General features: G+C 49.1%; 1 protein-coding gene and 1 pseudogene across 19 annotated transcripts; both read left to right on the top strand.

Annotated features, from left to right (window-relative positions):
* The first annotated feature begins 19,756 nt into the window (after window positions 1–19,756).
* Window positions 19,757–38,226, top strand: LOC127053876 (zona pellucida sperm-binding protein 4-like; annotated as a pseudogene).
* Window positions 38,227–115,896: 77,670 nt separating this feature from the next.
* On the top strand, window positions 115,897–278,554 carry CAMK2G (calcium/calmodulin dependent protein kinase II gamma). 19 transcript variants are annotated; one of them, XM_050960141.1, is made up of 23 exons: window positions 115,897–116,131; window positions 117,955–118,049; window positions 179,945–180,004; window positions 197,497–197,551; window positions 199,483–199,548; window positions 202,584–202,656; window positions 205,991–206,093; window positions 206,994–207,077; window positions 208,000–208,094; window positions 211,003–211,125; window positions 213,527–213,610; window positions 214,201–214,243; window positions 227,008–227,048; window positions 240,245–240,388; window positions 259,028–259,096; window positions 260,574–260,618; window positions 261,294–261,342; window positions 263,965–264,078; window positions 265,591–265,716; window positions 268,345–268,420; window positions 269,476–269,570; window positions 270,701–270,946; window positions 276,213–278,554. In XM_050960141.1, exons 1-22 carry the CDS (start codon window positions 116,067–116,069, stop codon window positions 270,931–270,933), a joined length of 1,938 nt encoding a protein of 645 aa, XP_050816098.1. In that variant the 5' UTR covers window positions 115,897–116,066; the 3' UTR covers window positions 270,934–270,946; window positions 276,213–278,554. The 19 variants fall into 19 exon arrangements, with proteins under 19 accessions (XP_050816098.1, XP_050816097.1, XP_050816096.1 ...); XM_050960140.1 differs by having other exon boundaries at window positions 275,886–278,554; XM_050960139.1 differs by having other exon boundaries at window positions 275,883–278,554.
* The last annotated feature ends 8,459 nt before the right edge of the window (window positions 278,555–287,013 follow it).

Genomic DNA, 287,013 nt, shown 5'->3' with positions numbered 1-287,013 from the left:
CGGGACAGGAGATGGTGCAGGGCTCCAAACTGGAGGGCCAGCACATGGATGTGCCACAGTGCAGGTACACCTAGAGGAGAGGGCATGGGTTAGAGCCTGGAGCTCTTGAAGTTCAGAAGCAACGACCTTGGAGCAAGTGTAACAGGGTTGGAGGCTGCCTTTGTATCCATGTGCCAGGAGCCCCTATGGTGTAGGCACCAATGTGTGTGCTCAGGAGTTGGGGGAGCCCTATTACAGCTATGCTGAGTGCTTTGGGGGTCAGAGCAGCGAGGTCAGTGCATTGCAGGGTCCTCCTCCCTTGTAGGCAAGGAGGCAGCACAGAGTTGGCGTCTCACCCAAGCAGGACTTGGCCACATGGCAGAACTGGAGGAATCTCACCCTGCAGATAAATGAGACCTAAACCCATTCAGAGGGAGGGAGACCCTGGGCACAAGCAATACTGGGGGCTGGGCTGAAACAGCAGGTTAGGCTGGGAGTGTCAGAGCTAGCCCAGAGCAGCACTGAGGACAAGAAGGGCAATTCCTGCAAAATTGGAGATTTGTGCTGGAAAAGTTTATCAAGAGATTCCTTAGATTCAGACAGAAACTGTATTTTCCTGTGGTGCTGCATTGCCTCATGGGAGTTGTAGCTCAGACACCTTCCTCCTGTGGTCTGAGCAATCCTGCATCTCCCATTGCTACCCGGGGTTCTTTCAACCCAAAGCTCTTGGTAACTTTTACTCTGTGCAAGGTGGTGTCAGGAAATAAATCAGGGGAGACACGGACATCTGGCCAATAGTTGGCTGGCACAGACAGGATGACACAAGCGTGCTTTCACTTAAAGCTAAACTTTAGTCTCAAGCACTTACACACTCTGCAACAGGTTAGTAAAACACCCCCAACCCTCGATAACACTGCTCTACAGCCAAAATGCTTCTGAAATAAATGTAGTCCAACTTTACTAATTCTGGGTCACTGAGAACAAAAATGATGCTTAAAATTGTTGATTGGCTCTAGTTTTCAAGATATGCTATTGGGTCAGTATATACGACCCTTGACTTGGGAATGGCGGAGGATAAGTGAGTTATAAAGGGAAGGGATCTCAATTTAAAGCAGAAATGACTAAAATACATCTGTGACTGGATCTATGAATAAATCTATGACTGGGTTTGGACAGTACTTGCTTTTTAGGCAAAACAATGAATGATGCAATCTGAAGCTGGTATTGCATCATACATGATATGAATTGCATCATGTTATTCCTAGAAGTCATGGATGATGCACTCATAACGAAGCTTACATCACTCTGCTGAACAAATTGCCCTATATCAGCTCTAGAAATCATACAGTGTCGTGCTCTCTTATTTGTCAGCATTTGATTTTGCAAAGGGACACATTTCTGTTTAGCCAAAGTGAGCAGAGATGCCTCATACTTGTGTGAACAGTGCAGATAACTTCTGTTATGTTTGTGGTGAAGTGACTTTTGCATCACAAAAGCGCAGTATAACCACTATGGTTAAGAAAGCCTATCACCTTTATTTTGGCTGCAAAATTGGAGATCAGGACAAGAGGTGGGCCCCACACATATGCTGCAACACTTGTGCAACAAATCTTCGCCAGTGGTTGAACAGGAAAAGGAAATCTATGCCTTTTGCAGTGTCAATGATTTGGAGAGAGCCAACAGATCATACCAGCAATTGTTACTTCTGCATGGTGCCTCCAGTTGGGAAAGGTGTGTCAAAGAAGAAAAAGTGGACTGTGCATTATCCAAACATTCCATCAGCTATACGCCCAGTACCCCATGGAGAAGGACTGCCGGTTCCTGATGCACCAGAATCATTCTCACTTGAGTCAGACAAGGAAGAGGAAGAGGATGAAACTTCTGGTCCTGAACCATCAATGTCACAGGACCCACATTTTCTCCCATCCTCCTCCTCTGAACCACACCTCATAACACAAGGTGAACTGAATGACCTTGTCAGGGATTTGGAACTACTCAAGAGTAAGGCAGAGCTGTTGGGCTCCAGACTACAGCAGTGGAATCTCCTGGCAGGCTATCAGGGCAAATGGAGCCCATCAATGCTTGCAGACTATTGCTGGACAGTGACAAGAGATGCTCCATTTAATGAATACAAGAGACAAGCCAAGAAGCGCCGAATAGACACTGAATAGGACTAAACTATGTACATAATAGTTTTTTGCCTTTTGTTTCCTAATAAATTTTATTTCTATAACCCTTTTGCTGATTTTTAAAGTGTTACATAAACAGGACAGGTGAAATGTTATCATGTAAAGCAACCATAAACACATGAAAAGACCTAGGTTTACAATTTCTGATTAAAACTCTACTATCTACACAATATACATAGACATAAAATGTAAAAGCTTAAATATCTTAGAAACAGTAGCCAATCAGTTGTTTTAGTTGTCATATTTGAATTCAGCACATCAAAATACATAATAAATAGCACATTTTATCTCTGAAGCAGATGACTTCTCAAAAATTGTAGACCAGTGTAATAACTGAAGCTGAGCTTGGCTTTCGAGTGGCACCATAACAGGCTTCTGCTGGCCACGCTTCTGTCTGCCAGTGGGGACCTCAAGATGTGTCCAGCGGGAGCGTTCCTAAAGAGCCCCTTCTGAGTAGTCCAGTTACCTCAAACTTTCCCCCTTATTTATACATTAGTAACATAATGACATATCCCTTAAAGAAAATTTTCTAAGCAAGCAGTTTTTAAAGAGATTTCCCTATGGTCATCAATTTATCAGATATGGTTTTTTCCCAGAATGTCCATTCCTTGGGTTCCTGACAAACATTCCTGGAGGCACATATAGACAGACTTCCTGTTTTTCTAAAATACATAGATCAGCAATTTCAACATTTTCAGCAGGAAGGAGTGATAGCTCAGAGGTTTGAGCATTGGCCTGCTAAACCCAGTGTTGTGAGTTAAATCCTTGAGGGGGCCATTGAGGGATTTGGGGATTGGTTCTGCTTTGAGCAGGGGGTTGGACTAGATGAGGTCCCTTCCAACTTTAATAATCAATGATGTGGGTTAAGCTGCCCTGTCTGTGGCACCCAAAACATCCTCCCCTTCTGTCTTGGTTACACCAAGGCCACTGCGTGACCAATTTACAACCTGCTGAGTTGGCTACTTTTAGCAATAACCAAGAATGGCTCAGTTCAGCCTGCTATCTGGACTACTGTTAGCAACACTCAATAGTGGTTCAGGCACTTTACTGGTTTGCCAAAATCTCCCTGTACACCATGATGCACTGCAGTCTCCCCTCTGTCCAAGAGGGATGGTGCATCATGGAACTCCCATGGCATGCTGTGTGCCTGAGGTCTTAGAACAGAGACAGGCACAATGCTGGATGTGCAGGGCTCTCTCAAAGTTAGAGCCCATCCTATTAGTTTCTGAGAGATACCCAGGTGTCCACTGCTGCACTCAAGAGAATGGTTCTCTCTCTAGTTGCTGGCAGTCAAGCTTGGCTTTTTAGAGCCAGTGTCCCTCCCTAGCCCAGGGGCTGGAGGGAATGGGTGGAAGACCCTGTATTGTTCAGAAGCCATACTGGCCCTCTGAGCAGCTGCTGGGAGGCAGACTCCATGAAGGTAAAGTTTTTGACAATGAAGCGATGGTGGCGAGAGGGGAACTGCAGCCCCGAGGTGGCTCCCACAGGCACCAGCTGGGTGCAGTATTTGTCTCCTGCATACAGGCACCTGGGAATGGGGGGAAGCAGCTGTGAGAAGGTGCCCTGCATGCCCCAGGCCCAAATCAAGACCCTCACCAGGACCCCCAGTCACTTATCTGTCCACCAGGATCAGTCACTGCGGCTGGGGGTGGCCCAGCAGTTCTTTGGGTCAGTTTTCTGCAGGATCCAGACCTCCACCTGATTATCTGAAGGTGCTGTCCCAGGTGACAGAGTCCCAACTCCAGATTCTCACATCCTTGTCTGCCACCAGCTCGTTCTCATACACATCCTGGTCTCCAGCCATCTTTGAGGAGAAGTCAGATACTGGCAGATTGACCAAACCAATAAGGGTCAGTTCTGGCTCAGGTCCAAAAGCCTGTTAAGTATTCAGCCCACACAGCAGCTGAGCACTGACAAGCAGGCACCTTGGCTCCCATCCTGGAACCCAGACCAGTAAGTAGCATTTGCCACTTCCCTGGAAAGTGCTGCCTCAGGCAGAGAATGGGAACTGGAACAGGACAAAGGCATTGTTCTGCCCCACAGGGATGCAGCCAGCACCGCACCCACTGGCCAGACACACCAAGTCCAGGATCAGGGTGGCAGAGTCACAGCTCAAGAGACTGCAATGGCGAACTGGGCATCTGGAGTGCACTACAAGGGAGCAAAGGAGAAGGTGACCTTGACCTGTCATCTGGGCTAACCAGTCTCAGGACACAGGAGAAGAGACTCAAGTTCTAGTACCCGTCTGAATGGGACAGTACTCCCTCTTCACTGCCCAGGTATGAGAACCCCTCACTGGAGAGGGATACCTTCCAGTCTCTGCACCTCATCTAGAGTCCCCTCATTTCCATCTAGGTCACTGGGAAAGCCAGGCTGAGCCCCTAGCTGGATCAGGCTCCCCAGATAGGAACCCCATTGCATTAGGAACCCAGACCAGAGGCTAAGGAGCCAGGATAATTCATTCTCCCAACCCTGGGGACTCAGAAGAGAGACAGAGTCCCAGTTAGGCCATCACAGCAATTCTTCACATAGCTGGGAGAGGGTCATGGCCTCTGCATTGAGTGGCAGTCAGCCCTTGCCATTTCAGGCAGGGTGGAGTGTGAAGCTGGTTTTTGCAGTCACCCAGTCCTTATGCGTGGGAAGTCCCATGCAGCACTCGGGGCACCCAAGTGCCAGCAAGATCTTCATAGCCACCATCTGAATAAGGGGTTGCACACCAGCTCACTTGTGTTGCCATAGTAATAGGGATTCATCCAGTCACTGGGGTTGTAGCAGCAGCCTAGCCCTTTGCAGTCTCCTTGACTGATAGGTGGAGAGGCACAGGCCACTCTGTCTAAGCTCTGGCCAGCACTATGGAGACTGGGGCTTGGAGCCTCCAGAGCTGGATGGAGACAAGCTGGAATTATTGCAGTCACAGAGAGAATGAGGCTGAGACCTCCATCTGATTCTGCTGACCCCTCTGAGAAAGGGTAAGGTGATGCAGCACTAACTTCTGCTCCAGACATCCCTGCTCAATTCCAACCCCTGTCTATGTATTTAAAGAAATAGTCTGCAGACTTTAGCCCAGGGACACTACATGCTATAGAAACACACAAGTGGCTTCCCTCCCTAGCTGTAGGTTTGCACATCTCCTCCCAACTGGCCTGGTGGTTTTCTGGACACTCATCAGGCCCAGCCCGAGCTGAAGAGGAAGGCGTTTCCTCAGCTGGTGTGGGTGGGGGGCTGCAGAAGCCACAAATCGATCAACTTGGCCAAGTCTATTTGGCGTCTCCAGTCACCCAACGGAAGGGCAGAGACCCAGACCAGAGAGTAGGCGGAGAAAGGAGGAGAACATCAGACCCCCGTTTAGTGTACTAAGGGTCTGTGTAGGGAGGTGCCCTGGCTCCCCGCTGCGCCTGAGAGGGATGAGCCAGAGCAGGTGCCTCAGTGGGCGGAGTCACCGCCACCTGTCCCTTTAACATAAGCAGATAGCTAAGGGTTAATGTCTCTTTCACCTGTAAAGGGTTAACTAACAGTGACCTGAAACACCTGACCAGAGGACCAATCAGGAGACAAGATACTTTCAAGTTTGGGTGTGGGTCCTTTGTTCTTGGGCTGTTCTCTCTCTGGGCTCTGAGAGGGGCCACAAGAATCTCCAGGCTCTCTAATCTTCTGTTTCCAATTTGTAAGTACAACGGTAGAAGGACAATATAGGCTTTTACATTGTTTTTCTGTATTTACAAATGTGTAGTCTGCTGGAAATAGTTTAAATTGTATTTTTTCTGGATAAGGCTGTTTATCCATTTTCTATAAGCTAAAAGACCCTGTAACTGTTTACCATCTAAATTGCAGAGATAAACCGTTTACCTTTTTTCTTTCTTTTTTTATTAAAAGTTTTGCTTTTAAGACCTGTCTGATTTTTTTCTCCTAGCTAAGGCTCGAAGGAAGGGAGTCTGCACTCACCAGGGAATTGGTGGGGGGAAGGGAAAGAGAGCAGGGAGGGAAAGGTAAATTTCCTCTTTGTGTCACATTCACGGAACTTGAATCTGTATTGCCTCTGGGAGAAGAGGGAAGAAAAATCTGCTCTCGGCGTTTATCTGTGTATCTCTCTCCGGGGAAGAAGGGAGGGGGGAGTGGTGATTCAAGGATTTGAATTACGGTGATCTCTTAGGGTACCCAGGGTGGGAAAGATCTGGGAGGAGGTAAAGAGGGGGAAGGGAATGGTTTATTTCCCTTTGTGGTGAGACTCAAGGAATCTGGGTCTTGGAGGTCCCCAGGGAAGGGTTTGGGGACACCAGAGTCTATCAGGCGCTCTACTTAAGTCCTGATTGGTGGCAGCCTATCAGATCTAAGCTGGTAATTAAGCTTAGGGGAATTCATGCTAGTACCCATAGTTTGGACGCTAAGGTCCAGATTTGAGAATTATACTATGACATGTTGGCAGCGTGTGGGATAGTAGAATCCAAAAGCCAGTAAAATTATTAATTTTCTTTTCTCTGTTAGCTGCTTGTAAGCAGAGAGAAGAGTTGTTGTTTTTTTAAACCTACAGCCAGAGAATTTTTTTCTCCTTGCTCCTTTTTGGCTGTGCATAGAAATTGCCTCAGGCAGGGCCATTAAGTTTAACGAGGGTCATTTGTTAAACAATAGAACTCCAGCTGTGAGTCAACTACACCAGCAGAACACATATGCAAATTAAAAGGGTTTTTTTGTTTCTAAGTTATCAAGAAAGGACTTAAAAAAGACTTGGTTGCTAAGCCAACCCCAGGAAACAACAGAGAGCCAGCAGTTCAGACAATAAACACCGGAGGGCACCCCAACACAAGAAAACAGGAACCATGACTTCCAGGACAAAACTGAATGCAGAGAAACAAATCAAAGAAGCAGACCACAGGCGACAAATGGAAAAAAAGAGAAAAAGAGGTGGAGCTGAAAGAAAGGGAAGAAAACATCAAACTGGCAGCCTACAAAAGAGAACAAGCAGCCAAAGATGCAGCCCACCCACGAGAGAGGGAGAAACACCAACAAGAAATGGAAAAACAACAAAAACAGAGTGAAGAGAGGGAAAAAGAGAGAAAGCATGAAATGGACTTGGCGCGGGCCAGGCAGGATGCTCCAGCCAGTCCTAACAACCCTGGGCCAATGATTGTTCCACATCACAAGAAATTTCCCACATACAAGGCAGGGGATGACACTGAGGCCTTCTTAGAAAATTTTGAAAGGGCCTGCCTTGGGTACAGCATCTCTAAAGACCAGTACATGGTAGAACTGAGGCCACAGCTCAGTGTACCCTTAGCAGAGGTGGCAGCTGAAATGCCTAAGGAGAACATGAATGATTATAAACTTTTTCAAACCAAGGCCAGACACAGAATGGGGATAACACCTGAACATGCCCGTCAGCGGTTCAGAACCCTAAAATGGAAACCAGATGTGTCATTCCCCCGACACGCCTACCACATTGCAAAGAATTATGAGGCCTGGATATCAGGAACAAAGGTTAACAATCTGGACGAGCTGCACCTCCTGATACAAATGGAGCAGTTCTTAGATGGTGTTTCTGAGGAAATAGAAAGGTACATCCTAGATGGAAAACCCAAAACGGTAATCGAGGCGGGGGAGATTGGAGCCAAATGGATGGAAGTGGCAGAAAAGAAAAAAGCTACTGTCAAGGGGAACGAATACCCCAGAGGGCACACCGACAATAAACCCTACAACCGAGGGCAACCAAAGACCCCACCTACAATCCAAGGAAAGCCACAGACGCCCTATTCTTCCACCTCACCAGTCTCCAGTAACCCACCTCGACCCAGTGACCAGTCAGCTGGAAGATGCTTTAAGTGTAATGAACTGGGACATAGAAAGGCCAACTGCCCAAAGAACCCCAACCGAGTGCAGTTCATTACACCATCATCACACCAAAGATCCCCAGGCCCAGATGCCTCTCAAATACCCTTGGAGCGAAGGGAAATTTTGAGAGTGGGCGGAAAGAAGGTTACTGCGTGGAGAGACACGGGGGCACAAGTGTCAGCTATCCACCAATCCTTCGTCGACCCCAAATTCATCAATCCAAAGGCCCAAGTGACAATTTACCCCTTCATGTCACAAGCTGTAGACTTGCCTACAGCTGAACTGCCTGTCCAGTACAAAGGCTGGTCAGGAATGTGGACTTTTGCAGTCTATGACAATTATTCCATCCCCATGCTACTGGGGGAAGATTTGGCCAACCAGGTGAAGCGGGCCAAGAGAGTGGGAATGGTTACCCGTAGCCAAACCAGGCAAGCTTCCAGACCCATTCCTGTTCCTGAGCCGTCCACGGAGGCCTCGTCTGTGTTACCAGAGACCCAGACAGAGGTAGTGGACCCGGATCCCCTGCCAACAACTGAAACAGCCACAGTGACTCCAGTCCCAGACCAGGAACTGGAAAAGCAGCCAGCACCAGAACTGTTGCCAGCACTGACGCCAGCGCTTGCAAACCCATCTTCAACCCCTACGCCAGAGGGCGCCAGCGAGCCTGAACTGGCAGAAGCAGCAGATAACCACACCCAAGAGGCTCAGCCAGAGCCTGAAATACCCCCTGGTGCACCAGCGGAAAGCAGCTCACCAGCAACGGAAACAACCCCATCACCTACATCGCTTCCAGAGGGACCAAGCCCAAGTCCCCAGTCTAAGGAAGAACTGGTGTCTCCAGCTTCAAGGGAACAGTTCCAGACTGAGCAGGAAGCAGATGACAGCCTTCAGAAAGCTTGGGCGGCGGCACAGAGCACCCCACCACCTCTCAGCTCTTCTAATCGATCCCGGTTTGTTGTAGAACAAGGACTTTTATACAAGGAGACTCTTTCTGGTGGACACCAGGAAGACTGGCATCCACAAAAACAGTTAGTGGTTCCAGCTAAGTACCAGGAAAAGCTCTTAAGCTTAGCCCATGATCATCCTAGTGGCCATGCTGGGGTGAACAGAACCAAAGACTGGTTGGGGAAGTTCTTCCACTGGGAGAGGATGGGCAAGGACATTGCCAAGTATGTCCGGTCTTGTGGGGTTTGCCAAAGAGTGGGAAAACCCCAAGACCAGGTCAAGGCCCCTCTCCAGCCACTCCCCATAATTGAGGTTCCATTTCAGCGAGTAGCTGTGGATATTCTGGGTCCTTTCCCAAAAAAGACACCCAGAGGAAAGCAGTACATACTGACTTTCGTGGACTTTGCTACCCGATGGCCGGAAGCAGTAGCTCTAGGCAACACCAGGGCTAACGCTGCGTGCCAGGCCCTAACAGACATTTTTGCCAGGGTAGGTTGGCCCTCCGACATCCTTACAGATTCAGGATCTAATTTCCTGGCAGGGACCATGAAAGAACTGTGGGAAACTCATGGGGTGAGCCACTTGGTTGCCATCCCGTACCACCATCAAACCAATGGCCTAGTGGAAAGGTTTAATGGAACTTTGGGGGCCATAATACGTAAATTCATCAATGAACACTCCAATAACTGGGACCTAGTGTCGCAACAGTTGCTTTTTGCCTACAGAGCTGTACCACATCCCAGTTTAGGGTTTTCACCGTTTGAACTTGTGTATGGTCACGAGGTTAAGGGGCCATTACAGTTGGTGAAGCAGCAATGGGAGGGGTTTACACCCTCTCCAGGAACTAACATTCTGGACTTTGTAAGCAACCTACAAAACACCCTCCGACACTCTTTAGCCCTTGCTAAAGAAAACCTAAAGGATGCTCAAAAAGAGCAAAAGGCCTGGTATGACAAACATACCAGAAAGCGTTCCTTCAAGGTAGGAGATCAAGTTATGGTCTTGAAGGCGCAACAGGCCCATAAAATGGAAACATCTTGGGAAGGGCCATTCACGGTCCAAGAGCGGCTGGGAGCTGTTAACTACCTCATAGCATTTCCCAATTCCTCCCTAAAGCCCAGAGTTTACCATGTTAATTCTCTCAAGCCTTTTTATTCCAGAGACTTACAGGTTTGTCAGTTTACAGTCCAGGGAGGAGATGACGCTGAGTGGCCTGATGGTGTCTACTACGAAGGGAAAAAAGATGGTGGCGTGGAAGAGGTGAACCTCTCCACAATCCTGGAACGTCTGCAGCGGCAACAAATCAAGGAGCTGTGCACTAGCTTCGCCCCATTGTTTTCAGACACCCCAGGATGGACTGAACGGGCATACTACTCCATTGACACAGGTAATGCTCACCCAATTAGAACACCACCCTATCAGGTGTCTCCTCACACCCAAGCTGCTATAGAATGGGAGATCCAGAACATGCTACAGATGGGTATAATACGCTCATCTACCAGCGCATGGGCATCTCCAGTGGTTCTGGTACCCAAACCAGATGGGGAAATACGCTTTTGCGTGGACTACCGTAAGCTAAATGCGGTAACTCGTCCAGACAACTATCCAATTCAATGCACCGATGAGCTATTGGAAAAGTTGGGACGTGCCCAATTCATATCTACAATAGACTTAACCAAGGGGTACTGGCAAGTACCACTAGATGAACTTGCCAAGGAAAGGTCCGCATTCATCACCCATGCGGGGGTGTATGAATTTAATGTACTTCCTTTTGGGCTGCGAAATGCACCCGCCACCTTCCAGAGGCTGGTAGATGGTCTACTAGCAGGACTGGGCGAATATGCAGTTGCCTACCTCGATGATGTGGCCATTTTTTCTGACTCCTGGCCCGAACACCTAAAACACCTGGAAAAGGTCTTTGAGCGCATCAGGCAGGCTGGACTAACTGTTAAGGCCAAAAAGCGTCAAATAGGCCAAAACAGAGTAACTTACTTGGGACACCAGGTGGGTCGAGGAACCATAAACCCCCTACAGGCCAAGGTGGATGGTATCCAAAAGTGGCCTGTCCCAAAGTCAAAGAAACAGGTCCAATCCTTCTTAGGCTTGGCCGGGTATTACAGGCGATTTGTACCACACTACAGCCAAATCGCTGCCCCACTGACCGACCTGACCAAAAAGACCCAGCCGAATGCAGTTAAGTGGACTGATGAGTGTCAAAAGGCCTTTACCCAACTTAAGACAACGCTCATGTCTGACCCTGTGCTAATGGCCCAGGACTTTGACAAGCCATTCCTAGTAACCACAGATGCATCTGAGCGTGGTATAGGAGCAGTTCTCATGCAGGAAGGACCGGATCACAACTTCCATCCTGTCGTGTTTCTCAGCAAGAAACTGTCTGAGAGGGAAAGTCACTGGTCAGTCAGTGAAAAGGAATGCTACGCCATTGTGTACGCCCTGGAAAAGCTACGCCCATACGTTTGGGGACGGCGGTTCCAGCTACAAACTGACCATGCTGCGCTAAAGTGGCTTCATACTGCCAAAGGGAACAACAAAAAACTTCTTCGATGGAGTTTAGCTCTCCAAGATTTTGATTTTGAAATTCAACACATTTCAGGAGCTTCTAACAAAGTAGCTGATGCACTCTCCCGTGACAGTTTCCCAGAATCCACTAGTTAAAAATTGTTCTTAAAATGTAGAAAGTCTTGTAGTTTACATACTTAGTAGTATATGTAAAGGTGCATGTATTGTATTAATCTGTTTATTCTAAAGTTCTAGGAAGAAATCGCCGCCAGTAACGTTCCCCACTGTCTGCAATTGGGGGGGCGTGTCATAAGCAGATAGCTAAGGGTTAAAGTCTCTTTCACCTGTAAAGGGTTAACTAACAGTGACCTGAAACACCTGACCAGAGGACCAATCAGGAGACAAGATACTTTCAAGTTTGGGTGTGGGTCCTTTGTTCTTGGGCTGTTCTCTCTCTAGGCTCTGAGAGGGACCACAAGAACCTCCAGGCTCTCTAATCTTCTGTTTCCAATTTGTAAGTACAACGGTAGAAGGACAATATAGGCTTTTACATTGTTTTTCTGTATTTACAAATGTGTAGTCTGCTGGAAATAGTTTAAATTGTATTTTTTCTGGATAAGGCTGTTTATCCATTTTCTATAAGCTAAAAGACCCTGTAACTGTTTACCATCTAAATTGCAGAGATAAACCTTTTACCTTTTTTCTTTCTTTTTTTATTAAAAGTTTTGCTTTTAAGACCTGTCTGATTTTTTTCTCCTAGTTAAGGCTCGAAGGAAGGGAGTCTGCACTCACCAGGGAATTGGTGGGGGGAAGGGAAAGAGAGCAGGGAGGGAAAGGTAAATTTCCTCTTTGTGTCACATTCACGGAACTTGAATCTGTATTGCCTCTGGGAGAAGAGGGAAGAAAAATCTGCTCTCGGCATTTATCTGTGTATCTCTCTCCGGGGAAGAAGGGAGGGGGGAGTGTGATTCAAGGATTTGAATTACGGTGATCTCCTAGGGTACCCAGGGTGGGAAAGATCTGGGAGGAGGTAAAGAGGGGGAAGGGAATGGTTTATTTCCCTTTGTGGTGAGACTCAAGGAATCTGGGTCTTGGAGGTCCCCAAGGAAGGGTTTGGGGACACCAGGGTCTATCAGGCGCTCTACTTAAGTCCTGATTGGTGGCAGCCTATCAGATCTAAGCTGGTAATTAAGTTTAGGGGAATTCATGCTAGTACCCATATTTTGGACGCTAAGGTCCAGATTTGGGAATTATACTATGACACCCCGTCCCCCGGAAGTCAAGGGGCAGGACAGGAAGCATAAAGGCCCAGCCTCAGTGCCCAGTTGACTGCAGGCTGCTGGAGAGGACAGACGCTGGTGCCCGAGCTCCCGCCGGGCCCAGCCTGCCCCATGCTCACTACCCGGAGGAGCGCTGGCCTGACTTGCCTCGGGCCCGGTATCCGGAGGAGCGCTGGTCCGACCTGCCTCGGGCCCGGTATCCGGAGGAGCGCTGCTCCGACTTGCCTCGTGCCCAGTATCCCGAGGAGCTGCCGGAGCTTCCCGCCGCCCAGTATCCAGAGGAACCCATGGTCTGGGACCCGCCGGAGAACGCCAGCGGAGGACAGGTACCTAGAGAGGGGGAAACTGGAAGTGGCCCGGGGGTAGCCGACCCCAGTCTGGCTCCAGGGGACCCTGAACCGATGTCAGTGTGTTGCGGCCAGGATTCCCCACTGACTGCAGCGAACCCTTGCCACTGCTAGGGCCCCGGGCTGGGACGCAGTGGAGTGGGAGGGCCTGCGTCCCCCCTGCCACCCTTCCAAGGGTGGCAGACTTCCCCGTCTCCCTGGCCTGAGGAGGCCTCTGTATGGACTTACAGTTTAACTGCTGCTCAGCCCCTGCCTAAGAGTCTGAGCTTGAACTGCTTACTGCCCCACCCTGCCCCAGGGCCGGGCTTATAGACTCTGTGTTTGCTCAGCCTTCTGACAGGCCTGAGCCTGAACTGCTTACTGCCTCACCCTGCCCCAGGGCCGGGCTTATAGACTTTGTGGTTGCTCAGCCTGCTGAAAGGCCTGAGCCTGACTGCCTCCTGCCCACCCTGCCTAAGGGTCTGGGCTTATAAACTTTGTGTGTACCCGCCCCTGCTGAAGGGCCGGGATTCTGCCTTGTTTACAGACCCTCTATTCCTTCAGCCCCTGCTGAGGGGTTCGGCCTACACGGACTGCTGCCTGTAGGGAGGCACCCTGGCTCCCCGCCGCTCCTGAGAGGGACGAGCCCCAGCACCGGACCCTTACAGTCTGTCTGGAGCCACTGCTAGCATTTGACTTTTACCTGTCAGAGCACCTGAGCACCTTACCCTCCCACAGAGTCTGCCCTGTGGCATCCATCCCCTCACTCCCAACCACCATCATGTAATTGCTGTTCTGAGGAAGAGCCAGCGCATTCAGGCCTGTTAGAACAGCATAAGGAGAGGTTACGGGCTCTCAGCATTACCCACGACTAGCAAGGATGCCCCAGCAGCTGTCTTCATTATGCTATTTGTAGAGTTAGACAGGAGACGTGACTGAAAAAGAACCAGTTTCTTCACTGCAGTTGAAACAGAGTCCAGCTCTGCTCTTGCACACCAGAGAGCTTTTCAGGCTCTTAGTAGCTGAACTCTGGAGAGGCTGCATGGAGTCCCTAGTCCTACCAGACTTAGTTACAGACACCCCAGACATGGGCATGTTTGACAGACTACGACTTGTGAACTCTCACCTTCTTCTAAATTGGAAAGAGAACTCCACTCCCCTTTATGGCTGGGGGAGCCCAGGAAGAGAGAGCAAGACACTCAAGCCATGCTCTGCATTGCAGCTCTGCAGGTGGTACCACCTTCACCAGCACTGGAGCCACCCTCTCATTGAAGCCTGTGAGAGGATCTCACTGCTCAGAGCAGTGACATCATTGGCCACTAGCACTGCCTACACTAGAGCGCCCCCTGTTGGAGCTGCACCAGTTGGCAGTGGAGTTGCATTAGCAGGGAATAAGCCTACTGTAGATCAACCCTCAGATACAAGCAGCCTTAGTGAAGATCTCTGTATTACAGGAGAGGCAGCAGGAACTGGAGCATTTCAATGAGAGCACATTGTGAAGCCAGTTTTCTACCTTCTTGCCTCCCTCATAAGAAAAAGGGGATTTCCTTTGCTAGTGGAAAGCCACTCACCAGATCAGGAAGCACCGTAAGAGGCACCAACATCATGTGAGGGGCAGTGTGAGCCACTCAGAGATCAGGAGGGTCAATGCAGAGCACTGCATCACATAGGACCCATTGTTGGGTGAGTGGCAATTAAGACAGGTCTGTCTGGTTTTGATACCGGAATCGACACGGAGAGCCGCGGATATCGATCCCGCGCCGTCTGGACGGGTGAGTAACTCGATCTTAGAAATTCGACTTCAGCTACGTTATTCACGTAGCTGAAGTTGCGTATTTAAGATTGATTTTCCTCCTCTAGTCTGGACGTGCGCTTAGTCACAACCCTTTGGTTCAGGCACTGCTACCCCAGGCCTTTTGCCCAAGGGAGGGAAGCGGCAGCCAATGCCATCCTGGCCACCAGCCTGGGATTCACTGACAGTTCCAGGAGACCAACGGGAGAAAAGCTATGCCAGTCCCAGCACACTCACTCCATGACATAGCAGACAGTGTAGGAGGCATTGACTCTCACAGAGCCACCAGGGGCATGGGAGAGCCAGGTCTCACAGGCACAGTTGTTCTGTAAAGCATGCAGCTTCCCCTGGGCATCTGGTGAGAGAGCAAAGGAAAGACTGGAGGAGGCTCATGTCCAGTGCTAGAGAAGTTAGGTTCTGGAGCCTTTCCTGGGACTCTTCCAGCCAGCCAGTGCCTAACCTGCTACAGGAGACAGAGGCAGCACCAGCATTTAGCTCAGTGGTTCTCAAACTGGGGGTTGAGACCCCTCAGGGGTCACAAGATTATTAAATGGGGGGGGCCATGAGCTGTCAGCCTCCACCCTAAACCCTGTTTTGCCTCCAGCATTTCTAATGGTGGTAAATATAAAAGTGTTTTTAATTGTGGAGGGAGGTCACACTCAGAAGCTTGCTGTGTGAAAGGGGTCACCAGTACAAAAATTTGAGAACCACTAGTTTAGGTGGACCCCTCCCTGTCCAGTGAATGCCTTTTACCCTCCTGTGAATATCCCAGCCCTTAAAGCCACGCCACTGACCAGACTGGCTCCCCTGCTATCACTGGGACAGACAGACAAGGTCTCAAGAGCAGCATAACTGAGTCAGTCCATCTCATTCAGCCCTTCCTGCTATGGACAGCCAGGTAAGACAGTCAGTACAAGGAAACTCCTCCCCTCAGCTCAGCAGCAGGGTGACCTGCAGGCTTCTCTGGCCACACACCAGCTGACTGGGGTCCTGCCAATAGTCCCCCTCTCTCCCAGCCCCCTGAACCCCTGCAATCAGACAGCAGTGCAATCACCCCCTGAGGCCAACACCCACAGTAGCCCCCATTCTGCTTCTCTGCTAGAGAACCCTTGAGCCCTTGTTTGCATTTCCTTCCAGTGCAATTGCTACTGTGAGAAAGTGCTGAGCTGGCACAGCCTGGGGCTGAAATCCTCTATCCATGCAGCAAGGATGCTATGGGCTGGCAGCAGCATCCCCATCACCAGTGGCCTCCCTCTGGAGCTGGAGGGCCTCTGAGTGAGTGGGTGCCAGCAGTTCTAGTTCATGCCCAATCTGCCCTTCCCCTTCTACCAAACATCCACCAATAAGGTGCACCTGGGTTGCGGGCAGGTTGTGACATGGTTGCTGACAATCACATGACTTGGCTGGGGCCCTGCAGCTCATGTGAGATCACATTTGTTGGCATCTGTCCTCCGGGAGGCCATTAAGCAGTGATGTTGGAATGACACCAAATTTGGCTCTCCCTAGTGCCTGAAACCAGCAGGTGGCCAACAGGAGATATACTGGCTGAAGCACCAGGGAGTGGCCACTGCCTTGGTGAACATAACCAACATTCTGCCCCTATTCGTCCACTCTGAGAGCACGTGCTGGCCTGGGGCTGAGCACTGCCACCACTCCGCTCAGCCAGCAGGAAGGAACAAAGCCAAGGAAGAGCTTAGGGACAGAGAACAGAGACAATCTGCTTCAGCAAAGGAGATTCCCTGAAATGGAGTTGGCAGCAATGGCATTAGTGACCTGCCTTAGCTGCCGAGCTCTTCAGAGTAACCATTGCTCCACACTGGCACCTTTATCTAAAGGTCCCCACTACCCAGTGGGAATAATGACAGGGCCACATCCTCTCCTCACTGATGTGAGGGCATTGCACTCACACAGGGTCCGTCTGCACCTCCCAGCTGCTCTGTGATTCCCAGCCTGAGGAGACATCCACCTGCTTGCTCTACTCCACCTAGTGGCCTCGGCAGCACAGGCGGCTCAGCGTAGCAGCCTGATGACATCCCCAGAAGGCCAGGTGGGACTGCACTCTTTAATCAAAACTAATCCAGCTCTGTGTTTAAACGGAACTGTTTGGTAACTCTAATTAAAGTAGCAAACGCTTGTATATTGGCCAGTCACAGGGACAACAGACAGCTACTGTCTGAACTGCCCAGGAGAGAGCTGGATAGTGCAAAACACATGTTTGAGGGAAATCCTGGACTTGGGGGGGGGTCACCCTGCAGGTAGTAACCAAGGCTGGTGGAAGCCAGAGTGTGACTGTAGCATTGCTAACAGGTTGCTGGGGGTCAGAGCTGCTGGACCAGGGCCATAGCTATACACAGACACGCAGGGTGTGACCTGTATGCTGGCAGACTGATTGTGAGTGACCCAAGTTGGGCGCTACAACAGCAAAGCATGGTAAGGCACTCCCAGTTGCAGGGCAAGGATGACACAGCCCCTCGCTATGCACCCTGAAATGTGATAGGAGCAAAATGCAGAATGTATTTGCCAGAGTTCAGCTCTCATTTTAGGTGTGCATTTAATGATCATGGTTACACTGAGCAGGTGTGGACAGAGACTCCATGAGGGTTTGTTTCACTACAGCTGGACTGCCCAGGGGGATAAGCAGTAGCCTTTGATCCTATTCCCTGTCCCATACCAGGCAAGTGTCAGTTTGTATCCCAGCTAGGGTGGAAATCTGGAAAAGCTCTGAAGGCATGTTGCTAAAATTTGTCTGTCGGGGTGGTTTTTATTTGAGGGGAACGTAATCAATGTATTTTTGAAAAAGAAAATAGATGTGGGTATCTTGTTGGGAGGGGAGGGGGATTAGGGAGTGGGGGAATAGGGGAGATGGGTTTGGGATCAGTGGGAGTAGATAGCAGGGAAGGGAAGAGGGGTTGGGATCTAGGGGGAGTGGAAAAGACTGGAAGGGTTAGATAATGTGAGGGGTGACATGGGGAGGGTGGCAGAGGAAGTTGGGGATTTAGGAGAAGAGGGGAGCCTGTCAGTCTTGAATTTTTCCCTTCCATGTGTGTTCTTGGAGAGCTCTGCCCCTCTGTAGGGATTTGAGCCTCCCCTCTGCTCCCTGTGTAACCTGGGATTTGGGGGACCCTGGCCCTCTCCTTACCTCCAATGTGGGCCAGGCTCTGGCAGAGGGGTGGGGTGGAATGGTGTGGCTGAAGAAACACAGACCAAAACAACTGAAATTCAGGAAATTAATAGCTAAGGTGCATGTCACCAGAGTGTGTGGAGGAGATGCAAACTGAGTGGACCTGGGGCATGGCTGGGAAAAGCCTGGCTGAAGCAGGGGAAGGGGGCCCAGCTGGGGTAGGTAGTGGGGGTGAGGGGCCCAGCTCAGTATGCAGCTTGTGTTACATTACCAAGGTAGCGTGTGAGCGTCCAGTAAGCCATTGCCTATGATATGTGCAAACAGGAGCAGAGGGCATGAGCCAGCAAGGAGCAACTTCTTTATGCGTTAATGGCATCTGTAGTGCTAACTAACAGTTTAGTGGGTTGGGAAGGGGAGGGGAACTGGAAATGTTGGCAAGGGGGTGTTGGTGCAGGGAATGGTGGGTAAGGGCTGGAGGAGGAAGGAGGCACACCAGTCTATTCTTATATACTTCAAGTTACTGTAATCACCGTGTAATAAAATTGCTGAGATTTTGGGATATAGACCATGGATGAGGATTCTCTCACTAGCCCGGTTAGGAACCACACATTGTAAGCATTACAAAACATGACCATTATCCCATGTCCACTACAGCAAAATGTACAGGAGTGGGGAGGTACATTGAGGTATCACATAGCAACTGTGTGGCCTAGTGGAAAGACCACTGGCCTGGGACTATTCCTAACTCTGCCACTGGCCTGCTGGGTGACCTTGGGTAAATCACATAACCTCTCTGTAAATCAGTTTCTCATCTGTAAAATGAGGATAATGTTACAAAGGATCTACTGATGCAAACACTACATAAAAACTAGGTCTTTTTTGGTATTACTTAACCATAATAGTGCATCTACTGCAACCCTAAGGGAGAACTACAACTGCCTAAACAACCACTAACTCCTTCAACAAACAATTTTCTTTCTTTTTAAATAATAAGGAAACTCACTGACAAAAAAAACTTTATTAGCATAGACTTAAGGTTGCCTGGAGGTATCTTGTGTTCTTCCAGAACATGAGTTCAGTAAAACTCAAAAATCTGAAAACCAGGAAAAACATAGTTAAGGTACATGCCAGTTCACCCAGATCCACCTAGAAGTTTGAGGATAACAGCCAACTGCTGCTTCCAGTTACTCTGTTAGCTCAAGTAGTAGTGGACTACACTGTAGCTCTAAAGGGCCACACCCTGTGGATGATTCAAGATCAAGGCAATATGGTCCCATGTGGTGATTTTTTTAAACATTTGGACTATGAAGTTTGGGCACATCCGATGTCTCATGCACCCCTCCCTTGGCCCAAGCTGTCATAGCAGGTCCAGGCCCTACATTTGTTTAAAGGAAATAGATATGAGCTTGGGGTCACCAAGACTCAATAGAGTCAGGCAGTCCTGGGTCCCTGCTGGGCTGGGAGGCAACGGTGCAAAGAGGAACCAAACCTAGCTTCCCACTAGAACTGGATTCTCTATGCCTGACTGTCCACTAGCCTGCACCTCATGGAGCCATTTACAGAAGAGAGAGTAAAACACTTCCCTTCTGCTTTAATAACTATGGCAACGGAGCCTCAGGCCCACTCCCTCTGCAGGGACTGATGCATGAACCTGGCCATGCTCCAGCCTCTGCCAGCCCAGGGTGTGAACTGAGCAGTGGACGGCCAGGGCCAGCCCCAAGGAGCCTCCCTGCACCAGGGGGAGTCTGGTGCTATGGCAGCCCTGGAGAATAAGTCCAGAGATGGCTGGTGACAGAGGCCCCTGTCATGCAACAGGGGGCCCTTAACAAAGGGCCAGGCTGATCCCTCAGCAGGGCGAGGCCCAGTACCAGCATTTGGAGAGGGAGAAAGATCTGAACCCTCCCTGGGTTCCAATGCGAAGGAACAGACCATGAACACAGACCTATCTTCTGTTTCCTCCTGAGAAAGGCCAAGCAGCAATATCCTGCCCCCAAAGACGCTTCTTGCTGAGGCAAGGTGTGGCCAAACCTCAGGGGAGGAGCTGGGCTCTTCTCCTCTGGCTCTGCTGAAATGGCCACCTAGGCTCTGGCCAATCCCAGCTGCCTGCAGAGTACAAAGGGGGCAGGCTGAGGGAGGTGCCTTATGGGTCACTGGCAGAAGAACAGTATGGCTGGGGTGTGGTGGGGGCAGCTTCCTGGGGGAGTGGTGTGCTTCTGATTGCTGTATTGCCCCTTTGCCCTAGCAGCCCTGGGGGATCCTAGGGGGCTGGTTTGTGGCCAGAGAAGCCTGCAGTTCATGCTGCCTCCTGGCCAGGCTGGGGCAGGTTCACTGGCACTGACTGCTTGGGGTAAGTGAGGCCAGACCTGTGTGCCCCTCCCTGGTGTCTGGAGGGAGTCTAGGGTGTGGCTCCAGAGAGAGGGGAAGGGACTGGCTCTGTCCCAGGGATCCCTCAACCTGTCCAAGCCCTGTCCAGTAGCTGGCTGAGTCCTAGGGAGCCTGAGCAATGGCTGACCTGAGCTGGAGTTTAGGAGTCTGGGAGTGAGCCTGGCCTGGGTAGCCCCCTGCCAGCCAAGAGCCTGACCCCTCTGTGCAGAGGGGGCAGTAGCTTCTTAGATTACTCTTGTGCCCTCTTCCCCTGCACTGGCTGCTGATCTCCTTGTTCCTCCCTAGATACGGCTGGGAGGCTGCATGCTCTGCAGAATGACTCCAGTTGTGGGGTCTGGTTCTCCTGGGCTGCAGATGGCTCCAGGACAGTTGGTGCCTCCTATGCCAGCTGTTTTGTCTCTGAATGGGTGAGTGACCTTCTGGAACCTGCCTTTGTTTCTGGGCTTGCTGCTCTGCCAGGCCTGACATCTGTGGGTCTCTCTTCCCAGGATGGTGGTTACCTGATGGTGGTTGGCATTGAGGGGATAGCTACTGCTGAGGAAAAGGTTCTCAGGTGTCCCAGGAGCCTGCCAGGTGAGGGCCTAATGTCTTATGTTGAATTCCCTAGCCTGTGGCTGTGAATGATCTCATAGAGATGGGTGCTCTCCTCCAGTTAGACAGAGGGAGGCCTCGGTCTGCATCCATGGGGAAGGCCTGTGTCTCCCTCTTCTCCTCCCTGGGGTCAGGTGGCCACTGTGGGGTCAGTGACTGCCCTTCTCCTCAGGCAGAGGAAGACAATGCCCTTGGCAGAGAGCACACCCTCCTGCTTGGCTGCTCTTCTCACATAGGAGAGCCTGGCATTAATGGTCTTTGTATTGCATTGGTGCTTAAGGGCTCCAGGCAGGGCCTGGGGAATGGTGACAGGTGCTGGAGGCTCTTCTAGAGGCCATGCCTCCTTCACTACCCCATTGCTCAAACAGGTATGGATTAATTGGTTAGTCTTGGGGCTGAGAATGCACAGACGGAGTCTTTCCCCCCTACCGCCCTTGGTGCTGGATGGTTCAGACTGAAGCACCTCAGTAGAGTGTTTCTCAAAGGCCCCAGCCTAGCCAGGAGGGAGCATACTCTATAGCCTAGCGTCTTACCCCACCTAGTCTGTTCCTTCCTCTTGCTCTGAGTTCCATACTGCTTCCCATCTGTTTCACCCCAGCCCTGGATGCTCCAAGCCCCAGTGTCTGTGCTGCCATCCAGAACCAGGACAGGCTGCCCTGTGCCTCCCCACCCATCAAGACTGAGGAACAAGGTTGTTGCTACAACCCCAGTGATAGGGTGAAGCCTTGTTACTATGGCAATACAGGTGAGTTTCTGTGCACAGAATTATCCAGAGCTGACTGTAATGGTCCCACATGTGAGGGGCAGTGTCTGAGATGCCTGGCATCAAAGCAGAGTGGGGTTTCCACGTACCCAGTCCTGCAGACAGCTGGGTGCTGGGCTAGTTAGTGTGATATATCAAGGCCATGTGCAACACTTTCCATCCAGCTCAGTCTGAGGGCTGAGTGCTTCAGCCATGTCAATAACAGCCCCAGCCAATGGCCTGGAATCCACAGCACATGCCTCATGGCCATTGCAGCTCCACCATGAGCTGTATGCTGCCAGGGTGCCTGTGCTCTTTGGGGTGCCTGGAGGGGTGCAATAGAACATGGTGGGTTCTTAACCAGCTCCAGGGTCAGTTGCTGGTTTCCTCTCCAGTGTCCTGAGACTGGCTGGCCCAGGTGGTAGGGTGACCCTGACCTATCCCTGGCTCCCTTCCAGTGACAGCGCAGTGCACTCCAGACAGCCAGTTCTCCCTCAGTCTCTTGGGCTGTGACTCTGCCTCCCCTTGATCCTGGACTCAGTGCATCTGGCCAGTGGGTGCGGAGCTGGCTGTGTCCCTGTGGGGCAGAACAACGCCTTTGTCCTGTTCTGGTTCCCACTTTCTGCCTGTGGCACCACTTTCCAGGTAAGAGTTGAGCTGGGGGAGGCCAGGATGGGGTCACTAAGCTGGAATAGAAGAGGGTTTTGGTCAGAACAAGGTGCACTGGCAGGTCCCTTTCTGAGGTGGATGCAGCGACAAACCCTGCTGGACAAACAGTGGCTCCTCTGGGGCAAATCTCTGGCTTCCCCTAGTCTGAAGCCTGGCCCTGCAAGAATCAAAGCTAGAGGTCAGTGACTGCTCTTTCCTTGCAGATGGCTGGAGACCAGGGTGTGTATGAGAATTAGCTGATGGCATCCAGGGATGTGAGAACCTGGAGTCTGGGCTCCATCACCTGGGACAGCACTTTCAGGTAACTCCTGGGGCAGGTACCTCCATCCCTTCTGCTCTGCATCTCCAGAGCTGCCTCTGTCATGTGAGCCCTGCTCAGCTCATGGCAATGGCATGGCAGTGGTTCAGGGCCAGCTGTTCCTCCAGAAAGCTGTTGCATGGCAGGCAGGTGCCAGGCACTGCATAGTGATTCTCCCCAGAACCCTGGGTCCTATCTGTTCCTGACATCTAAGGGAGATGATTAAAAACACAGCAAGTCAATAGAAGGGTAATACTGGGGTGTCCTAGAATATCAGGCTTGGAAGGGACCTCAGGAGTTAACCTAGTCCAACCCCTTGCTCAAAGCAGGACCAATCTCCAGGCAGATTTTTGCCCCTATCCCTACATGGCCCCCTCAAGCATTGAACTCATAACTTGGGTTTAGCAGGCCAATGCTCAAACCACTGAGCTATCCCTCCCCCTCTTTGCTTATGGGCTTGGGCTTCTGGGCAGCTGGAATTCACAGGTTCTGACTGATTCCCACTTCTACCCCTCAACTGAGTCTCTGCAGTGCATGTCTGGCCGTGCCCCACTCAGGCTTGTTGGCTCTCTGCTAGGTTACACATCCGCTGCAGCTACTCTTTCAGTGGGAACTTCCTTCCCCTGAGTGTCCAGGTCTTCACTCTGCCTCCACCCTCTGCTGTGTCCCAGCCTGGGCCCCTGGTGCTGGAGCTATGCATTGCCACAGGTAGGAAAGCTCTGTGCAGGGTTCATGCAGATCTCTTGGAGCAGGATTTGGGTCTCAGTTGGAGGGGAGCTAAATACTGTGTGGGATGGGAGGGTTGGGGACATGAGATTCTAGCTTGGCAGTGGAGACATGGGACAAGGCTGTGACTGATCTATTCAGGCTGATCAATGATGTGTTTAGATTTAAACTAACCTCTCTCTCTCTCTCAGCTGGAAGTGACCTGTATATGTCCTCATGTATGGAAAGGCAGCCCTGCTCCTGCATTTGGGCTAGATCTAGCACAGTGGGAACACTGCCCCCTGAGCTGGGAGTCCAGGCCCCCCTGAACAGCCTGTGGATGTTGGCCCTGTATGATGCACTATGCTTCTCTACCTGCATCTCATGCTGACCTGCAGTGATCCCTCTGTGCTTATCTCTGTTCCAGAGCAGAGTTATGGCTCCTACTACACAGACAGAGATTACCCAGTGGTGAAAGTTCTGTGGGATCCCATCTATGTGGAGGTCCGGATCCTGCAGAGAATTGACCCAGATCTGGTTCTGGTCCTGCACCACCCCCAGCACCAACCCCCAACAGCAGCTGCAATGGCCTATCCTGGTGGATGGGTGAGTGACTGGGGGTCTGGGGAAAAGGGATCTCTATTTGGGCCTGGGGAGTGCAGGACACCATCTCTCAGCTGCTCCCCTTATTCCCAGGTGCCCATACACAGGAGATAATTACCGCACCCAGCTGGTGCCTATGGGAGCTGCCTCGGGACTGCCGTTCCCATCTCACCACCAGCGCTTCATCATCAGCACCTTCACCTTCGTGGCATCTGCCTCCCAGCGGGCACTCACAGGCCCAGTATGACCTCTCTTCTATTCCAGTAGGGCTGATCAGTCTCTGTGATCAGTACTCTCTAGCACTCTGCATGCTTGCACCATGTCTGTCACATTGGGCCTGCTCCACAAGTCTCTTCACCCTTCTGTGTTGCTAGTCTCCCTGCCTATCATCAGGGAATAGGTGTAGGGCAAACCTTAGGCTGACTAAGATTCTTCATCTTCCTGACCTCCATGATGCTCCTCACTGCCCAGCCCCTCCAGTGCTCTTACACTAACAGGCCACTCACCCCACAGGTTCAGGTCCTGAGTTCTTGGACCCTGAAATCGGGAGTGTAGCTTCACTCCCCTGTAAGCAACGGCAGGGGGCATGTCAAGGGCCTGTCCAACCTGAGCTGTGATCTCCAGCTCTGCACCCTCTCTCTCTCCTAGGTGTACCTGCACTGCAGCGCCTCAGTGTGCCGGCCCTCCAGGCTGGAGCCCTGCACCCTCTCCTGCTCTGCTGTAGCCCGTGAGTATCACCACAGCCCAAGCAAGGGCATGGCAAGAAGAGAGAGCAGGTGGGGTGGCTGCCAGGAGTCATGCTCATACCTGATCAGCCATGAGCATAAATCCATCCAGCTGGGTGACAACTAGGCTTCCTGCTCAACAAAGGGGAGTAGCTTCCAACTCACCCTGCTGCTTGCACAGCACAGTCACCTCTCTGAACAAACCAATGTGGAGTTCTCCACTCCATCTGGAATAGGGGCTCACTTCCCCTCTCCCTTCAGCAGTAGTGGCTGATAATGCAGCTCTCTTTCTCTGGCTTTGCCCTGAAGTGGCACTAGATGCTGAAGGGAGCTGGGCTGATGCTCTGCTACAGCAGATGCCCCACTGACTGGCTTTCCTCAGACATGGGGTGATGGAAGCATGGATGCTCCTTGGTTAACAGGACTTCCAGACTTGTCTGCTCTGTAGATAAACAGCTGTTGTCTATTGTAGGGGGCAGGAGAAGCTCTGAGCAGCACCTTCAAGATGGGCTTTCCCACGTCACCAGCCAGGGGTCTGTGCTTCTTCTCCAGGCCAGGCTGAAGAGGGAAGTGTTTCCAGAACTTGGTGAGTCCAGCCTAGTATCCTTTGTAAAAGCCTTACAGCTTAGCTGTGAGGGAGTTCCCTATGGCAGGGACCTCTTGTTCCAAGAGACCTTCCAGTCAAGGCCACCCTGGAGTGACCCTACAGTGGTAGGGCACCAAGCCGGTGTGAGGCTAGTTCAGTCATTGACCTGCCCATGGCCAGTTGTAAGGATAACCAGGGAATTCACTCCTATCTCCTTGACTACCTCTCCAACCTGGCTGGCTTGCTTGGATTTACAACCCTATGGCATCGGCTAGTAGTAATATTTAATTTCTGATCCTCATCCTGCTGTGGCCAAATGGACTTGGAGGGAAGGCAGCCTCTAAACCCATCACTGGGCATTCATCCTTCTGACTCTCCTAGCCTGAATAACTGCTCTAGAGGCATCCCAGTTAGAAGCCTGTGGGAAATGCCCAACCCTGTGTTCTGAGCACACTGGTGTCACATTGCCACCAGAGAAGGCTGGGGCCCATGACAGCATGGCCTAGAGAGGCAGGACAGTAGCAGCTCTGCATGCCCCCACAGACTCTTCTACTGGAGGAACCACTGGCTGCACTAACACTTCCAATCTGCAGTGAACACTTCCAATCTGTTGTCAAGGAGCTAAGACAATAACCTACTCTCAGTTCTCAAGCTGGGAAGGACTCTGGATTTATGAGAGAGAGAACTGGTCTCGGTACAGCATAGTGCTGGTAACTACTGTATAATAGGTGGAGTCTGACTGGGAAAGCTGGAGGAGGAAATGATGGTTGGACAAATAGTGGAGCAGGATGGGAGTCTGATCAGGACTCTAAAGGGACTTGCTTGCTCTTTCTACAAGGTCACAAAGGAACAGTGGAGCAGCCTGGATCTTGACCTTAGCTGGCGTGATGCTGATGGGGACGTTGTGTGTGACACTCATGGCAGTCATGTGGGGGAGATAGAGAAATGCAGCCTGTGAGATCAGTATGATACAATAAACACTATTGCAAGCATGCTTCCTTTGGGCTTCCTGGGCTGGGGCTGTGTGGCCAGGGACAGCTCCAGGCCCTAGCACTCCAAGCACATGCTTGGGGCGGCATGCCACGGGGGGGCACTCTGCCGGTCGCCGGCAGGGCGGCAGGCAGCTCCAGTGGACCTCCTGCAGGCGTGCCTGCAGAGGGTCCGCTGGTCCCACGGCTCCGGTGGACCTCCCGCAGGCACACCTGCAGGAGGTCCACCAAAGCTGGGGGACCAGTGGACCCTCCGCAGGTGTGCCTGCGGGAGGTCCACCGGAGCAGCCTGCCACCCTCCTGGTGACAGGCAGAGCACCCCCCGTGGCATGCCACTGTGCTTGGGGCAGCAAAATGTCCAGAGCTGTCCCTGTGTGTGGCCTGGCCCTGGGGGAAGCAGGGGAAACCACTTCTGGGCTTGGTACAAGCAGAGTGATGGTACTAGAATGCAGAGTCCATCTATGTCCCCTGGCCAGAGCTACCATCCTGTCCATTTACCACCTGCATCTCTAGTGGGTGCTAGCTGGGAGCAGGACACTAGCTTTCCTCACCAGCTGTCTTGCTAGTCAGTATTTAGTGCTTCTCTTTAGCTGCGCCCTCTGAGCACGCAGGCATATGTGACCTGGGTGTCTCAAGCCAAACAGCAGCTGAGCACCAATAGACTCAAGACTGCTGAGGAGGGGAAAAGCCCTCTAACTGCTCAGCTGACTGATCTTAGTAATAGGAAGAGTACTGCTGCTCGTGTCTTTTTGCTGCAGCAGGGTAGCATATAAGAACAGCCATACAGAGTCAGACCAGAGGTTCATCTAGTCCAGTATCCTGTCTTCCAACAGGGGCCAATGCCAGGTGCCCCAGAGAGAATGAAAAAAACAGGTAATCATCAAGTTATCCGTCCCCTGTCACTCATTCCCAGCTTCTAGCAAACGGGCGAGGGACCACTCTTGCCCATTCTGGTTATTAGCCACTGATGGCTAATAACCATGAACGTATCTAGTTGTGTTTGGAGGGGGATTTTTTTATTTTATTTTTTTTTTTTGAACCATGTTAGTCTTGGCCTTCACAACATCCCCCTGGCAAAGAGTTCCACAAGTTGACTGTACTGTGTGAAGAAATACTTCCTTTTGGTTTTAAACCTGCTGCCAATTAATTTCATTTCGTGACTACTAGTTCTTGTGTTATAAGAAGGAGTAAATAACATTTCCTTATTCCCTTTCTCCATACCAGTCATGATTTTATAGACATCATATTCTCACCCTTAGCAGTCTGTTGTTTTGTTTTTTTTCCAAGCTGTAAAAGCCCAGTCTTACTATTGTCTCCTCACCTGGAAGCTGTTCCATACCCCTAATCATTTTTGTTGTCTTTCTCTGCACCTTTTTCAAATTCCTATCTTCTTTGAGATAGGGCAACAATATCTGTGCATCTTCTTCATAGAAGAGGAGGTAATCTAGCTCAAAGCAGGACCAATACCAACTCAATCATCCCAGCCAGGGCTTTGTCAAGCTAGGCCTCAAACCTCTAAAGATGGAGATTCCACCACCTCACTAAGTAACTGTAATAACCTTAGTCCCAGATTTGGACCTTAGCGTCCAAAATATGGGGGTTAGCATGAAAACCTCCAAGCTTAGTTACCAGCTTGGACCTGGTACCTGCTGCCACCACCCAAAAAATTAGAGTGTTTTGGGGCACTCTGGTCCCTCTGAAAAACCTTCCCTGGGGACCCCAAGACCCAAATCCCTTGAGTCTCACAACCAAGGGAAATAATCCTTTTTCCCTTCCCCCCTCCAGGTGCTCCTGGAGAGATACACAGACACAAGCTCTGTGAAACTACACAGAGGGACTCCCCCTCTCTGTTCCCAATCCTGGAAACAAAAAGTACTTTCCTATTCCCCCCAGAGGGAATGCAAAAATCAGGCTAGCAATCCAACACACAGATCTCCCCGATTCCTTCCTCCCACCAATTCCCTGGTGAGTACAGACTCAATTTCCCTGAAGTAAAGAAAAACTCCAACAGGTCTTAAAAGAAAGCTTTATATAAAAAGAAAGAAAAATAAGTACAAATGTTCTCTCTGTATTAAGATGATACAACACAGGGTCAATTGCTTAAAAGAATATTGAATAAACAGCCTTATTCAAAAAGAATACAAATCAAAGCACTCCAGCACTTATATTCATGCAAATACCAAAGAAAAGAAACCATATAACTTACTATCTGATCTCTTTGTCCTTACACTTGGAAACAGAAGACTAGAAAAAAGAAACTACTTCTCCAAAGCTCAGAGAAAGCAGGCAGGCAGAAAACAAAGACAAAGACACTCAATTCCCTCCACCCAAAGTTGAAAAAATCCGGTTTCCTGATTGGTCCTCTGGTCAGGTGCTTCAGGTGAAAGAGACATTAACCCTTAGCTATCTGTTTATGACACGCCCCCCAAATTGCAGACAGTGGGGAAGCTCACTGGCGGCGATTTCCTTCTAGAACTTGAAAATAAACAGATTAATACAACACATAGGCCTTTACATATACTCCTAAGTATATAACTAACAGACTTCTACATTTTAAGAACACTTTTTTTAACTACTGAATTCTGGGAAACTCTCACGGGAGAGTGCATCAGCTACTTTGTTAGAAGCTCCTGTGATGTGTTGAATTTCAAAATCAAAATCTTGGAGAGCTAAACTCCAACGAAGAAGTTTCTTGTTGTTCCCCTTGGCAGTATGAAGCCACTTTAGTGCAGCATGGTCAGTTTGTAGTTGGAACCGCCGTCCCCAAACATATGGGCGTAGCTTTTCCAGGGCGTACACAATGCCATAGCATTCCTTTTTACTGACTGACCAGTGACTTTCCCTCTCAGACAGTTTCTTGCTGAGAAACACGACAGGATGGAAGTTGTGATCTGTTGCTTCCTGCATGAGCACCGCTCCTATACCACGCTCAGATGCATCTGTGGTTACTAGGAATGGCTTGTCAAAATCCGGGGCCCTGAGCACGGGGTCAGACATGAGCATCGCCTTAAGCTGGGTAAAGGCCTTTTGACACTCATTAGTCCACTTAACGGCATTTGGCTGGGTCTTTTTGGTTAGGTCGGTCAATGGGGCAGCGATTTGGCTGTAGTGTGGTACAAATCGCCTGTAGTATCCGGCCAAGCCTAAGAAGGATTGGACCTGCTTCTTGGACCGTGGGACAGGCCACTTTTGGATAGCATCCACCTTGGCCTGTAGGGGGTTAATGGTTCCTCGACCCACCTGGTGCCCCAGGTAAGTCACTCTGTTTTGGCCTATTTGACACTTTTTGGCCTTAACAGTTAGTCCTGCCTGCCTGATGCGCTCAAAGACCTTTTCCAGGTGTAGTAGGTGTTCGGGCCAGGAGTCTGAAAAAATGGCCACATCATCGAGGTAGGCAACTGCAAATTCTCCCAGTCCAGCTAGTAGACCATCTACCAGCCTCTGGAAGGTGGCGGGTGCATTTCGAAGGCCGAAAGGAAGGACATTGAATTCATACACCCCCGCATGGGTGACGAATGCTGACCTCTCCTTGGCAGGTTCATCTAGCGGTACTTGCCAGTACCCCTTGGTTAAGTCTATTGTAGAGATGAACTGGGCACGTCCCAACTTTTCCAATAGCTCATCGGTGCGTGGCATTGGATAGTTGTCCGGACGAGTTACCGCATTTAGCTTACGGTAGTCCACGCAAAAGCGTATTTCCCCATCTGGTTTGGGTACCAGAACCACTGGAGATGCCCATGCACTGGTAGATGGGCGGATTATACCCATCTGTAGCATGTTCTGGATCTCCCGTTCTATAGCAGCTTGGGCATGAGGAGACACTCGGTAGGGTGGGGTTCTGATTGGGTGAGCATTACCTGTATTAATGGAGTGGTATGCCCATTCAGTCCGTCCTGGGGTGGCTGAGAACAATGGGGCGAAGCTAGTGCACAGCTCCTTGATTTGTTGCCGCTGCAGACGTTCCAGGGTGGTTGAGAGGTTCACCTCTTCCACGCCACCGTCTTTTTTCCCGTCATAGTAGACACCGTCAGGCCACTCAGCATCATCTCCCTGGACTGTAAACTGACAAACCTGTAAATCTCTGGAATAGAAAGGCTTGAGAGAATTAACATGGTACACTTTAGGCTTTAGTGAGGAATTGGGAAATGCTATGAGGTAGTTTACAGCTCCCAGGCGCTCTTGGACCGTGAATGGCCCTTCCCATGATGCTTCCATCTTATGGGCCTGTTGCGCCTTCAAGACCATAACCTGGTCTCCTACCTTGAAGGACCGATCTCTGGCATGTCTGTCATACCAGGCCTTTTGCTCTTCCTGAGCATCCTTTAGATTCTCTCTAGCAAGGGCTAAAGAGTGTCGGAGGGTGCTTTGTAGGTTGCTTACAAAGTCCAGAATGTTAGTTCCTGGAGAAGGCGTAAACCCCTCCCATTGCTGCTTCACCAACTGTAATGGCCCCTTAACCTCGTGACCATACACAAGTTCAAATGGTGAAAACCCTAAACTGGGATGTGGTACAGCCCTGTAGGCAAACAGCAACTGCTGCAACACTAGGTCCCAATTATTGGAGAATTCGTTGATGAATTTTCGTATCATGGCCCCCAAAGTTCCATTGAACCTTTCCACCAGGCCATTGGTTTGATAGTGGTATGGGGTGGCAACCAAGTGATTCACCCCATGAGTTTCCCACAGTTTTTCCATGGTCCCTGCCAGGAAATTAGACCCTGAATCTGTAAGGATGTCGCAGGGCCAACCTACCCTGGCAAAGATGTCTGTTAGGGCCAGGCACACAGTGTTAGCCCTGGTGTTGCCTAGAGCGACTGCTTCTGGCCATCGGGTAGCAAAGTCCACTAAAGTCAGTACGTACTGCTTTCCTCTGGGCGTCTTTTTTGGGAAAGGGCCCAGAATATCCACAGCTACTCGCTGAAATGGGACCTCAATTATGGGGAGTGGCTGGAGAGGGGCCTTGACCTGGTCTTGAGGCTTACCCACTCTTTGGCATACCTCACAAGACCGGACATACTTGGCAACGTCCTTGCCCATCCCCTCCCAGTGGAAGGACTTCCCCAACCGGTCCTTGGTTCGGTTCACCCCAGCATGGCCACTGGGATGATCATGGGCTAAGCTTAAGAGCTTCCCCCGGTACTTAGTTGGAACCACCAACTGTTTTTGCGGCTGCCATTCTTCCCGGTGTCCACCAGAAAGAATTTCCTTGTATAAAAGTCCTTGGTCTATAACAAACCGGGATCGATTAGAAGAGCTGAGAGGCGGTGGGGTGCTCCGTGCCGCCGCCCAAGCTTTCTGAAGGCTGTCATCCGCTTCCTGCTCAGTCTGGAACTGTTCCCTTGAGTCTGGGGTCACCAGTTCTTCCTCAGACTGTGGACTTGGGCTTGGTCCCTCTGGAAGCGATGTAGGTGATGGGGTTGTTTCTGTTGCTGGTGAACCGCTCTCCGCTGGTGCACCTGAGGGTATTTCAGGCTCTGGCTGAGCCTTTTGGGTATGGCTGTCTGTTGCTTCTGCCAGTTTTGGCTCGCTGGCGCCCTCTGGCGTTGAGTTTGAAGATGTAGTTGCACTTGCTGGTGCTGGTTGCTGTTCCAGTTCCGGGCCCGGGACTGGAGATGCTGTGGCTGTTTCAGTGGTAGGCATGGAATCCGGGTCCACTACCTCTGTCTGGGTCTCTGGTAACACAGACGGGGCCTCTGTGGACGGTTCAGGAACAGGAATGGGTCTGGAAGCTTGCCTGGTTTGGCTACGTGTAACCATTCCCACTCTCTTGGCCCGCCTCACCTGGTTGGCCAAGTCTTCCCCCAGTAGCATGGGGATAGGATAATTGTCATAGACTGCAAAAGTCCACATTCCTGACCAGCCTTTGTACTGGACAGGCAGTTGAGCTGTAGGCAAGTCTACAGCTTGTGACATGAAGGGGTAAATTGTAACTTTGGCCTTTGGGTTGATGAATTTGGGGTCAACGAAGGATTGGTGGATAGCTGACACTTGTGCCCCCGTGTCTCTCCACGCAGTAACCTTTCCGCCCACTCTCAAATTTTCCCTTCGCTCCAAGGGTATTTGAGAGGCATCCGGGCCTGGGGATCTTTGGTGTGATCGTGGTGTAATGAATTGCACTCGCATGGTGTTCTTGGGACACTTGGCCTTGATATGTCCCAGTTCATTACACTTAAAGCATCTTCCATCTGATGGGTCACTGGGCCGAGGTGAGTTACTGGAGACTGGTGAGGTTGAAGGGTAGGGTATCTGTGGCTTTACTTGGGTGGTATGTGGGGTCTTTGGCTGTCCTCGGTTGTAGGGTTTATGGTCTGTGTGCCCCCTGGGGTAATCGTTCCCCTTGACAGTAGCTTTCTTGCTTTCTGCCAGTTCCATCCATTTGGCTCCAATCTCCCCCGCCTCAGCGATATTCTTGGGGTTTCCATCTTGTATGTACCGTGTGATGTTTTCAGGAACACCATCCAAGAACTGCTCCATTTGTATGAGGAGGTTCAGTTCTTCCAAGGTTTGAATGTTGTTTCCTGTTAGCCAGGCCTCATAGTTTTTTGCAATGTAGTAGGCGTGTTTGGGAAATGACACCTCTGGTTTCCACTTTTGGGTTCTGAAGCGCCGATGGGCATGATCTGGGGTTATCCCCATCCTGTATCTGGCCTTGGTTTGAAAAAGTTTATAGTCATTCATTTGCTGCTTAGGCATTTCAGCTGCCACCTCTGCTAAAGGTCCACTGAGGTGTGGCCTTAATTCTACCATGTACTGGTCTTCGGGGATGCTGTACCCAAGACAGGCTCTTTCAAAGTTTTCCAAGAAGGCCTCGGTGTCATCACCTGCCTTGTAGGTGGGAAATTTCCTGTGCTGTGGAGCAATATTTGGCGCCGGGTTGTTAGGGTTGGCTGGCACATGCAGCCCAGCTTTTGCCATCTCCAGTTCATGTTTTCTCTGTTTTTCCTTCTCTTCATTCTCTTTGTTGTTTTTCCATTTCTTTTTGGTGTTTTTCCATGTCTCGGCGGTGGGCCGCCTCCTCTTCTTCTTGCTTCCTTCTGTGGGCCAACTCATCTTCTGCTTGTTTCCTTCGGTAGGCCATCTCTTCTTCTTCTAGTTTTCTTTTGTGTGCTGCTTTTTTGGCTGCCTCTTTGGCTGCCTGTTCTCTTTGGTAGGCTGCCTCTTTGGCTGCCTGTTCTCTTTCTTTCATCTCCATCTCTTTTTGTTTTATTTTCAGTTGTCGCCTGTGTTCAGCTTTTTGACTTGTTCTTCCGCGTCAATTTTTGCCTTAGAAGTCATGGTTCCTGTTTTCTTGTGTTGGGGTGCCCTCCGGTGTTTATCTTCTGAACTTCAGGTTCTCTGTTGCCTCCTGAAGTCTGCCTAGCAACAGTGCCTTTAGCTAATTTTCCTTTTCTCTCTCTAGCTAATGTTCAATGAAGGGAAACCAGAAAAACCACTTTATTTGCATGCCTATAAGTGCTGGTACTTGCCTCCTAATGGGAGGGCTATTGCATGACAAAAGACCCTTAACATGCAAGCCACAAACTGCGAGAGAGAGCAGAAAAAAAAATTCTCTCTGGTTCCCTTTTAAAACCAACTGCTTCTCTCTGCTAAAAAGCCCTTAGCAGAGAAAAGAAAAATATAATATTTCTACTGGCTTCTGGATTCTGTCTATCTCCCACCAGCTGCCACTCATGTAATAACCTTAGTCCCAGATTTGGACCTTAGCGTCCAAAATATGGGGGTTAGCATGAAAACCTCCAAGCTTAGTTACCAGCTTGGACCTGGTACCTGCTGCCACCACCCAAAAAATTAGAGTGTTTTGGGGCACTCTGGTCCCTCTGAAAAACCTTCCCTGGGGACCCCAAGACCCAAATCCCTTGAGTCTCACAACAAAGGGAAATAATCCTTTTTCCCTTCCCCCCTCCAGGTGCTCCTGGAGAGATACACAGACACAAGCTCTGTGAAACTACACAGAGGGACTCCCCCTCTCTGTTCCCAATCCTGGAAACAAAAAGTACTTTCCTATTCCCCCCAGAGGGAATGCAAAAATCAGGCTAGCAATCCAACACACAGATCTCCCCGATTCCTTCCTCCCACCAATTCCCTGGTGAGTACAGACTCAATTTCCCTGAAGTAAAGAAAAACTCCAACAGGTCTTAAAAGAAAGCTTTATATAAAAAGAAAGAAAAATAAGTACAAATGTTCTCTCTGTATTAAGATGATACAACACAGGGTCAATTGCTTAAAAGAATATTGAATAAACAGCCTTATTCAAAAAGAATACAAATCAAAGCACTCCAGCACTTATATTCATGCAAATACCAAAGAAAAGAAACCATATAACTTACTATCTGATCTCTTTGTCCTTACACTTGGAAACAGAAGACTAGAAAAAAGAAACTACTTCTCCAAAGCTCAGAGAAAGCAGGCAGGCAGAAAACAAAGACAAAGACACTCAATTCCCTCCACCCAAAGTTGAAAAAATCCGGTTTCCTGATTGGTCCTCTGGTCAGGTGCTTCAGGTGAAAGAGACATTAACCCTTAGCTATCTGTTTATGACAGTAACCCATTCCAGTGCTTCACCACCTCCACCATCCCAGTGAAATAGTTTTCTTCTAATATCCAACCTAGACCTCCCCACTGCAACTTGAGACCATTGCTCCTAGTTCTGTCATCTGCCACCACTGAGAAGAGCTGAGCTCCATCTTTTTTGGAACCACCCCCTTCAGGTAATTGAAGGCTGCTATCAAATGCCCCCTCACTCTTCTCTTCTGTAGACTAAAGTCCAGTTCCCTCAGCCTCTCAATGTAAGGACAGGACAAACCCACAGGGCCCATATATTCTGTCTTTCTCCCTCCCACATCTATAGAACATCTGTTTCAAATGAAGTCTCTCTAAGGCAGGAGGAGATCAAGGTATGCAATACAAGCCCTTCCCAGCTGCCTCTGGAGGGAGGGGGGATAGAGAGGCAGGGTGGTGCTAGTGGAGATTGCATCCAGTGATTATTCTGAGGGATTTGCTTTGTCTTTCTCTATTTTCCTCCTCCTTATCTTTTTTTTGTGGTGTAATTTGTCTTCCAGGAAACTTGAGCTGATCAACAGAATATCCAATCTCTCTCTGGCACTTGTTCTGATTGGCTGAAGGACTTGGGAAATCTTTAAGTAGATCTCTTCTTAGGCAATCCTGTGGCTACATTTCACCACCCCCTTTTTAGCTCTCAGTTTAGGGATTTAGGAGGATGCAGCTCCACATTCACTGGGAGCAAAATAACTCCCCTCCCTAATTCTGTCATTGGCACTGGGCAATCAAAACAGTGTTTTTAAAATTCTCTTTATATGGGTCCTGCTGTTTGCCCTCTGTGTATACACAGTTAAAGTGCCAGCAGATGGCACTCAAGACTAAGTAGCACAGCTTCTCCTTTAATAGGACCGCTGAAACTTGTTGCACGCTTCAAGGCAGAGCTGTGAAAATTAGGTTTGGGGTATTTTGGTTCAGTGTCCGAATGGAAGAATCAGGGCAGGTGGGCTGAACCATAGTGAGAATTTTTCACCAAAACGAAGTAAAATTCTGTTCTAGGTTCAGCAGTGTTTTGTTTAACTGGAAATGGAATCCCTTTAGCTGTTGAGGCTTCTTACCTTTTGCGGGAGGGGGCACTTAGTTCAAAGTGAAATGTCATTTTAAAATGCTGTAACCTAACCCTTGTACTACTTGGAATTGCTTTTTTTTCTGGCTACCCTCACTTGAGGAATTCAGCTTGAAGTTGCAAGATATTTCAGTCAACCTAGACATGCAATTGGGGGTGGGGGGGGGGGGAGATTTGTCCAGCTTTGCAGCTGAGAGCTGCTAGAGGAAGCTATTCACAGTGGCTCTATGTGTGGGATGAAAGTAGGATCTGCCCTGCAGTGAAGGGCAGATGCATATACACAAAGCCTAGGGCCAAGGCCACCCCTGGCAGAAGTACAGGGACAGCTCAGTGCTGCAGCCATCTTTCAGCAGCAAAGGAACAGCTATCCTCGAGGGATGCCCACGTGAGCTCCTAGCAGGGGCATTCCTCTATCTGCATGCTCTGCTTATTTTGTGTGCCCCCAACTATGAGCATTGCTAAACAGAGGTTGGGTTACACAGAAAGAGGGGAGTAACTGAGTAGCTAGCTTCAAAAACAGACTTCAACGAGAAACTGCAGAACTGGATTTAATTTACAGACTGGACACCATCAAATTAGGCCAGAATAAAGATTGGGAGTGTCTGGATCACTACAAAAAGTACTGATACTCACACCTTCTTGTCAGCTATTAGGAATGGTTGACATCCATCTTGATTGAATTGGCTTCCTTAGCACTGACACCCCCCCACACACACACATACACACTTGATAAGGCAACTCCCACCTTTTCATGTGCTGTAATAATACTGCTTACTGTATGTTCCACTCCATGCATCTGAGGAAGTGGGTTTTAGCCCACGAAAGCTTATGCCCAAATAAATGTTAATCTCTAAGGTGCAACAAGGCCTCTTTGTTGTTTTTGCTGACTATCTAGCTGTGTTCCTGCTCCCCTGTAAGCATCCCTGCTAGTGCCCTCCCCGTCCAGACATCTGCTACCCTGCCCTTGCTCGTTTCAGAAACGGCTGTGCTCCTGCTGATGCCAACGTGCTCACTGCTGAAAATCCAGCATGGGTGGGCATCCAGAATCAGTAGCATTGCTGCAAAGTCGGGGTGTAGCTTCCCTGTGCAAATCTGTGCTGTAGGGTGTGGTTTGTGAAGTGCTGGGGGTACTCTGGCTGAAAGGTGCTACCCATGTGCAAGTTTACTCTAATCTGTCCTTCCGTCACCAGTTCCTGGGCCACTGGCTCTTTCTCAATCACTTTGAGTGTCTCTTTAAAGGCCTGCACCTGAGGTGTGGTGCAGGTACCTAAGCACAGGCCTGGAAGCCAGGAACCCCTACAGTGTAATAGTGGCTGTGATAGTGATTTTTCCCTACAGCTCTGGGCAAGTCACTTTGTTGCTCTCTACCTCATTTGAACACTACAAAATGGGGAGGATAATCCTGAGCTCACTCCCAGGTACTGGGGATGATCCATGAGGGAATGGGTGGAGTGCTATAAAACACAATGCATGATGCTGCTGACACCATGGGATTGTGTTGGGTTACAGGGAGATCCCATAGCCAACAGCTCTCTAGCTAAGTAATGATCTGCACAGAGACTTTCAGGGGCTGAAAAAACTTAATAGTGGCTGTAGAACAGCTTCCCTAAAGAATGAACAATGAGCCCAGCATTTCTCCAAGATCTAACTGCCTACACACTCAGTCCAGCAGAATTTGTAAACCCTGCCGGAACAGTTCCAATAGGTGACTGGATAAATTATACTTCGTAAGCTGTGTTATTCTCTCTGAGTTCACTTCTTCCCTTCCCACTTGCCACCCATGCTGTGCTGGGACTTGTTCTCCCAGGGAGCTCTTCTCAAGGATGCTGGAGGGAGGTGTGGATGCCTGACACTGAGCAGGATCCCACTAGAACACGTCTGGTCAGGCTGGAGTTAGAAACACCTCAATTCCCCCATGTCAGCCCAGCAGCCTTGAGATGGCATAGCAGGATGTGTGGCTTGGTGTCAGCCAGGGCCGCTGCTACAGCCAGCGCTCAGTGAAGCATCTCTAGGGCTGGGGAAGGCCCCTTTCTCTTCCTCTGTACCAGCCTCTTTCTCTCCTCCCCTCACTTCCACCTCTCCCCCCGACTCCAGCTGGGACGGGGGTAGGGTATTGCTTTACCAGAGTGGAAAAGAGAATCCAAGTACAATTGCATAAGAGCATAACCTGTGAAATAGACCTGTCATTAATTTCATGCTCCTTCCTCCGGTGCCCAACTGGGGCAGGTGGCAGCTTCATGGGCACCACCCTGGCAGTTAGCCGGAATCCGGATGTCCTGGAGACTGTGACTCACTGCGTGGAGGATGTGCTGGTGCTGCAGGTGCAAATGCAATGATGGCCAAAATCGCCTTTGCAAGTTGACCCCCTGTGAGACCCAACTCACCCCAAGGGGCTTCAGCCAATGCTCCCCCACAGCTCTGAGCACCATCACCGGGCTGTCAGGGGAAAGGCCGCTCCAATCTCAGAGCGGAGAGAGAACCGGGGGTTGGGACGGGGCTGGTGGAAATGTGCTCAGGCACCATCCCTGGAAGCAGATTGCCCCATAACTGGGCTCTACAGGGGGTCTTGCCCCTTCCTCTAGAACAGCTGGCACTGGTCACTCGTGGTGGCAGGACACTGGATGAGCTGGACCCTGGCTCCGATCCACCCAGGGAGCTCCTGTGCTCCTAGTCACTTGGAGCCCCCTTCTGCTTACCCCTTCCTGGAATTGTGTTTAGCCCCCTTGAAATCTATGGGCCCACATGGAGGGACGTGCTGCTCAGCCAGACAGCAGGGGCAGACCCCGTTCTAAGAGATAGTCTGGGTGTGTGTGGGGCTGCTCCCTGCCCCGCCTGGCCACCAGCTGGGGGGGCCGATCTCCGCCCCCTGAGCATCTTCACAGAGCTCCAGGACCCTGCCCTAGAGCAGTCAATGCAATGCTGGTTCCCAGCGAAGGCCAAAGGCGGCTGCTGGGGGTTGCCCAGCACGCTGGGCCCTTGTCAGCATCCTGATGTGCGTGCTGGGGGTAGAAAGACACCGGACAGAGGGACAGAGCCAGGCTCTACAATGAGCGCACTGTTCCCTTTTGGATTCATGGGCCCAAGTCAAAAGACAGCAGGGCTGGGCAAAGCGGCCAAGGGTGGGTTGTGAGGTCATCCTTAATGAGAGCAGAAATGCAGTGTCAACAATGCCACCCATTGTAGAGCTGTGCTTGCCCACCTTGGCTGGATTATTTCTGCTCCCAGAATGGGGCTGGGAGCGGGGCCAGTGAGGGCGGGAGGCTTGGAAGTGAGTCAGGCATCGGGGACTGGAATGAGCCAGGGGAAAGCAGAGAGATAAAGGTCCTTTCTGATAACCTGCCTGTTAGTGCTGCACATTATAGGTGCTGATAAGATAACAGGGTAGATCGTGGGGACTTTTGCCACATCAGGCACATTGGCTAGGGACAGCCTGGCACCTGGGTCAGAGCTACTCCCCCAGGGCCCTGCAAGGTGAGACTGATGATTTCATCTGCTCTAAGTCATCCCTTATCTAGCTGCAAACCTGGCAGCTCTCCGCCAGAGAACTGTAGAGCCTTGGGCTGCATCCCAAGCCAGTCTATGGCCTTGGGATCCTGCAGAGGAGTGGGCAGGCTGGGGGAGATGGGAACCAGCTCCTTCCCCTGCACCAGCTCTGCAAAACCCCTCACAGGCAGCATCTGCTCAGGGAGCTTCCACTAAGGGTGGTCCCTGGGACAGCATCTGCAGAGGAAGCCATGGTAACACAACTCCCGTGTAGCCACCCTACCAGAGAGATGCTGGCTCATGGGAGCCCAGTGGCTCTGTGGGACCCAGGGCATTAATAGGGCAGCTGTTTGTTCAGTCTAGTGAGGAAGCACATGTGATATGGGAGAGAGCGGCAGGAGCCGTGTTGCCAACTCCTGCAATTTGATAGGAAATCTCATGATATTTGGTGTTTCTCTTAAAGCCCCAGCCCCTGGAGTCAGGAGATCCGGGAGAATCTCAGCTCTCATTAAAAAGTCAGTTTCTAGCTCTCGTGGCTGCAGATAAAATCTGGAAAATGGGACCCAAGTCCACCCCAAAGACTCAAAACCCAGAAAGCCCATGAAAAGCCCCCAGCATTGTATTGTGTTTAATAAGCTCATGATTTTGTGGGATCTGGCTCATGATGTGTGAATGGCTGGGTTGGCCATACTAGTGGATGTGCATCTATGTCCATGGAGATACATCCATGGTGAGTGCATAGGTATCTATTGCTCATGGAATGGACAGTTTATTGAGTGACAGTATTGAATAGTGCATGAAACATCAGACAGGGAGCCAGGAACTTCTGGGGTCTGAGGCCAGTTCTGCCACTGTGCAGCCTCGGGCAAATCACTTTAACCTCTCTGTGCCTCAGTTTCCCCACCTTCTAGGCTATATACAGTGCATAACTGTGCAAAGAAATCAACCCCTAAAAACCAGATAGCCAATAAACTCTAAACTGCCTGTAAGTGGCAATGGTGAGAGGAGCAAAGGGCATTAAAATGCCGTGGAAATGGCTGGGCATAGCATGGATAGATAGGATAGAACAGAAGGCATTTCCTTCTTATTTTTACCTTAAAAATACCAGAAAGGTCAAGTCTGATCTCCTTGCTTTTCCTGGAGGACTTCTGAGAGTTTTTAGATGTTTGTTGTGAGTGCTGACACCTTACAAGGTGTGAGCCTGTTGAATCTTTAACCAAGACTTCTTTTCTTCCCAGTGTTTATTAGCCACCAAAGTTGCTAACAAAAAATTAACAGAGCTTTAAAGACTCTGATTAAAATTCTCTTCCCCTCCCCCTAGTTCAGCTTTTGCTCTCTTGCCGCCTGGGATGTCACAATTTCACTAGCTCTCTGTGCACCACAGGGTGTTCCAGGCTAGATGAAATCAGAAATTCTCATTAAAAAACCAAAACACTCTTCTCTCAGGTCTTGTCCCCCATCACAATGAAAGGAAGAAGGACACAGGCCCAATTCCTTCCCCCTTTGCTGGTCGCTTTTCAATGTAAAACCAGAAGAGCAAAAAAAATCTGCTTTCTGAGGACAAGTATGAGATTTCTTTGAGAAAAATGAAAAGTTTTCACCCAATAAATTTCAAACGTTTTTTGGGGGGGCAGGGGTTGACAAAAAGTTGACATTTTTCAGTAGAACCCCCTCCCCCCACATTTTCCGACTCTTTCTATTCTGCACCCAACATTCCCCACCCTCCCCTCGAAGAAAGGTAGCTGCTGGGTGCTGAGCACATTTGAAAATCTGGTGCTGTGAGCCCCAGCACCCTGGAAGGGTTAGCAGTAATGTTATCACATTTCAGTGATCGCTGTTTCCTCTGCATAACACCAGGAGATCACACAGGGCAGGGAGAGTCCCCTCGTGTTGGCGACACGGCTGAGATGGAAGCTGCAGCCGCAGCCAGACTTGCGTAACTGAACCTAGGCCAAGCCAAGAATCAGTGGCACAGAGGGGCTTAAGTGGCACCACATGTCCTCCAGCCAGAAGGCTGCCTCAGCACTTTTTATAATTGCATCTGAATAAGAGAAAGAATTCCAACTTTTGTCCATGTTAAGCAAATAATCCAGGTTTAATATCTCATTGCTCAACCATATGTCATGAACTCATATGGAACTTGTGACCCAAATTCATTTCAGCCATGACAAAAATCAATAGGGCTGTACAGGGCCGTCCTTAGGATTTATGGTGCCCTAGGCGGGATTATTAAGCTGGTTCCCTTGTGCCTGTTTTGCTCTTAGCAACACAAACATAAGCTTACACTATTGGAAAACTTTCCACATGCATGTTATTAAAACCAGTTTAACTTAATTAAGCACACTGTAATGCTGATGGACTAGCACTAAAGAGGTAGCACTACAGAAAAAATTCTGATTTGACAGAATGATGCAAATAATATAATTTTTTTAATTTGTCAACATTTTATTGGAAATTGATATGAAGATGTATTGAAACAAGGATTTGTTTTTAATTAAAAGCAATCTTTCTGGCTTGTTTGGCTGCAAAATCAGTAATAATATCATTGTATGATAAAGACAAAGTGATGTCTTGTTTGATTGCAAGAATAGCAAGACCAATCACGTGTTCCTGACTCCTTGTAGAGTGGAGATAGTTTTTAATGAGCTTTAGTTTTGAGAAACTCCATTCTCCTGATGCTGCTGTTACAGGAATTGTCAGTAGAATACGAGTGGCAATATACACATTAGGATATATGTCAACAAGTTTGCTGGTATGAGTAAACTGTACAATGTCCATCATCGATTTTACATGTGGCACTATTGATGACAGTGTACTCAATTCTTCATACAGTTCAAGTCCATTTAAATCAAAACAATCGCCGTGCTTCAGGAGGCTCTCTAGGTCAGGGGTACCCAACACGGTGCCTGAGGGTGCCATGGCGCCCGCTGGGGCCTCTCAGTGCACCCACGTACTGGCCGGCGGATGAGCATCCGCCGAAATGCCACCAAAATTCGGCGGCATTTCGGCAGCAACGCCTCTGGATGACGCCGCTTGCTGCCAACGAGCAGCGTCATTCAGAGGTGTTGCCGCTGAAATGCCACTGAATTTTGGCGGCATTTCAGCAGATGCTCGTCCACCCCCACGGTCCTTCATCTGGCGCCCGCCAGAAGAAAAAGGTTGGGGACTACTGCTCTAGGTTCTTGCACTTTGTCATTAGTTGCTCTTGTTTTCCTATTTCGTTGAATTTAGTCCTGCTCAGCCCACCTACCATCTGAGTGAATGGAACCCCAGGCCGACCGCGGGTTGAGTGGCTCAGCCAGGGTATCAGCCGTCGGCCTGCTCAGCCCGCTGCCAGCCTGGGGTTCCTTGGGGGTCCCCAGGACAGCAGTGGCTGCTGAGTGGGGCCGGTGGCCGGGACCCCGGGTGGCAATGGGGCAGCAGCTGGAACGCCAGAGCAGTGGCGGGCTGAGCCACTCAGCCCACCGCTGCATGCCACCAAAAATCAGCTCGCGTGCCACCTTTGACACATGTGCCATAGGTTGCTGATCCCTGCTCTATACATTAGTACGGAGATGAGCATATTACAGTTGTTGGAGGGCTCTATTTAGCAGTAGCAGGGCTATAGGAAAGTCAGTCAACATTTTTTGTTTCTCTGATGAAAACTGGCCCACTCCCTTCCCCATACCAAACACAAATAAGTTGTCACACATAATTGTCAACAACTTAATTTTCAGTTTTTGGCTAAGATGTTGATTTAAAAAAAAATATTGAAATTGAATTCAGGATTGTTAGCAAGCATTTTTGGTGAACAAATTTGTTAAATGACAATCTAAATGGCAACACAGTACTGCTTTCATGCTTGGCTCACCCCCCCCCAGCCTGCTGGTCCAACAGCTGCAGTAGAGGAGGAGATAGGTGGAAAACTGCAGGACCCCAAAATCCACCTCTTTGGGTGCAGAGTGGCAACAGCAGCAGCAAACCCTCAGGTCTGATCACATGCCAATGGGCACCACCGCCAGCCCAACAGACCATGGTGAAGTTAGCACAGAATCTGATCTCAGAGACGGGGCACCCATGAAACCACAGCAGCTCATCCTGCCCTGTGCAGCTCCCCCCCCACCCCGGATGAGATGGATTGCTGCCAGCCCGGGGGAGAGACGCGCTCCCTAGCTAGGGTGACCAGATCCAGATATCCTGATTTTATAGGGCCAGCCCTGATATTTGGGGCTTTGTCTCATATAGGTACCAATTACCCCCACCTAGGGTGACCAGACAGCAAGTGTGAAAAATCAGGATGGGGGTGGGGGGTATAGGAGCCTATATAAGAAAAAAACTCAAAAATCAGGACTGTCCCTATAAAATCGGGACATCTGGTCACCCTACAGATGAGTTCCTTTCCCCACCCCTTCCCAGAGACCACAGCAGCCAATCCCTTCCCTCAGACTGTGCTGCATTCGGCTCTCTCTAGGACCCAGCAGCCTTGCTCTTACATGCTCCACTGCTTCCCGTCTGTCCAGGCTCCCAGCAGAGCAGTGCCCCCAGACCTAGTGGTGCCCTAGGTGGCTGCCTATTCTGCCTATGGCTAAGGACGGCCCTGGCTGGGGTGGAGGAATGATGCTGAGATGCTCCTTCCCCTGCCTGAGCCATGCTGCGTATTCTCAAGGGCAGGCTCCAGCCTTCCCATGCAGGCCAAGGTGAGTATAGCACGGCTGATGTCTTGCGGCAGTCGCAGAGCTCTTGCTGGCAGCCAAGAAGTCGTCCCTCGCCTTGTTCCTGTGCATTGCCGTGGCCAGAACTGTCCAGCTTTGCAGCCCAGCAGAGCAGCCTGCCCTCTGACTGAGCTAGCGAGATGAACAGGCTCAGGAGTGGTCCACCAGCAGATAAGCCAGTCTGGAAGCTTTTAATTCCTGGGCTCTAAACCCGGGAGGTGGATGGCTGGGTGGGATTCCTCACCACTGAGATTTATACCTGTGGATAGTTTTATCCAACTGAATACAAAGAAACTTGCATGTCATAATCCTGGGCCAGAGCCATCCCTGGTCCAAACCCCACTGACTGGAGTCTACACCCTGGGTGAATTTGACCTCCCCCAATAGTTCTTCCCTCACCTCATGATCTGGACATGTTGTGTCATGTATCTGAACGGTAGGTGGCATCGCACAACATGCTACGGCATCCACCATCCTCTCAGGAGAAAAGCAAGGGGTTGATTCGGGCATTGCCTCTAAATCCCAAGAGTATTGATCACATCCAAAAATCCTGACGCAGTGGGGAAGCAGAGTGGAAGTAACCAAACAGCGCCGGTGTTTGCCCAGTCACTTTGTTAGTAGATTGGCATACATCTCTGGGTGCCTTAAGTCTATAATACACATAAGAGTATTGACAGCTATTTGCAGGATGTTTTTCTTTCTATGATGAATTATGGAAATTTGATTTAATTAATTACCACCATCAAATTGTGGGTGCAGGTGATATTGAATGTATTGAGTTAGAAATTGTTAGATTACGGAACAGATGCATCACTTTAAATAGAACCTTGTTTGCTTTATATTTCTTTTTTTGGCACAGCAAACCTCAAGCAGACCACACAATGACCACAAGATCCATTAACGTACGAAGGCACCCAGCCAGGTTTATTGTCAACGAAGCACAGTACTAGCACCTGGCAGACTCTACGAGGTTACTAAAATGTATGCTGTCATGGTATAATTCCCCTCTCTAAACCTTAGCGTCCAAAAGATGGGGTACCAGCATGAATTCCTCTAAGCTCAATTACCAGCTTAGTACTTGTAGTGCTGCCACCAACCAGGAATTCCAGTGCCTGGTACACTCTGGTCCCCCCAAAACCTTGCCCAGGGACCCCCAAGACCCAGTTCCTCTGGATCTTAACACAAGGAAAGTAAACCCTTTCCCTCACTGTTGCCTCTCCCAGGCTTACCCTCCCTGGGTTACCCTGGAAGATCACTGTGATTCAAACTCCTTGAATCTTAAAACAGAGAGGAAAATTCACCTTCCCCCCTCCTTCTCTCTCCCTCTCCCAGACTCTCCCTGAGAGAGAAAGTAATTCTAACACAGAGAGAAATTAACCTTTCTCTCCCCCTTCCCTCCTTTCTCCTCACCAATTCCCTGGTGAATCCAGACCCCGTCCCCTGGGGTCTCACTAGAATAAAAAAAAATCAGGTTCTTAAACAAGAAAAGCTTTTAATTAAAGAAAGAAAAAACAGTAAAAGTTATCTTTGTAAATTTAAGATGGAATATGTTACAGGGTCTTTCAGCTATAAACACTGGGAATACCCTCCCAGCCTAAGTATACAAGTACAAACTAAAATCCTTTCAGCAAAATACAAATTTGAACTCCTCCCAGCCAAATACACATTTGCAAATAAAGAAAACAAATATAAGCCTAACTCGCCTTATCTACCTAGTACTCACTATTCTGAGTACATAAGAGCCTGTATCAGAGAGATTGGAGAGAAACCTGGTTGCACATCTGGTCACTCTCAGAACCCAGAGAGAACAACAACCAAAAACTAACAGCACACACACAAACTTCCCTCCCTCAGGATTTGAAAGTATCCTGTCCCCTGATTGGTCCTCTGGTCAGGTGACAGCCAGGCTCACTGAACTTGTTAACCCTTTACAGGCAAAAGAGACATGAAGTACTCCTGTTCTATTAACCCTTAACTATCTGTTTATGACATATGCCCATGACAATGGATGCAGCTCAGTGAATGGTGGGACTTTCCATTTCCCTCCCATCCCCCTCAGCTGGACCAAGACAGTCTGAGATACATCTTTATACACTGATACAAACAAGTTACGTACCCTGCTCACAGAAACTGGCAAGGAAAGGGCTGATGCTGCAAGAAGATACGTACCTAAAAGGTACTGAACACTAGAGATCAGAACATTCATATACTTGCACATTCCACACAGATAACAAGGAACAGACTGACCCATCCCAATGACAGGGGCAAAAGGGTAATATGATGGATAGAGTTGTTTTGTTCCAACCAGCATGTACAAGGTGAGAGGCGGCACCTTACTACGTAGAGGGGTTGTACTTGGTTACGTAGAAGGGTTGCACCTCAATACATCAGGAGTGACGTGGAACTTGTTTGTACCTGTTTATAAGAATGCATCCCTGGGGCGGTGTCTTTGTCCAGCCGAGGGGGCAGTGGAAAGTCCCGCCACTGACTGTGCTGAGTCCATTGCCAAGAGGCACTTTCTCATAGTATGCCCTGAATTAGGCTAAGAAACCTACAGGGAACTGCCATTGTGTCCAAGATCGCAATAAATCTAGCAGACGTGACTTTGCACCTTACTAGAGTCTGTGGTCATTGGGGGTTCTCGATGGGTCTGCTGCATCAGCTATCCACAAAGCTGGGGCAGCACACGGGGTGAGCACACGCACGCAGCCGAGTGATACCAACCAGGAGAGAGCAGAGCTCCACACCGGTAGCATCTGACACCACCTCTGACAACACTGGTGACCCCGACCACCGATCTGGTGAGTAAGCGAACCTGCCGTGGCAAGAATCGCAATCTAACATGGCAGCAAAACTCGAGCTAGGGAACCCCTGATCCCCTCCCTTTTGATCCCCACGGAGTTTGATAACTCATGGACCCGCTGGATTGCCAGTAAGGAGGGTCCATATGAATTTAAAAAAGAAAGTGGGGAAACATGGACTGGCATATGTAGAGCGATGGTAGAATCCGAGGCTCTGAGAAATAGTAATAAAAGTAAAAAAGCAAAAATTTTGCAACTACTGTCTATGGCAGTGAGATGGCTGAAACAGCATGCTGGCATGCTGGCCAAACAAGTGACGGAAAAAGCAGGGCAAGTAACAGTAACAAAGAAACAGTTAAAAGAATCAAAAGAAGCTACACAGCCCTGGAATGCTCCCACCGCCCTTGCAGGGTGGCAAGCAGCCCAGAGACAACCAGTACAGGAACAGAGTGAAACACTGGAAACAACTATAAGGAACCTACAAAAATACATGTGCCGTCCCCTGTTATAAATATTGGTGGTAAACAGCAGGCTTCAGGTAGCTACCCTGTGCCTGAAGAATGTGGACAGAAGTGGGAAAAGGTGGTCCTAGTAAAATTAAAAGATGAAACTGGGTCCACTGCATTGCAACCACCACCTTGTGATAAAAGCCAGGTTCCACTTAAACTTAAACCGGAACCTAGACTGGTGCCTGTCAGAACGGGACAAGTAAGTGCACAGAAGGAAAGAGTAGCAAACAGTACTCTCATTGAATTGGTAAATCAAGTGAAGGAAAAAATGAAACAGTTCACAGAGCACATTAGGAGACAGGAGCTGCGACTCGATCGCAGGGGAGTGAATAAAAAAGAATTTCAAAGTAAAAAACTGAAGTTAAGCGGGTTAACACCTAGAATTGATGCATTAACACATGGAACTGCCCAAAAACAGTTAACTGCAGCAAAAAAGGGCACTCCCATTATCCATTTGGCATGCACACAAAAGCAACAGATACTGGGAGAACAAATTCAGGTTTTACAAGAGCAAGTAACTACCCCCAATCTCCTCTCAGAGCCAGGATAAAAACCAGGGGCACAATTCCCAACTGTGCAGGTTCCCAATTGCTTTAACCCATGGAACCACATTTCACGCTCATATCCGAAAATAGAACCTTCTTTCTCAAATATTTTTACATACCAGTTAAGTTTTGTCTTTTATATGTTTTCTCAGTTTGCTAAACTTGCTGCTGCTGCCTGTACTTTCAAATACCCTGACAGAGTTAATCTCTCTTGGCTCAGGTCTCGCTACCTTTCTAGGCTGCTCTTCACCCCCACCCCGCCGTTTTCCCCTGCCTCTCCTTACTTCTGTCTTCTCTCTTTGTTTTGAAAGTTAAAAGTTATAGTTTTTACAGAAACCTCCAAAAGATAAAGCAATTGAAAACAGAACAAAATAAGAAACAAAAAGAAAACAAGGTAAAAACTTTAAATCCAGTAAATTAATTATTTTAATCCTTCAGGAATGCAACAGCTGGAATCATTCCTAACTTTCTTGAAGATATGGTTGCCAAGCAACAGAAATGCACTCTCTGCTTCTAATCCTAACCACTAACTAATATTTGAAACATGGGCTTTTCTTATTTCCATACAGCAGAGTTTTAAAATGATGTTAAATATAAAATAATGCAAAATTCCTTGTTACCAAATTAATACAATATATTTGGCAAATATTAATATATTTTTATCAAATTCATGCTACAAGTTTTAAATAAGATAATAACTTGTTTATTCAAATGTTTAACCCTTTTTACTTTTTATTTTTGGTGGTGTTATTTTGTATAGTTATGAATAGAATTCTGGCACCATTTGTTTAATTGTAAGTTTGTCCTGTATGTTATGTGTGTGTCTTGTGTCTATGTTGTGTGTGTCACGTTTATTTTTCAAAAATTTATTTTTATTTTGTTGCAACAAAAGTCAATGTTATACCCTTTTAAAAAATATATGAGATATGGTACCACACTATTTTAAAATCATGGTTGAGGTATAATCATAGTATTATTAACACCAATTTTTTGTGCAAAGTTCAAAAAGGTTTCAGTTACAAATATATGTAAATATATTTCTGCCTCAACAAATAATGCAATTGCAAACAAAAAGAATTCTCTTTTATCAATCACAGTTTTGTTTTTAAAGTTTTTTTTTTAAATTGTTATTCAAAGAAAAAATGTAAGGGGAAACATTAAGGTAAAGATAATATTAAGAAAATGTCAATTTCTTGTTTGGGCTTTTTATAAACTTGTTTGCACTTTTAAATATAGTTATAAGACTGTCATAACCAAAATGTTTTAAAATAACAATTTATGCATTAAGCTAACCAAACAATTTCAACAGGTTTCCACATTTTCAACAGGTTTCTGCCTTTGGCTCCCAAACATAGCAAAGCATCATGAAAGTATACCCTCAAAGTATTTGCATGTATCTGTATTTAAAATTTGTTTTGGTTTAATTTTATAATTGGTTTAATTGTATATGCTTTTCTTTTATGTTATGTTATGTTAATGGGAAGCAGTGGTTGTTAAGGTTTGTGCTTCTAAACAGTTAACAAAAGTAAAGTTGGTATCACAAGCAAATTAACTCTGAAAAGCTTGTTAAAATTATGTTACTCTTTTGCTGAAACAAAGTGTTCAGCAAGGGAAAGCAATACACCTTCTCATGGGAGATTGTGAGCATTTATTTTAGCCCTTACGCATTACATTTAGTATGAAATATTAGTAATGCACTGTCACGGAGTCACCGGGTGATGCTCTGGAACTGCTCCCCACCAAGCCAGTCAGGACTTTGGGGAGCCTCCTCTCCCTTGGAGCAGACTTGTTCAGGGCAAGAAGCTCACACGTCTTCACCTCCTGGGTCTCTCCTTGGAGCATTCAGCATCCTCTGCCCCTCCGTGCGCTTCCCACAGCGAGTCCACCCCAGCGGGGTCCTGGGGAAGCCACCGGGTCCTGCACCCCCACTTTGCAGTCAGACGTGACTCTCAGCCAGCCAGTAACACAGAGGTTTATTAGATGACAGGAACAGGGTCTAAAACAGAGCTTGTAGATACAGCGAACCGGACCCCTCGGCTGGGTCCATTCTGGGGGGCAGTGAGCCAGACCCCCAGGTCTGCCCTCCACCCTTGACCCCAGCCAGCTCCAGACTAACAACCCCCCCAGCCCCTCCTCTCTGCTCAGCCCCTTTCCGGGGCCAGGAGGTCACCTGATCCCTTTGTCTCCAACACCTTCAGCTGGCACCTTTGCAGAGGAGGGGCCCAGGCCATCAGTTGCTAAGAGACAGAGTGTCAGGCATTTAGGTGCACTGGCCCTTTGCTCTGCCAGATACTTAAGAACTGCCATGGGGACACTGAGGCACCAACACAGTACTCAGAAAAAACATTAAGAACATTTCTAGTTCGTCACATCTCTCCCCCCTTTGAGACCGAACTGAGCCAGGTCACACCAGCCAGTGACCTGGGGAAGTTCGAACCCACCAATGTTCCCATGGATGCCCCAGCATCTCTCCCATTCCTCGGTGTGAGTTACACCAGGACAGTCCAGTCTCACGCCCTCCCTTAGGTCGGGTGTGCTTGATGGCACTCGCAGGCCGCATGTGGGAAGGTTTATGCGGCTTGAACCCTTTTGCTACCCCAATACCCCTGGGGTTCAAACTGGGACGGGGTCTTCTCCCAGCACTCTGGGCTGCAATTCAGGCTCTCTTGGTTAAGAGCCCCCATCTTGGCCTTTGCCAGCTCTGGGCTTGGGCAGCCGCTTCCCACTTTGTGGCCCAGACACAACACCTCTGCCGTCCCCCCTTACACTTTCCAGCTTTTACCGTCAGTCCCACCTCCTTGAGGCAGCCCAGCCCCCTCTTCACCTGGGACACCTGTTCCTCCCAGGTCTGGCTAAAGATGCACATGTTATCAGTGTCTGCCAGGACCAAGTTCTCCATCCCTCTCAGCTTGTCTAGAATCTCCCCAGGCCTAGGCACGGGGTCGGCATCGGACACTGTGATGGCTTTAAGCTTCTGATAGCCCCCATAAAACCAGATCATCCTGTCTCCCTTGGGGATCAGCCCCACGGGTGAGGCCCATGGGCTGTAAAATGGCTGGATCCCATCTAAAGCCAGCATGTTCCTGACCTCTCTCTCCAGGTTCTGGGCTGCTTTCCCAGTGACTCTGAACGGGGAACACCTGAGGGGGAGATTGTCTCCCACCTCAGGGAAGAGATCCCCCAGGGGGTCTTCCCCCTTCTCCTCCCAATCCTTCCTTTCCGGGTCCAGGGGTCCCCTCACTCTCCTCCCATCCAGCAGCTCAAATGGGAAGAGCCCTGTGGATTCCTGGAGCACCACCAGCTGCCTCCCTATTCCCCCCAGTTCTACTTACCCTTGGGGAGCCCATTCCCAGTACAGGAATCCCTTCTCCAGCAGGACTCTGTCCCTGCAGCCTTCCCCAAGGAGGTTTGCAGCACTGTGGCCAGCAAGTTCCCTCAGCTTCTCCAAGGAGGGATCCCTCTGCCGCTCGGTCTGGGATTCAGCAGCTGGGGCAGGGAGTGGGACCTGCTCCCTCTCGCTGGCTGGGCCTGGGGTCACAGCCCCCCTGAGCCCTGTCCCTGGTAGCTCCCTCCCTGCTGTGTAATCACTTCCCAGCAGCACATCTGGACCAGGCAAACCTGTTTGGCAGCTGACCTGCCCTGCCCGGGTGTCCCCCCAATCAGCTGGGGTCTCAGCTCCCCCCCCCCCCGTGCTCAGCACTGCCCTTGCTGTCCCAGTGGGGGCAGGCAGCGAGCTCTCTGCTCTGGTCACAGCATCAGAGCCAGCGTGAGCCCCCTCTCCAGTGTGCAGGGGGGCGGGGAGCATCTCTCCCTCCCACTCAGCCCCAGGGGGCTGGTTACAGGCAGGCAGGTATCCTGAGCCCAGCAGCCCCTCCCCCCTGCCAGCCAGATTATTTGCATTTTCACTGACCATTTCCATCCTAGCCAATTGGTTCCCTGGATTAGAATTCAAACCCTCGGCCGTTACAGGAGCGGGGCCTGGATCCTGTCCCAAGGGGAGACAGTCACCCCCCAACAGGGCCTCCCAGCCGATATCCTGGAGAACCCCAACTACCAGCCAGCCGGACCCCTTCTGGGTCTGCACAGGGATCTGGGCCATAGGCAGGGCGAGGGGCTTCACCCCAGGGAACTTCACCCAGGTCCCACAGTCCCTCAGCATCTGGGGCTGCACCACCACAGTTCTCCCTGTGCCAGGGCCTCGCCCCCGCAGGCGTGTTTCCCCACTGACCCCTGGGCAGCCCCCTATGTCTCTGCTCCACCATCACCAGTCCACGCTGCTGCTGCTTCTCCTGCAGCTTTTCCTCGGGCTCTTGCTCTCTCTCACGGTCCTCTCGCTCTCTCGGGCTCTGCTCCCATCCCATCCATCTCCAATCTCCTGATGGGGAACCCAATCGTGAAGACCCTCATCTGACTGGGGACCAGACTCCCGGGGATGCCTGGCTGATGCTCCAGCTGCTCTCAGATCCTCTTGTAGCCCCATCTGGGCCAGGAATCTGCTCCTCAGAGCGGTGATTCTACTCCAACTGCATGATTAACTGTGCCTTGGTGAATTTCCTCATGCGTAACCCTCTCTTTGTGCACAGGATCACAATGTCCTTCTCAAGGAGATGGTGATAGGCCATCACTTCACCGTTCCCAAGTGGCTCTGGACTTACAGGCCTGTGTGCTCTTGGCTCCTCCATGGTTTCCAGGAAGAACCCCTGGTGTGCCAGCCCTTCTCGTGATCACCACCTCTTTGCCAGGGTCGAGCTGCAGACTCCTCCGCCCCTGGGACTGCTCCTGCCATCCCCAGGGGAACCCTGCTACTGCAAAAATCCTTCTCTCTCCCAGGGTCGAGCGGCAAGCTCCTCCGCCTCTGAGACTGCTCGCTGCAGTCCTCAGGGAGACCCCGTTACTCCAACAGTCCTTCTCGCTGGTCACACACTGCCAGAGGTTAACTGCCCCCTGAAACCCTCCCTCTCTGAGCCTTCAGCACGCCTGGTCCTCATTATCCCTCCTTTGTTTTACTGCTCCCCAGTCACTTACTGCAAGCAGCGCCATTCACGGGGTGCAGTACGTCCCGCCGCTGCCACCAGTTGTCACGGAGTCACCGGGTGATGCTCTGGAACTGCTCCCCACCAAGCCAGTCAGGACTTTGGGGAGCCTCCTCTCCCTTGGAGCAGACTTGTTCAGGGCAAGAAGCTCACACGTCTTCACCTCCTGGGTCTCTCCTTGGAGCATTCAGCATCCTCTGCCCCTCCGTGCGCTTCCCACAGCGAGTCCACCCCAGCGGGGTCCTGGGGAAGCCACCGGGTCCTGCACCCCCACTTTGCAGTCAGACGTGACTCTCAGCCAGCCAGTAACACAGAGGTTTATTAGATGACAGGAACAGGGTCTAAAACAGAGCTTGTAGATACAGCGAACCGGACCCCTCGGCTGGGTCCATTCTGGGGGGCAGTGAGCCAGACCCCCAGGTCTGCCCTCCACCCTTGACCCCAGCCAGCTCCAGACTAACAACCCCCCCAGCCCCTCCTCTCTGCTCAGCCCCTTTCCGGGGCCAGGAGGTCACCTGATCCCTTTGTCTCCAACACCTTCAGCTGGCACCTTTGCAGAGGAGGGGCCCAGGCCATCAGTTGCTAAGAGACAGAGTGTCAGGCATTTAGGTGCACTGGCCCTTTGCTCTGCCAGATACTTAAGAACTGCCATGGGGACACTGAGGCACCAACACAGTACTCAGAAAAAACATTAAGAACATTTCTAGTTCGTCACATGCACCCCGAATGAAAATGAAAGTCTAGACAACAAATGCAAAAGTATTGCTTGTGTTATAAAAGACTTGGTCCCTATGACATTGTTCTTATTACACTGTAAACAAACTAAGTTAAAACTGTGTATTAAGTTTGGGTTACTGAAAACCAACAAACAAACAAAACAAAACAAAACAAAAACTTTACTGTTAACTAACAAAAGTTGTTTAAGTTGCATCCCACAGACCAAAGACGTCAGAAAATATCATACCCTGAAGACACCAGATAATATCAGTATACAGTGAAGAAACCTCCAAGCATCAAGAAAAGAAAAAAGTGCTTTATAAATAAGAGACTGGTCAAATACACCTCTATCTACCATATACGGACAATTAAGTTAACAATCAGCTAAAAACCACTAGCTGGACCAGAAAAACTGTCATTTAATTTCAACTTGGTTATTGTGTAAAAACAACTGTATTCTTGCTGTACTACTGTATTATCATTGTACTGCTGTAGTATTGCTGTATTGTATTATTGCTGTACAGCATGTACAATGTGTATAACCTTGCTAAACTGTTTAACCAACCCACAGGTAAAAATTAACAAACGAATGGCAGCAAACACCATGAAGGCAAAAAAAAAAAAAAAAAATTGGTAAAGAAATTAAGTTACACAGTAACTACAAATTATCTTTTAGAAGGGGTCAGTGTGTTTCTGTTATCCTTGGGGAATGTTTTTGTACCATCCTTGATATGGGGATGTTCTGGTACCACTCTTCTGGAATGTGTTTGTGGGAGTACTCTGTGCCTAGTGCAGAAACACACATTCCTAAGGGTACATCTACACTACGGGATTATTCCGATTTTACATAAACCGGTTTTGTAAAACAGATTGTATAATGTCGAGTGCAGGCGGCCCCACTAAGCACATTAATTCGGCGGTGTGCGTCCATGGTCCGAGGCTAGCATCGATTTCCGGAGCGTTGCACTGGGTAGCTATTCCGTAGCTATCCCATAGTTCCCGCAGTCTCCCCCCCCCTTGGAATTCTGGGTTGAGATCCCAGTGCCTGATGGGGCAAAAATCATTGTCGCGGGTGGTTCTGGGTAAATGTCGTCAGTCATTCCTTCCTCCGGGAAAGCAACGGCAGACAATCATTGCATGTCCTTTTTCCCTGGATTGCCCTGGCAGACACCATAGCACGGCAACCATGGAGCCCGTTCAGCTTTTTTTACTGTCACCGTATGTGTACTGGATGCCACTGACAGAGGCGATACTGCAGCGCTACACAACAGCATTCATTTGCTTTTGCATGATAGCAGAGATGGTTATCAGTTGTTCTGTACTGTCTGCTGCCATTTTAAATTGGCAATGAGATGATGGCTATCTGTCGTTCTCTACCGTCTGCTGCTATCATGAGTGCCCGTGGCTGAGGTCAGCCAGGGGCACAAAGGCAAAAATGGGAATGACTCCCCGAGTCAATCCCTCCTTTAAGGTATCTAAAAATAGAGTCAGTCCTGCCTAGAATATGGGGCAAGTGTACTGGAGAACCAGTGTATCAGAGAACCAGAGAACACAGCTGCTCTGTGTCAGATCCTGCAGAAATGATGAGCTGCATGCCATTCACGGGGGTTGCCCCTGCAACAACCCCACCCATTGCTTCCCTCCACCCCAACCTTCCTGCGCTACCGTGGCAGTGTCCCCCCCCATTTGTGTGATGAAGTTATAAAGAATGCAGGAATAAGAAACAGTGACTTGTTAGTGGGATAAAATGAGGGGGAGGCAGCCTCCAGCTGCTATGATAGTCCAGGCAGGACATTAAGCGGTGTGGGGGAGAGGAGCCCAGCATCCCGCTGCTATGATAGTCCAGGCAGTACATAATCTTTTCTTTACACATGAAAGGGAGGGGGCTGATTGAAGCTCAGCCCCCAGTTGCTATGATGAAGACAGTTACCAGCCGTTCTGTACCATCTACTGGGAATGACCAGGAATCATTCCTAATTTTACCCAGATGCTCCCCCGGCCGGCCTCACCTGAGGCCAGCCAGGGATATTCAGCAGTTATCAAGCATGTTGTACCATCTGCCACCGGGGAGGGAAGAGGAGCAGATACTGCTCTTTACTGCCGCAGCATCGCGTCTACCAGCAGCATTCAGTAGACATAGGGTGACATTAAAAAAAGTCAAGAAACGATTTTTTTTCCCTTTTCTTTCACGTGGTGAGGGGGAGGGGGTACATTGACGAGCTATACTCTGAACCACGCCGGACAACGTGTTTGAACCTACAGGCATTGGGAGCTCAGCCAAGAATGCAAATACTTTTCGGAGACTGCTGTGGACTGTGGGATAGCTGGAGTCCTCAGTCCCCCCTCCCTCCGTCCCTCCATGAGCATCCATTTGATTCTTTGGCTTTCCGTTACACTTGTCATGCAGCACTGTGTAGCCTGGAGATTTTTTCCAAATGCTTTGGCATTTCATCTTCTGTAATGGAGCTCTGATAGAACAGATTTGTCTCCCCATACAATGATCAGATCCAGTATCCCCCGTACGGTCCATGCTGGAGCTCTTTTTGGATTTGGGACTGCATTGCCACCTGTACTGATCAGAGCTCCACGCTGGGCAAACAGGAAATGAAATTCAAAAGTTCGCGGGGCTTTTCCTGTTTACCTGGCCACTGCATCTGAGTTCAGATTGCTGTCCAGAGCAGTCACAGTGGTGCACTGTGGGATACCACCTGGAGGCCAATATCGTCGATTTACTGCCACACTAACCCTAATCCGATATGGTAATACCGATTTTAGCGCTACTCGTCCCGTTGGGGAGGAGTACAGAAACCAATTTAAAGAGCCATTTATATCGATATAAAGAGCCTCATAGTGTGGACGGATACAGCATTAAATCAGTTTAACGCTGCTAAAATCGGTTTAAACGCATAGTGTAGATCAGGCCTAAGAAGTGGTACCAGCCCTGTTCTTGCCAGATTCTGTGAACTTGCAAGCAGGCAGTGCCTGACATTTGCTAATTTTGCTTTATATCAGCAAAACTTGCCTACTACTTTACCTCAGGCCTCTGATACGAGAGCTTATCTCTCAGGCTCTCTTCCTCCTACAGCGCTGTGCAGTCACACCCCTCAATGTGGGATGCTAGCTATCCCTTCTACCAGGGGTTACTTCAGTTTAAATCCCCCCCATGGCCTCTCACCAAAACACTGCAGCAGCTGATGGATATACACATAATACACAGCACCTCAGCAAAACATGAAATGCCAGTGGCTTGGCTCTGGGCATGGCTGAGCGTGGTACAGGACCTCAGTAACCTCATGCTGCACGGCAGGGGAGGAATTTTCCTTCTGTGGTAGCATCCTGTCCCCTCGTCCTGCAGCTGGGCAGAAACTCTGTTAAATGGGGCAGAAAGCCACTTCCCCCCATAACTGAGCAGTTGTCTCGGAAGCTGTGGTAGGGCTGGACCATTGGTAGGGTCTCTGCTGTCATTCTCATAGCCACTGTTGATCACCAGGTGTAGCTCCTACATATGCTTGATAGGGCAGATTTCCCATAGTGCGGTCTGGGAGGGGTCAATTCTCACAAGCCCCCAAACATTACTCACCCCTCAAAATCACAGATGGGGTCCCCTAGTCAAACACCTGAATCGGGCAAAATGGATGGGCAGCTTCTTTATGAGGGTGCTGATATGCAGAGGCGGATTAAGATTTATTGGGGCCCTGGGTCCACAACCCCCTGTGCCAAAGGGCCCTGCCCCTTGCTCTTCTTTCTCCCCCCTGCCCCCTGGACTGGCCAGGAGCCCTGAACCCTCCATCTGCCATGGGTGGTGCAGCCTGGGGAAAGGGTGCATAGGTCAGGGCTTCCCACAGCTGCCCAGGCTCCTTGGGCAGCCCTTACCATAGCCTAGGACAGTGGTCCCCAAACTCTGGGTCATGTCCCCCTAGGAAGGCATGCAGGAATGTTTGGGGAGGCATAGCAGGGCTTCACCCAACCCCTAGCTGTGGTTCCACTAATAGCTGCAGCTTTGGCCTCCTGATTGCAGCCCCTACTCCTGGCCCCAGGCCACAGTGAGGTGTAGACTGGGTAACGGGGAGAGAGGTGACTGAAAAAGTTTGGGGACCTTTGACCTAGGCTGGCAACACATCCCATTTTGGCCCTAGATGTCCCGACTTTTTTGGAAAAACTGGTGATCAGTTGGCAAGAGCAAATGGGACAAATGCCCAATTTTGCCAAAAAGGAGCTTGGGGGTGTGTGAGCGGTGGGTGGGGAAGAGGGGGAGAGGCCCTCAGGTCAGTTCTGCCTGAGGGGAGAGGGGCTCAGGCCAGCTCCGTGGGGGGAAGCCCCTCAGGCCACTTCTGTGTGGGGCTTAGGCAAGTGCGTTGGCTAGCTCTGGGCGGTGGGAAGATTCTCACCCTACCACAGGCCCCTTCTTCCAGGTGGGCCAGGGTGGGGGACAGGAGCAACAGGAGAGCAGGGTGGAGGGGAAAGGAGGAGCAGGGAGTGGGACAAAGTGCCAGTGCTTCTGGGGAGCCCCCAAATTGGCTGGGGACCCTGGGCATGAGCCTCATTGGCCCTTACAGTAATTCCCCCACTGCCAACACGCTGAACTAGAGCAAAACAAAACTGGGACATCAGCAAAGATGAAATAATAACCTTCCAGAGAAGAATTATTAATTATTTCTGCAGACAGCTGCCCCCTCTAAGCTCCCTTTGAACATCAGAATGGCCAGACTGGGTCAGACCCATGGCCCATCTAGCCCAGTGTCCTGTCTTCTGACAGTGGCCAGTGTCAGATGCTTTGGAGGGAGTGAACAGGGCAACTATTGTCATTCGCTCCTGGCAGTCAGAGGTTTAGGGACACCTAGAGCATGGGGCTGTGTCCTTGACCATCCTGGCTAATAGCCATTGACAGACCTAGCCCCCAGGAATGTATCTAGTTCCTTTTTGAACCCAGTTATACTTTGGGCCTTCCTAACATCCCCAGGCAACAAGGTCCACAGGTTGACTGTGCGTTGTGGGAAGAAGTACCTCCTTATGTTTCTTTTAAACCTGCTGCCTATTAATCTTATTGTCTGACACCCGGTTCTTGTGTTATGTGAAGGGGTAATTAACACTTTTTCTCCTCACTAGTCATGATTAGACCTCTGTCATAGCCCCTCCACTTAGTCCTCTTATTCAAAGATGAAAAGTCCCAGTCTTTTTAATCTCTCCTCATATGACAGCTGTTCCATATTCCTAATAATTTGTGTTGCCCTTCTCTGCACCTTTTCCAATCCTAACATATCTGAGATAGGGTAACCAGAACTGCACACAATAGTCAAGATTGTGCAGGCATATCATAGTGCCATTATGATATTTTCTGTCTTACTATCTATCCCTTTCCTAATGGTTTCCAACGTTCTGTTTGCTTTTTTGACTGCTGCTGCACATTGGCCAGATGTTTTCAGAGAACTAGCCACAATGATCTTTCTTGAATGGGAACAGCTATTTTAGATCCCATTGTTTTGTATGCTTTGGGATCCTGCTGCCCAACAGTATCCCACTGCCAACTCATGCCATATTGGGTGTTTTTCATAAAGCCTCAAATCCAGGACTCATGAGGTAAGAATCTCAGCTTCTATTTTTAAAAAGGACATTTCTAGCCCTCATGGTTGCAGAGAAAAGGTTGAAAATATGGCTGCAAATCCACAAGGCAAATAAGAAGAACCCAGCACTTACTGACGGGCGGTTGGGTTTTTTAAACCCATGCTTTTAAGCCAATCTCATTATATTGGGGCTACCTGGCTCGTGATTTTCAGATTCCTGGTATTGGCCGTATGGCTACGTGTTCACAAGCAGAGCTGCCAGACCATAATATTAGGCACCATGAAGAACCTTTACTTTGTCTTTCTAATAAAATAAGGGTGATTTAAATCTCTTGTTTTTAACAGCCCTTATCATCCAACCCATTTACTCAGGCTGATTATTAACACCAGAGCCATCCTGCTTAGCTAACTTGTTGTTTGTTGGTCATATCTCAGCGCTTTACTCCATAATCAGGACAAGGGAGTTCAAAAATCTCAATGCCAGTATGCAATGCTGAAACTCTGCAACCATGATAGGTTTAGGAGGGTGGGAACTCTACGAGTTAGAGCAGGTGGCTGGGACTCAGGACTCCTGGATTCTTTCCTCATCACAGCTACTCACTCACTAGATATATCACTTAGGCCAACATTTTCAAAAATAGCCTGGGATTTTAGGTCCCTCCATTTTAGTGTTCCTAGCCTAGTCCCCCCCAAATGCCCAATGCTAGGCATTTTCTAAACAATTCAGACCCAATATATCTCAAGCTGAGAACTCAGAATTCAGGGACTGATCTTGAAAATTTTGACTCTAACCCCTGGTGCCTTCATTTTCCCATCTGGATCTGGGGAGGTGGACTTGAAATGGTTCATGTTTGAGCTCCCCAGAGGGAAGGTAGTAAATTTGCCCTAAATGTTATTTGAAAATATCACCCAGTTCTTGACTAGCTACAGCAGCCTGATGAACCATTGCCCAATGTCACAGAATAGACAATAGAATCCTAGTCCCAGCACATTGCAGTAATGGGTTCTAATCACAGGCCAGGGAATACGTGTTGGACTAGCCCAGAATCCTGTCGATTTGAAGATATTGCTTTCATCTGACTACATCACCCGCTCTCGGCTCACCAGTCCATCTGTGAGGGGGTGTACAGAGCCCACATCAGTCAGGAAACAGTTCCTGGGGAGGGGCCAGTCAGCCCTGCCCTGTGACACATGAAGCAGGTATCAGGCTTAGAGGAGGGAGCTAAAAAGGGAGAGCCCAGCTCAGCTGGGACATGGCTGGGCTGAGATGTGGGAGAGGCTGCTGCCTAGCAGAGCCTCCTTGCAGAAAGATAGGCTTGGCAGATGCTTGCTTGTGTGGCTGCCAATGACTGACCCAGGCTTGTAGGAACCCAGCCTAGGCAGATGCATTTGTTTTCTTAGTACTCTGCTCAGCCTGGGGTTATGTGGGGGGAGAGTCTCTGGAGGATTGAGCCTGGGAGAGGTGGAGTTGTTACATAACGGAGCAGAAGGCTATGTCACCTCAACCTAGAGCATGATGGAGGCTGGGCAAATCAGCTGAAGAGAAACTGAGGCAGAGCCACTGCCAATCTCCACCATGCCATGGGGAGTGCATGGCCACATCGTCTCTCCTCATTCATTCTAAAACTCCAAGCCACTGAGCAGCTCCAGCCACCAAATAATCAAGCTGTCTGCTGTGGTGTGGAATAAAGATTTGATCAGCCCTCCTGCGGAGTGCTCTATGTAAGTCACTCCTGGTCACTCATGCCTAATGAGCCCATCTTATTTTATATATTTATGAGATTTTCTTCTTTCCCTCTAGCCTCCTCCATTCCAATCCGGCAGATCTGTGTGCAGGTGAGGGGATTCCTGTGAAGAGAAGAGATGGGTTTGTGGCTGAGGTGCCAGCCTGCATCTCAGAGATCTGCTCAATTCTTGGCTCTGCCACAGACTGACTGCATGACTTCAGGCAAATCACTGAATCTCTCTGTGCCTCAGTTTCCCGGCTCTAACGTGAGAATAATGCTTCCCTTCTCCCACGCTTTTGCCTAGTTGGCTTATCAGCTTGTTAGGGCAGGGACTGCCTCTCTCTAAGTGTATGTTCAGCACCTAGTGTCACGCTGTCAGGAGCTGCTCATGACTCAATGTGCCAACCTCTGGGTAGAACAGATTGTCAAAAAAAGCAGGGCAGACACTCTGAGCTGGTGGTATGTTCTATAATTAGATTTCACCAACCCTATAACAAATGTGAACTCCTGAAGCACAGTAACAGTCTTACCCTGAGTCAGTCAGTCCACTTGGGCACTCCAGTCTATATTGCCACCCACACAAGATGGACTGATTGATACAGTAGTTGGTTGCTATGCACCAAAGATCACAAAAGATGCAGGTTTGTTCCCAGTCCCAAGAGTCAAGTCACTCACCCCAGGTCAACTTGTACCTCAGATCTCTCACCAAAGACAACCACTCGTAGCCAATCCTGTAATAAACTAACTACAGGTTTATTAACTAGGAAAAAGACATACGTTATTTACAGGTTACAGCAGGTAACATTAACTCATTTGTGTATCAGTCTATGGTTCTCAGATGTGACAGAGTTGCAGTAATGTCAGTAATAGATGTCTTTTAGGGCTAACCCTGGTTGACCCTGGGGATCTCTGCTTCTGTTCCCTAGCTCCAATCCTGAGAGAGTCCAAACAGCGAAGATATGACAAATCTTCATGTCCGCTCCCTATTTCCTTCTTCCAGAAATCAAACTGATGGGACGAGACCTTCTGCACATAGCCTGTGCAGGGGCAATTAGCAAAGTCTTTGTATCATGCTGTTCCACAATGGGCCATTTAATTCTGATAGTCCTTGGTGGGAGGAGGAACTATGCCTCCTGCCTGAGGTCACAGGTTGAGGGCAGGCATTTTTACAGTTATGAAACAAAACTTTCGTATCTCCGTATAGCATGCAATACAGACGTTACAAGTAAGAATAAAGCATGCAGCAACTTACAAGCATTTTAGCGAGACTAAACACATACCATTTGAACGACGGTCGCATACAGGTGAACTGGTCTGATTTCCAGCTATGAATTTGTCAGTGCCCAGCTGATGCCTACAGCCTTGGCAAGAGCTGGCACCTGGTCTTCCAGCATCACACTTAGCACAGTGAGGACTTGGTTGAGGTCTCCATGCACTGCTGCAATACAAATAATTGTGGTGGGAACCTTTTGTATTATCTGCTCTGCCCTGAGACCTAATTGTGCCTGCTCCCTGAGCGATGAAGAATGAGGGCATGTCCCTCCATCCATTCAGCACTTACTTAGGAGTAGAGCATGCTGGGAGTGCTTGTGCCCATGGGTCCCTGCACCATCCACCCACAGCCCTGCAGCAACCCTGGTGGAACTAGATTCCTTAGCGAGATGGGAACAGTGAAACCAAATCATCCTTTCCCTCACAGCAGGGCTTTGCCCGTTCTCACTTGAGGGACTCAAACTAGTTCCAATTACAAGTATAAATATTTAATGCATTTGAATCATTGATGGGCTCAATTATAGAAGATTTTGGGGCCTGCTTTACTGTGCTAGCAGGCGTATTGCTGCTCCCTCCTCCACCTCCTGTTGCACTGCATAGGGCAGGGATTGCCCATTGCCTCCTGTGTCTGGACCAGCCGTTTTGACTCACCTGATTTTCCTCTGCCCCTTTGGATCAGCGTTTTCAACTCTCAGGGTTTTATCATGAGTCTGATGGTGAATAGGAGAGAATCTGGACTTTGCAGTTTTTTAACAAAGTCTCTGTCCCTTGTGATTGCAGAGAAAAGCTTGAAAACGTAACCCCTAAACATCCAAACTCCCCAAGGCAAAGACAACAAACCCAGAAGTTGTTTGTTACACTCACAAGTTTTAAGCCAACCTCATGATTGCTGGGGGCCAGATTCAGGACTTCTAATCGCTTGGGCTTGGCCATACTGTTAGCTATATCCCTGTGAGTGGTTTCCTTCCCAGATTAATACAGACAGACAATATATGAAACAATACAAAGTGAGAGCCTGATTCTGAAGATACTAACAAGCTGTGTGGGGACTGCTTGTAGTATATCCTAGTAGTGCATATCTACAAAGTCAGGCACAGCATTTCCCCAGCAGCCCCTATGTCACCATGCTTTACAGAGTTAAATACTAGCATTGCAGAGGTCAAAGGCAAATAACTCAAGAAGGCAAGAGAAATTCAGAGGCATGGGCAAAGGGATGCTTTCAGATTAAATGTAGGAGGTGGAGAGATGCAGGATGGTTCCAAATGGCAGGCACTGCAGGGGAGAAGGCTCCTGAACCAGGATCAAGGATGTCGCATGGAGGGACTCAGGCTCTGCTACAGAGCAAAGTGCATACAGTGCCAAGTACCAAACAGGTATATGCTTAGCTTGTCTTTGGCCCTGTAACTGCGCTGAGGTTCCTTTCCATGCATATTGTAGCTGCAATGTATTGTAGCTGGCGCCTTTAATGTATAATGCTGTGCTATTTATATCAAGACATCCAGGCATGATCCTGCAGCCCATCGTCAGGTGACTAGTTCCCTTGACTTCAATGGGCCCTCTCACCCCAGGAAGGACTGAAGCATCGGGCCCTCCAATGACTATATAATCCCAGTGTAACTACAGAGCAGGTTGGGTGGTGGCTGAGAGCGAGGGGACAAGTGCTAGGGTAGAAGGACGGGCTAGTAGGTCACTAGATGGAGACTCTGGAGACCTGAGTTCAAGTCCTGGCTCAGCTACAGACTCCCTATGTGACCTTGGGCATGTCACTTAATCTACCCTATGCCTCAGTTTCCCCTTTGGAAATCAGGGCCAATACATCCCTGCCTTCCAGGGGAGCTGTGCAGATAAATCCAGTGGATGGCTGTGAAGGGGCCTACCTACTGCTGCCATGAGGACTAGCTAAATGGAGGCAGGGTTAGGTTAACTTAGAACCCAAATGGGTTTGAAATTAGGCTGCAAAAGGGCAGCCCATCTTCCAGGCTCCTGACACCTAGTTCTCCAGCTCAGCTCCTAAATCCCACCTGCTATTAGGTGTTGATTGTTCAGTGGTTGGGGCCTCTCTTTGTCTTGCTGTTGATTTGGGTCAGTTTGAGCCAGTTCTTTAATGATTCTTAGGGTGACCATGTGTCCCATTTTGGCCAGGACAGGCCCTTTTTTAAGCCCTGTCCCAGGCATCCTGACTTTTTTTGGCAAAACTGGGCATTTGTTGGCAAGAGCAAATGGGACAAATGCCCAATTTTGCCAAAAAAGTGGGCTGCAAGCCCTAGCAGGGTGTGGTGGAACATGGTGGGGGGGGGGGTCAACACCAGCCCTGCATGGGAGGGAGGGATTGGGTGAGTAGCTCGGGCTGGGCTGGTCCCACGCAGGCAGCAGGGGGACCTCAGGCGGGCTTATGTGGGTGGAAGGCAGGGAGGGGCTCAGAAAAATATAGTCACCTGATTCTATTCATTCCACTCCAGCAAGAGCGGGTGCTCTCTCTCTCACTCAAACACACACATACCCCTCCCTCCTGTCTCCTTTGCTGTTCCAAAAGAAGGTTAACCCTTTTGCACCTGCTAGGTAGCAATGCAACCTAGAGAGGGAAGCAGAGCCAAGTCTAGGATTCATAAACTGATTACAGAAAATCCCCCCTTTGTCACAGCGACAACCCAGAAGAGTCAATGGAAAACCATAAAAAACAAACAGTAAACATCGAAACCACTTGGAAGTGAAAAGGAACAACAGACAGCGAGGGGATTGCCCTGTCTGTGAATAATGGCAAAAGATTGATACACTATATTTCAGGGTGCAAAGGCTCTCTGCATCCATTCACTGAGGCAGTGCCTTAAAACAGTGTGTGTGGAGGGGCGTGCTTCATGACAGACTGGTTCCTGGAGGCTAGCAGGTGCTGCAAAAGACTGAATTTTGGGATGAGGATGAACTTTATTAGCGAGGAAAGGTAACTATTGACAAGTGCAGGCCTTAGTTCACATTCTCTGATTTTGGTCTGTATGTCACCATTTGTTTCCATCATTCACACTTGTTTCTACTTGAAACACTTCTTTTGTAAAATACGTTTCCTTCTGTTTTGCTATAACTGAACTCACGGTCTGTGAGTGACACAGGAGCAGCAGGCTACAGTGAAACTCGTGAACTGGGGCACACTTCCTTTGGCACAGAGGATCTGGGATTTCTATGGGCATCCAATGATCAGGGAGGACACTTTAAAGGGACTTGGGGGTTGGGGTGCATCTGTCATCAGACAGAGGAGAGCACTTGAGTGGCTTACAGGCTGGCTGTGCTGGGGAGCTAACAACCAGCTAGCACAGACAAGACTACCTCATGGTGGAGGAAGGTGGCAACAAGGTGATTACAGCCCTGGGTGTCCTGAGAAGCATCACACCCTTTATAATCTTCTAGAGTGTAGTGCCAAAACTGTTATCCAGTCCCTGTGCTTCAGGGTGAAAGCTGATCACTTCCTGGATCAGGAAGTAATTACTTTCCTCTCCATCCCAGCATTGCATAATTGAGCAGGAGCTTTCAGAGGCTGGTTTACAGTCCTGTGAAGCATCTGGTATTGACCACTACAAGAGAAGGACAGAATAGGTGCCAGCTCATGCCAAGCCCCCTAGGCCTTGAACGAACACTGACAAACACCTGTGTGTTAGTATTGTTAAAATAGGTAGCAGGGTTATATAAATGTATTTAGACTTTATGGGATGCTTGTAAGTTGCTGCCTGTATTAGGCTATGTCTACACTGCCAAGTTTTTTTGCCAAAAGTTATGCCACTTTAATTAAACTGCTATTGCATGTCCACATGAGCTCCTCGTGTCAGCAGAGTGCATCCACACTAGCAGCCCTTGCACTGACACAGAGAGCAGTGCACTGTGCGTAGCAATCCTATTATGCAACTGTGCTGCAGGGTGCTTTGGGAAGGGTTTGCAATGCCTCATGTGGCAGGTACAGCATCACATGATACAGGTTTCTCAATCACATCATTCCATGGGCACCCTACTAGATTGCCAGATCCTTTTCAGCTGAAGTGTGGGGGGGAGGGTGTGTGACAGAGAGTGTGTGTATGGAGGGGGAGAGACAGACAGTGAGTGTGTCCGAATGCTGTCTCCTAAGTTCAGACAGCCATGGAAAGCAACCTGTCCTGAGGCAGGGGCCACGGGGAGGGGGAAACACCAACATCAGCCTGCACCTCCTTCCCTGGCTCTACACAGCACAGAGTCTCTCTCATACACACACATCCACCCGTGCCTTTTGGCAAAAAAAAACTTGGCAGTGTAGACCAGGCCTTATTCTCACTTTTAATATCTGTATCCCATGTTATAAGGTAACATACAAGTGTTTGCTCTGTACCAGTACATGCCCAGGCAGGGAAGAAGCATTACCAAGTGTGAAATACTAGCGACAAGAGTTCTGTGGCACCTTATAGACTAATAGATGTATTAGAGCATAAGCTTTCGTGGGTGAATACCCACTTCGTCAGAGGCATGTAGTGAAAATTTCCGGAGGCAGGTATAAATATGCAGGCAAGAATCAGTCTAGAGATAACGAGGTTAGTTCAATCAGGGAGGATGGGGCCCTCTTCTAGCAGTTGAGGTGTGAACACCAAGGGAGGAGAAACTGCTTTTGTAGTTAGCTAGCCAGTCACAGTCTTTGTTTAATCCTGGGCTGATGGTGTCAAATTTGCAAATGAACTGAAACTCAGCAGTTTCTCTTTGAAGTCTGGTCCTCATGTTTTTTTGCTGCAGGATGGCCACCTTTAAATCTGTTATTGTGTGTCCAGGGAGATTGCTGAGATCACAGGTAGAACAGGGGAAGATGAGATGAGGGATCCTTTGACTGAGGCAGCAAGTTCATTTTCACCCAGTCGGGGTGGCTGATTTGTTTCAGGGAGAGGTGAGTGTGGGGGAAGGGAGAGGAGAGCCTCCCCTGTCTAGCTTGCAGCAGCTACAATGATACAGGGCTCCTGAGCTCCCTTTCCCTAGGATATCTGCCCTTGGGCTGGTGAGGAAGGTCTCTGGTGCTGGGCAGGGACAAGAGGCCCACACAGTTAGAAACCCTGGATTCGCTGTTGTGGCTCTGATCACTGTTTGCTGATCAAACCCCTCACCACCAATGCGCTTAGGACCCAGTCGGTGTTAACAACAGAGCAGAGACTCTGTCTGCCTGGGCGTGTGGGTGCCAAGGGCAGGAAGTTGCTGAACTGTAGCCTGGTTTGGAAACAGACGTTCAATTAACTTTATGGGCAATAGGATTTCTGCCAAGTGATGAGAGGACTGCCCAGCTGGAGCATCCCATGATCTCATGGGATGCAAGCACCGGCCTGCAGCGTGTACTCGGGTTCACGGGGTAGGAGTTTGCTGTCCCAAGGGGGTTATTAAAGTTAATGGAATTATTTGCAAGGCACTGCAAGTGAATGGGTCCCAAGCCTGAGATCATCACCAGGAACGTCTCTTTGATGGGCCTTGTCATAGGGTGAGCTGGCCCTCTAAAGGAGGGGGCTTAGCCCCCCCTCACTGTGACTGATTAGTTGCCTCCCAGGTAATAGGTGTGGGGGTAGGGATCAGGTGCTAGCCTGCAGATCAGCTGGTCCTCAGATGAAAGGCCAGCAGGCAGCCCGGTGGGGTGACCCCTCTGCTCAGGCAAAGGGACTGGGTTTATCTGTGAGGCTGGACTCAGGGCCGTCCTTACCCATACACAAAGCACACAGCTGCATAAGGCACCAGGAAATTTGGGGCATCACATTTCCTGGTGCCCTGTGCAGCTCTGTGCTGCTCCAGCCCCTGCCTCTGCCCCTTCCCTGCCCCACCTGCACTCCCCTGAAGACTCCAGAAGTGGTCAGGCCTGCACTCACCGCATGGTAAGTGGAGCAACCCGCCCCAGCCTGCTCCACTCCCCTGGTTTCCAGCCGAGCCGCTGCAAGTGCTGGGGGGAGGGTTAGTTCCCCCCTCCTCACAAGCCTGGGAGCCAGGGGAGCAGAGCAGGCTGGGGCCGGGTTACTCCACTTCCCGCAGGAAGTGGCCAGCCCCTCTCCCCCTCCACAGAGGCCTGGGGCCAGCCCCTCCCCCACCCTGTGGAGGCCTGGGGCAGGGCCCCACACAGCCTGCCCACGGAGGCCTAGGGCCAGCCCCCCCCTCCACACACACACACACTCCATCCTGCAGAGGCCTAGGTCCAGCCCCCCCACCCTGCCACACACACACACACTCTCCCACAGAGGCCTAGGGCCAGCCCCCCCCTCCCAAGGAGGCCTAGGGCCAGCCCCCACACACACACACCCAACTCCCTCCCGCAGAGCCCTAGGGCCAGCCCCGCTCTCTCCCGCAGAGGTCTAGGGGCAGCCCCTCTCCCCCGCTCTCTCCCGCAGAGGCCTGGGGGGCAGCGTAGGGCATCAAAATAGCTAGGGACGGTCCTGGCTGGACTGTTTGGATTTTTGAGGACTGAAATTCTGCCGCCGTTGGGAGCTTTGTTTGTTGCCCCAGCTAGTGAGCTGCTCCTTGCTTGGGCCTCATATTCCCAGAAACGGGGGCTACAGCCATCCTCAGGCACCAGGAAGCGGCCAGACTGCTGAGCGTGGAGTATCTAACGGCTCCCCTGGAGACCAGTGGAAACTCCGACAATACAGCCTCTTGGGCCATGAGCCAGCAAAGCACATAAGCATGTGGCTATGGGTTTGCAGGATCCAGGCCTAAGCGTGGCTTTAGGACTCTTAACTTTAGGCTCCTCATTATAGTATCACACAGTCAAATAACCACACAGAGCCAGCGTGGAATAAAAGCATAAACCCCCGCTCCAAAAATAACCCCCCTCCCAACAATTACAAAGGCACTGGCTCCCCTCTAGCGTCAGACCCTGCTGCCTCTGTTTCCCCTCTTCCTCCACCAAGGACACTGCCACAAACTGCCTTTGAATTATTCTCCCCTTCTGCAGGCTAAATTATTACTCTCAACCAGGCATTCAGCTTCGAGCTAGAACCTCCCAGCTCAGCTTTGCATTATGCCCCACCCCCTGCAGGCTGAGCAGCCCCCATATAGACCTTGCTCCTGCCCCTCCCTGCAGGTAGCTCTGGCCAGGACTTTCCCTCTGGCTGGCAGGGAGGGCTTCTTCCCCAGGCCGCCAGGACCCTGGGGCCCCTCAGGATCCCCTGCAAGTGCCCTACTAGATATCTTTTCTCAGCCACCCCAAGCCCTCCACCAGACACGGGGCTCTTCCTGAGATTCCACCCATTGGTCTTTCCCAGCCCCTAGGCTCCTTCTCTCACAGCAGAAGCCCCATTCCCAGGCTACCAGGATTCTGTGAGGTGCTGCTGAGGCAGTGTATGGGCTGCTCAGCAGGTCACAGGACCAGGCTTTAGATAGGAGCCACTCACAGTGGCAGATCACTGAGCAATTAATCCAATTCTCTTCCCTATAACTGCACAACAAATACACAAAGGTTAGAGGGATCTCTCTGGTTCCTTATACCTGAGTCATGCTGGCTCTAAGAACAGGTACAGGGACTGCCTTTGGTCTGGTTTTGTACAGCACCTAGCCCAATAATAATACCTGGCTCTCAGTAGATCTCAAAGTGCTTTACAAAGGAGGTCAGTATCAGCACCCTCATTTTACAGATGGGGAAACTGAGGCACAGAGCGGGAAAGTGATTTACCTGAGGTAACCCAGCAGACCGGCGGCAAGCTGGGAATAGTCCTGAGGTCTCCTGAGTCCCAGTCCTGGGTCATACAAATAGTACATAATAACACAATGAAGACAAAGCAAGGTAGCTATAATGCTACTGTCCTGGGGGCTAGAATATGAGAATGGGAGCAGAAGAGATAGTACCTAAAAGCAGAGATGTTCAGAAGGGACAGGGAAATGGACTAGCCAGAACAGATTGCAAAGAAAGTAAATGAAATCAGAAAAACCTCAAAAACAAATTCATTCTTTTTTTACACTTCTGAAAATAGCCTAATTACACCCCACCAGAAAAACCCAACACAAGCCAGGTTGTGGCTCTTTGTTCAAACACCAGGTTGGCTCTGAGGTGCAAATGAGTCCACTTCTACCCAGAATTGAGCCCTACTACATTTTCTGAAATACATGAAATTGTCAACACTTCTTAAGCCTGTGGAGAAAAAAAACTCAGCTTGTACTGAAAACACATGCATAGTTCAACATTCCAAACGTTTTCACTGTGAAAATAGCCACAAGTTTCACCACACATGACAATTTCTGGTCTGTAAAATGGCCTGGAATTAAATGAGGACTCTTTCCAGGTGACATCGCGTTCACACAGCTATACAAAATGCTATCAGAGCATCACTGTACAGGAACAGAATTTAGCAGCCTGGGTGAATTTCCCTGTGCAGAGAGCACGCAAAGCTTATGCAAAGCTCACGTTCTATTCTGAGGGCGTCAGTGGCATTTAGAGCTTCTGCTGGCCTTTTGCACGGCAGCATATTCACCCTCACAAAGGTTATTGGGGCTAAAGCAATAAGTAAACTCAGTTGATTACACTGAGGTTTGGAGCAGACCCTCTCCCACCTGCCTGCATACCTCTCTGACTGACAGACAGTGCAGTTCTTGCTGGGCTGGAAAACACCCTTCTGTCTGAGAGCGTTAGACCTCAGTAAGGCCTTTCCTGGCATGACCAAACCTGGAGCTGTGGTAAATCTGCATCAGGCTGGCATCAGGCAGCACTAGACCAGTACCCAACAACAGGTCTTGGCCAATCCTGCTTATTATTCATAGAACAACAGCTTCCCTGGGCTCTCTGGACAGCTGAACAGGAAGTCAGGGACTCGAAGACAGAATGTTCCATAGCAGATGTCATTTACGGCTCTTACTCAAGATTTCGGAGGGGAACTGGCTCTGGCTTTGCCAGCAGTGCTATTTGTAGAGTGTATTTCATAACTGATGTTAACTTTGGTGTCTTCCTCTCACCCTGTGACCCAGACACCAGTCAAAGTCCTCACCAACTGGGTTTGTTGGCGATTACTGCACTGAATATTTGGTAGAAAAGACCGACTGACTCATCAATCCCGGCTGCTGTGAAAGACAGCGGTTAGCCCTTAAACTTTCATTCACAGTATCACGAGACTCCGATATTAACAAAAGCTCCATCACATGGAGTTAAAAGCACAATATTAACTCTGTATATAAGCTAGTGTGTTCTGTGAACAGGCTATTGTGCATGTGTCACTGCTGCCTTTTGCTGGACAGAATACAGGCTGCTCAACCATGTGTCAGATGCCCTATACTGCTTCCAATTACTGGAGATTCTCCTTTAGCTCAAGTATTTGAGGCCAGTGCTCTTGGAACAGGAGGTTCTTCTTCGAGTGATTGCTCACATCCATTCCAGTTAGGTGTGCGCGCCGCGCGTGCACGTTCGTCGGAAACTTTTTTACCCTAGCAACTCCAGTGGGCCGGCAGGTCGCCCCCTGGAGTGGCGCCGCCATGGCGCCCAATATATATCCCTGCCGGCCCACCCGCTCCTCAGTTCCTTCTTACCGCCGTGTCGGTCGTTGGAACTGTGGAGCGCGGCATAGCTGTCCTCCACGTCCCTAGCTCTCCTTGTTCTCTATCGTTATCTTTATTGTAGTTGTTAATTAGATTGTTAAGTGTAGATAGTAGTAGTTAAGTGATAAGTAGTTTGTAAATAGTTCTTCGCCGGGGGCTTAGCCCTTCCCGGCACCCGGCACCGGGCTCATGCCTGGTTCGCCGGGCTTCAAGCAGTGTGCGGCCTGCAAGAAGCCCATGCCTACCAGCGACCCCCACGACGCGTGCCTGAAGTGCCTGGGGGAATCGCACAGGTCCGACAAGTGCCGCATCTGCAAGGCTTTTAAGCCAAGGACTAAGAAGGAGAGGGATCAAAGGCTCCGGACTCTCCTTATGGAGGCGGCACTTGACCCGGCGGCTTCGCAGGCCGTGATGTCGGCGCCGGCACCGGATCGCACCGGCACCGAGAAGACTCCCCGGCACCGACCTTCTCCGGCACCGGGGACAGAGCCTAGGCCGTCGAAGTCCATTACTCCGGCCAGGCAGACCCGAGTGGAGCGCCCGGCCTCAACATCGGCCGCGGCGCCGCCGGCACCATCGACTCCGGGCCCGGCGGGTCCGTCGAGTCCGGTGCCGCCAAGCTCCCCCATGACATCTGGGGTCGAGATAGTGGTGCCATCCACACCAGAGACCTTCGCCTCGGCACGGGACCTCATAGCCATGACCGAGCCCACTCAGCTACCACCCCCGGTACCTCCGGTGCGGGTCATGTCCAGAGGCAAGCCTATGATGTCGGCACCGTCTCGGGACTCACGTTCTCGATCCAGGTCCCGACGTCGCGGTCGCTCCAGATCCCGCCGCCGCTCGCAGTCCCGGCACCGCTCCCCTCAGCGGTACCGGTCGCACTCGCGGCGCCGGTCGACATCGAGACGATCGCGGTCAGACTCCAGCCGCCGTTACCGGCACCGCGATTCCAGGAGCCGATCCAGACATTCGCCGCACCGGTCGACCTCCCGGCGCCGAGCTGGTGGCAGGTCCCGGTCCCGGTCGACCTCCCGGCACCGAACCGGTGGTAGGTCCCGATCCCGGCACCGAAGCGGCGCCCAGTACCGGTCCAGATCCCGGCACCGTGACAGAACCCGGTCCCGGTCCCGGCACCGATACGACTCCCGGCACCGGTCCCCGGCACCGAGAAGATCGCCCGTGCCGGCCCGCGCGGACCCTTACCATCCAGGGTCCGCCCCGCCATGGCCCTCTAGACAGCCGTCCGTGTCCTCATTAACGGACAGTGGGTACGCGCTGGGCACCGACCGGCAGGCGGCGCTGTTCAGTGAGCCTCCACAGCAGGACCAAGGCCCGCAGCAATGGGGTTTCTGGACACCCTGGGCATATCATCAGGCCCAGGGCCCCCAACAGCTCCCTGCTAGGCCGGCGACTGCGGAGCGCAGGGCACCTGAAGCCTCGCTGTCTCGCCCCCCTCCCTCCCCGGATGGGGAGGAAGGGTCCAAGCATCAAGACTCCGCTTTGGCTCCTGAGGCAGAGGCGAGGGCCGAGGGAGACCCCCCATTAGACACTCTCTTGCCGGGGGTCTCCTCATCCTCCTCCCCTGATGAAGCGGTGGCTGGGACCTCCTCCAACAGCCCCCCCCCGCTGGACCTCAGGGCGCACCAGGACCTCCTCAGGCGAGTAGTCCAAAATCTGAGTCTGCAAGCCGAGGAGGTCTCGGAGGTAGAGGACCCTATTGTGACCATCCTCTCGGCAGACGCTCCCACCAGGGTCGCCCTGCCGTTCATACGAACCATCCAGGCCAACGCCAACACCATCTGGCAGTCTCCGGCCTCCATTCCTCCCACTGCGAAGGGCGTCGAGAGGAAGTACATGGCTCCTTCTAAGGGATACGAGTACCTCCACGTACACCCGACTCCGTGTTCCCTGGTGGTCCAATCCGTTAACGATAAAGAGCGTCACGGCCAGGAGGCTCCAGCCCCCAAATCCAGGGAGGCCAGGCGGATGGATCTCCTCGGCCGTAAGGTGTACTCGGCTGGGGCGCTGCAGCTCAGGGTCTCCAACCAGCAGGCCCTGTTAAGCAGATACGCCTTCAACTCCTGGGTGGCAGCAGATAAATTCAAGGAGCTGCTGCCACAAGATGCTCGTCAGGAGTTTACGGCCATCTTAGAGGAAGGCAAGAAGGTCGCACGCACGTCCTTGCAAGCCTCTTTGGACGCTGCGGATTCGGCTGCCCATACCCTCGCGTCGGGTGTAACAATGCGTCGCCTCTCCTGGCTGCAGGTTTCCGGCCTTCCGCCGGAGCTCCAGCACACTATACAGGACCTTCCTTTCGAAGGCCAAGGATTATTCTCGGACAAGACAGACCCCAGACTCAAGAGTCTGAAAGACAACCGAGTCATCATGCGGTCACTTGGGATGCACACACCAGTGATGCAACGCAGACCCTTCCGGCCGCAGCAACAACAACAACAGCGCAGGCCGTATTCCCAGTTCCGCCAGCGGCAGGACCTTAACAGGCGCCGCGGCAGGAACGGAAGGCGCAGGCACTCGGGGAACCAAGGGGGGCAAAACCAAGGCTCCTCTAAGCCCCCGCCTGGACCCAAGCCTTCATTTTGAAGGTGCGCCCGAGGGCGCAGTAACAGTTTCCCCAATGGATCCTTTCCCCCCGTTTTCCAACCGCCTTTCGTTTTTCCTCCCAGCGTGGTCCCTAATAACATCAGACCGCTGGGTCTTACGCACGGTGCAGTCGGGATACCGCCTGCAGTTTGTTTCATTTCCTCCTCCCCGCCCCCCTTCCTCGTCCCTCTTCAGGGACCCCTCTCACGAGCAATTCCTTCGGCAGGAGGTGCAGACGCTCCTCGGCAAAGGAGCTATAGAGGCGGTGCCGGAGAACGAGAAAGGCAAGGGGTTTTATTCCCGCTACTTTCTGATCCCCAAGGCCAAGGGAGGCCTCAGGCCTATCCTCGACCTGCGAGAGCTCAACAAGTACCTGGTGAAGTTGAAGTTCCGCATGGTTTCCTTGGGGACCATTATCCCATCCCTGGATCCGGGAGACTGGTACGCCGCCCTCGACATGCAGGACGCGTATTTTCACATTGCTATCTGGCCACCCCACAGACGTTTCCTTCGCTTCGTTGTGGGGTCTCTGCATTACCAATTTGCAGTCCTCCCATTTGGCTTGTCCACGGCCCCGAGAGTGTTTACGAAATGCATGGCAGTTGTTGTGGCGCAGCTTCGGCGCAGTCGTATCCACGTGTTCCCGTATCTGGACGATTGGTTGATTCGGGGCACGTCGGAACAACAAGTCTGCAGCCATGTCCGTGTGATCACCGACATGTTCGCCACTCTGGGCCTCTTGGTGAACACAGACAAGTCCACCTTGGCCCCCACACAAAGGGTGGAATTCATCGGGGCCGTCCTGGACGCCACTGTGGGCAGGGCCTTGCTGCCATTGCAACGGTTCCAGGCCTTGTCGGCAATCGTGCAACGACTACAGACAGCCCCCCTGACGTCAGTGAGGACGTGTCTAACCCTGTTAGGCCACATGGCGGCCTGTACTTTCGTGACCAATTACGCTCGGCTCCGCATGAGGCCACTCCAGTTGTGGCTCATCAGTCATTACAGGCCGACAAGACAGCCACTAGATATGTTAATCACGATCCCCCAGAGGGTCTTAGATTCTCTCGGCTGGTGGCTGGACCAGTCAGTGTTGTGTGCGGGTCTCCCCTTCCACCCATCTCAGCCCTCGGTGTCCCTAACAACAGATGCCTCAGATCTCGGCTGGGGGGCCCACGCAGGGACCCTGAGGACGCAGGGCCTGTGGTCCCAGGAGGAGGTGGGGCTACACATCAACATGCGGGAGTTGAGAGCAGTCCGTCTTGCTTGTCAAACGTTCTGTCATCAGCTCCAGGGTCGTTGTGTCGCGGTGTTCACCGACAACACGACGACCGTGTATTATATCAACAAGCAGGGCGGCACCAGATCCTCCTCCCTGTGCCACGAGGCGATACGACTCTGGGACTTTTGTGTAGCCCACTCCATTCACCTCATGGCTTCCTTCCTCCCCGGAGTACGGAACACGCTGGCGGATCGATTGAGCAGATCCTTCCTGTCACACGAGTGGTCCCTTCGCCCAGACGTCGCCCTCTCCATCTTCCGGAGGTGGGGTTATCCCCGGGTGGACCTCTTCGCGTCCAAGGGGAACAGGAAGTGCCAAGCGTTCTGCTCCTTTCAGGGCAGGGAGCCCGGGTCGATAGCGGATGCCTTCCTCATCCAGTGGTCGACCCACCTGTACTATGCGTTTCCCCCATTCCCGTTGGTCCACAGGGTCCTTCTGAAGGTGCGCAGGGACAGGGCTCACGTGATCATGGTAGCCCCGGCGTGGCCCAGACAGCACTGGTACCCCATGCTGCTGGACCTGACCATAGCCGACCCAGTTCCCCTGCCCCTTCATCCGGACCTGATTACCCAGGAGCACGGGACCCTCTGTCACCCAGACCTGCAGTCGCTGCACCTAGCGGCGTGGCTCCTGAGTGGCTGACTGGCTCTGAGCTGCGCTGTTCCACGCCGGTGAGGGAGGTGCTCTTGGGCAGCAGGAAGCCGTCCACAAGAGCGACATATTTGGCCAAATGGAAGCGCTTCTCCTATTGGTGCGTGGAGAGAAATCTCCGCCCTATGGAAGTTTCAGTAGCCGACATCTTAGACTACATTTGGTCCCTCAAAGGGCAAGGTCTGGCCATATCGTCGTTACGAGTCCACCTAGCGGCTATCTCCACCTTTCACCCGGGTCTGGATGGTCACTCTGTTTTTTCCCACCCGACGGTGTCTAGATTCCTTAAGGGGCTGGAACGTTTATACCCTAACGTCCGTCCCCCTGCTCCAACCTGGGATCTTAACCTGGTGTTGTCCCGACTCATGGGGCCCCCCTTTGAGCCGTTAGCTACTTGCTCCCTGCTTTACCTCTCTTGGAAGACGGCCTTTCTAGTAGCTATCACCTCAGCTAGACGGGTGTCGGAACTCCGGGCTCTTGTGGTAGACCCCCCATATACGGTCTTCCATAAGGACAAGGTGCAGCTGAGACCACACCCTGCTTTTCTCCCCAAGGTGGTCTCAGCCTTCCACGTCAACCAAGAGATATTCCTCCCGGTTTTTTTCCCAAAACCTCACTCCTCAGGCAGGGAGCAGCAGCTCCACTCGCTTGATGTCCGTAGGGCTCTCGCGTTTTACGTGGAGAGGACTAAGCCCTTCCGCAAATCCCCCCAGCTTTTCGTGGCAGTAGCGGACCGCATGAAAGGGCTTCCTATCTCCTCCCAGAGGTTATCCTCTTGGGTAACGTCCTGCATCAGGACCTGCTATGACTTGGCCCACGTCCCTACGGGCTGTGTGACTGCGCATTCTACCAGGGCGCAGGCGTCGTCGCTGGCTTTCCTTGCCCGTGTACCCATCCAGGAAATCTGTCGGGCAGCGACCTGGTCATCGGTCCACACCTTTGCTTCCCACTACGCCCTGGTCCAGCAGTCTAGAGAGGATGCGGCCTTCGGATCTGCTGTGCTCCATGCCGCGACTTCTCGCTCCGACCCCACCGCCTAGGTATGGCTTGGGATTCACCTAACTGGAATGGATGTGAGCAATCACTCGAAGAAGAAAAGACGGTTACTCACCTTTGTAACTGTTGTTCTTCGAGATGTGTTGCTCACATCCATTCCACACCCGCCCTCCTTCCCCACTGTCGGAGCCGCCGGCAAGAAGGAACCGAGGAGCGGGTGGGCCGGCAGGGATATATATTGGGCGCCATGGCGGCGCCACTCCAGGGGGCGACCTGCCGGCCCACTGGAGTTGCTAGGGTAAAAAAGTTTCCGACGAACGTGCACGCGCGGCGCGCACACCTAACTGGAATGGATGTGAGCAACACATCTCGAAGAACAACAGTTACAAAGGTGAGTAACCGTCTTATCTGAGCTCTTTTCCCATTGTTGTCATGAAGTTCGAGAGGCCAAAGTGACGCTCAGTGGTTGTTTGGGTGGCTATGGATTTTATTAGGGTAGTTATATAGCACTTGCTGCATTCCAGTGAATCCCAAAGTCCTTCCCAGGCTACAATCTGCTGAACATCACTGAATGCAGCTATTCTCTCAATGAAGAGCAGCAGTCAAAGAGCATATTCAGGCAGAAGGGCAGATCTTAACCAATGACAGCAGGGCAAAGGCCTAGTCTTTCAGGAAGCGTCATGGGATCTTTCATATCGATGCAGAGCAGCCAGGATCCCTGCACAGTGAGCTACTTGGAGCTCAGTGGGCTCCAATTCTCTTCCCATTGTTGCCAACTCTTGCAATGTTATCGCAAGTCTCGTGACATTTGGTGTTTCTCTTAAAGTTCCAGCTTCTCGAATCCTGCAATTAGGTGGGAATCTCAGTTTTCATATAAAAAATAAGATTCTAGTCTCGCTGGTTGCAGAGAAAAGAAACCGAACACATCCAACAGGCTCAGAAACCAAAAAGTATAAAACGAACCCTATGTTTTATTACTTCTATAATCTCATGATTTGGGGGGGGCTTAAATCCTGATGTTTGATGAAGGGGCTGGCCCTACTGCTCGGCCCTGGGAGCAGTGATGCAGGAAGAACTGCTCTGATGCTGCACCCGTGCAAGTGGCAAATGAGATTTGAGTATATCAACTGTGCGGGGATGAAGGACTGTGTCAAACCTGCTGGGATTTGAAGGTGGGGCTGAACCTTGTGCTGCATGTCTGGGAAACTGCAATCCATGAAGGAAATGTGATCTTGAAAGGCCAGTGAGTGAGTGTGTTCCTAGTCCTCTCACCCACTAAAGCCTGTGGGTTTAGGACCATCTCTTCTGCCCTCAGGAGTCTCCTACCTTGGAGAGACATGTTTTCAAGAGTACCTGTGTTACAATGTGCCCTAGCATTGGTCACCATCAGTAGAATCAAAGCTGGGACCTCTGGGTCTATCAGCATGGGCCTCTACTTCCTGAGCTAAAAGACCCACCTCTGTTAGCCAAGGCTGTCAGAGGCTTATCAGCCCCTCTGCAGCCCCAGCCTGTGTGAGTGCGGGTTACACCTGCTAATTCCGAGTGCCTGTGGTGGGTGCCCACCTGGATACAAGCCAGAATATCAGGAGCCCTGAGCAGCTGCAAAACCCAGGGCCTTCAGCTGGAGCGGGGGTGCAGTGCCCCTGAAAGTCACGCCCAGGATTCCTCAACTAGAGCAACAGGCAAAAGTCAGCAGGTGCATCAAAAAGTTTTGGCCAGAGAGGATGGTGGCAGCTCGGAGCAGCACAGGCCTGGCACGCCCTCTGGTGGCTGCAATAACAATCAGCATGATGGTAAATACTAACATCCCTGTAAAGGCCAGTTCCTACAGAACAGTGGTTCTCACCCAGGGGTGTGCGTATCCCTGGGGTCCTGCAGAAGTCTCCCAGGGAGTAGATCAGCTCATCTAGATATTTGCCTAGTTTTACAACAGGCTACAGGAAAAGCACTAGCCAAGTCAGTACAAACTGAAATTCCATACAATGACTTGTTTATGCTGCTCTGTATACACTGGCATGTAAGGACAATATTTATGTTTCAGTTGATTTATTTTATAATTATATGGTAAAAACAAGAAAGTCAGCAGTGTGTCAGTACTAGTGTGCTGTGACACTTCTGTATTGTTATGTCTGATTTTGTAAGCAAGTAGTTTTTAAGTGAGGTGAAACTTGGGGTACACAAGACAAATCAGCCTCCTGAAAGAGGGACAGCAGTTTGGAAAGGTGGAGAGTCACAGCTGTAGAAATATGAACATTCACAACGGAAATCCCCAGACACAAGCAAGGATCCTCCCCGCCACTCCTGTCGGCAGCAAACCCAGCCCCAGATGAAGTTCTGCCCTTCTGTGATACAAATCCGGCCCTAAGCCGAACAGCTCTCTTCTCTCTGCACTGCAGCTCCTGCTCCTCCAGCCCTTTGGCCCCAGCTGCCCCTTCCTGCCTGGGGCCTAAGCAGCTGGGCCTGGCTGCCTGACACCTTCAGACCCTTCACCCTTCCCTCCCTGGGCCCAAAGTCCACCAGCAAGCAAAGCAGGAAGGGTTTAGAGTTGGACTCTTTTTGAGTGCCAGGCTTTCTCTAGGGTTTGACTTGGGGCCCTCTCACCCCACAGGACAGCTGTGAGTGCTCTTTCCTCAATTAGCAAAAGGACTTCTGCTCCAGGCAGGAGCTGTCCTTGTAGTCAGCAAGGCACACTCGGAGCACAGGTTTCCACTTGCACAGAAGAGGACCAGGGGCTCTGTCAAGGCTGAGTCCTCACTCTGGCACTTTGAGTGCAGAAGGTGGGGGCCCACAAGGATTTTAAAAACTAATACTGGTGACTCCAGGCTGGAGCTTCTCTCGGACCTTGGATGGGTAGATGATGCCACCACCCAAGTAAAAAAGCCAACCAAACAAACCTTTTGAGGGATAACTCAGTGGTTTGAGCATTGGCCTGCTAAACCCAGGGTTGTGAGTCAATCCTTGAGGGGGCCATTTAGGGAACTGGGGTAAAAATCTGTCTGGGGATTGGTCCTGCTTTGAGCAGGGGATTGGACTAGATGACTTCCTGAAGTCCCTTCCAACCCTGATATTCTATGCTCTATAGGAAGGAGCACTTGGGAATTCCTTCCTATGGGGTACCCTCAAGCTCTTTCACCCCTCCTCCGGGGAAGAGCTGAGAAAGAAAATAAAGGAAATCAGCTGTTGCCACCAGCTAATTAAACAACATGTGCACAAACCTCTTAGGACACAAAAACCCCAATCCTGTTCTTAAAAAAGGTAAATTTTAGTAAAAACAAAAAGAAAGAAAATACATCTGGAATTTAGGCTTTTTGCTAGATCTTAAAAAAAAATTAAGCATCAAGATAGCTCTCTTGAGGTTCAGCTTAAAGGTTACAAGGAAAACAAAAGTCCACAAGCCAATAAGAAATAAACAGAGATAAACCTAACTGCGTCTTTCTAGACATTTTCTGATCTACTTACATATCTGGGGTTTCAAATGAGAAGTTTTAGGTATGATCTGATTATTTCCATACCTGAGAAAAAGCTTTTTACAGCATAGTCTCAGCCTCGTCTCAGTTCTGTCCTCGCTCTCCGGAGAACAACAACAGACAGACAAAGGGAAAGTTTTTTCCCAATTTTAAACAGTTCTAGCCCTCCCATTGGCTCTTTTGGTCAGGTACTCACTCCTTTCCTTTTATCTGTGGACCTGTTAACCCTTGACAGGTAAAGCAAGTAGAGAACAACTACCAAGAGGGATTCTATAGCTAACTGGCCGGCTGGGTGTCCACAAAAGGGAGCTATCCACACCCCCTTCATTTGTCACAGGCTCCTTTTCCCTGAGTGTCCTGTTTGTCTTTCCTTCTTTGGGTCAAACTCAGTCTGTATTCTCAGTGATTCACAGTGGCAGCTCCAAACATTTAATGACTACCATAACAACATGCTAAAGAGGAGGGCCCCAGGGGCTTGGTTGTGTGGGTGAGATAGAAATGCAATACCTGCCCCGGGTTCTGTCCATCTGTCTCCTTTGTGTTTGTTTTAGCCAGGTAAATCAGTCTGAGACCAGAGAAAGGACGGGCCAGTAGGTAAAACTTTAGCCAGAGATCTGGGTCCAGTTCTTGCTTCACTATAAACTTCTTGTCTGCCCCTGAGAAGTCACTGAGTCTCTCTGCGCTGCACTGCAGCGCCTCCTCTGTACAATGGGGTAATAGCACTGGCATTGTGAGGATAATCCATTAATGCATGAGGGATTCAGGTACTATCATAAAAGGGGGACCCCTGGTTATAATTACCACAGATAGAGGCTGCCAGCTCAGCATGTTCACTGACAAGTGACTAGTTTTAGGCCCTAATCCTGTGCTGGGGTCTGCTTGCCTGGTGCTCAGGGCAGGTTCCAGCCCTTTGCCATCTCTAATTTTGTGTCTGAGTTTAGTGCTGGTGAAACAGGCAGGATTTAATGCCCTGAAGAACAAGTTCCAGCACAGGCTGCAGCAGGGCAGCTTGTCAGCCCAGACACACCACACAGCCAAGGCGCAGGGCCAAGGAAGGAACATGGTAGGGGAGGACTCCATGGCAGGATGGCAACCAACAGCTGGTACAAGGGCGGGGAGGCACTGCACGGCCTCATTATGGAAGGAGAAAAGGCCCAGACCCTCCAAGGTATTCAGGCAGCTAACCATTGGTGCCAATGGGAGCTGAGCCCCTCAGTACCTTGGAGGAGCTGGGCCAAAGTCCCCAAACTCAGTTGGGACCTAGGGAAATGAATGGAATTGGAGGGGGGGCATGAATCATAGGCGCCTCCTGTGTTCTTCAGAGTGAAGGCTCTCTCTCCCCGATGCCAGCTGTAGTGAAAGGGATGGGATGGTGCAATCGACTTAACTTCCCCAGTCCCCAGCTGAGCATTGGGGAGTGGGGTGGGAGGAATAATGGAACGCAGGGGAGGGGACTCACTTCACTCCATCAAGTGTCTGCACCTGGGTTTGGCCCAATCCTGGTGGTTTTCAGCACATAAAGGTGCATTGCTCTAGAGGGTCACTTGCAGCTCATCGGTGTAGCAGTGTGGGTGCCCCTTGGGAGCTGAGGCAGATTTCTTAGAGGCCCCTAGCCTGCTGGCCTGTGGCCAGAGACGCCTGTCGTTCGCCCTGCCTCAGAGCCAGCTTGGGAGGTTCCATTGAGCTGACTGCATGGGGTAAGTGAGGGCAGCAGAGTGAGCATGCATGTGCGTCTAGCAGTACGCTACCAGAGGGATGAGCCAAAAGGGATTGCCCTGCTCCTCCCTTCCAGCAGCTTGCTTCCCCCTAAAGGGACCAGAGACCTAATGTGTGTGTGCTGATAGAGCTTCAATAAGTTAGTGGAGGGGATGTTGCTGCCCAGAGTGCCTTCCTTGCAGGCAGGTGGCACAATGTGGGATGAAGTGCTCCATTGCAGGGGTGTTGGGAATGGATGCCCTTTGGTGCTGCCTATTTCCTGCCTGTGGCACACAACAGCTCAGCACTCAAGAGACAGAGATGCTTCAGTCTAATCCAGGTTATTGCCTTCTGTCACAGATCCACAAGGTCAATGCTACAGCCCCACCCTTGGAACAGTCTCTAGGAGGAACCTCTGCTGTGTGCCAGACCCCCAAGGGCTCTCACTATTCCTCCAAGGTAAGCCACACAGCTTCACCGCCTCCTGAGACTGAACCTCTTAGGGCATGGCTACAGTCACAAATGTAGAGCGCTTTGAGTTGAACCAGCTTTCGTAGAGCGCAGTAGGGAAAGTGCTGCAGTCTGTCCACACTGACAGCTGCAAGCGCACTGGTGTGTCCACATTTGTGGCACTTGCATTGGGAGCAGCGCATTGTGGGCAGCTATCCCACAGAGCACCTCTTCCCATTCTGGCGCTGTGGCTTGTGGGAAGGGGGTAGGGGGTGGGGCATTCTGGATCCTGTCCCAACACCCAATGATGCATCGGTTCACATCCCAGCAATCCCTCTGCTTCCGTCCACAGTTGGTGCCATCTTTCAACATGTTTTGTACTGCGCGCTCTGTCTTCTCTTTTGGTCTGTGGGAATGGAGCCCAAACTGAGGAATATGCTGATGAGTCTCGCCAGCTCATCACATTTGGCAGTCGAGTTATTCCTTAAGATCTGAAGTGACAGTGAGGACTAGTAACACATACAACATGAGATTGCTTGTGGCATTCACGGACATGCTCACCACCATGGAACAACGCTTTTGGGCGCAGGAAACAAGCACTCAGTGGTGGGATCACAGCGTCATGCAAGTCTGGGATGATAAGCAGTGGCTGCAGAACTTTTGCATGAGAAAAGCCACTTTCATAGGACTGTGTGAGGGGCTCACCCCCACCCTGCAGTGCAAGGACATGAGATTGAAAGCTGCTCTGATAGTGGAGAAGCGGGTGGCTATTGCAATCTGGAATCTGGCAACTCCAGACAACTACCGATCAATCGCTAATCAATTTGGAGTGGGGAAATCGACCATTGGAATCGTGTTGATTCAAGTTTGCAGGGCCATTAATCATATCCTGCTCAGAAGAACCGTGACTCTGGGTAGCATGCCTGACATTGTGTCTGGTTTTGCACAAATGGGTTCCCCTAACTACGGAGGGGCAATAGATCAGATGCATATTCCAATTCTGGCACCAGCCCGCCTAGCCTCCAAGTACGTTAATGAGAAGGGCTATTTCTCTATGGCTGTCCAGGAGCTTGTGGATCACCGTGGGCATTTCATTGACATTAACACAGGCTGGCCCGGAAAGGTGCATGACGCACGCATCTTTCGGCACACTGTCCTGTTCAGGAAGCTGCAAGCTGGGACTTTTTTCCCAGACCAGAAGATCACAGTAGGGGAAGTCGAAATGCCCATTGTGATTCTCGGAGACCCCATTTACCCTTTAATGCCATGACTCATGAAACCCTACACAGGGAGCCTTGACAGCAGAAGGAGCAGTTCAACAACAGACTGAGTCGGTGCAGAATGACTGTGGAGCGTGCTTTTGGCTGTTTAAAGGGCCACTGATGATCTCTGAATGGGAAGCTGGACCTGGCCAATAACAGTATCCCTATGGTTATATCCATGTGCTGTACCCTCCATAACATTAGGGAAGGGAAGGGTGAAAGATTCACTCAAGCATGTTCAACACCTGGAGGCTGAATTTGAACAGCCAGAGAGCAGGGCTATTAGAGGGGCCCAGCGCGGGGCTGCAAGGATTAGGGCTGCCTTGAGGGAGCAATTTGAGGCTGAAAGCCTCCAGTAATGTCTGGTGCCCTGCACGGGAGTGCAGTACAGTGGTTCCAATGTCAGTAGGAATCTGTGTTTGCTACGCTGACTTGCAGTGCTTGTTGCTTTCCTGGGCTAAGTATCTTTTACTTTATGCAATAATAAAGAATGTTTTCAAAGCAAAAGAATCCATTTATTGAAAAGAAAATGCATTTATTGAAAAGAAACACTACTGCTTGGGAAACAGAAAGGTCAAGGGGGTGGGGTGGGGAATGGTACAATCACAGATTTGTGTATGTCCTGTTATCATACTCAGCCTTCCTGTTTGGAGTGCTGTGCAATGAGTGCTGCACTTCAGAATGGCTATACTGCGTGGTGATGGGGTTGAGTGCAGTGCGTAAGGGTCGTAGTTTTCAGAACTGGGTGGTGAAGCTACAGGTGGAAGCAGGTGGCGATAAGAACCCGGATGTTGGGGAAAGTGGGTTGGAGATGACATGGGGGCACAAAGGGAAGAGTTTTGAGACAAGGGCTGCGTGGGAGGTGGGGGTGGAAGTGCTCTGCCTGCATGCTACAAGCGCCTGGATCGAGTCCGCTTGGCGCTCCATGATACTTATCAGCCACTCTGTGCTCTGTGCTTTGGTGCCAGCAGTCCGCATTCTGCTGGTGGACCCTTCTTTCACTCTCCCGCCACACCTGCACTTTTTGATTTTCATTAAGGAACTGTTGCATGACTTCATGCAGCATGTCCTCTTTGCTTCTATGTGGCCTCTTTCTGATTCTTTGCAGCCTCTTGGCCAGTGATAACATGGATGGCTGAGATCTCAAGGTTGCATCAGTAAAGGCAAAATGCAACACTTAACAGAGGCAGCATTGTTCACACCAGACAGAGCAATGATTCCCCCATACTTAAGGAGGGCAAGCACAATCTACACAATAGCATAATTTGCCCATCCCAAAGTGAGCGCACATAACCCCCAGGAGCCCCAAAATGATGAGTAAGCACAGGGTCAAGGGGGATTGATTCTTTCATGGCTGTACTGTCCTCTGGGTTTCTGTGCCTTGGGGAGAGCCAACAGCTGCAGGGGGCCCCTATACTGAACACTGTCCCCACATTTTCCACAGGAGTTCATCCTGGAAGATATCTCGCTGCTGAGGATGACCTTGGAAGCAAGGGAGGGTCTTCTAATACAATGTGGCTTCCGCCCTGGCCCATATGCATATGTGCATCAATGGTCCCCCCACCTGTCATGGCACAGTGGCACGGACATGTTAGCCTGACTGAGACAAGGACCACAGTGGCTCTCCCATGAAACCTGTGCAAGTGCATTGCCCAAGTTCTGGATGAGACCTTTGAAGAGATCACTGAGGCCGATTACTGCGATGTAAGAGAACATATCAATGCCCTATTCCGCATCTAGGCATGCATGCAGCCCTAACCCTCCTCACCCCAAGAGCCTGCACTGAATAACTTCCTTCCCAAAATAAAAGCCTCTTATTGGGAACCTCCTGTGGTGATTGTCCTTCCCCAAGCACTAGTTGCTGCGACTGGCTACATTCCTCCTGGCTTGAGAACAGCTCCTGGCTGCATGCATATAGGGAGTCCGGGGTGTCTTCCTCCTCCTCAGCACCCTCGCTCCCGCTTTGCTCCTCCTCCTGCCATGTTGCACTGGGCTCTGAAGTGTCCATGGTGGCACTCGGCATGGAGATGGGGTCGCCCCCAAGTATCGCCTCCAGCTCTTTGTAAAAACAGCAGGTCGCGGGGGCAGCACCAGAGCAGCTGTTTGCCTCGCAGGCTTCGTGGTAGGCATTCTGCAGCTCCTTCTCTTTAACCCTGCACTGTAGAGTGTCTTGGTCATGGCCCCTTTCCATCATGTCCCTTGATATCTGCCCGAAGGTATCGTAATTCCTATGGCTGGAGTGCAGCTGGGCCTGGACAGCTTCCTTCCCCCAAACACTGATGAGGTCCAGCAGCTCACCATTGCTCCATACTGGAGATCACCTGGCGCGTGCAGGCATGGCCACCTGGAAAGATGCGCTGAGAGCACTCCAAGCCTGGCTGAGCAAACAAGAAGGGGATTTTCAAAATTCCCAGAGAATTTAAAGGGCAAGTCTGTCGGTTGGTCACCTGAGGGCAGGGCAGTAGAGTTCAAACTGATGACCAGAGTGGCCAGCACAGACATTGTGGAACACTTCTGGAGGCTGATCAGAGCGCATTAACAGACCAGGGTGTCCACATTGGTGCCACGGCGCTCCATCAGGGGCGCATCAAACGTTATTCCACGCGCCGAGGTGGAGTACCAGGAGTGCTCTAGCCACAGAGTCAGAGTGCTCTACATGCCTTGCCAGTGTGGACGTGTCGTGAGTTAGAGCACACTGGGCTGCTTTAATGCGCTCTAACTCGCAAGTGTAGCCATGCCTTCAATCTGCAGTACCCCTGCTTCATGCTCTGGGCTCTGTTCAGCCAGTCCAACTGAGAGATTTGTCCACCTTTCAGGGATTAGCACACCTCACCAGGCACATGCAGGGACACTCAAACAGTGGTATCAAACCAATCAGGTTTGTTAATTCACTGGCACACAGCATGGGCAGCCCTTAGAGAACTGGACGGTAAAGCACAGACCATGCTGGTTAGCCCAGCCAAGCTGTAGTGAACCCCATGGTTCACTGGGGGGGGCGCTCCAAGCACCAAGCCAGGGGGGGCAGCAGTCAGGCAGCCTTTGGTGGCTTGCCTGCAGGAGGTCCTCCGGTCCCGCAGCTTCGGCGGCCATTCGGCGGTGGGCACGCCAAAGCGTGAGACCGGCGCGGGACCGGCGGACCTCCCGCAGAAACGCCGTCGAATCCACGTAAGAGGCAGGCACGCCGCCGAAGGCCTCCTGACTGCCGTGCTTGGGGCAGCAAAAAACATAGAGCCGCCCCTGGTGGTTCAAGCTCTGTCTGTCTGCCTATCCGACCTTCTTGGTCAGACTCCAGGTGAGAGCCCTGATTCCTTAGCATCCAACTCTTATGCCTCACCTCACACCTTTCCAGTCCTTGGTTCTCCAGCTCAGCCCCTCTGCTGAGAGGTGGGAGATCCAAATCCCCCTGCATTGTTGGTTGCTAGGTGTCAATGTCTGGGCAATTGGGTTTGCCATGCTCTGTCTGCCCAAGCCCCAGACAGTTGGGTGACACCCACATCTATATCTCTTAACCTGCTCTGAGAGCACGCAATACTTTCCACCCCACTGGGTAACAATGCAGCACACGGGGGGAAACAGGCACACACAGGTCTCATAAAAATAGTACAAAAAATTTCCACTTTGTCACCCCCCTGTAGACGGGTAAAAGGGTGGGATGTAGTGGCCTGTGACATGCAGGAGGTTGGATTATATTTGGGGGGCCCCTTCTGGCCTTAAACTCTGACTCCATCCTGGACTCAGCTTGCTGCTCAAAGGATTTGCTTTGAACAGGGAACTAACCACCTGGCTGCTCTCCTTGCTCCTCTCCTGGGAACCAAAGGGCTGTTGCACTCCTTGTGAAGCATCGGTCACATACCACCCAGATGGCTTGGGAGTGCCTGGGGCCTCCTGTACTGGCTGCTGTGGCTTTGAATGGGTGAGCGAGGGTTGTGGGGGAGCCCAAAGCCCTTACCACACTCATGTAATGGTCTCACTGTTTACGGGTCTCTCAGACCCAGAATGGTTCTTACCGGCTGGGGGTTGGGATTGAAGGGACAGATGCTGCTGGGTGCAGGGCTCTCATCAGCTGGTGCTCAGTACCCAATCTCCCTGCCAGGTTAGCTGGCTGGGTATTGCTCCTGCTCCTGGGAAAGTAGCCCCTTCCCCATTGCTCTGTGATAAGGACACTTCACCCCTAGCTAGAATAAAGCAGGTCCCTGGGCAAGCATGCCTCTGGGGTACGGTTACCAGATAGCAACTGGGAAAAATCAGGATGGGGGTGGGGGGTAATAGGCGCCTATATAAGAAAAAGTCCCAAAAAATGGGACTGTCCCTTTAAAAACAGGACATCTGGTCACCCTACTCTGAGGCTAACTTCCCCTCTGGGGCTGCCGGCATGGAGGAAGGGAGTGGCCCTTGTGTCACGGCAGTCCCCCTCACCCCTCCCTGCTGACAGCAAGCAGAGATCTGCAGAGACATCCTTGTCCCTCCACAGGCTGTTAGCTCTCAGCCTTGTCTGAGTTGAGGAGAGTTAGGGTGACCAAGCAGCAAGTGTGAAAAATTGGGACAGGAGGTGGGGAGTAATAGGAGCCTATATAAGAAAAAGACCCCAAAATCGGGACATCTGGTCACCCGAGGGGGAGTGCTTAACAGCTTCACACCCTGCCCTGCCCAGCCGGGGGCTGATGAGGGTGTCTTGGCTGATCTAGCTGGTTTAAGATCCTAAACTGAAGAACTGCCTGCCACAGGCACTGGGATACCTTCCCCTTCCACAGATGGGACCTAGAAGGCCACTGACCCAAGGGGGATCCAGGCCAGTTCCTCTTCATCTCTGCTCTCATGCCAGCCCTAGATGCTCCAAAAGCCTCAGTATCTGTGTGGCCACCAGAGCCAGGACAGGCTGCCCTGTGTTTCCTGAGAGGAGTGGGAAGGGCCAAGCTGTTGCTACACCCCCAGTGACAGGGTGAATCCTGGTTACTATGGCAACACCGGTGAGTCTGAGCATGCTAAAGCCAGTGACTCTTACAACCACATCCCTTGCAGCCTCTGGCCAGCTGGACTTCAGATAGGTCTTTGCCTATTGTGGGAGCAGCAAGGGACCCCAAATTCTGTCCCCAGACAGCCCCGTCCAAGGGCATCATTGCCTGTGGACAGCATTGGTTTCTATCTAAAACCATGATGTCTACTACTGGAACTAAAGAGCAAGGTCTGTGAGCTCAGAGGCAGTGATGGACTTACAGACCTGCCTATAGGGTCATAGAAATTAGAGTTGGAAAAGGCATTATCTGTTATCTTGTTCAGTGAAGGATTTTCCTCAGTCTCTTCAGGGAGATTTTTCTAGTTCGCTCTTAAATGATTCAGGAGTGGGGGTTTCACCATTGTACTTTGAGATAAGTCCACATTCTGATAAATGTCCTTGAGACTCAGGGTATGTCTACACTACGAAATTAGGCCAAATTTATAGAAGTCGGTTTTTTAGACATTATTTTTATACAGTTGATTGTGTGTCCCCCCACACAAAATGCTCTAAGTGCATTAACTTGGTGATCTGCGTCCACAGTACTGAGGCTCACGTTGACTTCCGGAGCATTGCGCTGTGGGTAGCTGTGGGTAGCTATCCCACAGTTCGCGCAGTCTCCGCCGCCCATCGGAATTCTGGGTTGAGATCCTAATGCCTGATGCGGCAAAAACAGTGTCGCGGGTGGTTCTGGGTACATGTCGTCAGGCCCCCCCCCCTCCTTTCCTCCATGAAAGCAACAGCAGACAATCATTTTGCACCTTTTTTCCTGGGTTACCTGTGCAGATGCCATACCCCGGCAAACATGGAGCCCGCTCAGCTCACCGTCACGGTATGACTTCTGGTGCTGGCAGATGTGGGACTGCATTGCTACACAGCAGCAGCTCATTGCCTCTTGGCAGCAGACAGTGCATTACGACTTGTAGCCATCGTCGTCGTACTCCTTGGTGCTCTTTTAGCCGACCTCAGTGAGGTTGGTCAGGGGCACTTGGGCAGACATGGAAGTGACTCAGCCAGGTCATTCCCCAGTTGTACTGCAATGTCTTCTGCCGAGCACCCAGGAGATGACTATGGCTAGCAGTCGTACTGCATTGTTTTCTGCCAGCCTAAGATGTGTAAGATAGATGGAGTGGATCAAAACAAGAAAGAGACTAGATTTGATTTGTATTCATTTGCTCCCCTCTCCCTCCATGAAATCAACAGCCTGCTAAACCCAGGGTTTTGAGTTCAATCCTTGAAGGGGCCATTCTGTGTGACAGTTGTTTGTGTTTCTCCTTGATGCAAAGCCACCCCTTTTGTTGATTTTAATTCCCTGTAAGCCATGTCGTCAGTCGCCTCTCCCTCCGTCAGAGCAACAGCAGACAATTGTTTTGCTCCTTTTTTCAGCGCAGACGCCATAGCACTGGGAACATGAGGCCCGCTCAGATCAGGGACAGCTCCAGGCACCAGCACTCCAAGCGCGTGCCTGGGATGGCAAGCTGCGGGGGGCGCTCTGCCGGTCGCCACTAGGGCAGCAGGCAGGGTGCCTTCAGCGGCTTGCCTGCGGAGGGTTCGCTGGTCTCGCGGCTTCAGCAGACCTCCCACAGGCATGCCTGCGGGAGGTCCGCCGAAGCCACGGGACCAGCAGACCCTCCGTGCTTGGGGCAGCAAAGTGTCTAGAGCCGCCCCTGGCTCAGATCACCGTGGCAATTATGAGCACTGTAAATCCCACGTGCATTATCCTGCAATATATGCAGAACCAGAACCTGCAAAAGTGAAACCAGGCAAGGAGGCGATGGCAGCACAGTGACGAGAGTGATGAGGACGTAAACATGGACACGGACTTCTCACAGAATATGGGCCCCTTAACTCCTGCCTTCTGTCAGCAAGCTGACGCCACCTATTATCTTCAGCCTGCCACTTCTCCTCACGTTCATATTGTGCTTTCCTGCACTCTGACATTGTCTGCCTCCACACATTCTGCTGTGCTCTGTCAGTGTGGGAGGACAGCAGGAGCTCAGAGAACATTTCATCTCGAGTGCATTTTTTTTGCCTTCTAATCTTCGCTAGCCTCTGGAAAGGAGAAACATATGCAGCTGGTGGAGGGAAAAAAAAGGGAGAGTGGTAGTTAAAAAGACACATTTTACAGAACAATGGGTACACTCTTTCACTGTAAACCTTACTGTTAACATTACATAGCACATGTGCTTTCATTACAAAGTTGCATTTTGATGGTTTCACCCCTCCCCCCACCACGTGGCTAACAGCAGGGAACATTTCTGTTCAGCTACAGGCAAACAGCCCAGCAGGCACAGGCACCTCTGAATGTCCGCTTAATAAAACCACCCTATTTCAACCAGGTGACCATGAATGATATCACTGTCCTGAGGATAAGACAGAGAAATAAAGAACCGATGTTGTTTGACTGCCAGCAAACACCATGACCATACGCTGCAATGCTTTGTTCTGCAATGATTCCCGACTATGTGCTACTGGCTTGCAATGGTAAAGTGTCCTACCATGGAAGACGGAATAAGGCTGCCCTCCCCAGAAACCTTTTGCAGCGGTTTTGGGAGTACATCCAGGATAGCTTTATGGAGATGTCCCTGGAGGATTTCCACTCCATCTCCAGACATGTTAACAGACTTTTCCAGTAGCTGTACCGGCCACGAATTCCAGGGCAAATTAATAATTAAACACGCTTTCTTTTAAACCATGTCTAATATTTACAAAGGTACACTTACCAGAGGTCCCTTCACCTTCAGGGTCCGGGAGCATGCCTTGGGTAGGTTCAGGGGTTACTGGCTCCAGGTCCAGGGTGAGAAACAGATCCTGGCTGTTGGGGAAACCGGTTTCTCCACTTTGCTGTGAGCTATCTTCAACCTCCTCCTCATCATCTTCTTCATCCCCAAAACCCGCTTTCGTGTTGCGTCCTACTCCATTGACGGAGTCAAAGCACAGGGTTGGGGTACTGGTGGCTGCACCCCCTAGAATGGCATGCAGCTCATCATAGAAGCAGCATATTCAGGGCTCTGATCCAGAGCGGCTATTTGCCTCTCTGTTTTTTTGGTAGGCTTGCCAGAGCTTCTTAATTTTCACGCAGCACTGCTGTGAGTCCCTGTTATAGCCTCTGTCCTTCATGCCCTTGGAGACTTTTTTCAAATGTTTTGGTGTTTCGTTTACTGGAATAGAGTTCAACTAGCATGGATTTGTCTCCCCATACAGTGATCAGATCCCGTAACTCCCATGTTGAAACTCTTTTGCGATTCTGGGATTCCATAGTCATCTTTGCTGATGAGCTCTGCATGGTCACCTGTACTGATCAGCTCACAACGCTGGCCAAACAGGAAATGAAATTCAAAAGTTCGCAGGACTTTTCCTGACTACCTGGCCAGTGCATCTGAGTTGAGAGCGCTGTCCAGAGCGGTGACAATGGAGCACTTTGGGATAGCTCCTGAAGGCCAACACCGTCAAATTGCATCCACACTACCCCAAATTCAACCCAGCAAGGCCGATTTCAGCACTAATCCCCTCATCGGAGGTGGAGTAAGCCCTTTAAGTCGAAAAAAAGGGCTTCATTGTGTGGACGGGTGCAGGGTTAAATCGAGGTAATGCTGCTAAATTCGACCTAAAATCGTAGTGTAGACCAGGCCTCAGACTGTTTAGGTATTCAGTCTAAAGTTTGCTTTGTGACTACCTTCAACTCACGGAAATTCAGGAGAATATGGAGAACCCAGCTTTTACTCTGTCCTTTCTTGTGCAGATCTCCATTGACCTGGGAGTCTTGCCTGTGTGGGGACCTGAAGATTAGTAACACTACTACTATTTCATTGCTATGAAAAGTGTGTTAGCACACAGTCTCAATCTCTTCCCCAAGGAGCTCAGCCTGCACAAGACAGGATCCAGGGACAGTTCCACAGAGGGGATGGTTCTAGGAGACTCTGTGAAGGAGGTGAGTTAGAGGGAGGGATCAGAAGAGGGAGGGCATTTGCCAGATTATCACAGGGAGGGTGTTGCAGGCATAGAGAACAGTGTGACAGGAAGCACAATGCCCAGAGTGGGAGGAGATATGAGCTGAGAGGAGTGTCCTGCAGGCTCCAACCCCGAACCCCACCGATGGTCCAGATTCAGCACCCCAACCAGCATCCCCACCGCCACGGCAGGTAAGGGAGGACCAACCGCTAATCGAGGAAAGCGCAACCCCCGCCTCGAGGACTGATGATGCCACCAAAAGGACCAGCCCCATCTCCAGAATCCCCACGCTGGATCCTGCTGTGAAGGGGATCACTGCCACCTCCCAAGTCAACAACCTCACCACACGCCTCAGTGACCTCATACAAAACATCCGGCGTGACGCAGCCACAAGACAGCACAGTGCTCCCCCACAGGCAACCTCATGTCACCCTGCCATAGGAGCAACTAACACCGCACCCCAGGCCACACGGCGAGACCCAGCCGACGGAGGAGTCTCCCGCAGCCCCCGGATCCCACGGCCGGACCCCGCCCCAGGGAGACCCAACACCTCCTCCAATGTTACCCAATGAGACTCCAACTGCCAAAAAACCCATGCTCCACCGAGGACCCCTCACCCAGATACCACCTGCAGACAGCTGGATACCACCTGCAGAAGATCTCGAACCACCCCCAATGCTTCCAAACAGAGCCATGCCCCCACAAAGCCCAGAACCGGTGCTTCCAGAACTCTACTTCCTCCCAGAAGATCCAGTGCTGGCTCGGAGACACTGAGAGCGGCCCTCACCACTACATCAGGACCCCTGCCTCAGGACCCACCTGAACACTGCTCCCTAGGTCGAGGAACAAGAAGGCCAGCACCTGAACTCGTGGAGACATCGCAGCAGGAGGAACAACGGCCATGAACAAGGGTCGCCACTCCATGGCAATCTGCCTGGGTGGGAGAACTGGCAAAGGCTGAGGACTTTGAGACCTTCAACAGCCTGACGGACAGACTGACTGCAGAACTCTCTGCGGAAATTGCTGCCAGAAGGGGGGGAACCCCAGGAGACCTCAGAGGCCACACGCAGATTTCCCGCACCGGGCCGTAACAACACCACCAGAGAAGGCAGGAGAGGGCACATCGGCTGCCGCTACGATCCGGCGGCTGCATCCCATATACAGAAACTATACAGGATGAACCGGCCGAAAGCCATGAGGGAGATCCTCGACAGGACCTCCTCATACTGTGCCATCCAGCCCGAGAGACTCCACTCCTACTTCAAGGACGTGTTCAACAACGAGGCCCAGACTGACTTGCGACGCCCGGAGTGCCTTCTCCCGCTGCCCCGGATTGACCTCACAAAAGATCTGGAGCAAGATTTCTCCCCCCAGGAGGTGCAGGCCAGGCTGATGAGGACCAAAAACACCTTCCCTGGAAAAGATGGCATCCGCTACCACCTGCTGAGGAAGCGAGACCCCGGCTGCTTGGTGCTTGCTGCCATCTTCACCAGATGCAAGCAGTTCCATCACGTTCCTCGCTCCTGGAAAAAGGCCATGACCGTCCTCATTCACAAAAAAGGGGACCGAGACGACCCCGGCAACTGGAGGCCCATCTCCCTCTGCTCCACCATCTATAAGCTGTACGCCAGCTGCCTTGCGGCAAGGATCATGGAGTGGTCAGTTTGCGGGGGCGCCGTCAGCTCAGTCCAGAAGGGCTTTCATGTCCTCCGAGGGATGCTACGAGCATAACTTCCTCCTTCAGACGGCCATCCAGGAGGCCAGGAAGTCCAAGAGGCAGTGTGTCGTAGCGTGGCTCGACCTGACCGATGCCTTCTGGTCCATACCCCACCACCACATCTTCGCCACCCTGGGAGAGTTCGGGATACCGGCTACCTTCATCCAGATCCTCCCGGACCTCTACAAGGACTGCACCACCACCATCCATGCCACGGACGGAGAGATGGACACCATCCCCATCCGCCGTGGCGTGAAACAAGGATGCCCCCTCAGTCCCATCATTTTCAACCTGGCCATAGAACCGCTCATCCGAGCCATCTCCAATGGCCCGACCGGCTTCGACCTGCATGGCAAGAAAATCAGCATTCTGGCCTATGCGGACGATCTGGCCCTGGTCGCCGACAGCTCGGAAAGTCTCCAGCAAATGCTCAATATCACCAGCCAAGCTGCTGAGTGGATGGGCCTGCATTTCAACCCCAAAAAGTGTGCCTCTCTCCACGTTGACGGTGGCACTGGGGCGCTGGTCCGGCCTTCGCAGTTCCTTATCCAGGGCGAGTCCATGACCTCCATTGAAGTGGGAGAGATATACCAACACCTCGGCACACCCACAGGAGTCCACGTCCGGCAGACCCCTGAAGACACCATCGCAGAGATCCTGCGAGATGCGGCCCAAATCGACTCCTCACTGCTCGGCCCCTGGCAAAAGATCAACGCCCTCAACACCTTCCTGATCCCCCGCATCTCCTTTGTCCTCAGGGGATCAGCCCTGGCCAAGGTGCCCCTGAACAAGGACAACAGCACCATCAGACAGCTGGTGAAGAAATGGCTCCACCTTCCCCAGTGAGCGAGCATGGACATCACCTACATTTCCCACAGACAGAGCGGTGCCAATGTACCTCAGATGGGTGACCTGTGTGACGTGGCAGTGATGACCCACACCTTCCGCCTCCTGACGTGCCCGGACCCAAAAGTGAGGAGCATCGCACAGGAGTCTGTACGGGTTGTGGTCAGGAAACGCATTGCCAGGGCCTGCTCCGAGCGGGACGTTGCCACTTACCTCAGCGGCTCCCTGTAGGCTGAGTTCAGGAGAGAGGGAAGAGACCTATCCTCTCTCTGGATCCGTGCCCGCAACGCCTCAAGATGCCTGGGGAAGAGGATCGTCTGCTGCTGGAAGTGGTGCAAGGAACGCCGGGAGCTGGGAATACTGGTGCCATGCATAAAGACCCCGGACCACACCATCATCACCCCGACTGCCAGAGCCATGCTAGAAAGGTCCCTGAAAGATGCCATCCGCTACCACTACGCCAAGAACCTCAAGCGGAAGCCGGACAAGGGCAAGGTGTTCGAGGTGTCCAGCAAGTGGAATGCCAGTAACCACTTCCTCCCCAGGGCCAGCTTCACCAGGTTCGCACACTGGCGGTTCATCCACAGGGCCCAACTCAACTGCGTTCCCCTCAACGGAGCCATCCGCCACGGCAGCCAGGACAAGCGCTGCAGGAAGTGCAGCTATGTGAACGAGACCCTGCCGCATGTCCTGTGTGGATGCAAGCAGCACTCCAGAGCCTGGCAGCACCGCCAGAACGCCATCCAGAACCGACTAGTGAAAGCCATCCCACCGTCCCTGGGGAAGATCACCGTCAACTCCGCCATCCCCGGGACAGACAGCTGACTGCGACCCAACATCGTCGTGACGGACGCAGAAAAGAAGACGCTCCTCCTGGTAGATGTCACAGTGCCTTTCGAAAACCGGTCCCCTGCTCTCCACGAGGTGCGAGCACGGAAGGAGTTGAAGTATGCCCTGCTTGCTGAGACCCTGAGAGCCCAGGGCTATGAAGTCCAGGTACACACCCTGATCGTGAGAGCCCTGGGCTCATGAGACCCCCGCAATGAGCTGGTTCTGAGAGCATGTGGGGTCGGTCGACACTACGCCCGGCTCATGAGACAGCTCATGGTGTCCGACGTCATCAGGTGGTCCAGAGACATTTATATCAAACACATCACCGGACACCGCCAATACCACACGGAGTAATTGAGACAGCCGACCAGGGAAATAACCCACTTCCTTCCCTGAGTGACCAAGGGATGCACCCCACCCATGTACCTATCCGCTCCACCGATACTGACTTGGACTCCTTATTCATTCCACGGGTGGTGAACCCAAGCTTACTTATTCACTGACACTTTAAAAACTCTTGCACCCCAATCTGGGTCTATGCCGGTTATGCGATATGTATGTTTTTTTTTTTCCATCCTTGCAAACGATATCTGTAACCTCCATAACCCAAGCCTGACTCCAGATGTACAGTACCTTCCCTCTCAACCTGTGTATATTTCATTTCAAACATTTATTTTAATAAAATTTTTATACCTCTCAAACACCTTGGCTGAAAACAAAGCTGTTTCCAGGAGGTGAGGTGAGGGTAATTTAGTTTGGTTGCTCCTTAAGAGGAAAGCACATTGTCTCCATTAGCTCTGTAATTAAGCCCTTTAGGATTAAAGACTGTAAATAACTGGATGTGGCCTTAATTCCGCTGCAGACTGGAGGGGAAGGTTTGCTTAATATCCTATTACATATAGCAGGGGTGTCCATTTAACATGCCAGCATATCATGGCTGAGATCTCTGAGCCTTCTCATTGGTGGCCAGACACTAGAGCAAAAAGAGCCAATTGGATGGCTGGTGTCCTGCAGACTGCCCTTGAGCCTCTCAGGACATCCAGGAACCAGGTGAGCTAGAAGAGGGCCTCTCCTGGGCTCAAGCTGATTTGCTGTGCTAGAACGGTCTCAGCTGGAGGTCATACCCCAGGTGTCTTCCAGACAGAGCAGTCATCATTCTGGCCTGTTATTAATTTGCCCATACTCTATAACTATGCCTGTATTCCAGTACAGTGTCAGGTTAAAAAACGGCATTGTACCCATTACATTAACAAATGTATCAGTTTCCTGTGTTCTGTCCATCCCTGCAGGACAAAGTTCTCCCTACAGAGGTGTCCCGATGGTTTGTTATCTAAATCTGTACTTTCTAGGTTGAACAAAAGCTGATATTGTTTTAAAATGTTTCTGGAGGAAGACTGCTGAGCCAAATGGCTCAACCTTAATATTGCACATTGCATGACAGTTAACTTTTGCTGTTAAAATTCATTGATAGTTTTCACCCACTTTCAGTTCTGTATTGTTTCTTCCATGTAATGATCACTTCTCTCCACTAGATGACTCTGTGCTAGGTATCTTAAGTAGCCTGGCTGGTGACACCAAACTTGTACTATCGAATTTTAGCCACCACTACCACCAGCTTAGCCATTGCAACCCTGCTTTCTGATGACCTATGTTGTTAAGGACACAGAATATCAGCTGATTTGATTTGGGACCAGATCTCACACGGTGCTGAGCTGTTCTTGTGATGGGGAGGAAGGCCTTCTGGTCCCACTGCAGGACTTGCGGGACTTAGGGGCAGGAGGTGCTTGGTAGCTGTCAGGACCAGCCCTCAGTTTGTAAACCCTGACTTGCATTGGTACAACCAGCAGTTCTAACCCTCTCCTCTCATTGACCTCTCCTTAAAGCCTCAGGGCCCACACTTGCTCCTACTGTCATCTGTGGGAGCAGGATTGAGCCCGTGTTCAGGGACTTTCTCTCCTTCCTCCATTCCCACTTCCCATTTGCCTTAACTGTAACTTTGGCATCTCCTCCAGTTTTTTCTATGCCTGCAAACTCCCTGTCAATGCGGCTGCAGCATTTCTCGTGCACACCCCTGGCATGCCTCCACCTCTGCTGCCGTCCTCCATGCTGGTGTTCTCTCCTCTCACTCGGACTACTGCAGGCTGCAGCCCTGTTCACCACTGCTCTCCAAATGGGGCAGGCACCTGAAGGGCCTCAGCCTATGCCGGGGATTAGGGGTCATAGAAGAATAATGGGGATGGAGACGGTTGCTTGACCCCTCCCTTCCCCCCCCAGCTGTCCCTCCCCAGTGCAGCTCTGCAGCTGAGGCTGTGTCTAAAGCAGTCAATGGTCCTCTATCCTCAATCTCCCAATAGTCCCTACTGTAGCTGACCACAGAAGAAGCCCATGTATACAGTGTTGCAGGGTAAGACTCCAGCTTCTCTCCTCAATTCCTATGCTACAGAGCTAAGCTGCAGGAGCAGGTGTGACCTGGCTCCACGGAGCCATCAAAGGATGCAGCCGCACCCAGCAGCATGTAGCCTTCTAGCCTGTGGGGAACAGAGAAGGGCAGCCACAAAACCTGACAGGGACAAAAAAAGAAGGGAAAAAAAGACAGAATGAGAGAAAGCAGATGTGGGGAGGTAGCATCTGTGGGAGGGGACTTAATGGGGTGGAGGGGGTTGCCAATCTGCTAATCTATTGCAAAAGTAAGAGGATGCACTAGAAAGAAGTTGAGTGCCAACACCTTCCTGCATGACCCAGCCCAGCCCTCAGGGTTCCTGCAGATGCAGGATGCTGCTGATTGCCTTCTGACACAAATGCAGAAAAACTACCCTGGGAATGTTAACTGTGAATGTTCTGATTTTTGTACAGTTAAAGTCTCAGCACTGCATTAATGTAGCCTTGAGTGTGTAATTATACAAATGAAGTAAGATGCAGGGGTTTGAATAATCAACTCCTCAGCCTTTAGCTTTAAGCCACACTGAAATCAGAAGCCATTTCGAGTCAGCAGAAAAATCCAGCTGCAGTTTATCTGCTGCTGGATTCTGTGAAAACTTTTAATTAACAAAATGTTTGCCATGGGGATGTGCATCAACAAACCCAAGCAAGTGCCAAACCCACTGCTGACAAAACTTCCATTGACTTCTCTGGGAATTCTGCCTGCGTGAAGTTTGACACAGCAGCAGCAGCTAGACCAGATGCAAACAGATATGGTTAAGTTTTATGTACAGAATGTACACAGCACCTAAGAGGAGGCACAGAATACATGAGCCCCATGCCAGTGCCTGTGCAAAACACCCCTTTCTACCATGTAAAATGAGAATATAGAAAGATGCAAATCTCATGGAGTAGTGTAGCTGACAGTAAAATTGGATGAATGCTTAGAGTGTGCATGCCCCACAAATTGTGTTCAGTAGCCTGTCTGGTTTGGATCTTGACAAATAGATATTAAAAAGAAAAAGCTAAACAAGCCCTTTCAGCTGCTAAGAGGTGCATAACTCATTGGAACCAGGGAAAACACCTCCTGAATAACAGATTTAAGAGACAGCCTGAAGAAACTATCACCTCTATGGCTTGAGGAACTCTAGGAGCGTTTGACACAAATATGGGGATGCACCTATAGATACAATCTAAGCACCACTTGCCCATCTTGTGGTGAGAGAAATGGAGCAGCCACCAGGAGCAGCACGCATGCCCGCAGTATATTCTGTCCAAGTTCTGACTCATGAACTGTAATACCCTTTTCAGTGCCATATTTTATTAGTTAAGTAAAAATCAATATAAATGCGTTTTTAAAAGGTCACCTAAACTAACGTGTCAGCTAGAAAGAGGACTCCTGCTATGTGATCACTTGCTTGGCAAAGGACCAAGACGGGGTTTCTGTACCCAGCATGAATGGACTTTGGGTGCAAGCCCCTGGCAGGAAAAGAACCAGAAGTTGAATGGAAGATGAATAAATCCAGCTGAAGCTGACTGGCTTCAGGCACTGACTTTAATTTCAATTTTCCTGAAGTTCTAGAACAGCCAGTGGCATGTCTCTCCCAGAAGAGGGAGCCTTTGCCTTCTCACACCGCTAGAACCTACCAAAACGGACTATTTGCTTTGGAGATTCAGCCACATGCACAGACACTTGGGGCTTTATCCTGGGAGGTGCTGAGTTGGGTAGTGTCAACTCCTGGTAGCTGAGGGCACTTAGCTCCTTGCAGGATTGAGCTTTTAATAACTGCCAAAAGCAAGTGAAATCTCTAAAGAAGATATTTGTACTCCTGGTTTTATTACACCAGTTAGGTGCAGCTTGCGTGAGAAAGTGGCTCTTCTCATGGGAATGATTGCTAACTGAGGGCTGAAGCCACCAAAAACCTCAGTGTGCAGGTTCCATTCCACCATGCTGCAGAGCCAAAACACGGACAAAGGCTGGCCCATGCCAATTCAAAAGCCCTTCCTCTGGAGCCATAATCCTTGCACAAGTGTAAACTTCCTTCCTCTTGATGAGCACAGTTCAGGGCTCCACTGCACCTGTGTATATCGACTGTCCTACTCCCAGCTAGGCACACATCTCTGCACATATCAAGAGCTCCTTCACATCTGTGTGAGTGGAACTAGGGTCCCACTTCATCTATATGCACTTCTGTGATTTGCAAATTCTCCAGAAACAATTTCCCGGTCTGGTAAGACCTTATTCTGTGGCTATGAGACAGCATTTGTGAGAACCTTTGTACCATACCAAAAGGACACTTAACATTGAAATAATACCCTCTTCTCTGGCATAGAAGTTCCTTTAAATATTTTGAGGCATTTTGATTGAGCAAATATTTGTGTTCCAGCACAGTCAGGTGCACGTTCTTTCTGCCCTTCACTGGGAGGAAGTCCTTGTCACTGCAGAGATCACAGTGGTGGCTTTTTAATGGGGATCCCAACCCAGACTGACAGATCCTGGATGTAATGTTTTTAACCTGTCAAGAACTAATTTTTTTTCCCCTTTTGCAGTTTTTTATATTAATAAGATACAAAATATGCCCAGAAGGAGACTCAGGAAGAAATAAAACGTGCAGTCACTCCTCAAAAAAGTGCGTCAGGAGCCTGGCTAGGAGCCCAAGGCCGATGAGTTTTCAATCCTGGATGGCAGTTGGAGTTGATGGAAATCTGGTGAGAGTCGGAAGCCTTAGTGCCTTAGAGTTAGGACAACTAGGCGACCGTCTCTGACTATTTGTGTCTGAGCAAGGACACTGAAGTCTAAGCCTTGCTCTGCCACTGCCTTGCTCTGTGGCCTTGGGCAGGTTCCTGCAGTTCTCTCTGCCTCACTAACTACCCTTCTCCCATGGGTGTTGTGGGGATTAACAGTGAATATTTGTGAAGCACTATATTATCATTACTTAGGTGCATTAAAGTCAACAAAATATACCTGTCACATAGGTGAATAACTGAAACCCTGATAAACTGGAGAGTCTAGTTCACAGAGAACTGTAATCCCAGCTACCTCTTTGCTGTGTTTGTTGGCTTAGCCTCTGTTTGTAAACAGTCGCAGGGCCTGTCTCTCAGATTGTTCTCTGGAGCCAAATATTCCTTTGATGTTTAACAGGATGTGTGTGTTAATTAATTAATTTATTTTACTCAGGGTAGGAAATTGCTGCCAATGTTCTTTGAAGAGTTATGCACACTGTGTCTCTCCTCGCATAAACACTCAGGCAGCTTTGGTTAACATGTTTATTTTTTTTAACAATGCATAAACGTTAATCTGGCTGTCTCACAGAGGAAGGGCTATGCCAGCTCCTTTAGACATGACCTTGACATTTTAAAACCAAGTCAGTGTTTATACAGACGAGATGTAGTTCTGGATCATGGGGATTCAGAGGAAACAAAAACCAAGATCTTCCATTAATGGATCTTTAGAGTTTAGGGCTGGTGAAAGGTGCTGGCTGGATAGCCTTGGAGAGTGATGGCCTATTGGCCTCTATATTTATTCATCTGCAGATAGTGCATGGGCAGTGGTAGTGCCAATTTTCCATGTGTGCTCCACTGCCTGTTGTATGTTGGCCCTGATCTTGAGGGACCACTTTTGCCCAGTCCTTTGCTCTCTATTGAAGCTGCCAGCAGAGGCCCACCAGCTGTGGCAGTGGTGTTTGATGTGGGAGTGGACTGATACTATGAAAAGCATTTCACAGCACAATGAACAGCAGGTTGCCATGGCCTTTCAACCACTGCTGAAGTGGGTCACGTTTGAATCACTGTCCCAGAGGAAAAAGACTCCATATTTATAGCTGTTGAAGGATTATTCCATTTAGTGCGTTATATTGCCCTCCTCTGAACACTCCAGTTAAGATTTAGGAAGGGGGTCTGTTCAAAACCCATGTTTCAGTTAATAACATTGGCAAAAATAATCTTTTTTTCTCCGAAACTTCTCAAGCTTGATGAAATTCCATTAAGCTAGTTTAGAGTTGGAAGACAGTAAAAACCTATGACTTTGTTCATGTGTTTTTTTTTCTTTTTAAATCTTAAATAACTCAATTGTGGTTTAAAATCCCATAGTGGGCATGAGGAATTGGAAATGAATGCAGTTAATATTTATTCATGTCTGTTTTATACTTGCAAAGCTGTTCATAGCATTTTGTAAAACAGATTAAGATGGAGTCTCTGCCCTGAGGAGATAGTAAGCTAAGGCCCTGATCCTGCAGTGAGCTCTAGGTGGGCAGATCATGAGCCCCCAGGGATCTCCACTGACTATGCTGGGGCTCTGCACAAACTCAGGAGTCTGCCTGCACAGAACTCACTGCAGGATTGGGGCTAGAGGACCCTATCCTGCAAGGCGCAAAGGCTCAGATCCTCAAATGATATGTAGGTGCCTAATTTCCACTGAAATAGGCATCCACATATCTTGAAGGATCTGAGCCAGAATGCCTTCAACAGCTGCCTAAGCCAGCAGGAGCTGAGGTCACTGAGCACCTCCCAGAAAGCACTGATCTTGGCACCAGCTTGTACCATAAGTGAAGATGACAATATGAGGAAGGGGTCAGAGATGGGTTGAGTGAGAGATCTATGGAGCAATATATCTTTAAATACGGGGTTGAATCCAGCCCATAGTGACCCAAACCATATGTTGGTTGTTCAGTGGCCTAAGTGAAATTAGACTATTTGTCCATGGTTAGATGTCCACATTACAAAACTCACCACATCTGGCACTAAGTGGAACCCTTTTTATCAATATCTGTTCTTCAGATGATAGAGTCAGCACCCACTGTTAATCATTGACATAACAGCCAATGCATCAGCTTAATCTTGGTACAACAAACAACACGAATCTCAAAATAGCCACTGAAAGTTCCATCATGATGGCTGTTTTAAGATGAGTGTTCAGAATGTTTCATGCCAGTATTTCATCACCACTGTACCCTCATCTACCTGCCATCCAATGGCAAGAGACTTCAGGGTCAGGGCCAGGTCCAGATTTTAGGACCTTCCACTCCAGAAACACGGACCCTTTCCACTTGACCTACATAGTAGGAGTATCTGCCTCACACTTGCCCAGCCATGGGATGAGACAGCACCAATCTGAGACTGTGTCCAGTTGAGGGCAATTTTAACCCCCACCCCCTCTAACTGCAGTGTTAGCAGATGAATCATGATTGATGTTTGCAGAATGTGATAGTATTTTCATTTTAGATTCATGTGAATGGTGGGCAATGTTTCCTGCTGCTGACTTGATCAACAATTGATACTGACCGTGTTTGTGGATGAGAGGACAGAGGAAGGAGGACTGGAAGCTTGATATCTTTCTAAGTGCAATACTTGAATCCCCACCCTAGAGCAAGGAACTTCCACTTCGGATAAGCACTGCTGTAGTCCAGCTGTACTATGTCTCCTCGGGTTTTATATAGCTGCTGTTTAAAGTTACTGTATAATAAAAGCATCAATGTACTATGGGATCAACCAGTTAGGGGAGTAGCCAGGGCTGGCTCCAGGCACCAGCTGACCAAGCACGTGCTTGGGGCGGCACCTTGGGGTAGGGTGGCACTTGGCTTGTGGGTTTTGGTTTTTTTTTGGTTCGGCCGGGCGGCGCTCGGAGGTGGGGGTGCGGTGGGGGCGGCTTGGGCGGCGTGGCGCTCGAGGGGGTGGGAGCACGGGGGCTTTAGTGGCGCAGGGCTCAGAGAAGCGGGAATTTGGGCGATGTGATGCTCGGGGGCGGGGACTTGGGTGGAATGGCGCTCGGGGGGGTTGGGGGGCTTGTGCGGTGCGGCGGGGGGCTCGGGAGGGGCAGGAGGTTTTGGCAGCGCGGTGCTCAGGAGGGGCGGGGGGCTTCGGCAGCATGGCACTTGGGGGGATGGGGACTTGGATGGAGCGGCACGGCACTCGGAGGGCGGGGGGCTTGGGCGGCACGGTGCTCAGAGGAGCGGGGGGCTTGGGCTGCGCGGCGAGGTGCTTGGGACAGGCGAGGGGCTTTGGCAGCGCAGTGCTTGGGAGGGGCTTGGGGCTTCAGCGGTGCGGCGCTTGAGGGCTTGGGTGGTGCGGCACTCAGGGGGCGGGGACTTGGGCAGCGCTCGGGGGGGTGTTACAGCGGGGCGGCGCTCTTTTTTTTTTGCTTGTGGCGGCAAAAAAGTTAGAGCCAGCCCTGGGAGTAGCCAGTGGTGTTTGCAGCTTAGGATGCAGGGAGAGAGTAGCAGTCCCTTCCTTAGCAAGGCTGAAAGCTTGAGAGAGGGTGCCACAAAGGCTACTCCTGCTGACAGTTAATGTAGCCTCTCCTATATTATAGAATATTAGGAATAGAAGAGACCTCAGGAGGTCATCTAGTCCAACCCCGTGCTCAAAGCAGGACCAACACCAACTAAATCATCCCAGCCAGAGCTTTGTCAATCCGGGCCTTAAAAACCCCTAAGAATGGAGATTCCACCACCTCCCTAGGTGACCCATTCCAGTGCTTCACCACCCTCCTAGTGAAATAATGTTTCCTCATATCCAGCCTAGATCTCCCCCACTGCAACTTGAGACCATTGCTCCTTGTTCTGTAGCTCTGTCATGTACCACTGTGGGAGCCAGATATGGCTGGCTCATACCATGGAAGGGCTAGATTCCTCCCAAGACAAGAAACATGTAATGCGATTGTTGGGGAGACTCTCACAGCTTTGCCGGTGCCAGCCATGCTTGTGTCAGGAATCAAGAACAGACTTTCCATCTGCCCCAAATGCCGTAAATGACTGTGCCTCGGGCAGGGGCATCACTTCAGACTGCGGGGAGGGGCAACTGTAACCATGATTCCAAGGCTACTTAGGTGCTTGTAAAATCTAGTTTTCTGGCAGATAACTTAGCAATTAGCTGGCAGGAGCCCTGTATCTAATTCTTATCTAAAATAAAGAAAAATAAATAAATATTAGACCCACTCAGCTCTCATACTAACATGTTTTGACATCTTGTGGCAAGTCACTTAAGGGACACTGGGTGGATTTAAAATTCTAATATATATTCTTACTTTTTTACTAACTCTGTCAGGACTCCTGGATTCAATCTCAGTTCCGGGAGGGGAGGGGGGCTCTAGTGGGTTACAGAGGGGTTCTATTAAAGAACATCAGAATGGCCATACTGGGTAAAACCAATGGTCCATCTACTCCAGTATCCTGTCTTTCAAAAGTGGCCAGTACCAGGTGCTTCAGAGGGAATGAACAGAACAGGTGATCATCAAGTGATCCATCCCCTGTCGCTCACCCCAGCTTCTGGCAAACAGAAGCTAGGTACACCATCTCTGCCCGTCCTGGCTAATAACCACTGATGGACCTATCCTCCATTAAGTTATCTGGTTCTTACTGGAACCCTGTTATAGTTTTGGCCTTCACAACTTTCCCTGGCAAAGAGTTCCACAGGTTGACTGTGAAGAAATACTTTCTTTTGTTTGTTTTAAATCTGATGCCTATTAATTTCATTCAGTGACCCCTATTCTGGTGTTATGTGACGGAATAAATAACATTTCCTTTCAATTTTTCTGCAACAGTCATGATTTTATACACCTCTATCATATCCCCCCTTAGTCATCTCTTTTCCAAGCTGAAAAGTTCCAGTCTTTTTAATCTCTCCTCATATGGAAGCTCTTCCATACCCCTAAGCATTTCTGTTGCCCTTTTCTGAACCTTTTCCAAATCCAATATATCTTTTTCAAGATGGGATGACCACATCTGCATGCACTATTCAATATGTGGGCGTATCAGGGATTTATATAGAGGCAATATGATATTTTCTGTCTTATTATCTATCCCTTTCCTAATGATTCCCAACATTTTGTTTACTTTTTTGGTTCCCACTGCAGATTGAGCAAACGTTTTCAAAGAACTAGTCACAATGACTCCAAGATCTTTCTTGATGGGTAATCGCTTATTTAGATCCCATCATTTTCTATGAATAGTTGAGATTATGTTTTCCAATGTGCCTTACTTGGCATTTATCAACATTGAATTTCATCTGTCATTATAAAGAACAGGAGTACTTGTAGCACCTTAGAGACTAACAAATTTATTTGAGCATAAGCTTTCGTGGGCTACAGCCCACTTCTTCAGATGCATGGAATGGAACATATATTGAGGAGATATATATACACATACAGAGACCATGAAAAGGTGGGAGTTGTCTTACCAACTAAGTAAGGGAAAAAAAACTTTTGAAGTGATAATCAAGATAGCCCAGTACAGACAGTTTGATAAGAAGTAAGTCACCCAGTCACCCAGTTTTGTCACTCTTTAGTCTGCTGTGGACTTAACTGTCGTAAGTAATTTTGCCACCTCACTGTTTAGCCCTTTTTCCAAATCATTTATCAATATGTTGAACAGAACTTGTCCCAGAACAGACCCCTGGGGGACACCGCTATTTACCCCTCTCTATTCTCACCATTTATTCCTACCCTTTGTTTCCTATCTTTTAACTGGAGTTCCTGACAATGCTTTCAGGATCATCTAACAAACCTTTATTTACTTTAACGACAAGCCTTTAAACAAACTCCCTGCCCCAAAGGCTGTGCTGCTCCCAGCTTCCAAACTCTTCACACTCAAGCTGTGTTGCAGTAAAAGCTCCATGTGCACTGTGAGTAAACCTCAGGTATGAAACTTGAGGGGGCTGCCCCCTAAAATGGTGCCCCTGGCCTCAGGTCCCCGGATATGTGCTGCCTGAAGTCCCACATAGGAGCACTGCGCAGAGAGTGAATTCAGCAGGCTTGTTGCAGCACAGGGAGACAAAACTCATTGTGAAGACGGCCATCTCCTATGCCAGGATCCAAGCTTCACTTAAGAAATCCAAACTCTCAAGCCCTTAGAGGTGAGAAGAAAACCAAACTTCTCTTCTACTAAGAGTCCTGTATTCCAGTCCTTGTAAAAAGAGTCCTGCAGCCAGCAGGGCAAGGGGGAGAGCCAGCACCCAGAAGCCAGTGGGCAACCCAGCAACTAAACGGAGACCCACACCAGCCAGAGGTGGAAACATTCCTGAGAGTAGCTGTTAGTCCCCTCCCCATTTCTTTGAGCCCCTTCCACTGCTTTGCAATATCATGGTATAGGCACATAAAACAGGGGATGATGATCAGGCATGCCTGTTTTCCTTCTCCCATAATATGAGAACTAACAAGCACTCAGTGACATTAAAACAGAACATATTTATAGTGTTATCAGATCCTATTTTGCAGGATCTAATTAACGTGCGGCACTCCATGCTATAGGATATTATTGACTTAAATATCTTCAGTAAGAATCAAAGAAGCATTAGGCATTGATGTGAAACAGAATGGCATCTGTACTGATACAAGATAGGATTAAAATTACAAGTGATACCAAACCTCATGCTTCAGGGCATATTCTGATTAACAGCTGGGGAGGGGACAAGAGGAAATACCCCTCCATGATACAATATTGCACAAATGTGTAGGTGTGTTCTCTGGGTCTCTTGTTTGTTTGATTTTTAACTCCTTCACGTTTATCATCTGGAATAAGTATCTAATGGAGACAAGATACTGAATTAGATGGACTGTCGATTGGTATGTTCTAATATGGTTATTCCTATGATTGCCTCTGTCCAGTTCTCCAGAATCTAGTGAGTTTTTCATGTAAAATTTTTAAATTCATCTGTTTAAAGGTTCCTCTGTTTCCTTGCTCACTTCCTTTTGTGCTTGGGGATGTGTGTTACCCACATCTGTGAGTCACTTATATGTACCCAGGTCAAGATTGTCAGAAGTGAGTAGTGATTTTGGCTGCCTCACTTTTTGGGTATCCAGCCTGAGACACCTTAAAGGAACCTGATTTCTCTGGTTGGTTCTCAACATTTTCTGAAAGTCAAGTTTGGCATCTGAAATGACTAGTCAAGTTTCAGAATCTGCCCTCTATATATTTAGAATCAGTTTTGTTCTGTACACTCTACTTGTGCCTCAGCTGTCACTCCTGGGGAACTGTGCCTGATTAAGACAGCCCTCCACACTCTTCCTCTGCAAAGACAGAAGCAAACTCACTACTTTTCATGCCTCAATAGAAGCTCTTAGCACTCATTTGTAAGATGGCTCAGTATTTTCTATCTCCTCTGTCTGGATTTATTACAGTGGTGCCGAGAGAGCCTACCAAAAGCAGGGCTCCACCGTGTTCAGTGTTGTACACCAGACCTTGCCCCAAAGAATTTGCTTTCTAAATAGACAGACAAAAGGAAGGAGGAGAAACAGAGAAGTTTGACATGGTCAGACCAGGAGTCTGTAGCAGAGCATGAATAGAACCTCCAGTCCTGATCCAGTAACCGATACACTAAAACACATGTATTTTTAAAACTTTCACTGGTTTTTAGATTTTTTTTATTTGTTACTTATCTCTCTCTTTTTTTTTTTTTGGCTCCCCCTAATTTCCCCCTATTTGTTTCTCTCTCTCCATCTTCAGCCTTCCCAGTTTCTTTATCATTGTTAATGTCGGCTGTTCATCTCTTACGCAGCTTGGCACCACCCTGCTTGGCACGTTAGTACCTATTGCCTTTTTCGCTTGTTTAATATTACTGGAATGATTGCTGTGTGCAGCTTCCCTGACAGCTAAATATTGTACTTTCCCATTTTCCACTGTGAGTTGAATTCCAGCCAATTTCCTTTCACTTGCTTTGTAGCCCTGCACTCTGCTTTCCTGAGGTCCAGTGCTTTTATGTTCCTTCCCTTCCCACAGATACTCATCAACATTCCAAACCTAACACTAGGGTCTGGGGGTACCTGGGGCCTGAGCCAAAACCCATTAAAATCAATTGAAAGGCTCCCATTGGTTTCAGTGGGTTTTACATAAGGACCTAGATGATTTACATATTTTTGTTTGATCGTATCTAACTCAGTGCCAGTTATTAAACCCAGATTAATCCCTGACTTGGCTGGTGGTATAATATAAGGAAGCAAACCTGTACTACCCCCATGAACATGTCCTCCTTAGAGTTTCCACTGTTGTTTTTCTAGTTAGTGGGCGAAATTCTGCCCTCCCAGCCAGTGTAAATCTGGAGTACTCCACTACAGGCAATGGACTGTCTCCAGAGTTTATATGGGGGTAACTGAGAACAGGATATGGCCCAGTATCTGGTAGCTGAAATCCCCCATAACCACTGAACAGCCCTTTTCAAAAGCCTCCTTTATCTCTACAAATATTTTCAAGTCTCTACAACATAATTTGTCCAGGCACCATCCAAGCTTCCCCTTTACTGCAGTGTTATCCTTTACCTCGATGCAAGTAGACTCTGCTGTGTCAGCCAGAACACTCATATTTCTTTCTGTTGACACTATGCACTCTTATCCATATTGCTTCCCCTCCTCCTGCTTCATTTTGCCTAGATTCCTTCTGAAAACTCTATACCCATAATTCAGTCTCCCACTCGGTACTTGGTTTAATTAAGTCTGTCTCTCAATTTATACAGCACTTCTCTCTTAATGCAAGCTTCAAAAACAGGAATCTGGTATCTATCTGCTCCTATAATACGGGCAGCGTAGAACACACGTTCAGCTTTCCATTCCACGTTCGTTGTCTCCTTTTGTTTGTCTCCACTCCCCACTTTTTCTTGTAGCATTTCTGAATAGCAAACATCCTGCTTTGTACCCCTCCCCTCGCTATTGTTCCTCACCTAGTTCTGTGGGATCAGCACAGCGCTCAGTCACTGAGTCCCTATTAACTGGATGAGCTTGATCCAAAGCCTGTTGTAATCTATGGAAAAGTTCCCATTGACTTCACTGCGGGCCTTGGATCAGGCCCGGTGACTATCTTATAATTAAAAGAAAATCACATTTCCCCTCCCTTGTTTAAAGACAAGATCAGTTGCTTGTGATCCCTGGAGTCTGGTATCTCTTCTGTCCCCTCCAAACTGCCCTTGCTCATGACAGAAGGTTTTCTGGTTTCAGTATGTCCTTCGCTGTCAACAGTTGTCCCTTTCTTTATTGAACGGTTGCTATGTTTCGGGTTTTTCATCTCTGAATATTGCCTGGGAAGTGAAGCTCAGCCTGGTTGCTGATGCATGTGTCCCATTGTTGGTCTTAATGAGCCTGGCAGGCACTTAGCTGACCAGGAGGTGAAAGATGCAGGTTAGCATTCTCTTCGCACTCTCATTGCTACTCTCATCGTTTCCTTCCAATCTCCTCCTTTCAATAGGTAGGGTCAGAGACAGGGTTTAAAATGGACTCTTAATATAGTGCTAGGTCATGAGCTGACAATGGATTTTCAACAAAATCTAGATTGTCAGTTCTCTGGGGCAAGGACTGTCTCTGGGTTTGTTGGTACAGTGCCTAAATACAAAGGTATGATAATATTTCTCTGGGGTCCTCACATGCTACAGCAATAGAAATAATGACATTCTTTAGAACACCATCATTTTCTAACCTGAAGAGAGAGCTTTCTGGCTTTTTAAAAAACGGTTTAATTCTTTATATTTCTTTCTATCTCTCTGCCCCCCCCTTTTTTTTTTTTTTGCTCAATACCTCTTGTTCTTTTTCCTCCTTTGGCTATCCTTTCCTCTCTCCCTTTTCTGTCTGTATCCTCCTTCCCCTGGGTTACCATTTCACTTGCCCTCTCTTCCCTGCTTGCTCTATCTCTGAACTCAGGCCAGATCCACCTCTGTTTATTTATTTTGGCTGCATCTGTGACCCAGCACAATCTGGCCCACTTTAAGTTCATAAGGTGCTAAGAATTAGGAGTCTTTCCCCATCTCTGTTTCTTTCCCATCTCTCTACCTTTCCTTCACAGTAAGGAAAAAAGTAGCAAGCAGCCTTACCTTGATGTTGGACCCCTTCATCCCTGCATGCTGCTAACTGTGGTGCTGACCCTCTCTCCCCAGATCCCACCTGCAGGGGCGGCTCTAGGCACCAGCAAAGCAAGCATGTGCTTGGGGCAGCCCATTTGCAGGGGCGGCAGGGATCCAGCGTGGGAGCTGAGAACCAACAGGGGACCCTGGGAGCTGTAGTTCCTTGGTTAGCTCCCTGCCTATAGAACCAGCCCTGGAGCAGGGAAAGAACTACATTTCCCAGCATTCCTTTGGCCACTACCAACTGAAAAGGAAGGAGGGGGACCTCATGCGGCAGGATGCTGTGAGTGGAGAGTTGCACTGTGGATGGTAGGGATACCATATTTTAACATTCAAAAAACAGGACACTCCACTGGGAGGGAGGGTAGCCCCAGCCTGCCACCATCCACTCCTTCTGACTGCCCCCCACAGAAACCCCAACCCATCCAACCTCCCCTGCTCCCTGTCCCCTGATTGCCCCCTCCTGGGACCCCTACCCTTAACTGCCCCTTGGGACCTCACCCCCTATCTTATCGCCTCTGCTCCTTGTCCCCAACTGCCCCCTCCTGAGACCCCCCCCAACTTCCCCCTAGAACCTCACCCCCACCTGTCCCCTGACAAAACCTCTGGGACTCCCATGCCTATCCAACTGCTGCTGGTCCCCTGACTGTCCCCCCAAACCTTGGCCCCATCCAACCCCCCCGCTCCCTGCCCCTTGACTGCCTCCCCCGGAACCCCATATCCCTTCTCCAACCCCCCAGCCCCCTTACCGTGCCACTCAGACCAGCGTGGCAGGCTGCATACATGCTGCCGTGCTCCCCCGTGGAGCCCACAGCCCCCCCCCACGCACACACCCAGCACCTGCCTTCCAGATTTGAACACCTCAAAATTCAGGAGTGCTCAAGCTCAGTTTGGGCAGCTGTTACTTCATTTCTCCCAAATCAAATATACTGATCCACTGTAACTTGCTGTAGAAAAAGTAGGATAAAATTGAGCAAGAAATGCTTCTCAGTGGTTATTATGGCTGGGATTGCTATTTTCAACAGCCATTGCCATTTTGTTTGTTTGTTTGTTTGTTTGTTTGTTTGTTCGTTTAAAAGGAAGACAGTGATACTGCATTGGCAAATTCCCCATAGAAAGAAAGAATGGGACAAAAGAATAATAAAGGCACCTCAACTTTTCCTCACATACGTAGGACAGTCTTATAATATGCATCCAGATATCCTCCAATCACACAAGCTGAAAATTGCTCCACTTTACTGCAGTTCTGTAACCATATGGGAACCAATCCTGTCTGTGTTCTGTGCACATCTAAAATTCCTGCTGAATGACCTGCCCTGGGAGCGAGTTACCAGTGACCTAGGGGTGGGGGGGTTGAGAGCCCAGGGCTGGGGCAGAAGGGGTGGGGGGGCAATGGTGGGAGGGAAAGGGATAGCCCAGAGCTGGGGCGGCAGGGGGTGTGGGTGTGGGGGGGAGAGCCCAGGGTTGGGGCAACAGGGGGTTGCGGCGAGGAGCCCAGGGCTGGGACAGGGGGCAGCCAAAAATGTTTTTGCTTGGGGCAGCAAAAAACCTAGATCAGACCCTGCCCACCTGCATTGTTTGGATCTCTTTTGTACATTGTTGGGCTCCCACGCTCAGATTTGCTAGCTTAATACATAGTTTGGGGTATGTTCTTCCCGCTGCTGTATCCATTTGTGGTGGTTTGTGCCGCTTTTTCCTAAATCCTCTTTCTTCTTCCTGCAGGACCCCAGGACCAACACACAAGCCCAAATTCTCTCCTCCTGACCATTCATGCAATACAAAGTGGTATGACCGGGCCCTAAGTGTCCACCCTAAAATTTGCTTGATGTACAGGAGCTACAAAGTGGCATAAAAGTCTCCTCCGCTAACTGCCTCCAGATGCCCTGATGCGGGGAAAGGCTCAAGTGTGCCTGTACTACACCAATTTACAACTGGCATTATGTTCCATCTAAATTAACACAAGAGACCAGAGCTAGCTGACATAAGTTAAAGCAGCCCCTGAGCTGCTCCAATTTATGTCAAGTGCTGGGTTCAGCATAATTGCACTGTGGGAATCAAGTGCTTCTTGCTGGCCCACCTTTACTGCACTGAGTGTATCTGATGGAATTTGGGCCACAGAAACCTGTTACTAGGTGTGCATCTGCTGGATCCATAGGTGCTGGGAACAGGGGTGCTGGGGTCCTGCTGCACCCCTCGGCTTGAAGTGGTTTCCATCACAGACAGGGTCTACCAGAGGTGGATGAATGGGGCCGTAACAGCAGCTTCCATTCAGCACTAAAGGGCCTGCTACTATGCAGTCTCAATGAGGGGCACTGGCTGGTGAGATAATTTGAGGGTCTTTAAATGATTCTGTTTTGTCAGCAGTTTCCAGTACTGTCAGTGTGGGCACAATAGGAGGTGTGGCATGCAGTGGTTTCCTGCTCACCTTTCTGTTGTGTTGTTTTTTTGTAACGTTGTATTGCCCTATTTCTGCTGCCTGTTTTCCACATTTGCCCTTGCTCTATTTCTATAATTTACGTGGCCTACGCTTTGAAGGCTCAGAGAGGCTGTATAAGCCCTATACAGACAGATGGACAGACAACTGTTCACTGCTGCTATGTGTTCCTGTTACTTTGCTGAACGATAGAAGAGGGCTTCCTTGCTGGTCCTTTCACATACAATAATAATACCTAGCATTTCTATAGTGCTTTCAATCTTCAAATCAGTTTAATACTAATGCTCAATACTGCTAGAGTGAGTTGGTCTCCCTGTGTCTGTAACATGCTCTTTTTCCTGACTCTTTGGAGAGGCCAAAGAACATTTGCCCTCTTCAGCTAGGCCTGCCGCTGCCCGAAAACACAATCTCCAAACTAGACTTGGTTTGTCATAAATCAAAGAATATTTTATTGGCAATCACTCAGAGAAAGAATCCTTAAACAGGAGAAGTGAAAATAAACTTGCCTATAAAGTTGCTATGGAAAGCATCTCCTGAATGGCACAAACTGCAGAGACAGAATGGAGTCTGGTTTACTTTTCTGGAGAGCACAAGGCTCGTCCTTTGGTGGGTACCTTAGTGGGATGAAGCCCCACCTACCAGTGAGTGTGTGTGAGTGCAGGGTAAGGCTCCGTCAGTTTTAAGGCACTGCATGAGTTACTATTCTGCCATTTCACCACCTGGTTATTTTCCTTAGTGATTTCTGTATGTAACCAACGAGACAAAGCACCCTCTGGCGAATGTTTTTTCCTCACTCCAGCGTGTGTCGTCTATGAATCCTGGGCTAACTGCTCAGGGTGTATCTATTTTCCAGTTCACATCAGCACCCCTAGTTTCTTTTGTCAGAGTGTAGTTCCTTCTCCTTGGTGCCCGGAGCTAGCAATGTCAAGGTGTTCCCCCTTTTAGGTGCACATTCTCCACGTCGCAGGACATGCAGGGGTTATCCCCACTTCACAGGAGATCTGTCAGACTGCAGTTACCACCCTCTATGTGCACGCTGGGGTTAGACAGCAGTTGTTTTCTTGCTCTTAACTGCCCCTTCCTCTCCCCACCCCATTGGCCCATGGAGAGAAGGGAGAGACTGCAGTTTTCCTCCTCCCCTCTGCGTATGGTGGGGTCGGGCTGCACTAGTTCCCCTTCTCTTGGTGCACACAAGGGTTAATCTCCTGTAGCCTTATCTATCCGCGCGGGACTCTCAGCCCGCCCTATTGCACGTTCCTCGCGCAGGGATCTCAGGCTGCAGCCCTCCCCTTTTCGGTGCATGCAGGAAGTTTATCCGGCTGCACTTCTACCCGCCCCCGTGCCTAGGAGCAACAAGGGGTCAGACCCAGACCCGGCCCCGGCCAGGCTGTGGGGAGCTCTCGGGCTGGTTTCCTCCTCACTATCGCTCCCCCCCTTACGTCCCCCAGCCCCATCCACGCAAATAGGGCTCTCGCCGAGCTGGGGGTGCTCTGGCTGTGAGTCGGGGGCGCACGCGAGGGGCTCCCGCGCCCCGGTTACTCCGCTGCGTCTCCTCCTGCTCCGTGCTGGGGCGGGGGGGGGTCAGGCTGTAGCACCTTACCCCGGCAGACAGGCAAAGGTGGGGGCTCGCCTGCTGCAGCCTGCGCCCCCGGGCCCAGCACCGCCCGCTTGCCCCGAGCGCCAGGGCGCGGCCCCACCCCGGGGCCGGGCGGAGGCAGGGGGCGGGCGGGGGGTGTCTCCCAGTAAGATCTCGCGGTGCTGGCGGGGGCTCAGCCTCCTTCTCCTCCCTGGCGAGCGGTGACTGTGCAGGGCGGTGCGGGGAGCCAAGCAGCCACCGGAGGAGGCTGCCCCGAGGACAGCGCGATCCGCCCGCGCCGGCCGGCAGCAACCCGCGCCTCGCCCAGCCCCATGCCCGAGTGGCGCTGAGCCCAGCCCAGCATGGCCACCACCGCCCCGTGCACCCGCTTCACCGACGACTACCAGCTCTACGAGGAGCTCGGCAAGTACGGAGCCCGCCCGGCCCTGCGCCCCGGGGACCTCCGGCTGAGTCCCTTCCCGCCCGCCTCTCTCCCGGGAGCCCCCGCCCGGAGCCTCTGTGGCACCTGGGCTGTCCCGCTCCACCTTCCTATGCCGGACAGGGTGCCCGTGAGCTCCCGGGCTCCTCCCGCTGCCCTGGTCCTGGGGCCGGCAGCTGCCGTCTGCTACACCCGGGGATCCTGCCCCTGCCGCCCCTACAGTGATGCCGGGAGGCTCTGCTGCACCCTAGGACCGCCCTCGTCCCCGTTCTGCACGGGGAGTGGGTGCTGCCGCCCCCGGGGTTACTCACATCCCAACCCCAAGTGTAGCTGCAGGTCAGGCCCCCCCCATCCTGCACCATGTGCGGCTGTGCACCCCAGGACTGCTTGGGGCTGCTGCACCCTGCTCCCTCAAACCATCCTGGTGATAGCCATAGCCCGGGACACTCACTCCAGCTGTCCCTGTTGTCGCTCTGGCTTCCTCCTGAGATATTCCCCCAGCCCTGCAGAAGGACCAGGTTCTGCGGCTGTATAGGGGATCTCCCCTCCCCCGTTTTGAGATCAGGCACTGCTGCACCCAACTCTCCTGCTCCCAAACGCACACCTAGACCTGCAGTGGGATCTTGTGGGGACGTGGAGGTGATGCAGCAGTATACAGGATGGGATCACTGTGTGTTGATGCATCCCTGAGTACTGCTGCATCTTTCCCCCTCCTTCCCTGCACCAGTCTCTGGGCACTGCTGCATCTCTTTGCCCCATCCCTACACGGATTCCTAGGTGGCTGCTGCAGCCTGCATCTCAGCACCCAGCCGTGGCCCAAGGAATGGTGCTTGCAGTGTTTCTCGTTGGTTTATGTGGAGAGGTTGGGGGTGGGAGCAGAAGCTGAGTAGGGGTCAGGACTCTGGAGGGCAGGGAGGGGCCCGATTGCTTAGGGCCAGATCCTCTCTGATGGGTTAAGTTTTCTGTGGGGCTGCTGTGGTGTTCTGGTTTGTTTCTAGTTCCAGTGTACAGACTTTTCTCGGGACTGGTGGGACCTAGTTCCCCACTCAGGCTTGGATACTTCCCTGTCAGCTTCCCCGTATTCACCCTTCTGACCTTCCTGAGTTTTTCTTCCATCAAGCCCATTCTCTTGTCTCTCTACCCACCATTTTTTCTTTTGGGGCCACTTTCCAAGTTTTCCCTCTTCCCCACAACCTCTTAGGGCTTGGGCTGTCTTTCCTTACACCCTTTTTTCTTACGCCATCTCCCTTTTCTTCTAAGAATCCTTCCCCTTTCTGTTCTGCCACTCAGTGCACTTCTCCTTACAGCCTGTTGCAGCAATAATAATTCAGATTTATAAAATGTTAAGTTACAAACAACAATTAGCCTGCCAGCCCCTTTGGGAAGAGGTATTTATCCCTAATTCACAGATAAAGAAATTAGTGTAGCACAGTTAATGTCTTGTTCAAAGTGCTGCGGTGATTCACTGGCCCAGCTGGGACAAGAACCTAGGAGAACTGATTCCTAGTTGTCTTCTCCAGCCACTAGACCATTACGGGATGGACTTCTTGGTGATGTTTCCAACCTTTTAGGCTGCTACTCTTTCATTCTTCAGCCTCTGTATGTTATGCATGCACTCTTCTCCCCTCCCCTCCATGGTGCACTGTTTGTACTTTCGTGCTTAAGGCCCCTAGGAGGCCTCAGCCAAGCTCTCGTGTATACACTTTTCCTCTGGTGTTATTTGCTGACCTGACATATCTAAGTTGAGGGTGGAAATTGTTCCTGTTGCATTATTATTTTCAGTTTCACAGCCCCCGCTCTCTTTCTTCTAGGGGAGCCTTTTCTGTGGTCCGCCGATGTGTGAAGAAAAATTCATCCCAGGAATATGCTGCAAAAATCATCAATACCAAAAAGCTGTCAGCCCGAGGTTAGTATCCAGATCTGTCCTTCATCCCATCGCCTTTCTCTATGAACGGGAGAAACATGATTGGAATTTTAGTTGCAACAAGTTTATGGGCTTTGTAGGTGATTGTCTTGTAGTATGAAGTAATAAGTAGTGATGCAAATGGTAGCCTGAAGGATTGTTGCAGGGATCCCAACTTCTGGGAGTACTTCATGTCATCTTTTCTCTTTTTGAGGACCTACTATATATCCTCAATGAGCCAGCATTGCTAGAGGTCTTCTGTGCTTTTGGGTATAGTCTTGCTGGATAAAGGATCTTTCTAGTTTCAGGATGTCGTCATAGGTGGTGTATTCCTCTTGTAGCTAATCCTATGTCTAATGTGTTCATATTTGAACTTGATGGAAGAGATCTCTATAGCTTCTGAAAGAAGCAAATTAAATTTCTGTTGTTCTTTGCTGCCACCTAACTCCCAAAGCCTCTCTTCAAAACCTGTATGTGTCAGCTGAGCTCAGAATAGTGGGACAGGAAGGAACAGAGAATCTGTCATCCCAAATTTATTTGCTGAACTTTTCTTGTGATTTGCCCTGGTTTATTTCACAAGGCAGGCTCTATATGCATGAAGTGTGAGGTGGCTTCCACTGTGGAGGGACACGGGCAGGAGCTGAAATCAATGGGGAAAAAACCTGAATTGGATTGCAGCAGGAGGAACTATAAAGAGAGATGTAACTGCCTGAGATCTCAGAGGGAATGAATGTGGAAAAGGAGGCTAAGAGAAGACTTACTGCACTTAGGCCATTCAGTTTTGACAGAAGTGACAAATGCTATGTTCCTGATGAGCTAGATGATCAGCCAGATGCTGAGAACCAGGTAGTATATGACCAGCAACTGAAAGGGTGACACCAGAGCGGCAGAAGTTGGTGGCAGATAATTTTGATGAGCACTTTGGTAGCAATGAACATAGCCCAGGCTGTCTGACTCTTAAAAAAGAGAAAAGGACGGTATACTATCTTCCTAGTGCCAGGGCGTGAAATGTGATGATGAGCAAAGCATAGCCTGCAGAGTAGCAGTGAATGTTCACCTAGTGTAGTTCATGTGAAAGCTAATGACAGGTGCAAAGGGAGAATAAGTGGCTCAAGAATGACTTTAGAACCCTGAGAAGAGTGCTGCAGACCGAGGTCAACATAGGTGATGTTTTGTCTTTCTAGTAACTAGTGCAAGTAAAGTCAGGAGTGACACTGGAGACCAGCCAATGGATCTGTGGATGGTTTAGAAGGGGAAGGCTGTTGATGTACAAGAAGGGTGCCAATGCTCCATAAAATCTCCACTGAAGCACAAGGGGTCCCAGTTCTGTGGGTTCAGAACTGGCAGGGCTAGTTACAGAGGCTTTACACTGACTAGGAAATGGGTAATTGGGAGCATTTGCTTAATGAAGGGAGACTATGATGTAGTGGACACAACTGAAACCTGATAATTCAGAGAACCATCCTGTCAGCATTAGTGGGTACAATCCTCTTTGTATGAGGGATGGGGTAATACTCTAAAGTAACAAAACCAGCGAGAAACAATTTCCCCATTAACGGAGTGGTAGTGAAATAAGCTGGTACGGTTGCAAGAAATGGCTATGTGGGGCTAGAGGAAAATGAGAACAAAAATTCCTAAACCAGTTACCATGGAGTCCAAAATCTCTAAAGAATGTGGTCATGTAGGATTTCAAGTACTCAGAGAGCGGTTGAGTTACAAGTACAAGAAGTGTGGAACATCATCACTTCTCAGATTAATTAAAGGACACATATTTGAGCCAGGAAGTAGGGAATCCAGCCAGAGGAGAAATCCTTCTTGATCTACTTCATACCAGTAGGGAGTTCGTGATTGAAAGCATAAGTGGAGTAGGACACTTCTGTGCTAATAACTGTAAGCTCTGTTAATTCAAGGTATTGATGAATAGATTCATAGAACACAGCTGTCCAAAGGTATCTGATTTGGAGAGAGCAAGTGTGGGGGGAATTATGAAACTGACTGAAAGAGAGAACTATTGGGAGGAGGAAGTAGTGACTGATCAGGCTTCTTGAGGTCCCACTGAAATATCTGATGGCCACAAGGAACTTGTGTTGGAAATTAAGTGAGGAAAGACAAGGCAGCAAAGAATTAATGATAGTCAAAATGGTTGGTGGGAATAGGGGCTCAGATACGGTGGGGCTGGGAGCCATGTAAGAACCTAGATGGATAAGCACTGTAAAGGCTCTTCAAAGTAGAAATATTAGAGAGATGTTAGGGCTGTTAGCCGATGATAGAGATGAAATCAACAACTGTAAAACGGCGGAGCTGATGAGCAACTTTTTAAAAAGCTGTTTGTTACGGCAGCAGGACCGTGAGATGAATTCTGCAATAGCTTGGGTTTACCTTGCCTGCTGCTCCTCATTCCCATGTTAGCTCTTGCCTCACTGGGAGCACACACTCATCTGGCTTCTGCACATATTATGGTATCCTCCCATTGCCCCACTTCCAACACCCTCCTCAGATTTCTGTAAGGTGTTTGACTTGGTCCCACACAACACTTTAATTAAAATAACTCTAATGATATCAAATTAACATGGTACATGTTAAATAGATTAAAAACTGGGTAACTGATAGGTTTCTAAATGTTACTGTAAATGGGGACGCCTCATTGAGTGGGTGTGGTTTTCAAGTGGGGTCTTGCAGGGATCTGTTCTTGGCCATATGCTGTTTAAAATTTTTTTTATCAGTCATGTGGAAGAAAACCTAACATCACTGATGAAGTTTGTCGACAACACAAAGATTAGAAGAGTGGTAAATAATGAAGAGGATGAGTCACCGATACAGAGCGATCTGGAAAGCTGGGTGCAAGCAAACAGTGTTTGTTTTAATATGGTTAAAAGCAAATGTATAAAGCTAGGACCAAAGAATTCAGACCATTCTTATAGAATAGGGCACTCTATCCAGGGAAGCAGTGGCTCTGAAAAAGATTTGGGGGTCATGGTGGATAATCCCGGTGTGATGCTGTGCCCAAAAAGGGGGGTTGCAAGGTGTTAGCCCTGCCAGGAGTGGGGCCGACAGCCTGAGTCCCTGTTAAATTAAATTACCTCCTCTTGTTTTTAATTGATTAGGGAGGTTGCACACAGAGGCTTGCTGTATGAAAAGGGTCACCAATACAAAAAGTTTGAGAACCATTGAGTGCTAATGTGATCCTGCGATGCAGAACTGGGAATCTTGAGCAGGAGCAGAGAGATTATTGTATCTCTGTATTTGGCAGTGGTGAGATCGCTGCTGGAATAGTGTTAAGTTCTGATGCCCACAATTCCAGGGCATTGATTAATTGGAGAGTATTCAGAAAAGAGCCACAAGCATGAATAAAGGATTAGAAAACTTGCCTTATAGTGATAGTGACAGACTCAAGGAGATCAAGCTATTTAGCTTAACAAAGAGAAAGTTAAAAGGTGATTTGATAACCATCTATAAGTAACTACATGGGGAACAAATATTTGACAGTGGGCGTTTCCATCTAGCAGAAAAGGTATAACATGATCCAGTGGCTGGAAATTGAAGCCATGCAAATTCAGTCTGAAAATAATGTACATGTTTTTTACAATGAGGGTAATTAACCATTGGCACAGTTTACCAAGGAGCGTGGTAGATTCTCCATCACTGACAATTTTTAAATCCAACTTGAATGTTTCTCTAAAAGATCTGCTCTGGGAATGGTCCCTTCTGGCCTTGGAATCTAGGCATTTGCTTAACTCCTGCCTTCCACACAGGTCAGCCCAAACCTTCTGACCTGCCTCTTGCACTGGAGGAGGGCACCCCTTGGCTTGGCTTCTGCATTTCAGAGCTCTCATATGCATTACTAAATTGAACATTTAAAACCTGCTTCTAGAAGATTTGAACCTGTGTTTTTCCCAGAGTAGTTACTACTGCTTTAACCAGAGGTGCCACACCACTGACTGGGAATATAACCTATGCTCACTTCATAGCGGTTGACCTGCTAGCATGCTTCGCCTGAGTTCAGTCATAGAATATTAGGGTTGGAAGAGACCTTAGGAGGTCATCTAGTCCAACCCCCTGCTCAAAGCAGGACCAACACCAACTTAATCATCCCAGCCAGGGCTTTGTCAAGTCGGGCCTTAAAAATCTCTATGGATGGAGATTTCACCACTTCCCTAGGTAACCCATTCTAGTGCTTCACCACCCTCCTAGTGAAATAGTGTTTCCTAATATCCAACCTAGTCCTCCCCCACTACAACTTGAGACCATTGCTCCTTGTTCTGTCATCTGCCACCACTGAGAACAGCCAAGCTCCATCCCAGGGCTTACTAAGGGCAAGGAGCTCTGACCTGCTTCCACTCTGGCTTTGTAGGAAGAGGTACTTCCAAAGAAGTCTTCCTCAAGAAAAGAAAAGCAGTGGGGTGTGACTGACTCTGAAGTGATGGAGATCATGATGTGTAGCTGAAATGCAGGGAAGGGAATGCGTAGGGAAAATTAAATGTAATATGAGAGAAATCAGTGAATCCTAATGCCTCTGTTAATGAGCTTAATGAACTGCAAACTGTTGTTTCTTTCTATTGAAAGTCACGAACTGAAGGGGAACAGGAAGGTTAGAAATAACCCTATGTGGCATTCATACAGTGTTTCCCACCCTAAAAGCGTAGAAAGCAAATACTGTCCTGATTTTTATTTTAGAAAGGGAAGTCCTGGTAATCGCAGTCAAATAAACTCATCCCTTTATAAAATAATGAGACAAATATAAAGGGCAGATCTGTAAGGACCTCACACAACTCTAAACCAACTTCCTGGCATTATAAAGAATGAACATTGTCAGATTAATCTGATCTAAATGCAGAGTCAGTGGACGCTTTTGACATCATAGTTGGACTTCATTAAGCTACTTGGTATTTGTGTTACAGTGGAGTCAATAAGGCAGGGACTACTGTGCTAAGCACCGTATAGAGGCATAGCAGAATGCCAGTCCCTCCCCCCCACGGCTTGCAGTTAAAGTCAGGGGTTCTCAAACTGGGAGTCAGGGGATTGCAAGGTTGTTATGTGGGGGATTGCGAGCTGTTACTTCCATCTCCAAATCATGCTTCGCCTCCAGCATTTATAATAGTGTTAAATGTAAAAAAATGTGTTTTTACTTTACAAGAGAGGGGTCACACTCATAGGCTTGTTGTGTGAAAGGGATCACCAGTACAAAAGTTTGAGAACCATTGGTCTAAGTACAAGACAGTAGCCAATGCTGGGAGGGGGATACAGTGCTTCAGCCACCTGAAATTCAGGTTGGCTTGGATACAGTCTGTCACATGTCCTGAGAACTGGCTGGAAGGACTAAAGGATAACGATAAACAGTCATGGCTTGACTCGTGGGGAGGTGTCTTGCTGAGGCTGCCGGGATAGTTGTTAGGCCTTATTTTGACTTCAGATGTGTAGAGTGGCTTGGAAGATAACTGTGAATTAGGAGTGAGTGAATTGCTTAGGGTGAGCCAATGGGTCTGACTAGCAGTAATCGCTTCAGAGGAAAGAACCAAGGAAAATTTAATCTGACTGTTGGAGAGAGGTGGAGATTACAGATTATTCTGTAGGGAATCCATCTCCTGAGGGGAACGATGGAAACCCCATCAATAGCGTCTTTTCAGAGTATGCTGCACAGATTCCTCCAGAATAAATGGTATGAGACGGTCTTGCATTGGTCCCAACTGTACTCTTGACTGGCCGGGAGGTATCTGGAGCAGTTCCCGCACAGTAATGGGAGGCAGGAGAGGATTTTCTGCTGTTGGCCTTTGCCCCTGTTGCATTTGCTGCTGAATTTTTGGAAGGTGATGTCCCCAAGGACATAACGAAGGGGGCAGCAGGCTGCCCTTTGCATGAAGATGTTTCTTTTAGGCCTGATCTTTGTTTCTGAATCAGTACCTGTAATAGGGTAAATGTCCTTTTTGAGATGTGAGATGGCACCTAATTGGGTGCTGGAGTTGAAACTTAGCCTGTGGTTTATTGCAAGGATGTGGCCATTGTGGGGTTCAAAGCAGCTGCAGTTTTGCAACTCTTGATAAGGCTCCCCGGAGAGTCCTGGCAGTCACACCTGCTTTCTCTCTTCTGCCCTCGGAAACAGGAGATGATTCTCACCCTGACTCGGGGAGGAGATTCTCTGCTGCACCCAGGCATGTAGTCTGCCTCATTTTTTGCTCCTGGGTGTGCTAAAGAGGCAGTCAGACAGTTGTCCCTCTTGGGAGTCTGAATGGTAGGAGTTGGCTCATCACCCATGGATTGAGTCCTGCGACTGAGCTACAGGGAGCAGAAGGGGCTCAGTTCCATGAGGGCTGTGGGTGGTGTTTCACAGTATCAGTTTCCTGGCCTCCAAAGGCTCCAGTACCGTGTGTGTGTGTGTGCGCGCGCGCTGACCTGCAGTCGAACGTGGACTACTTTAAATCTCAGTCTGGCAATCGTGAGAGCAGTCCAGGCTCCTCTGTAGCTACAGCACATCCAGCTGAATTGGGTGCAAGCAGCAGTGGTGCACTGCAGCCCAGTGCGCTGGCATCTCATTAAGGCGAGGAGAGCCCACACCACCACTCGCAGGAGCGTGAAGCACAGATTCTGGGGTGTCTACAAGTGCCTGTGTGTGTTTCCTTGCAGAGACACTGCATCAGACCCTGCCTGTCAGGCTGCACTTGGGACATCAGGGTATGTTACATGATGGAATCTGGTGGTCAGGGCAGGGAGTAAAACAGCTCTTCTGTCAGGGTGGGCCTTGCTGCTAACTTCTCCCATCCCAGCCCCTTCCTCCTCTTTCTCTGTTAGCTGTCTGAACTGCATGCATAGGGAGCGTGTGAGAAATCGACTGCAATGAAAACTTGGGATTGTTGCTGTCAGTGTGTGTGTGAGGGACATGGGAAGTGACACTGTAGAGGTTTCTGGGTCACTCACTTATTGTCTGATGTGGATAATGTTCAAATGTAAGGAGTGGGAGGAGGGGTGGGGTTAATAAGGTGAGGGGGGCTGAAAAATATTTCAAGGGCCCATCTTCTCCATTAAATGTATCAACTGCCACTGGCTGGACTCCTCCGTTCTGAGTTTAACACACATGTGTGGAGCAGGAAAATAAGAAGCCAGGGAGAACGGGGGGCGGGGGGTATTAATCCGCTGATGTCATAAACTGCAGACTTGCACCTCGTGCTAGCTGCCTTTCTCTCTACCTCTCCCTCCTCCTGCCGTCTGCTCACCTCTTCATCTTGCAGTGTCACTTATAAGTACACTTTTTTGAATCATGATTATCACTGCAGGAAACTTACCTGGAGAAGTAGGTTCTGCATGTGTAGAGAGAGAGAGAGACCCTGACCTTGGAGAAGAGATGGGGAAGGGACAGATGGCTGCATTTCACTTTCACCAACAGCATTAATTGCTCTGAGTGTGGCAGGATGGCCAGCAGTCGGGGGTACGGCTTGTGCTGTGGTTTGCAATGGCCGGAAGCTGACTGCCTGTTACCTGATGTGGGTTTCAGTGCAATGGGCAGGGTTATCCCAGGTTGCCTCTCGGTTTACGCTGTATATTTTATAAAGGAGCTGGAGCAGGGCAGGCAGGATTTCACTGTATGTCTGTCCTCTCTGGTCCCACGGGGTGTTAAATTACCAGCATTAACAATGGGGAGGGGGAAGGGAGAAGTGGCAGGCACACAGATTGAGCAGGAGTTCCTGGTGTGGGCGTGTGGCCCCTGCAGAGGTCTGGGAAGAGGGGCTGGAGTTTTTTCCTTTCCTGTTTTTAAGACTGGGTTTGTGCATGGCCCAGATGTGATGAGACTAATTCCTGCTGGTGTCCCAGAGGTCCTGGGCTCTGCAGCACTAATCCTGTTGGCGAGCCCGGTCTGACGCATGTCCTGGTGTTCTTCAGGCTGAGCAGGTGAGGGTGGGGTTTTGGAGCATACTGTGGATTCTTGGGACAGGGAGCATTAGCTGTGCTTCTTGTGTGAAAGATGCTGTGCAAAATCAAGTTGCACATAGCGCTTGTATTGAATTTGAGGGAGTGTGGAAATTTTCCTGCTGTGGATGGATTTAATCTCCCTCTCTGGATATAGATAAAACCATCCCTGCCAGAGAGAACGCTTATCCCTGGATCATAGAGACACTTCTGAAGAGGGAATTTTTTTCCTCATCTACCAAATGGCAGGTTATTATCGCAGACCTTCTCAAGGAAGGATTGTATGAGCCTCCTCCCCTCCCCCACAGGATTTTATTTCCCCAGCCCCTACAAATTGCAAGATTAAAGCACTGGCTGTGGGTATTATTGCGTATGCAATAATTTGTCAAAGATGCTCTATAAAAAGGGGAACATACAAATATAAAACCTAGGTTAATTTTGTCCATTTCCCCCTGCCCCCTCCAGCCCCTTCACCTGCCCACTGTCTGCTTAGGCATCTTCCCCCTTTCTCAGCATCTCATGGTTGTCACACATTGTGGGTTTTTCCTTGTGTAAACATAGTCAGTGTGCACACCTCACCTTTTGAAATCTGAGAGAGAGTTAACCTACCAAACATTTTAATGACTATTTGTAAGCTGTAAAAGGAAGAGAGGATGCAGGAGTGAGCTAAAACAGCTGGTTTTCAGAGCAGCCTATAGCTGGGGAGCTGCTGGCCAGAGAGGTGCTTGGGCGCAGGGAAGGTACTAGCATGGGAAGGTAATGTGGGATATTGTAGGAAGCAATTCGCTGCCCTTTCCTCATTCTGCCTACTTGCAAAGCAGCTGGCTGTGGAAGGTAGGAGGGAAGAGAAGCAGCCAGAATGAACAGGTTTGTGATCGGTGAACACACTTGCTCACTGGAGTTTCTGCCTATGGAAGAAGAGAGGAAGTGTAACTCTGCAAGTCATACAACTCTTGTTCCTGCCAGCCATTACCACAACACACTTAATGCTTCAGGCTATGGGGTTCTGTGAGACAGGTTGACCTCAGATTCTGTTCCATCCCTGCTTAAAATAAATGTCTGTTGAAATACTGCCTCATACTGCAGTAATGGCTCCCCAAACACTCTAGTATCATTGCTTATATGCTAATTGAATATTGCAGTAGAGTATTTCTTAGGAAAAGAAGTTGGTAGAGTGGAAAATCTTCAGCGATAAGCATCTTGGCTATTGAAAGACTAGTAGGTCATGAGCTTCGAGTCGCTCCTGAGGGAATTGCTGGTCCCTAATCTTGAGATTTTGTGCTCTGGTGGTTTTTTGCACCTGTTACCTCAGGATTCAGTCCTAGCTCCTACTTGGACACCAAGGTCCCTGTTGGGTAAGTGTTCAGTGTGTCCATCAGTGGCAGATAATTTAATAGTAAAGTAATAGAACAGATTGTTAAGATCAAATGTGTGCCTTTTTAAAATAGATGCTCCCCCCCACTCTATCTGATTATGTTGCAGAGCTGCTGGTATGTGTAATTCTGAAATAGGGGGAAGCTGGTGGTTGGTGCACATGGCTGGCTCCAGAGAACTGCAAGCATAATTTAGCGCTGTTTGGAGAGCTGATTAATGTTGGATATAGTCTGCCAGATCTAGCCTGTTTTGTTACCAGGGGGCAGGAAGTTAAGAAATGCCTGTGGCTCGCTGTGTATGCTTGAAACTCTCTGTTCTAGCTCATACTGGCAGGGTAGAGTCAGGAGGAGAATTCTCTCTCTCTCTGAGATGGGAGTTGAGTAAATACGCTGACCTTTTGAGGAACACGTGTGTTCATGTGCCCAGGTGTGATACTAGAGCCTCAGCATTTGTGTGTTAAGCTCTTGAGAGCCGGAGCTACCAATGTCCTATGTAATGAGCCTGTTGTTTTGATGTCTCACCCCCAGAGCAGGTACCTGGTACTAAGTCCTGTTCCCCACACGCACTGTGCTTTAAGGCCTTGCCTGAACTGGGGCAGGAATCATACTATCAAGGACCATACACCAATCCAGTTGTTGTGCTCCATTTCCCTGATCAGGAAGGCTACTGGTCTCTTTCTGAGAATCCTGTTAAACTGTGCTGTAGGCCAGCCCCTCTTCACTACCCCACATCCTTTCAAGCAGAGTTGCAACACAGCTCTTCAAATACACAACCCTTTCTGCACTGTGTGACAAAGTTCCTCCTCTACCTTGGTGGGTCCTGCGCTTATTGGCAGATTTGCTCACCTCAGTGATCTCCTGCACAGTCTGGATCAACTCCTCCTGCGTCTGATCAGGAGTTGGGAGGTTTGGGGGGAACCCAGGCCCGCCCTCTACTCCAGGTTCCAGCCCAGGGCCCTATGAATTTGCAGTTGTCTATAGTGCCTCTTGTAACAGCTGTGTGACAGCTACACCTCCCTGGGCTACTTCCCCAAGGCCTCCTCCAAACACCTTCTTTATCCTCACCACAGGACCTTCCTCCTGGTGCCTGATAACACTTGTACTCCTTAGTCCTCCAGCAGCACAGCCTCTCAGGGTATGGCTACATTTGGAATTTCAAAGCGCTGCCGCGGCAGCGCTTTGAAGTGTGAGTGTAGTCAGAGTGGCAGCGCTGGGAGAGAGCTCTCCCAGCGCTGCATGTAAACCACATCCCTTACGGGTGTAGCGTGCAGCCCTGGGAGCCGCGCTCCCAGCGCTGCTGCCCTGATTACACTGACGCTTTACAGCGCTGTATCTTGCAGCGCTCAGGGGGGTGTATTTTCACACCCCAGTTGCAGCGCTGTAAAGTGTGAGTGTAGCCAAGCCCTCAGTCTCAGCTCCTTGTGTCTCTTGCTCCCAGCTCCTCACATGCACTTCCTCTCCTCTAGCTCCTCCCCATCTGACTGGAGAGAGCTCCTTTTAAAACCGAGGTGCCCTGATTAGCCTGGCTTGATTGGCTGCAGGTGTTCTAAGCAGCCTGTCTGCCTTAATTGGTTCTAGCAAGTTCCTGACTACTCTAGTGCAGCCCCTGCTCTGGTCACTCAGGGAACAGAAAACTACTCACCCAGTGACCAGTATATTTGCCCTCTACCAGACTCCTGCACCCCACTGGCCTGGGTCTGTCACAACTGATAAGCCCTGGGAGCAAAACCCACAGTTAAAATGCTGTTATTGCTAGCATGGTTCCATGCTTGGGGCCAAAGACCTTGTCTACATTGCAGTTTTGTAGACAAAACAGTGGAGGTGCACATACTGAAATGGTCGTCCCACTGGTGCAACTCCCCTGCTATGCCGACAGTAAAACTGCCTCAGCGAGGTGCTGCAGTGTCTGTGCAGTAATTAACATGGTGGCTGCAAGTTGGCCTATGTTAGGTCGACTTATCTTTGCAGTGTACGAATGGAAGTTCTGGTCTGTTGGGGAAGGAGTGGGTGCGGGGTTGGAATGAGGACCTAGTTCCCTGAACAAAAGTGGGGAATGGTGGCTGGACGGACTGGCTCAGTGGTGGGCATTGGTTGAGTTTGGGCGTAGGGGTTCAAACAATAAGTGCCAGAAGAGGTTTAGGGATGGCATTGAACGTGGAGCTGTTGGATTAGCATTTGGGGGTATTGCCGTGATGGGGGGTGGGGAGAGGGTTTGACAGATTTACCAGATGCCTGCCAACCACAGGATTCAAGCTACTCCCTGGAGGGAAGGGGATCTGCCAGCAAAGCCAAGAAAGAGCGCTGCTTTGAGAAGCCCAGCTGCCCCACGCTTCAACTGCTGGGATTCCTAGCCAGGTGCTGTCTCTGGACTCCATGTGTGAGCTCTATTTGCTAGATCTGGCCCTGGAGAGTTGAGGTCTGACATACTTCAAGTTCTGCTTGCTCCTTAGCTGCAGAAGAGAGTCTCCTTTCCCAGAACCTTTTGAGTGCGGCAAGTTTGCAGTGAGAAGGGGGGGAGAGAGAGGTCTCTGCTACTCTTCTCCTCTCAGCCTCTTTGCTTTGGTGTGTGTGTGTGGGGGGGTCATCTCTCCTCCCCACCAGAATAGCTCCAGTTGCCTAACTTGTACTCATGCTAGGAAATTGGTGTGATTCTTGAGTTTCGCTGGTGCCCACAGGGTTCAGAATAGCAGGCACAAAGCTGACTAGCTTGGCAAAGCTCTGAGCAGCAGCTGAGGCAGTAGCTTGAGCTGTCTGCCTGCAGACTGGGGAAGGTGACGCTGCATCAGCTTAAACCCAGTTTGTCCCCAAAAGGCTTTCTTCACAATACAAGCTAGAAACTTACTTCACTTTTTAAATGAGAGCCTGAACAGTTTCTATAGAAACTGTGGCACAGGTCTCCCCACTCATGAGGGGGGTTTTCCGCCTCTTTAGGGTGTCCTGACTTGAGGACGAGAATCATAAAGTTGAGACCTTCTGATGAGGGCTAGGGACATGGGGGAAGGGATCAGGGGAACATTGCCCCCCCCTCACACCTCCATTTCTCTTTCTGGGAGATGCAGGGGAGCTGATGCTTTCAGTCCTTAGTAATGTACTGTCCTGTGGAGGCTGCCCTGGACTGGTAGAGCAGGAGGTGTTTACCTCTCTTACTCCAATCCCCTTCTTGCTCTGGTTGGCAGTGTGGGGGTTCTTGACAGGTGATGCTGGTGGAGGGGGAGGAATCATTGCGTGGAGATGGTGGCTGTTATGGAGGGCAGGGTTCTCCCAGTCCCAGGGGATCGCTGAGAAAAAGGGGAGCAGCTGTTCAACACCCCTGGGTAGAGTCAGAGGTACTGGATGGAGTGGGGAGTGAAGAGAGATATTCTTAAAGATAATCTGAGAAAGGACTTGTTCCCCCTCCCCTCCCAGGTGAGGCTGAGCACACTCTACCCCAAGGAGAGGAGTTTTCCCCGGGTCTCATGCAGAGGAGCCTGGATTATTTCCTGTCACTGCAGTTCTGTTTTTAATGCGCCTTACATTCCAGAGGGGTTTGCAATGGGCGGCTGAGCTTCTAATTGAGGGATTTCCTTATCTGTGTGGCAGAATGTGGTGTGAGTGTAAAGTTCTCCCCCCTCACAGAGATGATGTGTGTTCAACCTTCTGGCTTGCTTGCTGCCTGAGACTTGATGTCATGCTCCTGATCTGCAGTCACACTTCATACTTCAGAAGGGGTGGTTGTTCTGAGCCAGCTTTGCTGGGATACGCCTGTTAGCTGCATGTCGCAAATAGCATGGATCCCCTGGAAGCTCTCCTGGGGAAAACAGTTTGTTAAACCTTCTCTTGCATTGGTCTCCAGTGCTTGCCAAACATGTTTTAGCATTTCTGCTATAGCACTGAAAATTCTAGCACAATTTTCCCTGCTGGAGAGCACTGGCCTTCCTTGCCCCCAACATATGTTTGAACTAGGTTTTCAGCTACTGTGGGCAGTGTCAGCTGAGTCCAGTGCTAGTTCTAACACATGGGTCACCCTGTGTGTGGGATCTGCTGTGTATTGTTAGTCTGGAATAACTGAGCCGACCCTGTCCTCCACCCACTCAGAACAACAGCATTCATCATGTCGGGAGGGAGGAGCGTGGCAGCCACGTTTGACACCCATAGTCAAATACTGCTGATTAGGTGATTCTGGTCTCTGGTCACATTTTGAGCTGCTGCAAAGCAGGTGACCCATCTTTCTGGACCCATGTTGCCTCCTTAGCACTTTGTATTTGTCTGGTACGCTTAACTTGGGCTGGTGCCTTTACCATGCAATAGGCTGCTTATCTGCAGCACCAGATAAATGTGGAGTGATTTCTAGGCTTGCAGATGACTTGTTTCATAACTTCCTCTGTCGCCTTTGAGCATGTGGCTGAATATCTCTGCTTTGGAAGTTCACTTGTCTGTACAGAATTTCTCTCGCCCTGTGTTGGCACTAAATTCAAGTGTCATCCGCAACTTTAACTTCTCTAGAGAGAGGGAGGGTCCTGGCTTGGAGAGGGACTGAGGGGAGAGCAGAACTGAATGATTAGACCATGGGAGTTTGCCTTTCTCCTGCATCTCTGACTTCCTGGTTGCTGCTTTGCAGTGACTTGGAGCTCTCTGCTGACTTGTCTCTCTGCTGGTACCTAAATAAATGAATTTGCGTACTAGTGAAGAGCTCCTTGCTGCCTTTCGTTTAGCCCAGATGGGTTTCTTCCAGTTCAGGGATGAAATGAAGCAGTGTGGCAGAAACTCAAGAGTCACTGGATGCTGTGCGTCTGGTTCCCCCTCTTGCTTAAGAAAAACAGGGGTGACTGTGCAGAGTTCAGTGGCATTAAACCAGTGCAGAGCCATGTGGGAGGAGGTTCAGGTCCTAAATGTCTGTATAGGAAAGCGTGACTCTCTCCAGAGTGGGATGGGGGCTCCCTTGGCGGAGTGGCACATTCTGGACTGAACAAATGTGGAGCATGAGTTTTCTGAGTGAGAGTGTGGGTCTCTCTAGGTGATCGTGCGTCCCTGCTAAGCCAGTAGCTTTTACCATCTCCTCTATCAAGCTAGTGGTTGATACGTAATTCTCTCAGCCAAGCCTAGCTTGAGTTCATTCGATGGGAGAGTGCTCCTTGGGCCTGAAATGAGCTCACTTGGTTGGAGGTGTCTGTATCTAGTTAAGTGCTTCAGGACCCTCTGCGTGAAGTGGCAGTGGGCTTGAGGCAGAGGTTGAAGTCCTGGAACAAACAGGTCACTGTGCTTATTCAGGAGATGCAGCCCACATATCTGCATCTATTTCTGAATAGCTCTGTGCCCTGCTGTCTCAGTTGCAGTGTGTCCACTTTAAGAGGGTTCATCTGCAATGCAGCTGTTAATAGGGAAGTTCTGTAAATCAAGAGGGAGCGAGCACAAGTGAGTCCAGCGCTTGCAGTTGTGGTTGGGACTTTGTTGTGGCAGCGGGAAACTCCTTCGGAGAGGCTTTCTTTGTGAGTGAGTAGGGAGGGAAGGAAGGAGGGACACAAAGATGCAGATAATAGAAGCCTCCTTTAGTGCTTCTATGTGCACCAGCTGCTCAGGGGCTGCATGAAAAGCACAATTGCCAACAGCCATGGAACTAGAAAATCCTATCACATTTCCCTCCCCCACCCCCCCAGTCTAACCAGGTGTTTGCTTTGAATTGGCATGTCCTGCTGTCTTTATTGCCTGCTCGCCCCCACTCCCTTCTCACACAGGATGTCCTGTTACAACAAAGGGCCTGGGAGCTTCCGTGTGGAACTCTGATCCCAAATTTGGCAATCCAGGCTGGGCTGTGATGCTCTAATCTTTCCATCTGCTCCACCACACGCTGCACAGTCTGGCTGGAGAGTGGGGTGCTGCTGAAGTGGGGACTGTGCTAGGGACCTGGCAGGCAGGATTGAGGTGCTGCTGCTGTGCAGGAGCTCTGGGGTGGGAATTGTGTGTCCAGCGAGCAGGGTGCTGTTGAGGGCTCCTGGGGATGGGGTGGGTAGGGCACACGGCTGTAGCATGGTAGCTGTGAGGGCTGCACATCCAGTGGGCAGGATGCAGTGGCTACAAGGAGCTCTTGGGACCTCAGCCCAACAGGCAGGGCACTCGTCTGGCGCACTCAGTATTCAGTTTCCTGCTTAATTCCTTTCCCCATTTGGCGCACACAAGCAACTGAGTCATTGAAAGACTTTGCCCAGGGGATCAGTGTGGGCTGGTATCACATTCTGAGTGAACTCCCTGGTCTTCCAGCTGGAGGCTGGCTGCCTTGCATGTTCAAGGAGGAAAGGGCTCCATGGTTTCTGGAGTCAAGGGTGTGTCAGTTCAGAGCAACTGCACCTGTATTCCCCCTCGGTGTCCACCAAGGGGACCCACCCTCAGGCTTCTGGCTCTCCAGCTGTTCTCCCCAGGGTGGAGACAGGTGTGTCTCTCTCTCCTGATCAGGGAATTTCCAGGCTGCACAGCTCCCTGTCTGCCCGATTATGTGGTAAGCCAGACTGCCTAAACAGGCCAATGTCTGCACTTTGCTTTTTCTCCAAAGGCTGAACAGTGTACTGCTACAGGTACCACCCAGCTCTTTCTAGGCAAGCACTTACTCTTAAGGTGAAAGCATCACAGAGAAACCATATTAAAAGAACCTATGTTTGTGCTAACAAGCTTACCAGAGGTCACCCCAACTCCAGCCTCAGGCTCTCGTAGGTGTCAGTCCTTCAAAACCCACAGTTGGGTTTTTCCCCAGGTTGCATCCGACGAAGTGGGTATTCACCCATGAAAGCTCATGCTCCAATACGTCTGTTAGTCTATCAGGTGCCACAGGACACTCTACTGCTTTTACAGATGCAGACTAACACGGCTGCCTCTCTGATACTTGACCCCAGGTTACCAGTTCATCACTATCTAGTTTCAGAACCAGAACCACTGTGAATAGCTCAGTCATTCCTTTTTCAGCTTTGGCCTTAGATCTTGGCCTCAGGTAAAAGGTACCCAGCAGTCAAAGGCCCTTCCTCAGGGCGTAGCTTCAAAAGGCTGCGTTTTTGCATAACTGGAGGTGAGGAATTTACATGCACCTCCCCTAGATATTTGCCTGGAAATTCACTTCACCCATATGTCCCCAAAGTCCATTCTAGTCTGGCACGTTGTTCAATATAGTCCTGTGATCATCCCGGCCTTACATCACCTCTCCTCCCAGACAGGTTACATGCAATCCCAGGCCACATCAATACATAAATTTTGCATTTAATACAATGTACCCCAAATAGACTTAATTCAGTAAGGTCTCCTAAGGATATTGCTGTATCTGTCACAGAGGTGTTGGGGCTGTTGCTACCTTTAGACTGGACCCACCTGGAACTGTGGCTTGGGGAGGGGAGAGTTGCGGAACAAGCATGTGCATCCTTTGACTCTGTCCACTTGATGTGCATCCAGAGTTGGTTGATTTAAATCACCAATTTAATTAGATTGAAATCAGCAAGGAGGAAATCTGGATTTAAATTATAAATTTTAATCAAATTTTGCATTTATAATTTTCAATTATTTTCCTAAGGTTACGTGGTCAACATTAAAGCATGTTGTTTACAACAAAATATAGCCTTTCTGCTAAACTTGATACTGCTTTTTGCTGACCAAGAGGATGTACTATATCTATACATATTTATTTGAGCAGTTATATAGTTTTACTTGCATTTATTCAATTTCTTAATTTTTACATTAGTTTAGAAAATGGTGTCTGCATTTCTTATTTACTAGATTAATTTTTTACTTGTGATTGTGTCACTCTTTGGATGGAAATTCAAATTAAATTAACAGTGAACAGTATTTTAATTTTTTTATTAAATAAAACTACCTTAAAAGTGTTGGATATATCAGAAAAGAAAATGTTTATCAAAACATATTTTGCAGTGAAAAGTAACTGATTTATTAAACACAGGGAGTATTATCTGTAGATAATGAATTGAACTGATTTGTTCCTGGTCACAATGTCCTTCAGGAATTTATAACTAATAGATGTTATTCTCACACCTAGTTTGATTGGAAGAGGAAAAACAAGCTTTCCTGTTTTGCAGCTCCCAATTGGTTATTTAACTTTGAAGGAACTAGTCATTGAACTGAACTAGCTGAATAAACTGACAGGAAGAAAGTATTCTCTCTGCACCTACAGAAGAGGCTGCTGATGTCAAAAGGTGGTTCCGCACTTCAGTGAACTCTGGCTCCAGGTGCTTGTCCGGTGACTTCCTCCAGTTCAGTATTTGACTTTCTTTAAAACTTGGCAGCAAACGTACTACTTAATATTAATTTTTAATTGAATTTAAATAACTTTAATACGTTTAGGCCTGAACGCAGGTTATAGATTTCAAAGTGGATTTTAAACAGTTTTATTTTTAATAATAAATGTGGATTGAATTTGAATAAAAATAATCCGTTTTTGTTTCTTTAAAAAAGTCGTTGATTTTTCTCTGCCTGTGCAGCACTCCCTTGCCTGTGTCCTTCCTACCCCCTGTCCTATGGTTAGAAGTGCTGCTGGGAAGGTTTGTTCTGGTTTTTCTTCCTCTGCTTTCGCACATCCCTCTTGCACTCCTTCTCTATTGATTAAGCGCTAGCATGGGCAATGCAGGAAGGTGTGTTTTGTAAAAGGCCACCCGATCTCTCTCCTTTTCCCTCATTAGGCAAACTCTTACTCCTCCCTTTGCCTTCATCATGGGCTTTTATCCTCTTTTTTTTTTTTCTTTTTTTTCTGTTCTTGTCCTGACTGAATTGCTCTGACCATGTATGAACTGTGCCCCTCCCCCTTTGCTGGCTGGCTAACTGGCTGCAAGAAGCTATTTTTAGGGTCTGCTTCCTGGGATATTCTACCCACGTCTGGTTATGGTGATAAAAATGTCACCGAGGCACAGGATGAAAGGACTTCAAACCCACTGCGAACATCCCTGCTTCTCTGTTGTAATGGTGAATGGCGGGGATTACTCCACCGCCGCCTCCCCCCTCCCATGAATAGGGAAACAGCCCCTAGGACCCCATGATATGTGCCCCTGTGCACAGACTTCCAGTAGCATCCTGCATTTCTGGGAAATGCATTACAGTGTGCTGTGTTGCACCTGAACTTGTAGAGAGAAATGAAAGACTTGCCATGGTTCTTTTGGCATTTTTTCCCATCATTCTTCAGGGTTGGTGGAGGGCATTTAGTTTCCATGCATTGGAAAGTACAGTGCTTCAGAGTGGTATACGTTGTATTCAGAGTTGTCCCAGATTGGTAACTGGCTTCCTCTGCCAGGTGAATTTGGTGGCAATAAAGTGAAATTTAAGGTCAAGTCTAGACTACGAAAGAAGATGCTTTTGAAAAATGTGTTGGCATGTGGCATAGGGTTTAACATCTGTAAGAATCCCTTGAGAGGTTGTGGTCAACCTGGGCTTCTGTGCAAGGTTAACCATGACCAGATGACATTGTCTTAAAGGCATCAAACCTAGTATAGGCACTCTATACCTAGTTTAAGTGCTCCTTAATGAAAACTTGTTAGTTAACCTTTTTTCCCCTCTGTGTTTTCCCCATGTCTAGATGAGGCATAAATGTTTCCAGTTCATGTAAGTGCAGTTGGCAAGGACCGTGTTGCTTTCTGTGTCCGTGGTTTGTCTGTAGGGATGAGGCTAATGTTCTGTAATCCTTGGAAGTGAGAGGCGGCCATTTTTCTTTTTCTTCACTTGTTCTTGACCATTGGCTGGACTGGCCATCTTTCTAATCTCTGCCTTATGGTGTCCTTTGTCCCTTAATATAACATGCATTTTGAGGGAGTTGATATGAGTGACATCTAAATTACAGGTGATCTGAGCCTTCTCTCACTCACTTGAATTCCTAGGGAATTTGATCTGTACTTACAGGGGTGTCTGCTTAATTTAAAACCATCCCATTTTTGCTCAGGGAAATTAGGCCAGATCGTCAGCTTCTGAGACTTTCTTGAAGTGCTCTGATCCCCTGAGACTTCTCTCTTGTTAGTTTCTCCTCCTTCTCCAGATCAGGGTTTTCCTTCCCTTTCAGAGAGTGGATGCTTAACAATTGGCTATAGAAGTGCTTCATCTGTGCATTGATCCCAAGGAGGTTATATGTCTAACTTACCCTTCTGGTTTCTTTTTAGTTCCCACCCCTTGAAATATTGAAGAGAGAGAGCTTGTCTGGTGGCTCTGTCTCCTTGTAGGAGTTTTTATAGGGGATGCAGTGAGCACTGGCTCTGTTATGTTGACCACATCTCTGCTCTCCCCACGCAGCAATGCATGTTCTGCTGCATCTTGGGTTTGTTTAGAATGTGCAAGGATTCTCTGCTTTTGTTTCCTTTGAATCCGAATCCCACTCCTGCCCCTTGTCCAGAGCTGCATCTCCTCCAGATAAACAGTAACTCTGAGATTTAAAAATGGCAATGTCTTTTGGAAAAGAACTCTCGTAGCCCCTCCTCTGTGAGACAGCCAGGTTAGCACTTATGCATTGTTAAAGATAGTTTGTTAGAGCCTGGAATATCTACCCAAGGTTTTGTCATGGATTCAGGCTGGCTCTGGAGAGATCCTATCACAAGGAGATGGGTCACTGTTCACCTGTGACAAAGTTCACTCACATCCCCAGGTAGGGGAAATAAAGGACATGCAACATAGGTGCCAACTTTCTCCAGCACCGGTGGGTGCTTGCGCCCCCTGGCCCTGCTCCGATTCCACTCTTTTCCCTGCCCCAGCCCCTCCCTCATTCCAACCCCTTCCCTAAATCCCCACCCCAGCCCTGCCTCTACTCCCAGCGCACCACGTTCCTCTCCCCTCCCTCCCTGCCCCGCAAAACAGCAAGCAGTGAGAGGGAGGGGGGAGAAGCAGGATGTGGCGGTGCACTTGCGGTGGAGGCGGAGGTGAGCTGGAACAAGGGGGCAGGGTGGAGCCCCGGGGAGCTGCCAGTGGGTGCTCAGCACCCACTAATTTTTCTCCGTGGGTGCTCCAGAGTCGGTGCCTATGCCACGGAGTGGGCATCTATACCATGTAATGAAGGACAGGTGTCATTCGTGGGAAAGCACAGGAAAGTGCAGAGAGTGAGACAGGCTCCTGCAGGGAAGGAAAACCCTGTCACCAGCTAGCCAGAGCCAAAAGGCTGAGCTCCAGTCCAGTAAAGCCTTGGGGATAGTGGTTGAATCAGAAGAGGGAAGATAGGTCTCTCAGGAAGGAAGGGTTGGACCTAGTTTAAAACCAGTGTAAAGTCTTTGATTGTTTTGTACTCTCAAGGGAGAGACCATTGAGTTCTGTTCATTGCAGACTTTGTTGCAAGCCTGAGTGGAACTGGTGAAGGGTGAATCAAAGGGACCAGGGAGGAGATCAACCCAAGCCCAAGATCTGCGGCCTATAGAAGTGGTTTTCAATCTTTCCAGACCGCTGCCCCCCTTTCAGGAGGCTGATTTGTCTTGTGTACCCTAAGTTGCACCTCACTTAAAAACTATTTGCTTACAAAATCGGACATAAAAATACAAACATGACACAGCACACTAGTACTGACACACTGCTTACTTTCTCATTTTTACCATATCATTATAAAATAAATCCCTCCCCTTTAGAACACCGAGACATGAGTCCATATCACTTCTTAGCAGTCTCTGTTCTGTCAATAGCTCACTCTCACTGACTACTTAATGCTTGTGCCGTTCATCCAAATTGCTCAGAACTGCTTAGAGAACATTTTATCCTCCCAGTACTGCTGTTGGATAGGCTAGTGTTAGCAGCGTAATTTTATAGATTGGGGGGGAAACTGAGACACGTACGTAGCAGTTCTCAGTGACGTGCCTGAACTCTCACAGCAATTCATGGACATTAGAGAATCCAGGACCAGTTTCTCAATATGAAACTGATAAGAAAAATGAAGATTGTAAGGCAAATGGCATCTGATTAAGAACATACGTGAATGTGTAAGCCGGGGGGGGGGGGGGGGGCAGTGTAATCTAGTGGCCAGAGCAGGGGACTATCACTCCATCGTCTTCCTATTCCTTTGCTGGGTTCTTCCTCATCACATAAACATTTGGAATTCCTTTTGTTATCTATTACTGGGATGGCTTACACCTCCCACATGTGGCTTTAGACGCTCTTCCACGCTCCTCTCTCCCTGATGACGTGAGACAACTCGAAGATATTGAGAGAAACAATCTGTTCTTGTATGTGTGAGGAGTAAAAAGCATGTGGATATGCTGGACCTGTGGGATATGAAGGGTAAAAGAAGACTGCATAGATGCATCAGTCATCGCTATAGAGGCTGAGAAGGAAATACCTACCCAGGTGCTACTTTACAAAAGGGAAGGCCCTGTCTGATGCAAATCATTTTTAAAAAATGGTGGGACAGCTATCTGAAGGAACTGAAATGAGCTAACTCACCCAGATAGGGAAACATTCATCTGTGAGAACTGAAGGAACTGAACTGCTAGTTATAAGCTTATTTGTCACTAATACAAGCTATTGTACCTGAGTGTAACAGCCATCTTCCCCATCCGTATACTAAAAAAAAAAAACTCAGAGGCATTATAAGCATAGCTTTACCTCAGAACCAGGAAAAGTAGCTGAGTCAATCACAGAAACTTCGGACGGCATAGTTGGGGAAACCTGGGTTTTATTCCTTCCGTGCTGTGTGTCTTTGGGCAGATCACTTAGGCTACGTCTACACTACAGTGGTCTAGTTATAGAACTGTAATTATGCCAGCGTAACCCCATAGTGTAGACGCAACCTACAGTGACTGCAAGGGTTTTTCTGTTGCTGTAGGAATTTCACCTCGCTGAGCTTCTGTCAACCTAGCTGTGCAGGCCAGCATAGCTGCAGCACTCACAGGGGTGAATTTTTCACACAGCTGAGCACTGTAGTTGTGTCAGCCTAAATGGAGGCTAGATCATACTTTGGTCTCTCTCTGCCTCTGTTGCCTGTCTGTAAAATGGAGAAAGGGGAGTATTATCTCCCAGGGGTGGTTGAAAAGATTTACCTTACGGAAAATGCATTTGAGATCCCAGCAAGTGGCTGTATACTACTAGAAAGCACCTTGATTTTATGATACTAGCAAACTAGCATGGCTTAAAGGTAAGTCATTCCTTTCCAACTTCGTGATCGTTAACAGAATTGTGGCTGTACTTTATGTGGATTTCTAATAAAAATTCTTTCCAAGTAGCTGTTATGAGAATCTAGTAACCACATGTGAGATGTCCTGTTGTAAGTTAAAAACTAGTCGGTGGGAAATGAAAAGTGGGAGGAAATGGCCAGTACTTGGCTGGAAAGAGATTAGTAGTGAAGGGCCCCAGGGATCAGTATTTGGGAGCTTTGTTCAACATGTTAATGATCTGGAAGATAGGATGAGTAGCAAAGGTAGGTGAAATTTGTTGATTCCATGGTATTTTAGGATGACTGGAAATTTTGAGGAACTGCAGAGGGACCTAGCAAAATGACAAGAAGATATGAGGTAACAATCAACAATTTAACTACCAATGGGTTATGAATTAGTTCTGATTTCTCAAGAAAAAGATCTAGGCCTTTTTGGAGCTCAGTGAATCTGCTCATTGTGCATGGGCTGTCAAAAACCCAAGAATAAGATGCTAAGTGATACTGGGATGTGGATAGAAAACAATGAAAATATTCTAAAGCCATTGTGCACTTTGTTACATGTGCCTTGGATGCTGCATTCAGTTGAGATTATCTGTTCTAAAACTTCCCATAGAGTGCAGTGGAAAGGCTATAGAAAAAGTAATGTAGAGGTGTTGAGGGCGCTTCCATACAAGGGAGGGGGAATTGAATGGAAGGGAGAACAGCAAGAGAAGATGTTACAGAAATTAAGCGTGCTGTGAAAGCCAGTGTTTCATTTTGGCCTGTCCCATAAAGAGCGACAGCTTTGGGGAGACCCATAAAAATTAACTCTTCTATACAGCCAACTTGTAGAACTTGATGTCAGTCTCTTGTTAAGGCAGATTCCTTGGATCAGGAAGAAGGTTGAGATGCATCTGTATAGCTAAAGTTAGCACATGCAGTGATGCAAGTAGAAAGGGCTCTCAGTCCTCTCCCTTCGGGTCATAGCGTCGGGGCCAGGAAGAAATCCCCTTTTTACCCTATGCCATGGTATGTTACATTCTGTGGCTTGTCTGGTTTTGCCTTTGCTTGAAACATCAGGCTCTAGCCTCTGTCGGTGGCAGAATCGTAGACCGAGTGGGCCCTTGGGTCGAGCACTGAGCACGTTTACTTCCAAAGCTTCACCAACTTTTTCACCTGTGGATGGGAAGTTGCATTTGTCGTCACTTGGCTTTTAGCTTCATTTATTTCATCTCCAGCAGTCTGTAAATTGCACATGACCCTACTGGACTAATGGACACGTGGGGATACAGTACACTTACTGGGCATTGCTTTTTGGACGCCAGGCTGAAAGGAATATCTTTCCACCTGAAGACTCCTTTTTTGTAATCCCAAGAGCACTCACTCATGCACCAGAAGCTTGAAACTTCAGATTGCCACATTATAAAAGGATTAATTCTGTTATGGTAATTAAAGTAACTGCAAAGTAACGATCCCTTAATTACTCACCAGTCTGCTCTGTGTTTTCAGAGTTGTCAGACTTTAGTAACAAGGTTTTTGTTTTGTTTTAGCTTTGGTGGTGGTTTACTGTACAGCAAGACTCATAGGACAACATGAGCAGGCATCTGTAGTGGAATGCCAGTCATCAATTATTAGCCAAGTTCCAAACTCAGAATCTGTTTTTGGTGGTTATGTATGAGCCCAAAAGAACCCAGCTTGTTTGTCTGCTCGTTCCCAGGGGGATTTTGCAAGGCCGACAGTTAGGAAAACTCTCTTTAGCTAGAAACTGAGCAGGTTTGACTTGGGACTTACATAGGAACCCACTGTGCCATTTTTATAGTCACTTCTGGGTATGACTACGTATCAAGAAACTGTGGTTCGTATTGTCATATAAGTCTCTTCCCAGCATGGGAAGGTGCTCGCTCCTGGTGAAGGAAGAAGTGAAAAGCAGTATTCCCAGGATAAATGTTTGTACAATGACTGGACATAATAAATGGATCAAAGTAATTATTACACTGTGAATATGAGCAATGTTCTAGTTAATGTGAGCTGCCTTGAAATCAACAACCTCCCCTGCTTTCAGCCATAGGAGTAGGAATCCAGTAAGTTTTAATTAGTTTCAGTCTGAAGCATTAAAAGTGCACTGCACAGCTTTTTTTACAAATAAAATAAGACCCTGAATCACTAGCCAGTTCGATGTGCAAGCTTAAATTGCAAATACAACTATTTTAAAAAGTACAGCACAGCCCCCGTTACCCTGCAGTCTCTGTAGGACACCTGAAACCTCCGGATAATCTGGGGAGCCGACCCAGCTCCTGGATTCTTAAGTGCTGACTTTAAGCATCAGCTGGGGTGACTCCTGTGACTATAGAGAGCCTGCCAGATTCCCAGGGCCCAGGCGCTCTGCAGGACTGAAGTACTTGCACAGCTCACCACTGCAGCACGCCTCTCAGACCTTCAGCTGAGAGTTTGTTATCCAGGCTCTGTCTGTATGAAAATGGGCTCCTCCTCTTATTTGCCTGCTGGCCCTTGAATTCAAAGGTCTGTGTTCAGCTGTCAGAAGCGATTCCCATGGAAGTTTTTGAACATGTCTTAGAAGGTAGATAAAGAAGAAAGTGGTGATTCTGAAATAGTTTTGATGTGTGTAATATTTAAGCCCCCACAGGTATTATTTGATTGCTGATCGGAGATCTTAAACTGTCCTTTTTTAAAAGCCTTTCAGTTACATTGAATAACTGTGCTGTGGACACGCACAAAATGCAAATAACACTTGTTCTTCAATTATCAGCCTCTGTCCTCCCATAAAGTCAGTTCTCGCCTTTCTCCTGCCCTTGCTACGGTGAGGGCATCGTGTTTGTGCAGTGTAAACTGCATTCAGTAATGGTCATGTGCTTAAGCACCTCTTATTAATTAACAGTAATGAAAAATGGGAGTCCTTAAACTGTAGATATAGTCAGAAAAGTGTCTCCCTAAGAGTTATTGTCTGACCCCCCCCCCCCCCACCACAGATCTAACTTGTCAGGGAAAAAGCCGCCTTTTGACCTGTATACGAATTGCTCTGCTGCAAATGCTGTTTGTGATCTGCAAATCCAAGGCTCCCGCTTCACCGGCAGTGAAAAGTTTTGCCATGGAACCCAGCTGACAGTCTTACTGTGCGAAGCAAAATGTGCTCGAGCTCCTTTTCCTGTGGCTGTGTTGGTTCTGCAGGACTCCTTATAGTAAAAGCTAGCTTTCATCAGTAGAGTGAACAGATCTGACTCAGCAACGCAGAGCAGTGGTAAGAAGGTGCTGTTTTTATATAATTACTCATCTGACTACACTCGTCCTTTAATGTGTTGCCACCCCCACATAGTGTGCCATGTTCACTGGGAGGGATGTGTGTTACTCCTCAATGGATGAATAGTTCTGCCTGAGGAGAGGAGGATTGGCAACCTGTGCCGTACTATACTTCTTAAAAATAGAACGTTCCTACTGAGGTATCGCGGAGATGGCTGCACAGATTAGTCTAGTCATGCAGATAATAGGTACCGTGTGAGGGCTATGATACACCACAGGGAGAGTCTGGAGAGATAGGAGCACTCCTTTCCACTTTCTTACCCTTCTTCCCTTTGCATTGTGCCCAGATATCCTCTCCAAACTTTCGTAGCCCTTTCTAGACAGTGCAGCCTTTTATGTCACACTGTACACCTGGAATAGCTTCTCCTTTAATAACGAAGCTTTTGAGGAGGATGGATGAAGCTTGTTGGTTCTTTTGCTCCTCTGTCTGATGGTATGCTGTATGCCACCCACTGTACCTCTAGATCATAAGCTCCTTAGAATCTGGGATCAATCTCTGTTTGCCCCACCTAGCCAGGTGTAAGGACCTGTGTATGTTGGAGCTGTTCTCACAAGTGTGGTAAAGTGTGTGGCCAAGGGAACAATCCCTGCGTTCAAGAGGGAGCCTGAGGGATGCTGGGAGGATCTAGGGTGGAGAGAGAGTGTTCAGAGGTAAAAGGTGCATTGGTTTTCCCATTTCAGGGCATACGCTGTGAGAGTTTGGAAGGAATGTCTCTTCCTTCTGCCCCAAACACAACCACGTCTGTTGGGCTAGTTGTGTTATGTGCACTTCACTTTCCATTGAAGTACAAGCTATTAGCCACTGCCTTTGGCGAGATACTGCAGTAGTTAGAGCAGTGGGAAGTTTTATGGCAGCTCTGTCCTCTCTCCTCGTTTGATGTGAGGGGCAGGCAGCTGTTTGCTCCTAATGAAGACAGACAGTGTCAGACCCCTGCATGGGGATGGAAGAAACCTGGGACACATGAATCCTGACAAACTGCCTGTGGGCTAATGAGGCTTTGAAACCAGTTCCTGGGGTAATTCCAAAGCCTGCTGCAGTGTTATCCCAGCCCTGCTGGCTGCAGCCTTTATAGTGATGTGATGGGGGGGCTTTTCCCCCTGAGGTTTGCGTTATAAAATCCCCCCACCCACCCCCTGAATTGCACTCTCTCCTTCCCCTCCACACCACAGCCAAAGTCCTCTCATCCTGGCATACATCTCTCCAGAGCTCGGCAGGGTTACTCTGGAAACAGCCTGATTGCTGCCTGGTGCGTCCAGGATTCCCTGGACCTCTCTGCTGTCTCCTGCAGTGCAGTATTTCTGTTAGCCTGGGAATGAAAGGAAGGATTTTAAGTTTCCAGGGCCCAACCTGTATGGTAGGCAGAGCAGACTTCCTATGTCTTGCTCCTTGGTCTAGGTCCAGGGGGATTGGAAAAGACTGACTGGCTCTGCCAAAGTGTTTCCAGCACTGTGACATTCCAAAGTATTGGAACATTAAAATGTCACTGTGATTGCCAGTTTACTTTTTCTGCCCCTTCAGTTCCAACATGATTTGAGCAGTTAATGAATCACTAATTAAAGAGCAGTATTTCATAGCATGGTGAAAACAGTTCTGCAAATTTCAGGCTGCATGGAGCATTGCCTTGTCCTGTTCCTGGGACAGCAATTGCTAAACTTAAATGTAAAATTGTGGGAGAGGAAGTATGACAGCTATCAGCCTGACACAGTTTTAAGGTCTGATATCTTGGACTCGATATGCATAGGTGCTAATACTGTTTGTCATTGCTCCAGGCTTTGCTGAGAAGATTAAAGGCTGGGTCTAGGAGTTCTGTTACATGCCTGACTCTGTGATTGAGTCCCTGGATGGCCTTGGGCAGGACTACTGTCATGTTTGTAAAGCGCTCTGAGATCTTCAGGTGGAATGCACTGCAGAAATTTATATTTATCAAATGTTTCTTTCCGGTCCTTCTGTTTCTGAAGTTCTGACCTGCTTCTCAGATCTTGATCTATCAGTTTTGGCGCTGGTTCAGAGACTAAATAAAGCCAAGTCTTAGACTAGTGTAACTTTAGATTCCTCACAATGGATTGTGATTCCTCACTGCCTGGCTAGCTTTTTAAATATGAAAGCTGAAAATAAAAACCTCTCTACTGCCCCTTCTAACACTGACACTCTTGCCCAAACTGTGAAATAAAGAACTGAAATGTTGTAAGTACATTGGTAAATCACCATTCGATGTTGGTCAATAATAAACAGCAGTGCTGTGTTCTAGACTGTGCTCGAGGAAAATTTCTGTATGTATGGATAGTGTTTGAAACAAGACTCTCCTCTTCTTGGACCCATTGCATCTTCCATATGGGGCCCAGGGGTTTTGGAACATGTAACTTCTCAGTGTTGTGTGCGTGTACGATTGCCTTTTATGGAAGGACGGGGAAGTATTTGCACACAGGACACCACAATCCTACTCTAGGGACTGTGGAGCCATCTGAGAGAGGCATAGCTGCCTGAGCAGAAAACACATCTGTGGTTTGAAGTCTCTCCTTTATGTGCGGAAATTAGAAACTGATGGACGCTGAAGGGTGCAGCCAGATTGGCTGGTGGTTTCAGCTATACCGAAACCAGAACAAAGCTCTCTGGTGACTTACAGTATGTATCCCCCATGAAGCTGAAGAGCTGCAAGAGTGTAGAGCCAGAAGTGGCCTGTTGTGTGGAGAAGGAAGTGGCTGTCAGTCAAAGAGGAAATGACACCCCCCCTCCCCCCCCGCAGTGACGTTGTCCAGGACACTAGTGAGCAGATGAGAAGAAACTAGCCCTTGGAGCAAAATATTCTGCAGCCTTTAGTTGAGTGGCACAGTAAGTGTGGCTAATACTTCCTCCACTGCTTTTGTGTACATGGTTTGGCTGGGTCTTACTTACCAGTCAGTGGTGCCACTATCCTGAGTGCACAGAACCAGGTTTTTGTGAGTTGGGCCCATGAGAATCTTCCAAATCAAGAGGATGTTTTTATTCTGCTGCCTCAATTTGTCTTGTCAGAAAATTTTGTTTATGCTGAAACTAGAAACATGCTGCAGCATCTTCCTGGGATTTGACTTAAGCATTTTAATGTTTACATTAAACACAAAACAAAAACCTTTTGCAAAGTCAAACGTGTTTAAAATCAGGAAATGCCAGAAGCTAGGAAATCCCAAATTCTGTCACTGACATAGGCAATTCTGAACACCCAACCCTGTGCTCCTCTCTCTCTAGACTACACTGTCTTATGACCAGATGCACTGAGTAGTCACAGTTTAGTTGTAGTTATGAGTGCCCAACACTTCTGACAGAAAGGCCCCAGGCATCCAGTGTGTGACCATGGAATGAGACTGTCATAATGCATACACAAGGGCATAAGGCAGGGATAGGGAACCTATGGCAGGGGTGCCGAAGGTGGCACACGAGCTGGTTTTCAGCGGCACTCATACTGCCCGGGTCCTGGTCACTGGTCTGAGGGGCTCTGCATTTTAATTTAATTTTAAATGAAGCTTCTTAAACATTTTAAAAACCTTATTTACTTTATATACAGCAATAATTTAGTTATATATTAGAGACTTACAGAAAGAGACCTTCTAAAAATGTTAAAATGTATTAGTGGCACGCAAAACCTTAAAGTAGAGTGAATAAATGAAGACTTGGCACACCACTTCTGAAAGGTTGCCGACCCCTGGCATAAGGGATAGAATTAAGAGTGCACAGGCAGCATTAAATTTAGCATATCCTAGATTTCAAGTGTTTAACCAACCTAAACATACTGAACATTGTTTTTGGTATATAATTTAAAATTGCAGAAAAAAAAGGTTAAAAACAAACTCAGTGTGCAAATACATGTTCCCTGGAAAGCCTTTTTTTCCCCTCCAACTGTTCATTAAGTGTCAGTAGTGTTTGAACCCTGCCTCTTCAGCCAGACATCATTTGAGCTAGAGGAATAACTAGTTTGGCTGGCAGCAGCAGGCCTTCACCTCTTTTAGCAAACCAGCCACTAAAGGAGGATGCGTAACACACTGAGAGAATGGGTTACCCTGTGCACAAGTAGCTCTATGTAACAGATAGCGTAGGAAAGGACGAAGCTATGGTAGGCTCTTTGAAAGGCAGTGGGGCTAAATTGATGGGATTTGGGTCTGCTGTAGAGAGCTGGATTCTAATCCTAGTTTATGTAACCTCTCACCAGGGCGTCTGAGGCCTGACTTAAAAGCTATAGAGTAAAAAATCAACACCAGTCATTAGAAGTGAATCTAGAATTCATGCTTTCTTGGTTCTCACTTGCCATTATTTTCTCTCTCCTCTGGTGCGTCTCATCGCACACTCCTGGGGCATTTGGGCAGAGAATCCTGTTGCTCTGTGCTGTAGTCTGGTGGCCCATCTTCCCCCTTACCCAGGGGCGGCTCCAGGCACCAGCGCAGCAAGCGCGTGCCTGGGGCGACAAGCCGCAGTGGGCGGGATACTAGTCGCTGTGAGGGCAGCAGTCAGACAGCCTTCGGCAGCATTTCTGCGGGAGGTCCACCGGTCCCACGGTTTCAGCGGCAATTCGGCGGCAGGTATGATGAAGCCACGGGACCGGCAGATCACCCACAGATAGGGGGACCAGACAGCAAATATGAAAAATCAGGACAGGGGGTGGGGGGTAATAGGAGCCTATATAAGAAAAAGGCCCCAAAATCGGGACTGTCCCTATAAAATCGGGACATCTGGTCACCCTACCCACAGAACCGCCGCTGAATCTGCGGGACCGGCGGACCTCCCGCAGAAATGCTGCTGAAGGCTGCCTGACTGCCGTGCTTGGGGCAGCAAAAAACATAGAGCAGCCCCTGCCCTTACCCCAAAAAGTGATATATGCTGTGTCCTGGATGAGTTTGGCCCAATTCGTCCTCTGCATGCCTGGCCTGGTACACCTGCTCCAGCAGCAGGGGCCCAACTCTAGCAAGGCAAAAACTCATAACAGTTTTTCAAGGTGGAGCAGTAACACCACAACCTACAGGAAAGAAATAGTAATGTTTCAGGAGTTTCTAATTCAGACAAATCTGAATGGCACCAGCAAAAGGCACTTTCCTGACCCCAGAGCTCTTCTCCTGGTGAAGTTCAAAGCCTTGCTTCATGTAATGGAGGTTTCTGTGTCACAGCATGTAGTTTCACAAGTCCTTTATACTGGAAAGTCTCGGAGAACTTAAATATAGGGGTCGAGGTTGGTGCAGGCTCCCATGTTAATATTCAAATGAAAAGGGTAAATGTGTTGAAACAGCAAAGAAGTCCCTGTTTTGAGTCTAGTTTTTTATTGGGATGTGGTGGGGAGGGAGGGAAAACTGCAGAGTGGTAAATCGGAGCCATTTTGCTTAGCTGCCATCATAGTGTCTGCAGTAGACAGATGCCCCAAGCTCTGAGGCTTAAAACAGGGAACTAGATTGTTGGAAATTGTGGGGAGAGGTGGACTAGTTTCTGGCTCTGCCACAGGTTTTCTCTGTGGCCTTGGGCATCTCACTGTTTCATTAATTTTGGGTGCTCTACTTGCACCTGATTCTTTTTCTAGAAGTGTTGAGCCCCTTTACCTCCAGTTAGTCCATTGGAGTTGTTTGGGTGCTCAGCACTTACAGAAATCTGGGCCCAGGCGCATCAGATTGGGCTTCCCAAGTAAATGGATGCTTCTGGGCATCACTTTCCGCTGCTGTAAACTGGCCTCTTTGTCACTGGGGTATTGAGATTAAATTAAGTAATTCATAGAGCACTGGTGCGATCCTCAGCTGGAAGGTGTCATAGGACGGGCTGGATGTTTACATATGGAGTAAGAAGCACTTACACACTCTTCCCCCTCCAGGTGGCAGAAAGTCCAGGGATTTTTCAGAATACCAGGTGTCAAAACAAACCTGACTGTATTACCTTTCTTCTTCTCCCTCTTCCTTCCCCCCCCTTTTGTAAATACTTCTCAAAGCTGAGCAGTTAAGGGAAATGAAATGAATTTGTCCAGATTACAGAAAAGACGCTGCTATTCTCCATGTGACTTCTTAGGGTATGACTGCATTGCGCTCACAGAGCAGCTCGTCCAGAGATACCCGAGTTAGCTCTACTCCAGCTAGCTTGGATACCGAACAGCGAAGCTCTGGTCGCACAGGTGAGTGGTTAGCTGGCATTCCAAACAGGCTTTGTATAACGCACACTGCCATGGTCTCACTGCTCCAGTCTTTGAGCTAGTTAAAGTTAGCTTGGGTCTGTCTGCCCTCATGCCCCAGGATTGCACTGTAGCCATATCCCTAGTGTATTATCCTTGCTAATAGTGATAACCGCTACTGCAGGGCAGCTCCAGTCTCAGTTGTGGTAGCTATGCAGAGGCGACACAGTGTGCCTACAGAGCTGTAGTCTAGCAGAATGACAGTCATTGGGTGATGGGAGTGAATTGCTAGAGTTGGGAATTTCTCTAACATCTTACTTTTACTAGCACCTTTCTTCCTGTAGGATCCCAAAGCACTTCACAAACTAAATAGACCATGCATGTAGCACCAGTGATAGGAGCTGCCTTTGGGAAGGAGCACGGAGCAATGCTGACAGTTACGGGCTGGAAGTGATGAGGTTTGGAGAAAAGGCAGTCGGCATGTTGGAATCAGAAATGGGATGAGAAGTACTTGTGGCGCCTTAAATGTGTTAGTCTCTAAGGTGCCACAAGTATCCTCGTTCTTTTTGCTGATACAGGCTAACACAGCTACCACTCTGAGAAATGGGATACTGTAGCATAAAACCAAAGGACTTAATAAGGCCCTGTTACTTCCTCTTTTCAGAAATTGGAGGAGTGAAGGCAAATAGTTGGGTTAAACTGCTACAATAAATTTAAATTACAAAATTAAAGTTGCTTGTCTAGGCTGGGCTGTTTGTTCATGCCCAGGTCTGGGTCAAACTGTACCCACCATCTTTGCCTGCCTTAATCATCCTGGGAGCATGTTGCATCACTAGAGCAGAGTGGTGTCCAAGCAAGTCTTATCTAGTGGAAAGGCACAAATATAGTGCATTTGCATTATGAGGACAGCCAGCAGGTGTAAAATAAATACAGCCTCCTTGGTCAGGAGCTGGCTCAGACATGGCAAATAGACATCATGGTGATCGGAAGTAGAGAACACTAGAAAAACTCATAGGAGCTCCAGCCTTGCTTATTTGCAAAGGGCATCCGTCCCCATTCCCTGACTTCTAAGGTGGTGTGCAGCCTCAGGGTTCTTTGTAGCTACTCCTGGACATCCAAACTGGTCCAAAATATTACCTTGCATCTGTGACAGGCTAGGAGACTGCATTCCCCCCTCAAATGCAGCCCTAGCAATAGTGATTCATGCACTTATCCACTCCAGCTAAACTCCTGTAGCATTCCCTACCTGGTACTGGCCAGGAAGGCCACACAAGCTATAGCTAGCCGGTCATGCTGCAGCTTGCTTGCTACTTAAGACTGCATGTCACTGCAAGGCTCTGTTCTCTGTGCTGGCTCCTGGTCCTTACCTGTGGAACTGTCAGTGACCATTTCTTGCTCTAAGACCCACTGTGAAATATCCCTTTTTAACAGACCAGCTGGAGGGAGAGATTTCTGTGGGACCTGTTTCCACTTTCATTGCTCCTTCAGTAAATCCTGCATGACTAATGCCAGCTTTCCTGCATTTGCATTTCCCCTCGTACGCATGAGAGCTGTGCGCTGGGTTTATTAATTCATCTCTACCACCAGTACTCAGTATTGTATTTTCTAACTCAGTCACTCTTTCAATTACTGTTCCCCTCAAAGCTTCCATCTTTGTTAGTCATGGAGTCGGTCGAGTATCATTCTGATTGGTACGGGACTCCACCTGCCCTTGTAGGGTGAAGGGTGGGAGCTCTAACAGGTCCTTTTCTTTTCCAAATTCTGATTTGATAAATTCCTTAAGATCCTGGCCTGTTAATTCTCCTAACCAGCTAGAAGTAGTTAGAAAATCAGGGTGAGTTATGCGTAGGTTGAGAGACCAGCAATGTAGGACATGTGAAAGGGTGATCATTGTGTAGGCTCAGGAGTGGGGATACTGTATTCTTGGCTGTACCTGTCATGGCAGCAACAACCTGATAAGGGGTGTGTGAACCCTATCTGACTGTTCATATGTACTGTCTCCGATATACTAGGACTTTCAGCGGCTATGCATATACCTGGGTAACTTCTGTATTGAAATCACTTATCTTGTGGCTGGCTAAGTAGCCCATGTCTAAAGCAATGAATCCATGCCACATCTCCCTCACATTACTCCAGCTCTCATGCCACATCCCTGGTGTAGAGGACTGAATTTGGGCACAGGAACTAGGGGTTCCTGAGTTTTAATCTTAGCTTTGCCATTTGCTTATTGCGGTTTTAGAGCATACAGTACAGAGAGCCAAATGGTGAGAATTTCCCCAAACACATCTGAAGAATAATTATCCAAAACATTCCCAGACCCAGTCCAGTGTGATTTGGAGGCCCCTTCCTGGGACATATTCTGTTCAATTAGGAAATCAACTGTGTTGTATTGTGCATACAAATGCCATGGCTCTGCTGCTTCCATTTCAACTGATGGAGCCCTGTAGCCTCAACGCTGGTTGATAGATAGCTGGTGCACAGCTATTACATTAAGGGCCACACTTTCCCTCTGGTACATGGGATTTGAGGTTTGGGGAACAGTAGCATGAACTGTGAGGGACCTTTCCCCCTCCCCCAAATACCTCTGAAGTTCCTGCTGTTTGGGAAATCACTATAGTGAGTAATAGTAAAGTGTCTTGTAATTAATAAGGATCCTCCTGTGACCGCCATGGGTCAGGCCTTCTGGGCTGGATTCACCATGGTACAGTATGTCAAAAGGAGAATGTCTCTTGCACAGACACACCACCTCTAGAAAGGGGAGACTGAGCTGAGCATGGCTGGGACCTTGTTCTTCTTTAGCTTAATAGATGAAGATCAAATGTGGAATCAGCATCCATATCTCTACTGGGGAATTTGTACCCTGTATGGGCAGAGTGTGGACTTGATCTGGTAGATTCTGTTTGTGTGAGCTTCACTTCCGCTGTTGGGCCCCTGCTGCAGATACCATCTGCAAAATTTGGATCCGGTGCGAAGGGTCTGTTTTCCTAAGGGAGTGGCAGTGGTGGAGCAGGAGACTGCACAGGCTCTGGGCGGTTGGAGCGGTGAGAGCTGTCTGGTATGTTTTCCTCCTCTTGCCGCCTCAGAGAGAGGTTTTCCTACGGGCCTACAGCGGAGCCTCAGGAGTTGGGAGCAGGTTTCTTTGTGACCCCCTCACAGTGTCATTGCCTGCACAGGAAGTTACTGGTAATGCCTGAGCTCTTATTTTTAGTCCTGATGCTGCCATTGGTCTGTGGCCATTAGCCAGTAAGAGACTTAACCGAAGAGATAAACACGTTAATCTCTCTAGGCCTTCCCCCTCATCTGCTGCCACTGCTTCTCTGTGCATCTTGACATGCAGCTCTCCTGGGCCCTGGGGCTGGCCTGGGCCCCCTGGCACAATGTCATTCAAGTCTCTTCTCAGCAAAGTTGCTGGAGCCCTGAAGTGTGTGATTGGTAGTGTTCAAGGAGGAATATTTGTCCCTTTATTCTGACCACGCTAGCAGCAGGAAGATCAGCCATTCTTCCCCAGCCTGTCTCCCTGCCCCCCATTTGACAGGGAGCAGCCTGAGCTCTCCCCTTGCTTTATCTCCCTTTTCCCTCCTCCCTTGGAGAAACCCTATATAACTTAACAGGGCTGGAACAAAAACCTATGGAATGTAATGAAGGACGCTTACCCCTTTCTACTGGGTTTAAAGCATCCTGTAGAAGTCTACAGCAGAGAAATCAGTCTCTGTGAAATTCTGTAGGACTTCTGGTAAAAGACATGTGTTTCATTCCCCTCCCACTTCACCAGCTGCTTTCCTAGGAGGATGGGGTGCAACACTGATTTGAGCATCCGCCCCCTAAATGGCCATTGAACACGAGCAGAGGATTGTTTTCCAGGCCCTGGGATTCTGGCTGTCTCTTTCCTCCCCCACACCTTTCTGATTGTCTGCTCAGGTGTGATTTCATGGAGCCTTTTGCACAGGTGTGATTTCATGGAGCCTTTGCGCATGGATTTTGGAGAGGAAGTGCATTCCACTTGGCTTTCCTCTGGTTGTGGGGGCAGATGAGTTTTAAAGGCTGTGTGTGTTTGGAGTTGTTTTGTTTTATTGGAGGGGGATGAGGGAAGGTCTGAAAGACAGGATATAGTGCTAAACAGTAATGGTGCCCTTAGACCTGTGTGGCAGCGTAGAACCCTGTTCTCCAAGGAGCCCCTGGCCACAGTGCTCACCTCCTGATGTGATCCACAGGCTGAGAAGATACTGGGCAGTGTTGTGAGCATATTGAGGAGGGAACCAGTCACGCAGGAAGGAAGCTGGATAGAGTTCTGCTGCATTTTTCTGGATTCTAATGGCACCTCCCTGTAGAATCAGCCCTATTCAACAGTGCAGTGTTTCTGCAGCTGTGTCCCATTTGTGTGCCCATTCGTGGTGCTTTGAGATCCCAGAGGTAGAGTGGGAAAGGGAGTAAGTCTTGTGCGTAGGATGCAATTAGTTTTCATAATGATACCATAGTGATGGGTACTCGATAAATGTGCTGCTATAAGCACCGTACTGCACTGCACTGCGCTTGCTCGTGGCACTGACACTTGAGTTGGCTGCAGGTGAGTGCGCTGTGCTCTCTTGCCCACAGAGGATTTAGCATGAGCTGGTTTCACAAGGGGTCGTTGGGTGTTGAAGGGGTAGATTTCTAGGGTGACTTCCCCTCCGCAACTGCTCAGGATTGAGGGTACTTGGTGGGAGCAGGGTTTGACTTTGGAGTTGAGCCTTGTGTTGTATCGAATCCTTGTGTCAGATCAAGAGCTGGACTCTGTGGAGGTGCTGCAGGGGATGGAACTGAGAGCTGGGTCCCTGCGAGGCTTAAACTGAAGCCTCCCGTTCAGGACTGATAGTGTCCAGCGGAAATGATGTCAGACATCAGATCTCTGTGTTTCCTGCCCGAGAGAGAACAGCTTGTTCGGTCCTCTCCTCTTTTTCCTAGTGTTCAGTTTACTTCTGCAGTTTAAAGTGACGGTCTCGGCTTTGTGAAGAATAGCTGTCTTTGGTGTTCCCTTGCAGAGAGTCTCGTTCACTGAAGCCTGGCCCCCGGGAGTTTGTCCACACACCGAATCTACCAGGAAAACCCCAGCTGACTGCTTGAGCCATCATGGGCAAAGTATCCTTGCTAATGCTGGAAACTTTGCTGGTCAAGCACAACAGAGGGCATTCCTAGACTTCTCTGTGTTGATGCAGGTGGGAAAGCAGGTGTCCAAAGGTGCTATAGGGGCAGCACTGCTGTCAGCTCAGAAGGAAAGAGTGAAGGGGGCAGTGGTGTGATAATATTTAGCACTTGAGTAATTCTTCCTGTCCTCAGACTCCCATATTGCGGGCATCTGTTTGTTGAGAGGTGGTATTCTCCCCATTGGGTGGGTGGGGACAGTGAGGCATAAAGCTGTGTGCCTTGCCCAGAGTCACAGACCGCGTAGATGGTGGGGATGGGATTAGAACATGGGGGTCTGCCTCATTCTGGTTTAAGTTTTGCGTCTTTCCCATTGAAAGAAATTGTCATATTTCACTCTCCGCTTCCTTTCAGAACTACTGCGTTCAATTAGCAAATCCTTCAATCTTTTCGTAGCCTTGCTAGGAAATAAGTCAGACTTGACTGAGCTGACTCACGGGTTTGGCATGGGCCACACACAGTTGGTCAGGTGACCTAGAACCAGCCTTGCCCCTCTTTCTGCTCTGCCATGGAGCCCAATATCTGAAATTGGGCCTTCTGCTGCTTACTTGACACCCACACAGTCCTCCTCACTGATCAGTGGCTTAGTAGGGGGAGAGAGAGACAATAGCCTTAGTGCAACTGTGGGGAGTGTCCTTTGGTGCCAAGCAAGACACAACCCGAACAGGAGAATATGATCCCTGGTCTTTTGGCTGAGCAGTGTCTGGAGTTGCATTGAAATTGATGTGACGGGGAAGGGTGGGGTTCCGAGATACCGAAGACCCTGAATGCATGGCAGTGTGCCGTGACTTCCCCTCCTTGCCTAAACCAAAGGAATTTGAGCACAGCGGTGGCAGGTGTGTGCCAAACCACCTTACTACAGAATAAATGGGTCAGAGCCATTAGACATGGTGGCCCTCCTAAATCTCAGCAGCTGCATTGGTTTTTTTGGCTTGAAGTGGGTATGGGGAGGCTCCACTTTTCTGAAGGCCCAGAGAGACACTCTCCATAGTTTGTAAGTGTGCGCTCACATGCCACACAACTCCTTAGGTCAGATGCTTAGGGGCTGTGTACCTAGCTTTCTCACACCAGGAGCACTGCTTGGGGTACGCACTGGGGTGCGGCAGGAAAGGAATTCCATGCGCGGGTGGGGATTTCTTCTGCTGTTTCTTGGGGCCAGGGTAACAAACTGAGGCTGTAGTGAAAAGTGGTGGGCATGCCAATTCCTAGCACACACCGGTGATGGGCAGAGGAAGGTGGAACCAACCCCTCAGGAGCCGTAATTGACAGCTAACCATCTCCCCATCACTGGCACCCGTGGCTTAAACGCTGAACTGGAAAACGCCATCAGACGTAGGGTGTCCTTGGCCGATGGCTCCCTGCCCCTGGCTCCCCCACCCACTGCATCCCAGTACAATACCCTTCCTGCTTCAAGCTTCTCTGGACCCTCTTGGACTCCCTGAAGCAGGCCATGGGGCAGGATGTGACCTCCCCTAAGTCTGCAGTGTGGTTAAGAGATTGGTGCAAGAACTTGACTGGTGTATTTTGCTGGACTTGTGTAGCCTCTCCCTGGCTTAGAGAGGGACTTGCATGCAGGAGCAGAGAACAGCTTCTACGCAGATTGTTTGGGCAGCCCCCTTCCATGGCTCTCTTGACCCAGTCTAGCTTCCCCTTTTGCTGGGTCTTGCGGTGCTCGGTTTGTGACATCTCCTTTGCTTCCAGAGCCACAGACTGCAGCATCCCCCGCCCAGGATTGTGACCTCACTGCAGGCACCAGCTGAGCCCTTCATTTTCCATAACATGCCTGCTGTCTTTGTCTGCCACAGTTCCCAGGTCCACTGTGTCTGTCCTCCTGCTTCCATCCAACAAAGATGAAGGCTTAAAGCCATAGAGCTCACTCCTGCACTGTGTTCTGGTCCTGGGCTCCGTATTGTTCAGGCAGGGGCAGAAGCTCAGAGCTGTCTCTGCCCACTTGAGAGGTGCAAGAGGTGCAGAAGGAACTGCTACCTCTGCCTTCGAGTGAGGGAGACTGGCCTCTGCCATAGAGGCGACATGATTGTGGGGCATTGTATCATTGGTGACAAATGGAAGCAGGAACAAGGGTTAAGAAGTTCAGGGCAGCATCTGCATAGTCCCTTTGCTGTTTTGCCTGAAGCCAGTTGCTCTTCCAGGAGTCCGAGACAGAGAAATAAACGCTGTTATCAGGTTTGGTTTGCATGAGGGAGGAATATCTTTTAATTCATTATTGGAAATGAATGTTAAGTGGGGTTTTTTTCCCCAGGAGATTTCAAGAGCCCTCTGGAATTCTAGAGAGAAGTTGGATTTGAATGTAAGAAACCTTTGCAGTCCCGAAGCTCTTGAACGGTGCATAATGAGGCTCACGATTCCAAGGGGCCAAATATGTATCACGTCACAACTCTCGCTTCCCTCTAGTGACTTGAAACCTCCCCCTGCCACACACCCCCCCAGCTGGCATGTGTGTGTACCGTTCTGCGAGTTCAGATAGAAACAAAGCCCCTCTGTCGCCTCTGCACCTTCAATGTATTGCACAGCGTGGTCTGCTTGCCCATCCTGTCCGGATGGCTGCAGCCAGTTCTCATGTGTGACACAAGGAGGTTTGCAGCAAAAGGAAAGCACATTATGTGCAGCAGAGAGCTAGAATTCCTGCCTCCTGCCAGAAAGTCGTCTTTTGAGGGGTGGGGGAATCTGTAGGAGCACCCATTTTAGAAAGTATGGGACAGTACAAGCCTCGTCCCAAGCATTCCGGCTTACAGTAGGGTCACTGCAGTGGTCTGGTCTATTGCTGCAGCATGCTGTAGTTTATTAGGAACAGTGTTAGGAGCAGCCTGGCTTGGAGTGCTTCAGAGCTGCCTGCCCCCCATCCTTGCCTTCCTCTGGGGATGGATTTTCATGTGAGCTCCAGCAGCTGCTAGAGAGGCTGCAGCCGCAGTAGTTTCCCTGCTTTCCTTAGTAAGGAAATTGCTGTACGTTTTGATGTTTAATAGTCTGAGCTGCCAGAGCCAGTGTTGGCCGGTGGTGATGTAGGGGGATCGTTTTCCACCTGCAGCTTCTGAGTCAGTGTCTGTCTGAGAGCAGGAAGCATTCCTGGCAAAAGAATTATGGATGTTACTCTGATACTAAGCACGCTCAGGAATGAGCCGTACCATGGGTAGAGATTGTGCTTTTGAGTACAGAGGCTTCCTATCCCATGGAAGCCAGGAAAACAGAGGCCTCTGGTCCCTCTGGAATGAAATTAGCTGTGTGCTGACTACCGTACTACTTGCATTTATAACTTACCCTGTCGGTGACTAATGTGTTTGTTTTTTGTTACTTGATAAAATAAAAAATGTTAATGTGAGCGTGTGTGTTGATGGGAAGTCTTCCCCTCTTCCTCCCTTACCAGCAGTGTGGTCAGGAGCTTCGTGAGGGGCTGCTTGGGTGGACTTTATACTGAATTTGAATAGTAAACTGTGCCTGCATAAGCGGGCTTTCATTTAGTGCCTGCTTGCCGACGTGATCTCCTGTCTCACGTTCTGATCTCTGCTTCTTCCTATATCGATTTCTGTATCCTTTTCACAGACGTATGTACTCTCAGGAGGATAAAATCTTATTTCAACTTTCCTGCTAAGTGCATTGACCATTAAGTAGAAACCTAACAACGTGGCCATAGTATGAAGTGTTTGGACCATGATCAAATCACTCCTTCCTAGTGACTTTGTCTGTGTGGTGGTGGTGTCAATAGGGAAACCAGGTGTAGTCAGTCCCTGCGTGCTCTTGCTCCCTCCTGGCTCCCCCACCTGTGAGTTGGTAGTATTAGGGAAGGGAAATAGGTTGCAGACCGGTTCCTGGGGCTCTTCTTATTCTTTGTGGATGATTTGCAAGTGAATCTATGATGGGCTGATTGGGGAGAAAGGGAGGAGAATGGTTTGCTGATTTTAAAGTGCCCTGCTGTCATCTTTCTGACGAGCTTGCCGCAAGCTACCCCGAAGGAACACAGCTTAGCTGCTTGGGGGGATTGTCACCCCCTGTTGCCCTGTAAGCATATTGCCACCTCTTGGAAGGACCAGGGAGCCCCTGGCTGCAAGTTAATCCCATCCCTCTCACCCCAACATGCTGTCAGAGCACTAGTGATCCACCTGGAAGGAGCAAGCATCAGTTTGATAAGGTGTTACTGAATGTATTCATGTGCCATATTCAAAGTCTGTCCGACAGCTCCACCTCCCACCCCATTCCAATTGTACTTCGCCCCAGTCTCCTTGCTTCCCTGTGGCTGCTATGGCAGTAGCTTGCGTACAGTGATGATGATGGGGAAGAAATTTGTTTTTTAACTTTATGTCTGGCATCAAATAAAATAGTGTTTTCTCTTCTGGAAAAAAAATGAATCTCGCCTTCTGCTTCAGCTCTCAGCTTCTTGCTGCTCCATTGCATTGATATCCATGCTTCCCTGGATGTGTTACCCTGTTGCTTTTTTCCCAGGACACTTCCCTTCTACTGGTTGCCAATGGCTCCTGTCCACGCAGTGACTCCTGTTCCTAATGGTTGTGGCTTTGCTTTCCTCCCGCTGTGCAGCACTGGCTCATAGCTGAGACAGCTGTAGTAGGATGGCTGCCCCTCCTTGCATACAGCTGCTTTATAGGCCTCCAGGATTATCTTTGCAGTAAAGAGCTGGGACCCCGTACAAACAGCTGGGAACAAGAACCAGCCAACTTTCACACATTGTCAGCTGTACTCCTTGAGCCACAGCTCAGGAACCTCTTCATTACAGGGCTGGATTACAGCCTGTAACGTTTGAGCTAAATTATGTCTCCACCTTGTGGTCAAAAGCCAAAGTACCACTTGTAGTGCCTGGAGTGCTCCTCATAACACCTCTGCAGAGTGACTGAGTACTCTGATGCATCAGTCAACTGAGGGGAAAAGCTTTGGTTTTGTTTTGTATGTTTAGTAGGAGAGTTAGGTGAGATTTGATTCTCCTGCAAGTGTGTAGGTGTGTGGGGAGAAGCGGAGAACAGCTCAGTCTCCTGCTGTTTTGCGAGCAGACATTTAAACCAGACTACTAGAACAAAAGCAATGTACCATTAAACCCAGCATCGGTCCCTTTGAGCTGCCCCTTGTGCTCAGAGGCAGAGCCCGTTGCATGCAGGCACAGCAGTCTGTTTCAGCTGGCTTTTCTCCTTCTAGAGCCTTGGTATTTTTGAATACTAGTGCTCAGGGATGGTTTACTGAGGATTCCTGCGCCCCAGCTCGTGGATAGCTTGGCTATAAAGACACCATTTGCAGATGCGACAAATGGTGATTGATTACAGAGACAGGAGCTCCATTAGTTAATATGAATCTGCCTCTAGCCACAGATGTATAACTGCTGGGGCATGGGATGTGGGTTCTGTGCTCCTGAGCCACATGTTACAGGCAAGTTAAAGAGAGATTAAACTGGGCTGGGATTGGAGGAGCCAAGTCTTCTGACAGAGACCTGTGAAACTTCCTTTATTTCCATATCCCTTCAGACATGCTCAGCAGGGCTGTCCCTCCCTGCTCGAGGGCACCTGGACCTTTGTTTTTTAAACTTGGTGGCAGTGGAGACCAGGGTGCGAAAGAGGAAGCTCCCTTGATTCTGGCTCTTCCTTGTATGGAACTGGTGTTCTGAGATGTCAGCCATGGCTTAGAGGTATGAACTGCCCCATTTATCTCAATTAGGGAAGGACTCTGAAGCATGAAGCTGACAATCTAAACAGCGGCCTGGCTAACTTCTGCTGCTGATTTTAGCAGTTAATGTGCTTATTCCAGGATCCCAGGTTCCTTTCTTAGCTCCCTAGGGACCAAACCGCCAACGTATCGCCAGACCTTTCAGCTTCCCTCCGCCTACTTCTGTAATGCACTTGTGTGGTTGATTTTTTTTTTTTTTTTAAATCTATGGCACATTGAAAGCTGAAGTGTGGGGATTATAAAATTGAATTTAACACCACAACACATAGCACAAAGGCTCCTGAATGGAGTGTGGTATTTAGGGGTTTAATTCATTAAAATCCTCCAGTCTTAATTTAAATGAAGCTACTGCAGGATTGGCAGTTTGTGGCACCAAGGTGCTGCAGGATGCAGGGATTTTTTTCCTCACTTTCTGCAGGATAAGCAGGGCCTTGGCTGTAAACTGGGTCCATGATACGGCTGTGTTTGCGGGGCAGTCTGTGTGTGTGTGTGTGTGTGTGTGTATGTGTGTGTGTGTGTGTGGTTTAGAGTTGGAGGTTAAATTTTATGCTGCTTCTGCTTTTGAGGGATTTGATGGCCTCACTGTCACCTCCTTCCTGAACTTCTGCCCTGATAAAAGGGATATGAAAGACCACACCACTGCCTTGATGACATGGTGGAAGTGGAGAGCGGGGGCTGTTAATAAGCTAGTGTCATTCTGAAGGCAAAGGAATACCCTTCTAATCAGTGTTGAGGGCAAATCTTTCAGGATTTCCCCATCTGCCTTTTTCACCTGTTCCATCCCCTCTTTAACTGCTTCCCTGCCTCACCTCTGCCCCTGGCATGTTCTGCTCTGAAATCTCAGCCCTTGAGAAGAACTTTCAGAAGCTGCACCAGGGACTTGGGTAAAAGTCCATGGTTGCCTCTAGAAAGCCTGGTGGCCTGTTGGCTGTTGTGACTCACTTGGTGTGGAGGCTGCCATGTGTGATGTGAGCATTGAGCTGGCTGGGAGAAGAGCAGCAGGAATGCTGTAGGCTTGAGAGTTGGTTGGAGGCACCCACCACTGAATGGCAGCAGCACTTATCTGGGCCAGCAGGGATTCAGAGAATGAGTGAGTCACCCTAGGATGCTGCGTCTCTGTGACAGCTGTGGCTCAGCCATCAGCCATTTGGGAACTGGCAGCTTTGTTTGGTTGCTGCTAGCAGTGGAGAGTTCCTATTAATTGAACGATGGATGTGACAGGTTACCTCAGCCTGCCCACAAGCTGGAATTTCTTTACCTTCACCAGGGGCGGCTGGTCACAGCTGTATTCTGTCCTTATCCCTGGTTCCCGTCTTCCTCAAACCAAGGATTTTCTTTACTCCCTTCTTCACAACCCAGTGTTTCTTTGCACTGCTCTTCCTTCCATATTCCTTCTCTTACCTGTCTCTTTTCCTCTTCTTTCTTGTCTGCTCTGGCCACCCTTCTGGGTCACTCTCCTGTCTCCTTCCCCTCTTGCCTTCAAGTGCCTGCAGGTGTTTTTATCTTAGAAACACACACATTATGTTAATATTTCCAAGGTCTCTGGGGGACAAATTCTGGGCTGCCTTCTTGCTGAGTCTTAAGATTCTGAATGTGTTTGGAGGTATATTTGCTGCCACAGGATTGCTGTCCTTGGAACATGAAAGCACAGGCTCCACTGCCTTTGCCCTTTTGTCTCCTGATTCCTAGTCCCTGTTGGTCTGCTTGTGCTGCAGGGCAACACATCCTTGCATGGGGTACAGAGCAGGGACCTATCTACACTCCCCACTCCACACTTCCTGGACTTCTGTGTCCCACAGCAAAACGGGACCAACAGGTCTTTAATGGAGAGAAGGGGAAGCAGGTTGGAGTGGCTATTGGTTTGCCAGTATTTGTCTTGGAGGGAGACAGCCTTCTCTTCTAGCCACCGAGAATGCTAGTGGGAAGCCAGCTGGCTACCAGGCCAGGCATCCAGAGTTTGAAACTGCAAAAACAAAGAACAAAGACGCTTATCTGGTGCTTTCTGTTTCTTTGGGTGTTAGGTATTCTGGAAACGGCTCTGGTGGTGTGGCCTGGATGAGATCAGTACGTGTTGGGGTATGGAAAGGACGGGATGGCTCGGCGTTGGTCATGGGATATGGTCTCTCCCCCTGTGTTGCTCATTGGAATGCAGCCCAGGTGGATAGGAATTGAAGGTTGTGACCAATGATCCTGGAAGTACTCGTTCTAGGTCCAAACTGAGGCGTGCTAGTGGGGCATAGTGGGGAAAGTGTGCACTGTTGCTGTCAATGTTCTGCTTTTCCTGTAAATAAATAAGACTTTAATCTCTGGGCCTGTCGCTTGAACACTTCTCTGGAACTAAAGCTCACAAACAACCTAGATGAAAGAAGGTTGTTCAGTGCCAGTGAATAAGTGTTAGTGTTTTGCTTGGTAGCCGTTCTGGCTCACTTCCTTTCTTCTCCAGAGACCCCACCTCTTTTCCCTTCCCCTGTCTATACGGTATAAAGGATAGCCCAGTGGTTTAAGCATTGGCCTGCTAAACCCAGGGTTATGAGTTCAGTCCTTGAGGGGTCCACTTAGGGATCCGGGGCAAAATCAGTATTTGGTCCTGCTAGTGAAGGCAGGGGGCTGGACTTGATGACCTTTCGAGGTCCCTTCCAGTTCTATGAGATAGGTATATCTCCATATATTAATTATTACTTGGAGTCCAGCCTAGTGCTGTGTATCCTGCTCTCTTGCTCTCTTCCATCTGTCTGTCCATCTATCCGTGCATGTATGGAAGTATTGATTCCTCACTAAAATCACCCTTCAGCACTATGCATGCGTGCATTGTTTTTATGCACAGAATTCCAACCATTGGTCTCAATATCTGGCAAACGATTATCTCCTTCCCGATCTAGTCCTGTGGAATTTAATGCTTAAATGCACTATTTATTGGAGCCAAACAATAAAAAACACCCATGCCAAAAGCTCTAGGCACCCTAACAGGTCATTAGAATTACAGTAACACAGTAATTACAACCCAGCAGCCTTAAATACTCCTAGACAGGTGAGATGCTTAGCCAGCCAGCCAGCAGCGTCAACTAATCGTAAACGGGTCACAAATGAACTTAGCTAGCCAGTAAATCAAAGCAACAGAAGAACCCCTTTCCCTCCTCCCTATGGGGAAACCCTCAACTTCCCCCAAAACGCCTGTTAAGGATGTTGCTGCAAAGGCAAGTTACCAAGTTTTGACCAAGGGAGGGCGAGTCTTGAGTGCCTTGTGATGAATGACCTGCCAGCAGCTTCCCCTTTGCTATAAGGACACAGACTTCTCCGGGGAGATCACCCCACCCAGCCACGGTTTAGTACAGGTTTTTTACACACTTCCTGAATGGTGAGCACTAGGATACAGACCTGTTAGGTCCCAAAGTAGGATTGTTCCCTATAGCACATTCCCCAGTGTCCTGTCTGACCTGGTCCTTGTGTTCCAGGCTTTGGGGCTGCTGCTGTCCCCCTTTTCTTTGGGAAACTATTCCACAGACTAATGGATCTCATGGTTGGGAGGAGTGGCTTTCCTGAGAACCTGCCTAAACACCTAATTTTCTTAGTTCTTCCTCCCTTAGAGGATAATCACCTTACTGGAGATAGAGTGAATTAATGTTGATAACTTGCTTTGGAAGTTGGAAGATGCTTTTCAAGTGCAATTTATTATTGCTCCTAATTATGCTTCCTTGTGCACCCCAAAACCATTTTCTCCATCCATGGGGTTTGCACCCTTCAGCTATTTGTAAAAGATTGCTAGAATTTCCCTAAATCACCACTTTGTCAAGCTGTAGGTAGCTCTTCCTTGGCTGATGGAGCACCCCTCTGCACTGCCCTGGAAGTTGGCATGCATGGCTTGTTTTGCATAATTTACTTCCCAAATCATCATTTCTCCTCCCACTCTATCTTCAGGGACAGGCTGGGATTGCTATTTGTTGAAATGCATACATGGCTATTCCACAACTGTTCTGTCCCCTGCTTCAGGAACACTTTAGGCCTTTGGCCAAGACACCCAGTTGGACTTGGTGGTGGGGTGCGTGTGTGTGTGTGTGTGTGTGTGTGTGTGTGTGTGGTGTGGGAGGATGGAATCTTTAGTACAAAACTTATGCTCCACATTTCCATAACCTACCCCTTGTTTTCCTCTTGGTCTGGAGAGGGGGGAGGCCAGATCAAACCAATATCCTTTCCAAACCAGCTTCCATTTTACTGGGCGGAGGAAGAGGTGGGAGCCCACTGCAGACTCTCACTAAACCTAGAGAGTCCGCTGTCCTGGGATAGGAATCCATCTACCCTGCAGCATTAAGGGGGGCTGTGTGTGCTGCTGTCTCAGGTGCTCTCTCTTATTGCCAGCCTCTTGTGAGTGGAGTCTCCCGCTCAGCAGAGGGAGGGACTATGTTCAAATACAATGGGAGCCCAGTATCACTCCCTCCCCTCTGCCCTGCCTCTGTGTCATGGTGTTTCTGTTTAGTCCTGTCTTCCCAGGGCCAGATATCTCTAGTATCATCTTCTCTGTTTTGTTGAATAACTTTGCTCCCTGCCTGGGAGCTTTGGAAGGGGCAGTACGGAGAAGGAAAGGGGATCAAGATTTTGTCCTGTCTGGCCTGGGTCAGAGGAGGGCTGTATGAAGACTGTCAGGAGGAGCCTGGGAAAGAGGTTAGCTGAGACAGGAGCGGGAAGTCCGGCTCTTATTCTTGAAGTGGCTGGTAAGCTGGTCATACAAAACAAACAATAAAAGAACCTCAGCTCCCCTCCCCCTACTCACTGGAACGTTTCTTGGCTCTGTACCCAAACTAGCAGCTGAACACAGTGGTCTTGCTTATAAAATGCAGTGTAAAAAGGGTGGCATTACAGAGTGGGCCAGGGAGGAGGTTTCAGCACTGACACTGCTGAATGCACAAGGGGGGCTCTGGGCTGGGAAGGGGGCCTGTACTGCTGGATTGCAGCATGCAGGAGCAGCCCAGCACTGCAGGGGAGGGCAGTGTGCTGCAGGAGTGCAGAACATGTATGGGGGGAGCATCACATGGTAGGGCTGATGGGGGAGGGTTCTGTGCTGCAGGATGTGGTGGAGAGGGGTGACGCTGCAGAGTGCAGTAGCAGGATGGGGGCTCAACCAGTGCATGGCACTGCAGGATGTGAGGTCTGGCTGAAGGGAGTACTGGTTCTGCTTTGCAGTGCATTGAGAGGCCTGCTTGACCATCCAGTGCTTGGGGAGAGAGGGGTGGGAGAGGGAGAGGGAGGTGTTTTTAACAGTAGAGGTTTGGATCTTCTACTCAGAAAAGCATACACCTTTTGTCTGTCATGCCCCGATCACATAACCCTCTGGACTGCAAAGTCCCTTCAGCTCCTGACTGTTATTAACCAGATGTGCCCAGCAGGTGCTAAGTAACCCTTCCCTCCAACCCTAGAGACGTGGTGGAAGCCCCTCAGCCTGCCAGTCAAAGAGGGCAGTTGCACCGTCTCTGAGCAGCACCAGCACGGTGACACCGACTTCCCTGCTAAGCCAGCCCTGGAGCTGGCCCCAGCGCGCACACCGTGGATCCAGGGCCCCTGTCCTTCGTGTGCCTTTCTGCTAATTGGCCTTTTGTCTGGCCATGTTTGAGGAGGGATGAATGCGTGTCGTCTGTGTCTGTATGCTTGTGGACGATAGATGGCCCTTGCCTGGCCCCAGAGGAGGCATGGTATGTGCTGCAGCAGTGCTAGCTCCCCGCGCTGCCTAGCCTGGCCCCTGCACCCAAGGGGCTCCCTCTGGAGGGCAGAAGTTCGTTAATTCCCTGCCCGGACTGTCAAGGGGGCAGCCAGCCATTGTGAGCCATGGTGGCGGCTTTGGTGGTTAGTTGTTTGGGCTCTTTCTTTAGGCCACCAAACAGCAGAAATGGACACAGATCTTGGGTGCTGCCAGCCTGGGCCGTAAATAGCCTGCCAGCCTGAAGGGGAAGTGTTCAGAGTCCCTTGACTGCCCCACCCGAATGGGGAGATTGCCTGCCTGGCATTTCTTGGGCGTTTCTGGAAGCAGCGCATTCGCAGCCTACCTGAGCAGCTCCAAGCTGTGCGAGAAGCAGTTGCTTCAGCTATCGAACTAGGAATCCAAGTTTCAGACAGAGGGACTTGTTATGTTGGTATGGCAACTACAGTAATTAGCTCGCGGGGAAGAGCAAGGCACGGAATAGGGGCGTGAGCATGCATGAAGGCCACACACTTGGAAGAGACTGGCAGCGTGCAGGGCTGTTGTTGCTGGGTGGGGAAAATGCAGAGGAATATCCTGTCCCACAAGGGACGCTGGCTTTCTCCTGTGAGGCTGGTGGAGACCAAGTCCCTTTGCGGCTTTTACAGATGATCCACCCCCAGTTTGGTTAGCGCCCTCTGGGCCCCGTGCCCCCCATGCTGGGTATGTGGTGTGGATCCCAAGGTAATGGTGACATATTCCCAAGTGTCCTCTGCCCTATGGGGGCCAGCCCCCGAGGTCATTCAACTCCCTCCCGTGCATGTTTTTGCCTCCAGAGGCATTTCCCTTTCCCTGAGTGCTAGGCATGCTCGGACTCTGACGTGAGATCTTTACCCCAGACTTAGGATAAGAGGTAACCTCCTCACGTGGGCTCTGGGATTCATCCTCTGTGCTCCTCATCCAGAGTCACAGCCACAGGTGACCCTCCTCTTCCCTTTGAGCACTGGGCATGTGTTCACCTTCTGATACACAATCAGGTGCTCACTAGCTTGTGCCATGATCGCCCTCCGCTAAATGTGGAAACGCATTAAGCAGTGAAGACACATGAGCCAGTCCAGGGGTAGGCAACCTATGGCACGTGTGCCAAAGGCAGCACGCGAGCTGATTTTCAGTGGCACTCACACTGCCCGAGTCCTGGTCATCGGTCCGGGGGGCTCTGCATTTTAATTTAATTTTAAGTGAAGCTTCTTAAACATTTTAAAAACCTTATTTATTTTACATACAACAATAGTTTAGTTATATATTATAGACTTATAGAAAGAGACCTTCTAAAAATGTTAAAATGTATTACTGACACGCAAAACCTTAAATTAGAGTGAATAAATGAAGACTCGGCACACCACTTCTGAAAGGTTGCTGACCTCTGATCCAGTCTCTGGGGATCTCTCCCCTTCCCTGTCCTGTTCCCTGCAGCATCGGGAGAGTGGCTTTAGTGCTTCCAGAAGTGCCTTGCGGGAGCTGTGAGCAAACAGTATGCCACACATTTACCTTTTGAAACATGTGGGTTGCAACTCCTCTTGGCTGCCCTGCCCTGTTGGTGGTGGTTGCTCTGGTGCCTCAGTGCCACTCGAATGGGGTGTGTCTGTGTGCTGCTGCATTTCTTCCACCTGTCTGCCTGGGAAGATGTTTCATGCACCTCTTGATCTGTGGAGACTCTATGCCGGGGTGTCCACTGAGGGTGCTTTCTCCTCACTGTTGCCCCAGCATCTCATCATCCAGCCTGCATGTGTTGCTGCAGACCAGCTCTTCCCTTCTACCTTTAAGAGGGGAGCATGTCCTATACCACAGCAATGGGGTCAGGGGATCTTGCAAATGGGATCCAGGGGTCTGGCACATGGAGAATCTGACAGTCTCCTGGGAGGTGATGGGCACAGCACCAATCTGCCCCCAGGAGATGTTGAGGAGTGGGATTTTTACTCTGTCGGAGCTGTTATACTGTAGAGCAGGAGTCTTAGACTTGCAGCCCATGAGCCTCCCCAATGTCGCCCGCAGGGCTCCAGCAGTTTTGGGGCTGGGTCTCTCCCTTGGGCCCTGGGCGCTCCCCTCTCAGGAGCCCCGGCCTCTTCCTGCAGTCCAGGGGTGGGGTGGGGCTGTGCCTCCATGTGCTGCCCCTGCCCTGAGTGCCCCTGCGGCAAATGGGATGCTGTGGGGGCGGTGCCTGGGGGCAGAAGCACGTGGAGGCCCCCTGGCCCACCCCACCTTAGAGCCCCAGGTAAGTAATGCCCCCCTGCCCCCCTCCCAGAGCCTACACCTCCTCCCCCTCTCCACATTCCCCCTCCCTCCCCCAAACTCCCTTCTAGAGCCTGCACCCCCTTCCCCTTCCCACATACCCCCTCGCACCCCCAAACTCCCTCCCAGAGTCAAACCTCTCACTCCTTATGCACCCCCCCCAGAGCCTGCACCCCAAACCCCTAGCCCAGACCTCATCCCCCACTCAAACTCTGTCCTAGAGCCTTAGGCAGGTGGGGGGGGCGGAGTTTTTGCTGAGTTTTGGGGGGACGGGTTCTGGGTGGCATGAGTGACATTGGCCTACAGAGAGGATTTGAGGACTGGCACTGACCATAAGGTAAATTGAGTTTGAGACCCCTGCTGTAAAGTTTCTCCCAGGCAGCAGACCATCAGTGTTTTAAAAGCCCTTCACTGTAGCACACATGAACAGGATCTGAACAAATGGTGTGACTGATGGGGGAACAAAGTGGGACCAGGTTGTGCAGAACAGGATAAGAAATGCCTGTGATTTCCCTGCTGTGATCCAGCGACCTCTTTGTGCCAACTGGCAGAGGGCATGAGGGTACTAAGAGTTGCAGGGATCCCCTGGCTCTGGTGTCTGTGTACTAGCCTGCAGAAGTGACATGTGAGGTCTCTAATGAAAACCTGTGTTAAGAGGCATGTGGGGATGCCATGTAAGAAGATGTGTGTATCTATTGGCCTTAAGAACATAATTTCCTTGTCGTTAAAGGCAGGTCAGTCAAAGGCAGCATGCCTTGAGGCATACTTCTCCAACACACTTATTTCCCTGGGGGACTACTGTGTATTGTATGTCTCACAATAGAAGTCTATTAGCATACTGAGTCCAATGCTAATGAAGATCCTGTGGAGACTTCAGAAGAAAATTGACAGGAAGAGGTAACTGTGGGGAGATGCTCCCTGTTTTCAGGTGATGATCAGACATCTAGTCTGTCCTGTCGGGGTGAAGAAGACTCCATGGGATCCTTCACCAGGACATAAGCAGTGGGTTTGCTTCTTGGGAAAGGGCTCTCAGCCAGGCTTGGCTAAAAATGCTGGGAAGAGCTTTGGGCAAGAGACTTCTTGAGATAGGGCGATAACTTGTCCGCTGAGCTTAGGCCACAGCAAGCCTGTTATGATTTTGTTTTCTATGTGAACCTTTGTTTCATTCTGTTTGCTATCATGACTCTGGTCTCTGTTAAATAAACTTGTTCTTTCTTTCTCTATAAACTAGTCTGAGTGCAGTGTGTTGAGCGAAGCTGTGTTCGAAGGGGAGCTAATAGGCAGCGATGTACTTGTTCATTGGGGAACAGCGGGGCTGGTAATTCTGTTGGCGTCCAGTGGAGCAAGGGCTGGACAGTGCAGGGGACACCTGGTGAGATGGGGGTGTGCCTGACGCTAGCCTGGAGAGAGTGAGGTCTGGAGGGGAGTGCTTATGTGAACGGTAGCTGCTAGTGGTGTCAGTGAGCTGACTCCGGGCAGGCACAGACAAGGCTCCCTCACGCTAACAGCAGGTGGTAGCAAGGTGCCTCCCCACCTTGGGTACCTGTGAGGAGTGTCACACCTACTATCTCCTGAGCTCCCATCTATGCCTCTCTGGCCTACGGCCCCTGTAGGGAAAGATCAGCGGTGACTGGGGTGACATGCAGCAAATCTGTCTCCACCCTGGAGCCTCCTTCCAGTGTTGTTTTTTAATATTAATTTATTCATACAATTAACCCTGACTGTGCTGTCAGTCTTGGTGCTGCGATTCTGCCCTGATTGAGGAATTTGACCTTCTTCGTCCCCGGAGGCTCCTGGCAAGTTGCTAGTGTAGCATTCAGCGTCTATCTGAGAGCCCGAGACATCAGTCTCCTCCTCCTCCTCCTCCAGCGCAATCACATTCCTTTCCCCCTACTCCTGGCAGCAGAGGATACTCAGTATTAAGGTTCCTTCTGAAAATGGAGAGAAGGTTGCCATGTGCAGAAATCTCCTTCCTGTTTCCAGTCCACCTCCCTACCCCACCTGAGGGGAAGAAAACTCCAGTGCATCACCTAGCAAGTTTGCTGAGAGAGGAAACAAAAATATGCACGGGGTAAGGATGCGGCTTGTGGCATTGAGGTAGATGTGTCAATAGCAAGGCTCAGGGAACACCTTTTTGGATCAATTGCTTGATCAGTCTGTCTTTAGGCGCTTTATATCCTCCTCCCCTTCATTCCTAAAATGCCACACAATTTTGAATTCGTCTGTCCTTGATACCCCTCTGTGGGTTTGAGAAATGCTGTGATTGCCACCTTACATGTGGGAGCCGTGGCACAAAAAGAATAAATAACTTGTCCCAGGCTAGTGCCTGAGCCAGTGGACTATCTTTGCTCCCTGCAGCCATCTTGTAAATGGGGCCAAGTAGCTATTGCTCCTCTGTCTGCATGGTGCGATGTGGTATTCCTCTTTGTACAGCTCTGACACCCAACTGTGGAAACTGCCTGCTAGCTCTTCTGTGCTGTGGCTTTCTTTCCTCAGGCTTTATACTGCTGCCCAGCCCTGAAGTATCTGAGCACTTTCCATGCATAATTGATAAGCAAAAGTGCAGTCCCTAATGGACTTCAGGGAGTCTTTTTGGCCCTTTTCCTTTCTTAAGGTATAAAACAATGCCTGGGAGGGGTATGCTTTGTCTGGTTTTGGGAGAGGAGCGGGTAAATAGAAGATAGTTTTTGTCATACATGTTATGGCAGAAAGGCTTTGTCAGAGAGGAAGGTTTTGCAGCATTTCCTCGTGAAACTGCTGTTTACGTGTGGCAAAAGCAACTTCTTTAGTGCCATACTGGTTTTGTTGGTGCATGTTGTAGCCAGTAGAAGAGGGTACAGTGAAATTAACTCTCACCTTCCTGCCTTTCAAATCCCTCTTTGGGTGGCGGAGAGTATGACCACTCCTTGCTCTTGACCAGGCCAGCAACCCCTTCCCTTCAAAAAACCACACAGTGTGCATTATTGATACGCCACTGGGAGTGGTCTGATAAGAGGTGGAGGGAAATCCTATGGTGTCCAGAGTCCATTTAAACTTGCTGCTCAGTGCCATCAGAGTACTACATGAGAGACGAAGAAGCTGAGTTTGGTCAGTAGAAGTGGCATCTGCAGCTACTGCTGACTTATTAATAATAACTAAGAGCATACTTTTGATCCCCAACATTATGTAAGAAATCAGAGAACTTTAGGAAGTCTCTGGTTTCCTGTCCAGAGTGATGGAACTAGGTCTCAGCAAGTTTAAGGGTTCCTGAGAGTGGGAGTTTAAACTTAAATGGATGAAGAAAAGCATAGAAGACTTGAAGGTGCAAATTAGTCCCTTGCTGCAAAATCTATTTGATGCTAATTTGATTCCCGTCTTAAAACAACTCAGAAGTTATCTTAGCAGCTGGCACAAATTGACTGTCTCCTGGATTGGCACAATGACAGCAAGTGAAATGAAATGATTGCCCGGAATTTGCTTCCTCTTCTGGACTACTCCCATTCTTTTTCTCAGAAAGGTAATCTAAAATGAAGATACCGTTCAACAACAACAACCACAATTACATGTATATGTCTCATGCGGGACGACTGGCAATACGCAGGCGGCATTACTGGTCAGCTGAACTATGTACTCTAGTTGGTATCAGGAAGAGAGAGACACTGGTACAGAACAGAGTTGGAAGATTTCCTTGATTGTTTAATCTTTTGGATGACTTTGGTTGCCTCCACAGATAGATACACAGCATGTGTTTTTTAATTATAACACTTAGGCCATGTCTACACCACATTTATGTTGGCAAATTTTATGTCGCTCAGGGTTTGTTTGTTCTTTTCATACCCCTGAGCAATATACGTTTTTGCCCACATAAGTGCTCGTGTGCACAGCACTATGATGGTGGAAGATGCTCTCCCGCCAACGTAGCTACCGCCACTCATTGAGCTGGTTTTGTTATGTCGACAGGAGAGCTCTCTCACATCGGCCTAACACAGCTACACAAGCAATCTTACGGCTGTATCGGTACAACTGTGCTGCTGTACGCTTATAAGTGTAGACATGGCCTTAGTTTGTGACAGAGTAAGTGACAGTCTCATCCTGCCCCTTTCTAGCTTCCCTTGGGAGTATTTGGACTTTGAGAGAAGGATGGAGTTAGAGCAGTGGATGTCGCTTCACATGCGGAAGCTTCACAAAATACATGTAAACTAACTTGGACCATTTTTCATTTGATTTTTGGCTAAGATGCTGTTCTGATGTGCCTGCCCGTCTACTGCCGCCCCTGAGGGTCTGAGCACCTGCACCTCTGTTAAAGCTGATAACATTGCCAGCACCTATAGCTCTTCTTGTAATTATGGGTATTATCGTAGTGCCTGAAAAGGAGACTGTGATAGGTGCCTGCATATACTCTTACATGCTTAACTTTTAGTCATCCCATTTTTTTGAGTATTAGCCTTCCTGGGACTTCCACATAGAGCTCACCTTCCATGGCCATCTTTGTAAGTGCAGGTTCCTGATACAATGGGAACTATCTACTGGAAAACAAACTTCTCTTGAGCCTGAGGTTCCTAATTTGAAGAGAAAAGAGCAGAGGTGCCATTTGTTTACTGGATTTACTTGCATCTAGAGGCAGTCGCTACAAGGTGTTTTTTCAGTGATCACTCACTCTCTCTGCAATTCAGTTGTTTTAGAATGGTGTTTGCTACTTTCTGGAGAAGGTGTGGGAGCAGACACATCTTCCCCCATACACTTCTGCTCGGTGTAAATCCTGATTCCATTTCTTGAGGTTACTGGACCCCAGATTCACTCTGGACTCTTTGGAACTTCTAACTCTCATCTCCTCCCCATCTCCCTAACATGAAATGAACCCACTTACTGACAAACTTGCAACTAGCAAGAGGTGGGAAATAAGTTTTAAGATGGTCCTGAGCTGAACACTAGAAAAAGACCTTGGCTCTTAGATGTTGTTGCTTTGATTTTGAAAGGTTTGGGTTACCTGCCTGGTAGAAAGTTCACACATCATGAGAGAATGGATCTTTATGGTTTGGCTCCTAATCTGAGAGAAACACAATTCCTCCATCAGTGAACAATGTTTTTTCTTTATGGTAATACTGCATGTGTGTTCTGACAGCAGTAGGCTTCCTGTTTGTCCCTAGAATCTCCTGTCTTGGTTCCTGTTTGCCATCTTCTTGCAGGTGTATGTTGTATTTTTTTTATGATTGCTCTGCAAAATCTCTCTTACTCTTTCTATTGTCTTAATTTTTATTCTCATGGCCTGAAAGTCATCTAATGGCTTAGCTTTAAATGTCGCCGTCTGCTTGTGTTTGTCAAGGGTGGGAATCCTCATAAGCTGGTGTGGTTTTTGTTTGTACTTTTCCTAGGACTTTCAATTGAGAGAGCTATTGGACAGGTGTGTGGGGATGGGATGAGAAATGTGCACATACTCTTGAAATCTCCTGGGTCAGAGTGTATATATATCCCCTTGGGGGCTGTTGGAAAGACTTTGGCTGGAAAGTAGTGTTTTCGGTTACAGCTGCCTAAAGCTGTAATGAAGACCCTCTTTGCGTCTCCTGGGAGTGAGAGGCGGTAAGAGCATCCACAGCTACAGATGAGGCTGTTGGGAGGGGGAGTTGATATTATGCAGCATATGCATAGCAGGAATGTCATGCTGCTGTAATGCACCTGACAACTAATAATCTCTTCCAATGTTCTCTACGCCCTCCTCTCAAGTTCTCAAACCTCCGCCTCATCTCCTTTTTAGATTTATTGCAGGCTTCCAAATCATTCAGGTCTGCCTTTTGGAGTCAGAAGGAAACACAACAGGGATGGTTTTCCCTTTCCTTCTCTGTCTCTCCCCTTCTCCCCCCTTCCCACCCCCATCCCCACAAGCTGATTAGGCACAATGACCTTTTTTATCATATCTTTTTGTCTGTGTTATGTAAACATTCCCGGTTGACAGCTCTAGACTGCTGTGGCTTGCAGATGTCCTGTGTACTGTGTGTCTGTCTGAAAGCATTCTCCTCCAGGCTCTGATGGCCCTGCAAGAAAAAGCTTCCTAATTATAATTCTCATGGGAGGCATTTTGAGCTAGTGGCTGGAGCAGGGAGGTGGGACTCCTGGTCTCTGTTCCTAGCTATGTCGTTGGACAAACCTGTTGTACCTCAGTTTCCTCATCTGTAATATTTACATATTACTTGTATGTAATGCAAGGGGACTGTGAAGCTAGATAGAAGTTCTCAGTCTTCTGAACATTTCAAACGACTGAGACTGGGGAAATGCACGTGATAGTGGTACAGGAGTGTCACTGTAGTTAAGGTTACATCATGACACCTGTTCAAAGGTTGACCTTTCTAATTTTTCGAATATTGACATGCTTCGTTTGCTTAGATGGATTTTTTTTAAATTTGGTGTGCTTTAAGAGGGTGAAGGCTAGGCAGTGACCCAAATTTGGAGTCATTTAAGCGAGGGCTTCCAGAGAATAAGCCCCCAAAAGAATAACCATTTTAAAATAAATCCCTAGGTGAGACTTTTTGCGAAGTCAGAGACCAAACTGTTGAAGAGCTAGGAGTGAAAATGGTCTCAATCTGTTGAGTTTTACGCCCGGGATTGCATGGTACTCATTAAATCTTTGGGGGATCTGAGTTCAGAACAGTATTTAGGAAAATGTACACTTTTACACTGCACACTCTCCTTTTGTCTTCCATACACAGTGCTTCCTGTGTGTATATGCACACGTGTTGGTGTTTGTTTTTCCCCAGCTTTGTTAGCAGTTTCTATAAGATGGTCCATATGTTGTAGTGTACAATCACTTTCCTTACACCCTGGTCTTGCAACAAGTGTTTGTTTTAACTTGGCACTTGCGAGTAGTCCCATTCAGTTGAGTGAGACTACATGTATGTGTAAAGTCTATGAAGCAGAGGGTCTGACTTTCCACAATCACTCATGGAAAAGCCCATTCTAGATAGCACCTGAAAACTGAAGGGCAAATACAGATTTTGTATTTGCATTAATAATTTTAAAATTTAAATACGTTGTCTTTTTAAAACAATTTTTTAAAACATCCACTTCTTTAACTATCTGGTTATTAAGCAACGTTTTGCAGAGTAAGAGTAGTAATGAGGCTTTTTGTTAGCTTGGAGTTGCTCTTTCAGAATAGTAATGCCAAGAGAAGTAGTGTTATCTAAAATGTACAGCTTCCTGATTGCTGAACGAAAATCCAATAACTGTACTTGCTTAAAGGCAACCTGGCAAAGGGATCTCAGTAATCACTGTCCTAATGTGCACATCAAGTATAAATATGTTTTGCCCTTCAGTTTTCAGGTAGGTTTGTGTTAATCATAATATTACTCAACACCGAGTTCTGTATCATTTCTACTTCACCACAAGCAATCTATTTAGAATGGGCTTTTTCGTCGGTGATTGTATAAAGTTGTGCTCTCTGCTTCATAAATTGTGAAGAAGTTCAAAAATCAAAAGATTTTGGTTTATGGCTGGAAAACATTGCAGCTGACTTAGAAAGATATTGTAGAGGATACTGTACCTTAGCTTTGTGAGGTATTAGATATTAAGGGCAAATTTTTATCAATGAGGATAATTAATATTTGGAACAACCTAGCTATGGCTGTGGTGGATTCTCCATCATTTGGAGTCCTTTACATTGTGACTGGATCTCTTCTAAAAGATGTGCGGTAGCTCAGCTCAGAAGTTATGGAGGGCAAACCAGATGATTGTAATGGTCCCTACTGGCTATAGAATATGAATTCCTCAAACCCAGGTCAGGATGTGTTGTTTTATTTATTAGCTGCAGAGTTACAATTGCTGGAGATTTGGGGGGTATGAAGGAAGGAATATTTCCTTGCTTGACAGATGATGTGTGAAAATCTGTGAAGTTTGATCCATGGGAAAATGACTGACCTTCTGAACTATTGGTAAGACAGATATTTGAACACATGGCTGCCTTTTGTCACTCCTGCTGAAGCTGCGAGCTAGTTTAGCAATCAGCAAATCTTACAAACGTCTCTCCTTGGCTTCTGAGGATTCCATGAATGCACTATTTGTTTAGTACCTTGTGCCTGACGCTGATCCCTGTGACTACCTTTTTTCTTACTTTCTTGGTTTTATGTAATCTTCCTTTATTTGTGACCACAATAAACAGGCCAATAAGATTAGAAAGAGCATTAGGAAAAGATTCAATAGGAAGCCACGCTGTATTACAGGGTATGGTGTTAGACTAGATGGGACCAACAGGCCTCTTTACCTCTGATCTCTGGTCAGAGATTGAGTGTAATGTGTGTGGCAAGGAAGAGGGGTTTAAAAGGGCCGTCTTGTCTGGTGGGGCCCTTCTCGAGTCTGGAGTTGAAGGGCTCTCTGTTGCCACCTGGAATCAGATTCATGATCCCCCAGAGCCCATATGAGTCAACCTTTCTGTGTTTGCTTGCTGCCCCGCAGGCTGAACAAGGCTCTTGCTGTTGGGGGCTGGAGCAGCTGCACACGGCCAGGAGGTGCCTTCCCTCTCAGAGCTGTGCTGGAGTTGGCCTGTTTGGTTACCCTGGAGACAGTTCCTCGGACCAGAAATAGTTTGCTGTACCTTGTGACTGGAGTGCTCTCCTCCTCCTTCCCTGGTCTGGGGCCAGCCCTTGTGTGTGCTGGGAGATAGGAGTGTCAGGCCATGGCCCCGTGTCACAAGCTCTGGTGCGGGTGGGGACACAGTCAGCAGCCTGGTCCCCTGCTCCTGCTCCCTGCAGTGACAGTGTAAGGTTTCAGGGGAGTAATTGCGCTTGAGTTATGTCCCCTCTGGTGTTTCAGTGGTTATGTCATATCTGTTGAGGCTGTGACGCTGTAAGCTGGCTGTCAGGGCCCAGCAGCTGAGTAGCACGTGATGCACTCCTACCTCTCTCTCCCTTCTCATTTGCTCAGCTGTTTGGCCTTTGGCTTCCCTGTGTCCTTACGCGTTGCAACAGGTTCTCTACAGGCGTCACTTGTTCACGAGGGCAGCATGATCGGTGTGGGCAGCAGGGCCCCCTGATCTGTAGGTGCTGCCAGGTGGAATTGGGAGGCCCTGAGTGGGAGGGGGAAGAGTTTATCTTAATCTCTGACCACTGAGATGAGACTGATAGGAAAGGGTGCCTGATGCTCTACTCACTTATGGTTTGAATGGTACCAGGCACCCAGCAGGCGCAATGGGAGGGTGGCCTTTTCTGGAGAGAGCCTGCAGCTCAGGAATGTTCTGCCTTTGGTGTGTCACAGCCTCCATCTCATCCCCAGGGGAGGCAGCAGTCTGTCTCAGATCCCTTTGCTGTTTGTGGCCATGGCTTTAGGCTAGTACAGTCTCTGGCCATTTGGGCCCTGTTGCCCTCTGGAAATATTCTGTGTTCAGTTCCTTCTTTTTCAGCTGCAATCAGGTTGTGATACTGTGCACTGGTGCAAGACATTCTGGATAGAGTTACACAGAACTTGGGAGTCTCTTTTCAGAGGGCCTTGGATCAATATTTTTATCTTCTGTCTTCTCCTGACTTCCCACCCATTGAAGTGGGGGTACAACTGTGTCTACACTCCACCCAGCCATCACGGTTTCACATAGCTAACCTCAGCCTTCCAAGGGAAGAGCTTTCAGTGCAGTCTGGAAGTAGCAGGTTACCTTGCAGCTGCTTTGCACAACTTTTGCTGGGAGGGATACTGATACAGGCAGAAACCAAGCCACTCCTTTATCATTACAGGGCCCCTCCAGGCATTCCTGCTTTCTGCTCCTTATTTTGGGGGTGATTCTGGAACGGAACAGTGAAAACATCATAACTGCTAGGACTAGGAAGGAGGGAAGTGTAAGAAAAAGATCCCCCCTCAGTCCCCAACAGCAGCAGATGAGGATGTGAGCATCTCTCAATCCATAAAATCAGGCTATTTGCTACACTGGAGCAATGGGAAAGCTAAGACAAAAATCCTGCAGGTCCTGGGCTGCCCAAGAGGGAGCTATTGTGTGTGGAGCCTTGCCTTGCTCTCCCTGTGTTGCAGCTGTGTTGTTACCTGAGGCTTTCAGGGGCAAGAAGCAGGGTGGTGAAGCCTGGTGAGGAGCCTGTCAATTAAAGCATGTTTCATTCCTGCCACTGACCACACTGTGTAATCTAGCCAGCCAGGCACCTGCCACTCATGCTGCAGTGTTATTCCCAGGGGGAAGGTTTGCTTGCCAGAGAGAGGGCCAGGGAGGACACACGTTTTCAGCTCAGCCTGATGGAGATGCAGAAAGGAAGAAGTGTAGGAGGGGGAGACGGGGTCAGTTCCAGTTTTCTCTGCCTTCCCCTTGTGTTGGTGGGCAGGGAAGAGGAACAACGCTGACTTCTCTGTTTCTGGGGGTCTGCATCCCTGGGAGAGCTGGAGTTTAGCAGCTGTTAAAGTTCCTTTCCAAATCTGGCTCTTTTGTGTCCTCTCTGTGAAGCCTTTGCTCTCCCCTCACACCCTCAGATGAGTGTTGCTCCCTCCGGGCGGCTGTGGGCAAGGAGAAGATGAGGCTGGGGAGAGCCAAGGCTCAGTCAATTTAATGATACATCTCCTTCCTCTTGGCTCCTCAGTTACTGGAAAAACCCTCTGTTCCCTGGGTAACATGGGAAGAGCCCCTGCAGCTCCCTTCCTGCTTCCACATGTATTAAATTTTAGGGGTGGAGAAGCCTTTTCCCCTCGCCTTGATATTTTCTCTTTTAATCCAGATGACAGCCCTGCTTGGACTGACATTGCCTGTCTGTTGCAATAAAATGTGCTTAGCACTTAGCAAGCATTTCTTGAGTGCTTGATCAGCATTCCACCACAGAGCCCATGCACGGGCACTGAATGCAACTGGCAGTGCTCCCCCCTCTGCTCCTCCAGCCCACGTGATGGCTGTGCATTGCTGTGACTCAGTTTATCTTATTGTCTCTTCTGGAAGGTGGCTGAGGTGATTGTTCCTTTTGCACTGAGACCTGGCAGAACTCATTTCACATGAGAGTTCCCAGGTATCTACTCACAAGCTCCTTCTTGAAAAGAGGGCCAGTCTCAGAAGCCATTGAACTCAAATTGGTATTTCACATCTGTGGCAGAGACTAGAGCCCAAAGCGTTCCACCCCGCACTACTTGCTTTAAAGGCAAGTTGGGAAACCCAACTCAGCAATGACCGTGGCGGGGTGGGGGGGATGTCATCCACAGCCTTCATTATGTGCAGATGCTTTGCCCGGTGCAGCCTCGCCCCATGACAGTGGTGAGTTCCTGGGAGACTGCTGCATTCCAGCATTTCTAGTCTCACTTAGCCTTCTGCTGACCTGTTGATTCACTGTCTCTCTATCCCATCGAATCTAAGCAAGAATCTAGTTTGCAGTTTTCCAGCTTACACCCTCTTTCTCGCTCTCTCTTTCCAGATCACCAGAAACTGGAACGTGAGGCCCGAATCTGCCGACTTTTAAAACATCCAAATATTGGTAAGTACCTCCGTGAGGGTGTGGCTAGTGCTTGCTAGACTGTTCCTGGGAATTGGATGGTGAATGCTCACTGCCCAATTCTGGCCTTATTTGCCAGTGAAGCCTCATCGGTTATTCCTTCCTTCCTTCTGCAGTCCCTGCATACAGAGCCATCCCAGTCCGTTCTGTGACGCTGGAGATAGAACCCTGAACCTCCTGGCTTAGGTGTGCACACATGGTGCTCCATGCTGTGCACAGAACTGTCCCAGATCCGGCTCTGTAGCCTTTTTGTTTGGCATTCTGCACCTGGAGCGGGCAGCTGTATTCACCCCACTTCTGCCTCTTGGTGCTTCCTCTGTACACCCCTGAAAAGGCTGCATTCAGTGAGATCCTCAAGTCTGAAGTACAGTGGGCTAAGCTGTCAGCTCTCTCACCACAGCGGTCACTAGCTCTAGAAACAAAAGAGCTGATGCTTTGTTTCCATTCTTGAAAATGTTTTGTCTTCTGCTGAATGTGGCTCACACACGGTTGGTTTCCATGGTTATCCTGCATGCAGGTTTATTTTCTTTCTCCCAGCGAAATGGGGAGATGGAGAGAGAATTGCCTGCTTTGAAGGCTTTAGTGTCTGGCTAAAAATAATTGATGGAGTCACTGGGATAGCTTTGACTTGTGATTCAAGGAGGAGAAAAAAATAACTCAACTTCTAACAAAAAAAACTTATTTACTAAACTGCAGAAACAGGAGCGGGATTGTTTTGCCTTCTGAAACTCCATGGAAGTTTGCCCATCAGTCCTGCTCCAGTGAAATTTGCCATTGTTTGCTAGAAACTGCCTTGAGCAAAAACTTTGAACCCTATTCATTACTGTTATTAATGTATTTTATTGTGATGTTGGTGTTGGAGCCTACCTCGGAACAAATCTGAGGTGGTTGCACATCTCTGGGGCAGAATGCGGAGTAACACCTTCGAGCAAGTGGCAGGCTCTAATATCGCTCCCGTAGAGCCATAGTGCCGTGAGCCGTAGGGAAGGCTTACCTTTGTCACAGCTGCCCTAGGGGATGACATGGGTTTTCTTTCACACAAGTATCCATGGTGGTGGTGGTGTGCCCCCCATCCTCCCCAAATATTTATAAAAAGTGAATTGGAGCCATGGTGCCCGGTTTGACAGTGCCAACGACTAACCCCAATAGCCTCAGAACAGGGTCTGCCTGGGAAGCAGCTGCACAAGTCTCCTCCAGGCTGCTGCACCAGGGTGCTTGCATCCTGACCTGGATGGAGCAGCTCTGGTCGTAGTTCAGTCTGCATGGCCTCTGCGCTGAGACTGCTAACAGAGACGACAGGATGGCCCTTGCTGGGAGATGGAGATTTATGTCTTAATTTAGATTTATATGATCACTTTAAAAAGTGCTTGTCCAAAGCTCTGGGTGCCCATGGCATTATCTGAGAATACAGAAATAAAAGGCAGCAGGTTTCCCAAAAGGCAGGAGGAGGAGGAAGGCCCCCATCACTAAGTGCAGCTTCTTTCCTTCACGGCACTTGTCCCCACTCCCTCCCTAAAGGCCAGGGAAAGGAAGTGGCCCTTGCAGTGTGTTCTGAAGGCCAACAGGTATAAGCTGTTTCAGACCGAGGGAGGTGGTGAGTGAATTCCATTATTCAGGGCCCCTCATCCAAAATGCACTGCCAGCAGGTTTCAGACAGAGGCTGCTCCAGCTCTGCTGACTGTGGCTCTGGCCATGGGCAATAGGTGAGAGAGAGAGGGAGCCTCAAATAGACAGAAAACAGAGGCGTCCAAAATGTGATACATGTCACTAGTGACAAGTTTGAACAAGCTTTATTTAGAGCTGCATCACAGGTAAACCCTGAGCTTCCATACTGTCAGGGCAAACCCATCAGGAAACGAATGGACCAGAAGCTCAGCAACAGAGCCAGGTTAGTGGTACCAAACTCAGCAGGGCCCTCTTAAGTACAAAAGCAGCTGAGTCAGGGCACCCACTCACAGTTAATACTTGCAGCATGCATGGGACCGTATGTGCCTGAGCTCAGCGGTGCATGTTTCTAGAATGCCACCAGCCTGAGGAAATATCTTGGAGTGCAGGAAGACTTTCACCGGGAGGCTTTAAAACATGATCCTGTCTTCCCATCCCACTTTTTTAAAGTGATTAGCTTCTGTGAATAAGCTGGTCTATGACTCTCTTGCATGGTAATGTAAAAAGCTGCAGTGACTCATTTTGGTAGCTAATGTCCAAATTTTTGGTGACCCACAGTATTTTTGCACTGAGACTCATGTAGGAGAAATGGCCATCAAGGTTGTCTCAATATTTTTCTCCTGGTGTGAATTTTTCTTCCTTTTCCTCTCTCCTTCTTTAAATTAATCTATACATCTCTTCTAGGGTGACCAGACAGCAAATGTGAAAAATCAGGACAAGGGTTGGGGGGGTAATAGGAGCCTATATAAGAAAAAGACCCAAAAATTGGGATTGTACCTATAAAATCAGGACATCTGGTCACCCTAATCTCTTGTCAGGCTTTCAGCAGATTGTAAGGCTGCACTCAAGGATAGAAATACTCTACAAGCAGAGCTTGCTGCATATGGAAACTGACCAGGATCACAAAAACCTAGTTAGTTTCTCTCTGCAGTTGGATCAATGTGTGAGGAACTTCAGCTGGTATTGGGTGTGTCTCAGTCTTGTAATCAATTACCCGGTATCAGGGCCGGCTTTAAGCCAATTCACCCGATTCCCTGGATCAGGCCCCTCTCCGAAGAGGGCCCCGTGCCTAAGGGGGCCCCACTCCAGGGGTCTTCGGCGACATTTCGGCAGCAGGGGGTCCGCTCCGGGGATCTTCGGTGGCGGGGGGTCCTTCGGTGCTGTGGAAAACCTGGAGTGGACGTCCCGCCGCCAAGTATTCTAATCGGGCCCTGCGGGTCATAAAGCCGACCCTGCCTGGTATAATGAGCTTCACCACGCATGTGGGAAGACGCTTATGGCCAGTGGCCAACAGTCTTTTGGCAGAGGATTTTTTGTCCTAAAAAGAACTTGAAAAAAAATTTTTTTTAAAGGCAACTAGCAGTTGTAGAATTAATTTGAAGACCCCAAGTAGCTAGGGACAGGGTACGTTCAGTACACCACCAGCTTTAAATCCATGACATTCAGACCTGCCTGGGCCTAAAGGTTTCTGCTTGTTGCACTGCCCCAATATGCACTATGTTGGTGACATTGCACCACCACCAAACAGTTCCCCAAATTGGAGGCTGCATATAAGGAAGTGGGTTAAGTCATAGTCTTTTTGTTTGGAAACACCATTCTGAGAAGTACTGTGATACTGCAGTGAGCTGAAGCAGGCTATTACAGAGTGAACATTTTAAAGTTGGATGTGTGTTTTCTGTCCCTTTTCTCCTGGTTATTTGGGGCATGCAACACATGGCTTTGCAAGTGATCTGTTGGGTCTGAAAAGGCCAGCTCTGGTGTGGTAACTCCAGAGTGCAAAGCCATGACCACAGCATATGTCAATTGTGTACCAAAAATGGCTAAAATAAAGGTTATTTTGGGTATAAAACAATTGTGGGGCATGCAGATGGTGTGTCTATTTCTATTATATTTCCCTTGCTCTAACTCAGTGGTCCCCAACCTTTTCGTCCTACGGGCCGCCGACTAGCAACGTCATCAAGAGGTGTCGCCACCGAAACACCGCAGAAATTCAGCAGCTTTTCGGCAGATGCTCGACCGCTGGCCAGGACGTGGGTGCATTTAGGGCACCGCGTTGGGGACCCCTGCTCTAACTCTTTGTGCTGTGTCCACCCATCATTTATCTCAAAATGCCACCACCAAATCTCAGCACTCATTATGTATTACTGCTGTGTAATTGGCAGTTTTCTTGCTGTGTCTGGGGCTACACACTGGGGCCGAGGTAACCTCAGCAGTATACTACTTTCAGGGGCTGAGTTTTCAGTCCAGTTATTCTTCAGTCCAGAGACACTGTGAGCCTCTAGAGGGAAGAGACTGATGTTGAGGCAACTTCTAGAAAGTCTTGCTTTCCAAAGGCAAATTGCTCTAATGCAGTGTATCGAGCGCTGTCAACTGGCTGCCATCCAAATGTGTCTGGCTTTTTGTTACCATCCATTTCATTCCTAGCTGTTTTCATTGGGGAAGGAGCGATGTCCTCTGGGATTTCCTTCCCCAGCCCTTCAGTTTCTGATGGTTATGGCCTTGCTGGGGCAGGGAGATTCTCTGAAATCTATCCACACTGCTTTATGCATCAGAGGGGCTAAATGCTTTGTCTGTAGTATTCTGGAGTTCCTTTGCAAACTCAAATTCCCACTTCATCCGCATAACCCATTGCTCTGTGCTGGCCAGGAGCGGCAGTTAAGTGCAGTCAAATGGGATCGGGATTAATTGGTGACCAATCCACCTTCATCCTTTGTTTCAAAGGGAAAGCAAATCTGATTGACTCATAATGAGGGCAAGGAAATACACAGGAGAGGGTCTGGTCCAGTGAAAACTCCCACAGAGATCAGTGAGAGCCTTGCCTCCATAGGGGATGTCAGATTTCTTCTTTCTCTGTCTGATATGCCATTCAGACAGCTCTGGACAGCTTTGCAGAGCTATATCTGCATCAAAGGCTCGCAAGGCCCTTTCACATCTTTGAAAACCGGAGACAAGTTTTTTAACATAATGGGAGGGACAACCAGATACTTTCTCCTGCGGTGAGTTGCAGAACCAAGCCTCCCTCGCTGGAGTTCTAGCCAGTCTCTTCAGGAGGGATATTTAGGCTCTGCTCTCTTCTCATCCCTGAATATCGTGAGACTGCCTAGATAAAATGTACCTTTTTAAAAACAAACAAACAAAAACCCTGCTTGTTTAACAGGTAGCTCAGCTGTCAAACCAGATGTAGCCTTAGGGTATGGCTACACTTGAAACTTCAAAGCATTGCTGCGGGAGCGCTGCCGCGGCAGCGCTTGGAAGTATGAGTGTGGTCGCTGCGCCAGCGCTGGGAGAGAGCTCTCCTAGCGCTGCACGTACTCCACGTCCTCATGGTGTTTAGCTTGCAGCGCTGAGAGCTGTGCTCCCAGCGCTGCAACACTGTTTACACTGACGCTTTACAGCACTGTATCTTGCAGCGCTCAGAGGTGTGTTTTTTTTCACAACCCTGAGCGAGAAAGTTGCAGCGCTGTAAAGCGCCAGTGTAGCCATGGCCTTAGAATGAACACCTGGACTAACTTCACAACTACACTAGCATTTTTATCGGCAAAACTTTTGTCAGTCAGAAGTTTGGAAAAACATCCTCCCCCTCCCCCTAGACCAACTTAAGTTTCACCAACAAAAGTACCAGTGTGAATAGCTGCCGCCGCTCATTGGGATGCTTTAATTTTGCTGACGAGAGAGCTCTCTCCCATCGGCATAGAGCGGCTACCCAGGAGACCTTACAGTGGCGCAGCTGCAGTAAAGTCCGTAGTGTAGACATAGCCTAACAGAGCCCGCTAATTGAGATACTGTCTATACTCTGTTCTAGGGAGAAGAGATTTCAAACATTTTCTACCCTTGCTAACAGCAGTTCAGCTCTCTGAGGTCAGGATGCCCTAGTGCAGGGGTCGGCAGCCTTTCAGAAGTGGTGTGCCGAGTCTTCATTTATTCACTCTAATTTAAGGTTTTGTGTGCTAGTAATACATTTTAATGTTTTTAGAAGGTCTTTTTCTATAAGTCTATAATATATAACTAAACTATTGTTGTATGTAAAGTAAATAAGATTTTTAGAATGTTCAAGAAGCTTTACTTACATTAAAATGCAGAGCTGCCAGGGCCCGGGCAGTGTGAGTGCCACTGCAAATCAGCTCACGTGCCACTTTTGGGATGTGTGCCATAGGTTGCCTACTCCTGCCCTAGTGTATGAGATGTAGTGTTGGGGTCCTGAGTGCAGACAAGGCTACAGGTGATCACCAGAATCTTTTGTGTTGCTCAGGGCAGGTTTCAACTGTCTGATGCTAAATGTGGCCTTGCCTGCACTAGGACTCCTTAAAGTTACAACGGTGGGAAAATTTTTGAAAGCGCTACCCCAGAAATCAAGGGCTCCTAGAATCTGATGTATCCACCCCTTGACTATTTATAGACTTCTATCATGTCCTCCCCTCCTTTGACAGTGCTTAGTCAAAATATACAAATGTAGCTTTTAAAATCTTTGCTACTAAGTGAGCCCTGATCACTCTGGTTGTTTTCTGCCTTCTTCTGTTCTGTCGTGCTCTTTTTGCTGATTGTGGAATCCAGAACTGATTGCCTAAGGAGCTGGTGGTAATACAAATAATTCTGATGTGGCCCCACCAAATTGGCTCCCTGTTGCATGACATGGGCTCTTTGCCTCTGTACACTTCAGTACTGTCCCAGGCTTACTTTGCTCTTCCAAACTCCTTCAAACTGCTGTCCTAGGTCCCTTTCAGAACTAGTGCTGTCTCGGTTTCTCCTTCCCTTCAAATATCCGTGCTCCTGATTATTTTTCCAAATGTAACTTTTGCATCTTGTTGCTGTCTCCCTATGTTCTTCTCCGTCTTGGGCACTTCTGTTTTTAAGATTTGGGGAAAGATCTAGAGAAATCAGTTGTGGATAAACTTAATTTTTCTCTGATCCTGCTCTGTTTGATATTCCTTTATCCCCTGACGTACCACTTTAGAAGTCCATTCCCCAGGGAATCATATGTTGGTGTCTGTATAAATAATAGTTGTAGTTTCTGCGTGCTGAGATTATGGTGATCAAATGTGAGGATTGCTGAAGGGACCAGGAAGTAAATTTTTCTTGTGTATACAGCACTGCACAGTTAGCTGGGGATGTTGTAGGGTAGTTTCACCTGCTTATGAAAGGTTAGGCACTGATTACCTGTGGAGGCAGGAGACCAGACTTGAAGGGCTAATGGTTTGATTCAGAACTTCAGGCCTTCTTATCTTGAGAAACACATTCCTTGTTAACCAGATCTTCATTGATTATGTGCTCTGGAATGTTTTCCCACTACCTTTTTTTAACAAAATAACTCCAACTGTCCCCGTTCTAGCAAGAAGAAACTCTGGACGTTGTTTGCCATAAGCAGCAAGTTCAGTTGTTGTGAACTGCAGAGGTCTAGGCTGCCTCAGAAATTGGGTTACAGAAGATGTGTGCAGAGAATAGTTAAAATGCTGGCTATGGGTACTTTCCAGCAGCTCAGCCAAATTCACCTTTAGCAGAGCTCAGTTGACTTCTTTGATATGACACCATGGAAGAATTTGGCCCTCTGTGTTTAAATGCATCTCTGCCATGTGACTGCTTCTGCCTGGGGGAGGTGGGGGTGCTGGACGTGTTCCTTGTTCCTGTGTGAACCTGTTGGTGTGGAGGAGGAGGGACGGCCTGTGTTAAGTCCTTGTAGCAGGAGACGCAGTTCACTGCTTTCCCAGCTCTGTTTGAATGGCTCTGCCTTGGAACAGGCTCAGGCTGTTGAGTGGGTTGCTATGGTTCCTGGGAGTGCTTGTAGGATGACAACAGCGACGTCTCCTTATCTTCATTTTCCCCTCCTCCTCCCACCCCTCCCCCCGAAAATGCCAAACACCACCTCAGCAGTAGAGCTTTTCCCTCCCTTAAGTTTGTGCCAGCTGAGCTGTAGGTTTCCCTTTCTCCAGTTGCACAGGGTGCTGATGCTTATCTGTGTGCACTGCAGTGGGGTTGGGGGGTGTGCTGAGAATTGGCCAATCCATTCCTTCATGTTCCTGACTTGGATTCTTTCGTTCGTTCATTCGTTCTTCATCCCTTTCCCCGCCAGTTTTGTTCTTTCATCTTGGGAACTATATATTTCTCCATTACTGCCTCATCTTGAGGGCTGCACAGTGGCTCTTTTAGTCCCTGTCGGTTGATGTGTCTGCTGCACAACTCCAGCTTTGTGCTAGTTCATAGAATCATAGAAGATTAGGGTTGGAAGAGACCTCAGGAGGTCACCTAGTCCAACGCCCTGCTCAAAGCAGGACCAACATCAACTAAATCATTCGAGCCAGGGCTTTGTCAAGCTGGGCCTTAAAAACTTCTAAGGATGGAGATTACACCACCTCCTTAAGTAACCTGTTCCAGTGCTTCACCACCCTCCTAGTGAAATAGTTTTTCCTAATATCCAACCTAGATGTCCCCCACTGCAACTTGAGACCATTGCTCCTTGTTCTGTCATCTGCCACCACTGAGAACAGCCAAGCTCCATCCTCTTTGAAACTCCACTTCAGGTAGTTGAAGGCTGCTATCAAATCCCTCCTCACTCTTCTCTTCTGCAGATTAAATAAGCCCAGTTCCCTCAGCCTCTCCTCGTAAGTCATGTGCCCCAGCCCCCTAATCATTTTTGTTTCCCTCTGCTGGACTCTCTCCAATTTGTCCACATCCTTTCTGTAGTGGGGGAGGGCCCAAAACTGGATGCAATATTCCATATGTGACCTCACCAATGCCGAATATAGGGGAATAATCACGTCTCTTGATCTGCTGGCAGTGTTCCTACTAATGCAGCCCAGTATGCCGTTAGCCTTCTTGGCAACAAGGGCATGTTGTTGACTCACATCCAGCTTCTCGTCCACTGTAATCCTCAGGTCGTTTTCTGCAGAACTGCCGCTTAGCCATTCGGTCTCTAAACTGTAGCAGTTAATGGGATTCTTCCGTCCTAAGTGTAGGACTCTGATGAGGTTCAACAAGGACAAAATGCCGTTTGTTTTATTTCTTTGGCCCAATCCTCCAATTTGCCTATCCCTACCCTGCAGCATATCTTCCTCTCCCCCCATAGAATCATAGATTATTAGGGTTGGAAGGGACCTCAGGAGATCATCTAGTCCAACCCCCTGCTCAAAGCAGGACCAATCCCCAACTAAATCCCCAAATGGCCCCTTCAAGGATTGAACTCACAACCCTGGGTTTAGCAGGCCAATGCTCAAACCACTGAGCTATTCCTCCCCCTGCTGTGTTCTATCTTCAGAGAATTATAGTTAAGTAACAATTATGGACATACCTTAGTGTCATCCACAAACTTGCAGAGGGTGCAATCCATCCCATCATCTAGACAATTAATGAAGATATTGAACAAAACCAGCCCCAGGACATACTTCTGGGGCACTCTACTTGATACCGGCTGCCGGTTAGACATCGAGCCGTTGATTACTACCTGTTGAGCCTGATGATCTAGCCAGCTTTCTATCCACCTTATAGTCCATTCATCCAACCCATACTACTTTAACTTGCTGCAAGAATGCTGTAGGAGACCATATCAAAAGCTTTGCTAAAGTCAAGGTATATGACATCCACTGCTTTCCCCATATCCGCAGAACCTGTTATCTCATCATAGAAGGTAATCAGTTTGGTCATGCATGGCTTTCTCTTTGTGAATCCATGTTGACTGTTCCTGATCACCTTCCTCTCCTTCAAGAGCTTCAAAATGGATTCTTTGAGGACCTGCTCCATGATTTTTCCGGGGACTGAGGTGAGGCTGACCAGTCTGTAGTTCTCCGGATTCTTCTTCCCTTTTTTAAAGATGGGCTCTACATTAGCCTTTTTCCAATTGTCCGGTACCTCACCCAATCATCATGAGCGACTCTGCAATTACATCAGCCAACTCCCTCAGCACCCTCAGATGCATTGCATCCGGCCCCGTGAACTTGTGTGTGTCCAGCTTTTTTAAATACATACACTCACACTCTCGCATGCTCTCTGAAAATTGCAAGGTACAGTGTTTAGCTGGTACATGGATAATTGGGAACTGTTGCTAATTCTCATGAAAAGGAATGCGTGCAGTTTAACCAGAACGTTTGCTACTCTCCCAGCTAATGTAGACTCATTTGGCTGGTTCCCTGGGGTTGAGCAGGGTTTAGGTGGGAGATGTTGGGCTCTAGTCTGTCAAGGCAGAAGTTGCGAAATAAAGACTAAAAGAGGAAATAAAAGCTAACTAAAACTGAAATGTCACAAATATAACTTCTATTCAGTGAAGTACGTTTCCCTTTCACAGGCACATTGAAAAGTAACAAGAGAACAGATATTTAACAGGGAGGAAATTGCGGTTCAACGGAGTGTCCTAGAAAACAGGATTCTATTCTCTGTAGAACGTTCTCTTGCCAGAGTCCCTTCGTGGCAGGGATAGTATTAACTTGCCCTCACTTTCCAGGGCTGGAGTTGTTATGCATTTCTCTGGCCATAAGAATTACAAGAAGTACATGGTGAAATCTTCCTTGTAGTTTTTCATACTAGCCTAGCCCATCTCATTTTGCTCTTTCAGTGGAGATCCTTTCGCTGCATCTGCAGAGGCTTGGTCCTGTCTGAAGGGAACTGGGTTGAGATGAGAATGCATTGCTTTTCTCTGGGGCTTTAAAAATTCAGTCAGTGTGAAATGTTTGGGGCTTGGGAGTATGCAGCTGGCTGTCACGTATACAGCATGCATTCTGTAACCTCTCTGTCAGAGCCAGGAGGGGCAGAGGGGAGATGCCATCATCCTAGGGGACTGCTTAGCAGCAGCAGGAGCTAACCATCCTGCTCCTGTTAGTTACCGCTCTAACGAAGCCTGTCATTAGCTGCTGGAACAGATAACTTCCAGAGGATTATTTGTATTACACACTTTAATGCTTTTTAATAGCAAATTTTTAATTAAAAGGAAAGTCTTTTTGGAATCAGCCTGAGCAGCTGCAGCTGAATTCTGCGTGTTTAATATAATTAGGGAAACAGCTGGAGTGGGAGCTAAGCTGTCTCAGCAGCCCCAGGTTCACCATGGACAGGTGTGTTGCATGTTGGGATCTGTGCTGGGAGTGTCAATACACCAACAGTTATTGAGGTGGTGGGACAGTTTTTCTCTCAGGCTGTTAGGATGGTGAGCAGGTGGGGAGATGAGGCGTGGGTGGTAGCCATCTGTGTCTGTTCACTTGTTAGTTGAGTAGTTGCAGATGATAGTGCTCAGTTTGCCGTCTGTCAAGCCATGTGTATTTGTATTTGTAGCTTCAGCATCCTCTGTCTAATGTGAGAGCGTTACTTTGGATGAGGGAGTGGGGCAGGTTTTCACAACTCATTTTATTTCACCTCTTCTCTCGGTTTGCTGGCTGCTTGCCTGCAGTGTCTTTCTTTTGCCATCAAGCTCAGTAAAGTTAACCACTTCAGGACATCTCCCCTGCTAGTCACGGGGGAGGGAGAAATCCAAGACACTGCTTACTCCTTGAGGGAGGCAAACGCTGCCTAATGCTTGGCTGGAATCTGCCCAGAGGTGAGGCTGCTGCCAATTCGAATGAGCAGCTGATATTTTTACAGCACTTTTCATTCCAAAAGATCCCAGAGCACTTTTGAGATCGTACTGCTACGAGTGCTTGAACGAGTTGCTGTGCTGCAATTACCATGACATGGGACAGGAATCTCCATTACAGTATCTTGGCTCTGCTGTGGGTACTGCGGCAAAGGCATCTATAGTTCAGCAGCCTGAATGGTTGTAATCACTACCCAGTCTTGGTTAACGCAGTTAGGAATGACTCGCGGTGCCTCGTAACCATTGAATGCACTTAAAAGCCAGGAAATAGAGAGCTGCAGTGTAGCCCTACCTTGTCCTACAACCTTAACCCTGCCCACTGGAGCTTGCAACAGTCCCTGGGGGATAGCCTGTGAAGTCCTATAATAAGCAGACATGAGGAATTGCTACGGATGTGTTTCATTTCAGGTAGTGTGTGGTGTCCTACGGAATTGTGTTCTCTCTCATCTGCATGTGTTCCAGTCGCCCTTCACTGTGTTAGGGTTGGCTATGGCCTGGATTGGTTGCAGCAGGCTGGCAGAGCTCATGCTGTGCTCTGAGAAGTGCATCAGGACTCTTCATCGCAGCGCTGAGTCATGTGGGTTGTGCTAACAGGAGCTCACCGGCATATTGCTCTGGGGCTTTGTAGCTGTTGGGTCATGTGCATGACGGTGAACTATGAGGCAGGGGAAGGTGCAGGTTCCAGAGGGAATTCTTAGGGACAGGGTCACATCTGGCAGTGTCTTGTGAGGCTGAGTAAAGTGCTTGAGTGTAGGCCAGGCAGAGCCAGCTGGTGCCTGCTCAGCCCACCCGAAACCCAGCTGGTGCGTTAGTGAGGACACAGTCTGGCAGATGCACCTACTGTACCTTCGTGCTGCATCCCAGCACGGAGATGGTTTGTGTTTGAAAGGGCTGCATAGCTAGAATTGTCAGCCTCCAGTTTCACACAAACTACAGGCTGGGGAGGTGTGAAATGATTAGGCGTGAGAATCCTTGATTTGTGCTGATCGGATGAATTATTGTAGAAAGGAGAAATCTGGTTTTATTTTTTTGTGATTGATGTAAAGTGTGGTCTTGATTGAGCAGTGTCCTGACCCTGTCAGAGGGTATCTCTACATTACCCGCTGGATTGGCAGGAGCGATCGATCCAGCAGGGGTCGATTTATCGCGGTAAATCGATCCCCAAGCGCTCTCCCATCGACTCCTGTACTCCACCGCCGCAAGAGGCACAGGCGGAGTCAATGGGGGAGTGGCAGCAGTCAGCTCACCACGGTAAGTTGATCTAAGTATGTCGACTTCAGCATACCTCTGCCCCCTAGTGTAGACTGGGCCTCTGCCCCCCAGTGTAGACTGGGCCTTAAATTAGGGCTTCCAACAGTAGGTGTGTGTCCATATGCTCGACCACCCCTCTGATCGTGCAAACATTTGAGATGGCAGCTACTTGCTCTTTTTTTTGACTGTACTTGCTCCCAGTGTTCAGGAAAGGGGTGAAGAGCCTGTGGCATGATCACATTACCCTAATAATGTTGCATACTAGTCATTCGCCTTCTCTCTCCCAGATCAATCTTTTCCCTGAATAACTTTTTAAAAATATTGCTTCCCTGAAGCAGATGCTATCTGAGCTCAGTTCTGAGCAGATGATATTAGTTTGGGGGGAACAAAGCTATAGTTTGAGCCCCAGGAATGTGTTAAAAACGGGAGAAACATCAGGTTGTCCTGGCCCTTTTTAGGGAAGGTTGTATTGCAGAAACCGTTTGCTGAACTGACCCAAATTGCCATGAGGCAGAGCAACTGAAGACAGAGTAAGCATGTAGATTTTAGAGCACATTGAAAAAACAGTAAGCTAGTCCCAGGCCTTAACTATAGCAGTGCCTAGCAGCAGTTTAACAGCATAGCACAAGGTTATACTATAGACAGGGCCAGAAGTGAAGAATAGGGTATACAGTTGAAACTACAGAGGTAGTTTCAGGTGGCAGGATGTAATTATCTGAGTATCTAGATGTCCCTTGGAGGGCTGTCCTTCACATAGTGACCTGTCCACGCCCTGCTTAGATTGCTGGATCTAACTGATCACAGGTGATATGGCTGCAGACAGCAGTGTAGCCAGGCATTGAAGTTACCCTGCCCATTTTGGTTATGGGTTGTATGTGCATCACTAACCTGTGGTATTTTTAGATTGCTGAGGGTACCGTTGGACTTGTGCAGTCTACAAACTCGGTCCAGTCCAGGGACCTAGTTACAATGCTGGTACAATTGATATTGTAGATAAGACTTCTAACGGTATTCAGTAACCAGTGAGTGAGGTACTTGACCATGTTATGTAGCCAGGTTTTAATGCCTCAGTGGCTCATTCCTGTTTTCCACCCCACCCCCTTTGGTTTAGTGGTAGGCTTATTCACTTGCTTCACCTCCTCTTGTCACTGCTGCTCAGGTGTCTTTGCAGCTGTACCTCTGACCTCCTCGCTGGCGGCATGTCTAGTCTGGAGCTGGACGTGTGATTTCCAGCTCGAGTAGACAGGCACGCGCTAGCTCTGATTGAGTGAGCATGTGGAAAATCGAAGTGTAGCTGTGATGGCGCAAGCAGCAGGATGGACCAGCTGCCTCGAGTACTATCCCATCTGAAACCCTAGGTATGTACTTGGGCGAGTGCCTGCCCTGCCTCGCTGCTGACACTGCCACGTCTGCGTTTGTTTTTAGCATGCTGGCTTGATCCAAACTACACAGGTATGTCTGCCTGAGCTCCAGTGTAAACATACCCTAAGATGCAATCATGGGACGGCCTGTGAGCACGCAGCCTTGGCAGGGTAGTGTTTCTCTACAGCTGCAAGATGCAGGCAATCATATGCTTCCCCTATCTTCCTCCCCTCCCTTGTTTTGAAAAGAGCCTTTGGCTAAAACAGCCCTGTTGGGAAGGGAACTTGGTTTGAATTATCTCTTTGTGGCTACCGTATCTGCCAATAAAAGTAATTGTCCCTCTCTGTTAGCATGATGTGAGGAGCGAGAGTGGACTCCTCAGGGAAGTGCTCGGCATTCACATGACTAGTCTGCAGGGCTCCAGTATTTCCTGGGTGCCCTGGTTCCTTGTTAATGCAACTCAAAGCTCCGTTTGCAGAGCATGCACTTCTTGCTGCGTTCGATATAGGAGGCTAGGAGCTGCAGGTTTGCGGTAGTCTCAAAGGGAGCGATGGAAGCTTCATTGCTTGAATAATTAAAGCACCATTGAATGCTGTGTAGGGAACAATCCTGCATTGCAGGGGGATGGCCTGGATGCACTAATCCATCTTTTCCATCTCTCTTGTCTATGATATCATGTTTGGAATTTTTTCTTGGCTCCATCTGCCCCCAGCAGCTATACATGCATTTCTCCCTCCATCTGCTCTGCAGTGCTGTCACACCCCATGTCAGGAGTTAGGGAAAGGTCCTGGGGTTTCTGCAGAGTTATCCCAAGATGGTATGTCAGGCCTCCCCAGTGTGTAGGGGAGGAGAGCACTAGGGAAGGGTGGTGGGGCTAGCAGCCTTCACAGGACACATGAACCTTGTTAGGAACAAGAAAAACCTCCACTCTCCCTGTGACTTCTGTGCATCTACCCCTTGCCTAGGGAAGTCTGAAGCTGAGAAACTACTCTGCTTTGATCCCTCTTGGACATGTTTGGAGCTCGTTAGAGCCAGGACCCCATCTGCTGATATGCGACATCTGTTCTCTAGCAGGCCATTGATGTGGAGGAGAGGGCTATAGCTGGCTGGAAAGAGGGGGAGTTGGTCATCTGGAGATTGCAAGATGCGTGAAAAGTCATGATGAACTAAGCAGAGGGGATTCAGAGACCCTTTTAACCAACTGAGTAACCAACACCCTCCATGCTCTACCTGGAGGGCTGGGGAGACTTTTGCCTATTACATGCTGATTGGTGGTGGGAAGGGGCGATAATGTCATTAAGCTGGTAAGCTCTGGTAATTGAAGTTGCATTGAGAGTAAATCATTTAATCTCTACATCAAAGCAGTAATCAGGCAGGGTGGAGGTTAATGGCAATATCAAAACAGGAGCCTGGCTCTGATGGCAAGACTGCAAAGTACGAGTCAGTTTGGTGGGCAGTGCCCAGAACAGAGTGAGACAGGCTGTGTCTGGCTGGCTGGTTCTCTTCATTTGGATTAGCTCACTGCATTAGCTAACTCCAGCTAAAGCAGCAGCAAAGGCTCTGCTTTTAACTCCGGTTAGCAGCTCTTGTTCACTGACTGGTCTTCTGCAGGTGTTCACTTGAACTGCAAATCTTAGCTAAAAGTAGCTTTTTTTTGGTCTTCACTGCTGTCCTAACTGGAGTTAGCTAACCTGAGTTAAGAACACACTTTTTTTTTTTTTTTTTTTTTCCCAGTGAAGATGGACCTTGAAAGAGTGCTTCTGCTGTTGCGTTGCTGGGGAGAAGTAGACTCAATACCCACCAGTGGCACTTGTGGGCCGGGGGGCGGTACTGGGCTGGGATTGAAGGAGTGGAGAGTTTCAGTATATTCCCCACTCCTCCTCATGGTCTTCCTCCTGCCCCCACTTTTTCTTTCCTCCTCTTTCCGGACCCTTCCCTCTTCTGTCTCCCGACCCTTGCTTGTTATGTTACTGCCATGGTCAGTCACCCCCGGTCAGCCTGCCTGTGTCCAGTCTCTTCTTTCCAGCCCTTCCTTGGCCCTGAGGCTCCAGCTGCCACCTTCTCCCAGAGCGCACCTCCTCAGCAAGCTGCTTAGGAAACGGGTTCTCCTCTCCTAAGTCATCTTCTAATGACCAGGCTGATTTCTGCCTGAGATCCCCAGGGGCCGTAGCAGGGAAATGGCTCTTCTTTGTGTAGCTAACGACCTGAACTGGTGGGAAGGCTCATTCTTCTTTTCCTCTGATCAGCCTTTAATGCTGGGGACCACTCCATCTTCCTAGCTGTGCAGGCTCTCTGGTTCCCTCCTGTCATGACTCTACTCTTACTTATCACACTGCTCTTCGGCTGTCTTCGAAGGTGGCTCTTCCACAGCCCGTGCTGCCTGGTGCTTGCAAAGCTCCATTCTCGTCCCTCCCTTCTATCCTCCTGTCTGCCTTTGTCACCTGCCATCTTTGCCTTCCCTTTAACCATAGGCATGGACACCGCACTGTGCATGTCTTTAAGTTGTCCCTGTCCATGTTCTTTCTGTCTTGACCAAGTGATGATCCACTTCCTTCATCCAAATCTATCAAAGGCAGAAGTGCTGCCCTTGGCCAGGAAGAGCATTGTGAACCACCAACGTAGCTCCTTTATGTGTGTCTGTGACTCACTTCCCAGATCTCTTCTCTACATCCTTAGCAGCATCCCTGATCCTGAATTTCCTTCTCCTTCCCGCTCTCCTGGGCCTGAACACCCGTTTGTTGCCACTTCTGCAGCACTGCACTTGTGTGCCGCTGGCTCCACTCCAGCTCTGCTGGAATTTTCAGCCCTCCACCTCTCTCCTTGCTTAGACTTCTGCAATACCCTGTAGGTGACTGCCGCTACCCCAGTGCATGGCGACTGCTGGTGCCTGCCCTCCCCACACATGCAGCATCTCTGAGGCCTCACCTTCGTCTCACAGCGTTATGAACGGAGCTTTCCTTCTCATGCCATAATCCTGACCGAACTTTGCTGTTTGTAAGGTCCCGCCCTTGACTTGCTCCCATTGATCTCACTGCTTGTGAATTGAGAGCCCTCTCCTCTGCTACTCTTGCCGTCTGGAGCCAGCTGTCCTGTTCTCGTCAGCTTACCTTCTCATGTCCAATTGCAGGTGGAAATCTCCCCCCGGAAATTGCTCTCACCGGCAGTAATTTTTTGTTAACTCTTTTTGACTCCGCAAAGCACTCTTGAGGCTAGTTGGTAGGACAGATACTTTTAAAAGCAGATTTGTATTGTGATTAATGCATAGGCCAGGTTTAGCAGACAGTCTGAACAGATTTTTCAGGAAGAGCAACCGGCTGAACTGGATTCCTGAAACATAAGGTTTGAAAACAGAAGCCCCTTATTGTGAGGACCATGGTGTGTCCCCTGAACCTTGTGCTTTATGCTCTCCTCAATAGCACCAGTATCTTGGATCTGGTGCTAGAGGGGGAGCAGGTGAAGGATGCTCATACATTATTTGGGATAAGGTATGGTGGGAGGGAGAGTTCTAGATTCCAGAATGAAGGTGAAGGGGCTGAAGGGAGCAATGGGTTGCTGGAGGGGTCTGGGGAAATGTGGTGGTGGATTTCCAAGTGGGATGGATCAGATATGGAAAATGTTAAGTGTCCCTTGTTTCTTGCTTGTGTTTTTGCAGTGCGGCTCCATGACAGTATTTCAGAAGAAGGTTTCCACTACCTCGTCTTTGATCTGTAAGTGCCTCCCTTTGGCTCTGGTGCTTCATGGCTGAGACAAAGCTGTGGGCTGCTGATTTAAGAGCAGAATAAAAGATCCTTGAATCTCCATTTTCCCCACTCCTTTCCCCACCAGGGGCTTGTCTACATCACAAAGTTGCAGCTCTGGTGAGGGGGTTACAGCGCTGCAACTTAGGAGGTGTACACATCTGCAGGGCATCACCAGTGCTGCAACTCCCTGTTTGCAGCGCTGGCCGTACTCCCGTTTTGTCTCGGGTGTAGAGGATCCAGCGCTGGTGATCCAGCGCTGGTAATCAAGTGTAGACACTTACCAGCGCTTTTCTTGACCTCCGTGGAATAAGCAGGTATCCCAGCATACCTGAGGAAGCCTCTGGTAATCAAGCAGGTCTCCTTCCCCGGTTTGCTCTCGCGTTCCCCGAACCCCCGAGCAAGCAGGTCTCCTTCCCTGCGGTTTGCTCTCGCGTTCCCCGAACCCCCGTGCAAGCAGGTCTCCTTCCCTGCGGTTTGCAGGGGGGTTCGGGGAACGCGAGAGCAAACCGCGGCGAAGCTGGTCTCCTTCCCCGGTTTGCTCTCGCGTTCCCCGAACCCCCGAGCAAGCAGGTCTCCTTCCCTGCGGTTTGCAGGGTGGTTCGGGGAACGCGAGAGCAAACCGCGGCGAAGCTGGTCTCCTTCCCCGGTTTGCTCTCGCGTTCCCCGAACCCCCGTGCAAGCAGGTCTCCTTCCCTGCGGTTTGCTCTCGCGTTCCCCGAACCCCGAGCAAGCAGGTCTCCTTCCCAGCGGCTTGCAGGGGGGTTCGGGGAACGCGAGAGCAAACCGCGGCGAAGCTGGTCTCCTTCCCCGGTTTGCTCTCGCGTTCCCCGAACCCCCCTTGAAGCCGCCCAACAGCGCTGCAGTGTGGCCACATCTAACACCACTTGCAGCGCTGGTTGCTGTAAGTGTGGCCACTCTGCAGCGCTGGCCCTATACAGCTGTACTAATACAGCTGTAACAACCAGCGCTGCAAAATTGTAGATGTAGACATACCCCAGAACCTGTACTCCAGCTCCTGACAACAAGGCTATAATCCACTGACAAAGAACCTCTTCCTAAAATAGGGTTTTGGTCTCCTCTCCAGGGATAATAGTCACTGTGCAACAAAATCACAGGTGGTTTCATGCTGGGTTAAGGAGGTGAAGATCAGTGTGTCCTAGAGCCAAAGACTCATTGGACCTTAAACCATTGGAGATATTGGCTGGTGTACAGTGCTAGCTTGCATGACTCTGTGTAGTGTTGAGCCTTCCCAGCTTCTTCTGCAGCGTGAACTCTGCATGTGAGGGAGGTGGACAGGGGTACAAGATGGGGGTGTGGAGAGGGGAATAGATGATGGGGTGCTTGTATGAGAGAGGTCAGAAAGTAGGACAGAGGGGTCCTGTGTAGGAGGATGGATGTAGGAACTGCCTGGCAGCAAATTTAGGGGTGAGAGGTATGTAGTATGGCAGTTTCTGACCTGTGTCTATCTAATTTTAGGGAATGATGAGATTTTTTCCAAGGGGGACAGGTTTCCTTTCCATGCCACAGATACAATAGGTGGAGGGGAGGGAGGGCACGCGGTGTGTTTATGGCATCTGTACTGGCTACAGTTACGTGGCTCAAGATGCTGGTGTCCCCCATGCTTATTTGCTAGGGAAGTGGAACCCAGAGCACTGTGGATGTGAGTACAAGGATGCCCTGCTGTTTGGGTAATGATCCCTTGCTGCTTTCAGTGCCCTCTCTGACCTGAGTGGGGACCTGGTGCTCTGAGGTTTCTGGCCCTGGCTCGCCCTCCCTCGGGATAGTCCCTGGCAAAGATTCAGGCAGGCTGGCAGAGGGCATCCCAGGAGCGAGTGTGTACCCCTGTGCCTCCTCTCTGCATATGAGTCTCCTAACCTCCCTTGGCCTGTTTCCTCCAGGGTCACTGGTGGAGAGCTCTTTGAAGATATTGTCGCCAGAGAGTACTACAGTGAAGCTGATGCTAGGTAAGAATCTGTGCTCAGACTCTCCCTGTTATGTGCCGATCACGTCAGGGAGTACGGTGTGTCTGTACATGGCCGTGTTGTAAAATAAATGCTCCCCATGTGGGAAATCCCTCCTCCGCATCTCATCACTAATGCAGCCTTTCAGCTGTAGTGGTGACAGACTCAGTGTAGCTGACTCAATGTGGCATTTGGCCCTCCCCCCTTGCAGACATTGCTTGTCTCTGGAGAGCCTGCGGCGTCTGTCTGACCTGGCTGCTGAAGGGGTGGCAGCGATGTGTGTTTGGAAGAGTAAAACATAGGAGAGAGAATTGTTTTCAGTCACATTAGAGAACTGGAAACCTGGACTACTGGCTTCTTATCCCAGCTCTACCAGGAACTTATGCTCACCTTAGGCAGTTCTGTGCAACTGACCTGTGCCTCAATTTCTCCATGTGTAAAATGGGGGTGCTTCTTGTCCCAGTGTGTGTAAAGCATTCACAGCCTCTGCTGACAAGTGCTTAGAAGCACAAGGCACAGTATGGGAAGGGAAGCTTTTCATTCTCAACTTTAAACAGACTTAAGTCCTGTCCCCACTCTGTGTGTTCCCCACCTTCACCTCGGAACAGTTGGACTTCCCTAAATGAGTCTGGACTGGGCTCGCTCCTGATGTCTCTGGCCATCCCTTAATTGTTGGTTGACAGTATCCCATTTCTCATCAGTCCAGGTGTGGGCTCTGGATACCTAGTCTGCCTCCAGAGATGGGGGCATTTGAAATGAGATCTCCAGCTCTGGCCTGGGGGAGGTGGGAAGGGGTTGAGCAGAGGCCTATGATGAAGTTTCATGGATCCGCACCCTGTCCCTGCGAGCTATCCCTGCCTGCCTTTGGCTGGAGGGGGAACTGAGGAGAACCTGGGAGGAGACGGGAATAGCAGGTGTGCAGCAGTGAAGGAGCAAGCTCATTGGGGTGCCTAGGTTGGAGTGACGGGGTCCTGCACTTTGGGTGTGAAATGCACTCCTGGAGCTGCTCTGTGGCATACGTAAAAGAACAGAGCGTGACCCTTGCAGGCATTTCCAGGGCAATGTTTGGGTGCTCATTTCCCCTACTGTGGCTCAATTAGAGCCTCCCCCTGCTGCCTAGCTCTGGAAGTGCAGCATTACACATCACTCTCCCTTGCAGGATGTGCTGAGACAGGCTGCTGTGTGCTGAAGGTGAAGGATGTCCGGGGGCAGGTGCTCTCTGAGGGAGCCGGTGATGTTAGGAGCCACGAGCCGAGCCGTTGGGATGTGTTTAACAGCTCTGGGGGCTGTTGCAGGCGTGTTTGTCTCAGACCAAGTGGTGTTCCCTGGCTCGTTCCATTCAGTCCAGCAGGGGCAGGAGGTGATTGGGTTGTTCCTGCCTGCACACAATCACTCTGTGCCCTGGAAGGGGCTTGCAATGAGGAGCAGTAGTGAGGAACACCACTGGTGGCAGAGGAGGGAGACCCTGGTTAGTTTAAGGGAGGAGGAGAGACTGGGGGGCTGCTTCTTGTCTGTGCCTATACAATGCCCTCTTGTCCTCTCTGAGGGTGCTCGATTCCTTCAACTCAAGCTAGGCTGATCGAACCGTGCCCACAGAGCCCAGCATTTGCTGAGCAAGTACAAAGCCCTCCCTTTCTATTCGCACGCCAAGCTAAGCTGAGCTGAATTCCAGAGCAGGCTGGGAGAGCGAGGTTCGTGCCAATCCGCCTCGCTTGGCTCGCCTGGAACACCTCGCACTTTTGCCATTTTTGGCCAGAAAGTCTCTCGCTCAGGCTTGGCTCTGTTCTAATTATACATTTTTTTTTGTTTGTTTTGGGAGCGGGGAGATATTCGCAGAATCTGACCCGGTGGCTTGTGCTGCCAATTCCAGTGGGAGGGGCTGGTGGGGTAACGATATACAGTGCAGCAACTTCACCCGTTTCCAATCTGTAAGATCCATAAAGAAACCCTGGCCCCCTGAGACTTGGAAAAACATCTGCTTATTCCCAACGGGGCGGCCACTCTGGCTTTTCCAGAGTGAACTGTCAAGGGAGGCTGACCCACCCCCACTTCCCACAGACAGGCTCTGACTGCCTGGCCTCAGGAGCTGTTTAAATCTGTGCTCCTTTCCACATCAAAGAGGCTTCCTCTCTCAGTATGACACCTACGTAAATGCTGCTGCATCTACTCCAGCCCAAGAGCTCGGAACTGCTATCCAGCAATCTCAGCTCTGTGTGTGTGTGTGTCTGGTGCACACATTTTGTGGGTGTAACATTGTCCCTGACAAGCCAAGTGTAAATAACATCTTGCTCCTCTCCCTGTGGCATCAGTGCCGAGAATGGCACTGGTTTTCTGCAGGCTGGGGGAGTGCGGCACGGTGCACTCAGAAGAGAGCAAGTCTGTTTTTCAGCTTCTAACTCCCTAAGTGGGATCTGTACTTAAAAGGCGCCCGGCTAGTGGGTGCGTGTGTGTGTGGAGGGGTGGGGAAGCTCACACATTGTGTATATAAAGTGTTTGAAATGCTGTTCTGAAAGCTGTATTAATTGGCAGGCGCCCAGATTCTTCATCCTGAGCTTGATGAAGTAGGCTGCTGTTTCGTGAAAGCTTGGACCAGGCCTAGCTGCGTGTTTCTGTGGCTTGGCCTTGTTAGCCCAACCCTGAGCTACTGCTTACACATGCACGGACACATGTCCTCAGCTGATAAAACAAACACGGTGCCTAACGCGGGGAAGAGGGGAAGGAGGTGGGAAGGGAAAGGGGTCAGTGCGGTGGTAGGAGGGGGCAGTGAGGTCCTGCTGTCTAAGCCCACTGTTGAGCTGTCTTTGAAACCCTGTTGCTAAGCAACAAAATTCTAGCTGTGGTAGTTTGGCATCAGCAGCAGCTGGTGGGCATGATGGGGTTGGAGGAGCTGTTTGGGGGCAGATAACAGCTGGGCCTGGCCCAGAGTTTCTGAACTCCCCCTGCAATGGCTGGGAAGGGTGAGGAAGTGGAGGTTAGAAGCTGAGAGTGTGTGTAACCCTGTGTGTCTCTCTCCTTTTCTCCCTCTGCTCATCTTGAAGCCACTGTATTCACCAGATACTGGAGAGCGTGAATCACATTCACCAGCATGATATCGTGCACAGGGATTTGAAGGTAATGCTGCCTCCACTACTCAGACGGGGGACAGCAGTTGGTGTCATTGGCAGGAGCCTCGGTGGCTGATGTCTGCCTCTTGTGTTGCTGACTAATTGGAATTCATGCTTGTGCTCGATATGGAGGTTCCTGAAGCCACCAGTGTTCTCCTTGGGGTTTCCCCAGAGGGCGGGTGAGCTCCCATAGAGCCATAGCTCAGCGGCAGCCTCTCTGCAAGGCAGCTCCAGGTGTGGGGAGGAGCCAAGATCAGTCTTTGGGGAGGGCGCAGCATTCAGAGGCTCTCATAATGGAATTCATTAGAGTGAAGGACGCTTTCTGGTCTGCCACTAGAGAGCCTGATGAGGGCCTGGTGTTTAGTCTGCCAGGATGAGTCTGTTTGCATAGCGCATGGATATATTGATTCCACACTTGGATTGCCAAAGACATGCCATTGGGCTGGGCCGGGCTCATGCAACATGATCCCATGTGCCAGTCTTCCTAGTACCTGATCAGTAGAACCTTATGAGTAAGGCTGCGTGTTGGTCACAGATTCCATGACTTTCCATGACCCCATGACTTTTGCAACGGCTGATGCTGGCTCAGGGGTTGCCTCGAGGGTGGAAAAGGTGACCGCTGAGCATGCTAATGCTTAAGGCCAGGGACTCTATGGAAGCCCAGGTGGTTCTTTGTGCTACAGGATAGCAGAGTCGTTTTCCATTGTAGGCCTGCACTCCAGTCGGTTTGTTGCAGTATGAGCACTGTGCTTTCCTGCTCGCTTCTCCAAAGGTCTGACAGGCTCCCCAAAGCCAGGGAGTTCTGGTAGAATTGGCCAGCAGCTGGGCTCCTGAGATGGCTAGTGTGTTCCTCCTCACACCCAGTCCAGTTCCCTGCAACTGCTCCTCAATCTTTGTCATTCTCCTTATTAAAAATAAATTAGTCCATGCTCTTTGCTTAACACATGGCCCCTAGGGGCTCAGCCCTCATCAGCTGCCCACCATAACAGACCACAGGTAGTCTAGAGCTGCAGAGCTCAGGCGTGTTTCTATTTGATATTCTGCTTTTTGCCCTTCTCTGTTACAAACCAGTCCTAAGGATTAACCCTGCTATACCAAATCAGCACACCCGGCCCATGGCTTGTGAGCATCCCTGCAACTACAGAGCGTTCCAGATAGGGTGACCAGATGTCCCATTTTTAAAAGGACAGTCCCGTTTTTTGGGACTTTTTCTTATATAGGCGCCTATTACTCCCCACCCTCTGTCCCGTTTTTTCACAGTTGCTATCTGGTCACCTTCGTTCCAGAAGACTGCACTTGTGCATGTGGAGGGGGGAGAAATTTGGGAACAGGTTTCAGATTCTACAGGGCTGTAGTGAAGATCTAGGGGGAGATAAGTGACATTGATCATGGCCCTTTTTAAAGTAGAACCCTGGGTATTGCATTGGCATGAATTAACTAACGAGAGGAGAAGCAGGATGGTTTCAGGAGGTGCTATCACAGCAGATATGTCTTGCCTAGGGAAAATGGCCATGCTTAGGTCTGGCTTAGCTCACTCACATGAGCTAAGCCCCACCTAAACTCAACCTGTTTCTAGGGTTAGGGAATGGTAACAGCTTGAGCTTGACTTCAGCCAGCAGGATTCTAGCCTACAGAACATGCAGGTGGATAGGCATGCACACACAGCTGGAGTCCCACTGAAGGGGTTTCTGTCTATGTGGATTACTGCAGGGAATTGGTGGAATTGCTGAGCCCAGCCTAAGTGTCACCACCGTCCCTAGTTGAGACATAAGCAGTGTGAGTTGTGGGTGGGAGGGAGAGCCTCGATTTCCCACTGGGCTTGTCTCTGTGGTAGCTGCAGTGGTACTGTCCCTGCCAGCCCAGGGAAATGTGCTGGCACCAATGTGAATTGGGGCCTGACTCTCAGGCAGGGGTGAGGGGACATGTATTTCTAACTCCCCACCAGCTCCTTGCAGCACAGGCAGAGTGGAGGGCTAAGCATATCCGACCTCCCTCTCTGCTGCCTCATCCCACCCTCAGATCCCCCCCATGCACCTAAACCACCACCTGCGCAGTGCAGGCAGGGATAGGCTTTGTGTGCATGCCTCACCTGCCCCATCCCTGCTGTGCAGGTGACTGAGCCACACCCCCTCCCTCTCGCGGCAGGACTGCAGTTATAAGTCACCATGGGAGACAGATGCCTTGCTGTGCAAATGACCGCCAAGGAATGTGATAATCCAGTTCCTGGATTTCCAGCCTTCTGTCCTGATGGCGGTCACCTTCCCCCCCTTCCCCCTATTAGTACCTGCTGAAGACTCCAGTCTGTGTAGTTTGTTATATCCTGACCAACATGGGCGAGGTTCTGGGCTCCTCCCACTCCTTCCCTTTCCAGCACACCCCTGTTCCTATCTGTAAGTGCAGTACAAACTCCATTTCCTGCTGAGCTGCTGCAGCCAGTGTCTTCAGGGCATGTGTGTTAGAAGCAGGGTCCCCTTTGTGAGCTGCCCTGGCAGGCAAGGCCTCAGCCTGGAGGAATGTTTTGCAGCCACTTTAACCCCTTCGCTCCTTTCTCCTGCTGAGGCCTCCAGAACACAGCTGAGTTCCTCGAATGCCTGAGGTTCTATTTGGGTGACATTCTTTTTCCTAATACTTCAGGGGTAGGGATGTGGGATTCCATCTCTGGTATATGGTGTTTTCAGGAGATGTGGGGAGAGCAGCAGCATCCCATCTCTGGCATAGGGAAGGTCTTGTCACTCATCTGTGGAGAGGGTGATGTGGGAGCATTAATAAACTCCTGTAGACAGGGGTTCACCACTCAAACAAATGGAGCTTTCATTAGCAGCAGCAGCAGCACTGCATGAGCTATGGTGAGAGCACTCTCCATAAAGCTACTGCCTGACTAGACTGTGCCTTCCACATTAGATCTCTTTGGCAGCCCTTATTATCATATTTGCTTGTCCACTGCCTTGGGGACTGTGTGATGTTCTTGAGGAGCCACATACTGCAGATTCTTGTATCTGCTGCATCATTTTCTCTCTGCATGGATGTGTTGGAATCATGTCCTGGAGGGACTGTGCTGTCAGCGCCACCTGGTGTCAGCGCTGGGTGTGTGGGTTGGGCTGGGAGAGGTGCTTGCATTGCACGTGAGAGCAAAGGGAGATGAGATGAGTGTCAGACCAAGGAGGCTCTCCCATTCCATCATCAAGGCCATTGGCAATAGCTGGCCCTTAGGCTGAATGGCTGCTTTCACACAGGCCCTTGCCTGAATTTAAACGGATCGAAACACTGAGGAAAGGAGATTAATGTGGATTTCTCTTTCTCCCACCCCTCCCTCCTTTCTCTTCTCTCTCTTTTTTCCCCAGCCTGAAAACTTGCTACTGGCGAGTAAATGTAAGAGTGCCGCTGTCAAGCTGGCCGACTTTGGACTGGCTATAGAAGTGCAGGGGGAGCAGCAGGCCTGGTTTGGTAAGAAGATCTGAGCCTTTCCTTTTCTAACTACCCCTTCCAGCCTCCTTTGTACATGCCAGGGCTTAGGAAGGGTCTAGTTTATTTGAGCTTGACCTCTTCCAACTAACTATTAGACAGGCTCAGTGCCACACCTTCCTTGCCCAGCACCCCTGCTTTTGAGGCCTTTGGACTGGGTAAAATGAGAGCAAGAGAGAAAATGTGACCGTATATGAGCCTTAAGGATGAATATCCTCTCTTGTTTTCCTTCCCAAATGTACAGTACCGTTAAGTCACAGAGGCTGCCCCAGCTGCAAAGTCCAGACCCTGATACAAACTTTTCCTGCTGCTCAGGAGTGTTGGGATCTGCGGGTTTTGTTTCCCCTTTTTGCATAAATGGGGACAACTGCACTGTCCAGGCCTTGATCTGGACTCCTCAGGTGTGTTTGGGTCTGGGCTTATCTCTCTCTAGGTAGAACAGAGTTAGGAACCAGATCTTTTCTGTCTGAACACTGGCATTGAGATTCACAGTGATCAGTGCCTTGGAAATTCCTGAGAGATGGCAACTGCTGTGTGTCTGTTCACATCCTTTGGCTAAGCCATGTGCCAGGGTTTGTTTTCTAACTCCAAACCACACAGGTAACCATGGGCACAAGGACTTGGGCTCTAGAGGGTGACATGATCCCATTCACTGCTCACTCTTAGCTTGCTTATAGCATTTTGAGCCAGTGGACTGTCAACCCATCCCTTTGCCTTCCCTTTCCTGTGTCCTCCACAGAGGTAACTCAGGGAAGTCTAGGCAAGAGGGGAAGCATGGGCTTGTGAAAGTTAAATTTTACAGTTTTCAGATCTTGTGGTAGGAGCCAGCAGATCTTTCTAGCTGGGTACTGTGTATGCCCCATGTTGTTCCTCTCCTGACAGGGTTTGCTGGTACTCCAGGCTACCTCTCCCCTGAGGTGTTAAGAAAAGATCCTTATGGAAAACCAGTGGACATATGGGCATGCGGTAAGATCTCATAACAGTGATAACACTTTGCCCTGACACTGCATTGTTTACAAACAGCAGCCATTCTTTGCAGTCCCCTGTTAGAAAGGTCCTCGTCCCCCTTTCACAGACAGGGAAAAGAAGGCACAGGGGTTAAGTGACATGCCCAAGGTTGCAGATGGAGCTGATGTCAGAGCATGGATTGCAATTCAATTGCTCCTTACTCCTAGTCCTGCGCTCAGACAAGCCATCAGAGCCTTCTGCTGGGGCTAAATAGTCAGAACCCATCCTTGTCTCACCAAGCCACCGCTCCATTATTTAGCTCTATAATGCTCGCTCCATGGGTGCGCCTTTCTAAAAAGTGTACATATAACTGAAGAGTGATCAGTTTAAAGCCCTAGGACATGGGGGATGTTGAACTGATGTGTGGCGCAGACCTATTCCTGCAGGCCTGGGTGTTAGGCTTTCCTGCCCTGCAAGCGCATGAGGCCAGCATGGAAGAGTCTTGAAAGCGCCTGTAGAACCTTGCTCTCCAGTGTCCTCACTGGGCTTGGTTTCTGGAAGCAGCTGGGAGCTATGGCTCACTAGCTGTGATGTATGGGGAGGTAGAAGGGCAGCATGTGCCTGTTCTGTCCTAGGAGCTGGGGATCAGAGCTGATCTTGGTGTGCCAGGACCAAGTCCAGCAGCTGAGGGGAGATGGAGGCTCCTGGGGCTGCTCCTGCTCCTTGTTCACCTTCACGTTCAGACCTCCAAGGTACTAAAGACCCAGCGCAGACACTGCTGGAAAAGGAATGTTGAGAGGGCAGGAAGAGGCTCTCCTCAGCTCTGAAGTGGGTGTACAGATGGAGGATGGGAGTAATCGGAGCCAATTAACCTAACCCCAGCATATATGTGTGTGTCTCTCTCTCTCTCTCTCTCTCTCTTCCCCCGCCCCCCCACCAGGAGTGATTCTGTACATACTGCTAGTGGGTTACCCTCCCTTCTGGGATGAAGATCAGCACAAGCTCTATCAGCAGATCAAAGCTGGAGCCTATGATGTAAGGACACTTCCTCGCTGAGAATCTGTATGGTGTAGAAAGCCTGTGCCATCTAGTCAGTCGAAATCTGGCATCGTTTCACTTGGTGACCGGTGGCAGCTGCACAGCTGCTGTGCCAGGTGGTGCTTGGAGTGTCTGCCTTGTGTTCGTTGGGCTTTCTTTTTGCTGCATGCTTTAGCATGATACTGTGTGGGGCTACCATTGGGGTCCCAGGGGGCAGGGGCATTGTTGTGGGTACAGGGAGATAATTGGGTCAGGAAAGAAGTACCAAACTCAGCTGCTCTACCCTCATGGGCTTAATGCAGTGAAGTGCTGGAGGAGATACAGATACTGACTCTCCAAGGGGAACGCAAGGCGCATGAACTGGAAGGATCTCATCCCACCAATGCCTTATAGAACAATGTGGGGAAACGCTCTCTAGAGACAGCTTGACCTGTGGCCCATGGCCTCCTGCACGTCACAGTGGAATTTGCCTGCAGTTGTGGAAAAACTGTCCTGATCTGCCCAGCAGTGAGTGTTCTGCTGGAGGAGGTGGCTCTGAGGTGTGACTGGGGAAACTGGGACTGGCATGAGGGATCAGAAGCTGTTGTGAGGGTGAAGGCATCAGCATGGCACTGCTCTTGGGACTGTGGCCAGACAGGTGGTCATAGGGTGCAGTGTGATGTCTGACCAGACTGAGTAGTGGCTTGGTGGGGAGGTTAGAGCCAGAGGGGTTAAGCATTAATGACTGTTCTCTGACTGCAGCAGTTTGGACACTTGGAATAAGTCTTCCTGAGTGAGGGGAGCCTTTTGGAGTGGGAAATAAACCTGGAGCTATTGATCCAAGAGTGGCTGGCATACGCATTGCAGGGAAGCTGCAGGGTTCGCTCTGTGGGCACTCACAGTGCCCGTACTTAGCACAGAGCAGCCGGAGATAGAACGGTGGGGTAGGCTGTTTCTGCTGGAATCAAGGAACCTTCCCTGCCACCAGGCCTGAGGACGCTGCTCTGTCTTACTGCCGGTTTTGTTTGTAGGCTCCTCTTCTGTGTTCCTGGTTCTTGTACTAAATACTATGTTTAAAATGTGTTGCAGCAGGAATGCAGAGTGGGATTTTGAAAGTGCCTAAGAGGTTAGACACCCAACTCCTCTGGCAGGTGACTGGAAGTTAGGAGCCCAACCTCCCTAACTCCCATTGACTTTCAACCCCCTTCAGATTTTCAAAAGTGTCTATCTGTCATGAACTAGTTCCTGCAGCCCCCTTCTGTATCGTGTATGGCAGGTAGCAACTTTCACTTTAATAGGAATAAAGACTATATTTCCTGTAGCCCACCCCTCCCGGTGCAGGGTATGTGTGTGTTGGACTGCTTCATTTTACCTCTTGACTGAATGGGGAGTGGCCATTATGAATTTAAATCTCCAGAAAACCGGTCGTTTATGCTTCAGAGGAAGGCCAGGGGGGTACATTGAGACTCAATACCTGGGTTTTGTGAAATGTGACCAGGAATCCTTTTTGTTTGGAAATAACCTCCTGATGAAAGCTCAAGGTTTTCTGAGGGTTTTCAAGCACTCCCCTGCCATGTTTGCAGCGCAGACATTGCAGCACTGTGCCTGAGACCTGGGATGTGAAACTGACACACAGCAAGTGTGACCCTGACTAGTGCATTTTTGTGGTCCGTGTTGAGTGGAGCACAAAGCATAAGCTAACTGTGAATGGGAAAAGTCAAGGAGCTCTTTAAGCATTTTTCAGCTCTGATACTTGGAGGAAATGTTCACAGCACAAGGAAGGACATCTTGTTTTTAAACACAGGTCACTTAAAGTGACCATGACCCTTTAACAGCTCTCTGGGTCATCTCTGTGTTCAGAGGCTGAATGTTCTGCTTAGGTGGCTGAGCCATGGTCCTCTTACGGTATGTCTGGGGTCCCAGCTAAGGTGAACATGCACACGCTGGCTCCGCTCAAGCTAGCCCTTTTAAATTAGCACTGTAGCTGTGGCTACCCACGTGGCGGCTCAGGCTAAGCACCTGAATGCAGTCCCACCTGACCCTTGAATACATACACAGCCAGCTGGCCTGAGCTGCTGCCCATACCGCCATGGCCACGCTGCTATTTTTAGGTGCTAGTGTGAGCAGAGTACCTGGGGGTTGCACCTTAAGGTGACCAGATGTCCCAATTTTGTAGGGACAGTCCCAATACTTGGGGCTTTGTCTTATATAGGCTCTTATTACGCCCCACTCCCTCTCCCAGTTTTTCACACTTGCTGTCTGGTCACCCTATTACACCTCCCAGCTGCTGGGCAGATGTGCCCGTAGTTTCACAGTGCTTTCATCTGTAACACCCCAGAAGACCTGAGGGCACTGTCCTCATCCTTACTGATGTGCTGAACTGCACATGGAGTGTTAGTAGTTCAAGGACTCCAGATCTCTGCCCTTCATCTCCATACCCACATGTTGCCAGCCTCTGACATGTCTCCCATTCCCCAGGCAACAATTTCTGATATTACAAGCATGATTACAGCTTTTTAGTGTGTGGGCACAGGGAGTGGGAGGAAGAGGGAGGGGTGTTAAAGGAGACTCTGCATCTGTTTTCACATGTCTGCACCAAATGCTCAAGAAGGGAAGGAAGCTACAGATCTCTGAATTGACTTACAGATATGAGTAAAAGCCCAAGGCCTGACTGAATCCTGAAAAGTTCCTTGGATTATTTAGCTGCCCCGTGGACATTCATTGTACCGCCATCAAAATGGTGCATGTATTTGTCAAGTCCCATAGTATTTTCACACTGTGGGTGTACCCAAAAGGTGACAACTAGTTGTGGTGTTGCTGAAGGGGTTAAAGCCTGCGCAGGGCTTGGTGCGCTGGAATGGATTTCCTCCAGCGGGAAAGGAGGGTTGTGTTTAGCATCTCATCTCTTCTCCTCTCTTCCTCCTAGTTCCCATCACCTGAGTGGGACACAGTGACTCCAGAAGCAAAGAACTTGATCAATCAGATGCTGACGATAAACCCGACTAAACGCATCACGGCCGATCAAGCACTTAAACACCCATGGGTCTGTGTAAGTGTCTCCTTCCTCACCTGTTAGGAGGTCATGCCATTGTGCATGCTGAAGCCATGTGCTAGGAGGACAGGCTACTAGAGCTGGAGGGCAGAGCTAGGGGCAGAAATCAGGGGCTGTCTAATCAAGCATGTTTGTATGCTTTGAACTGTGAGCTTGTAGGTGCTGGCATGGGAAAAGCTCACCTATTATATCATTACATAACCACTGCTATAGTGAAGAGATGCAGAACAAATGGCTTTTAATTTCAAGGCTGTTTTATCCAATAACCATTGATTGCCAGTGCAGATCATTGTCATGTGCCGTATCTAGGGAGACATCAGCTTGAATAGCCTGGCACCTGGGGATCCTGAACTCTGCATCCCAGCCCCAGTTTGTCATAGTGCCTCTTTGTTTTTCACCGGAAAATGTGAAGTGCTTTCGTAACACCTACAAACATTCCATATTGCCTCTAGCCATAAGTGTAATGCTAGTGGCCATGAAGCAGCTTTGATTAGCTCTCTCCCTTGAGAGCTTTCTCCTTTCCAGACCAGGAGCATGGTTGTTCTCATGTTTTCTGCAGAGCTAGTAAGAGGATCCTGAAGTATAATCCTTATGTGACTAAGAGAGTACACTTGAGACAGGCATGCCTCCCCTTTCCAGTGTGTTCATTGTGCACACCCACCTTCACAATTGGTTCTCGACAGGTGGCGGTGGTGATTCCTCCATTCCCCAAGAGAGCTCTCGTTAGCAATTCAAATTGATATGTGTTGTGCACACTGTATACATTATAAATTGGCATCGCTCCAGAGAAGTCACCAGAGCTATGCCCTTTCATACCAGCTCAGGCTCTGGCCGTCCCCGATTTTGTGTGTCTGTAATCTAATAACTGTGTGTTTCATTTTGTGAGCCTTGCAGCCCCAGTGCCTGTGACTGGCACTATCTGAGAAGCAATAACTCTGCCCACATGACAGGATTAATGTGAAATGTCCTGAGATGGTTTCCTTCTTTGCCCATGTTGGCTTGGCTGGCCATTCTGCAAAGTGTAATGGTTTCATTCCATAAATCACTTCAGTCCCCACCCACTTTCCCCTCTATTAAAGTCGTCACCGAGTGCCCAACATGCTCCGTGTATGTACCCTACGCGGATTCCCTTTCTAGAGACTTGTTGTGCTCACCAGTAGACAGCGACTGGTCTTAGCTGTGCATTTCCAATGGCAGTACAGGGCACTCCTGTTCTAGTGCCAGTGACAGTTGTGCTTTGTGGTCAGTGAAGATGTCTACGTGGTCGATAGTATATTTCCTGACCCATTCAAGGCCAAACTAGCAAGACACCTGGAATGACTTCAGGCATCTCTGGCTTCAGAGGAGGCGGTGTGAACTTTGACAGCAAGAAGCTCTTTCAAAGGGGATGCTCCAGCCTTCCCACCCCCCGCAACAGTCAGTGCAGATTGTAACTAGCTTTGAAAGCAGAGGTAACTAGGTTTGAGGTCACAGTAGAGGTTCCCTACGTAACTTTGCAGAATCTGAGCACAGTGCATGCTGTTCTCCCGGGTCTTAATGAATTTGTTTGAACCAAGAGAGAGCTGCTCACGGCAGGGCTGTGATGCCTATGGGTCAGCATGATAGTCCTTCGCCCACTGTCCTTGTAAAGAAAATGCAGACTGGTAGTTCTGTGTTAGAGCAAGAGCTAGTCTGGCATCAGCCTCCAGTTTCCGAATGTTCCCTGACTCTCTGGCAGCATTTCTGCAAAATGCTTCTCTTGCAGCTGATGTGACCCCAGCCGAGTGCTGGTGACAAGTGCTCCCCACTGGCTGGACGCAGCACTCAGGCTGTCAGTTGTTGTAGTAGAACTATCTAACTGAGCCATATGACTGAACATCATATTCCGCATCTGATGCAGGGTACTGAGGGCTGGCTTTGTGCTTGCAGGTTCGAAGAGCAGCCTTGTCCAAGAGGCATCAGGATAGCCAGACAATGGTCTTCACTCACCGGCTTGAATTTTCCTTTTGAGATTTAGTAACAAGATCCGCCTCTTCCCCTCCCCTCCTCCCACCCAGCGTAATTGCTGGTTATACACTTTTGCCTCAGATATGTTTTTGTTCTTTAGTGTCTGAATGATGGAGAACATTGCTCTTTAATGACTCACTTTCTCAGACATGGGTCTGTGATAATAACCCACCTTGTTTAGAACCTCTCACCACAAGGGGGTGGTTAATGTCACCTTGCAGTTGGTTTCTGTCACCAGGTCTCTGCAGTTTGGAGCCAGGGTCCATTAGGAGCAGGGCACCCAGAGCTGAGCTGCTCAGTCATGTTGATGTGCATATTGGCTGTAGTGTGTGAGCGGAGAGCTGGAGGGAAAACTCGACTTGCTGTTTTGTTTACAATTATTTAACAATTGTTCCTTGTTCCTGTCTTCCAGCAACGATCCACTGTGGCCTCCATGATGCACAGACAAGAGACTGTGGAGTGCTTGAGGAAGTTCAATGCCAGAAGAAAGCTGAAGGTGAGTAGGTGTTTGCCTTTTTTGGGAGGGGAAATGGGAGAGGGTGGTGGTCTTGTGGCTGAAGCACAAGGCTGGGAGAGCTGGGATCTCTTCCAGGATCTGCCTCTGACTTGAAGTGTGCCCCACATTACTTCCCCTCTCTGTGCCTCAGTTTCTCCCTCTGTGCCGTAGAGCAAATACTTTCCTTGCCAAAGGTGTGCTTGAAGTTTAGCTCATTAAAGTTTGTCAGGTGCTTTTTGAGATCCTCTAATATAAGGTACTCTAGAAGTTTCTTTGCAGGTTGGGAGATTTCTATAGGTACAGAAATTCATTTCCCTTAGGGTCTGTTCTCTCCATGCCCTATACCCACCTGGCCCCCTTTTAAAGAGAGCTGAAATAACCAAAGAAGCACTCCATGCTTAAGACCTGTTGCCTACCATGCTGATTGGTCTCCTGGCTTCCAGCCCCAAAGTAATGTAACCGTTCAATAGCAGCTGCTGGGAGATGGAGAGGACCTTGGTAGCCTGTCTAATCCTGAACCACTGGGGTTTCTGCATCCCCTGTCTGAGATTTATCGCTATTTATCCCTGCTCTCTTCTTCTCCCCCGCAGGGTGCAATCCTCACAACAATGCTGGTCTCACGGAACTTTTCTGGTAAGTTTTCCCTACCCTCATCTCATCCCCCTTATTTCTACATAGATCTGGATGCATTTTAACCCTTAGGGGGTGAGTCAGAAAAGAGAGGGGCCTTGTTCTGTTTAGCATTCCAAAATCTATTAGCTTTGCCTTGGCTGGTGACCAACAGGGAGAAACATTAGACTAGTTCGGGGAGGAGCCTGCATCTGGAACAAGAGGGGAATCCAGTCTGCTACCAGAATCCCCTCATGTTTTGTTGCAGGCTCATGTTTGGGATGTTCTAGTTGGCATTTATCAGTTTTCCCTTTGGAAACCCTAATTATCAGGGACTGTAACTGCAACAATGGTTCCCTCAGACCTGAGCCAGGGACCTGGCTCCACCACTGGACACGAATGATATTTTCAAGGGAGAATAGCCATTAGGGTGCTGAGTATCCCTGGCTCAACCAGAAAGTCTCAAACATGCAAGCTATTAGGTGTTTCCATCTCTGTCTCTGAAGTGGCTGTGGTCCTGTGAGGTTCGTTGAGCATTAGCTTGGCTGCCTGCTGAGCATTCTGTGCACTTACTGAAAACACCGATCCAAATGTTTCAGTCAAACGAGTGTTTTGAAAGGTACATTTAATTTGTTAAAACTGCCAAGCTGCTGGGTTGTGCTATCATTAGTGTTTATCCCCAGCTGATACCTCTTCAAGCCCATATGTCTGTCACAGCTTAGACCACTCGACCACTCTGAGCCATGTTTTCCTCTTTGAAAGGTAGTGTCTGGGCAGTAATTCAATTCAAATTTTACTGAGCCTGGCTGTATTACAGTCCATACACCAATTCTCCATTTGGAGCGTAATTTAGGGATGGTTAATGAAAAGCAGCCATAATGGGATCTCCTCCATCCCTCTTCCCTTTGCTAAATGCTTCAATGGTGGGCACCAGGTACATACTATCTATGGTATAATGCAGGAAACTCCTAATTACAGCAACAACAAAAAACACTCACACACAGTCACTCGTGAAATCCAGGTAGCATCTCCCTTCCAGCTGGGATTCATGCCATTCTAGTGGTGTTATTCAAATAGAAGAGCTATGCACCAAACCCCAGAACTGTAGCAGGGCAGCCCACAGGAGCTTGAGAATTGATCATTGGCCCTGCTATAAATTCAGCCTGTGCAGGCATGTCAGGACGTGGAGAAAGATCAGGCTGGCTGTAGCAGCAGTTTTACACACGCTCCTTGGTAATTGTGCAAAGGATCCATCTACACTGCAGCTGAGAGGTGTGATTCCCAGCACATGGAGACAGACACGCACTAAAAATCACAGTGTGGATGTTGCAGCGTGAACAGTGGCTCAGACTAGCTGTCTAAAATCCAAGGCCTCTTGATCCCCTGAGTCGGTGCTCAGGTCAGCCTGTGTCCCCACCCATGCGGTAATATCCACACTGCTATTTTTAGTGTGCTAGCATGAATCTGTCTACTTGTGCTGGGAATCGCACCTCGCAGCTGCAGTGTACATGTAGCCCCGGGAAATGTCTCTGCAGGAGCTGAAAGCTGTACCTTGTGGGCCTAGAGTGATTCTAAAGCAGTTTAATTGTTAGGAGGGCCTGTGTGCTCTCATGCAGCCATTGCGTCAGGTAAGGTTGTGAAAACCCTTTCCCCTATAACGGTCCTCAGTTTCCCCTCTTCCCGCTGGTACAAGCAGTTGTGGGTCTGTTTTCCTTTGCTCAGTGACACAGCTTTGTTTAGTTTAAATGTTAACATAGTTATTCTTAGATTAGTGTTTACAATTAAAAATAGTACTGAATTAATTTTTAGTAAGACTAATTCTGCTGCCTACTTATGATGCGACAGGGGAAGGGTTTGGGTTTGGAGCACTTCTCTTTGGGTCAGAAAATGTCCCTTGTAGACCAACGTGTTGGGTACTTCAAATGCCTGGGAGAAGTCAGTGGTGCTTGGCTGTGCATCCTTTATTCCCAGGCCTAGAAGCATGCTGGAGGAGGCTTTGTCTGCTCACTTGTCTGTATCTCAGGAGCCAGTTGTTGGAGCCAGAGGTTTCAGTTTCATCACTGAATGAAAAGAGGAGGAAATATTTGGGTCTGGTGGCCTATTCTGAGCCCCTGTACTAGTCATTCAGAGACTTGGAGATACTCTGAGAAAGAGGCCTGAAAGAAGTGCTACAGAGCTGGTCTTCTACTTCCAATCCTCCCATACTCATTGTTGGGAGAGACTCCACAAGAACAAAAATTCAGGGGCTGCTGTAACGTGAGATTCCTCTAAAGAGCTTTCAGAGCCAGCCTGGGCCTTCTGATACAGAGGTCTCCCCTTCACGTAGAGCCTTACAAATCTACAACCCAGTCCGATATCTGGTTAGCTTTTGCTCCTACTTCCCCTGCTGATGGCTTCCCTACTATATTTGCCTGGTCAGAGGTCAGACTTCTAACATTTCAGTGAAAGTGGGGATCCCAAGTCTTGGTTTGTGTGACTGTTGGGCCTTATGGCTCTTGGGGCATGAGACTATCTCTTGGCTGTGGCAGGCTCATTTGAGAGGTGACCTCTCTGCACTGAAGGAGGAGGAAGAGTAGATGAAATTTAGTTTGTTAGTCTCGCTGTGATGACAATAATAAGGCATTACAGGAGATGATGCTGAGCCTAGCCCTTGGACTTTCCAATTGCGGCAGTACTGGAGAAGGTGCACAAACTCGCTGGCCTGCTGGAGATGAAGGAGAAGGCACCCTTCCTATAAACAAAGGATTGATAGATCCAGCCAGGGAGATCTGGCTGGCAATGCTCAGCTTCCTCCTTGCCAGCCAGGAGACCTGACTGTATGTTTCACACAACAAGGTCTTATTTTACTTCCGAACCTCCAGTCTTTGGTCTAGAGAAGGCAGGGTCACCTCATGGTACACTTCTCAAAACAATGCTTCAGGTGCCTCACACACATGAAACCAGGCAGGGGTCCTGGATTTGCTAGGAGAAGGGTTCCAACTGGAGTCACCATGTTCCCCTTTCCCATTGGAGGGATTGAAATGGCACAGGGCTAGGTGTCATGCTCTGACCTGCCTGTGATGTCTCGAGCCTTGGCTAGTCCTAGTACTCTCAAAGGTCAAACTCTCCTCCAGTTCAGTGACGATGCTTGGAGGCCTGGGTCTTGAGTCCTTAGTGTCTGGTAGGGTGGTGTATTCAGAAGGGGTGAAGCAGCAGGCTTGTCGCAGTCCCATGTTCCTGCCACCAGAAAAGCATGTGTTTATAAACGGATAAATTTCTTTTCTTAGATGTGTAGTAGTAGTAATAACGTGTTACCCCTCACACTGCTTGGCTCCTCCTCAGTCGGTTACTAGATATATCTTGGTTGGATCCCTTTCCACAGTTAATGTAGTTAACCTGATCTCAGCATTTCACTATTCTGTTTAAAGGACCTTGTCCTCATTCAGCCATACACTGTTGTCAGTCAGTTCAAGGTACTAGGCCTATGACTATGTCCCTTGAACCACTTGGGAGCTACTGTTAGTTCCCTGGTAGCTATCTCCTCTGCCAAGGGGGTGAGTGAAATCCATACTCTGACACTGGACCTTCTTTACAAAGCAGTGCTGTGCTGCTCACCTGAAACTTCTGCCCAAATTGGCTTCAGATGTTCATCTGAAGCAAACCATCTCCCTCTTCTGGTCTCATCCGCTACTGCCTTATAACACACTCATGGGGGCTTGGGGTAGTGACTAGACTGCATATATTATATGTCAAAAACTGAGTTACTACTTTTGAGAGTCGTCCTGTTTGTTTATAGCCTTTGAGGGAAGTGAGATATGTCCAGAAATCATCCAGATGGATGAAACTCAGTAGCCAAGCCAACTACAACCAAATGAGCTCTAGACTGGAGGAACTTGGAACTCATTTTGTCAGATGAGTGGCCACCTACACAGCTTGTCTCCATAATGTATCTATCACCAAGGTTTGTACGGCTGCCACTTGTAGTTCAATTCCCCATCACTTGCCAGCTCTGGATCTAAACTGGATGCTCATTTGTAGAGCAGTAGTCATTCAGGGTGAAATTCACTGTCATGCAGTGGGCCATCGCCAGTCTTGTGCACCACTTAAAACTCTCAAAATAGACCATAAGTGGGATTTAAGTGGTGCTTCAACCTTGTGCTTGATCCTCCATCTTTAACCACTCACTTCTCAGCTCTGTTGTTGGGAATTGTTATTGCTTGCTCATCTGTGTGGAGGAGCAGCAGAGGCAGCTTTGTGAGGGAGAAAGGAAGCTAACCTGGCTTTAACTAGAGTTCTCCACGTGTTGCCTCTACAGTCATGTTGCCCCGCCATCATCCTCTCATCTGAAATTTTTATAGCTACTTTAGGTGAGGGTGAGGTGAGCAGAGGACAGCTCTAAGGATAGAGTCCTTTATAACTGTGACAGGGAGACTGGATCTGCAGACAGTATGTGCGCTTGTAAATGTTAAGCTGTAGACCTGAGCAAATAGTAATAAATTAATATTCAAATTCCAAAACCAAGTATAATTAAATACTCCCCAAGCATATTGTGTTTGCCTTCCATGAAAGTTTGAGTGGCTGAGCTTTTCAAATAGGAATACTTGGAGGCTGAATTTTAAACTCTGTTATTTAACAAAAGCAAAGTTTGAATTGTGTATGTGATTAATATTTGACATTCGTACTGCGCTGTGTTATGTAAGTGTCCATTCATGGAACTGAAATGAGACCACATGTCTGAAGTAACTCACCAGCTCAAGTGAATTTTGAAGGTGGATTATGAAGTGGGAAATTGGCCAAGAAATTTTGAACAACAAACAGATTTTGAGAGCTATGCGATCTATTTGTGGATACTTCCTAAACAGGAAATGCGGTCAAATTTAATGAAAAATTAGACAGTGTTATGAATTTTGTCCATCACTATTAAAATGCTTTAGAAAGGTTCAGGAATGGCGCAGGACTCCTAGAAATGTGGATCTGCTATGGTAATGTACTCCGAAAACTCCTCTTGCTGGTGAGTAAACTTCGTTTTTACTCCCATCTCTGGATCCTGTTGATTTAATTATTTTTCTCAACTGCGCATTTTTTTCTGGTGTAAGAGTGAAATTATGCTTCAGCAGGGCAAATAAAATTATGTGACAATGAGGACCACCATCAGCCTTTGTCCTCCTGCTACACCAACCCCCAAACTTCTCTGAGGTTCACAAAAAGTCCGTTAACACTTTTTTTTGTTTGGCATCTTTGCATTCCTGCCTCTTCCCAGCCTGCTTACGGCAGGAAGTAGGGGGTGCTGAAATGCTACAAAAGGGTATTCTTGCCGTATCCTCAACCTACTGAATGGAGAACGTGCTGGAACACTCAGTGGGTCTGGCAAGAACTCCAGCCCAAGGGGCAGTTAGACCATCTGAACCTTATAAATCTCCACTCTCACGTTGCATGCCACATAAATGCACAGCAGTAGATGTTTTAGGAGGTGGATTTCTGCAGCAGTAGTGAGATGTTTGAAAACATCTTCTGAAACAGACTTAGGTCCAGATTTTTAAAGGTGTTTTGGTGTTGCTGTGCTCAGCTTTGCAATGCCTAACTGATTTAGGAGCCCAAATATCATTTTCGAAGGGGATTTAGGCACTTAGTCAATGGAATTTAGGCTCCTACGTGCCTGGATTGCTTTTGAAAATGACACTTAGGCTCCTAAATCAGTTAGGCATTGCAATACTGAACATACCAGCACCTAAATGCCTTTACAAACCTGGCCCTTAAAAACTAACTTTTTGTCTTCCGTGTCTGATTTCCTGTGTTAATCTGGCTTAAGGATGTTTGATTCTGTGTGGGGTCGGCAGAGGCTAATGGAAAAACCACAGGGCTATCTTCTCCAGTAACAGCCACATGAAAGAGAACCAGGATTTCCCTGGCTGGTGATGATAGAAGCCAAAGATGATGCCCCTGGGTTGAGTACTCGAAGCTTGAGCTTCAATGAATTCTGCCTCCCCTCCTTTGCCCCAGAGTGTGGGGAAGCAAGGTACATCTGGGAGATGGAAAGGCAATCTCAGATCCTGCCCATGAGACTTCCCTGTGGAGCTGAAGCAGATTAATTCCTCTGAAAGTGTCATTTGATCTCATTGCATTGCAGACCTGTGCGTGCCTGGGACTAGTTGTTTGGAAATTTGACGATATGAAGCGTATGGGCAAAATGTAGGTGCACATTTTCCCCCCTGCTAACTGTAGTAGCCTGTGCAAGTGGGAGAGAAATCCAAATAAAAGGGTTAACTTATATATTAACAGAGAGGTTTGCTCTTTTTTTTAAGCCGCTTTTCCTCCTTTCCCCCTCCCCTTTTCTGTCCCTCACTCTCTGCTTGTTTATCCTGTCCATTTGAAGTGACTGGCTGCTTTTCATGTTCTCTCTCACCCTTATTAGTTCCTTCTACAGAATGAATGTAGTAGTGCTGAGGAATAAATGCCCCCCTCCATCCCTGCCCTCATGGGGAGGAGGGAGTTGTTGAGTGCAACTCTTTCCGTCTAGCTGACTTTTCCTGGTGTGCTTGCTGCTTTCCTAAGCACTCCAATGTTCTGGTCTAATGCCTGAATATGTGAGTGTTACAGCAAGGCTGGCGTTAGAAAATACCTCTTCATAAGGGGGAAGAGTGCCACACAGATAACTCACCCCCATCCGGCCACCTGTCGGCACCTTGGGAACATGAAATGCTAAGCTATCAGTCATGTAAATTGCTGGGAGCTGTTTCTCCTGAGCCACGTTTCAATAGCAAGTCAGTGGACATTTCCAGAGGAAAGGTCAGAGACTTTCAGATAGAATGATTGGAGTGCAGTGGAGAATACTTATTCTTTGAAATAACTTCAACTTTACATGACAATTATTAGAGTAATTGTGCCTCAGTCACCATCATGGCAGATGGTTACACAAGTTATTTCAGTTCAGTCAGGGGATGCCCCAGTCTTTGTGTTCCTGTGTCCGACGCATGGAGGCCTTGGGTTACTGATCCACTGGCAGAAGGGATATTCTCCCTGTGAATCCAGGACCAGTGTTGAGAGGCTCTGTGATAGACTTGGGGGCACACCTCCTGGTTTATGCTGAGCAATGGCGGTTAAGGTGAGGTTGGTGTTAGTGGGCATCTCTTGAAGGTTGCTGTCATCCTGTGAGATCACAGAAGGTGATCACACTTCCTCAGATGCATTCCACCAGCTGTAGTCATGGAGGCTCCTATTCCTTCAGGAGTTAAACAGGTGTGAATAGACAGCACTCCCCACCACTTCTCCCTCACTAATTTTCCTCTTAAGGAGGATGCTGTCAAGTAGTTTAGGCCTCAGATATTTGTGTATATTAAGATCTAGTGAGAAATGACCTCTGGATTCTAAATCTCTCTATTTTAAAGACCCTTTGGCCCCACTCCATCACAAAGGAGTTTATTTTAAAATCAAACTTTTATAGGATGGACAAATAACAGATATCTCCTCCCTGTCAGTATTGCAGCAGCAGTTAACTAACACATGTGGTTTCCACATTTGTGTTTCCTGCAGCTGCTAACATTGATGATCCTAGCACACAGATAAAGAACTGAACCAGAAACTCTCTAGAGCTCTTCTACTCTGTTTGAAATACAGGAAGAAAAAATACCAGTGTTCACAAGAGGGAGAAATTATTATTATTTATTTGTATTATTGGAAGCATGTAGGGAGCCCCAGGACCAATTGTCTTCTCCATCACAAATGGATCTTAGTATATAAATATTCTTGGAGGGTGCACAACCTCTTGGACCTTTGCAGTGCAGTCAGTGATGTTTATATGCCTTTGACATGTGTTATATAAGTGCACTACAGGGTGAGGTCAGAAGGGATTGATAAAGAGGCGCTCAAATCCCCCTAGTGCTTTTGGTTCCTGTTTTAGTGCTAATCTATCAAATTTGGAATTGCTTCATCTCTGACAGTCTTTGGGTGAGTTTTTGTGGGGGTTTTGGTGGTTTTGATTTATAAAAAGCTGCTAAATTAACTGTCCATTTGACATCTTGTTTTTGAAAGAGAAGAGATTCCCTGTTGTAGAATTTCTGGGTCTAGAAGTTTCTTACCAAGATTCCTTCCTGGCTCCTTTTAGAAAATCCGTGCTAAAACTGAGAGGTGAAAAAAGTATTTCTACAGCCAGCATTCACTGTGTCTCCTCTCTTTGAGATGGGCCTGTTCCCTATGAACTTATGGACAAATTTCTGAATATTCCTGGTGGCAGGACAGAGGGAAACAAATGTCTCACTCTTCCATGCTGTTCCAGCCTATCTTTCCTTTGTCACTCTCCCTTGACATCAGAGGAATTTGTCCCAGCTCCAAGTGACAGGCAATTTGAGATATGAGGCAATCTCTATATTGAAAAAAAATCTTTGAAGCTCCTTCATTTAGACAAGTTGTGGTGCTGGTGCTGCTCAGAACTATGTTTAAATACCAGCGTGTAGCCCTGTCTTTAGCACCACCTCCTTTTACAGTTCCGGATCTCTGTCACTGAATATGCTGTGTCTGAAGAATCTGACTTCACTTTTAAGCACCTCTGACTCTGGGTGAGGCCAGAGCTTTTCACTCCCAAACAATACACGTTTGGGGATGAGAACTCCAGGCTGCCAGAGGGTTGGTTGTGTTAGCTGTTCTTGTGGAATTTAGTTTTCTACCACAGAAAGATTTGTCATGGATGCCCTCCAGCTTGAGAGGTTCCTTTTCGCCTCTCTGTTCTTACTCATGTTGGGTTTTGTTGTATGTTGATACATGACTTCATGACAAGATTTAGATGGGGTCTGCAGCCTCCTCCAGAGCCTCTCCCAAAACACTTCACTACAGGCCCATTGACTTTAAAATAAACAAATCAGACCAGAACCCCACTGTTTGTTCCTTCTGGCTTCGCTGACATCGAAATCCATAGCTTGCAAATTGGTTCTCAAAACTTATGATTAAATCCATGGCTTTCCAAACGTCATTCCCAGGTCCTTGGAATCCCCCCCAGACTGGTCTCTGTAGTCCAGTTTGGTTTTGTCTTTTGTGTTTGAAGGACATAAATAAATTTTAATTCAGAACTTTACATTCTTTTCTCCCCACCTTTCTTTAACTCTAATTTACTTGCATCTTGCTCTCTCTTGTTGCTGATTGGCCTTTATTGCTTTATTATGGCTCCTCTCACTGAATGATTCTGACCAATCAGTTGACAGGCAGAGCTCCGCCCCTGCTTCGGCCGCCATGAGTGCTGCCGGCCTGGCTGAGCAAGGTATGTGGCATGAGTCCTGTTATCTCCTGAGTGCCTGAACCTAGCCCACACCCACTCACTGCCAATAAAAAACAGCATGCCAGTGCCTGTGAACCCAGTGAGACGTCATCCAAGCTTGCTGGCTGAGAAATTGGCATGCAGAACAGATTTCATCTAATCTGGAACCATCACCACATTGATCTTACTGAATTACTAACCAGTTCTGCAGGCCAGACATGTATAGGGCCCTGCAGCAAGACCAGCACATGAGAGTTGGGAGGAGAAATTATGTGTGTGTGGCTAGTGTCTGCTATTTCAGAAGATGAGGCTGAGCAGATTAGCTCAATAATCTGAATTTAAAACTTTGAGAAGCCCAAACTAAAGGGCTTTGTTTGCCTGCACTCTTCAGAACCCTGTTGTACTGAGATGGATTGGGTTGATTGTTACCCTACAATGGCGGGTTGCTCTGAAATAAACCGCTACTATGTCGTAGGATGACATGGGACTGGGTTCCCCTATGCTTCCATTTCTTCTATAAGATGGGTTGAATTAGGACAGTAGAGAGCCCTAGGGTCTCTGTTCCCAGTACAGTATTGACTTAAAGCAAGAAGGAAAGGCTCTCTGTCAGGCTGCTGGGGGGCAGTCACATTTCACAAAGCTGAATTCAGTGCTCTTCCTTCCTGCCATCCCCAAAAAATGCAATGCAGGGCTGAGGGAGACAGTACTGGCTAGTGAGCTAAGTGTAGGGGTGGAAGCCATGAAATTCTGGGTGGCAAATTGATACTGGCAGTCACTGACGTGGCGTGACCTGAGGTGAGGTGACTGCGGAGCACACAGACCAAAGGACTGTTGTTGAGAAAGAAGAATGAGAGGAATGGGACTTGGAGAAGCATTCTATGGCATTGTTTGGAGTTGGTATTTTGGTCCCATATGAAACGCTGCCCCTCAGCACATCCAGAGTGTCCGGTGTTCATTGCTGATGAGTTCAGCATGAGGTGTTTGTGACTCTTAATGCCAAGACCGTGAGCCTAAGGGGCTGACTTTCATTTTCCTCAGAGGCTAAAGCAAGACATGCCTGACTGGCAGAGGGGGTAGGGGACAGAGGTTGTGCTCTGTGCTTCTCATCAGAGATTAATGGAGAGATGTTAAACACGGAATAGAAGTACAGTTAAATTATAGGACTTGCAGTAGGGGCTCTTAACAGCACTGTGGAGGGAAGGGGGTTTTAAATCTCCTTTCATAGAGGAGGTGGGGAGAGCGGAGGGGAGGGATGCGGTCAGTGTCCCATGCTCGGAAACCAGCAAAGTACGGATGCACAAGACCTTTGCCAAACTGCTCGTCTGCTCCTCTCATTAAAGTAAGTCCTGTCTGTCTGTCACTAGCTGTAGAAATCGCACCCACATCCTCTGTGATTTCTGTTGGTTAACGTGTACAGATTAACCAGTGAGTAAATTACATAGTCTCTCCTTTGCTTGGTATGTCTGCCGCCTCTTTTTCACTGTGAGAGAGTGCATCTCCTGTATCCTTGGAGTATCCTTACAAATCATGATGATGCATGAGCTAAATTAGCAACCAACTGAATTTCTTTCTGCACTGCTGGACCAGTAACTGGATTGTGAGAGAACTATATGTAACTGATATGGTGACAGTGGGTACCAGCAGAAGGGTGGGGGGGGAAGCTGTATCTGCCAGGGCCATGGTTGGTATTGCAGGGTGCTGGGCTGGGTGGCAGGTGTTCTCTGCTGGAGGCTAGGCCGGCATCCACAGTGCCTGGGACAGGTGGGAAGACTGTCTCCGCTAGAGGCCCAACTAGTGTAGGCAGGTGTGGAAGCTGTCTGCGGAAACTGTGGTCCCTGGTGTGACTTGATAATGTTTGACCTATCTACAGAGGTAAATGGGAGTGTCTGGAAAGGTGGAGAGTGAAAAATCAGCAGACTCCCAGCTTGTTTCTGGGCCCTCAAGACATGGGGCAGTAGTGCAGGCCTGCTCTGTGCTGTTTTGGGGAGCTGGAGCTTTAAGGCAGGTTCCAGACATGAGATGCTTGCATTATGGGGTAGAGTTAGGACCAGCTCAGCCATGGCAGCTGCTAAGTTATGGTGTTTTTTTCTTGGTATTGGAGAGAAGCAGCTGTTGTCTGCACCATTTCAGCCTGAGCTGAACTATAAGTTTTGTCCCAAGTGTTGTCTAAACAGTATAACTGATGTCTGTCAGCCATGTGGGATAGCTGAGATGTATGGGTGTGAAGTTGAGGAGTTACACAGGTATTTCAGTTTCAAGGCCTTGCAGCTGCTGGTTTGTTGCAATGCCTTTTTGTCTAATTGTAGACAAATCCTGAGAAAAGCACAACACACAGAGTGCCAGTTTACCAGCATGTCTTCTGGGAGTGGTAGGACAATGGAGTGTTTCATCAGAGATTCTAAACAAGGCGGGTTTGCTGTTGCACATTCTGTCATTTACTCTTCCTCTCTCTTTGTGTTTCTTTGTCAGTGTCCTCACTGGGGTTAGCACCCCAATCTGGTGCCTGCTCGTGCTGATGAGGCCAGACGTTTTAAAATAGCTGCTTAGGAAAGGCATGTCAACTCTTTGTCACAGCAGGTGCCTCATGTGCTTCTTGCCAAGAGAGTGGAAACAGCTGGGCACCGTCCACATTAGTTAACCAAACTGTTCTGTATCCACTGAGATTGGAGGCAGGGAGGCCCACTGCTGACAACCATTGTTAATGTGTCACTTTTCTGTTGCATATGCAAGCCCCGCCTACCCTGATCAGGCATATATGCACATGGCCAGATGCGTACACTGGGGGTGGGGGGGCGTGGACTCTCTCTCTCGTGCACTGCCAAACACTCCTCCCTGTGTATGTGTCTCTGTCTGTCTGTGTTGGTTTCTCAGTTCTAGTTCTAGTTGTTTAGACCAAGCATGGCAGAGCTTCCATCACAGTCAATGAAGAAATTCAGCCTTCCCTTCTCTTCTTTTTTCACGCTGTCTCTTTACCAGCTGGCAGTGCTGCCTTCTCCTCTCCTCCTCCACCAAAGTCCTTGCTCCTGTTTTATTCCTTGCCGTTATCCCAGACATTTCTCTGGCTAATTTTGCATCTTGGCAGTGATTAGGATTTCTCTGCATTATCAACACCTCCCCCACCTTCATAAATAAAGTCTCCCTTAAGTAAATGGCTGTACTTAAGGGCAAATCTCTGTCCGGATACTAGAATCTGGCAGATGCCTTCAGCTTTTTCTGTAATGACTGTCATTTTGGGAGGAAGGAGAGGCTGTGCGAGAGTAGAGGGCTTGAAGTACAATCACCTCGGGAGCTCTGCACTGTTGTTGGACACTGGATCTCAGTGAGGTTATGGAAGGTGGGAGCATTGCTGGCCTAATATTGAGTGTTGACTAGAAGGGGCAGGCTACCTTCCCCTCTGTCAATGTGATTTTGATGGATAGTGACACAACAGTTTGACCTCTGCTGCTTTCATCATTACCAAGAAAAATTAGCAAGGGGTTGTCCCTTTAATTCTCCTGCAATCTGGAAGGGAAGGGAAGAGATTTAAAATCAAACCCTCACCAGCTTGTCCTGTTTTTCTCTGCAGCTACCAAAAGCCTATTGAACAAGAAGTCGGATGGAGTGAAGGTAGGTCCAAGCTTTTCTACCTCCCCTCTCCTTTTTCAGTCCATTTACTAGCAGGCAGCTGTCTCCCAGGGGCTGCCCCAGGGCTGGAGCTGTCATCAGAAGAATGGGTTGTTAGGAAGCTGCTGGGTCAGATCCCCACACCTCTTACCTGCACAGCATGCAACTAGCAAGGTGTGTTATAGGATTTCCTTCTTCTGAAGCTTTGAGTACTAGCTGTTGCCTGAGGCAGGACGCCAGGCTGGAGGGACCAAAGATCTGATCCCATCTGGCACAAGCCCTGGCCTGTGCAGTTCAGCTCCTGAGCTTGGGAAGATTTTGCTTTTTTGCAGAGCTATTGTCCGAGGATGATGAAGGCCAGCAGCACCCATGGAAATCTCCCTATCGCACCCCTTCATTCCATTGACAGGGCTGGGGGTTGTGGGGAGGGGGAGTTCCACCCATCCGGGATCTGTTGGGTCAGAGTGTAAACATTTCGCTATGTCGGTTACATCTGAGTGGCGAAAAGGCAAGGAGTACTGTTTTCTCCACCCTCACGGGCCAGGGACTCTGTGCTCCTTGTTGAAGGAAATCACTGTTTCCTTAGTTCACTCTCCTTATGTGTCTTTTAGCCTGATCTATTAATCGGATATTCATTATGTTGGTTACTTAAGAACTTCCAGTGATCACTCTGAGGTTTGACAGGTTCTTGTCCTGAGATCAGGCCCAGTATTGTTAGAATTACTGTTCAGCTGGGAACCCCGAAGTGCACAGCTGCAACATTCCCACTTTAGGAACCTGTCTGTATTTGAAATAGTTTATTAATATATTTAGCAAAGTCACAAACACTTTAACTCAGCAAGGTAGCTAGAGATAACAGAACATGCATCAGAACATCCATTTACTCATACCATCCCTTGTAGAACAACCTGAAATGTTATCCATCATCTTGCTCATCATCATCACCAGTAGCCATCATCCTGGCACCTCCCAAGAGCTACATCTCGCTTTCCTTCTGCCCCCAGGCTGGGATACAACTTTTATAACATGTTACACTGACACCACTTTGTCTAATGTATATTCGGTCGGGGTTTCTCCCCTTTTCCTTATTTGTGTTCCTCACCTTGCTAATATTGGGGGGCCTTCTCCTGTAGGTTAGGATGTTAATGATCTCAGCTTGTTATCATATTTGTCAGTTTGTTGCCATGGCACTCTTGTGGTCACACATCTGCAGTGTTCCCATCCTAACATATCCAAAAGCCAGAGTTAGCTCATGTCCCTGTGGCTGGCTGGTGGTGTTATGGACAATCCCCCCTCTTATACAGTCTGTTCCCAGTTCCCCCAAACTCAGGGGTGACCTACAAGCCATTCATGCGTGCCAAAGTGTGTAGGCCTCAAGCCTATATTTATGTGTGTCTGTTTTGGCACACAAGAGACAGGCCTGTAGGTTCCTTGCATTACTGCTGAATAAAATAAATGCTAGCTCAATGGGCTACAGTGTGCAGCCTCTGGTTCTAGAGTTCAGAAAGGGTCCATTCACCAGGGCGTAAGCCATGACTCCAGATGGCGACTTACACCTGGTAACCAGCTGTTTAGAGCAAGGATGAGTAGAAAAGTCCAGAGAATGAGGACTTCCATACCTGTCACTAAGTGCAACTCTTCTCTCCCAGGAAGGGAACACTTTATTCATCTAGGTTTGTGCTTTCAGTTGAAGCCCCAGACTTGCCCTGCTGGTTAAATGACAGGAAACACAGGGTGGGAATAAATGGTCAGTTTTCAGAATGGAGAGAGGTAAATAACAATGTCCCCCAGGAATCTGTGTTGGGACCAGTCCTATACAACATATTCATAAATGATCTGGAAAAAGGGGTAAACATTGTGGTGACAAAGTTTGCAGACTATACAGAGCTACTCAAAATAGTTAAGTCCAAAGCAGACTGCGAAGAGTTACAAAGGGATCTCACAAAGCGGGGTGACCGGGCAACTAAATGGCAGATGAAATTCAATGTTGATAAATGCAAAGTAATGCACACTGGAAAACATAATCTCAACCATACATATAAAATGTTGGGGTCTAAATTAGCTGTTGCCACTCAAAGATAGTTGTGGATAAGTTCTTGGAAAACATCCACCCAATGTGCAGTGGCAATCAAAAAAGGGAACACAATGTTGGGAATCATTAGAAAAGGGATAAATAATAACATAGAAAATAATCACTTTCTTCTTCAAGATGTGTTGCTCATGTCGATTCCATTCTAGGTGTGCACGCAGCCACGTGTGCGGCCGTTGGAGATTTTTGCCTTAGCGGTATCCGTAGGGTCAGCTGTGGCTCCCTCTTGAGTGCTGTGCTCACATGTTGGTATATTAGGTGCCGCTGGCCCTACACCCTCCCAGTTCCTTCTTACCACCTGTGGTGGTTAGTCGGAGCGCCTCTCCCTTGCCTCACAAGGACTTGAGCCTTTGGCTTTGTAAATAGTTTGTTTACAGTAGGTGGTAAGTAAGTAGCTGTGAAGTAGGCATGCTCCGGGTTTTAAGCCCTGCTCTGACTGCAACAGGCCTAGACCTATTAGTGACCTCCATAGCAGCTGCCTCAAATTCTTGGGAGAATCACATGTTAAGGAGAAGTGTCGCATCTGTAAGAACTTTTGTCCCAGAATTCAGAAAGTGAGACATCTTTCTCATGGAGGCTGCTGTCCGCCCAGCGTCTGAGTCTTCCTGGCTAGACTGCCCTGAGCACCTCAGTACACAGCGCACCCCCAGCCCCAGTGCCTAAGGGGAGGTCAAAGAAGGGTGACACACCAGCAGTGAGCAAGAAGGGCAAAGGACCCAGTTTGGGCTGGCAGCCCACACCAGAGCCACATGAGGACGCCCCACGCTGATGGGGCCCCCTAGTCCCCCAAGGGATCTGCCATCGACTCCAGGGAGCGGTAGGGGACCCAGACTGGTGATAGGGCTGATGCCTTCCCAGGCTCTCCCGGTGCCCAGAGAGCTGAGGCCTCTACCAGCACTGCATGTGTCGCAGGTCACAAGCAAAGGCTCCCAGTGAGGGCAAGCCAGCCGTAAAGACCACCCAGAGTACGGGTAAATGATGCTAGTCTCCAGAGATGAGACAGCGCTCTCCGTCTGCAGGCTCCAGGTCTCTGTCTTCTGCAGGACGTCCTAGATCGCCTGCACCGCGCTCACCGTCTCTGATTTCTCAGTGCGGATCCTCTAGAGGAAGACACTGATCACTGTATTACTGGCACCAATCATCCTCCTGCCGGCTGTCTCCTCAGTGCAGATCCCAGTCTCCTAGACCGTGGGAGCGGTTTGCGTTGCGATAACAATTCCCCTGTCCCCGATCCACCTACTTGAGCCACTGGTCTCCTGCGGCCACAGTTAGCCATGAGACACAAGCTTCAACGTCCCCTCCTGGTCATCGGAAGCTGATTCCTCTGGTTCAGAAAGGGAATTCAGCCCTTCACCATGACAGCATCAGCGCGATTGGGCACCTGAGGCTGCGTCGATCTCCATGATGCCGTCAGGGCAGCGAGGCCAGTGGCTGGCATAATGGCCCTACTGGGGCGCGTGGGCCATGCCTGTGATGCTGATGCCTCAGTCAGTCCATTCCTCGGCCGCTGCCTCAGAGCAGCAACCAGCAACACTGAACTCGGTGCTCAAGACGCATTCGGAGGCTCGGGGAGAGGAGCAAGCGCCCAACCCAAAACCCTCTTCCCCTCCCCCAGTGACCCAGTTGTTGTCGTTGTCCCTGGATGAGGCTGTGGCAGACCCCTCCCGTGCCAGCACGTTGGATGATTTTAAAGAACATCAGGCTCTGCTTCGTAGGGTGGCTACGAACTTGGGCTTGGAAGTGGAAGAGATGGTGGAAGAGGCGAACACCCTGTTCATTGTGCTCTTGACCTCTACTCTCACCCATGTTGTGTTACCAGTACAGGATGGGGTCCTAAAAATATCAAAGCCCTTTGGCAACTCATTCTTCCATCCCTCCCACTTCCAAGAGGGCAGAAAAAAGGTATTTTGTCTCAGCCAGGGGATTCAAATATTTGTATACCCACCCTCCTCTGGCCTTGCTGGTCATCTTGGCAGCCAATGAGAAGCACAGATGAGGGCAAACCAGTTCAGCCCCCAAGAATAAAGAGGCCAAGAGACTGGACCCTTTTTGGGAGAAAGATTTATTCAACGGCCAGCCTTCAGTTCTGGGTGGCTAACCACCAGGCTCTCTTGGGGAGGTGCAACTTCAACTTATGGGACTCCTCTGTAAGTTAAAGGACTCGCTGCCCCAGGACTCGTCCCAGGAATTCGGGACCCTGTTGGAGGAGGGTACGACAGCTGCAAGGTGCTCCCTCCAGATGACATGGGATGCAGCCAATTCGACAACTAGGGTGGTCGCGTCGGTCATGGTCATATTGCGCAGCTCCTGGCTTCGGACCACTGGCTTGTCCCAGGAAATGCAGACCTCGATCCAGGAACTTCCCTTTGACTGGACTGGACTCTTTGCAGAGCAGACTGACATGAGGCTGCATGGACTGAAGGACACTCAGGCCACCCTTCACTCGCTTGATCTGCATATGCAGCAGTCAGCGAGGAAGAAGTTCTGGCCGCCCCTGCCACCAAGGCCTTGACAGCCTCGACAGAGACCTGCAAGGAGAAAGGGTAGAGACATGAGTTTGTCGTCGCCTCCCTCCTTCCTCCCGCTCACTTGCGCAACCCAGCCCGTCGAGGGCCAGAAGCGTTTGTTTTGAGGGTGCACTCAGGGGCGATGCCCTAGTCATCTCCCCAGATCCGCCTCATCCTTTCCTCAACCGTCTTCGTCTCTACCATTCGGCCTGGTTATTGGGTGCTAGAGATTGTATCTCAGGCTACACCCTGCAATTCTCGGCTGCCTCCCCCTCCCCAGCCCTGTTGAGAACCTCATATAACTGGGGGCAATGGAGGAGGTCCCCTGCGACAGAAGGAGAAAGGGTTCTACTCCCATTATTTCTTAATCCTGAAAGTGAATAGGGGCCTAAGACCCATTCTGGACCTGCAGCACCTCAACAAGTTTCTCAAAAAGTTGAAGTTCCGCATGATCTCCCTAGCCTCCATCATCCCCTCTCTGGATCTGGGAGACTGGTACGCCACCCTCGATCTGAAGGACACTTTATTTCCATATATCCATCTTTCAAGGTCGCAGATGATTCCTCCGTTTTGTGGTGGATGGGCACCGTTTCCAGTTCACAGTGCTGCCCTTTGATCTCTTGTCTGCCCCAAGGGTGTTTACAAAAGGTATGGCACCAGTGGCCGCTTACCTCAGGCTTCGAGGAGTTCAGGTTTATCCATATGTCGAGGACTGGCTCATCAAGGGCAGATCTCAGGGACAGGTGCAAAGGAGCCCTGAACTGGTTAGTTTCACCTGCCGCAATCTGGGCCTGTTGATGATAAACTAAAAGAAATTGACCTTAAGGCTGGAGCAACGAATAGAGTTCATTGGGGCAGTTCTCAACTCCACATGAGCCAGAGCCTTCCTTCCAGAGGCACCTTTCCAGGCCATGTCGGACCTGATATCCCATGTGGAAAAACTACCCACTCACCACCGCTCACACCTGCCAGCAGTTGTTAGGCCGCATGTATGTACATGGCCCAGCATGCCCAGCTCCATCTCAGGCCACTGTAAGCGTGATTGGTGGCGGTCTACATCCCCAACAGACACGATCTAAATCAGGTGATCAGGGTGCCAGTTTACATCCGATCGTCCCCAGATTGGTGGTTGATCCCCAGATCGGTGTTGGAGGGAGTTCCCTTCGCAGCCCCGTCCCCATTGCTGAACCTGGTTTCCAGTGCCTTGGATCTGGGCTGGGGAGCCCACTGGGAGTTGAGCGCACAAGGCTACTGGTCGCGGGATGATCATGGAGCTCAAAGCGGTTCACCTGGCCTGCCAGGCTTTCCTGCCCTACGTGAAGGGCAAGGTAGTGCAGGTTCTGACAGACAATACTGCAGCAATGTATTACATCAACAGGCAGGTTGTCAATCCTTTGCCAAGAAGCTCTCTACCTTTGGGCCTTCTGTGTGCAGCATGCCATCCATCTGGTGGCCGCGCATCTGCCTGGGTCCAAGAATGTGGTAGCAGATCGCCTCAGCAGGATCTTCTCGTCTCGTCACGAGTGCTTGCTCCAACCAGAGGCGGTCAGTATTATCTTCCGGAGATGGGGGACTCCCCAGGTGGATGCCTGTTTGTGTCCCATCAGAACAGGAAATGCCACATGTTCTGCTCATTCCAGGGATTGCACAGGGGCTCCCGGTCAGATGCTTTTCTGCTCCCATGGTTGGGGATTCTCATGTCCGCCTTCCCGCCAGTGCCCTAATCCACAGAGTCCTCATGAAGAATAAATAGGACAGGCAAAGGTTATCCTGATAGCTCCTGTATAGCCTTTGCAGCACTGGTTCAGCACGCTGATGGACCTTTCAGTGCTCGCCCCGCTGCAGCTGCCTCTCTGCCCAGACCTACTGTCCCAGAACCATAGCAGTCTTCTGCATCTGAGCCTGGCAGCACTGCACTTGACAGCGTGGCTTCTGCGTGACTAAATGCAGAAGAACAGAATGCTCGGCCCTGGTCCAGCAGGTCTTGTTGAGTAGCAGAAAGCCCTCCACCAGAGCAACCGACTTGGCCAAGTGGAAGAGGTTCACATGCTGGGCTTCGGACCGGGGTATCTGGGCTGAGTCAGCCTCACTGCAGGCGACCCTGGACTATCTTCTGCACCTCAAGCTCCAAGAATTGTCCCTGTCTTCAATCAAAGTCCACTTGTCCGCTATTTCGGCCTTCCACCCTCTGCTCCAGGGCAGGCTGGTCTTCGCTCACGACTTGATGGTCCTGTTTTTCAAAAGTCTGGAGCATCTTTACCCACATGTCAGGTCCCTCCCTGTGACCTGAATCTCGTGCTGTCGTGACTCATAGGGCCTCTCTTTGAGCCTCTAACTTCCTTCTCCCTTCTCCTCCTCTCCTGGAAAGTTTCTTACCTGGTCACAATAACATCTGCTCATAGGGTCTCTGAGATCAGGGTGCTTACTTCAAAGCCACCCTAGACAGTGTTCTGCAAGGACAAGGCCCAGCTGTAGCTGCATCCAGTGTTCCTAGCCAAGCTGGTTTCACAGTTTCATACCGGCCAAGACATATACTTACCTGTCTTCTTTCCGAAGCCTCATAAATCAGCAGAGGAGCGCGCTTGTCTTCTACATAGACAGTGCCAAGCCATTTCGTAAGTCAACGCAATTGTTCATTGAAGTGGTAGACAGGATGAGAGGTCACCCAAGGTCTGTGCAGAGGATTTTGTCCTGGATCATTGCCTACATCTGTTACTGCTATGACCTAGCAAAGGTGCCTCCACCGGCAACCATGACTGCCCACTCGAGTAGGACTCAGGCTTCGTTGGCAGCCTTCCTGGCCCAGGTGCCAATTCAGGATATCTGCAGGGCCGCTACCTGGTTGTCTATCCACACGTTTGCGTTTCATTGTGCACTCACCCAGCAAGCCCAAGACAATGCTGGCTTTGACGGAGCAGTGTTGCAAGCTGCATGACCGTGAACTCTGAGCCTACCACAGGGATACTGCTTGTGTGTCACCTAGAAAGGAATTGAAGACCAAGTACTTGAATAAGGAAAAACGGTTACCTACCTTGCGTAACTGTTGTTCTTTGAGATGTGTTGCTCATGTCCTTTCCATTACCCATCCTCCTGCCCGTCAGTTGGAGTTGTGGGCAAGAAGGAACTGTGGGGGCATAGGGCCGGTGGCGCCTGATATACCAATGCATGAGTGCAGCACTCAAAAGGCCGCCATTGCTGACCCTGCGAATACCACTAAGGCAAAAATCTCCAGCCGCACCTGTGTGGGCGCACACACACCTATAATGGAATTGACACAAGCAACGCATCTCGAAGAACAGACGTTATGGAAGGTAGGTAATGGTTTTATATAAATCCATGGTACGCTCACACCTTGAATAGTGCATGCGGTTCTGGTCACCCCATCTCAAAAAAGATATATTAGAATTGGAAAAGGTGCAGAGAAGGGCGTCAAAAATTATTAAGGATATGGAACAGCTTCCAAATGAGGTGAGATTAATAAGACTGGAACTTTTCAGCTTGGAGAAGAGACAACTTAGGGGGTATGACAAAGATCTATAAAATCTTGACTGATATGGAGAGCGTAAATAAGGAAGTGTTATTTACTCCTTCACATAACACAAGAACCTAATGAAATTAATAAACAGAAGGTTTAAAACAGAGAAATGGAAGTACTGTGTCACACAACTTGTGGAACTCATTATCAGAGGATGTTGTGAAGGCCAAAACTAAAATGCAGTTCAAAAAAGAACTAGATAAAGTTCCTGGAGGCTAGGTCCATCTCTGGGTGTCCTCAGCCTCTGATTACCAGAAGCTGGGATTTGGATAACAGGATGGATCACTCAATAATTGCCTATTCTGTTCATTCCCTCTGGGGCACCAGGCACCAACTGCTGTCGGCAGACGGGACACTGGGCTAGATGTACCACTGGTCTGACCCAGTATGGCTGCTTTTATGTTCTGATGCTGCTCTGGAACAGTTTCCTTCCTTGTTTTATCCTGTGACTGTTTTTTATTCTCCTCCTGCTGGGGGTTTTATGCCATGCATGCAGAGGCAATAATTATCTCGTTCTCTTCTACTGACGGAGCCTTACTGAGGTAGTGGTGAGGCTTGGCCTCTGAAAGGCTCCACGGCCAAGGCGCAGTTACCCAGAGCAGACTGGTGGGGAGTGGAGATACGTTTATTTTTGGTGTTGCTGTAGTAGGTGCTCTGGTGTAATGCAGCATTGCAGTGGCTGGGGGTGTCCTCCCTGATGAGATTTGAGTGAAAGACTAGGCTTCTTTCTCTCTCCCCCTTCCCCTCCCCCCCAGCCAAAAAGACCATGAAATGTGTAAGTCTTTTCTCTAGAGCGCATGCTTATGAAACATCTCCACGGGGGAGTCTCCCTGTCTGAACACGTGCTCTTGCTTCTGTTACCAGACACATGTCTCTGCACCAGCTCTTCTTGTTCAGTGATGCAAGGAGGCTGGTTACTAGCCTGAAGAGTCTCTCACTGGTTGCTGTGTAAAACATCATGGCAAAACAGGGAGGAGGCAGGGCTGGTCCTGTAAGGCTGTGGACTTAGGAACAGCAGGTTTCTGCTTCAGCATCTGCCAGCAGCTCAAAGGAAAAGCTGAAAAAGAAGCAGATCACGCAACTGTGTGTCTTATTGGAATCTTTCAGGCTCATGAAATTGTGCTGTTCTCAGAGACCTTTTACTATCACCCAGGCTCCCTGGGGAGGGTGGGTGAATATTATTACTCTAGGGCAAACCCTTGCAGAAGTGGGACCTGTGCAGTCTTTGATATGCAGCCTTTTGCTTGGCGGCATTGTGGTAGGGAGGAGACCTATATTTGGAAGAGATTTTACTCCTCCATGGAGTGTACGTGCTGAGCAGTTCCCCTGAGGTGTTGGGTACCTTTCTCCTTGAAAAGAATAAAGCTGGATTCACCTTTGACAAGTATGGAGGGTTCATCAGCCCTGCAGAATAACTGTAACCCCTAAGTTCTAATGAGCTTGTTGGGAAGGCAGAGAATGAAGCACCTGGAATGTGCAGGAGGGGCATTTCTGTTCTCTTTAACAGACTACTCTGTATGCACAGAAAATGGGTAGCCTCCTTTCTGCCACTGTGTCATATCTGGGGACTGTAATCAAATGGCAACATGTGAACTCCCTCCTCCTTCCAAACACCAGCATGCTCCTTTCTCTGCAACAGAAACAAAGCTAAGGTGCATTCTCTTGGCTGTGAAGGAAGCTTAGCAGTCCAGTAGGGGGAGGGGGTCAGAACTAAGGGGAACAACAGAGCAGTGCACAGGAGGGGCAGGACTGAGATGACAGTAGGGGCTCTAAAGCAAGATTGAAGGGCATCCAGAGAGCTGTTGGAGCCTTCACAGCCCTTTCACAGCTGTCTGGCTCTAGCTGGTGCTTTCAGTTCCTTACTTCCATGAGTTCTAAAACTTGCTAAAGAGAGAGAGAAACAAATGTTTTTGCTTTGTAACGTATTTTACCTGTGTGAGTCTAATGCTAAATATCATGGAAGCCTTTCCGTTGACCAACCCAGATCGCTTCTTTCTTGATGCTGTGGTTGGAGGCACTCTGGTTAGGGGCAGACCTCTCCCTCTCGCATATTATCTGGGTGTGAACATTCTTCTCCATCCGAGGGGTTTTGTGGCTTCTCTCTCTGTCTTCCGGCGATGTCCATGACTGCAGTGGTTCTTCCCTTAGGCTAACGAACTGACTGAGTAAGGCTACATTGCCATCCATCTGTGTCCTGCCCTCAGAGCTGGGTTGGCACATCTGATTACCATGCATTTGCACCGTTTCAGAGGCTTCTTTGCGTGCCATCCTCATCTTGGTCTTAGTGGAGGCTTCGTATTGGGTCACCTCAGTGCTGCTATATTGATTGACCAGCAGCTGTTGCCTTCTCGTCCCATACTCCTCTGTCTCCTAGATCAGTGGTTTTCAAACTTTTTTTCTGGGGACCCAGTTGAAGAAAATTGTTGATGCCCGCTACCCAGTGGACCTAGGGATGAGGGGTTTGGAGTGTTGGAGGGGCTCAGGGCTGGGGCAGGGGTTTGGGATGTGGGAGACTGTCAGGGCTCTGGGGTGGGGCCAGGGATGAGGGGTTTGGGCTGCAGGAAAGGGTTTCAGGTTTGGGGGGGCTCGGCTGGGGCAGAGGATTGGGGCATGGGATTGGGGTGCGGACTTACCTCCGGCCGCTCCCAGTCAGCAACACAGCTGGGGTGCAGAAACAGGCTTCCCGCCTGTCCTGGCGCCGTTGACCGTGCTGCGCCCCGGAAGCGGCCAGCACCAGGTCCAGCTCCTAGGCAGAGGCACACAACTCACCCACAGACTCCCATCCTTGGGGGTGTGCAGCATGTGGAGCCCTGTGGCCTCCCCGCCTAGAAGCCGGACCTGCTTCTGGCCGCTTCCGGGGCATAGCGTGGTGTTGGAGAAGGTAGGCACTAGCCTGCCTTAGCTGGGCAGCATCGCCGACGGGACTTTTAACGTCCTGGTCAGTGGTGCTGACCAGAGCGATCCAGTGCCTGACATGCTGCTACCCACTACTGGGTTGTGACCCAAGCTTTGGCTTTATCACATCCACCAGCATAAAGATTGGTTCCATTATTGCTCTGCCTACCTGTCCATACCAGGGAGCGGGTGGCAGTGACCTAACAGGTGTGGTCCTCTAAACTGTCTCCTGCTGCAGCTTCCCTAGTGTGCTTTATACTTTTAGCTACTGAGTTGGCCATCCTTGCCCATTTCTGATCTGAGTGGAGACAGAAATACGTAGAGAGTCTGTTCCTGGATCCTGGTAACTGACTTTATCGTTCAGTCCCCTATTGTGATAACTCAACTTCAGCTCTGTCCTCTTTACTACCTAAATATCCTGTCAGCTTTGGGATGTCCCTCCCATGTCCCCTTCCCCTAAAAGAGACAAGTTTCAGATGAGCATTGCTGAGTCTGGCACATCAGATGCAGGTTTAGAACAGGTGTGAACAGGCAGAGTACTTTGTTTCACGTGGTTACTTGGCAAAGTTGGCATTCCTAGTCTGGTGCCTGAATGTCCCACTTTTAGGTTGCTTCTGACACTTCCTCAGAATGTTGTTGCCCTCACGTTTCCCCACATTGGGAAGCCTTTGCCACTGGATTCCTTGCGGATGTATAATTTTCTCTCTCTTTTATTAAGTGAGAGAGAATCTCTGTTTCTCCCCTGGCTTTCAGTTTGCAGTGACCAGACTCCTCCAGATTAGCAACGAACCTCCACATGCATCTTCGGGAAATGTACGGTGAGGCCATTAGCACAGAACTAATGTACTCTGTTTTAGGTCACTGAGCAATAGCAAGATCTGGCTGAGCGAAGCAATGTGATGTTTCAGTCCAACCTCCATTATTAAACAACTTGAACAGGATTTGAACTCCTGTCAAGGCAGGCACTTTATCCCTGGGGCATTGGTCAGCCAGCAGAATTTAGAGCTGTGATATTGGCCATCACCAGGCTCCTTGGGGATTCCACAAGGGCAATAGAAACATATGGTAAATGGTGCTCACCACACTGAAATAAAGGTTGTAAAGTTTCAGGTGGGTTACATAGCTCCTTCCCACAGCTTCAAGTATAGGTGTGCCAGTGGCCATAAGATGCAACGTGCCCCATGTTTTGCTGCTTTAGCAAAACTGAGGACAAAGGGCGTCAAAGTTCCTTCCCCACTCTGAACTTTAGGGTACAGATGTGGGGACCTGCATGAACACCTCTAAGCTTAACTACCAGCTTAGATCTGCTTTTTCTGCCACCACCCAAATAGTTTGAGTCATTTGGGAAACTCTGTCTTCCCCCCTAAAACCTTTCCCTCCCTGGGTAGCCTTGAAAGACTCCTCCACCAGTTCCCTGGTGAACACCGATCCAAACCCCTTGGATCTTAAAACAAGGAGGAATTAATCATCCCCCCCCCTCCCCTTTCCCCCCACCAATTCCTGGTGAGTCCAGATCCAATCCCCTTAGATCTTAAAACAAGGAAAAATCAATCAGATTCTTAAAAAGAAGGCTTTTAATTAAAGGAAGAAAGGTAAAAATCATCTCTGTAAAATCAGGATGGAAAATAACTTTACAGGGTAATCAGATTCATAGAGCCCAGAGGAACCCCCTCTAGCCTTAGGTTCAAAGTTACAGCAAACAGAGGTAAATCCTCTTAGCAAAAGGAACATTTACAAGTTGAGAAAACAAAGATAAAACTAACACGCCTTGCCTGGTTGTTACTTACAAGTTTGAAATATGAGAGGGTGGTTCAGAAAGATTTGGAGAGCATAGATTGATGTTTGGTCCCTCTTAATCCCAATAGCGAACAACCCCAAAACAAAGAGCACACAAACAAAAGCCTTCCCCCCACCAAGATTTGAAAGTATCTTCTCCCTTTATTGGTCCTTTGGGTCAGGTGTCAGCTAGGTTACATGAGCTTTTTAACCCTTTCCAGGTAAAAGGATTTTGGTGTCTCTGGCCAGGAGGAGTTTTATAGTATTGTACGTAGGAAGGCTGTTCCCTTCCCTTTATAGTTATGACAAAGGGAAAGAAATTTTTATATTTCAGCTATATCGGTACACTCTTTGCCTCTTTTTATGTGCTGTGATTGTGATTAGGGGCTGAATTCAGGGCTTGAATGGCAATAGAGGTTGCACAGCAAGTGGAACTTGCACTGATCGAACATTATGTGAAATGACGAGGCTGTGGGAGAACTCTGAGGGAAGCAGAGAACCATTAATGTGGAATCCTTCTCTCCTGGGCACACAGCAGCAGGTAGGCAGAATGGGCTGCTGCTGCTGGTGGGGGTTGAGGGGGGCGGGGAGGGAGACTGCTGTGCAGAGCCAGGGGGCTGATGTGGGTGTCTCCCTCTCCCCCATCTCAGGATTGCTTGCTCAGGCAGCTGTCTGAACTTAAATAGACAGCATGTCGGCACACTCTCCCCAACACACACTCTGTCTGTCACCTATACACACACTCTCCCCCTGTCACACACACACTCCCCGCTTCCTCCCCCACACTTCTGTTGAAAAGTAGCTGGCAATCTAGTAGGATGCCTATGGAATCTAGTAGGATGGGATTGAGAAACCTGCATCAAGTGACACTGTGCCTGCCCCATGAGGCATTGCAAACCCTTCCCAAAGCACCCTGCAGCCAGTTGGCCAATGGAATAACTAACCACAGCGCACTGCTAGTATGCTGCTAGTATGGATGCACTCTGCCAATACAAGGAGCTAGTGTGGACATGCAACAGCGGTTTGTTTAAAGCGCTTTAAAGCTGCATAACTTTTATTGACAAAACTCTGTAATGTAGACAAAGCCTTAGATTGTAAAGCCCTCTGGTAGCTAAAGTCCTCCTCCAGCCGAAGGGGATTTGCAGAAGGCCACAGAGAGTGTACTTTCAGGCCTCTGCTTCACCAGGCTCCCTAATGGAGCTAGGCCCCCATTTATATTCTTCAGCTGGGACTCAGACCCAGTCACTGGCTGCTGCCTAGCTGGGTTAGCTGATTCCTGGCGCCTCCTTGCTGGCCACCTCTCCAGAACAGGGGTGGCTGTTCCCAGGCCGTTGAAGGGAGTAACCACCTGGTTACAGGGTAATATCAGTGTGAAATTGCTGCGCCATGTAATATAAATGGATCATGTCCCTTCAGTTCTCATCTGCCCTCTGCCAATCATTGCATTGCATTTCCCCAGGGCTTGTTAGAACATCCCAAACAGCTGCTGCTTTTAAATCTACTTGCCACACTAGTGCATCTTTCTACTCTCCTTCTCTCCCTCCTTGTACAGAATCCCCACCCCTCCCCCAAAAAAACACTGGGCTCAGACCAAGGATAGTCCTGATTCTCTCTTGCATCAGCAATTATCTTTGTCTGCATAAATACATCACTGTTTTAAAGTTGATCATGTCACTGCCCATGATTACAAAACAGTGGCATTTCCCATTTAGCAAGGGCAGTCCTGTTGAATTGTCATGGTCCAGCACTCAATTCCTAGCCCTAGAGGGCCCTGGGAGAACTGATTACATGCTCATGACATTTTTATACATAGAAGTGCTATCTGAGGTATTTTAGCCGTTTAAAATGTATTATTGTCATAAACAGATAGCTAAGGGTTAATGTCTCTTTCACCTGAAGCACCTGATCAGAGGACCAATCAGGAAACAGGATTTTTTCAACTCTGGGTGGAGGGTTTTTTGTGTGTGTGTCTGTTGTTCTGGGTCTTCTGCTGGAATCTCTCTCAGCTATGAGAAGGATTTCTATTTCCTGCTTTCTAATCTTCTGTTTACAAGTTGTAAGTACAAATATAGTAAGACAGTAAGGTTTCTATTGTTTTCTTTGTATTTACATGGATATAGTTGCTGGAGTGCTTTGAATTGTATTCTTTTTAAATAAGGCTGTTTATTCATATTTCTTTTAAGCAATTGACCCTGTATTTGTCACCTTAATAGAGAGAGACCATTTGTATGTATTTTTCTTTCTTTTTTTTATATAAAGCTTTCTTTTAAGACCTGTTGGAGTTTTTCTTTAGTGAGGAACTCCAGGGAATTGAGTCTGCAGCTCACTAGGGAATTGGTGGGAGGAAGAAGTCAGAGGGAAATCTGTGTGTGTTAGATTTACTAGCTTGACTTTGCATTCCCTCTGGGTGAAGAGGGAAGTGCTTTTGTTTCCAGGACTGGAATTAGAGAGAGTGGACTCCCTCTGCTTAGATTCACGGAGGTTGCTTCTGTGTCTCTCTCCAGAAGGAACGGGGGGGGGAAGGGAAAAGGTTTATTTCCCTTTGCTGTGAGACTCAAGGGATTTGGGTCTTGGGGTCCCCAGGGAAGGTTTTTGTGGGGACCAGAGTGCCCCAAAACACTCTAATTTTTTGGGTGGTGGCAGCAGTACCAGGTCCAAGCTGGTAACTAAGCTTGGAGGTTTTCATGCTAACCCCCATATTTTGGACGCTAAGGTCCAAATCTGGGACTAAGTTATGACAATTATTTATATGTTTTTGCCTCTGAGCTCTTTGCATTTGGTTTCATGGTAACAAGCACCTTGCTTTCTAGGTGGGAGATGCCAAAAAATGGTCCCAGTAACATTTAATGAACGCTCACAACCAGTCTGAAAACAGTTTCTCTGTCACATACAGCATATATGGGATGGTGGGAGACTGGAGGTTTCAGCAGTGCTCAGAATGAGCTACATAATTTTATTCACAGCTCTGCCACTCATGCATACTGCACCCATCCCAAACTCACCACACCATCATTCATATCTTTCCTACATGCATCTTCCACTGTCATCAATGGCACCTGTGTGTACGTAGCTTAAGGGAGAACTGATCTAAAATGTATTAAAAGTTTCAGCATTTGGTATGGTGAGGTTTGTGCTGCAGATCCAACCTCTCCTTTTCCCCCTCCCCCTCCACACACCCCAGTTTAGTCTTGTATAATGAGGAAAAGGTGCTAATGTCTTTTGCTTTAATTTTTTGCTAATGTTTAAGGATCAATACAGTTATTGACATGGGAGGCACACCGTGTGTATTTAGAAAAAAAAAAACACCTAAGGAATTCTTAGGATATACTCTGCCTTGAAATCTACAAGGGTCAAGCAATTTACGTTATCAGAAAATTACCTAAAGATCCTGTGGAAAGCCTAGGAATAAAAGCCTGAGGTTGAAGCCATGCTATTTAGCGATTGTTGAGGGAAACAAAATTAAAAAAATCAAAGCCCAGCTTAACCTCTTACCCTGGGAAAACCAAATACTTTATACAAGAATCTTGGAGAACACCTTAGATCTGTCACAGTAAATAGTTTGTCAACGTCCAGGAATACATGCTTCCAGCCATCAATGGGGGAAACTGTTACTCCATTTTCTTATTTATTTGTATTTCAGTAGTGCCTAGAGGCCTTAGCTGAAATCGAGGCTCCACTTTGCCCTGCACATTACATACGCATAGCAAAAGAATCTCAACTACATAATTTTCAATCTAAAGAGACAGGCAGACGGAGGATGAGGGAGGAAACAGGCATAGAGAGCTGAAGTGATTTGCTCAGTGAGCTGCTCTGTGCCCAATATCTGTCATGATATTGTTAGGTAATAAAGCAAGTCCTCACTCACCTCTCCAGCACCCGAGTTCGTGCGGAGTTGGTATGGGGCACACAATTCTGTCAGAGACCAGACACCAATGCGTTGATCAACGGGCTCACACTATCCTTAGCTCTAAAAAGCTTTAGATTAAGTGTGGCCCCTTTATTAGGGGTGAGCATCAATATTTATACACAGAAGTAAACAAAGTGATTAACAAAAGATAATGGTCATGCATAATTAATCAAGATTTTACAGGAAAAGCAAGTTAACAAGTAAATGCATAGAGATAAAGGCTAATGGCTACTAGGGAAAGGGGGTGTCATGAGTAGTTTGCAGGTCAGTGCTTTGTTCAAAAGGGTTCAGGAAGGATTATGCAGAGACAGTCAGTCTGGGTGTGTTTTGGCTCCCCAAAGTTCACCAAAAGTTTAGACCCAACATTCCTCCATTTGTAGCTTTGAGATAACTATTAATCAAAAAGCTACACCCTATTTTAAGATCTCAAGGGCCGCTTGGCAATTTTAGCCTGGGCCAATTTGAAGAGAGTAAGGCTTTTAGCTGAAGTGGGAAAAGAATAAACTGACTTACATGAGTTTATGAGGGAGGGGACACACTGAATACAGCAACACAGTATTATAAGGACTACTATGGCCCCAACAACACCCACCAAGAGTTTTTTTTTTTTTTAACCCACCCAAATCCGGGCAGCCAATTTCATAAGGCTCCCCACCAATCATAAGGTGGCTGGCCAGAGGAGTAGTTTTTAGCCATTTCCCTTAGGTGTTTGGTACGTTGAAAAGTGTTAGAGTAGGTGTCATTTACAAAAACACAGCATTCTTCATAAGCAGAAAATAAACTAAAAAAGCATTAAAAAAAACATACAGTTGTCAGAATAAAGGGTCCTCTCATTTTTTTCGAGTCAATTTAAGTCTAATGTCTGAGAGAGGTAAGCTGGTCCACTGGTCGAAGGCAGTGTCCTCAGTGGTGACAAGAGCTGCTGGTCCGTCACTGTGGTCCACTACGGCTGGCTTGACGTGGGAGTGGTGGATCCAAGATTTGCGTCCTTCCAGGAACACTGCAGTCTGGGTTGTTAAAAGAACCTGGTGGGGTCCAGTAAACCTTGGCTGGAGGGTGTCGTCACGAACGAACTTTTTGGCCCAGACGAAGTCCCCTGGTTGGAACGGGTGGATCTGTTCCTCCAGCGGCACGGTCTGGGAAAACTGCGAGGCTTTCCAAAGGGTACGGAGGCGAGCCTGTAGGGAGAGAAACTGACACGCGGTTAAATGATCCCCTCCCAATAGTGAAACATCAGCACGTGGTAGCGCCCCGCCTTTGAAAGGGGGGGTGTTCATAGAGCAGTTCAAAGGGGGATAATCCCAATGCGCGGGTTGGGCGAGTACGAAGGTGAAACAGGACCAAGGGAAGTACCTGAGGCCACTTTAATCCTGTTTCCTGACAGTATTTAGCCAATGTAAACTTAAGTTCCCTATTTATACGCTTAACTTTCCCGCTAGACTGGGGGTGGTAGGGTGTATGAAAGGAGTGTGAAATGCCCAGTCCTTGTTTTAAACGGCCAAGGACATGACCAGTAAAGTGAGGTCCGCGATCTGAGTCGAGCACAAGAGGGATGCCAAAACGGGGTACAATGTTTCTAAGGAGAATTTTCGCCACTGTGGCAGCAGTACAATTAGCAGTAGGAAAAGCTTCGACCCAGGAAGTCAGAGGGCAAACCAAAACAAGGAGGTGCTTTTTTCCAAAAGCCTTTGGCATATCTGCAAAGTCAATTTGAAGATGTTGAAATGGAGCAGCAGGCGGAGGTTTTCCACCCTTAATTTTGTTAAGAGGTGGAGCAGGTCCATTACGCTGACATGTGCTGCATGCTTTCACTATTGATAGGCAATAGGGTTGAATGCCTGGAGCATACCAAAAGCGAGCGATGGTGTTCACGAGGGCGTGCGTGCCGTAGTGACCCCCTTTATCATGGTGCCAGCGAACTGCCACGGGGTATGTGGAGCGAGGGAGGCAGGCTCGGCCATCTGGCATAAGCCAGGTCCCTTTGACCAGAGTGGCCCCGAGGCTTTCCCACGATTGTAGTTCATCAGCGGGTACTGGTACGGGGTGCGGTGGAGTAAAGGAGGAGGCTGCAATAGCCAATGTGGGCATGGCTAAAGGTAAGGTGGCAGCCTTCTTAGCGGAGGCGTCAGCCAGGGCATTCCCACGGGTAACGGGGCTACTATCTTTAGTATGGGCCCGGCAGTGAACTACAGCCAGGACAGAGGGTTTTTGGAGGGCGTCCAAAAGCTTGTGGATGAGGGGGAGGTGCTGAATGGGTTTACCGGCAGCTGTCTGGAAACCTCGAAACTTCCAGAGGTGGATATGACAATGCACAACTCCAAAAGCATATTTGCTATCAGTAAAAATGGTAACGGTCTTACCAGCGGCCAACTGGCAAGCTCGGGCCAGGGCATAGAGTTCAGCGGCTTGGGCTCCCCAGTTGCCTGGCAGTGAGGCGGCCTCTTGAATGTCCCATTCAGAGGTGACAGCATAACCAGTGAAACGCTTGCCATCAACATAGAAGGAGCTTCCGTCCGAGAAGAGGATGCAATCGGGGTTGTCCAGTGGCACGTCAAACAGGTTGTCTCTTATCTGTAAGATGCTGTAAACTACTTCCACACAGTCGTGCTGATCCTGGAGGACTGGCAGGTCAGGAAGCAAGGTAGCTGGATTAAGGGGTCCACACCTTTCAAAAATTAGGTTAGTGTCTTCTAAGAGTTCGGCCTCTAGCTGTTGCTGACGATGGGCCGAAAAGACTTGGGTTGTGCCCCTACGCAGAAGGGCTGACAAGGCATGAGAGGTCCAAACCGTGGTAAAATGACCCAGGGTTAGGCTCTTTGCCTTTGTGATCAGCAGGGCAGCTGCTGCCAGAGTTCGGGTGCAGGATGGGGTTCCCTGAGCGACAGGGTCGATTTGCTGAGAGTAAAAAGCAAGCGGGAAATGGTGGGGCCCGCTCAGCTGGGTAAGGACACCACTAGCAATTCCGCCCCTCTCGTGGACAAAAAGGTGAAAGGGTTTGCTGTAATTGGGGGGGCGGAGAGACATGGAGGAGGCCACACTGTCCTTGAGTAACTGAAAGGCTTGAATAGTGTCCGGGGACCACTGCAAAGGGTCAGGAGCAAGGTTAGCAGTGAGTCGGTGGAGCGGTTTGCTTAACTCCCCGCAGGACGGCAACCAGGGGCGACAGAAGCCAATTAATTTTAAGAAACCTCGAAGTTGTTTCTTGGTGTTCGGTAGAGGGCAGTTTTGAATAGTCTTTATGCGGGCTGGGTTCATCTGTCTTCCCTCTGGGGTTAACAGGAAGCCCAGATATCGGACCTTCTGTGAGACCCACTGAATCTTTTTAGGGTCTACCTTGTGGCCTCTGGTGTGTAGGTATAATAAAAGTGCCTTACCATCGATGCGGAGGGCAGCTTTTTCGCGATTACCTAATAGGATGTCATCTACGTATAGGACCAATGTGGATCCCTGCGGACTGGTGAAACCTTCCAAGTCGTGGCGGAGGCACTGGCTGAAAATCGTGGGGCTGTCTCTGTAGCCTTGAGGAAGTCGTTGCCAGACATAACTTTGTCCCTCCCAGGTGAAACCAAAGAGATACTGAGAGTCTGGGTGCACAGGAATGATGAAAAAAGCTGATTTTAAGTCAATAACAGTGAACCACTCAGCATCCCAGGGGATTTGGCTGATGATAGTAGCTGGGTCAGGAACTACTGCATGAAGAGGGACCACATACTGATTAACAACTTGTAGATCCTGTACAAAGCGCCAACGAACAGGGTCTCCGTCCTTTTTAGGAGGCTTTTTGACAGGCAGTATAGGGGTGTTACAGGGAGTGCGCTGAGGGCGGACTAGCTTTTGTGCAATGAATCCCTCGATAATGGGGCGGATGCCCTCCCGGGCTTCCAGCGACAGGGGGTATTGAGGGACTGACGGGGGGGGTTAAGGAAGGCTTCACCTGAATCCTTACGGGCTCTGCCGAAAGGAGCAGGCCAACATCAGTGTCAGAAATTCCCCAGAGGGTTGAAGGCAAGTCAGTGAGGTCAGGGGAGAGAGAGGGGGGTGTTTCCCAATTACCCTGAGTAGGGGCCGAATCTCCTAACACTGTCATCAATAATCCTACCCCTTCAGGAGTGCAGGTTAAAGTAGCCTCAAGCTTACAGAGTAAATCCCGGCCCATCAAAGGGATCGGACAAGCTGGGGAAAAAAGAAAACGGTGAGGAAAACATTTATCAGCATAAATAACATTCAAAGGCAAAGTGAGTCCCAGAGACTGTGGGTTGCCCTCCACCCCAGTCGCAGTTTTAACCTCAGAGGATAGCCAGGGAGAGGGGGCATGATTTAAAAGAGAGAAAGTAGCCCCAGTATCAATGAGGAAAGAGACAGGCAGTCCCTGGACTGAAAGGGTTAAACGAGGCTCTTTGCTGGGAGGGGAGAAAGTGAGAAAGGAGCCGGCTAAAGACATTAAGGAAATAAGACCATCACATTGTTTGTCTTCGCCCCCGGGGTACCGTCATTGAGGAGGCTGAGTTTGCTGCGGCTGCTGCTGTTTCCCCTAGTTGATCCAGGCCTGGGGAATGGGCTGAGCTGGTGGTGCACCTGTAAAGGCATCTCTCTAACTATACTTTTATTACTCGCAAGAGATTTGACGGGGACATCCTCTGGGCTATCCTCAGGGGGGGGGCATGCACCCTGCTGTATCTGTTTGGACATTAGCCTAGTAACTACTCCTCCCGAGGTTTGCCCCTCCATTTCCTCCTCATCCTTCTGCAGAAATTCCAATTTGGGATTCTGCAGATTCCCCTCTGCTACATGGAGAGAGTCCCCCTGCGGAGGAATAGGGGCAGGTGCAGAGGGGACCAGCTGACGAGTCAAAACACGCCCTGGTCTACACCCTTCATCGAAATAACCTGGAGGGGGTTCACTCTCGGGAGAGTACCTGACTGCCATAATTTTTAAAGATTTCCACAGCTCTGCTGCTGTGTTCCAACAAAGCCAGTAACATAACTGTCCCGGATGGTCTTTTTCGATCTGGCTCTTTACTCCTCTTAAGGCAGCCTGTTCGAAAGAGCCATACGAAGGCCACCTCATCTCCGGGTCGGCCAATACCGCGGTATACCCAGTCCAATTCCTTACACATAGTGTGTACAACTTCTTCCTAGACATTCCTGTCTGTACTGGGAGTTTCCCTTCGTTCCATAACTTATTTACAATCCCCAACGGACTCTCAAGAGGCACGCTAGTCCCTTGACCCATGGTGTCTGACAGGAGCCCTCCAACTGGCGTTTACCCTGCTGTCCAATACACGACCCCTCAATATTGAATTGGCTGGGAGAAATCTCCTGTGGCGCCTTGCCAATTCATATATGAGTGGTCTGACCACTGGACAGAGGTACCGCACCAGAAGGAATCCCGGACGAGCCCCCAAATTGTTAGGTAATAAAGCAAGTCCTCACTCACCTCTCCAGCACCCGAGTTCGTGCGGAGTTGGTATGGGGCACACAATTCTGTCAGAGACCAGACACCAATGCGTTGATCAACGGGCTCACACTATCCTTAGCTCTAAAAAGCTTTAGATTAAGTGTGGCCCCTTTATTAGGGGTGAGCATCAATATTTATACACAGAAGTAAACAAAGTGATTAACAAAAGATAATGGTCATGCATAATTAATCAAGATTTTACAGGAAAAGCAAGTTAACAAGTAAATGCATAGAGATAAAGGCTAATGGCTACTAGGGAAAGGGGGTGTCATGAGTAGTTTGCAGGTCAGTGCTTTGTTCAAAAGGGTTCAGGAAGGATTATGCAGAGACAGTCAGTCTGGGTGTGTTTTGGCTCCCCAAAGTTCACCAAAAGTTTAGACCCAACAATATCACCCCCCTTTAAACCCCAGAATAACGACACTTTGTGCAGTGATGGGTTTTGTAGTAAGCATGTTGTTCACACCCAAGAATGCTCTTTCCAGTCTCACATCGAGAGAAAATTCCCTGCAGATGATTGCAGTGCAAGAAGCCATATAAAATAATTGTGCTAAGCCCTCAGAACCCAGTTTGCTTCTCCAGAGCAGGAACTACTCTTGCTAACTTGATTGGAGTCACTGTTTACTTCCTGCAGCATCGTCTAGTTTGCTTTGTGTTTTCTGTTGGGCTTGGAATGATTTCTGCCTGCCATTTCTAAGATTACTGCTATTGTGTCGGAGGAGGGGGAGGGGGAGGGGGGTGATTCATTAGGTACTGTTGTTTTCTGCTGATTTGTTTGTCATTACCTAGGGCAAAATTCCACTCAGATCCCAATGTAGATATTCTGCTCTCCTTTTATGAGTGGCTGCTTGTTTTTCCTCTCTAACCTCTCCTTCCCATCACAATACAAGTGTTTCTGTTCGGCTCTCTCTCCTATCCCCAAAGGCCACCCCTTGGCCCCACCACTGACTCACCCCCAACTCATCAAACATACGAGGTAAACCATTGCCATAAGTCCCTCTCCTTGGACTCTGCTTGGAATAGAAACCAGGTCTCCTAAGTCCTGTGTCCTTCCACAAGATCAATTTTCTATCCAGTCATAACCTGTATTGTGCTCCTGCTGCAAGTGTTGATACGAGGGATAAGGCAGTGACAGACTGGGCCCCTTTACCTTTCGTCCTCCCATTGAAAACTCAGCCCACCTAAAGCTAGGCCAACATGTCAGACTTCTGATGGATAGTGATGTCTGTTAGGTGTGATTATTTTTTTAATGACATTTTTATACTAGCCAAAGCCATAGTGTAAAAAGTGCTTTTGCTGATATAGTTTATTTTGCTTAGGGAACATGTGTAAAAGCTGTCTTGGCAAAAGCAGTCTTTTGCTGGTATAAACTCTCTCTGCTAAGAGAGTTTCCCACTATAGCTGTGTACTAGCAAATGCCATGCCTAATACATCAAGTCAAAAGACAGCTGCTAAGATCCTCCTCTCTCCAAGTCTGACCACATCACCTCTCCCTCTGAATCCCTCCATGATTTCTAGTTTTCACCATGTAAAGGTTGAGCTTCTTGTTCGGCTCTTCAAGGCCCTTCACATTTCTTCCTCTCCCTACTTATTCAGTCTTGTCCCTTATCCCATTGCCCACCCCGGCATCCTCTGGTCCACCAGTGATTCTAGACTTGGCTGGCCACTGTCTGCTTCTTCGCATATTCCCTTGTTCGTGAAACAGCTCAGCTTTCAACAGAGCAGTAAGCCCTGAGCTCCCTCCTTCAGATTGTTCTCAATACTCACATCTCCTGGGAGATGGATAAGGAATTGATCAGCCCAGGACTTGGTAAAGGCACTGCTGGGTGTGGCTGATAAATCCCTCTGTTTTGTAGAAAGGAGTTGCCTAACAAGCTTAGCGCCTACCATCCCCATGGCCAGTTTGCTGTAGGTTGTATCCTACTCCTGCTGCTGCTGGCTTTTTGTCGTCTTAGATGTTAAGGTCTTCGGGACAAGGGCTATCTAGTGCACAGCACCTAGCACAAAGGGGCCCTGATCCTGACTGTGGCCTCTGGGGTCAGGAAAAAAGATTTGGGGATACTTTATGGCAGTCTCTTAGGAAGTAGTGTTGCCTCATAAGAATAGTCACATGGTCAGGGAAAACAGTAAATACAATGATCACTGGCTCAGAGGTATATTTCCAGCATCTGGAAACACACTTTTTTTTGCTGTCGTTAAACAGAAGAAAGCACCTTTAGCTGTCGAATAAAGAATCTCTCCCTGCTTTTTATCATTTGTTAATATATAGGTGCTCCTCCTCTAGTAACTTGGTGAATTACCATTGGAAGGTTGTTCTAATCAGTACCTTTTCGATTAGAGAGTCAGGATATTTAAACTTAGAATTTGATGTGGGCTACAAGCTTTCCTCTATTGGAGACTGCAAGTATTTTATCATTTCTGGAGGGTTATTTGGCTGTTTTAAGAGCAATTTGATTGATAAGTTAACTTCTATGGAGAGCACTATCTACTATTATTGTTTGTATGCGCTAATATTACTGCAAGGGGCCCTCTGGAAGTGCATGTAAATGGAGAATGAGTGGCTTTGGGTTTGGATATCATGCTGGCCCTGCTTGAAGCACTTTATGGCACTAGGACAGTTTGGTGTAGCTGTGATGGGCTGCATTTCTCTCCATGGGTGTCAGACAGTATTAAAAAGTGCTGTCACGATCTCAAGTATATTTTGACATGGGTACTTTTTTGTTTGTTTTTTATGTTTTTTAGCACTGATTAATCATGTAGTATCTAGTCATAAGATATACCTAGGTCTGTCTTGTGGAACAACCTTAGATTCCAGTTAGTTTTCCTTTTTTTTGTGTGTGTTAAAAATCTGTTCATCCACTTTTTATTGTTTATCTGGTATTTTTTTCCTGTTTATATGGCGTGGGGATTATGTGGTGTCCAAAACTTCCAGAGTCCTTCCTGTTTGGTTAATGGTGTTTGAATTTAAGCTGTACTTTGATTAGTAGGTTAACATTCAAATCTGCAGAGAGCTTGAGATATCCTCTTCCCTGTGTAATTCTTGGGGAGAGAGGTAGAGGGTGGTTGTTTTTGTATTTTTTGTGTTACTTTGGTTGTACCCTGTGTTGATACTGTGATCTGACAGACAACTGTTTCTTTGCTAACCTTTTCATGAGCTGGTAATTTAAGTCTGTTGTGCCAGTGCTCTGGATGATGCTGTATAGGTGGGAATCAAATATAAACTGTCCTCAGAGATCTGTATGTCTCGTCTCTTCTGTCTCTCCTCCCCGCTCCCCTTTTTTTCTTCTTATTGGAAATGTATCAACACACTGAATCAGATTGATTCTCCCCCCTCACCACCACCCCCGTGGAGAAGCTTCCCTGTAGCATGTGGGTGCAGGTTAGACTGAGTTCTGTCTGCCATACGCTTCCATAGATTTGTAGAAGAGGGTGAAGCCTAAAGTTTGAGGGTTGGTTCCTTGGCTGGTGTAAATGGTCACGGCTCCTTTGGCTCCAGTGGAGCTATGACAGAATACACACAGATCTGTCCCTGGGGAAAGGAGAAGAGGTGCTGGTTGCAGGTGTTCTTGGTTCTGGTCGCCTTAGGATTTACTGCCATGTTCTACGATGATGCTTAGGTCATTGCTGCTGGCTTTCCAACCCAGCCCATTGCTTTCCTCTGACTTGACCTAAAATGAGACTGGATTTGGCTGGCTGACTTAACCAAAGGACCAGGGCTGGTGCAAGGATGTTTCACGCCCTAGGCGAAACTTCCACCTTGCGCCCCGCATCCCCGCCCTGAGGCGCCCCCCCCACGGCAGCTCCCCCCCCTACACCCTGAGGCACCCCCCCCAGCTCACCCCTGCTCCACCACGAGCATGAGCACCCTGAGCACACCGTCACTGCTTCACTTCTCCCACCTCCCAGGCTTGCGGCACCTAAACTGATTGGTGTTGCAAGCCTGGGAAGCGGGAGAAGTGAAGCAGCCACGGCGTGCTCGGGGAGGAGGCGGGGCAGGGGTGAGCTGGGGCGGGGGGTTCCCCTGCATGCCGTCTCCCCCCCTTGCTGCAGGCGGCCCTCCCTGCGCTTCCCTTCCCCAGCTCCCTCTGCCTAAATGCCAGCGGCAACCGGGGCGGCCAAAGATCCGGCTGCCACGGTCGCTGCTGAAGAAAATGGCGCCCCCCAAATCCCAGCGCCCTAGGCAACTGCCTAGGTCCCCTAAATGGTTGCACCGGCCCTGCAAAGGACAGTCCCTGTTCCGAAGCCCATAATGTGGTGTGTGGGTATTCAAAAATGGTCCTTTGAATGTTCTTCCCTGGGGGTTATATCTTCATCGAGATCCTTAATTGCAGCCCTTTGGGTGGCCCTGCAAGTTTCAGAAAAGCTTGTGGAGATGCTATCATGCCCTGGGAGAAAAAGTCCTGGAACAGAGGCTGGATGAGGGCCAGGCCCTGCTGCCTCTGTGAAGATGGATGCATGGTGGGCCACGTGTGAGCAGGTCTACAACTACTGAAGAGCCCCAAACTCTCAAATACAGGCTCAGAATGAGGCAGGAAATAGCTTTCTGGTTTGCAGTTGTTCATATCTTGCCTACCTGGTCCCAAACCATGCTGAGTGTCTGAAAAGGCATCTAGTGCTGTGTGTGTGTTGGGGGGAGCATCTTATTTCTCTGAATGACTGTGTCCGTATGACTTCCTCCGTACATGTGTGAGAGCACTGGCAGAGCAATGGATTAAGGTTGGCTTCATGCCCAGGCCAGATGGGGACCCATAAGGTAACAAAGCATCGTTCTAGTGATCCATGGAAGGGCCCACAAGCTAGAATGTGGAGACAGCAGGGGAGGTGGGAGGTGGTGTGGTGCAGGGCTCCTAGTCTGCACAACTGAACTCTACCACCGTTTCCTCTCCTTTGAATTGGGTGCACTGTGGTACTGTGCATTACGGGACATGCTCAGAGGTGGCCCGTAACATGGAGGGAAGCAGCACCCATTAGTGAAAGAGCAGAAGCCAGGAGAGACGAGACTGGATGGTTTCAGAGGAGACAGACAGGTGAGAACCATGTATGAGGTAGCTCGGCTTACCCAGTGAGGAGGGTTGGTGGAAGCAGTGCAACACCATAAAAGCCATGCTGGTCTGAAATCAGAGAAGTGGAGAAGGGAATGGCCTGGGGTGGGTAGCGTCTGCCATGTGTTGAGAGGGGGGACTTGGCTGTTGGAGAGACGGTGTTACGAGAGGTGAGGGTGGTCCCCCTTGCTCAGACAGGAGGCAGTGTGCCGGGAGGAGGGATGGGAGAGATGTCTTCGAGGACCTTTGTGCCCCTTATTCCACTTCTGTGTGTGAGAGGTTCTCTGAATACCAGCCGGGGAGGGTGTGTCACCCTGCAGAAAGAGTGAGTATTGAATGGGTTAGCTGACCCCTGGAGGCTAGCTCCAGGGACAGTACAGGAAGGGTTCGTCCCCAGGCTCTCCCATAGCCTGAGTTCAAGCTGCTCGCCCAAGGTAAAAGCAGAGTTGCCATGGCTTCAGTGCTATTTTAACACTGGTTAACTGACCCAAGTTAAGAACACACCTTGTTTGTAGTGCAGACAGACCCTGAGTGTGGGAGCTCGTCCCCCATCTCTCCCTGGGGATGTGTATCGGCTCCCCTGCCCCTCCCTCTTTCTGTGTGCCTAGGGAACCCTTCCCTGTTCTCTGCACCCAGAGGTGCCCCAAGCCCTCCCACTGCATTCCTTTTCCTGCCCTCTGAGTGCATGGCTCTCCTCCCTCTCATCTGCATGCATGGGGGGGGGGTGTCTCTGCCTGCCCCTTCTCTGTGGGAAGCAGTGCTTCTCCCTCATCCCCAGTCTGGGTGCATTTGCAGGCACCTCTTCGCATGTGAACATTCCCCTCCTCCAGCTCTGTGCATGTGGGTGCCTCCTTCCTTGCCCCCATCTCTGCACATGTTGGGTGTCTTCTCCCTGGTCCCTCCCCTCCCGTGTGTGGCGGGGTGTTCTTTGTTAACACTGCCTATACTTTGCACCCTTTCTGTGAGTCTGCATTTCTTCTGCTTCTCCTTCCTGCCCCAGGGGAGTGTTGGTGGCACTAACGTGTGAATAGATTCTGTGCTTTTCTTCTTATCGCCTCTCTTCCTTCTTTTTCCCCTCTCTCAATGGTGTGTCCAGAAAAGGAAGTCGAGCTCCAGTGTGCATTTGATGGTGAGCACCTCCCGTAAGCTGCCTGTGATCTGTGCGTCCACCATTCTCATGCCATGCACGCTCAGCTTGTGCTCATCACCCTACATAGCATGTCTGTGCGGGGGTTATGGGGGGGGAAGTCATCTTGCACTTTAAAGGTCCACGTCCTCACAGAAGGGGCCACGTGATTGATCAGGAGCTTGCCAGTCACCAGCTTCTATTCTGTACAGAAAACTGGCTACTTAAAATGCAGTTTAATATATCCGGCCATTGGCGGCTGATCCAAGGAGAAACAAATGAAGTCGTCAGCTCCCTGGTGGGTCTCGGCAAAGCATGTTGTCTGAACGTGGGCTTGTCGTTCTGCTATAGAAGTGCCAAAAGAGGAGCAAGTGGTGGTAGCCCTGCAGTGTGAAACGAAAGGAGTCACCTCTAATATGGCAGAGGCCTCTCATGGAGCTCCACGGCACACACGATAAAGGGTGCGGGCACAGCACCACCTGGTGGCTCAAAGCTGCCCTTAATTTATTTTCGTTTAAATTCTATACTGAAAAGGTTTGTCAGCCCTGTAATCCAGAACTCCCTGTTATCCAGATCTGTTACGTCTCCCAGCATGAATCAAGTACCCAGTGACACTCTCCCCACTGTATCCATTCCCCCTTCATGCATCCGAATGTGTTTGCTGTCCTTAGAACATGTTGGATAAATGGTGGTGCGCTGATATCTCAAGCGAGCAAAAAGAAAACCAGCCAGTGCTGTATTTTAGGGAATGATCTGCAGCCCAGTAGCTACTGCCCATGACTGTGTCTCAGAGATGTGGGTGGTAACTAACATGCAGGAATCTACTGTATCATTGTCTGCTGTGTTGCAGCTTTGCCTCCTTTCAGACGGAACAGGAGCTCCCTAAAGCAGGAAGGAGAGCAATGTTGAGTGATGCCAGAGCAGAGGAGTTGGCTTCTCTATTACTCCCTAGGAATTCTGCCCTCCCTCTGTGTCACTGGGATTTATTACCTGTAAAGTTTTAAAGTACCACTTGGAATACCCCAGGGCAAAATTTGACTCCGGCGGCTGCAGCCCTCCTTTTCTCAATCCCCAAAGTATTAAACATATGGGTAGGAGTTCTTGGCATCCATCTGTCCGCTTCTCTGCTGCTCAACGTCAGTGCCTACCCTTACCCTCTGCTCGTTGCATCAAGGCAGCTGGGAAATGAGAACCAAACAATGTCTCAGGGATCACTGGGGCAGTGAAGCTTGGAAAAACAACCAGTGAATACTGGGCGGGCCTAGGTGACCAGTGTTTGCTTTCTTTCTTCTAGCTGGCTGGCACATGTGTCTCCTTAGTGCTATGGTCACTGGTCTGTTTTCTCTCTTGCACCCTCTGTGTTTGTCTGTCTGTCTGTTTGTCTGTCTCTAGTTGTCTAGCTCAGAGAGCTCTTTCAGTGGTTCTGCCAGAACTGATCATATCAGGTAGCTCTTCTCAATGGCCTGATGCTTAACTAGGTGGACTGCCTTCTTTTAAAAGTCAAGATCTTCCTCTGTACTGCTTGAATCTGTAAAGATACTTGGTGCCCAGTGGTTTCAATGAGGGGGTAGGGGTGTGCATCCACGTGGCTCACTTGTATGCTTACGGAGTCCACATGTGGGGTGCCTGCCTGTGAAAGTGAAGAGCAATTGGCTAAATGGCCACAGAGGCCCAATGAGCAGAAATCACTAGATCAGGCAACTCCCTACAAGGTACAGAGATGTGAAGCACACCAGTCACGTTTTCTGTGTCCTTGATTTCGTAATGGCTCCATTCGGGAATTAAGTACGATGCTGTGGATCTGGTCAGCTGGTGAACGTCAGGGACCTTGATACGCCATGCAGAACTACCTCTTCCTTCAGTTCTGTTGGGACATCAGTGGGGTCGGGGTGGGCAGCTGGGTGGGGAATGGGTCTGCTGCATGTGTTTTGAAAGCTCTTGTGGGGCTGAGTTGAGTGAGGCAGCTGGCCCTGAGACCAGGGTGATTATCAGCTGTTCTGCAGTGAGGTTCGGGGTTGTAATGACTCCCTCGGAGGTTCTTTTCATTGAGCCCCATGGGTGAAGCCATTCCAGAGCTCAGTCAGGTATTCAGCCACATGGCCGCTCCTTCCCATGTCTGGCACCACCAGGCTAGAAACACCCCTGCCCAACCCGTGTACATGGAAGGCCGGAGAGCAGGGTAATGTGTGGCCAGACCGAGATGCAGGGAGTGTCTGGTGTGTGCATGAAAATGCTGCTCTTTTCCTAGCTTTGGGGGCTGGGCAGGCCCACCATACTCTGTCCCCGTGGGACCTGAATGGAGCTCCAGCGCGGCGTGTGGCTGTGAAAGGAAAGCCAGAGAAGAGGAGAGTGATGGGGTGCTGCACAGGAACCCCTGCCCCCATGTTCTCTGCTTGCAGTGGGTGTGATTAAACTCTCACCAGGCCTTTTGTGATTCAGTATCTGAATTCTTCATTGTCCAGCCTTGGTTTTGGTTCCTGGGTGGTGAGGGGGTGGATGTACTGGGGTCCGAGTCACCCTCTCTCTGTGCTGCTTTTGAAAGTGGGGTAAGGGAGGAGATGCAAAGAGGCCAGCCAGCTTGAAGTCTGAGTCCCTATGAGTCTGATTTGATGCCAAGGGATTGCAGTGAGCCTTGGTGCTACTGATTTTACCTTGTTGCTGGCATCAGGTAGAAGGGAAGATTTAGGGGGAAAGGGGTGAAACTGTCTCAGTCACAACAGCCCCGTCTCCTGTGTAGGGGACAGGACTGTTTCCCCAGCAGTGCAGCACGGGCCCTTGGGAGACTCATGCAGGGTCATGGTTGGATTCCCAGGCGAGGCAGTGCACCATGGGAAGCAGCCTCAATGCATGCTGGCCTGGCTTCCAATGAGACATGGGCTCTGCGTGTTCCTGATTCAGCAGGGCCACTCTCACCAAACAGAAGGTCTTTGTCCTGCAAGCAGGAGGGGAGTTGGCAGCTCTGCCTCGCCATTGGGCTGTGTGAATGAGGAGGACAGAGGTGTTACTCACCTGCCCTGTCTACGAGAGACTCGCTGGGGAAAGACACAAACCAGCTAGGCAACCTGCAGGACTCACTCACCCCTGGAAGCTTCCTTCATGCTCTCGCCCTAAAGTCACTCCGCACATCCCCATCGCCCCGTGTCCCACCTGACCATCTTCTCTGGGGCCCTGGCAGCATCGTCCCATGCCTGACTTCCCAAAGGCACAAGCCCAGACCAGCCATATCTGAGATTGCCCCACTTGTTTCCTGTACCTATCACACTTGTAGTCTGTCTGTACGCAGCCCTGGGTCCTCATCTCCTGGAGCCATTGCCAGCTCCCAGCCCTCCTACCTCAGAGGTTATTGTTTGCACCTCTCTCTACCTTCCTTTCCCCTTTGGGCTGCTGCCTCTTTTGCTCTCCTTTCCCATCGCTCTAACCATCCATGCATATTTGGGTATTGGTACATCTGCTTGCACCTGGTCACCTCTGGGGGAAGGATGGTCTCTAGTGACCCAGGATGGGTTCCCTTGTCCTCATCTCTTGCTGCAAGATGAGTCTGTGGGGAGGGGGGCTGAGGAGATGGTGGGGAGTTACTAGGACAATACTGTAAAGATTTGCTGACTCTGCTACCCAGCAGAGGAACTAAAACAATCTGTTTTTCTGTCTCAGCCACAGAGCAACAACAAAACCAGTCTAGTAAGCCCAGCAAAAGAAACTCCCCCAATGCAGACGTCCATGGTATCTTCCCTGACTACTACTACTTCCTTGTCTTTCCTGTTTGGGTTACTTTTGACTCTTGCCTCCCTGAGTGCTGCTTGTTCTGCTCTGTCTGAGCTTGTGTTTTGGCTTAGTTCTATCTGTTCCTCTGCTGCTGTGGGGTCTAGTCACAGCCATAGGGGGCTGCGGAAGCCGAGTGGAGTGGTGGTTGGATGTGGGGACTGCAGCTGGCCTGGACTACTCCTTGCATCATCCCTGTGTAATTCTCATCTCTCACTTGGGGGAAGCTGGTTTTGAAGAAAACGATGGTGTGATGGAGCCACTCTCCAACACCCAGGAAAAGGAAGCATGGACTTCAGGCCACCGTGAACGGGTGGGGTGGGCAGATATGTCTCGACGGAACCCCTTTGTGGCTCACTCGCCCTATTGGCTGCGAGGTTAATCACCTTCTGTACTGTCATCACCGATTCATGTTCTACAGCATGCAGTGGGGTTGTAGGGCACGCTGTGCCTGGTATGTTTAGCAGCCCAGCCCAAGTGTGTTCAACCTGGATACCTTTGGAAGATCAGGCAGCAGTCAAGTAGGTAGTGGAGATGGATGGGTGTGTGTGCATTGTTGTACCATCGCAGCCCCTGGTGCCCTTGCCGATCCACCCGGAGGAGTGATGTCAGTGGGTGAAATGGGGCAGTATCCCACGTGTTGTCTCCAGAGCAAAGGGATGAGTGCAGAAACCACCTTGTGCTCCTGGAGGCCTGGCAGCTGCTTTCTGTAACATTCCAGAGAGTTTTTTTCCTGGGACATTTCATAATGTTAAGCTTCCCCCACATTGGCTTTACCTGCTACTCTTTTGGTGGTGAAGGCACCTTTCTGATGCCTTTTTGTGTTACAAATGTCTCATTTGGGAGATGTTTGTTTTAGCAAATTATGCATTTTCCTTTGCAGCCCAGTTCCCTGAGCAGTTCCTCTCTGGGACACACTGGCTTATTTTATCCCCTTTTTTCTTATGGAAATTATCAATGTCCCTTTTCAGAATAAAAACATCTGGCAAACTCAATGGAAAGCTGGGAGACAAAGGCCCTTGCCCCACCCACCACCATCCCCCTCACCCTCCTCCCCCAAAAATCTGTTCTCTGAGAGCTGAGGGCTCATTGCTTAGTCAATTGCCTTCTAGAGGGTGGAGATTTATACTCACAGCTGATAGCTGGTCACAGGTTTAAGGTGTTTGTGCCAACACCATTCTCAAAAGGCAAATTGGGTCCTGGTGGGTGTTTAGGGGCTTTGTCTCCTTGTGAACGTAGCTGTTAGTTGAGCATCTCTTTCTTTTCAAGAAGCCCTCGGAGCAGGGAGTATGTGTTTGGACACACGTTGGCAGCTTGGAGTTTGTTTCTGTGGTTTGTTTCCATGTTGGTCACTTTTTCTGTGCTTGTTGGAGAGTGAAAACAAGGGGAAAAGGTTTGAGAATCTGAGTTTAATATCTCCCCCCACCCCTTTTCCTAGGAGCCTCAAACGACTGTTGTCCACAATGCCACAGATGGCATAAAGGTAAGGGGCACGTCACTATTATTTTTCCTTAGAGAAACATCCGTGACCCTAATTTCTGCCCCTTTGCTGCTGCATCACAGGATGACTGTGAACAGTTGCTCTGGCACTAGGAGGGTTGTGTTAGGTGACTGGGGGGGTCTAGAATAGTTGGGCAGGGAGGGATAATAGATCCCAAGTCAGATTTCACTGTCCCTTTCCTGACCCAGTGGGCAAGATCCTCACCAGGTGCATACTCATGGTAGGCAAGGTGGGAGAGTCCTGTGTGCCTCTGGTGGGCTCTGGAGTTGGAGACCAGTTCCTTTCAGTGCGCCCTTAGGTAAAGTTGTAGGTGACCCATATTCCCTCTTCTCTCACCTTATAGGAGAACTCTCCCCGGGGTGAGTGGGGAGTTGTCCCCTATGATATATACCCCCAGGACTTGGTGCTCCCTTCTTGAATAGCCCCAGCTTTGAGGGCTTGTGCCACTTCTTATGAGAGGATACTCCAAAGTCTTGCTGCTATGTATTGACTAATACTTGGCCGTTTCATCCCAGTCCTCTTAGTAGTACTCCTTCTGTCATCCCGTTTCTGTCCCTTCCTTTGTTTTATGCTTCCCCCATCCTCTTCCACAGACAAACGGAAGTGTCTTCAATCTGCTGACTTTGCCATCTAGTAACGTTCTCTTGTGCCATGCAGGGTTCCACAGAGAGCTGTAACACCACCACTGAAGATGAGGATCTGAAAGGTAGGTGGTACTGTGGGGCTGTGGGAAGGAGACTCTGGAGGTCCAAACTGCCACTGGTGTTGCAGAGTTCAGTCATCGTGCTCTAACATCCCCAGAGCTGTACATCTGATTCGATTCTTGAGTTTGCCATGGCTTTGTCTGCCATGCCTATTGCAGTGGGGTCATGGATATGCACCCTTTGATGGACACCCAGCCAGCCAAGCCAGTTAACTGTAAAATCCCTCTTGGTAGCTGTTCTCTGCTTGCCTTACCTGTGGAGGGTTAATAAGCCCATTGGTAAAAGAAAAGGAGTGGGCACCTGACCAAAAGAGTCAATAAGTGCCCACTCCTTTTCTTTTACCAGTGGGCTTGTTAACCCTTTGCAGGTAAAGCAAGCAGGGAACAGCTACCAAGAGGGATTTTATAGCTAACAGGCTTGGCTGCCTGGGTGTCCATCAAAGGGAGCTTCACCCGCAAAAGAGAGAGAGAGAGAGAGAGAGAGAGAGAGAGAGACACACACACACACACACACACACACACACACACTCTCTTCTGTCTGCTTTGAGGAAGCGGACAGCCTGGCTTTTAGGGTGTGTGAGCCCTCCATGCCCCGAGTTGTGTGTCTTGTTAGTCTCATGGTGGGAATTCTGTCCTCCTGGGCATTGGAATCTCTCCATTCCCAATCATTTACAGGACTGGAATCTCTATTTCTTCCCCTCTCCAGATCTGGAATCTAGCTGTTCCTTTCTATGTTTTGACACAGTTTGCAGGGGATTGAGATCTCCTTGTTTCACCCCTCTCCAAGGAGCTCTCTGTTTCCACACCCATGTCTTTTGGATGGATGTACTGTCTCTGGTCCAGGGCAAAGGGACTCTGCTCTCTCTGTTCTGTTTTCCCTTTGCAGATTCCCTGGCTGCCACAGCATTGGGGCATTTTAGAGTAGAGAGATGGAATTGTATTAAAGAGGGGGATGAAATTGTATACTTCTCCATGACCAAGTTGTACAATCCTTTCTCCTTCTTGTGATGGGCTTACATGAGTCAGACCTGCCTGGCCTGGAGCGCAGTATTTCAGCAGCTGCTTAGTACACTGGGAGGTGTAAGCAGGTCAGGTAAATTCCAGCCCCACTGAGGAGGAATGTGGTGGAGGAGACAGTGCTTTCCCTGGGAGCAAATTCTGAAGTCTCTCTTTTGAGTGAAGAAGAGGCATTAGGAAGCAGTGGGGCACAGGTATTTTCCTGCCCCTTACAACCAAAGTCTGTTATGTCAAACACCCAGGACAGCACTAGTTCTAGCCCTGCCAGGCTCAGGAGGCTGTTCTCACTGATACCACATCAGTTAGCTGGGATGATTCCTGACTTGCTGCATAGCTGCTGGCAGCTGTTCTGAGGAGTCATGGGGCCAGAGAGACACACTGCTGGCTGGACAAACTCTCTAATACAGGTCCAATTTCAAGGGGAGACCTGACCTCATCACATACTAATGCTGTAGCCCTGACTTCTTTCCAAAGTGAGGATAGAATGAAGCCAACTTGAGGTTTGGGGACTGGATGACTCAGGAGATTAGTAATGGCTAGTGGAATGTGTAGCCTCTGATCTCTGGAGACATGGGTCAGAAACCAATTTGTATTCTTTAATCTCGAATAGATGACTGTCCACATTTGTGAAGTCGCTCTTTATTGAAGCCCAATACCATTGGCAGTTTGTGCTTGGCAGAGGCCCAGAACTGGAGCAGCGGGTGCTGCAGGTCCGGAGTGAAGGGCATTAGCAGAGCTGTGAAGAAAGAGGAGAGGGTCAGAACTGGCATAGCAAGGGGCCATGGGTCGGGATAAGATGCATTGAGGGGCTATGTAGGGAACCTTAGGCTGGAATGGCAGGGATGCTGCGGCTCAGAACTGGCGTTTACTGACTGAGCTGTGGGGGTATCTTCTTAGGACTTGGAAGAGCAGAAGATGCTGCGGTGAAGGGGTGGTGGCAGGGAATAAGCTTGCACAGTTACTGTCTGCACTGTGCCTAGCTCTGGCTAGTACAGTTATCCCTTTACTTCTAGGAGTGCCAGCACTCACCAAATGCTTCGTTATTTAACTCCTCCCCCGAAGCAGTTAGCTCACCAGAAGTTGAAATCCAATGAGAGGCTCAGAAGCAGGACCCCCTTTTCTCTGTCATACACAGACACACTGCGGGTATCTTTCCCTGTTTACAATGTATTTGTATTTGTCACTCGAGCCAAGAAATTCATCCTCCTTCCATTGCTATGCGAAGCCTGGAGTCCTCAGCTCCCTACACAGCCAGGCCCCTGGAGAACGAGGAGCTATTTTGCTGCTGCTGAGTTTGAATGAGATAGACTAGGCAGGTGTATGAGGACAGGCTGATGCCAGCAGAGCAGTAGACAGCTTCTAAGCACATGTTCAGTGATGCCTCAGTGAGCAATTGGTTGGAGTGTAGCAGGGCTGAAAGGAGCATGCAGTTCTACTGAGGGACCATGCCGTAGCGCAGGCTGCTTGCCTCTGTGCTGGAGGGTGCTCTTTGCAGGTTTCTGTGCCCAGCAATGTGGTTTCTTTAATGTTCTCCTTCCTTTCTCTTTTTTTATTTACTGAACTGCGTGTTTTGTTTGTTTTTGTGTTTTTAATTCCCTGCCATGCTAGCTCCCCCTCTCTCCACCGGGGATGGCAGCTCAGTGCTTGAAGGACGGAGGCACAGTGAGAGCAAAACACAGACTGAGTCCATGCAGTCCCAGCTTTCTCTCTGTTTCTCAGCCAGTAAGTCCAGGGGTGCAGCGTCCTTCCCACCCTTCCTCCACCCTCCACATGACCTTCCTTTCCCTAGTTCCCTTCCAGAGGGTTGATATTCATTTCCAATACTTTAGCACATACATAAATCCATCTCCCCTCCTCCACATGCTGAAATTCTCCAGAGCCCGTTGTAAAATGGACCCTCATCCTGGCTAATTCCATTCCCTTGCTTCCCTGTGGATAAGGCATGGCATTCCCTGCAGTGACACTCACTGAATGACATTGCACAAGTCACGTTGCCTCACGTGCCTCAGTTTGCCCAGCTGTAAAATGGGAATGAGACTGGCCCGACACTCGGGGTGGTGTGAGGCTGAATTGTTTCCTGTTTGTGATGAGCTTTGAGCTCCTCAGATGGAAGGTGCCATGGAAGTGCCGAGTACCAGTAATAGGGTGAGTCGCCTCGCAGGATTCTCCGAGAGTAGGGCTGTGACAGCTGGAAGACCCCTTCCCTGTGCCTTCTGCCATGTCTGGAGCTCTTTGTGTAGCCTTGACTCTGGAAGAGGTTTCCCTCTGCATATGCGTCTCCATTGTGTGTCTCGCTCAGTGCCTCAGGAGCTGAAAAATCCTATCAGTTATCACGTGTTCTCCTGGGTCTTCCCTGAATCTGTCGGCTCTGTAGCATCCTGGCAGCAGAGACACTGTAAGAGCAGGTGGTTCGGCTATCCATGCCCCTCCCTGTAGGCATGTCCCGGAACAATCTGTTTGGGTCTATTCTCCTAGTGGTCTCATGGCCTACCCAGAGGGGAGCATAGTGGAAAAGACCACAAGTGTAGTGATGCCTGGGTGTATTGGGAGCCCTCCTATGAAGCTGTCTGTAATGGGTGGGAGGGAACAGCTGCCCTCTCCTCTTGTCCCTCCTTTGCTGCCCCCACTCAGATCTCTCTGTTAGCTCGTTTGGTGAAATGGTTGCGCCTCCCATTTGGAAGCATCTTCAAGAATGTGTGGCTTTGATAGGTGCAGTGATGGGAGGAGAGGGTCCTCCGTGGCCAGCTGGGAAGGGAAATGATCTGTTAACTCCAAACTGCTGTGCCCTCTCCAGCATGGCTTCCTCCCGTGTCCAGCCACCCTGGCTGTGGTGCAGTGCAAAGTTCCCAGCCCCCTCTCTGCCGAGCAAGGAAGCATTCTCCCCTCTCACTCCTCCTGCCTTAGATTTGTGGTGATTTGGATCTCCTGCTCATTTCCCCCCATTTTCCCCTGTGCCGCTCAGTCACTGACCTGAGAGGGTGGGCTGCTTCAGGGCATGCCAAGCCCTTTGGCATCAGTGAGATTTCTGCTGTGCTCCAAAGGGTTTTCCCTGCCAATGTCCTTCTGAGCATTGTGCAGCCCACATGACGTGACAGGAGCCAGCCTGGAAGATGGGGGCGTCTGTGTGGAGATAGGGGCTGGGGCTGTGTGGTGTGCTGCTTTGTTGGTTTTATTTTGCATTCTGTTGTTGTTTGGGTTTTTATTATTATTTTAATGCTTACATTTGTTTTGCAGCCACGCAGTCTTGTGAGGAGAAGCTGCTTGCCTGGGACAGCCCAGGGCAGACACTGGAGTTAGAGCGTGCTCAGTCGGAGCCTTTGCTAACTCCCGTAGTTCCGTTTGTACTTAACAGTGCAGCGTGTAAGTTAGTGGTTGTCTAGCAGTAGTGAAGTAGTGAACTAATTCTAGACATCTAGTTACCCTCCTCTTCTTCACCTTATGTGCCCTGTACTCCGGGTCCTTGCTCGAGGGGGCCAGTTGCCCTTCCATGCTACAGCTACAGGAGTGACCTTTGTAGCCAGCTAGAGGCACAGTCACATTGAGTAACATGGCTCAGTTCACGTCCACATACAATAGTTTCTCCCATTGCAGCTGCCAGCTGCACTTGTATGAGTGCATTCTGGGAGACTCCATGCAGATGTCCCATACTTCCTCAGCAAGGGATGCAATGCCTGAAGGACATGACTGGGGCACAAGCAGCACGTGGGGCCACATGCTCTGGAAGCAGGGTCAGCCCAAAACACTTACATAGGCATGATTATTGGGTTCCAGGTACACTGCAGACCAGTGTGGGGAGCCGGTTGCGGGAGGACAGCTATGTTGTGGCACACACGGTCACTATCTGCGTGTGAACCATGCTCTGTGTGTGTGTGTGTGTGTGTGTGTGTGTGTGTGTGTGTACACAAGCCATGTTTAAAGCCAACTGTGCCTTGAAGTGGCTACAAACTTGGTTAAAAGTTGTAGTGTGGGCAAGGCCTTAGTTACTGTGTTGTCTTCCTCACTTGTGGAGATTCTCCCCTAGCGTTGCTAGGTAGTTACAGCCATGTGAGCCTCCCACTGGCAGCACCCAGACAGTATCATCGAAGGTGTGTGTGACTGTACATGGCGGGAAGGGTTTCAGTAGACCGCTCTTGTTTGGTCCTCAACTACCCTTCCTAGAAGAGAAAGCAGGGGAGGCCGTGCTGACTTCCATCTTGACTGGGAGGCAGGAGTACCTTGCTGTGTGAAAGCCAGGGGGTGCCCACCCTCAGAGGTAAGGGTACACACCACCTTGTCGCCGTGGTAGCTCAGGGCGTACAGTAAACACCAGGGCACGACACAGTGTTGTGTACTGGCTTTGTGTGGAATGAATATTGCTGTGCGTGCTGAGCTGGAGACTCTCTGAGATGAGCTAGCCCAAGGCTCTTGTGGCCTTAGGCTTGTTCACTTATCCCAAAGGAGATCTTTCTCTGCTCTTCCCCCAGCCGCTGGGGTTCCTTTTCGAGGGGCTGTACTCTCTGCACTGGGTGGGAGACCCCATTTGTCCTCATAGGGAAGAGACATGAAATGACTTGCTCATGAAGCATCATTTCATAGCCAGTGTAACCCAGTGCACCCTCTTGATTTATTTTCCATGCTTATCGGTGCACAAATAACACACTACGCTACAGTACACCAGCCCCACTGCCAGGACCTGTTCAGTTACATTTCAACCAGTAGCGTGAGGTCATCACAGTATCTGTGGGGAGCTGCATAGCAGAACTTTCTTGGTGGATCTCAGAAGTGGGTGTGGTCACCTCTCAGACCAGCTGAGATTACCCTTTTGCACCCTAAATTGGCCAGTTGGTGTTAGAAGTGTGTGGGGGGATGGGTGGCTTCAGATAGCTGGTGACAATAGCAATACTTAGGTTATTTATTTTGTAGCTTTACAGATATCACCTTGTTGGCACATCCAAGAGAGTGCCAGCAGTTTATACAATACCTTCATTTACAAAGCCTGCGTGGAGGAGGCAGGTGGAGGAAGCCTTGGGTATATGCGTAGATACAGGCGTGTGTATGGGGTATACGGATGTAGCACTGGGATCAGTGTGTACTCAGGTATGCAAACTCCAAAGGAAAGATTAGTTCTAGCGAGCCCCTAGGGACTGCTACTGAGTTGTAATAAAGTCCATTGCGCAGGCTTTGCTTCAGTGCTAGGTACTTTGATATCAGTGGTAAGGATGGCAAGATGACGGGGGCTGGGCTGTGTACAGCTGACCGGAGAAAATAGGTGTGCTGGCCAGAGGACTGGGACAGCAACAGGCAGTAAATCCAGCCACGTGAATGTCAGCTGAGCAAAACTAGGTGAAGTGGCAGTGCTAGTCGAGTGTTGAGAGCCCTGAAGCCAATTACAGGGAGCTGCGTGCAAAACATGGGCTACTGCGGGGGGGATGAGGGCTAGCCCCGTAGAGCCAGCAATCTGTTCTGCTTTAGTTATCTCACTAGCTTGTGGACTCTGTCCCTGCATGTGTCACGATGGCATGTTTGCAGCACTCGCCATCTGGGGAGTGTTGGTGATGGTCATAGGTAAATTGCTGAGGGATTTTTTTGGCCGGCTTGATCTTGTTGTGGCCACTCCTATATGAGGATGTCATGGGTGGGGGGCTTCCCTTCCAACAGCTGGTACCAGGTTTTACATTTTCCTTTGCGTTGGCCTGTTCAGTGACCGGGGCCCTTCCTTGCAGTCCTTGGAAGCAGCCCGGGCTGTCAGGAGACGATGAGGCTCCTGGGACAGGCCTGCTTTTGGAGAAGAAAATTAGTATGAGACGATGTCTTTATTCCCCTTCTCCCTGCATCCTGGGGTCACCATTTCCCTTTCATACCACTGACCACGTAGATGGCTGCCATTACCACGCATCTCTGAAGTGCAGGAGCACCTCCTGTGAGATCAGTGCCAGTAGGAGGTGCTTGATTGTCTCATTTCCTTCCAGTCAAGGCAGATACATAGTTATCTTTACTTCTCGCCCACAGTGCGCAAACAAGAGATCATTAAGATAACAGAGCAGCTGATTGAAGCCATCAACAATGGAGACTTTGATGCATATACGTAAGTACGGTGTCACTGGGCATTCAGTTTCTACATGCCAGCCTGTGGGCGAGAGGCAGAATGGCCCTTGCCCTCGAGCGAGGCACACAGGCTATCCAGTGCAGTGGGGAGCCATCCAGGCAATAGGGCGGAGAGGGTTATGCTTCCCACTCTGACAACTGCAGGTTGGGGATTAGAGCCAAGGGGGCTCTTTAAATGAACACTTGGTACCAGGAGTAAGGCAGATACCAGGCAGCAGAAAGGGTTACCATCAAAGGAGCACATCTGGAAGTCCTGTGATCCAGGAGCCGAGGGAGATGGGGATGATCGGTGGGGGTTGGAAGGAGATAGGATTAAGAGAGAAACTCTGTGTGATACATGCTTGGATGCTTGACTGGACCACAGAACAGAAGGAAACACACCAGCTCTGGGTAGTAAACATGGATCTCAGTCCCAGGCGAGTGGCGTGTCTGAGTAAGCACAGGGAGCTAGCAATATGGCACAGAAAAATAGCCCCAGGACTTTGGGGCTAGTCCAAGAAAGGGCTGTCACGGAGTGTGGGGGAGACAAGGCCCTGCGCCCCCGGCTTCCTGCGATTCACCAGGACTCTCAGCCAGCCAGGAAAACAGAAGGTTTATTTAGATGACAGGAACACAGTCCAAAACAGGTCTTGCCAGTACAGACAACAGGGCCCCCTTTAGTTAGGTCCATCTGGGGGCCCCAGGGAGGCCACAGCCCCATTGGGAAGCCCAAGCCCCGTCGGGATGCCCCTCTCCATTTCCCAGCCAGCTCCAAACTGAAACCCCCTCCAGCCCCTCTTTTCTGGCCTTTGTCTCTTTCCCAGGCCAGGAGGTCACCTGATCTCTTTGTTCACCTTTAGCTATCCCCTTGCAAGGGGAGAAGGGCTATGGCCATTTGTTGCTAGGAGACAGATTGTCAGCCATTTATGCACACTGGAGACTTTTAATGCATAGGGGGAACTGAGGCACCCACACAGTATTCACAAGGGCAGCAACTCTGAGATGTTGATAAGGGGGTAAAATCCCTAGGTCAAGAATATTCCTTTTTCTTTGCAGGAAGATCTGTGACCCGGGCCTGACCTCGTTTGAACCCGAAGCACTGGGGAACCTAGTCGAAGGGATGGACTTTCACAAATTTTACTTTGAGAACTGTGAGTGGGCAGATTCCAGCAATGCCAGCAGCCCCCTCCTCCACACCTGTCTGCCCTATCTTGGGAAATGGCTGCAGTTCTCTTAGACTGTCCATGGACACCAGGGTTTAATGTGGGTGAACTGTGAAGGGTTATTAAGATCCAGCACTTTCTCTCCTCCCTCACTGAGGTGTCTGTTTCCCTCATTTCTCTTCACCCTGGGAGTGGGGCTAGTCTGGCACAAAGTACATTGTTGGAGTGGGAACTGGTTGTTCAAAGGGACCAAGACACTGGGTTTCCAGTTAGTGTAAAAGGGGAAAGAGACGCTAACCCAGCTCAGCTGGAGAACCCTGCCCAGTCATACAGGTGGGAGGGGTACTCCCTGTCACACATGCCAGGGCGCAGCTCTTTGCAGTGTACTGCTCTCAGAATTTCTCCAAGTTGAGGTCCCACACGCTTGGTTCAGATCCCAAACCCTGGTGAACCCTTTGGTAACTGGGTCAGAGGGAGGACACCTTGTCTGTGTGGCTGGGAAGGTAAACCCAACAAATGCCCTTGTGTGGGTTTGTCCTTCCCTTAAATAACACCGCTGTGGTTTCCTGTCCTGCCAACATCCCCAGGAGTCACCGCAGTTTGGGGCAAGGGAAGTGAGCTGCTATCCTGAGCTGCTGATGTGGCTGATCTTGGGGAAAGGGCCGCTTAGCACACACTGATCCTTGGCTTGTGAGGTGAAGGGGGCCTGGTCGCTTCTTTCTCACTGTCTGCATGGCAGCCCTGGAGTGCCTGTCACTCACTGAGGCCTACTGGTGCCCAGGGAGGTCCTGGCTAGCCTTGAAGGGCCCTCGCTCACAGTTGTACTGCAGGTAATGTCTGAGAATGAGAATGACCCTTTAATTGAGGTGCTGGCAACACTGATGCCTGGACTATGGAATGTGCTCTGTGCAGAGCAAATGGGAGCTGAAGGATCAGGAAACTTTAGGGTTGAGGGTTTTGATTTTGGGGAGGAAGAGAATTGGCTGGGTTGTGCCTTGGGAGTGTTGGGAGCAGGAGGTACTGCGGCCTAGGATGCAGGTGGGAGGAGAAGGAAACGGGGACACTAGAAGTAGTGGTGTGCGAGGCCTTGAAGCTGATGGTTTTGTATGTCATCCCAGTACTGTCCAAGAACAACAAGCCAATCCACACCACCATCCTGAACCCCCACGTCCATGTCATTGGTGAAGACGCAGCCTGCATTGCCTACATCCGCCTGACTCAGTACATCGATGGCCAGGGCCGGCCCCGCACCACACAGTCTGAAGAGACCCGCGTCTGGCACCGTCGCGATGGCAAGTGGCTGAACGTCCACTATCACTGCTCTGGGGCCCCTGCCGCTCCGCTCCAGTGAGGATCAAACACAGGTACGCTCCAGCAGGCAGGGGAGATCACTTACCACGGGGCCATGGCGGCTGTACGTGGCAGTGAAGTATCGGAAGCCCAGAATTTTGAGAGGCTATTAACCAGGCTTTGAGGGATGCTCGTTTACTAACTGGCTGCAGGCAGAGTGGAGCTAAGATAGTGAAACGTTTCCCTCAGCCCTCTCTCCACCCCAGGTATCCCTTTTCCTGAGCGTGCGCCATAAGGAGGTGATGAGCTCGCTCTGTTGGCAGATGGGAGTCACGCTCTTTTGGCAGATGGGAGTCATGCTCTGCAGGTATAGCCCCTTACCAAGGGTCTTAGAGTGCTACAACCGCCTGCAAGGGATACAGTAGTGCTGGGCCAGCTTTCCCGGGGCCGCCAGGCACTAACCTGGGGCACTTGGGTCAGGTTATGCACTCTGGCCTTGGACTGCAGAGGGAAGGCATATGCCTGGCTCTGGGGCGGGGGTGGGGTTGGGTTCTTGGCTGTAGTGTGCTGGGCTCCGCCTCTCTGGTCCTCGGGTGCAGGCAGGTCCCATTGCTAGGCAGAAAATGTAATGAGGTCTTGGGAGATTATTTAAAGTAGGAACACGGGGAGAGTTGCCCGAAGAGCAAGTAAGTCAGACACGGATCTTTTCTAACAATGTCAGTCACACAAAGGCAAGGAACCAGGGAAAGAGCAGACGGAAATTACAGCTGAACAGAGGTGGTCAGGTTGAGATACCAGAGGTAAAATTGCAGAAAAGTAAAAGGGTGTTAGACTGAGGAGTTGAGTACAAATAGGTATTCAGCCCCACATGCAAACTATAAACATCTGCATAGCAGTGAGGAACATAAAAGCAAACATATGTGAATGAGACTGCCTGGCAGTGCAAGAGAACTTGACGTGACAGGTGCTCCAGAAGCATGAGGCAATGCTAAGTCAGCAGGGTACTCTAATACCTGGCTATAAACAATACAGGGAAGGACAGATGAGATTGGGGAGAGAGGTGGCAAAGTTGCTCCAGAGTTTAACAATTCCCTAGAGTTTTAATGCGGCAGTGTCAAAGTAGAGAGGACCATAGACTACAGTCTGTAGGGATACAAATCCCAAGCCATAAGAATACAAATATATTACAGTGTTAATACTGGCTTTCTACTCAGCAAAAGGATTTTGAGTGTACCAAGAGAGAGATCAAAGGCAAATAAAGCTAATGAAATGGTAATATTGGGCAACTTGAACTGGCCACATACGAAATGGTCAAACATCACAATGGAGCAAAGTTTGACTAATCAGTTTGTTGACACTGTCAAACAATTGCTTCTTGGAACAGCTGGTTCTGAAGAATACCAGTTTGGCTCAGATATCTTTTTGAAGCTTATTATTTAGCCATGCTGGTCTACTTATCTTCTTGCATTCTCTTGGGTTGAGATGTGTGCATGCCTTATGCATCCTTTCTTATGTGTGCCTATGTAGCTGTCATGCTGAGTCCAAGAACTGAAGTTTCCTAACAGTAGAATCTTTTTGCCTAGATTCCTCCCTTTTTTAAAAATGCCTTTTTCTAAACTGAGTGTCACCGGCTGAGGTTCTCTATGATTTCTTCCCAGAGGATGTTGAACTTCATTATACCATCGTCACTGTTACTAAGTGGCTTAACGACAGTGATGTCTTGAATGTAGTCCGGTGTATTGCTTAGGACTAAGGACTTGTCTACACTTAAAATGCTACAGTGGTGCGGCTGCACTGCTTCAGCTGCCTATGCCAACGGGAAGGGCTCTCCTCTTGGTGTAGGTACCCCACCTCCCTGAGAGGCAGTAGCTAGGTTGAGGGGAGAATTCGCCTGTCGACTTAGCACTGTCTACACTGGGGGTTAGGTTGGTTTAACTGCATCACTCAGAGGTGTGGATTTTCCACACCCCTGAGCAACACAATTACACCAAATTAATTTCCTATTGTAGACAAGGCCTAAATCAAGAATAGCTTCTTCTCCAGTGTGTTCTAGAACAGTTCAGCAGTAATGAAGACAATGTAAGGGACCATAAATTATGCCAAGCAGTATGTCTGATGGGAACTGGGAGGGCTAAGATGAAATTTGAAGAGCAAGTAGCCAAAGATACAAAAGCAATAACAATTTCAGTATATCAGAGGGGGGAAGCATTGGTGGATCCACTGGATTACCAGGGAGTAAAGGGAGAAAATGAGGAGGATAAGGATATTGCAGAGAAGCAGAATGATTTCTTTGCATCAGTTTTCACCACAGGGCATGAGCCCTGTCCTGCACCTACTTTTTTCTGGTAACGCAGATGAGGAGCTGTCAGAGACTGAGGTGTCAAAAGAGAAGGTGCTGGAACAAACTGGATAAATTAAGGAGCAACAGGTCACCAGACCCACAGGGTTGCACCCAAGAATTCTGACGGAGCTTAAGAATGAGTACTCCTGGGGGAAGTATGTGCCACTACGTGCATACAGAATTCCTGTCCCGTGTAAATTTGTTTGCTTCCCTGCAGAAAAATGACTTTCTGACAGGGAAGCAAAGGGAAGCTGCAAGAGTGATCACACACCCCGTCCCCAGCAGTGCAGGCATGTCATTTCGGGTGCCTGGAGCAGTTGGTGGAGAGGTAAATCATTGCAAGGGGAGGGGAAGTGGGGCTGGGGACACCCCCCTGTCCTCCCAACCCAAATGAATCTAGACCCCTTCCCCATACCCTGACTCCACCAAGTCTCACCCCCTGCATCCAGAGACCCCCCCCACTGAGACTTCGGAACCCAAAGCCCCACCCTCTATGCACCTGGACTGCCCCATTGACCCTCCTCACCTGGATTCCCACCCAGCTGCACCTGGACCCCCACTGAGCCATCCAGACCCCCACCCCCCGCGGAGCTCCATCCTCCCTGCTGAGCCCCAACCACCTTCACCTGGACCCCCTCTGGCAGAGTTCCATTGCCCCTGCACCCGGAGCACCCCCACCCCATGAGCCCCTGTGCATCCAGATGCTCCCCCACATTGCCACACACACTAAGCTACTTGCACCCAGATTGTCTTACACAGAGGCCCCTCACCCCACACCTGGATTCCTCCACACTTGGATCCTTCTGGATTGAGCCTGCTTGCCCACACCTGGTGTTCCTGGTGCAATGCTGCTAACCCGGGTAAAATTCTTCACCTGCTACTCCTGAGGGAATTCTGCACCAAAATATTAAAAATTCTGTGCCAAATATTTTAAAGTTCTGCTAATTTTATTTGTCAATAAATGTGGAGGTTCCAGCGTGGCAGTGGGAGCTCAGGCTACACAGAGGTGGGAGATCACCCTGCTGTCCTCCCCCAGTTCCCCGAACACAAACTTGGTTATGAGGCTGCATCCAACCCTGACACAGCACAAGGGCTGGGCCTGCCCCAGAGGTCTGTGTCCCGGAGGAGAAGTGTGGGGGAGGACTGCAGAGTGGCCGCCCTCCTCCATGCAGCCAATGGCCGGTGCTCCCCACTGCCATGCTGGAGCCTCCATCTTTGGAGAATTCCCTCAGCAGTAAATGAGGAGGCTGGGTTATTTCTCACTAAAATCAGCTGCTGGACTGGAGGGCTAGCAAATGGTATAGCTATATTTGGAAAAGGTGCTCCTGGAAAGGATAGCCCTGCAACCCTCCCTTTGGTAACAAGTCACGCTGGCTGAAACAATATTGAAACAAATTATGAACCAGTGTAAACTGCTTGCCCCCATTGCTGGGCTTTACGTTAACTGTCATCGCCCAGGATAAAGGCTGTGGAATTATAGACAGCTGTCCGCAAACATGCTCAGTATAGAGCAATGGTCAAAATACACTGAGGTATTAAGATGGAGAAGGAGTGGGATGGAGAATAATACTATAATACCATAATATACATCAGTGGTACACTCTCTCCTGGGATACTGAGTTCAGTTCTGGTCACTCCACTTTAGACAGGATATAACAGAATTACAGGGAGTCCAGTGGTGAACATAATTTAGACATATGAGAACCTCCATGTGAAGAGAGAGGCAGAGAAGAATTGGACTGTTACCATAGAGCGGAGGGGAATCCGAGAAGACGTGATAAAGGTATCCAAGGTGGGGAGTAGTAGAGATGAGGTAAATCAGATAGATAGTCCTAGTTACCTTTTCATGATACAAGAATAAAAAGCAGCAAATTTAGAACTGCTGAATGGAAATCCCTTTTTTAGCACAACACACAGACCTTGGAATTCATTGTACAAGACATCACTGAGGCCAGCAGCTTAGCAGGACCCAGAAAGAGACTGGTGGTTTATACAGATAGTGGGGACATCCAGAGTTACCTGAGACAAGATTTAAAAAGAAAACCAAACAGTATGCAGGGTTATAAACCCACCTCCACCAGGGCAGGAGCTGACCTGTAACTCAGGGTGAGGAAGCAACTGCCTCTATGAGCAGGTCATTCCATAACCATGCGCTTTGGGGTGTCTCACACCCTCCTCTGAGGTGTCTGGGGCTGGGCTTTGGACTCCAGGTTTGGTATGGTCCAGTCAGACAATGCCTTCCACACTGTTCCCTGTCGCTGGAGTGCTGGGATTCATCTTCCCCTCCTCTAAAGCACCGTGTGAGGAGAGTTTCCCTCTGCTATAACTGGGCCCCATAGCAAAGCAGCAACTGCAATAGCAGTGTCCCTTCTCACCGTACCAGTGGAGATTCGTCCTCCAGCCTGGAGTACAGGGGGTGGATGGGAAGGAAGGGTCCAGTCCTGGTGTGTTGCAGGGGTGTACCTTCCCAGCCCAGCTCAGGTGCGGACTGTGTGATATGAGGTGTTCCTTTCTCTTGGATCACTCATAGCATTTTCTCCCTGGCTGGTATGCTGTGGGAGAGTTTCTATATAAATTGTGCTGCTAACTTTTGGCTTTATTTCTCTTCCTTCTCCCACCCCGTTCTTTTCTCTTCTTTCTGGGTGGACATGGCCGCCTCCTGGTTGCAGCAGCTTTTGGAGATACACAGCTGGAGGGCAATATCTTCTTAGCAAGCAGCTCTGGAGTGCCTGAGTGACAGCAACAGTCATGTCGGTTTTGACGTTTAAAAAAAATTACAAATTACAAAGCGGCAGCAGCCAAATGCACGAAACCCTGCATGCATCTGATGCTCCGGGCGCTGCCACCTTTCTGTTGTTTTCCATGGATCCATCGTGTCTGTTTCTGCTGTACGAAGGTGTTTTTTAAATCTAAGAGAGACATGTTGTTTGTATTAAAACATAAAATAAACCGGAATAATGATAAATAAATGACAGACTGTCCAACACCCCCTCCCCCAGGGCTGACAAAATGGCATCAACTGGAGCATCTTTCAGAAACCGAGCGAGGGGGAAAGCAAAAGGGAAGGCGAGAGAGCGCGAGGAGGAGCCGGCAGCTTGAGCAGCGGATTGCTGAACTCTGCTCCACAAAGGCAAGGTGGAAGCTAACATTGCATTCAGGTTGTGCTGTGACTTTAATCCGTGAGAGGTGGCGAGGAGACACTGGAGGGGCCTGAATGAAGAATGGGAGGGAAAGGTGGAGGAATGACACTTCTCCACTCCCCACTGCCCAGCAGACTGACTTCAGCCCGAGTTTCTTCTTAAGTCTTCAGCGTGGTGTGGATGCTGTGGAAAGCTGGCTGCTCAGTCGCTGGAACCCACAGACTTCCTAAAAACGAAATAGGATGTCGAGTAAAACCAAGGCTGGAAAAGGGGACTATAAAAAAATGGTTTAAATAAAAATATAAATAGGAGCTTGCTCTTGAGAGATCCTGGTTTTAGAAGTGGCCACTCTCTGGCCAAACACGAAGGTTTGCAGCTAGCTGACAAAAGAAAAGTTAAGAGCAAAGGTTTTTAGAGGAAGAGGGTACGTGTATGGGATTTCTTTTATTGCTTTTCTTTTTCTTGTAGTGTAGTTGGGATCCGCAGTGCTGCAGAACACATGTTCCTTAGGAAGCAGATGAGAAAACTAGTGTTATGTTCTTTTATGAAGTCTCACGCATCCACCTCTATATGATGCATCATTAGCTTGTGTTTGATACTGAAATATATGCACCCATAGAATTAAGGGGCTCACTGGCTTCCAGTTTGATTTTTTGTTTTGTTTTGTTTTGTTTTGTTCTCTGGTAAAATAGCAGAGGGAGCCAGCAACCCAGGGCAGGTGCTTCTCCCCCCATCTGTTCTGTAAGTGTCATGTGTCCTGGTGTTCTTTTGGCTAGCTTTTCTGTTTTTTCATGTTGATGATGTAATTCATAGAACAATCTGCTCAGAATCTCAGCAGACTGTAGACAGAGGGCTTCAGGCCTCATGATACAGAGAGGAAAGGTAGTTACTACAGACCTTTTGATGCTTGTCCTTTGGGCAAATTCATCTTCCTTCCTTTGTTGGGGGATGCTGTCCATTTCCTTTATTTGCTAAAGGGGAACGTTGAATTATTTTGTTGACTTGTCATGAATTAATCCTGGCCAAGAGAAGCAAAAGGCCTTTTTAGTAGGCTCTCTTAGCACTAAGAGGCCCCCTGATTTCTGTGTCCTGATCAAGAGGAGGGCAGGGACTTGGTCGTCATTGTGGGATATTGGGATCAGCTTTTAGCTGAAGTCTCTCCAACTAAAAATCACTAAATTTGGTCCTGGGGCTTTACGGTTTGTTATCCCTACCCTCCTGAGGGACAGAGTAGACAGTATATTAAAAGAAGGCAACGTTGTAATGGGTTCTAAGGGAAAAGGAGGGCTACATTATACCTTGATCCTTTTTCAGTGGAATGATGAAGGACCCGTAAGCTATAGCACTGAGCGGAGTTACTGCCTTGCTCTGGAAATCCCTCCACTCCCTTATAAAGGAAGACCCTTAAGTCAATCCCACCCCCTGACTAGAGCAGCTAATCCATGGTGCAGGAAAAGGCCATTCATACTTCCCAGGGTTTGTCTGGACAAATAGTTTTCTTCCTTCCGCCACCATCCCAACCGCATGTGTGGGTGAGGTGTGGGGACTGAGACAGGAGGGGGTGAACACTGTCTCTTATCGTTTTGGAACATTTTTAGGAGGGCACTAAGCTAGAGAGTCAGGTGGAGAGGAAAAGTTTTGATATTTTATTCAGATTTAAAAAAAAAAAGGCCACGCTGAGAGCAAACAGGACATTACAATTATGCAGTTTTCAAAAGAGAAATACAAAAAGTTATGCATGCCTTCTTCAGGTCTGATCTTTCCTTGTCTCTTTACCTATTGATTATTAATGATTAAAAAAGACCCTCTGTATTTAGTAACTGCATCTTTCAGAGAAAACTTAACAAATGATTGGGTTGTTTTGGTTTTGCACAGTCTTGGAGACAAGCTCTCTGTTTATTCTTTTAAGTTAATGAGAACTTTAGCTTGGTATGGCCATTATCAGACATAGCTGTACACCTTTAGCATTCTTAATGTTCTCTTATGGGGCTAATATAAGCATCTATATAATATATATTATAAATATCATATTTTAAACAGGAAATGGAAGGCGTTTGATGCAGAATTTTTGCATGATATAGAAATAATTAAAACAAAGTTTAGCTAGTGTTTGTTTGGTCTGAATGTTGGTAGAATCTTCATAGCTTTGTTACAATGAAATCTTAACTGAATATATTTAATAAAATAACATTTAAACAGGGCGTAAAGTTGAATGGCATTTCTTTCTTCTCTGTACCATGGGTCAATGTGGCTTTGAGGCTTTTGGGACACAGTCTTTTCTCAGAGCTGTGTTTTTGGAGCAGCAGATCTATAGGTGGCATTTGTGATCACATGTGATGCTTCACCTAATGTACGTGTGGGTCTACATGCATAACAAAGAGATGGTTGCTGACCTTCAGAAAAGACCTGGGCAGTGGAACCTTCGGGAGTAAGTCCCAGTAGTGTGGTCCAGTGATCCTGGACTGGGCATCCATCAGCAGACCTGAGTTCTCTAGCTGACCCTTCCACTGACTTGCTGTTTGGGGACATCCGAGCCTTTGTTTCCTTTCTCACCATTTGTCTGTCTTCTCTGCTTAGATTACAAGCTCTTCGGGGAAGAACATTTCTCTTGCTATGAGTTTGTCAGGCCTTGACATTTTTAACTCAAGTTACGTGATAGCTAAGTCATGTTTATTTGCTAACATGTTTGCACATGCTGGTCTGGAAACTCCAGCCATGTTCGTTCCAGAACACACATCTGTTTTGTGTCCTGGAGCAAAAGTCAGGGGAAGGCTCACACTATAAACATGTTGGCCAATGAGTTAAAACTGTAGTCTAGGTATACCCCATCTGTCAGTACAGTACCTATTGTGATGGGGCCCCAATTGTGACCAGTCCCATAATACAAATAATATTTCAGTAGACTTTTTTCACATCACCTAGGCCTTGTCCCCACCAACATTTTTCTCAGTCCCATCCTCACCGCCGCTGCCGCTGTTACATGGCCTGTGCTGCACCACTAGTGGTAGCAATAGTGGCCATATTAGCATACACAGGGCGCCAACTTTTTGACACTTTTTTTTCAAGACCTGCTCAGAGCCAGGCTAGTAAACACAAGGGTAAAAATACCAAGATTTGGCTACATTAGTATGCTTCCTGCTACCACCCGTGGTGGAGCTGTGCTGGCAGTAGTGTAACAATGAGAGCGTGTGTGGAACATGGTCATGTAGACAATTTTTCCCTCCCACTGTGAGCATTTCATTGTGCGAATCCCCTTGGAAGGTAACTATTATCACCTATCAGATAGGTGTCAAGGGCCACTTCTCAATGGGACATCGCGTCTCCTCCCGAGAGTGAGGAGAATTGCCCCTGCGCCATGTGCTGTCTGCTGGGAATTAAAATATGGCCTTCCAAGGACTCCTCCATTGATGCCAGTGCCCCCTTGAATTGCAGGGATGAAGAGACGCCCTGCTATCATTTCTGGTGTTGAGAGACAGGATCACTTGCCAGGTAAGCCCTAAACCACAACAGAGATATTTTTGGAAGAAAAATATACTTCAGTGTGGCCCAGTATACGCTGAAAATGACACCTTGTCCACAGTGGTAGTAATGGTTTCTGCATGACTGGTCTTGAAATCTGTTTTCGCTGCTAGTGTAACCAGGAGAAACCATTTGCACACTATTACAGAAAGCCTGATAGACACAGTATTTCCCTAGCATAGATGCGGTCTTTGACAGGGTCTGTGCACATGTGTCAATATATATTTATACTGTATGCATGTGAATTAATTGCATTTAATTTGCATCTTTTGGCCTCTTCACCACTTGCAATCTTTCCACTAATCCATCTCTGTCAGGACATCAGTAAAATCCCAGACTTCTGATTAGTTACCTCAGAACAGTTATTAAAACCTTTCACAAAAGTGTTTTCTTCCACTGGCTCAGTCCATGGCAGGATCTGAGAATGGCCCCGCCTGCAGGCCAAGGTTGGCAGTTGTCATAGTATAATTCCCAAATCTGGACCTTAGCGTTCAAAATATGGGTACTAGCATGAATTCGAGTAGAACGCCTGATAGACTCTGGTCTCCACCAAAACCTTCCCTGTGGACCCACAAGACCCAAATTCCTTGAGTCTCACAACAAAGGGGAATAAACCATTTCCCTTCCCCCTCCTTTCTTCCTCCCAGCTCTTTCCCGCCCTGGGTACACTAGGAGATCACCGTGATTCAATTCCTTGAATCACCACACAGAGAAGAATGATACCTTCCCCCAGAGGCAATCCAGATTCAAGCTCCGTGAATCTAAAACAAAGGGATTCCACCCTTCCCCTCCCTTCTCCTTCCCTGTTAAGTACAGACTCGATTCCCTTGAGCCTCAACAAGGGGAAAAAAATCAGACAGGTCTTAAAAGCAAAACTTTTAATAAAAAGAAAGAAAAAATAAAAGGTCTATCTCTGCAATTTAGATGGTAAAAAGTTACAGGGTCTTTCAGCCTATAGACAATAGAAAGAAAGCTTTCTCCAACAGAAATACAATTTAAAATACTTTCACCCAAATACACATTAAAACTCTACCAGCCAGATACACAATTGCAAATACAGAAAAACAATTAAAAAGACTAAACTGTCTTTCTACTTTTGTACTTACAAAATTGGAACAGAAGATTAGAGAGCCTGTAGCTATGTGTAGTCACTCTCAGAGCCTAGAGAGAACAAAGCAAAACCCAAAAACTACAAACAAAGGCTTCCCTCCACCGAGATTTGAAAGTATCTGGTTTCCTAATTGATCCTCTGGTCAGGTGTTTTTTTTGGTTCCCTGTTTGTTAACCCTTTACAGGTAAAAGAGACATTAACCCTTAACTATCTGTTTATGACATGCCCTCCAAATCGCAGACAGTGGGGAACCTCACTGGTGGTGATTTCTTCCTAGAACTTTAGAATAAACAGATTAATACAACACATGCACCTTTACAGTCCTCTTGACTGCATTCGGCTGGGTCTTTTTGGTCAGGTCGGTCAGTGGGGCAGCGATTTGGCTGTAGTGTGGTACAAATCGCCTGTAATACCCAGCCAAGCCTAAGAAGGATTGGACCTGTTTCTTGGACTTTGGGACAGGCCACTTATGGATAGCATCCACCTTGGCCTGTACGGGGTTTATGGTTCCTCGACCCACCTGGTGTCCCAGGTAAGTAACTCTGTTTTGGCCTATTTGACACTTTTTGGCCTTAACAGTTAGTCCTGCCTGCCTGATGCGCTCAAAGACTTTTTCCAGGTGTTCTAGGTGTTCGGGCCATGAATCTGAAAAAATGGCCACATCATCGAGGTAGGCAACTGCATATTCTCCCAATCCTGCTAGGAGACCATCTACCAGCCTTTGGAAGGTGGCGGGTGCATTTCGCAGCCCGAAAGGAAGTACATTAAATTCATACACCCCCGCATGGGTGATGAATGCTGATCTTTCCTTGGCAGATTCGTCTAGCAGTACTTGCCAGTACCCCTTGGTTAAGTCTATTGTAGATATGAATTAGGCACATCCCAACTTTTCCAATAGCTCATTGGTGCGTGGCATTGGATAGTTGTCTGGACGAGTTACCGCATTTAGCTTACGGTAGTCCACGCAAAAGCATATTTCCCCATCTGGTTTGGGTACCAGAACCACTGGAGATGCCCATGCACTGGTAGATGAGCGGATTATACCCATCTGTAGCATGTTTTGGATCTCCCGTTCTATAGCAGCTTGGGCATGAGGAGACATCCGGTAGGGTGGGGTTCTAATTGGGTGAGCATTACCTGTGTCAATGGAGTGGTATGCCGTTCAGTCCGTCCTGGGGTGGCTGAGAACTATGGGGCGAAGCTAGTGCCCAGCTCCTTGGTTTGTTGCCGCTGCAGACGTTCTAGGGTTGTGGAGAGGTTCACCTCTTCCACGCCACCGTCACTTTTTCCTTCGTAGTAGACACCTTCAGGCCACTCAACGTCATCTCCTCCCTGGACTGTAAACTGACAAACCTGTAAGTCTCTGGAATAAAAGGGCTTGAGAGAATTAACATGGTAAACTCTGGGCTTTAGGGAGGAATTTGGAAATGCTATGAGGTAGTTAACAGCTCCCAGGCGCTCTTGGACCGTGAATGGCCCTTCCCATGATGCTTCCATTTTATGGGCCTGTTGCACTTTCAAGACCCCACCGACAACCCAAGGAAAGCCACAGACGCCCTATTCTTCCACCTCCCCAGTCTCCAGTAACCCACCTCGACCCAGTGACCAGTCAGCTGGAAGATGCTTTAAGTGTAATGAACTGGGACATATAAAGGCCAACTGCCCAAAGAACCCCAACCGAGTGCAGTTCATTACACCACCATCCCAGACTTCTGATTAGTTACCTCAGAACAGTTATTAAACCCTATCACAAAAGTATTTTCTTCCACTGACTCAGGCCATGGCAGGATCTGAGAATGGCCCCGCCTGCAGGCCAAGGTTGGCAGTAAGTAAGGGTAGGGATAGGAGTCAGAGTGACCTAGACTGAGGACTTGTCTACACTACCTGCCAGATCGGCTGGCAGCGATCAATCCAGCGGGGGTCAATTTATCGCGTTTAGTATAGACGAAAAGCAGAGTCGACGGGAGAGGTCATCTGTCGACTTAACTGAGTGAAGACACCGCGGTAAGCAGATCTAAGCACATAGATTTCAGCTACGCTATTCATGTAGCTGAAGTTGTGTATCTTAGATTGACCTTGCGTGGCAGTGTAGGCAAGCCCAAATTGGAGGATTGGGCCAAAAGAAATCTGATGAGGTTCAACAAGGACAAGTGCAGAGTCCTTCACTTAGAAGAATCTCATGCACTACTACAGGCTGGGGACTGACTGGCTAAGCAGCAGTTCTGGAGAAAAGGACCTGGGGATTACAGTGAATGAGAAGCTGAATATGAGTCAGCAGTGTGCCCTTGTTGCCAAGAAGGCTAACGGCATATTGGGCTGCATTAGTAGGAGCATTGCCAGCAGATCAAGGGAAATGATTATTCCCCTATATTCGGCACTGCTGAGGCCACATCTGGAGTAGCAGATCGAGGGAAATGATTATTCCCCTATATTCGGCACTGCTAGTGGGGGGCACATCTGGAGTAATGTGTCCAGTTTTGGGCCCCCCACTACAGGAAGGATGTAGACAAATTGGAGAGAGTCCAGCGGAGGGCAACGAAAATGATTTGGGGGCTGGGGCACATGACTTATGAGGACAGGCTGAAGGAACTGGGATTGTTTAGTCCACAGAAAAAAAAGTTGGGGGATTTGATAGCAGCCTTCAACTACCTGAAGCAGGGTTCCAAAGAGGATGGAGCTCGGCTGTTCTCAGTGGTGGCAGATGACGGAACAAGAAGCAATGGTCTCAGGTTGCAGTGGGGGAGGCAGGGGCGGCCAGGCACCAGCACCCCAAGCGCGTGCCTGGGGTGGCAAGCTGCGGGGGACCCTCTGCTGGTCGCCGCAAGGGCGGCAGGCACGTTGCCTTCTGCAGAATGCCTGCGGAGGATCTGCTGCTCCCGCGACTTCGGCGGACCTCCTGCAGGCTGCCGCCGAATTCACGGGATCGGGGAACTCCTGCAGGCAAGCCGCCGAAGGCAGCCTGCCTGCCGTGCTTGGGGCGGCAAAATACCTAGAGCCGCCCCTGGGGGGAGGTCTAGGTTGGATATTATGAAAAACTATTTCAGTAGGAGGGTGCTGAAGCACTGGAATGGGTTACCTAGGCCGATGAAAGAATCTCCATCCTTAGAGGTTTTTAAGGCCCAGCTTGACAAAGCCCTGGCTGGGATGATTTAGTTGGGGTTGGTCCTGCTTTGATCAGAGGGTTGGATTAGAAGACCTCCTGAGGTCTCGTCCAACTCTAATCTTCTATGAATACCCGGTCCTGATATGGTTATATTTTGAAAGGTTTGGGGTTTTTTTTTCATGTATTAGGGTGAGTAACTGCTGTATCACATAGAAAGCTGAGTTCCAGGCTTTGCAGTGATATACAGCATTTATTTCTAGGCTTGGCAGCCACACATTATTGCCTCTTAAAATGAGAAGATACTGACTTCTCCAAAGATACATCTCCCAGTGGATTCCCACTCTTGGATCCCTGAATCAGCAGATGGGAGCCCCAGTGAAAGCTCTGAGCTATCAAGGCACTTATATAGACATGCTTTATGCACAGGTCAATCAGTGTCATGGGCTGTTCCGTACATCCTAAATTAAACTTTATCATAACAAAAATTACAAATATCTAGCAAACCTGTATACCTCTCCTCCCCAAGCTCACTCCTTCATATGCCACTTGGAGGAATTGACAACCTCAGGACTTCTCCATGTGTTTTTACAGTGCCTATTACAGAGGGTTCTGATCCTGACTCTTGCCTCTGGGCAGTGTTGTAGTACAGATTGTAGATTGCCACGTACTTTTAGGGGCGAAAGAAAAATGCAGACCTGTTATTTACCAGGCTGCAAGTGGCAATAGACTGTATAGGTAAGGGATGCAAGGAGAGTATGGGTCACGATGCAAACTGCAAGCATGCACACAACTAAAATTAATTAATTTAAAGTTTTATTGGGGATAGTTACAAGGGGTAGGGGAGCAGCGTATGATTAGCTAATAGGGTTAATGGAACTTAAAACATACAATGGCTAAAGTATTTACTATTAAACAATATTTATAAACAAAGATGCAGTAAACAATATTTATAAACACAGATGCAGCATTTAGTAATAACCAATACTTACGAATACAAACCAACTCATAACGACCGGCAAATGTAGAAACTCTGCTTAAAACACGTGAGCTGAGAGAGGCTTCGAGGTGATCAGGCTCGGTTACGGGTGTGCACAAGGTACACAGGATTCGTTTTTCTTTCTCCTCTTCTGCCTGCACATGGCAGACCAGCCTAAAATACCCACTATGACATCATAGAAGTGTCATAGGGGACGGGGCCCAAAAACTGTGTGTGTTCGTTTCTGATTGGTACAAGCAAAGTTTACACCAAGTAGGGGAGCAGGTGCCTGAAAGTCTGGCTTTGCCCCAAAAGGTGAGGAAATACATATAGTTCAGAATGCCTTTAACACTGAATGACAAAGGAAGAGGCCAGGGCAATACCGGTATGGTCAAGTCTTTTAGGATGCAGACAGGAACTTATCTTAACATGCCCCCGTGCCCTGGCCGAAACAGTTTGGCCGAAAACCTAAACTTCCGAGTCCGACTCCTCATTCCCACCTACGAGGGGATGCGCTTCGGGGGTGGAAGCGATGTAGGCCAAGGCAACAAACTTGTGAATGCAGGCTTTAATGAAGGCACATCCGAGACAGAGAAGAGCGAGCCCAACCAGAAGGGACACAAACAGGGATTGGAAATAGGATTTGTAGGGCGCAAGGCCAAACCAATCGAGCCATGACCAAAACTGGAAGGACTCTCGTGACTCTTTGACAGTAGAGCTCAACGTTTGCAGGTCTTTAACAATTGAGGACAAATTAGGAGAAATAGAAGGCAAAGAAACACAACATTTATCAGCAAACTCGGGATATACTTCAGCAAATTTAGTACAAAATGAGGGAGATTGTAACAAATATTGAATCATTAATCTATTTTGAATACTATACTGAACAAGGGAATTTAACTGCTGATTAACTAAGGAGAGGCCTTTGGCCGTAGTATTAGCAAGCATTTCAATAACAAGGGATTGAAACAGCACTTGATCACGTAACATCATATAACCAACAGGGTTAAAACTAACAACAGAGGAGGTGAGGGAGGAAGCTGCTGTTTGCAAACAAGTCCAAAATGAGCGGGTACTACGATGGTGTCGGTGGCTAGATGGCAAGGTATAAATACCTCTCCCCTGTAGATACAGGGTGCCAATGGTGCATATACCCCGGGGGTTGGGAGGAAGCACAGCAAATGCGACATTACCGCAAATCCAAAAATGACCGGGTCTTAAGGAAGAAATTGTGGTATGGCTCCACTTATTATTATTCACGGAGAAAAAGCTGGATGCACGATTGATACATGCAGCCTCAGCATGATGCATATGCTGGGCATGGAACAGATACGTATGTGTTATGGAGGTATAAAAGGTTCCAAAAAGAATGTTATAATTAAGACGATAAGAACAATTAAGGGGAGGGGGGTAGGTGTAAGTAAGAGTGGGTTTAGTTAGGGAGGTATTAGCATAAGATAAACTCCACATAGAACAATTAGAATAAGTACCCACCCAAGTAGGGGCTGGGGTTAAACTATTACCAACAAAAACCCAACAATGAGATGCTGGAACTCTAATACTATCAATTAAAGGAAAGCTATGATCACTTCGACCTGAAGCATTAAGAACTGGAAACACACAAGAATTAAATTGGGAAGAACAATTATTCCAAACACTAGAAGCAGCCCACTGCACATAGGGGGAAGAACAATTTACATTAGACAAATTAAATGAAGAAAAATTATAAACTATTGGTACAAATTGAAAGGGTAATGGATATTTAGGTGAGAACTGAGTAGAGCAAACAAGACAATCTTCTGGATTCAGCGCTGACAGGGACTGGTTTCCGCTGACCTCCTGCACCCAGTAGGTGGCGAACCATGTTTGTAGTTCACCTTCTCCTAAGGGTTCCGTGGGCAAAGATGTTGTGAGGAAGGGCAGTATAACCTGTAAAACAGAATAATAGGAG

Source organism: Gopherus flavomarginatus, chromosome 6 (genome assembly GCF_025201925.1).
Source record: "Gopherus flavomarginatus isolate rGopFla2 chromosome 6, rGopFla2.mat.asm, whole genome shotgun sequence".
Classification (NCBI taxonomy): domain Eukaryota; kingdom Metazoa; phylum Chordata; order Testudines; family Testudinidae; genus Gopherus; species Gopherus flavomarginatus.
The sequence above is the reverse complement of the archived record's forward strand: the minus strand, read 5'-3'. Positions and strand labels throughout refer to the sequence as shown.

What these genes read in the sequence shown, in the direction of transcription:
- CAMK2G (XM_050960141.1), top strand. Translation starts at nt 116,067, where the DNA reads ATGGCCACCACCGCCCCGTGCACCCGCTTCACCGACGACTACCAGCTC. An exon ending in CACTACCTCGTCTTTGATCT is followed by an intron (nt 197,552 to 199,482) that starts GTAAGTGCCTCC and finishes TGTTTCCTCCAG; the next exon opens with GGTCACTGGTGGAGAGCTCT. An exon ending in TGAAGATGAGGATCTGAAAG is followed by an intron (nt 261,343 to 263,964) that starts GTAGGTGGTACT and finishes CTGCCATGCTAG; the next exon opens with CTCCCCCTCTCTCCACCGGG.